Source organism: Stegostoma tigrinum, chromosome 8 (genome assembly GCF_030684315.1).
Source record: "Stegostoma tigrinum isolate sSteTig4 chromosome 8, sSteTig4.hap1, whole genome shotgun sequence".
In the NCBI taxonomy this organism is placed as follows: Eukaryota; Metazoa; Chordata; class Chondrichthyes; order Orectolobiformes; family Stegostomatidae; genus Stegostoma; species Stegostoma tigrinum.
This window is the reverse complement of record NC_081361.1, coordinates 99,289,620-99,567,855: the sequence shown is the minus strand read 5'-3', so window position 1 is coordinate 99,567,855 and position 278,236 is coordinate 99,289,620. Positions and strand designations below refer to the sequence as shown.

General features: G+C 44.6%; 3 protein-coding genes across 4 annotated transcripts in view; 2 read left to right on the top strand and 1 right to left on the bottom strand.

Annotated features, from left to right (window-relative positions):
• The window catches only part of syde2 (synapse defective 1, Rho GTPase, homolog 2 (C. elegans)), a 183,483-nt gene extending 122,144 nt beyond the window's left edge, over positions 1-61,339 (top strand). Inside the window, exons 5-7 of the mRNA XM_048540040.2 lie at positions 28,358-28,539; positions 41,309-41,540; positions 57,624-61,339. Coding sequence (XP_048395997.2) covers positions 28,358-28,539; positions 41,309-41,540; positions 57,624-58,123 — 914 coding nt within the window. The 3' untranslated portion in view covers positions 58,124-61,339. The remainder of the gene's footprint in view (positions 1-28,357; positions 28,540-41,308; positions 41,541-57,623) is intronic.
• Positions 61,340-98,119: 36,780 nt separating this feature from the next.
• On the bottom strand, positions 98,120-203,266 carry dnai3 (dynein axonemal intermediate chain 3). Of its 2 annotated transcripts, XM_059648269.1 has the most exons (22): positions 203,199-203,266; positions 197,374-197,506; positions 192,032-192,216; positions 189,355-189,459; positions 184,030-184,176; positions 181,656-181,855; positions 178,312-178,428; positions 175,155-175,345; positions 170,632-170,756; positions 167,397-167,486; positions 166,702-166,791; positions 144,447-144,569; positions 136,224-136,297; positions 133,028-133,175; positions 129,008-129,092; positions 126,491-126,618; positions 117,810-117,873; positions 111,958-112,088; positions 107,034-107,238; positions 103,921-104,012; positions 101,163-101,273; positions 98,120-98,422 (listed from the first exon to the last, which is right to left on the bottom strand). In XM_059648269.1, the coding sequence occupies exons 1-22, from the start codon at positions 203,202-203,204 to the stop codon at positions 98,306-98,308; spliced, it is 2,667 nt and encodes an 888-aa protein (XP_059504252.1). In that variant the 5' UTR covers positions 203,205-203,266; the 3' UTR covers positions 98,120-98,305. The 2 variants fall into 2 exon arrangements, with proteins under 2 accessions (XP_059504252.1, XP_059504253.1); XM_059648270.1 differs by lacking the exon at positions 166,702-166,791.
• An 8,550-nt stretch (positions 203,267-211,816) lies between these two features.
• On the top strand, positions 211,817-261,850 carry LOC125456374 (mucolipin-3-like). Its single transcript, XM_059648268.1, has 14 exons — positions 211,817-211,922; positions 215,821-216,053; positions 218,816-218,992; positions 230,182-230,335; positions 234,167-234,251; positions 234,329-234,425; positions 237,523-237,622; positions 243,929-244,041; positions 244,137-244,286; positions 248,133-248,234; positions 248,351-248,473; positions 250,408-250,614; positions 254,278-254,408; positions 260,838-261,850. Exons 2-14 carry the CDS (start codon positions 215,829-215,831, stop codon positions 260,854-260,856), a joined length of 1,683 nt encoding a protein of 560 aa, XP_059504251.1. The 5' UTR covers positions 211,817-211,922; positions 215,821-215,828; the 3' UTR covers positions 260,857-261,850.
• Positions 261,851-278,236: the final 16,386 nt, after the last annotated feature.

Genomic DNA, 278,236 nt, shown 5'->3' with positions numbered 1-278,236 from the left:
GGAGAGAGGTTGTGTGTGGGGGAGGGGGGGAGAGAGGGTGTGTGTGGGGGAGGGGGGGAGAGAGGGTGTGTGTGGGGGAGGGGGGGAGAGAGGGTGTTTGTGGGGGAGGGGGGGGGAGAGAGGGTGTTTGTGGGGGAGGGGGGGGAAGAGAGGGTGTGTGTGGGGGGAGCGGGGCAGAGAGGGTGTGTGTGGGGGAGCGGGGCAGAGAGGGCGTGTGTGGGGGAGGGTGAGAGAGGGGGTGTGTGTGGGGGGGCAGAGGGGGTGTGTGGGGGGCAGAGGGGGGAAGAGGGTGTGTGTGTGGGGGAGAGGGGGGAAAGAGGGTGTGTGTGGGGGGGAGAGGGGGGAAAGAGGGTGTGTGTGGGGGGGAGTGGGGGGAGAGGGTGTGTGTGTGTGTGTGGGGGAGAGGGGGTGTGTGTGTGTGGGGGAGAGGGGGTGTGTGTGTGTGGGGGAGGGGGGGGAGAGGGGGTGTGTGTGGGGGAGGGGGGGGAGAGGGGGTGTGTGTGTGTGTGGGGGAGAGGGGTGTGTGTGTGTGGGGGGGAGAGGGGGTGTGTGTGGGGGAGGGGGGGAGAGAGGGTGTTTGTGGGGGAGGGGGGGAAGAGAGGGTGTTTGTGGGGGAGGGGGGGGGGAGTGGGGGAGGGGGGGGGGGAGAGAGGGTGTGTGTGGGGGAGCGGGGCAGAGAGGGCGTGTGTGGGGGAGGGTGAGAGAGGGGGTGTGTGGGGGGGCAGAGGGTGTGTGTGGGGTGCAGAGAGGGTGTGTGTGGGGGTGCAGAGGGGGTGTGTGGGGCGGTGCAGAGAGGGTGTGTGTGGCGGTGCAGAGAGGGTGTGTGTGGGGGTGCAGAGAGGGTGTGTGTGGGGGGCAGAGAGGGTGTGTGTGGGGGGCAGAGAGGGCGTGTGTGGGGGAGGGGGGCAGAGAGGGCATGTGTGGGGAGGGGAAGAGAGGGGGCGTGTGTGGGGGGCAGAGGGTGTGTGTGGGGTGCAGAGAGGGTGTGTGTGGGGGGCAGAGAGGGTGTGTGTTGGGGCAGAGAGGGTGTGTGTGTGGGGGCAGAGAGGGTGTGTGTGTGGGGGGCAGAGAGGGTGTGTGTGTGTGGGGGCAGAGAGGGCGTGTGTGGGGGAGGGGGGCAGAGAGGGCGTGTGTTGGGGAGGGGGAGAGAGGGGGCGTGTGTGGGGGCAGAGGGTGTGTGTGGGGGGCAGAGGGTGTGTGTGGGGGTGCAGAGAGGGTGTGTGTGTGGGGGTGCAGAGAGGGTGTGTGTGTGGGGGTGCAGAGAGGGTGTGTGTGTGGGGGGCAGAGAGGGTGTGTGTGTGGGGGGCAGAGAGGGTGTGTGTGGGGGGCAGAGAGGGCGTGTGTGGGGGAGGGGGGCAGAGAGGGCATGTGTTGGGGAGGGGAAGAGAGGGGGTGTGTGTGGGGGGCAGAGGGTGTGTGTGGGGGTGCAGAGAGGGTGTGTGTGGGGGGCAGAGAGGGTGTGTGTTGGGGGCAGAGAGGGTGTGTGTGTGGGGGGCAGAGAGGGTGTGTGTGTGGGGGGCAGAGAGGGTGTGTGTGTGTGGGGGCAGAGAGGGCGTGTGTGGGGGAGGGGGGCAGAGAGGGCGTGTGTGGGGGAGGGGGAGAGAGGGGCGTGTGTGGGGGGCAGAGGGTGTGTGTGGGGGGCAGAGGGTGTGTGTGGGGGGCGCAGAGAGGGTGTGGGGGGGGGGCAGAGAGGGCGTGTGTGGGGGAGGGGGGGAGAGAGGGCGTGTGTGGGGGAGGGGGGGAGAGAGGGCGTGTGTGGGGGAGGGGGGCAGAGGGGGCGTGTGTGGGGGAGGGGGGAGAGGGGGCGTGTGTGGGGGAGGGGGGAGAGGGGGCGTGTGTGTGGGGCGAGAGGGGGCGTGTGTGTGTGGGGGGAGAGGGGAGGGGGCGTGTGTGTGGGGGAGGGGGGAGAGGGTGTGTGTGTGGGCGGGAGGGGCGGTAGAGGATGTGTGTGTGTGTGGCGGCAGAGGGGTGGCGAGAGGGTGTGTGTGTAGTTGGGGGGAGAGGAGGGGCGAGAGGGTGTGTGTGTAGTGGGGTGTGGGGGAGAGGTGGGGGCGGGGGGGAGAGGAGGGGGAGAGGGTGTGTGTGTCGTGGGGAGAGGTTGGGGAGAAGGTGTGTGTGTTGTGGGGGGAGAGGGCCTCTGTGTCGGTGGGGAGAGGGTGTGTGCATGTTTTGGAAAGTAAATGACTAACCATAATCCCCAAATAAATTTGCTTTCTAATGCAGCAGATTATATCTGTATGGTATCAATGTGGACTTCACCAGTTTCAAAATCTCCCCTTCCCCTACTGCATCCCTAAACCAGCCCAGTTCGTCCCCCTCTCTCCCTATTTATTCCAGCTCCCTCTCCCCATCCCCCTCTCTGATGAAGGGTCTAGGCCCGAAACGTCAGCTTTTGTGCTCCTGAGATGCTGCTTGGCCTGCTGTGTTCATCCAGCCTCACATTTTATTATCTTAGATTATATCTGTATTTCAGTTTTTGATCCTTCTGATTTGCTTCCATTTAATACTTGTGCGCTAATCATGCAGGGCCATTATAAAGGTTAGGCAAGGAAGAAGTTTTGATTACAGAGCTTAAAATCATAGAACCTCAGTGTCCCTACAGTGTGAAAACAGGCCCTTTGGCCGAATGAGTCCACACCGACGCTCAGAGCATCCCACCCAATCTACACATGCCTTGAACACTGTTGGCAATTTAGCATGGCCAGTCCACCTGGGAGGAAACTGGGGAACTTGGAGGAAACCCACGCAAACATGGGGAGAATGTACAAACTCCACACCTGAGGGTGGATTCGAACGCTAGCCTCTAGTGTTGTGAGGCAGCAGTGCTAACCACTGAGCCACCGTGCCACCTCCTTTTATAATCTATTGTCTGTTTGACTTTGTTCATCCTGTATAAAGGAAAGATAATAATTGAGGAATCCAATCATTTCTGTGTTGACCAACGATTGAATATGAGTACTGTTGTGGCAGCGATTTTCATTTTAAAAAGCATAACTTTAGTTTCATGCATGTCTCCATAAGTGTATGTTATACTTCTACTTCAGCTGTAACGTCTGTTTAAAGTATAAACTTTCAATAGCAAAATTGAGATTTTGAAAATTTCTGTAAATTTTTCAGAATAATTTTATCATTTACATGAAGTGTCGATAATTTTCCACATCAAGGAGTGAAATTTTAGTGGAATTGGAATGTTGAATCATATTCACCAAAATGAACTTAATGAGGAATAAACAACGTGTGACCATATTTGGGATGCAAAGCTCAATAGTCAATGATAATAGGAGCTGCAGGTGCTGGAGAATCCGAGATAACAAGGTGTAGTGCTGGATGCATACAGCAGGCCGAGCAGGAAAGCTGACATTTCGGGCGTAGACCCTTCATGAGAAAATTCTTTCCAAATACACACTTATTACATTCTTAATGATTGACTCTAACATTTCCCCCACCAGACTAACCGGCCTATTATTTCCCATTTTTTTAATCTCCCTCCTTTTAAAGAGTAGAGTTACATTAGCTATCCTCCTGTCCATTGGAACTCTTCCAGAGTCTACAGAATATTGGAAAATAATCACCAATGCATCCTCTCTTTCCAGGGTCACTTCCTCAAGTACTCCGGGATGCAGAGCATCAGCCTGGGGACTTACCAGGTTTTAATCCATCAATTTCCCCAGTATCATTTCCTAACTAATAAGGATTTCCTTCAGTTCCTCCTTCCTTGCTGGACCCTCTGTCCCGAGTATTTCCTGAAGATTATTTGCGTTTTCCACAGTGAAGACAGATCTAAATTATTGTTCAACTGGTCTGCCATCTGTTTGTTGTCTATTATGAATTCACCTGATTCTAACTGCAAGGGACCTACATTTGGCTTTACCAGTCTTTTTCCTTTCATATATCTATAGAAGCTTTTGCAGTAAGTTTTTATTTTATCCACACGCTTACTTTCCTATTTTATTTTCCCTTTCTGAATTATACCTTTTATCCTCCCTGCTGAATTTAAAATTTCTCAGTTCTTCCAGTGCTGTTTTCTCTGGCCAATGTATATGCCTTGTCTTTGGCTTTAACACTGCCCTGATTTCCCTTGTTAGCCATGGTTGAGCCACCTTCCCTGTTTTCCTCTTATGCCAGACAGGGATGTATAATTGTTGAAGTTCGTCCATATGTTCTTTAAATGTCTGTTGCCTATCCACCGTAAAGGCCTCGAGCATCCTTGACCAGCTTAGCCCAGCCAATGCACGCTTCATACCATTGACATTAACTTTCTTTCAGCTCAGGACCCTAGTTTCAGATTTACTTGTGTCACTCTCTATCTTGATGAAGAATTCTACCATATTATGGTCACTCTTCCCCAAAGGATCTTACATCACAATGCTGCTAATTAATCTTCTCCCGTTACTCAATACCCAGTCTAGGATGGCATACACTCTAGTTGGTTCCTTGACATTATTGGTTGAGGAAACCATTCCTCATATATTCCAGGAAATCTCCTTCTGGTTAGTCCATTCAATAGGTAGATTGAAACCACCTATAATAACTGCTGTACCCTTACTGCGTGCATCTCTAACCTTCTATTTGATACAGCACCCAACATCACAATTACTGTTTAGTGGTCTGTACACAACTCCCACTGTTGTCTTTTTCCCTTTGGCATTCTGCAGCTCCACCCATACCAATTCTATAAGTCCAGGCTGATATCCTCCTTTTAATATTGTGTTAAGCTTCTCCTTAACTAGTTTATTCAATCCCACCTCCCTTTCCTTTGTCTTTCCTGAAAACTGAATAACCCTGGATATTGAGATGCCATCCTTGGTTATCCTGGAGCCAGGACTCTCTGATCCCAATTACCTCATATTCATTAATAACTGCTTGCATAGTTAACTCATCCACCATATTGCAGTTAACAAGGTGTAGAGCTTGTTGAACACAGCAGGCCAAGCAGCACCCTCTGTTGGATGCCCTCACATGGTTCGCTGACAGCAGCTCTTCTGCTGTCCCTTGCTCCACCACAGTGACTGAGATGACTCCTCTCAGCAGTGCTCTCTGTTCAAGTTACAGGTAGCTCTAGTATAACACGTGTTTCATTAACACAAATTGGCTGTAAAGTGATTGAACGGTGGATGCTGTTTGGATAACTCAAACTTTCTGCTGTAGTGGTACAGCAGTTTCCCTATAATGTGATTTTCTATGGCAAATTTCTATAACACGAGGTAAAACAAGAATACAACTATCACATTATAGGAGAACTACCTGTATTGCTTTACTTCAGCTATCAGCACAAAATTAAGTAATGCAAGGCCATAAGGGCTAATTCCCTCAAGCAAAGCAGCAGTTTAAAATTTATTTCTGTTTATATACCTAATCAAGCAGAAAACCTGCAAGGTTAGATTGCATTCAAAGTTGTCTATAGTAGAAACCAATAATTTTGTTTTACATTAAGGATCAAGCATTCATTTTAAATTGTAGATTCTTTCCAATATTTTTAGGCAGAGAAAGAAACGGTGTCGATTTCAATCTATATTTATTGAAATGTTGCTGTCCTGAATGTTTCAACATTTGAAGTGTTTTTCAATTAGTTGAACCATAAACATGTTGCTTGAATAATGTTTGTGTTTCTCCCTCCCCTTTTCTTTGGAGCATTTAATTTGCAACCTGTTTATGAATTTGTAAAATGCTTGTTACTACATTGACTCCCTTAAGAAATTTCATCCTCATCCCTTCATAAACAATATGAACGTTACACTGAAATACACCAGAAAAGTTGTTCGGTAGTTGTGATGAACTTGCAATCACTGCATATGTGTATTTCTTAAATTATTTAGTGAACTGCTTGAGCAAAGGGTTAATCTGTTCACCAAGCTACTTGTGACCTTTGCATGTATGATAAGTCGCCATTTAAAAAAACACATTATTTGACATTCTAGTAGCATTAATGAAATTCAGTTAAGAAAAAAATGCATAACACTACATTTTGGCGCCGCTTGTACACATAGACAGGGCATAGTTCAGGTAATTGGCTATCAAATGTGTGACCCTCAGGGTGTTTGACAGTCATGACCCTGGAATGTGAGTCTATGTCATTAAACACAAAAGGGACCAATTAATGTGATAATGGGAACTGCAGATGCTGGAGATTCCAAGATAATAAAGTGTGAGGCTGGATGAACACAGCAGGCCAAGCAGCATCTCAGGAGCACAAAAGCTGACGTTTCGGGCCTGGACCCTTCATCAGAGAGGGGGATGGGGAGAGGGAACTGGAATAAATAGGGAGAGAGGGGGAGGCGGACCGAAGATGGAGAGTAAAGAAGATAGGTGGAGAGGAGAATATAGGTGGGGAGGTAGGGAGGGGATAGGTCAGTCCAGGGAAGACGGACAGGTCAAGGAGGTGGGATGAGGTTAGTAGGTAGATGGGGGTGCGGCTTGGGGTGGGAGGAAGGGATGGGTGAGAGGAAGAACCGGTTAGGGAGGCAGAGACAGGTTGGACTGGTTTTGGGATGCAGTGGGTGGGGGGGGAAGAGCTGGGCTGCTGGAGATGGCCCAGGTGAACTGAAGGTTGGGGTGGAAGGTGTTGGTGAAGTGGATGAACTGTTTGAGCTCCTCTGGGGAGCAAGAGGCGGCGCCGATACAGTCATCAATGTACCGGAGGAAGAGGTGGGGTTTGGGGCCCGTGTAGGTGCGGAAGAGGGATTGTTCCACGTAACCTACAAAGAGGCAGGCATAGCTGGGGCCCATGCGGGTGCCCATGGCCACCCCCTTAGTCTGTAGGAAGTGGGAGGAGTCAAAAGAGAAGTTGTTGAGGGTGAGGACGAGTTCAGCTAGGCGGATGAGAGTGTCGGTGGAGGGGGACTGGTCGGGTCTGCGGGACAGGAAGAAGCGGAGGGCCTTGAGGCCATCTCCATGCGGAATGCAGGTGTATAGGGACTGGACGTCCATGGTGAATATGAGGTGTTGGGGGCCAGGGAATTGGAAGTCCTGGAGGAGGTGGAGAGCGTGGGTGGTGTCACGGACGTAGGTGGGGTGTTCCTGGACCAAAGGGGAGAAAATGGAGTCCAGATAGGTGGAGATGAGTTCGGTGGGGCAGGAGCAGACTGAGACGATGGGTCGACCAGGGCAGGCAGGTTTGTGGATTTTGGGAAGGAGATAGAAACGGGCCGTGCGGGGTTGGGGAACAATGAGGTTGGAGGCTGTGGGAGTGGAGGTCCCCTGAGGTGATGAGGTCGTGAATGGTGTTGGAGATGATGGTTTGGTGCTCGGGTGTGGGGTCATGATCGAGGGGGCGGTAGGAGGTGGTGTCGGAGAGTTGGCGTCTGGCCTCAGCGATGTAGAGGTCAGTGCGCCATACTACCACTGCGCCACCCTTGTCTGCGGGTTTGATGGTGAGGTTGGGGTTGGAGCGGAGGGCTGCCTGTTCTGTGGGGGAGAGGTTGGAGTGGGTGAGAGGGGTGGAGAGGTTGAGGCGGTTAATGTCTAGACGGCAGTTGGAGATGAAGAGGTCAAGGGAAGGTAGGAGGCCTGGGGGTGGTGTCCAGGAGGAGGACTTGTGTTTTAAGCGGGTGAAGGGGTCAGTGGAAGGAGGGTTAGGTTCCCGGTTGAAGAAGTAGGCATGGAGGCGAAGACGGCGGAAAAGCTGCTCTGTGTCCAACAGTGACTGGTATTCGTTGATGTGTGGTTGTAGGGGGACAAAGGTGAGCCCCTTACTAAGGACTGACCGTTCGTCCTCAGTCAGTGGGAGGTCTGGGGGGATGGTGAAGATGCGGCATGGCTCAGTGTGGCTGTCTTCTCTGGGGTTGCTGGCTGTGGAGATTGTGGGCGGAGCAATGAGGTCGTCGGCCGTGGGCGGCGTTCCGTCGGCGGTTGGAGTATCGGGGTGGGCGGCAGCAGCTGCGGTGAGGGTGGTGTGTGAGGTGTTGTACCTGGACATGGAGGTGGTGACTGCAGCAGCGGTTCCGGAAGTTCTTTGGCTGGCGGAGGCGGATGTGACGTCATCAGTGGTCATCCCTCACCTTCCTGGACCTCTCAGTCTCCATCTCAGGCAACCAGCTTGTAACTGACCATTTCAAGCCCACCGACTCCCACAGCTACCTAGAATACACCTCCTCCCACCCACCCTCCTGCAAAAATTCCATCCCCTGTTCCCAATTCCTCCGCCTCCGCCGCATCTGCTCCCACGATAAGACATTCCACTCCCGCACATCCCAGATGTCCAAGTTCTTTAAGGACCGCAACTTTCCCCCCACAGTGACCGAGAACGCCCTTGACCGCGTCTCCCGTATTTCCCGCAACACATCCCTCACACCCCGCCCCCCGCCACAACCGCCCTAAGAGGATCCCCCTCGTTCTCACACACCACCCTACGAACCTCCAGATACAACGCATCATCCTCCGACACTTTCGCCATTTACAATCCGACCCCACCACCCAAGACATTTTTCCATCCCCACCCCTGTCTGCTTTCCGGAGAGACCACTCTCTCCGTGACTCCCTTGTTCGCTCCACACTGCACTCCAACCCCACCACACCCGGCACCTTCCCCTTCAACCGCAGGAAATGCTACACTTGCCTCCACACCTCCTCCCTCACCCCTATCCCAGGCCCCAAGATGACATTCCACATTAAACAGAGGTTCACCTGCACATCTGCCAATGTGGTATACTGCATCCACTGTACCCGGTGTGGCTTCCTCTACATTGGGGAAACCAAGCGGAGGCTTGGAGACCGCTTTGCAGAACACCTCCGCTCAGTTCGCAACAAACAACTGCACCTCCCAGTCGCAAACCATTTCCACTCCCCCTCCCATTCTCTGGATGACATGTCCATCATGGGCCTCCTGCACTGCCACAATGATGCCACCCAAAGGTTGCAGGAACAGCAACTCATATTCCGCCTGGGAACCCTGCAGCCTAATGGCATCAATGTGGACTTCACCAGTTTCAAAATCTCCCCTTCCCCTACTGCATCCCTAAACCAGCCCAGTTCGTCCCCTCCCCCCACTGCACCACACAACCAGCCCAACTCTTTCCCCCCCCACCCACTGCATCCCAAAACCAGCCCAACCTGTCTCTGCCTCCCTAACCTGTTCTTCCTCTCACCCATCCCTTCCTCCCACCCCAAGCCGCACGCCCAGCTACCTACTAACCTCATCCCACCTCCTTGACCTGTCCGTCTTCCCTGGACTGACCTATCCCCTCCCTACCTCTCCACCTATACTCTCTCCACCTATCTTCTTTACTCTCCATCTTCGGTCCGCCTCCCCCTCTCTCCCTATTTATTCCAGTTCCCTCTCCCCATCCCCCTCTCTGATGAAGGGTCCAGACCCGAAACGTCAGCTTTTGTGCTCCTGAGATGCTGCTTGGCCTGCTGTGTTCATCCAGCCTCACATTTTATTATCAGGGACCAATTAATGCTAGTAGACAGCAATATCTCTGACTGAAAGCTTACTGTCGCCTCTGACACTCTGCAAACAATGCTGTTCTTGTACTTTAGCTTTGAGGACTCAACTTTTTCTTGCCTTTCAATTGTTTAGCATGAAAGAAACCATTCAAAATGTTGTCGAGGCCACCATATTTGGTACTTTTTATAATGTCTTAGCTTTGGCTATGTAAGCTGTTTTGTAAAAAAAAAACAAGCGGACAGGTACTATTGTTCATGAATTAATGATTCTAAGATTCCTTAGGTGTTGATCTTGTAATTAAAAATTGCATTTTTTTTCAGATCTTCAGGTCTCTTCACTGAATGAATAGGTTGGTTTGGGAAGGAACAGTGTGGGATAGGGTGATGCTGGACCAAAAGTGCACAGCAGTCTATGTTTATACGCCTCATTTCTATTTCCTTTCTTGTTCTGTTTTGGCAGTGGTGATGGTAACTTTTGAAGTAGTAATCAATCATCTTAAATGCCAGTTCTGCACCTTTTAATTTTCATTTACATATTGTGCATATTTAAATAAAACATTATGAAAAATACACTTCAACAGGAATTGAAAAGAATAGTCAAAATTGTGAATTGTCCTTTCTTTTCAGCAAATGGACCTGCCTGCAGTCTATATGGTAGATTTCATCCTGGTTACTTACTGTGTTCACATGTGGGCTACTAAAAGACACACAAAATCAATTTCCCTTTAAGTCTTATTTCTCCTATGACTGACTGAATCTGCATAGCATGAATTGGCCAAATGATTGCGCAAGCTACTGCATTCAGTTTTAAGTACTTTAACTGTGCGGATATCTATAAATTTTTACAAAAATCATAACACTACTGACATGTAGAGTTATGATTGTAAATCTTTTAAGATGATAGATTAGATCCTCGAAGTACATAAGGACGTGTTAAATTTTTAACTTCAGCATCTTTTTTAAAAGAGGACTGCTGCAACCAAAAGCTGACTCAGGATGTAAATTAAGTGAATGACGGGATCTTGTGTGGACCCATGGAATGTTACACCCGTGCAGAGTACGGAAGTGTCAAACAGGTTAAGCAGGAAGACACAAGAGTCTGACTACTCACTTCCCTCTCAGCAGGCATGCATCTCTTGCAGATATGTTGTTTTACTCTTTCAGAGTTACACCAATAAAAGGGCTAAAAGCCAACTTCAGATATTGTTTATGTGTGTGTGTTGGTGGCATGACATGCTAGTTTGTGGGTCGCTGTGTATAGGTCACAGTTTGGGAATGGTCCTAAACATGCCTTTGTACTTAACCTGACTTGTTATTTATTGAGGTAGTACGAACTGCAGATGCTGGAGAATCTGAGTTATTGCACATGCTAGAGGTGCTCCTGCTGTGTTCATTCAGCTCTACACCTTGTTATCTGTTACTTATTGCATCCGTTTTAACTGCAGGCAAATTAAAGTAAGAATTGTCAGCACAGCTCAACTAGTTGAAACTCTAATCCCCTTCTTTAAGTGTCTACATAACACAGGCAAATAAGCAAACATGGATGTTATAGGTAAACAGGGAATAAAAAAAGTACTGGAAATGAAAGTTAAATAGCAACCCTCCACAAGATTCAATGAGGTGTTCCTTTTGCTTTTGCTATTACCGTATTCTCCAATCTTCTTATTTGAATGGGAGAGAGAGACTGACTGACTCTCTTGTAGTCTGGAGGCTTCTGCATCCATACTGTTCACACAGTTACTGTCCTCCTGTCCAAAAGCCAATTAAAGTTATTGTCATGCTGCTGACTCCTGGCTTCTGCAACTGATCCTGATTAGTTTGTACAATCAGCAGCCTGTTCCTGGATGAAGCTTTCTCTGCACACACACCCACTGTATGAACGAAATAAACACAACTCACCATGCGTTTCAAAAACTTGCTTTAAAACTTAAGCAACTCCTTCCTCAGTCATTGCTTTAAAGCAGTCTTTTCCCATTTTAGCCTACCCATCCAGTGTAAAGAGAAAGGTCTCCTTACAAAAGATGTACAGTCATAGAATTGACAGCCAGGCACTGTTGAATGGAACCAAGACAAATGAATTTGAGCCTGCAAAACCAAAAATCTCAATTGAGTGCACAGCCACCACATTAACATTCCTGGTGTCATTCATTGTAATGGCTGCAGCTTTCTACTATCTATACTTAACAAATCGATCAGGGATCGATGTGTATTTTTAAAATGTTTTTGGACTTGCTTCTTATTCCTAATCTGTTGCATTATTATTTCAGTTCAAGTGGTGACGAATGAACTCAGTATTTTGTTAACTCATAGCCTCACAAAATAGGTTAGTTTTTAAATTTATTTGGACTAGGAGAAAGGAATCTATAAGGGAAGCAACCTCTTGTTGCAACCAGCTGAAGGGCTGGATGAATTAAGTTTATCTCTGCCACACAAACTTAACGATTCAGGTACCCATCTGGAACTGGAATATCAGATAGTAAGAACTGCTGATGCTGGAGTCTGAGATGACACAGCGTGGAGCTGGTGGAACACAGTGGACCAGGCAGCATCAGAAGAGCAGAAAAGCTGGGACCCTCCCAACCTGAAACGTAAGCTTTCCTGTTCCACTGATGCTGCCTAGCCCACTGTGTTCCTCCAGCTCTATGCTGTGTCATCTGGAACTGGAATATGTTGTGGCAACTCACCTGGGAACTCGACATAATAGCTTTAATACCGTGTGTGGGCTGTTTTGACATAAATAGCCTATTCACCAGCATAGAGATAATGCTGTGTTTAGAATAAGAATGAAAAATAGCAGTGTTTTCCCATCTTGTTTGTCACTTCTTATACCAAACCTGAAAGGGGTATATTCCAGATAAAAGTGTGGAGCTGGATGAACACAGCAGGCCAAGCAGCATCTTAGGAGCACAGGTATATTCCACCCTTTATGGCCAACATTAGAGATGATTGTTGTTAGGATGATGTTTACTGAATGATTCTGACTGTATTAGGAATTACCAGTTTACGATTATCAGTTGACTTTGTAATATGACTAAGTTGAGCGTGCTTCATGTGTTTCTGTTCAGTTAGGCTCAGTTAGGGTGCTTGAGCATTACAAGTTAGCCAGGAAGGACCTAAAGAGAGAGCTAAGAGGAGCCTGGAGGGGTCATGAGAACTCTCTTTTGGCAGGTAGGATCAAAGAAAACCCTAAAGCTTTCTATATGTATGTCAGGAATAAAAGAATGACGAGAGTAAGATTCGGGCCAGTCAAGGACAGTAGTGGGAAGTTGTGTGAGGAGTCCGAAGAGATCGGAGAGGTGCTAAATGAATATTTTTCGTCTGTCCTCTTCCTGTGTGAATACTATGTTGTCGAGGAGAATACTGGGAAGAGGTGTTAGCAATTCTGGAAAGTGTGAAAATAGATAAGTCCCTTAGGCTGAATGGGATTTATCCTATGATTCTCTGAGAAGCTAGGGAGGAGATTGCAGAACCTTTGGCTTTGATCTTTATGTCGTCATTGTCTACAAGAATAGTGGCAGAAGACCAGAGGATAGCAAATGTTGCCCCCTTGTTCAAGAAGGGGAGTAGAGACAACCCTGGTAATTATAGACCAGCGAGCCTTACTTCGGTTGTGTGTAAAGTGTTGGAAAGGATTATAAGAGAGAGGATTTGTAATCATCTAGAAAAGAATAATTTGATTAAGGATAGTCAACATGGTTTTGTGAAGGGCAGTTCGTGCCTCACAAACCTTAGAGTTCTTTTGAGAAGGTGACCAAACAGGTGGATGAGGGTAAAGCGGTTGATGTGGTGTATGTGGATTTCAGAAAATCATTTGATAAGGTTCCCCACAGTAGGCTATTGCAGAAAATACGGAGGCGTTGGATTGAGGGTGATTTAGCGGTTTGGATCAGAAATTGGCTAGCTGTAAGAAGGCAGAGGGTGGTGGTTGATGGGAAATGTTCATCCTGGAGTTCAGTTGCTAGTGGTGTACTGCAAGGATCTGTTTTGGGGCCACTACTGTTTGTCATTTTTATAAATGACCTGGATGAGGGTGTAGAAGGATGGGTTAGTAAATTAGCAGATGACTCTAAAGTCGGTGGCATTGTGGATAGTGCGGAAGGATGTTGCAGGTTACAGAGGTACATAGATAAGCTGCAGAGCCGGACTGGGAAGTGGCAAATGGAGTTTGATGCAAAAAAGTGAGAGGTGATTCACTTTGAAGGAGTAACAAGGAATAGTGTATCCTGGGCTAATGGTAAGATTCTTGGTAGTGTGGATGAGCAGAGAGATCTCGGTGTCCATTTACATAGATCCCTGAAAGTTGCCACCCAGGTTGATAGGGTTGTTAAGAAGGCATACAGTGTGTTAGGTTTTATTGGTAGTGGGATTGAGTTTCGGAGCCATGAGGTCATGTTGAAGCTGTACAAAACTTTGGTGCGGCCGCCCTTGGAGTATTGCATACAGTTCTGGTCGCCACATTGTAGGAAGAATGTGGAAGCATTGAAAAGGATGCAGAGGACATTTACCAGGATGTTGCCTGGTATGGAGAGAAGGCCTTCTGAGGAAAAGCTGAGGGACTTGAGGCTGTTTTCATTAGAGAGAAGGTGGTTAAGGGCCAACTTAATAGAGACATACAAGATGATCAGAGGATTAGATAGGGTGGACAGTGAGAGCCTTTTTCCTCTAATGGTGATGGCCTGCATGAGGGGACAAAGCTTTAAATTGAGGGGTGATAGATATAGGACAGATGTCAGAGGTAGGTTCTTTACTCAGACGGTAGTAAGGGCGTGAAATGTGTTCCTATACTTAGTACATGCGATAAATAAATGTAAATCTAAGATCACCACCACCTTCTCAAGGACAGCAAGGAATGGGCAATAAATGCTGGACAACCATCAAAGCTACGTTCCACACATGAATTTAAAAAAACTTGTAGACACAGGCCTTGCCTGTCCAACCAGTTCTCCTTAGAAAATCGACCCATTCCAGGTATCATCAAATAAATCTTGAATAAATCCGAACTGCCAGCATTGCACTTGTATCCATCCTTAAATAAGATGACGAATATTTGCACAGTAATCCAGATGCAGTGTCACCTGTGTCCTGCAAAACTGAAACAATAATGTCTGTACTTTTGTATTTGATTCCCCTTACAGTGAATGGTAATGTTCAATTAGCTTTTTGCTATATTTGTAGCCTAAACTTTTGTAATTCATCCACAAGGACATCTAGATCCTTCTACATCCCATATGTACAGAAAGAAAAATACAATAATGTGTACAAAAATTTGAGGTACATAATAGAATTAGATACAATAGCTTGAAAATAAATCTACTATTAAATATACATGGGTTTTGTGCTTCTCTGTTTGCAAGCTTGCAATAATTTGTCCATTCATTTCAATGTATGAACAATTTTACCAGTAGCACCCATGTAGATAAGTTACCATAGTTTTTTTCCAGCCCCAGGCTTTCAAGCTGTTTTAACCAGTGGTTTACCCATGAATTTTGCTTTCACATATGTTGTGCGAGTTCATTTTATAATTTGCTTTCTCAGTTGGTAGATTTCATGTGTTCATATGCTCTGTTCTACTGATTATTTATATAAACATCTCAGCATTAACATTTTACAACTTGACATATCTTAGAACATAGAACATAGAACAGTACAGCACAGAACAGGCCCTTCAGCCCACAATGTTGTGCCGACCATTGATCCTCATGTATGCACCCTCAAATTTCTGTGACCATATACATGTCCAGCAGTCTCTTAAATGACCCCAATGACCTTGCTTCCACAACTGCTGCTGGCAACGCATTCCATGCTCTCACAACTCTCTGCGTAAAGAACCTGCCTCTGACATCCCCTCGATACTTTCCACCAACCAGCTTAAAACTATGACCCCTTGTGCTAGCCATTTCTGCCCTGGGAAATAGTCTCTGGCTATCAACTCTATCTATGCCTCTCATTATCTTGTATACCTCAATTAGGTCCCCTCTCCTCCTCCTTTTCTCCAATGAAAAGAGACCAAGCTCAGTCAACCTCTCTTCATAAGATAAGCCCTCCAGTCCAGGCAGCATCCTGGTAAACCTCCTCTGAACCGTCTCCAAAGCATCCACATCTTTCCTATAATAGGGCACCCAGAACTGGACGCAGTATTCCAAGTGCGGTCTAACCAAAGTTTTATAGAGCTGCAACAAGATCTCACGACTCTTAAACTCAATCCCCCTGTTAATGAAAGCCAAAACACCATATGCTTTCTTAACAACCCTGTCATCTTGACAACTCCTTAATTTTGGGTGACTGAAAATTAAACAAAATTTTTCTTTCTGGGTGAATTAATATTGTAGTCAGTCCTGGGGATGGCAAGAATGACATGAGGAGTGATTGCATCGGTCAGCATTCTATTCACCAGAGTTTTGAAGAATGAGGACAAAAGGGCACGGCTCAGTGGTTAGCACTACTGCCCCATGGTGCCAATGACCTGGGTTCGATTCCACCCTTGGGCAACTGTCTGTGTGGAGTTTTGCACATTCTCCCCGTGTCTGCATGGGTTTTCTCCGGGTGCTCCAGTATCCTCCCACTGTCCAACAATATGCTAGGCTTGATGGATTGGCCAGCCTAAATTGCCTGTGGTCTTCAGGGATGTGTAGATTAGGTGGGTTATCAGGAGATGGGTCTGGGTGGTTGCTGTGAGGTTCGGTGTGGACTTGTTGGGCCAAAGGGCCCGTTTCTACACTGTAGGAATTTTATGTACTTCATAACAACCTACAAAATTCTAACCAGACTAGACTGGGTAGATGCAGGAAGGATGTTCTTCATGACTTGGGCAGTCTAGAGAAATGGGGTAAATTTTTAAAAATCTTTCACAGAATGTGAATGTCACTGGCCAGGCTCGAATTTATTGTCAATCTCTAATTGCCCAGAGGGCAGTTAAATCAACCACATTGTTGTTGGCCTGGAGTCACACGTAGTTCAAACCGGGTAAGGATGGCACATTACCTTCCCTGGAGAACATAAATGAATGAGTTGGTTTTTTTCCAACAATCAGCAACAGCTTCATGTTTGTTAGACTCTTAATCTCAAATATTTTTCTTATTGAATTCAAATTCCTCTATCTGCCATGGAGGATTTGTACCAAGGTCACCAGAACATTACTTGGATTTCTGGATTAATAGCCTAATGATAATACCACTGGTGGTCATCTCCTCTTCGGACTGAGATGTTGAGAAATTTCTTCACCCAGAGCGTGTCAAAATTTGATACACAGAAAGCAGTTGAGGCTAAAACATTGATTTCAGGAAGGAATTGGATATAGCACTTGGGACTAAAGGAATCAAAGGTTTGGGGGGGACTGTGGAATAGGATATTGAGTTGGATGACCATGACCATGACCATAACGAATGGTGGAGAAGGTTCCAAGGGCCGAATGGCCTCCTACTCCTATTTTCTAGATTTCCGTGTTTTGACTTTTTAAAATGCGCTACACAAAGTTGACAATGAATAATCATAAGTTGAGCAGCCACAAGTATGATTAAATAAATTTAAAGTTAAAATTTGCTTAAGAGTTTTTGTGACAACTTGAATGGCTCTATTCCACATATGTTATCTAATCTGCTGAAATTGATTTTGATCAGCAAAAATGTTGCAATTTTCAAACACACTGCAATGGCTGTTTAAAAAATAAAATACTGAGAGTATCAATGATGTGGGAAGCTGATAGTCACTTGTTTGACAGATTTACAATAGCCCAGGCATGGGCATTAATGCAGCAAATCGGACCCAGAAAGCAACTATGCTGGTATTGATTTACTTATAATCAAGTGCTGTGGCTACCTGCAGTTTGCTGCCTAGTGCTGATTTTGGGAACAGGCCCATAACAGTACTCTTTTTCATGCCTCCATTCATTCGTGCAAATTTGCATGTAAAAGTTAAGTACGAATGCTTAACAGTTCAATGAGTAAGGGAAAAAAGATAAACCAATGAAGTGAATTCTGGGTTTAGTTTGCTATCCAAATTTATTCGTTACAAGTTCAGGGTAAAGCACAGGACTGAGCAATTTGGGCATTAAAAGCTAAAGTGAAACCCTTCTTGTTTTTTCATGCGGCTAATTTAACCAGTAGGATTAAAGGCTATTTACAAGAGTCAGAGTTCATCATAGTTCCAGTTATGCAGCATTACTCATTAGTCTGATTCTAGTTTGCAGATATGCTTTGATTGGCAGCCTATTTCCACAAGCTGATATTGCTGTTTTCCTTGGTTAATGAAATAACAAAAAAAAGTGATCTTCATGTGCTGATAATACTGAAATCACATTCGTTTGTTAAACTTACACATTCTTTAATCTGCATACAATTTTTTTGGCTCTGTGACCTATAATGATCTACATTTTAGTATGGTTTTACAGTACTTCTTCCGGTTGCAATTAGTTTGGATTTATTACCGTTTTTATAATCAAGAATATTGCAGCTCAGCACATTACGAATGTGCCATAGCACTGAAACAACAGCTGCTTGGGAAATGGATTTAAAATTTCTAATTGCAAACACATATAGAGGTGTGCTCATAATTTTGATACCTCAACATTATTTCCAACCATTGGTACCATGGTAATAAGTTACCCTTCCACCCTCTGAAAGACCTCAACATCTGTCCTACAGCATGGTGTTCGGAAATTGAAGATCATGTTCTACTGCAGCCTATTCAGTGATTATACAGATGTAGTGGAACTTCCTTTATGTGAGCTGTAAAGTCTTTTCAAATTGTCCTGCCATCATCAGAAATTTACATGTTTTGATTAAAGATGTGTGCTGTATATGTGTTGGGATTTGGATTTTAAATAGAACCACATGGATTTAGGTCAGTTCTGTGAAAGTGATCTATTAAAATATTTTTAAAAAGTGACCTAAGTGCATCAAAAATTGATGAAGGATGGAAAATATTTGTGGCTGTAATTGCAGCATCTTTTTTGAGAGATTTTCAGTGTTGGAGCAGATGTCCTCGAATTCCAAGAGTATTAATTACTGTTTTATAAGTGGTTGCATTGGTTTGGAACTTTGGAGGGAAAAAGATCAAAACATTAGCACTTTAAAAAGGAGACAAAGATAGTGACCAGGTGGGAAGTGATTCAAACAGAGAAAGAAACCTACACTGCTGCCTGACCCTGATCTGCGCAGCTGCTGCCTTTGCTGTTTAGTTTCAAGCATTTCTGGACATCGGTGCTTGGTCTAAGAAAAATAAACAAACAGCAAAATTCACAGCTGACCCTGGATAAAAACTTGTGTGAAGCTCACAGTAGGGGAACAGTCAGATCACTAGTTTTAAAGTGTAACCTTACTCATATTTGTAAATCTATTATAGTGAGTAGGGAGGGTTCTTTTTTGATTATGTTTTTATTGAGAGCTGTCTCTTGATTAAGCTTTAAAAATATAAAAACATAGGAACTAAGCTAGACTTGAACAGTTTTCTAGAACAGTAAGATTATGCAATTTTCTGGGTCTGTAGGTTGTTCAGGTGCAAAACTGGCCTTTAGTAGAGTGATGTGCTCTACTTGGATGTGAGAGATTAGGGAGAGTTTCCATGTTACTGATGATGATATCTGCAGGAAGTATTTTTGGTTGTGAATGTTTTATTGGATTGCATGGATCAGTTGGAGCAGCAGTTAGAGGCAGAAGCCAGGGGGTGTGATGGATGGCAGTTGCAGCCAGGTAGATGGGTGACTTCCTGGAAAGGTAGGAGAGGGAGGCAGGTAGTGCAGGAGTCTCCTGTTGCTATCCCCATCTCAAACAAGTGTACTGTTTTGGAAAGTATAGGTGGTGATGGATTCTCAGGAGAATGTAGCACTGACAGCTAGGTTTCTGGCACTGAGACTGGCTGTAACGTGACTAGGGGTATGTCAGGTTCCAAGCGATCGATTATGATAGAGGACTGTCAGGTCAGAGGCACAGACTGTCGTTTCTGCAGCTGACAGTGAGACATCAGAATGGTGTGTTGCCTCCCTGGTGCCTGAGACTAGTACAGTTGGGGAAAGGAGTAAGTCAAAATTGTCAGGACAGGCAGGAACTAAGCAGAAAACAAGGTAGGACTGAGATTAACATGAGTGTATTTCAATGCAAGAGGCCTAATGCATAAGGCAGGTGAACTCAGGGCATGCATGGGATATTGTAGCAATTACAGAGACTTTGTTCAGGGATAGACAGGACTGGCAGCTTGATGTCCCAGAGTACAGATGCTACAGGAAGGGTAGAAGGGCAGAGGGTGCCAGAGAGGAAGAGTGGCGTTTTTTGTTAGGGATAATATGACTGCTGTATTTAGGGAAGATACTCCTGAGAATATGTCCAGGAAAGTTATTTGGGTGGATCCGAGACATGAGAAATAAGAAAAGGATGATCGCCCTACTGGGATTATTTGCTCTCGCACACACGCGCACACGCGCACACACGCACACGCGCGCACACACGCACACGCGCGCACACACGCACACGCGCGCACACAAACACACGCACACGCGCGAAAACACATTGATGGTATTAAACAAGAACTTTCAAAGGTGGATGGGGCGGATGCCCTCAGGTAGAAGGGACAGCTGGAGGATGGGAAGCCGTCAAAACGGAGGGTGGAGAATGCTGGATATGTCAGGTATAGGCAGCAGAGATCGACTGAATCCCTAGAAAAGTATAAAGGCAGTAGGAATATAATTAAGAGGGAAATCAGGAGGGCAGAAAGGGGACGTGAGATGGCTTTGGCAAATAGGGTTAAGGAGAATTAAAAAGGATTCTACAAATACATTAAAGCTAAAACGGTAACTAGGGAGAGAATAGGGCCCTTTAAAGATCAGCATGACTACCTATGTATGGAACCACAGGACGTCGGGGAGATACTAAACATGTATTTTGCATCAGTGTTTACTGTGGAGAAGGATATGAAAGGTATTACAGAGGAGGAGGTGCTGAACATCTTAAAAGGCATAAAGGTGGATAAATCCCTGGGACCTGATCAGGTGTACCCTAGAACTCTGCGGGAAGCTAGGGAAGTGATTGCTGGGCCCCTTGCTGAGATATTTGTATCATCAATAACCACAGGTGAGGTGCCGGAAGACTAGAGGCTGGCTAATGTGGTAAGAAAGGTGGTAAGGCAAAACCAGGGAACTGTAGACTGGTGAGCCTGACATCGGTGGCGAGGAATTTGTTAGAGGCCTGAGGGACAGCATTTACTTATATTTGGAAAGGCAAGAATTGTTTAGGGATAGTCAACATAGCTTTGTTTGTGGGAAATTGTGCCTCACTAACTTGATTGAGCTTTTTGAAGAAGTAGCGAAGAGGATTGATGAAGGCAGAGAATGGTGGATGTAATCTGTATGGGCTTCAGGAAGGCATTCGACAAAGTTCCTCATGGTAGACTGGTTAGCAAGATTAGCTCACACAGAAAAGCAGGAGAACTAGCTGTTTGGGTACAGAACTGGCTCAAAGCTGGAAAGCAGAGGGTGATGATGGAAGATAACAAAGTGTGAAGCTGGATGAACACCGGAGGCCAAACAGCATCCCAGGAGCACAAAAGCTGACGTTTCGGGCCTAGACCCTTCATCAGAGATTAAGGCTCGAAACGTCAGCTTTTGTGCTCCTGGGATGTTGCTTGGCCTGCTGTGTTCATCCAGCTTCACACTTTATTATCTTGGACTCTCCAGCATCTGCAGTTCCCATTATCAGTGATGATGGAAGGTTGCTTTTCAGACTAGAGGCCTGTGACCAGCAGTGCGCCATAAAGATCAGTGTTAGGCCTGCTGCTTTTTGTCATTTAGAAAATAATTTGGATGTGAACATAGGAGGTGTAGTTAGTAAATTTGCAGATGACACCAAAATTGGGGGCATAGTACACAGCGAAGAAGGTTACCTTGGAGGACAACGGGATCTTGATCAGATGGGCCAGTGGGCCAAGGCGTGGTAGTTGGTGTTTAATTTAGATAAATGTGAGGTGCTGAAGTTTGGAAAGGCAAATCAGGGCAGGACGTATACACTTAATGGTAAGGTCATGGGGAGCGTTGCTGAACAAAGAGACCTTGGAGTGCAGGCTCATTGTTCCTTGAAAGTGGAGTCGCAGGTAGATGGGATAGTGAAGGCGTATTTGGTATCCTTGCCTTTATGGGTCAGTGCATTGACTATAGGAGTTGGAGGTCATGTTGCAGCTGTACAGGATATTGGTGAGGCCGCTATTGGAATACTATCTTCAATTCTGGTCTCCCTGCTTTAGGAAGAATGTTGAGAAACTGGAAAGTGTTCAGAAAAGATTCACAAGGAAGTTGCCAGAGTTTAGAGTTTGAGCTATAGAGAGAGGCTGAATAGAGTGGAGCTGTTTTCCCTGGAATGTCAGAAGCTGAGGGATGACTTTTTGAGGTTCAAAAAATCATGAGGGGCATGGATAGATGCGATGGCCTAGTGGTATTATCGTTGGACTGTTCATCTAGAGACCCAGATAACGTTCTTGGACCTGGGTTTGAACCCCATCATGGCAGATGGTGAGATTTGAATTCAATTTAAATGTCTGGAATTAAGAATCTAACAGTAACCATGAATCCATTGACGATTGTCATAAAAACCCATCTGGTTCACTAATGTCCTTTAGGGAAGGAAACTGCCATCTTTACCTGGTCTGGCCTACATGTCACTCCAGACCCACAGCAATATGGTTAACTCTGAACTACCCTCTGAGTAATTAGGGATGGACAATAAATGCTGCGAAACTAACTGCGTCCTCGTTCTGTTAGAGAATTTAAAAAACAAGGTCTTTCCCAGGGTTGGGGGAGTCCAAAACTAGAGGGCAAAGGTTTAAGATGAAAGTGAAAAGATGTAAAAATTATCGAAGGGGCAACCTTTTCACATGATGCATGTATGGAATGAGCTGCCAGTGGAAGTGGTGTAGGCTAGTATAATTACAACGGCATCTGGATCGGTATATGAATAGGAAAGGTTTGGAGGGATGTGGACCAAATGCTAGCAAATGTGACTTGATCAGTTTCAGATATTTGGTTGGCGTGGACAAGTCTTGATGAGCTACGTACCCCTGTGACTGTAACTCCAGAGAAGCATGTGACTATAGAAGACCTCTTGTCTGAACAGATGAAATGTTTATGATGCTGATTTTACAACAGGCCAGAAAACCATTTATTTTGATTTCATGAGATAACAAGGTGTAGAGCTGGATGAACACAGCAGGCCAAGCAGTATCAGTGGAGCAGGAAGGCTGATGTTTCGGGCCTAGAGACTTCATGTTAGCTTTGTTTCAGAAAGGTGACACATTTTTCCTGACAGGGAAATCAAGCTTTTAGTTGAAGGGAATCAGCCACCACAGCAAAAATAGATCATGAGATGTAAATCAGAATGAACAAAATTAGGCCATTCCGCTCATCGAGTCTGCTCCACCATTCAATCATGGCTGATATGTTTCTCAACCCCATTCTCCTCCCTTCTCCTAATGACCCCTGATCCATACTAATTGAGAATCTGTCTATCTCTATTTTAAATACACTCAGTGACTTGACCTCCACAGCCTTGTGTGGCAATGTGTTCCACAGATTCACCACCCTTTGGCTGAAGAAATTCCTCCTCATCTCAGTCCTTTCACTTTGAGGCCATGCACTAAGCTCTGTTCTCTCATACTAGCGAAGACATCTTCTTAACATCCAGTCAATCTAGGAATTCAGTATTCATTCAATTAGATTCCTCACCTTATACTTCTAAACCCCATTGAGTACAGACCCACGAAGAATGGACTGGATTTGTCGCTCAACAGCTCCCGCAACCCCTTTCCACCACCTCGGCTACAGAAAGATGACCAAAATAATTTGATTCAAAAGTTAAATGAAGGAAAATAAAATGAAGGAAAATAAAATGAAGAATGATGTGTTTGGTCATGCGAGAGGGAACAGATGGGCTGGGAGCCCAAACACCACTTACCCTACTGCCTCTGCCATTTTGAACTTCCATGGTACATTTTCTCTAGTGATAGACAATGTGTATTAATTCCAGAAATTCCTTGTGAAGAGAGATTGAACAGTTCAGTCCTAACATTATTGAGTTTAGAGAAATGAGAGGAGATCTAATTGAGGAATGTAAGATGCTAAAGGGGATTGACAAAATAGACATGGAGGGGAAATGTCTTCATGGGGAAATCTAGAACAAGAGGTAATAGTTTTAGAATAAGGAGTAACAGATTTAAAATAGAATAGCCCAGAGTGGGATGGAAGCCAGAATAAATATAATTAGGGGAGGCGATGGTCCAGCAGTATTATCACTGGACTGTTAATCCAGAGACCCGGATAATGTTCTGGAAATCCAGGATTGAATCCCGCCACTGCTTACAGTGGAATTGGTATTCAGTAAAAATCTAATGATGACCATGAATCCATTGTCGATTGTTGAAAAAACCCACATGGTTCACTAATGTCCTTTAGGGAAGGAAACTGCTATCCTTAAGTGGTCTGGTCTACACATGACTCCAGACCCACAACAATGTGGTTGACTCTAAACTGACCTGTGGGCAACTAGAGATGAGCAATTAATGCTGCCTAGCCAGCGATGCCGACACCCTGTGAATGAATTTTAAAAAAGACATTCTTAATTAGTAATAAATTGAAGGATTATGGAATGTTAGAGAATGTAAGAAGAATGAGAAGTAATGTTGTTGAAATATACAAGATTCTTACGGACTTGACAGGGTAGATGTGGAAAGGTGGTTTTGTCTTGTCTAGGACCAGAGGTCATAATCTCAGAATAAGGTGTTTTACGTTTAGTATAGGACAGTACAACACAGGAACAGGCCCTTCAGTCCACCATTTCTGTGCTGACCATGATGCCATTCAATATAATCCCCATCTGCCCACACACAATCTGTAACTCTCCACTCCCTTCCTGTTCGTGTGTCTGTCTAAATGTCTCTTAAACATTGCTGTCATATCTGCTTCTACCAAACCCCTGGCAGCATGTGCCAGGTACCTACCGCCCTCTCTGTAGGAAAAAAAACTTGTCATGCATCTTCTTTAACCTTATCCCCTCTCACTTTAAACCCCTATGATCCCTCGAATTTGACATTTCCACCCTAGGAAAACGACTCTATTTACCCTGTCCTGTGTCTCTGATAATTTTACAAATTTCTATCAGGTTGGCCCTCAGCCTTTTTCTGTAGTGAAAGGCAGCCAAGTTTGTCTTCTCCTGTTGCTAGTATACTCCAATCCAGACCGCATTCTGCTCAACATCTTTTGCATCCTTTCCAAAGCCTTTCCTTCCTATGGTGTGGGGACCAGGGCTGCATACTTCAGACAGAGATGAGGAAGAATTTCTTCCCTTGAGGATTGTGAAACTGCAAAGGGTTGTTGAAGCTGAGTAATTAACTCTATTCAGGGCTGAGAGATTTTGTAATCAAGAACATTATCAAGGTAAAGGGAAAAGGCAGGGAAGTGAAAATGAGGATTCAGATTGAAATTCTCATGCAATGCTCTCATTGAAAGATTGAGCAGATTTGATGGGCTGAATGGCCTAATTCTTCAATGCCTTATGGTTTCCCAGTCTAATCGATGTTGTTTGTACCGTAGTAGACAAGAATGACTGGTTCCTTCCCAGCTCTGAGGACATGTCCTTAATCATGGGACCAGGCAGTCAATGTAGCCTTTGGGACTTGCACGCCCAGCTGCAGAGGATTGTAGCTCTTTCCTAATTGTACTGCCCAGTACGACCAAAACTTTCCTCTTTCCCACTTGAGTGACTTGTACCACTATTGTTTCTATTTAATCTTGTGGAATCACACACGACAGAAGAGGCCTTCAGCCCATCAAATCTGCACTCAAAAGTATTCTAAATATATACTTGGTCCATAGCCTTGAATGTTATGAAATTTTAAGCATTCGGCCAAATACTTTTAAAATTTGAGGTTTCCACTTCAACTACTCTCCCAGGCATTGTGTTTCAGATTCCCACTAACCTCTAGTTGAGGTTTTTCTTCAAGTTCACTCTAAATCTCCTGCTTTTCACCTTAAAATTATTGCTGCTTTGTTGTTGGCCCTACAACTAAGGAGCACAGCTGTTTCTTATTCACTCTATTCAAGCCAGTCATAAACTTATAAACCTCAATCAGCTCCCCTCTCAGCCTTCTCTGTTTTAAAGAAAACAACCCGATCTTACCCAGCCTCGTTTCTTTGCAAAACTGCTCCACCCAGGCTACATCCTGGTGAATCTCCTCACAATGCAGTCGGATGCTTCCGATAGTATGGTATCAGAACTGCACACAGTACTCCAGCTATGGCTTAACCAAAGTTGAACAGCTCCCTACGTTTGTAATTGATTTGATTTACTACTGTCATATGTACTGAGATACAGCGAGAAGTATTGTTTTACATGCTTTTGTAAATACATCAGGGTAGCAGAACAGAATGCAGAATATAGTGTTACAGCTACAGAGAAGGTGCAGAGAAAGATCAACTTTGATATATGAGAAGTCCATTCTGATAACAGCAGGGAAGAAGCTGTTCATCAGTCTGTTGGTATGTGTTTTCAAACTTCTTGCATTTCCTACCTAATGGAAAAGGTAGAAGAGAGGATAAATAGAGTGAGAAAGGTGTTAGATTATGTTGGCTGCTGTGCCCAACTGATAAAGGCAAGTGGCTTGTAAGCTTCCTTAATTATCCAATTAGCCTGCCTTCCACCTTCAGAGGTCTGTGGACAGGCACCCCAAGATCCTTCTGTTCCTTTGAGCTTCTTGGCGCCCCACTATTCATTCAGTACTTCGTGTGATGTTACTACGTCCAGAGTACATCGCCTTTCACTTTTAAATGTTAACTTGCATCTGCCACTGATCTGCTCGTCTGACAAATCCATCTGTTCTCTTGTATCCTAAGAGCTACTTCCTCACTAGCAACCATCCAGCTAAGCTTTAGGTCATTGCAAATTTACTTATCATTCTCTCCTTCACACTTTCCCAATATTGTTTATAGATGATAAACAATAAGGGACCCAGCACTGATCTCTGTGGTATGCCACTAGACACTGGCCTCCATACACAACCTTCTACCAACACTCTGTCTCATCTTACTAAACCAATTTTGGATCCAACTTACCAAGTTACTGTGGATCCCAGGTGTTGTTATCTCCTTTATCCATCTCCCATGTAGAACCTTATCCAAAGCTTTGCTGAAATCCATATAAATGACATCAACTGCACTGCCCTCATCTGTAGACCTGGTAAACTTGGAAAAATTCAATCAAATTTGTTAGGCATGACCTCCCGCTGACAAATCCTTATTATCTTTGATTAAACTTTGGCTCTCCAGGTGGAAGTGACTTCAGTCCTTCAGAATTTTCCCTGATAGTTTCCCTACTGCTGATGGGAAACTCACTGGTATGTAATTTTCCAGTTTTTCTTCACCATCCTTCATGAAAAGTGGAATCACGTTAGCTGTTCCCCAGTCCTCTGTCATCTCCCTGTGGCCAGAGAGAATTGTAGGGAGTTTAGATAAGTTTCACCAGGATGTTGCCTGGGTTGAAGCATTTTATCAATGAAGAGAGATTGGATAAGCTCAGGTAGTTTTTTTTTCAAACAGTATGTTTGCCCGCTTTTCTTCCTGAGCTTTACTGGTAAAACATTGTCGGAAGACCGTTCAAAGGTGTCATCCCTTCTCATTGCAATGACTGACTGGATTAATAATCCAACGCCACCTCCTCTTTTACACCCTCTTCTGTGCTGCATGAAATCCCCGGAATGTTCTAACCAACAAATACAGAATCAGTCTGGTTAGAGAGAAAATCAACTGCAAAAATTGTCAGAGTCATACTGCGTGGAAACAGGCCCTTTCGGCCAAATTGTCCATGGATTCCAAAACTTCATATCCACTAGAGTGAAAAGCAGGTTCCTGATCCTCCCTCAAATATGTCTCTGTGATGGCAACACATATTTAATGTGTCAAGCCATGGTCTTAACTGATTACCTGTAATACTCCTAACATTAAAATAGAAGCCATCCAGCTTCACCTTATTCCTTTAAAACTCAACATGACTGAACTCTCTCTGCCTCAGTTCCTTCAGAAGATTATGAACTAATGCTGTCTCCCACCCCCTTGCTGAACTAGTTTCCTTTATTCATTCAAGGGATGAGGGTGTTGCTGGCTAGGCTGGCATTTACTGCACATCCCTAATTGCCCAGAGGTCAATTATGAGTCAACCACATTGGTGTGGGTCTGGAGTCATGTGTTGGCCAGATCAGGTAAGGATGGCTGTTTCCTTCTCTAAGGGACATTGGTGAACCCGGTGGATTTTTCCCCAACAATTGATAATGGATTCATGGTCATTGTTAGACTGTTAATTCCAGATATTTATTGAATTTAGATTCTACCATCTGCTGTGGCAGGATCCCCAGAATGTTATCTAGGTCTACTGGGATTAATAGTCTAGTGATAATACCACTAGGCCATCTCCTCCCTCAATTTAATCTCCTCTCAACAGTGATAGCAGATCCACAGTATTATAGGTTCTATTTAACTAATAGTTTAGTTATGACATTTTTATGGAATAAATTCTGCAACCTGCTTTTCACTCTAGTGGATATGAAGTTTTGGAATCCATGGACAATTTGGCCGAAAGGGCCTGTTTCCACGCAGTATGACTCTGACAATTTTTGCAGTTGATTTTCTCTCTAGCCAGACTGATTCTGTATTCGTTGGTTAGAATTGCCTATTGATATGTGAAGATACTTTGTAATTTGTTTATCAAAATATGTTGAGCTGTATTTTCTTGCAAACATTTGCTCAGAATTGGACATGAATTTTGCTGTACTGTCAGTTGGTTGTTATTCCTCCCCATAATTTATAAATGTCTTGCCTCATCTTTATGTTTTACCACTTACTTGCTGGAGAGTTGTGTAAGGATGTTTAAAAACCTATTTGTTATTCCTAAATGTTTAAAACCGATGTGTGCAAGACAGGTGGTTTCATTAGATCTTTTCTCAACACCTATAGGTGTCCTCAAGGATTATCTGAGGGAACTGCCATCTCCTTTAATAACAAAGCAACTGTATGAAGCAGTTCTCGATGCCATGGTTAAGCAGCCCCTCAAGATTACGTCTTCTGGATGTGAGAATGATCACAGTGACTCTGAATACACAGTTGGTCTCTTAGACTGCCTGCCTGAGGTGGAGAAGGTATGAATGAACAGCCTGTGTCTGAACAAACCTCTGTTATTAATATAACGTTCCTTTCTGATGTATAATACTTTTTAAAATTGATTATAATTTGAGGAAAAAGGGTAAATTTTGTGAGACCAGTTACCTGTCCCATCTAGTCTAACGTCGCACACAACATTCAGACATTTTTTTCCATAATTTTTGTTTGTTGTTTGAACTGTAAATAATAATATATTCCTCATTGAGCCTCAAAACATTGCTCCAAATGTGAATTAGCTGGTTCATAATTTCATTATTTGTGGAAAACTAGTGTTATGCAGCAAGCTTGAGATTTTGATATTATTTAATAAATTGGAATACAATATGATTCTGCTCTATATTGTTAAATAGTAATTTCTTGCTGTTGCAATCATTACTAAAATATGTAGTTTGTACACTTAAAACCATAAAATAATTTTAATAGAATAGCTTTTTTTGTGAGGACGCAGTGTAGCTTCTGATTAAGTTTAGTGATCTGTGCTCCCAGTGTTCACCTCATGGGAAGAAGCGTGATGTGATTGTAGATGAGTTGTTTCTCTGCTCCCTTTCATTGTGGTTTAGTATTGAAGTTTTAATTCCCCCTTTTATTGGTTTTATTGCCACTGAATACCGAATATTGAGGTGACAACAAGTAGCCCATTCAGATGTAGTATTTGGTGTGAGTTTCCTTTCGGCGGGGTGTTTTATCTGATGCGGTAATGATCATATTATCTCCCATTAAGTAAGAAACCAGACTGAATATTATGGTATTGAAGAACCCAACATTCATTTATCACAGAAGTGAAGAAGAATCACAACAGACCGAAAACATAAACTGTTTCCCACAGATGCTGTAAGACCTGAGTTTCTCCAGCATTTTCTCTGTTTGCTTTAGATTTCTAGAATCCACAGTATTCTGCTTCTATTGTTGTTGTCAGCAATCACTTGCGGTTGTCTACCTTGGATATTCAATGTCACTGGTCATGAGTTTTGTGGGTCCTTATGTAGTTGATGAAACCAATCCTGGAACTGCGTCTCCAGACAGTTGTCAAGCGTTTCTGGGAGGTGGCATTGATCCTTGGCCTTGACATTGTTGACATTCCTTTCTTGAGTTCCTTTTCTGTACTTCCTCTTGCTGATGAATTTTCTCAAAGCATTGTGTCTCTTCATACAGGAACTTCCTACAAGTTGGTTTCTACTGAATGAGGGCTTCCCATGCACCGACATCTGTATTGCATTTCTTGAGGGGAGCATTCAGAGACTCTTTAATACACTTCTTTTGTCCTCCTGCAGTCAAATGCCTTCCTTGAGCTGGCTGAATATGACTCACTTTAGCCATTGGAACTCAGCACCTTAAACATGTGGCTGGCCCATTGGAGTTTGTTTCAGATGATCATGGCCTCAATGCTGATGCTGTTTAGCTGCTTCAAGGATGCTGACATTACTATGCCTGTGCTACCAGCTGATGTAGATAATCTGTCTGAAACAGAGTTGATAGTTCTCAGAAAGGCCCTGATGTGGCTTCCATAAGTAACCCAACTTTTGGAGCAGTATGGAAGAGCCGGAAGGATGACTGTCTCATAGACATTATCTTGATGTAAGCAAAGATGTCACAGTTGGCAGACTCTCATCATTTGGGTATCCAAAGGTGGTGCTCGCAGATTGTATACAATGTTGACTTTCCACATCAGTGTCAGTCCTGGTTGAGAGGGAGCTATGTTGGTAGGGGAAGGTTCTACATTCGGGAGGATTTCTCCATTAATCTTAATGAAGTGACGGACTAGAACTTATCCTGGAAAGTTTAGGAAAGGATTTGAGACTCCTTGAGGTTGAAGCAAAGACCACTTCTTCAGTGTGCTTCCTCACAGGTGTTAAGCAAGGTTCTGTTCTAAGATCCAACACTCTTGGCTTCAAACCATCATGAGTAAGGATGGGACCCTTCACGGAGACAGAAAACATCAGCTTTTAATGTAATGCAGTCATTAACAAGGATGTGGCTGAGGATATACCCCAACTCCCCATCAGTGACGATCTTGGACTGTCACCTAGTTTGGCAGAAGTTGAAACAACCACTTGGTACATGAAGAATAGAAAAGCCACAGGAATCTGCTTTTATACATCTATGAATCTAACTATCATTTATAAACATTGTATTCATTGGACACATAAGTGTTTGAGCTAGCATTAAATTGTTATGCTATAACGCAGGAGTTTGACCCTAGTACAGTCATCTGAAGTAAGATGGAATACGAAGTCTTTATACTCTTGGGTGATATGCTATGATAACAGAGCATGTCTCTTGAAAGTATACCTTGACAGAAAACATTCCTCTTTTCAAAAGATACTAAGTTATTCCAGATGGACTACACCCCAGAGTTCTTAAGGAGATAGCTGAACAGATAGTAGAGGCGTTAATAGTGATGTTTGAGGAATCACTAGAATCAGGGGGGGTCCCAGAGGACTGGAAAACCGTGAACATGACACGTCCAAAAAGGGATTAAAGCAAAAGATTGAAAATTACAGGCCGATTAGTCTAACCTCAATTGTGGGCAAGATTTTCGGGTCCATTGTGAGGGATAGCCCAAAGTTAGCATGGCTTCATCAAAGTCAGAGATAGATAGATAGATTCTTGTTTTTCTTTAGTTATTCATTCACGGGATAAGGACATCACTGGCTAGCAGCATTTATTGCTCATCTCAAATTATCCAGAGGGCAGTTAAGAGTCAACCTCATTATTGTGGGCCTGGAGTCACGAGTAGGCCAGACCAGGTAAGGGTAGCAGTTTCCTTCCTTTAAAGGACATTAGCGAACTGGGTGGGTTTTTACAACAATCGACAATGAATTCAAGGTTGTCTTAATTGCAGATATTTATTGATTTCAAATTCCACCATCTGCTGTGGGGGGATTCAAACCCAGGCCCCCCAGAACAATATCAGGGTCTCTGGATTAACAGCCCAGTGATAATACCATTAGGCCATTGCCTCCCCAACTGTCAAGGGGATCAAGGGTTACAGGGAGAACGTGGGAGAAAGGTTTCTCAATCCCAAACAGCTATGATTGGATGGCAGAGCAGACTTGATGGGCTGAATAGCCTCACTTGCTCTCCTATGTCTTATGGTCTTACATATAAACATGATTGTACATAGATATATGTCGTCGATATGTGAACAGGTGAAAGTGTTTACAAACAAATTTTAGATATTAGTGTCATACTTTTGAGGTCTGACATCTCAAACCGTACTTGAATTGTATACCTATCTGGAGAGATATATGTTGTAATCTTGTTGCACTTGTTTGACACATTGGTTGTCATAGTGATGACTGCTTGTTCTCAACATCACTGCACAATCATAATCATTAGTGTGTTATTCCCACCCTGGTTGTGCATGATTAATATATCTTACATTGGCCTAAGCTGATTTCTACTGCTTCACAATGTACTACCATGAGCAGCAATGACTTTGCACAATATAGACTGGTTGCATATTCTCAGAACCTTTGTTTGTATCCAAGCCATTGATACTTGCAATGCAAGCAAGCAGTCTGCCCAGTGTATGGTTTTGGTAGTTCTCCCCTGCTCATTAATCAAATATCTTTTTCATTCTCCTGTGCCTTTGGAGAAGAAAGCCTTGTGTCTGAGAATGATCAGACATTTAGTTGCTGGGAAAAATTCTCACTTGCTGTCCAAACATGAGATGCCTTGGAAAGATAATCCCTTTACCCATTGGTGTGTGCACATACAGCAGTCCAGTGCCAACATCTTGCTTTGTCATTCAGCACTTAATGATTGTTTGTTTGATGTACATGCCATATGCCTGCTAAGCTGTTTCAGTGTGGCTAGTGGGATGATGATGTGAAATGGGTCACACCCCATTTAGTACACGTCTTGAAATTGGTTTACTAGTGAATTGCGGTCCGTTGACAAGGCACTATTTGATCTGTAACACCTTATAAACAAAATAGCACTTGTCATGTTAATGATGGTTATGCTTGTGCAGCTTAGTCACTAAGCAATGAGAAATGTAGAGAAGTTGTCGCTTCTGTCTGTAATTTTCTCTCTGCACTGTGAATAAGCCTTTTACGACCTTCATCCGTTTCCTGGGCCAGCTGTCTTGTTTGTTCAATATCCATTTGCCGGGTATGAGTTGGACATATCTTGACACAACACTTTTTGGTACAGAACTTCATTATCTTTGAAAGTGACTCCTTGTGTTATACCAAGGAAATTTCTGAATGGTCAAACTTAACAAAATTTTCTCAGATACTTCTTTAATGCTGGCAGGCCATCCCTAGGAATGCCCTTTTGCTAATTTTGTAGATGTTCATTTTTGCACTTTCCAGTTGTAACTATTCACATTGGCTCTGGCCAAAGTGTAACAGGTCTAGAGAGTCATGGAGTCTTGAGAATGGCTTCAACTTAATGGTCTCGACTACTAATGTGCATATCAAATGGAGTATCTTGGTCTTTGTGTAAGGTGAGTAATATATTCGGCATGTCAGATGTAATCATCCTGGTACCTGGTAATCATCCTGGTGTATATATCACTTCAAATTCACGTTCTTGGAGATTGTTGACTGATTTGATTGTGTCACTTGAAGCCTGATTTCTTACAATAAGTGTGATTTGAATTATGCCTGTGTCAAGATTTCTTTGTACTGTAGTCATGCCGTTGTTGAATTATTGGTAGTTTCATCTTCAAGCAGGTAGATTTCAGGAAGCCTAGATGAGGTTGCACATTGACTCTGAAATGTGATTCCACCAATATGTGAATTGGTGATCTGTTATATATTGAGAGTCAGATGGTCTCTTGCAGGTTATAGCATGGAGCACCACTTGCTGAGGTACATGTTTTTCAAAATCCATAGTGATAGGGAAAGGTGCCACAGTCTTATTTGCTGTCTGAGAGAGAGTATTGTTGGCCTACCAGTATGGCTTCATTCTTGCATCTGCCCTCCAGTGATGCATCAGTGCTATGTTCTTTTTCCTTGTCTAAAAGTTTCTTCCTAATGCTTTAGTTGATGTAACGATGATGCCTAACTCATGGAACCTTGATAATACTTCCTCTGCAGAAAAATCCAACCACGCCCTTTGCAGTATTTTCCAACAAATTGCTGTTGGGAATTCTGTTCCAACATGAGTTGGAGTCTGTTATCAGAAGTTAACTCTTCTGTTGATCTGGTTTTTCAGAACTTTCCAGAACCTTTCTAGATTTTCCAGATGGCCTCTGGAAACCAAATGTGCTAATTCTATGAAGCGTTTCTTTGCCAATGGTGAGTGAGATTTTTGGAGCTTTTTTCCTGGGATCATTTATCACTGGGTCTGTAAATTGGAACTCTACTACTGAATGCGTAATCTATAAATGAGGTTTCTGGTATCCATAATTCTGCCTGAATGTTGGGCAGTGCCACCTTAAGCTGCGTTTTCCTGAATGAGTAAAATGGCATTGGAAGCAAAACTGTACATTTCAATACTCCTTTTGTAACATGCTTAGTGTTACAAGTGACTTGAAAATCTTACTCTAGATAAATACCTTCATTGTGGTTAGTGAGCTGAAATAAATGCTCCAAGAATGTTTAACAATGAAACCTTTTAATTGTAACTACTCTATACAAAGATTGAACAATTTTGAAAGAAATAAGGAGCTGAATTAGGGTTATTAACTTTATCCAAGTTGTTAAATGTATTTATAAAGTGTGGTAGAAGATTGAGATAAAATGCTATTCCATTGTGCTTTCATTTGAAACCTTGGCTGATGGTTAGTTTCTAGGACCATGATCAAAGCTTTAAAACTTCTTTGATGTCAAAACATGTGCGTGGTTTAATGACTTTTAACTATGAATGTTGCTGCAAAAATTGATAAACGAATGTATGATTTGGTGCTGATTGACTGAGAGGCAAAGTGAAGAGTAACTTAATATTTAACCCTTTGATCTCATGATGCCATATGTTCTATGAGATGATTGTGAGCCATAGCTGCTGCAAGGGCTCGCTCTAAGTTGATAATTCTTGAACAGTGTCGCATTTCATCTAAGATCTACAGTATAAATCAGTGCTACCTTGTCTCAATGTCTTGCCTAGAGTCTAGAGCACGACATAGTGTATGTGACTCAAACTATGCTGCTACTATTATGTAGAGTCACCATTGTATCTTAACTATTAGAGGTTATAGTCGCCATAGTCTTATCAGGTCAAAAGGTTGCTCTCCCATTAGAGAGAGAGATGACCACTGGTGGTTTAACTTGAAGATCACCGTGCCTCAGGTGGGTGGAGAGGTTGAGAAAGAGTCATTCATGGTGGCCACAGCCTGTGTGGGAATTGTTATTGACATCACTCTGCATCATAAATCAGCTGTTCACCAAGTTGAGCTAACTGACCCTCCTTAATTATTATATTGCATTTGTCTTGTCTATAAAATCAGGCATTCAATTGGGCCTTTCACTGTGCTTACCCATTTGAAATAATATCTCTAATAACTTGTTAACCTGAGACACCCAAACCTTTTTGCTCCTCCACATCATCAAAGATTTCCCTATTCAAAGTGTGTGTGTATAATATATTCTTCAAGATTAAAACAATTTACTGTCACTTTTGATTCTGATTTCACAATCTTACCAACATCATTTTGTATCTTCCTTTGGTCCTCAAACTTTATTTGTTGTTATTCTTTTAGTGTAGTTGCATATTTTAGATATGCATTCTTGCATCCCTAGATCCAAACCCTTGATCTATATCCAGGGTGGCAAATGACTTGGTGGTTAGCAGAAAAACATCTCGGGACACGATCCTATGAAACAATATGACTGATATTCAACCGCTCTGCAAAACTGCCTTTAACTTGTGTTCTTCTCCCAGACTCTAAACCCAGTTACCCCAATTATACAACTTTTTTATACTCCCAGTCTTCAATTTCTTTGGTCCTCCAAAGACTTTGTACGTCACTTTCATTGCATAAGCCCTATTCACCATAATTTCCACCACCTTGGTGAATTCATCTCAGAATTAGATAAAATGTTCCAATGTTAAAAGAAAATTAATTTTACTAGTTAGACTAAGTTTACATTTCTGTTTAAGTTGTGATACTGTAAAGTAACTTTGTAAGGTTGATGTCTAAATCCTCACTTGGTGGATGGATGTGTATATTATTCTTGATCCTCCTTGGAACAGACCATTATAGTTTCTTACAAATATTCTCCACGAAGCTAGATTACTTGACAAGATAGAGCTAAACGATATTTTGCTAAATGGGAAGAAATTGTTCTAAGTGCCCGTATCATAACTTGCTAAAAGTGAAGCAGACTAGTATAATTTATATTGCAACTGCCCAATATTCACTGGCTTGGAATGGCTTCTATTCTTGCCCCTTCACCATTCCCTCTGGACTTGCTAAAAGAATATTTCCTTTACTGTTCCTCCCCACCACCTAAAAAAGCAAAGTCTACATGTTGCCCTGTGGCAACTTGGAGATAAACAAGCTGCCATATTTCCAGTAACAATGTCTATTTCTGCCACTTCATCACCTGGCTCGAAGAATCTGCTTGTTTGACATGCAGTGTTAGATGAGTTGCAATTTCCTCAAGCTAAGCCACTCCATAACCTTACCAACCTATTTATCCTATTGCCTCAGACTGAACCAGACAGATTGAACAGAAGAATTAGCAGCAGGATTAGGCCACCTGGCGCATCGAACCTGCTCTGCCATTCAATAAGATTATGTCTGATCTTTTCATGGTCTCAGCTCCACTTACTCACCTGCTCACTATAACCCTTGCTTCCCTTACTGTTCAAAAATATATCTATCTTTGCCTTAAAAACATTCAACGAGGGAGCCTCAACTGCTTCATTGGGCAAGGAATTCCATAGATTCACAATCCTTTGGGTGAAGAAGTTCCTCCTCAGCTTATTCCTTATTCTTCTCCCCCTTATTTTGCCTCCTAGCTCTTGTTTCACAGACCAGTGGAAACAACCTCCCTGCTGCTATCCTATCTTTTCCCTTCATAGATTTATATGTTTCTATAAGACTCCCCCCCCCCCATTCTTTTAAATTTCAGTGAGTACAGTCCCAGTCTACTCAATCTTTCCTCATAAGGCAACATTCTTCAACCTAGTGAACCTCCTCTGCTCCCCATCCAGTGCCAGTACATCATTTCCCAAGTAAGGAGACCAAAACTGCACACAGTACTCTAGGTGTGGCCTCACCAGCACCCTATACATTTACAGCATAACCACTCTATTTTTAAACTCTATCCTTCTAGCAATGAAGGAGAATATTCCATTTGCCTTCTTAATTAGCTGCTGCACCTGTCCTATTTAAGCCCAGACTCGGCTTCTGACTATACATTCTCTCCCATTAGCTGAAATCCTGATTCACTTCTATAACATTGTTTACCACCTCTCCATTTACCATTCATCTGCTTAAACCTTTTGCTTTTTTCTCCTTTATTCATTAGTAGGATGAGGGCATCACTGGCTAGGCAGCACTTATTGTCCATCCCTAATTGCCCAGAGGGCAGCTAAGAGTCAACCACATTACTGTCGGTCTGGAGTCACATGTAAGACAGACCACGTAAGGAATGGCAGTTTCCTACCATAAAGGACATTAGTGAACCAGATTGTGAGAAAAACCAATCAACAATGAATTCGTGGTCATCATTAGATTCTTAATTCCAGATATTTAATTTAATTCAAATAACACCATCTATCATGGCGAGATTCGAACCCAAGCCCCTAGAACATTATGTGGGTCTCTGGATTAACAGTCCATCGATAATACCACTTAGCCATCGCCTCCATCTCAAAATCTTTGCAATTCCTGTCCTACACTGTGATGGGGCAGGCTTGACATTCTGTGCTGAGAACAGTGACGCCTCAGCTTGCAACCATTTTGAATGTAAATCAGTTTCAATTTCTGGCATTGCACGTGACCACAAATTGGTAGCTGGATGTGAGTTTGCTCGCTGAGCTGGAAGGTTAGTTTTCAGACATGTCGTCACCATTCTAGGTAACGTCATCAGTGAGCCTCCGATGAAGCGCTCGTGTTATGTCCCGCTTTCTATTTATCTGTTTAGGTTTCCTTGGATTGGTGATGTCATTTCCTGCATTGGTGATGTCATTTCCTGTTCTTTTTCTCAGAGGATGGTAGATTGATTTGGAGCCAATGTGTTTGTTGATGGAGTTCCGTTTGGAATGCCATGCTTCTAGGAATTCTCGTGCGTGTCTCTGTTTGGCTTGTCCTAGGATGGATGTGTTGTCCCAATCAAAGTGGTGTCCTTCCTCATCTGTGTGTAAGGATACTAGTGATAGTGGGTCATGTCTTTTTGTGGCTAGTTGATGTTCATGTATCCTGGTGGCTAACTTTCTGCCTGTTTGCCCAATGTAGTGTTTGTCACAGTTCTTGCAAGGTATTTTTTAGATGACGTTCGTTTTGCTTGTCGCCTGTAAAGGGTCTTTTAAGTTCATTAGCTGCTGTTTTAGTGTGTTGGTGGGTTTGTGGGCTACCTTGATGTACCCTGAGTAGTCTGGCAGTCATTTCGGAAACGTCTTTAAAGTAGGGGAGAGTGGTTATGGTTTCTGGGCCCGTTTTGTCTGTTTGTTTGGGTTTGTTGTTGAGAAATTGGCGGACCGTGTTCATTGGGTACCCGTTCATTTTGAATATGCTGTATAGGTGATTTTCCTCTGCTCTGCGTAGTTCCTCTGTGCTGCAGTGTGTGGTGGCTAATTGAAATAGTGTTCTAATGCAGCTTCGTTTGTGGGTGTTGGGATGATTGCTCCTGTAGTTCAGTATTTGGTCCGTATGTGTTGTTTTCCTGTAGACGCTGGTTTGAAGTACAAATTGGTATAGCAACATTGAAATCAAAATGTGGTTAAAAATTATCTGCTGTACAACCCGTCATTTGGGTGTAGTATGGAAGGTATCTGATGATGGCCTGGACTTGAAAAGGCAACTTACAAAATCCTTGGCATGGAGCATAGCACTTTATGGATGTGAAAGCTAAGCTTTCAATAAGACTGCTGGGAAGATGATTACAGGTTTTGAATTGTTGCACTGACAGAGGGTCTTTAGAATCTGGTGAACAGAGCAAGGAGCCAATGGATTTATTCACTGGAAAGTCAACTTTTAAGCAGAAGTGAAGACGCTGAAGTCGGAGGTATGGTGCAACCATTGGAAACAATATGGTGTTGACGACAGTGGGTAGGGAAACTTGAGAAAAGAAGTGTTCTCCAGATTGGAGAGGATCTGGAAGGTGGACTGTGTCAGAAACTGGAAAGAGATGGGGATGACAGGGCAGTGCAGAATTACAGAGAGCAAAACAAAATCCCTGCAGCTCCTTTTGCATTGGTTAGTTATGGATGGATGATGGTGCTGTGTTCCAGTCACTTAAGCAATCCTCTATCTACGCATGTAGCTGACTTTGTGATTTCTTTTCAGGTTTTGTGATCACTCCTGGTTTAACTCTACTGGGGATTTCAGTTGAGAGTTTCGTCCTGTTTCAGTTGCTGTCCTGCTCCAAATGTTTATTATCCATTACAAATAGTAGACTATTTCCAACAATATTTTACGGAGCCTGTGAAGTAATTGTACAACTAGTAACTTATCTGTAAAAATCCTTTGTGCTCTTTAGCTCCATTTTGTTTGATTATTTTTCGTTTGAATTGTGGACAAGGATTGATGAGAAGCTGAAACGTTTAATTAGCAGTTATAAGATTTTTTGGTTTTTGAATAACAGTGATTCATATTTCAAAACTTAAAAAGAAGGTTTTGAGTTCAGAGAATTTCTTGTACCAAACTGCAGTCCTGAAGCACGAGCCATCTAGTTTGCAGTTCAGGCTGTGCTGTGATTGAATCCAGGAGCTCTGAAGTATATTTGCAGTGCCATCATGCCATATTATTGATGTGCTTTACATTGGCGCAATGCAAACATTCTTATCGCTGGCTTTGTTCCTTTTGCATTCTTTAGATGCCGGCAATAATCTAAAATTGAGTGTGATAACTATCTGTGATGGGGAATTTGAGTATTGCAGACAACTTCCATTCCTGCTCAAATTTGAAAGTCTTTCTTCTTTATACAGTGATTTTAACTGGCTAAATGCAAAGTTGCACAATTTATTTAACCCAATCTGCTAAAATTAGAAGTACTAGAAATAAATGCGGTCAGAGATTGCCAATTCTGAGAATGACTTCCGTGTGTTTGGACTTACAGTGGACTTCCTTTTAAGAAACTGACTTCAAAAGCTGTGGATGCTGTCTAATAGTGACTATCTCTTTGTGAAAGCTCACAGTGGCTTTTTATATTAGAGGCTGAGATATACTTGGGAGCCTTATAAAGGAAGTCTGTTGCAGAGCATTAAATAGTTATTGCTGATGGCTTCTGTCATGCAGCTGTCCTCCTTTCATATGCATATAAAAATACTTATTAAAGTACTTATGAGAAAGGTAATACAGAGTGTCTCGAAACTTTGTTCTTACTGAGGACTTTTTTATGATTGCAGAATGGAGATTTTATTTCATATTTAACTTAAAAGGTTACTTGGCTTGAAACTATTCTGCATAGGTTTCAGAAATAGTTCACAAATGTATTACAAACAAAAACAGAAATTGCTGAAAAATCTAAGCAGGTCTGGCAGCGCCTGTGGAGGGAAATCAGAGTTAACGTTACGGGTCTAGTGACCCTTCTTCAGAATGGTTCTGAAGGGTAGGCGATGGTCTAGTGGTATTATCGCTAGACTATTAATCCAGAGACCCAGGTAATGTTCTGGAGACCCGGGTTTGAATTCCACCATGGCAGATGATGGAATTTAAATTTAATGATCTGGAATTGAGAGTCTAATGATGACCATGGATCCATTGCTGGTTGCCAGCTAACACTCCTCTGCTTCGCTAATGTTCTTTAGGGAAGGAAATCTGCCATCCTTACCTGGTCTGGCATACGTGTGACTCCAGACCCACAGCAATGTGGTGCCCTCTGGGCAATTAGGGATGGGCAATAAATGCTGCTCTAGCCAGCGAGGCCCATATCCCATAAATGAATTTTAAAAACCCCCAAAATGTTAGCCCTCATTTCTCTCCACAGATGATACCAAACCTGCTGATCTTTTCCATCAATTTCTGTTTGTTTCTGATTTCCAACATCCACAGTTCTTTCAGGTTTTTTACATGATAAATATATTATTTCTACTTGTATGTTTTTCTTTTGAATTTCTAGTTTCTAAATGCATTCATGAGGTATTTTGTAAAAGCTTACACTATATTAAATTCATTCTCCTAGATTTACATCGAATAGCATCCATTTCTTGCATTTTCTGGGGATGCTTAAGCTTCCAAAAAGCTAGGTTAGAAGTTTTTGTGTACACGTGATTAGAAGTGTGAAACCCATCATGTTAAATCAGGATAAACATGCTGTCTTTTATTTAGTAAGTAGCTATGGGGGTCCATTTTGAGTTTTCCATTGCAACAATCAGTAGCTTGTGCCATCACAGGCCCACTTTGAGGGTAGTCTTACAATTGCCTGCAACATAGAAGGTATTTACTGAATGAAGTTGGTCTTTATCAGTGAGTGGTGTGCAATATTTAGGGCCCTTCTAAATCCTGAATGGTGAGATTGAAGCAATGCTGTAACTCCACCAAGCATATATGAGTGTCTGCACTATTATTCAGAACATCAGTTTGCTGTTCTGTTCTCAAACCTTTCAACCATAACCTTTTTTTGTTATACCAGGATTTTTGCTTTTCTTCAGTAGTACATTGCTCATCCTGTTTACTTTCTGTCTTAGGCAACCCTGAAGATGCTGCTAGATCACCTGAAACTTGTAGCTTCATACCATGAGGTAAATAAGATGACCTGCCAGAACTTGGCTGTATGTTTTGGGCCTGTACTTTTAAGTCAGCATCAGGAGACTTCCAGCCATTGCCATAGGGTTTTTACAGACTCTGAAGAATTGGCCAGTGCGCTGGACTTCAAGAAACATATAGAAGTGTTACATTATCTACTTCAGCTTTGGCCAGGTAAGAGAAATTTGTCACTGCCTTTTGTGTTACTGCAACAATCCTTTCTGAACAAACAATGCCTTGAAAAACAAAGTAGCTTAGCTATGTTCTGTGAAGATACCATCTTCTGATCTCTATCAGTACTATACTACAACTTGGAATTACTAAGTATTGTAGTACAGAGTCTTATCACAAAATAATGCAGAAAGCTAACTGTTTGAACTTTGGTATTTACATCAGAGTATGGTATTACAAGGCATTGATGGAATTTTTTTTACAGTTTTGGGTGCTTTTAAGATTTTTAGATTAAAATCAATTATTTTGCAGCTACTGGGCATGTACCTGAGTGTCAGCAAAAACAGCCTTAAGAAATAGTCAAGTACTAGTTGTGTTTTCATCCTGTTCTGTTCCAATCAACTGACATTCTCCAATGCCTTACCCAAGTGATCCTACTTCATTGTGCAAAAGAAGTGTTGGCAGGCTGTCCGGGAGGCAGATAATAACAGCAAGGCCAGGTTTTACCTTTATTTAACAATGACTGGATGAGCACAGTGAGTGTAAAACTGGCTATTTCTTGCTTGCTCCAGCCCTGTCATTGTAACGCCCACTTATGACAAGACCACTCCTTCCACATCTGAAATTAATTAGTTTGAATCAGTTTGCTTAGTGTCATTTTTTTTAACCAATGAGACCATTACGAACATTAAAAACAATACCAAATATAAGAGAACTCTTTGGCACAATGGTAGTGTCCCTACTTCTGAATCAGGAGGCCTAGGCTCAATGCCTATCTGCATCAGAGACGTGTGTGACTAAATCTCAGAACAGTTTGATTGGAAAATATCTTCAAAGGTATTTCATACAGTCACACAAGAGTCTAGGAAATTGATGGGTCATGGAACAAATGGGCCACTAACAATGTGGACACATATTTTGTTTAGATTTCAGCAAAGGAGGACGAAGGGATTAATTAAGAAAGGGAGAATAGCATAGAGATTAAGCTTGTGCGTAACATATTAACTGCTTGTAAAAGTTTCTATAGATATGGGAAGAGAAGACAAATGGAGGACTCTTGCATCAAACAGGGAAAGTTAATAATGGACAACAAAGATGGCAGACTAATTAAATACTTATTTAGGACCATAGATTCCCTGTAGTTCAGAAAGAGGTCATATGGTTCATTGAGTCTGAACCGACCCTTCGAAGAGCATCCCACCCCATCCCTGTAAATCCTGCATGTGGTTTTTACCATGACTAACCCAGCTAATTGAGCATCCCTGGACATGATGGGGCAATTTTCAACATGGCCAATCCACATAACCTACGCATCTTTGGATTGTGGGAGGAAACCCACACAGATATGGGAAGGATGTACAAACTCTTCACAGACAGTTCCCAGAGGGTGGAATCAAACCTGGGTACTTGGCCCTGTGAGGTAGCACTGCTAACCACTGTGTGCCTCTATTTGGGTTATTGTCTTCACAAAGGAGCATGCAAACAATGTCCCAAAAATGTTGGGGGAACTTGAGGCCTAGAAAGGGGTGGAGCTGAAGGAAATTGGTATTAGTAGGGAAATGGTGTTGGGGTAATTGATAGGATTAAAGGCTAATAAGTCCCTAGCACCTGATAATCTAACTTCAGAATAGTTAAGGAATTGGCCCTAGAAATAGTGGATGCAAGCAGTCATCGTTTATGATTCTGAACACTCAGGAATAGTTCCTGTGGGTTGGAGGATAGCAAATGAAACCTCACTTTTTTTTTTGGAAAGGAGATGGGGAGAAAGCAAGGAATTACAAAAAGGCTAGTCTGCCATTGATTACAGGGAAAGTGCTAGAGTCCATTTAAAAAAAGGATTTAATAACGGAGCACTTGGAAAACAGTTATATGATCAGATGGAGTCAACATTAGTTTACGCAAGGAAAATCTTACTTGACAATCCACCAGATTTTTTCGAGGATGCAGCGAGTAGATTTGATCAGAAGAATCCAATGGATGTGTTTTACTTGGACTTTTAGAAGGCCTTCGATTATGTTCCATTTAAGAGATTAGCATGTAAATTTAAATTAGTGGGGGGTAGGGTACTGACATAGGTAGAGACCAAGTGAGGAGACAGGAAACAGAAAACTAGAGTTAATGGTAATTTTCCAAATGGCAAGCGGTGGGTACTGTAAGAGGTCCCTGGCTTGGATCCCAGCTATTTACAATATATACTAATGGTTTAGATGAGGGAACTAAATTTAATATTTCCAAGTTTGAGGATGACACAAAGATGTATGGGAGGATGAATTGTGACGCAGATGTAGAGATGATTCAGTGTGATTTTTCACAAGTTGAGTGAGTGGGCAAATGCATGGCAGATGAAGTATGATGCAGGTAAATGTGAGGCTATCTGCGTTGTTGGCAGAAACAGGAAGGCAGATTAGTGTCTGAATGGCAATAGATTGGGAAAGGGGAGGTGCAACACGACCCAGGTGTCCTGACTCACCAATCACAGAAGATAAGCATGCAGGTACAGTAGGTGGTGAGGAAGGCAAATGGTATATCAGCCTTCATAGCGAGAGGATTCGATTACATGAGCTGGGGTGTATGTCTTGCTGCAACTATATGGGGGCTTGGCAAGATCACACCTAAAGAGTTGTGTGTAGTTTTAGAGTCCTTACCTAAGAAAGGACTTTCTGACTAAGGTTGGGGTCTAGTGAAAGTTGACCAGACTGATTCCTGGAATGGCAGTACTGACATATGGAGAAAGATTGGATTGTTAGGACTATATTCACGGGAGTTTAGAAAAATGAAGGGGAGACAATATGGAGACCTGTAGAATTCTACAGGACTAGACAGAGTTAATGCAGGAACAAATGTTCCCAGTGACTGGAGTCCAGATTCAGAGTCACACTTTAAGGATGTTTGAGATAGTAGGAACTGCAGATACTGGAGAATCTGAGATAACAAGGTGTGGAGCTGGACGAACACAGCAGGCCAAGCAGCATCAGAGGAGCAGGAAGGCTGACGTTTCGGGCCTAGTCCCTTCTTCAGAAATGGGGGAGGGGAAGGGGGTTCTGAAATAAATAGGGAGAGGGGGCTTGGGGAATGCTTCGTAGAACACCTCCGCTTGGCTCACAATAAACAACTGCACCTCCCAGTCGTGAACCATTTCAACACCCCTCCCATTCCTCAGACAATATGCCCATCCTGGGCCTCCTGCACTGCCACAACGATGCGACCCGAAGGTTGCAGGAACAGCAGCTCCTATTCCGCTTGGGAACCCTGCAGCCCAATGGTATCAATGTGGACTTCACAAGCTTCAAAATCTCCCTTCCTGCAACCACATCCCAAAACCAGCCCAGCTTGTCCCCGTCTCCCTAACCTGTCCCTCCTCCCACCTCAAGCCCCACCCCCATCTCCTACCTACTAACCTCATCCCGCCACCTTGACCTGTCCATTCTCCCTGTACGGACCTATCTCCTCCATAACTCCCCACCTACACTCACCTTTACTGCCTCCATCCCCGCCTCTTTGACCTGCCTGTCTTTCTCTCCGCCTATCTTCTCCTCTGTCCATCTTCTATCCGCCTCCCCCTCTCTCCCCATTTATTTCAGAACCCCCTTCCCTTCCCCATTTCTGAAGAAGGGTCTAAGCCCAAAACGTCAGCCTTCCTGCTCCTCTGATGCTGCTTGGCCTGTTGTGATCATCCAGCTCTACATCTTGTTATCTCACACTTTAAGGATATGGGGTAGGCCATTTAGGATTTAGGTGATGAGAAATTTCTTGACCCAGAGAGTGGTGAGCCAGTAGAATTCTCTGCCACAGAAGGTGGTTGAGGCCAGAATATTGAATGTTTTCAGAAAGGTGTTAGATATATTTGTTAGGGCTAAAGGGATCAAAGGATACGGAGAGAAACCGGGAACAGGAAACTGAGTTGATAATTAGCCATGATCATATTGAATGATTGAGCAGGCTCGAAAGGCTGAATGGCCTACCCCTGGTCTTATTTTCAATGTTTCTAGAAAGAATGCTGTACTAAAGGGTGTGCAGGAGCAAAGAGATATATGTCGGCATAACTCATTAAAGGTTGCTGAGCAGATAGAGTGCTGTTGATAAAACATACAGTATTCTTGGCTTCAGAAATAATGGCACAGAGTGCACGAGACCGGATGTTTTGATGAACTACGCTGGTTAGCCCTCAACTAGAGTTTTGGGTATCATAGTATAGGAAGGATATGAATGCATTGGAGACTGTACGGAAGAAGTTTATGTGAATAATTTTGTAAAAACTATGCTTAAATTATCTAACACAATCTTACACAATTCTTTGTGATTCTACTTTATTTTTATTTGATGGTTACACTGAGTTTTTAGTTCCTTAACTTTTTGCAATAATATGTGCAATTTTGGTCCCATCACTTCAAGTATGAGTTAGGTATCAGTGCCAGAATATAAAGTGAATCTACAACATGTCTGGTTTCACTCTCCCAAAATTTCCCTTCCTCTATTAAGTCTACCCAATAAAGACCCCATACCATCACAAAATGTGGTGAAAAGAATCAAATTGCTCAAACTTTATCCTTGGAAGATAAAGACAGCCTTGCCTTTGTCAACATTTACCCAAGAAGAAAAATAGTTATATTAATCCTTTGCTCACACAAGATGAGCCAAACACTAACTTTAATATACAGTAGTTTTAACTCCTTCATAATAGCTAACTGCTGTCATGTTTGGAAACCCTATCTCCCTTGGCCAAGTGTTTTGTTTTAAATAGAAATGTTTTCAACTCATGGACTGTGAAACTGAAATGAACCTTAGAATGGCAGTAATAAAACCACTAAATACAACTGTTTATTGCTTCCTATTAATGTGCTGTTAATCTCAGTCTGCAACAATAACAGCTGCCAATAGTTATTTCTCTTTCAAAGCATTACAGGCATTTGTTCTTTTTGCCCCAAGCCCCAGTTAATTAAGTCCAGAATGCACAGATGGACATTCATATGGACAATGCTAATCGGTGAAGTGTAGCCAAGCATCATATTCAGAAGATTTTCAGCAAAATAAAATGCTCAGCAGCATATTCTTCTCAAGACTGTGAACCTCAATGATTTTGTCAATGTCAAGGATTTTTAGTTTTATTTGTTTGTGGGATATGTTGCTGGAGAGGCCACTACTTACTTGCCATCACTAATTACTCTTGAGAATGTGACGGGGATCTCTACCACCATAGGTAATGCAATATATATAGACATATTGATGCAGGCCAATTGATTGTACATCCGCTTTATGATTAAGAAGGGAATTTGACACAGCAAAAATAAAATACCAGTGATAAAATTTCAAGTCAGGATAGCTTGTGGCTTGAAGGGACATTTTCAGATGATGATGATGATTCCATGTTGCTGCTACTGTCCTGTTTATAGGTGATAGAGGTCGTGTCTTTGGAAGGTGCTGTTAGAACATAGAACATAGAACATAGAACAGTACAGCACAGAACAGGCCCTTCAGCCCACAATGTTGTGCCGACCATTGATCCTCATGTATGCACCCTCAAATTTCTGTGACCATATACATGTCCAGCAGTCTCTTAAATGACCCCAATGACCTTGCTTCCACAACTGCTGCTGGCAACGCATTCCATGCTCTCACAACTCTCTGTATAAAGAACCCGCCTCTGACATCCCCTCTATACTTTCCACCAACCAGCTTAAAACTATGACCCCTCGTGCTAGCCATTTCTGCCCTGGGAAATAGTCTCTGGCTATCAACTCTATCTATGCCTCTCATTATCTTGTATACCTCAATTAGGTCCCCTCTCCTCCTCCTTTTCTCCAATGAAAAGAGACCGAGCTCAGTCAACCTCTCTTCATAAGATAAGCCCTCCAGTCCAGGCAGCATCCTGGTAAACCTCCTCTGAACCCTCTCCAAAGCATCCACATCTTTCCTATAATAGGGCGCCCAGAACTGGACGCAGTATTCCAAGTGCGGTCTAACCAAAGTTTTATAGAGCTGCAACAAGATCTCACGACTCTTAAACTCAATCCCCCTGTTAATGAAAGCCAAAACACCATATGCTTTCTTAACAACCCTGTCCACTTGGGTGGCCATTTTAAGGGATCTATGTATCTGCACACCAAGATCCCTCTGTTGCTCCACGCTGCCAAGAATCCTATCCTTAATCCTGTACTCAGCTTTCAAATTCGACCTTCCAAAATGCATCACCTCGCATTTATCCAGGTTGAACTCCATCTGCCACCTCTCAGCCCATCTCTGCATCCTGTCAATGTCCCGCTGCAGCCTACAACAGCCCTCTACACTGTCAACGACACCTCTGACCTTTGTGTCGTCTGCAAACTTGCTGACCCATCCTTCAATTCCCTCGTCCAAGTCATTAATAAAAATTACAAACAGTAGAGGCCCAAGGACAGAGCCCTGTGGAACTCCACTCACCACTGACTTCCAGGCAGAATATTTTCCTTCTACTACCACTCGCTGTCTTCTGTTGGCCAGCCAATTCTGTATCCAAGCAGCTAAGTTCCCCTGTATCCCATTCCTCCTGACCTTCTGAATGAGCCTACCATGGGGAACCTTATCAAATGCCTTACTGAAGTCCATATACACCACATCCACAGCTCGACCCTCATCAACCTTTCTAGTCACATCCTCAAAAAACTCGATAAGGTTTGTAAGGCATGACCTACCCCTCACAAAGCCGTGTTGACTGTATTTGATCAAGCCATACTCTTCCAGATGGTCATAAATCTTATCCCTCAGAATCCTTTCTAACGCCTTGCAGACGACAGACGTGAGACTTACCGGTCTATAATTGCCGGGGATTTCCCTATTTCCTTTCTTGAAGAGAGGAATTACATTTGCCTCTCTCCAGTCCTCAGGTACGACTCCAGTGGAGAGCGAGGATGCAAAGATCTTCGCAAGTGGCGAAGCAATTGCATTTCTCGCTTCCCAAAGCAGCCGAGGACAAATCTGATCCGGGCCTGGCGACTTGTCAATCTTAATGTTTGACAAAATTTTCAGCACATCAGCTTCGTCTATCTCTATCCATTCCAGCATGCACACCTGCTCTTCAAAGGTTTCATTCACTACAAAGTTGGTTTCTTTCGTAAAGACAGAAGCAAAAAACTCATTTAGGGCTTCCCCTACCTCCTCAGACTCCACACACAAGTTCCCTATGCTATCCCTGATCGGCCCTACTCTTTCTTTGACCATTCTCTTATTCCTCACATAAGTGTAAAATGCCTTTGTGTTTTCCCGGATTCCTTCTGCCAAGCCTTTCTCGTGCCCCCTCCTGGCTCTCCTCAGACCATTTTTGAGCTCCTTCCTTGCCTGCATGTAATCCTCTCTAGCTGAACTTGACCCTAGCTTCCTCCACCTTATGTAAGCTACCTTCTTCCTTTTCACTAGAAGCTCCACCGCTCTCGTCATCCAAGGTTCCTTAATCTTACCCCTTCTTGCCTGTCTCAGAGGGACATATTTACTCATCACTCCCAACAACTGTTCCTTAAACCGTCTCCACATGTCTATAGTTCCCTTACCATGGAACAACTGCTCCCAGTCCATGCTTCCTAACTCATGTCTAATCGCATCATAGTTTCCTCTTCCCCAATTAAATATCCTCCCATTCTGCCTAATCCTCTCCTTCTCCATAGCTATGTTGAAGGAGGCATGGCAAGTAGGGGATAATCTTGTAGATAGTGCATAGTGCATATTACAATGTGCCTACTCTGAAGAGAGTGAAAACTTTGCTTTGAATGATGCCAGTGTAATAAATGAAGAATAGAAGTAGAAAATGCTTTTCGAAGCTTCTGCTGCAATTTTACATGATAACGTTTTTAGGTTTGATTGAAATTACATGTCTTCAAGTCTAAATTCCTGCTCGACCTGGTGGGTTGGGTGGGTAGTCACATCAGAAAGGTTTGTCAGGTCAGCACCTATTCAGAGATAACAAGGTGTAGAGCTGGATGATCACAGCAGGCCAAGCAGCATCATAGAACATAGAACAATACAGTGCAAAACAGGCCCTTTGGCCCTCGATGTTGCGCCGAACTGTTAACTAATCTAACCCCCTCCCCCTACACTATCCCATCATTATCCATATGCTTATCCAAGGACTGTTTAAATGCCCCTAATGTGGCTGAGTTAACTACATTGGCAGGAAAGGCGTTCTGTGCCCTTACCACTCTCTGAGTAAAGAACCTGCCTCTGAGATCTGTCTTAAATCTATCACCCCTCAATTTGTAGCTATGCCCCCTTGTACAAGCTGACATCATATTCCTCGGAAAAAGACTCTCACTGTCCACCCTGTCTAATCCTCTGATCATCTTGAATGTCTCTATTAAATCCCCTCTTAGCCTCCTTCTCTCCAATGAGAACAGACCCAAGCCCCTCAGCTTTTCTTAATAGGGCCTGCGCTCCAGACCAGGCAACGTCCTGGTAAATCTCCTCTGCACCTTTTCCAATGTTTCCACATCCTTCCTGTAATGGGGCGACCTGAACTGCACGCAATATTCCAAACGAGGCCGCACTAACATTTTGTACAGTTAGAGCATGACATCATGGCTCCGGAACTCAATCTCTCTACCAACAAAACCTAACACACCGTAAGCCGCCTTAATAGCATTATCAACCTGGGTGGCAACTTTCAGGGAACTATATACAAGGACACCAAGATCCCTCTGCACATCCACACTACCAAGAATCTTTCCATTGACCTGATATTCTGCCTTCGTATTATTCTTCCCAAAGTGAATCACCTCACGTTTGTCCAGAGTAAACTCCATTTGCCACCTTTTGGCACAATTCTGCAATTTATCCAAGTCTCCCTGCAACATTCTTCCACACTGTCCACCACTCCACCGACTTTAGTATCATCTGCAAACTTACTAACCCATCCACCTATGCCTACGCCCAAGTCATTTATAAAAATGTCAAACAGCAGTGGTCCCAAAACAGATCCTTGAGGCACACCACTAGTGACCTGACTCCAGGCTGAATATTTTCCATCAACCACCACTCGTTGCCTTCTTACAGAAAGCCAGTTTCTAATCTAAACTGCTAAATCTCCCTCAATCCCGTGCCTCTGTATTTTCTCCAATAGCCTACCATGTGGAACCTTATCAAAGGCTTTACTGAAGTCCATGTACACTACGTCAACTACCCTTCCCTCATCCGCATGCTTGGTCACCTTCTCAAAAAACTCCATGAGGTTTGTGAGACACGACCTGGCCTGGATGAATCCATGCTGACTATCTCCAATCAAATTGTTGCTTACGAGATGATTATAAATCCTATCTCTGATAATCCTTTCTAAAACTTTTCCTACAACAGACGTGAGGCTCACAGGTCTATAATTACCTGGGTCATCCCTACTGCCCTTCTTGAACAAGGGCACAACGTTTGCAATCCTCCAGTTCTCTGGTACTAAACCTGTAGACAATGAGGACTCAAGGATCAAGGCCAAAGGCTCCGCTGCCACCTCCCTAGCTTCCCAGACAATCCTTGGAAAAATCCCATCCGGCCCAGGGGGATTTATCTACCTTCACACCTTCTAGAATTGATAACACCGCCTCGTAATAACCTTAATCCTTTCAATTCTAGTAGCCCGTAACTCAGTCGTCATCTCTACAATATTCTCCTGTTCTTCGGTGAAAACAGATGAGAAATAATCATTTAGCACCTGTCCAATCTCCACAGGGTCCACACACAACTTCCCACTTCTGTCTTTGACTGGCCCTATTCCTCCCCTAGTCATCCTCTTATTCCTCACATACCTATAGAAAGCTTTAGGGTTCTCCTTTATTCTACCTGCCAATTTCTGCTCATGTCCCCTTCTTGCTCTTCTTAACTCTCTCTTTAAATCCTTACTAGTTAATCTGTAACTCTCCATCGTCTCATCTGAACCATCTCGTCTCATTGTCACATAAGCCTCCCTCTTCCCCTTAACAAGAGGTATAATTTCTTCAGTAAACCACGGTTTGCTTACCTTATCCCTTCCTCCCTGCCTGACAGGGACATGTCTATCAAGGATATGGCATATCTGTTCCTTAAACCAGCTCCACATTTCGATTGTTCCCATCCCCTGCATTTTGCTACCCCATTCTATGCCTCCTAAGTCGCATTATTATTGCCTTTCCCCCATCTATAACTCTTGTCCTGTGGCATGTTCCTATTCCTTTCCATCGCTGAAGTAAACACAACTGAATTATGGTCACTGTCTCCAAAGTGCTCACCTACCACTAAATCAAATACCTGGCCTGGTTCATCACCAAGTACCAGATCCAGTGTGGCCTCCCCTCTTGTTGGCCCTTCGACATACTGAGTCAGGAAACCCTCCTGCACACCAGACAAAAACTGATCCATCCGACGTACTAGAGTTATTGCATTTCCAGTCAATGTTAGGGAAGTTAAAGTCTCCCATAATGACCACCCTGTTCCTTTCACTCCTGCCCAGAACAGTTTTGCCAGTCCTCTCCTCCACATCCCTGGAACTTTGCGGAGGCCTATAAAAAACTCCCAGCAGCGTGGCCTCTCCTCTCCTGTTTCTGACCTCAGCCCATACCACCTCAGTAGACGAGTCCTCATCAAAGGCTCTTTTAGCCACCGTTATACTGTCCTTGACTAACAAAGCCACACCTCCCCCTCTTTAACCACCTTCCCTGACCTTAATGAAAGATCTAAACCCTGGAACCTGCAACATCCATTTCTGATCCTGCTCTATTCATGTCTCCAAAATGGCCACAACATTGAAGTCCCAGGTACCTATCCAAGCTGCAAGCTCACCTATTTTATTCCGGATACTCCTGGCATTAAAGTAGACACACTTCAATTCGGCTTGCTGTCTGCCAGCACCTATTCAGATTTGTTTAGGGGATCAAGAAGGGAAATTGAAAGCTTATGGCTTTTAATGCTGTGGTCTCACCAGGATCAGATGTCGATCTAACATTCAAACTTCCCAAGCTTACCCATGAAGTCAGTGCACAGGCCTTCCATCAGCCATGACACATCCCTGTGGTACTGCTGTTGTGAACCCAGCTAGTGTTTTTACTTCACAAATCAGATCCCAGACTGAAACCTGGTTTGATGGATCATATTTGATTTGTGTTGATTTTAACAAAGTTAGCCTTTTGTTGAATCATAAGAATGCTATTCTGTATTAATAAAACTTATTAATGAAAGAAATGTACATAAAATAGAGTAACCAAGCTGTGTACTCATAACACTACTTCAAAGATGTTTTTTTTACAGCTAGTGGTATAATCCCATTAATCTCAAAGTATGCATTTATAAATTTAAAAAAATCTGTCGTATAGCACACAAGTACTGTGCAGTCCAGGTACGATACCCAAACCAAACTTAGAATAGATTTCCACAACACCCCTCATATAGTACTCACGCCAGTGACCCTGTCTCTAACACCTTGTTAAATTAAGGTCACTGTGATTTTAACACACAGACATTATAACCGCAGTTAACTTTTTCCTGGAGCTTTTGCTTATTGGTTCATGGGAAGTAAGTGTGCTGGCTGAGATGTCCATCCCAGAGGAGTTAATCACATCGCTGTGGGTCATGTAAGCCAAACTGATTAAAGATGGCCGATTTCCATCACAAAAAGACATTAGTGGCCTATTTTTTACAGCCGTTGTCTGTGGTTATGTGATCATCACTGGGATATCTTTTCATTTCAGATTATTGTTCAATTGCACATTTCCATCTGCCACAGTATGATCTGAAACCTTGTTGCCCGAGATTTTGGATAATTGGTTGAGAGACATTATTTTTGTGACACCACCTCCCCTTAACTATTGTACACTTGAACATAAACATACTGAACTTTAAGTAACCTTTTCAGGGTTTTATTCCAACACTTCTTGTCTGAGACTGATGCTAATTATTCACTCATATTGCTCCCCTTCTCAAGAATGCTGGTCTGTACAGCCATCTTCATCCAAGGACTTCACGGGTCTGTTTAAAACTCAAAATAAAAATACAACTGAAAGTAAAATTTCCCTGCCAAAACTATGGGAGTTTCTCAAGATTAAAAAGAAGCTCCAGACATCTCTTACAAATGTTGAGGCCCAATTATTTACCTTGTGGGGTTTCAAAGCAATTCAAAGTAAATGAAAATCTGTTAATAGTGCACAAAACCCCATTTAATTCTAAACCTTGACCACGAAATCTGTTTTGAAATCTGTTTTGAATAATTTAAATACATAAAAATTGATTAATAACTTCAGACAGAAAAAAAACCATGTAACAAAATCAAAAACCCAAAGGTGGAACACGTATGTTAAATCAACTGTGGTTCTCACCGCTTACATCACAATGTCCATTCTCCAGCTATCTGGGGTCTTGTGTATCAGTTTCAAAAAAAAGGTCAAGCACTGTCCATGATCATATGTTACCAATTAATTATTGGAATTTTTCTATTCAATGGAATGATCTAAGGATCTTTCAACTAAACTTCAATTGGGGTCAAATTGATATTAGCGATTGGTAACTAGGTACAACTCAAGACCTCAAAATTTTATTTTGCAGCAATGAAGTAGATATGTACTTTCTGATGCAAGGCTATGTTCATAAACATGTTTAACAAGATTTATGTATTTTGGAAAAGAGTAAATAACTCCATGTACTTGGGATTAGTGTGCAGTTTAATCAAACTGTGTTGAGAGTTCAGCGAAATTTGGCCATAATTAATCTTTGTTTTAAATATAGTGATGTGCAGTGTCATATAAAGACGCAACCTGCTGAAGGACCCAAGTGCACATTTTCACATTTTATGCACAGAAGCATTTCTGAACCACCCTGAAGAAATGTATTTTTGTCATTACTCCAAGAGCTGCACTTTCCTAAATTACTTGCGATACTATTATGTTATCACCCTAGTGCACAGAAGGAATTTCAGCCCTAGCATTTGTCATGGGAAAGGGTACTGTTGACTTCCTGCAGTTGCACTTTTCCCAATGAAGCTTTGAATTGGAGTTAAGTATCCTGGAGCTCAGTTATTTCATACAGTTTTAATAACCTAATATAATTTTATAGCTAATGCTGATTCCTGTTTTACAATTTATTTAAATGCCTGGTCCTCTGAATGTTCTGTTAAGTACATGGCATAATCAATGTACCAGGTGTTGAATTCTAAGGAAAGTTTCCTGAAGGCTGGCTAAAAGGAGGGATGGAATTTTAAGTTAATAAAATGTGAGGCTGGATGAACACAGCAGGCCAAGCAGCATCTCAGGAGCACAAAAGCTGACGTTTCGGGCCTAGACCCTTCATCAGAGAGGGGGATGGGGAGAGGGAACTGGAATAAATAGGGAGAGAGGGGGAGGCGGACCGAAGATGGAGAGTAAAGAAGATAGGTGGAGAGAGTATAGGTGGGGAGGTGGGGAGGGGATAGGTCAGTCCAGGGAAGACGGACAGGTCAAGGAGGTGGGATGAGGTTAGTAGGTAGATGGGGGTGCGGCTTGGGGTGGGAGGAAGGGATGGGTGAGAGGAAGAACCGGTTAGGGAGGCAGAGACAGGTTGGACTGGTTTTGGGATGCAGTGGGTGGGGGGGAAGAGCTGGGCTGGTTGTGTGGTGCAGTGGGGGGAGGGGACGAACAGGGCTGGTTTAGGGATGCAGTAGGGGAAGGGGAGATTTTGAAACTGGTGAAGTCCACATTGATACCATATGGCTGCAGGGTTCCCAGGCGGAATATGAGTTGCTGTTCCTGCAACCTTCGGGTGGCATCATTGTGGCAGTGCAGGAGGCCCATGATGGACATGTCATCTAGAGAATGGGTGGGGGAGTGGAAATGGTTTGCGACTGGGAGGTGCAGTTGTTTGTTGCGAACTGAGCGGAGGTGTTCTGCAAAGCAGTCTCCAAGCCTCCGCTTGGTTTCCCCAATGTAGAGGAAGCCGCAACGGGTACAATGGATGCAGTATACCACATTGGCAGATGTGCAGGTGAACCTCTGCTTAATGTGGAATGTCATCTTGGGGCCTGGGATAGACATGTCCATCATGGGCCTCCTGCAGTGCCACAATGATGCCACCCGAAGGTTGCAGGAACAGCAACTCATATTCCGCCTGCGAACCCTGCAGCCATACGGTATCAATGTGGACTTCACCAGTTTCAAAATCTCCCCTTCCCCTACTGCATCCCTAAACCAGCCCAGTTCGTCCCCTCCCCCCACTGCACCACACAACCAGCCCAGCTCTCCCCCCCCCCCCCCCCCCCCCACCCACTGCATCCCAAAACCAGTCCAACCTGTCTCTGCCTCCCTAACCGGTTCTTCCTCTCACCCATCCCTTCCTCCCACCCTAAGCCGCACCCCCATCTACCTACTAACCTCATCCCACTTCCTTGACCTGTCCGCCTTCCCTGGACTGACCTATCCCCTCCCTGCCTCCCCACCTATACTCTCTCCACCTATCTTCTTTACTCTCCATCTTCGGTCCGCCTCCCCCTCTCTCCCTATTTAATCCAGTTCCCTCTCCCCATCCCCCTCTCTGATGAAGGGTCTAGGCCCGAAACGTCAGCTTTTGTGCTCCTGAGATGCTGCTTGGCCTGCTGTGTTCATCCAGCCTCACATTTTATTATCTTGGAATTCTCCAGCATCTGCAGTTCCCATTATCTCTCAAGTAAAAACATTATGTTCTAATAAACTCTAAATCTTTAGATTAGATTAGATTCCCTACAGTGTGGAAAGAGGCCCTTCAGCCCAACAAGTCCACAACGCCCCTTGAAGCATCCCACCCAGACCCATCCTCCTATAACCCACACACCCCTGAACACTATAGGCAATTTATCTTGTGTCTTGTGCTTTGGAAAAGCATTAAGATTGATGTCAAACAGAACTTTTGTCTGCAGTTAGCAACTTCCTAGCACATTTCTCATCAAACCCCATGTGTGAAAAGTTTTGTGGTGCTTCTTTTCTGAACAAATAAATAATTGTTTCTTGTTTATTAAATTGCACACATTCAGTGTTGGGTTTATGTTGTTGCATTACATTTGCAATCTGCTCCTTTTGGTTATCCGACTGTTACAAAGATTGCTTGATTAGAATTTGTCCTGTAGTGCAAGCATGACTGATTTGCACGTTTTTGCAATTAATACATGTAAACCCTGAAACTGTAGAGTTTCAGGATGAAACTGCAGCATTTGAAAAAATATCATTGGAAAATCGCTGTGCTAATCGTAAGTGTTTGTTAAAAGTCAATGCCTGGACTGCATATTGAAGTTCAAGGTCGGTAGTTCCAATGCTGTAAAGTGAGTGACGTTAACCTGCCTACAAGGAACAAGCTTCTGTAGTATTACATGTTTCAGTAAATAAGTTACACAATATAATAATCACCTTATTGATGAACACTTTTTCCAAAATAAAGCCAGGTGGTGCTATGTAACCACCAATGTTGACTGTGGCTCCTGTCTAACTGTACATTAAGATAACGGTGTGGAATGCTTTCAATTTTAAGGATGAATGCAATTTAAAACTTCTTTCTCATCTTTATAATTAGATCAGCATTGTAATAAAGCTTGGTGCTAGGATGTAGTTATCCAGGTCGGCATGTATTTGGAGTGGTTAGAACTTGAAACTGAATCATCATAGTTGACTTAATGACGGCATTTGCTGCAACTAAATTTAGTTTTACAGCAGAATTCTTCAGCTTTGTAGTTACTTTAAAACTGACTATCTATGTACAAATTTAAAATGGTTCGAAGATAAAAGTCAGTGCACCAGCTAGGGATATTTTAATTTGTGAAGTCACCATATTGAAGCCAGACCTTCCAGTTCACAGGATAAACACTCTATCATTAGTTGCACCAGTATAAGCTAACTGATATTAGTAACTGTTATAAGAAGTTTCTTCTTTAAGAGCGTCTGAATTGCTGATAAGCTGTGTGCAAGAGATGAAGCGCACACAATAAATTGAAAAGGTTATAACCAGTTGTAAAATTGAAGGTAAATAATTCTAAATTAATTAGACTGTTTAAAGTACATGAAAATAATCGCAATTGAACTGTGTAAGAACTAATCTGAAAAGACATCTCCTAACTGAGGAACTCGTGTTCATCTAAGCACCAATATTTCATGTTATTCTGCCATACTTTTCTTACAGTGCAAAATGAGAGAACCAAGGATCATGTGGAAAGCAGCGGATCTCCTGAACTGGAGCCAGTTAATTGTGTGAGGAGGAGGAGGCAACGACCTGCAGTCCTAAACTTGGCAAATACTGAGACGACTGGGGTACTACGACCTAGACAGGTCAGACTTGACAGTCCTAGTAACCGCTATGCTGGAGACTGGAGCAGCTGTGGTGAAAGTTATCTTCTTAGAGCAAAGGATGATAGCATAGATGCAGACTATGATGATGTTCCTTCAGAAGATACTGGAAGTGAAGAGGAAAATACAGCAGCAGACAGGACCAGTTGTATGATTGAACTGCATGCAGAGCCCAAATCCAAAGAGCAGACATATGAGGCCCATGTAAGGATGCAGAAGATTAATCCAGCACTTGAACATAGGGTGAACCTAAAAGATCTTCAGGAAAGTATTGACACACTAATTGGAAATTTAGAACGTGAACTCAGCAAAAACAAACTGAATGCCACGTACTGAAATAATTTGTTTTATTCTGGGACAGAAGAATGGCATTACAGACCCAACAGTCGTATTACGGTTTTATGATGGTAGCACACTTCTAGATAAAGAAGTAACATGGACCATCTTGGGTTATCTGGCTCATTCAGGCATTCCAGGACATTTGTATGTAAGCATTTTTCTTCTTTTTGGAAGACTCCAGCAAATTGACCCTAGGGGTATGTGGTGCCTTAAGGCATTTTTAAAAAAAATGTTCTGTAGACTGAGCATTGTGTTCAGGTAGGAATGTTAACTGATGCACTTATAAAGCAGGCTTTTAATAAGGATTTTTGAAGGAGATTAGCCATTGCCACTCAGCAGACACTCTGTGAACTGAATCCTGAGTCATCTTTAAGAAGCAAAAGTGTTTAATTCCGATCATTCTCAATCTTGAGGATGGTTGCTGCTTGGCAGATGTTTCTGCAAGGTGACAGTATTTTTATTTCAACAAAGAAAAATCCAGTTAGTGACTCGCTGGTCACCTTTCATTTGCAATGTAATACCAAGCTGCTATGAAGAGACCATTTCCACAAAAAACCCTGCACGTTTTTTTGGGTGATGAGAAATATTGTAAACTGTTTCCTTTCTTGAATATTAACATTTCTCTGTAACTGTATTTAAACTCAAATCAAAACAAATGGTATATTTTTCTAATCCAGTATATTTTTGATAAAGTGTGGACACATCATTTATAGTGACGCACCTACTAGAAGGCCAAATACTGTTCGATGTACTGCCTGGGAAATGTAGCATATATAAATATATAAAGTGCACAAAGATGAGAGCTGTGAGGAAGTTTTCTTAACGTAATGTGGCTGATCATTTGCAGTATCTGCTGTGGTATTATGTTTTTGTCATGTCAGTATTGATAACGAAGATTATTAACATAGCATTAAAACGGGTGTTTTATATCAATTGGTCCATATCTTTACACAGATAGGAAATGTGAATGAATAATGACTCTTGGTTAGAACTGTCAGCCTGTTTTTGGAGAGAGTGATTTGTGTATAGTGTTGGTACATTTTACATTCATTTTTATCTATTTCCGGTCACCTCTCTGTAATGTTAACTGAATTTCAGTTTTAATGACAGTCATATGGGAACCTACAAAAAGATTACAATAAAAATGTTGGTATTCAAATTTTAACAATATTACAATGGCATGTGGAAAGCAAAATTTGAAATCTGTTCAGACCAAACACACTACGTTTTTAAAAAGTATTTTCCATTAAAATCTTCTAGCAAGTTGATCGTTTGTTGTAATCTAATCTATGTAGAAAGCTGCGTCATAGGGCCTAAACATCCAAAGAATATCTGACTAAATGGAAATCCTTGTGTTGTCCTCTCAAAGACATTCAGGATGGTCTCCTAATCTTCAATCCAGAGACAAATAAATGGCAAGGAGAATCATGTCTCAATTTTTAACCTGGTGGATACTTAAAACATGAAAGGATTGCTGGTGTGGATGATATCCATTCAGAAACTCAACAGTTGCCTGTGGTAGGGTTAGGTTTAGAGTTACCTAACCTTAACTCTTCCCATCCCCTCAACTACCACAATTTTGAACTGTTTCTAACTGATGCCAGGGTTTTTGTTTACACCGATGCACACAAGTCCATTCAACATTTAAATTGTTCTGTTAGATTCTTTTTCTCCTGTTATCAGTTCTTAATCGGACATTATTAATTTTGGCCTTTGGCCCCACAATTTAATTCAAAGTAGCATTTTGGAAATGCCAGAGGTGGTATTCCTGACTATGACTGCTGTTCACTGGATACAACTGCTGGAGTTTTATTCCCTGGCTGTTCAGCAATTTGCCTCATTCGTTTTACTAGAATCAAAGTCTCATAGTAATGACTGAAGTGGTGGTCAGCTCATCCAGGTGGATTTTCCATTTACATATTAAATATGAAACAGATGTACTGTGTTGCTGCTTGAGTATACTTCCTCTTCCACACTACACCTGAGGAAGGAGCAGAGCTCGAACGCTAGCGTTTTCAAATAAACCTGTTAGACTATAACCGGGTGTCGTGTGATTTTTGATCTTGAAAAGTAATGCAAAAATAGTCATGTGTTGTGTGTTTAGGTGAATGGATATTCATATCACCTGCCCTTCCCCACTTCCTCCCCAACATTTTTGTTGGCTCAAAATCTTTGTAATCTATTACTGCCACATTCTGACATTAGCCTCACTGGTAAAGACTTCTTGAGTCCAACTCAAATAGCCCTGATGTCAAAGCATCTCCATTTCAGCAGCACTGTAATAGGGTAAGATGTTGAGTTGGTCATTGCTTTATCTTAGGCTTTGTTCATTTCTTTCCCTTAGGATTAAGCAAGTTGTGCCTTTTGGCAAAAGTTGAGGTGGCTTTTGTGGCTCGCAGTTTTTAGAATTGTTTCCGTGTTACTCACCTTTAATTGGTCTAGCCCCTTTAAGTTTAAAAGAACACACATATTCTTTGTAAAGTGGCTTTTGACTTCACAATCTATTAATATTTGACCAGAATTATGCAAATAAGATGACCAGATCAAATTGACTGCAAACAGCATACTTGTATTTGAATTGGTGAAGGGCACCAACAGTCATTCTGGCATTGCCAAGGTTTTCTTTTGTAGCTTAACATCTCGAATAAATATTGATAATTGCCTTGAAATTTCTAATTCCATAATGTGGTATGTGAAAAATGATTTAATGTGAAGAATAAGAAATGCAAAACTAAAAATTTAAGTATTATGCATGTAAGAGGTTATATTTGGTAGACTATGCAAGAACTGTTTGACACTAATACTTTTATTTTTAAACATTTTGACATTAAATATTTTTCTGAAAAATTGGATGTAACCTGTAACGTATTGAAATATTAATTTTTGCCATAACAGCATGAACTGAAAAAAATTTGCCAGTGCATTAATGTCACAGGTGTGCACATCTTTTAAAATAACCTATTAATGTGTATTCAGTGTATAATATGAATGAATTGGGTTCTTGTGGTTTTAATTAACATTCCTCACAGCTTAAAGACCCTTTGTAAAAAGTTTTTCAAGCTCTAATTTATCCATTGAAAATTTTGTTCTTGTGTTTTAGTAGTCTTGTATGCATTATCTGTTACACAAAAATATATTTACCTTGAACATGATAAAGCATTACTAAGTATGTAAATATGACTTTATGCTGATCTTTTGAGTACTGTCTTTTACTGTGACACCAATATTAAAAATGCATATTTAACAAATTGTTTTGCTGCTAACTATGGTCAACAATTTCTGCACAATATTTAGTTATTTAGGATAATTTAAGGCATAAATTTATATGTACCAATATTATTGAGCATGTATTAGTAATTAGATTTTTTATTATTTTAATATTAGACAACAAAATAGTACAACTTCTTGAAAGTATTTTTTCAAAACCATCAGCATTAAAAATGTATTAAATATTCATGCAAAATGGACTAAAAATATGATTTTTGAATATTTCTGGGAAGTAATATAGGGTCTTCATTTTGCAGTTATCAGGACAAGTGCAAGAATGCTAAATTGCAAACTATTGCAGCTTCTCAAACTCCTAGAGTTCAGAAAGGGCACAAGGCTTGAATAAAGGAATGGGGTAGACCATTGGGCCCATCGTGGATGCTTCGCCATCTAATGCAATCTTGGCTGGTGGAAGCCTAAGAAACTTTCTCACACACCACCGCATAACCCTTTACACCATTAGTAATCAGAAATCTGTTCATTTCTACTGAGTTTCCACAGCTCACTGCTGTAGAGGATTCCAAAAATTCACAACCCTCAGAAAGAAATCTCCTAATCCTGATCCTGATCTTAAATGACATCCAACTTATTATTAGATAGTGACCCTGGTTCTAGACTCCCCAATCTGACCTTCATTTACTGTCCACCCCTAGAAGTAATGAATGCTGCAGCTTCCTCAAATGTTCTTACTGGCGTAATGCTCTATTGGAAATTATTAAATACATATGAAAGTCTGCCACTGTGTTTCTAATTCCCTGCCTTTGAATTTAGTTTCACAGCTCACTATAGCCCATAATTAGCTTTATTCAGGCTTAAAGCACTAGACTGAGATTCCTGCTTCCTTCCAACTGAATGTGACATTCTATCACATGATCACTGCCACTTAGAGGCTCCTTTACCATAGGTTTTTGATTAACTCTGTTTCATTGCTCATTACCATGTCTAGAAAAGCCTGATCCCAAGTTGGCTCTTGAACATACTGTTCTAAGCAATTGTCTCAAATGCACTTTTATAAACTGATACTTTTGCTATTTGTATTTTGCGAAAGATTTTAGTAGTTTTCCTTTCATTGATACTAAGAGCTGGTCATTATTCTTTGATAGGATGTGGGTATTGCTAGCAATTTTGGTCTATTTCTAATTGACCTTGAAGTGAGTTGCTTGCTGGGAACTCTCAAAGCAGTTACGAGTTAACCACTTTGGGCTGTGGATGTGGAGTCATGTGTAGGTCAGACCAGGTAAGGATGGCAGATTTCCATCCCTGAAGGACAACAGTGAACCAGATGGGTTTTTGTACAATCAGTGATGGTTGTCATGGTCCCTGTACACTAGCTTTGTATTCCAGATTTATTCATTGAATTTAAGTTCCACCAGCAACCAAGGTGGGATTTGTACCTGCTTCTCCAAGTATTAACCTTGGGGTGTCTAGATTACTAGCCCAGTGACTGGACCATTTCCCTAACCATAGTTTTCTGAATTAATTCTGCCCTTTTAATGAATGTAAATTGCATTTGCTTTTCACCAGCTCTCTTGTACTGTTGCTTTTTCAAATGATTTTTATATTTCGATACTAATGCCTTTTTTAACACTCTGCCTGAGTTTTTTTGTGAGGATCTATGGGTATGATTCATCTGGACCCTGTAATTTGGTTAGCCTGATGTACTTAAAATGCCTGTCATTTCTTTTGTTTAGCCTCTTCAATTAAAACTGAGCCACAGAATCTATTCTGCATCTTGGCCGATTCAAGTTATTTTGCTAAGTTCATCTTGTTTATCAGTTAAGGAATGTCATATAGGACTCAACATCAACTCAGTTTCTCTCACTACAGATGCTGCCAGACCTGCTTAGTTTCTCCAGCATGTTAGTTTTATTGCTTAACACTTAAAATGGGCAACAGTCTTTTATACCTATGCACTTGTAAATAAGGCCTGCACTCCAGACCAGGGAACATCCTGGTAAATCTCCTCTACACCTTTTCCAATGCTTCCACATCCTTCCTGTAATAGGGCGACCAGAACTGCACACAATATTCCAAATGAGGCCGCACTAGCGTTTTGAACAGTTGCAGCATGACATCATGGCTCTGGAACTCAATCCCTCTACCAATAAAACCTAACACACCGTAAGCCTTCTTAACAGCACTATCAACCTGGGTAGCAACTTTCAGGGATCTATGTACAAGGACACCAAGACCCCTCTGCACATCTACACTACCAAGAATCTTTCCATTGACCTGGTATTCTGCCTTCCTATTCCTCCCAAAGTGAATCACCTCACATTTATCCGTAGTAAACTCCATTTGCCGCCTTTCGGCCCAATTCTGCAATTTATCCAAGTCTCCCAGCAACCTGCAATATTCTTCCACACTGTCCACCACTCCACCGACTTGAGTATCATCTGCAAACTTACTAAACCATCCACTAATGCCTGTGTCCAAGTCAGTTATAAAAATGACAAACAGCAGTGGTCCCAAAACAGATCCTTGAGGCACACCACTGGTAACAGGACACAAGACTGAATATTTTCCATCAACCACCGCTCGTTGCCTTCTGACAGAAAGCCAGTTTCTAATCCAAACTGCTCAATCTCCCTCAATCCTCGGAAAAAAGCCATCCGGCCCAGGGGATTTATCTACTTTCACACCTTCTAGAGTTGATAACACCTCCTCCTTACTAACCTTAATCCTTTCAATTCTAGTAGCCCGTAACTCAGTTGTCATCTCTACAATATTCTCCTGTTTCTCAGTGAAAACAAATGAGAAATAATCATTTAGCACCTGTCCAATCTCCACAGGGTCCACACACAACTTCCCACTTCTGTCTTTGACTGGCCCTATTCCTCCCCTAGTCATCCTCTTATTCCTCACATACCTATAGAAAGCTTTAGGGTTCTCCTTTATTCTACCTGCTAATGTCTGCTCATGTCCCCTCCTTGCTCTTCTTAACTCTCTCTTTAAATCCTTCCTAGCTAATCTGTAACTCTCCATCATCTGAACCATCTCATCTCATCGTCACATAATCCTCCCTCTTCCGCTTAACAAGAGATACAATTTCTTTAGTAAACCACGGTTCCCTTGTCTTATCGCTTCCTCCCTGCCTGACAGGGACATACCTATCAAGGACACACATTATCTGTTCCTTAAACCAGCTCCACATTTTGTTTGTCTCCATCCCCTGAATTTTGCTAACCCCTTCTGTACCTCCTATGTCTTGCCTAATCGCATTATAATTGCCCTTCCCCCCATCTATAACTGCTGCCCTGTGGCATGTTCCTATCCCTTTCCATTGCTAAAGTAAACATAACCGAATTATGGTCACTCTCTCCAAAGTGCTCACCTACCACTAAATTAAACACCTGGCCTGGTTCATTACTAAGTACCAGATCCAGTGTGGCCTCCCCTCTTGTCGGCCCTTCGACATACTGAGTCAAGAAACCCTCCTGCTCACAATGGACAAAAACTGATCCATCCGACGTACTAGAGTTATAGCATTTCCAGTCAATGTTAGGGAAGTTAAAGTCTCCCATAATGACCACCCTGTTCTTTTCACTCCTGCCCAGAATAGTTTTGCTGATCCTCTCCTCCACATCCCTGGAACTTTGCGGAGGCCTATAAAAAACTCCCCGCAGTGTTACCTCTCCCTTCATGTTTCTGACCTCAGCCCATACCACCTCAGTAGACGAGTCCTCATCAAAAGTTCTTTCAGCCACCGTTACATTGTCCTTGACTAACAAAGCCACACCTCCCCCTCTTTTACCACCTTCCCTGACCTTAATGAAAGATCTAAACCCTGGAACCTGCAACATCCATTCCTGACCCTGCTCTATCCATGTCTCCAAAATGGCCACAACATTGAAGTCTCAGGTACCTATCCAAGCTGCAAGCTCACCTACATTATTCCAGATACTCCTGACGTTAAAGTAGACACACTTCAATTCGGCTTGCTGTCTGCCAGCACACTCCTGTGACAGTGAGGACCTGTCCATATCCTCCCTACGCGCATCCTTCTGGGTACTAGGACTGCACCTCAGTTTCCCACCCACCCCCTTCTGAGCTAGTTTAAATACACCTGAATAGCACTAGCAAATTTCCCACCCAGGATATTAGTGCCCTTCTGGTTCAAGTGGAGACCTTCTGTTTGTAGAGGTCCCACCTTCCCCAGAATGAGCTGCAATTGTCCATGTACCTGAAGCCCTCCCTCCTGCACCATCCCTGCAGCCACATGTTCAGCTGAAATCTCTCCCTGTTCTCTGCCTCGCTATCACGTGGCATGGGCAACAAACCAGAGATAACCACTCTTTGTTCTAGCTCTCAGCTTCCACCCTAGCTCCCTGAAACCCTGCCTGACATCCCTATCCCTCTTTCTACCTATGTTGTTGTGCCTATGTGGACCATGGCTTGGGGCTGGTCACCATCTCCCTTCAGGACCCCAAAGATATGATCCGAGACATCATGGACCCTGGCACCTGGGAGGCAACACACCAATCGTGAGTCTCTTTCATTCCCGGCAAACCCTCTATCAGTCCCTCTAACTATTGAGTCCCCAATGACTATCACTCTCTTCCTATCCCCCCTTCCCTTCTGTGCAAGAGGGACAAACTCTGTGCCAGAGACCTGCCCCCTACTGCATGCTCCTCATGATCACTTATATCGGAGAGGGATGAAAAAAAGTTGCTCCCTTCCCAGAAACCTCTGCTCCGAGGTGCTGCAGCTGCAACCAGAAATGGAAGGGTCCGACGCTCGAGGTAAGCTTTTAAAGTTGGAAAAATCTCTGACTCACCGGCTTCCCGACAGGCCCCTGGCCCAAGCTCCCTCTTGCGCTGCTGCCGCAACCAGAAAAATGAAAGACGGGAGAAAATGTCCTTGCCTGCATGAAGCAAGATCTGCGCAATCCTGCCTTGGATTGATAGTGACAAGTCATACAGTGGCTGGGAGTGACCATCTCCCAGAAAGACTCTAACCTGGACTCCTAACCTTTAATAACCAGAACCACCAGTAGCACTCCCACTGTCACCCTCCTTGGACTAACCATTCATTAGAAATACAGCCATGCAAACCCCATGCCAATGAAAGCAGGATATTCCTGGGTAAGTGACTCACGTCCTGACCCTCGGAAGCCTCCATAAGGTACAAGCCAGTACATGAACGCAGCTGTGTCCAGAACATACGAATCTCAATATCAACCAAAACAACATTGTTTCCTTCAGTAGTAATGCACCAGCTCTCTTTATAAGTGTTACCATGGCTACATTAGATACAATAAAAAGGATACACAGCGATTTGAAGAAAAGGCTGAAGATTGGCAGTCAGTAAGAGATCTGGTACAGACACATTGGGCTGAATGGACGTCTGTGTTGTAACAAATCTGTGGATGCAATGCAACAAGTCATCTCATGCCACACAGCAAGCTTACAACCTCTGTGTACAATTGGTGCTGCAGGATCTGTATGAGCATGAATATTTTCTCCATCCTTTCCCCAGTTGCCCTTGAGAAGGTGGTGGTGAGCTGCTGTAGCGCAGTGCTGTTAGATAGCATGTTCCAGGGTTTTGATTCAGATATAGTGAATGAGCAGTGATATAGTTACAAGGCAGAGTGATGTGTGGTTTGGAGGGTACATGCTATAACCTCCCAAGAAGCTTCTTGATTCACTCACGGGATGAGTGTGTCACTGACTCAGCAGCTTTTATTATTCAATCCTGCAGCTCCTTGGTGAAGGAGCTTCAGTACATGGAGCTCAGCTGTTCAAAAAGCAGGGACGCCAACATCTTATCAGCACAACTAGAGATGGGCCACAGGCACCAGACTTGCTGCAGATAACCACATCCAGAGAGTGACTACAAATAAAAATATCGGGACAGCTGATCTCCTGGGTGTGGAAAATCACAGGGAGATGGGTTGAATCTCAATGCACATTGAAGAACGGTTTAGGACGAGGTATGTCATATTTAAAGAGAAAGTAAGAGTGATCACTCGCAGAAAATTCCAGCTCCAAGTGCAGTAATTTTATCCTAACGCAGGTAACTTTGGAGTTGTGGACATTTTTAAAGAAAAGGTCAAATACAAATGTAAAATAGATGTTGAGCACAGCTTGAGACCAGTCAAGACAACTCAATTGTTGGGATAACACTGATATCGAAAGATTGCTACCAGCTGAGTCAGTGTCAGTATAACTCACATCTCATCCTTGTCAAACTGCAATAGTGAGTGGAACACATTGAGTTGCCAGTGACTGTCAACCTAGAAGGTAAATTGATCAGACTCGGGGATATACAAATGGACCAACAGCTGCTGTGAGCAGCAAGGCAGAGATAGAAAATAATATGGACTGATCACACTGCAAACCCCTCTCCCCACTGTCTCTCTCATCCTGTTAGCACCCTGTGAAAAAGCAACTTGTCACTAGAGCCTTTCTCTGAGATCTTACAAACATTGAGGGATTTTATCCTGTAGTAGTGGCAACGGCCAGGCCAGCATTGTGTAGAGAGGAGTTAAGAGTCAACACAACAGTCAGTTCTGAGGAAGGGTCATCAGACCGGAAACGTTAACTCTGTTCTTTCTTCACAGATGCTGCTGGACCCGCTGAGCTTCTCCAGCTACTTCTGTTTTTGTCCCTGATTTAAAGCATCTGCGGTTCTTTCTGTTTTTAAGAGTCAACCACATTGCAATGGGCCTGGAGTCACATGTACGTCAGACCAGGTAAGGATGCTTCCCTAAAGCACTTTTTTTTCCTTTATTCATTCATGGGATGAGGGTGTCACTGGCCAGGCAGCATTTATTACCCATCCCTAATTGCCCAGAGGGCAGTTAAGCGTCAATCACATTGTTGTAAGTCTGGAGTTACATATAGGCCCGATCGGGTAAGGATGGCAGTTTCCTTCCCTAAAGGGCATTAGTGAACCATATGGCTTTTTCACAACTTGACAATGGATTTTGTGGTCACCATTAAAATTTTTATTTCCAGATATTTATTGAATTCAAAACCCACCATCTCCCATTGTGAGATTCGAACCCAGGTCCCTGGAACATTATCTGGATCTCTGGATTAACAGTCCAGTGATATTACTACTAGGCCACCACCTCCCCTGTGAACCAAGTGGGTTTTTCCCAAAAATTACCAATGGTTTCAGGGATCCTCTTAGACACTTAATTCCAGTTTTTTTTATCTTCCATGACTCGAACGTGGGTCTCGTTACAGCCATGTGATCCACAGCACAGTTTAATACAGTTCCAGCATAACCCTGCTGATTTCAAATTCTGTGTCTTTTAAGGAAGGCAAGTTTCCTAAACATATTTTTAAGCACTTTATCCATATGTCCTGATACCTTAAGAGACTGGTGTACATACAAAGGTTCCTGTGATCGTCAGTGCTTCCCAGGATCCTACCATTCATCATGTATTCCCTTGCCTTGTTTGTCCTACCATGAGACGAGATGTTTCAGATGAGGCGATAGAGAGTTACAGATTAGCTAGTAAGGATTTAAAGAGAGAGTTAAGAAGAGCAAGGAGGGGACATGAGCAGAAATTGGCAGGTAGAATAAAGGAGAACCCTAAAGCTTTCTATAGGTATGTGAGGAATAAGAGGATGACTAGGGTAGGAATAAGGCCAGTCAAAGACAGAAGTGGGAAGTTGTGTGTGGACCCTGTGGAGATTGGACAGGTGCTAAATGATTATTTCTCATCTGTTTCCACTGAGGAATAGGAGAATATTGGAGAGGAGATGACTGAGTTACGGGCTACTAGAATTGAAAGGATTAAGGTTAATAAGGAGGAAGTGTTATCAATTCTAGAAGGTGTGAAGGTAAATAAATCCCCTGGGCTGGATGGGATTTTTCCGAGGATTGTCTGGGAAGCTAGGGACGAGGTGGCGGAGCCTTTGGCCTTGATCTTTGAGTCCGCATTGTCTACAGGTTTAGTACCAGAGGACTGGAGGATTGCAAATATTGTGCCCTTGTTCAAGAAGGGCAGTAGAGATGGCCCAGGTAATTATAGACCTGTGAGCCTTACGTCTGTTGTAGGAAAAGTTTTAGAAAGGATTATCAGAGATAGGATTTATAATGATCTAGCAAGCAACAATTTGATTGGAGATAGCATGGATTCGTCCAGGGCAGGCCATGTCTCTCAAACCTCATTGAGTTTTTTGAGAAGGTGACCAAGCATGTGGATGAGGGAAGGGCAGTTGACGTCATGTACGTGGATTTCAGTAAATCCTTTGATAAGGTTCCACATGGTAGCCTATCGGAGAAAATACAGAGGCACGGGATTGAGGGAGATTTAGCAGTTCGGATTAGAAACTGGCCTTCTGTAAGAAGGTAACGAGTGGAGGTTGATGGAAAATATTCAGCCTGAACATAGATAGAACATAGAACATAGAACAGTACAGCACAGAACAGGCCCTTCAGCCCACAATGTTGTGCCGACCATTGATCCTCATGTATGCACCCTCAAATGTCTGTGACCATATACATGTCCAGCAGTCTCTTAAATGACCCCAATGACCTTGCTTCCACAACTGCTGCTGGCAACGCATTCCATGCTCCCACAACTCTCTGCGTAAAGAACCTGCCTCTGACATCCCCTCTATACTTTCCTCCAAACAGCTTAAAACTATGACCCCTCGTGCTAGCCATTTCTGCCCTGGGAAATAGTCTCTGGCTATCAACTCTATCTATGCCTCTCATTATCTTGTATACCTCAATTAGGTCCCCTCTCCTCCTCCTTTTCTCCAATGAAAAGAGACCGAGCTCAGTCAACCTCTCTTCATAAGATAAGCCCTCCAGTCCAGGCAGCATCCTGGTAAACCTCCTCTGAACCCTCTCCAAAGCATCCACATCTTTCCTATAATAGGGCGCCCAGAACTGGATGCAGTATTCCAAGCCTGGAGTCAGGTCACTAGTGGTGTGCCTCAAGGATCTGTTTTGGGACCACTGCTGTTTGACATTTTTATAAATGACTTGGACGCAGGCATTGGTGGATGGTTTAGTAAGTTTGCAGATGATACTAAAGTCGGTGGAGTGGTGGACAGTGTGAAAGAATGTTGCAGGGAGATTTGGATAAACTGCAGAATTGGGCCGAAAGGTGGCAAATGGAGTTTACTCCGGACAAATGTGAGGTGATTCACTTTGGGAAGAATAATAGGAAGGCAGAATACCCGGTCAATGGAAAGATTCTTGTTAGTGTGGATGTGCAGAGGGATCTTGGTGTCCATGTACATAGATCCCTGAAAGTTGCCACCCAGGTTGATAGTGCTGTTCAGAAGGCTTATGGTGTGTTAGGTTTTATTGGTAGAGGGATTGAGTTCCGGAGCCGTGATGTCATGCTGCAACTGTACAAAACGCTAGTGCGGCCTCATTTGGAATATTGCGTGCAGTTCTGGTCGCCCTATTACAGGAAGGATGTGGAAGCATTGGAAAAGGTGTAGAGGAGATTTACCAGGATGTTGCCTGGTCTGCAGTGCAGTCCCTATGAAGAAAGCCTGAGGGACTTGGGTCTGTTCTCATTGGAGAGAAGGAGGCTAAGAGGGGATTTAATAGAGACAGACAAGATGATCAGAGGATTAGATAGGGTGGACAGTGAGAGTCTTTTTCCGAGGATCATGACTTCAGCTTGTACAAGGGGGCATAGCTAAAAATTGAAGGGTGATAGATTTAAGACAGATGTTAGAGGCAGGTTCTTTACTCAGAGACTGGTAAGGGCGTGGAACGTCCTGCCTGCCAATGTAGTTAACTCAGCCACATTAGGGGCATTTAAACAGTCCTTGGATAAGCATATGGATAATGATGGGATAGTGTAGGGGCAGGGGCTTAGATTAGTTCACAGGTCGGTGCAATATCGAGGACCGAAGGGCATTTTCTGAGCTGTATTGTTCTATGCAAAATGCATCACCTTGTGTTTATCTGCATTACATTCAATTTAATACTGATCAACCATCTGACCAGACCGTCTGTATCCTCCTGTAGTCTAAGGCTGCCTTTGTCACATCTTACCATGCCACAATTTTTGTATCATCTTTGATACTGATCGACCCTCCTATATTCAAGTTTAATTTGTTTCTATAAACCACAAACAGCCCCGGCCCTAATCGGCTCATGATAATGCCACTGGGTCCCTGTGTGAATCAATAAAGAACTGGCCTCAAAGTTAAAATCTAACTTTTCCAAGGTATGAAGGTACATTTTCCTAAAAAAATTGATCTGTTCTTGTTCATGCTAGAAACTGCTTTTCAAACTTATTACCTCCACTCACGTTCGACTTTTCAAAATTTTTTTTGAGGTTATTCAGTAATAACACTCCTCTTTCACTGAAGAAAACCTTAGAATTTCATTCCTTAATTTTGATCTTGTTAATTACAATTAAAGTATGATAACTGCATGCCGAAAAGAAACTTTCGCAATTAACCTAAAAAAGGGGAGAGGCAATATTTTTTTCTTCTCACCTGGCCATAGTATTGATCAGTTTCCGGGGTTTCTATTGCTTCTGTAGACATAGGGGCCACAAATTCAGTGAGCCTCACCTTAAATCCTGTTTCATTAATGTTCAATACAGTGGCTACCTTCCTCTCAGAGCAATACTCCTGAGCTACAGGATTGAATTGATGAGAATGGCCTCAAGATCTGCTGCTTGCTCCAGTCTTACCCAGAAATGAAATAGGTAGAGTTCAGACAATCACTGTCAGTGCCTGTTAGGAACCGTGAGCTGTAACAACTTTTAATGGCTTTTTTAGCCAACCATCCGCTGTGCAAATGATTTTGTACTTGATCCAACTGTAGGTTGGCATGTCCACTCACCAAGTACACAACCCAATTACTGCTGCAAAATCGTCTTAACAAGCTGCAACTGTATGATGTACTCTCAAAGGAATGTCCAACCGTTTACCAACAGGAAGAGGAGTTACAAACACTGCAGTGTTTGTGGCCCAAATACAAACTGCGGGCATTCCAATCTCAAGTAAGTCCTGTTCCCCAGTGTCTCAATTCTAAGTTATTATCATTCCCTGCTGGCTATCTTACTCTCAGTCGTGGGTTAGACTACAACAGATGGGAACAGAAGTAGGCCATTCAGCCCCTCAAGCCTGCTCCGCCATTCAATAGCTGATCCGACATTCCTCACATCCTCTTTCCTGCCCTTTCCCTGGAATCCTTAATTCCTCTACTATCTATCTCAGCCTTAAATATACACAAGAAGTCTGCCCCCACAGCTCTCCCTCACAAGGAATTCCAAAGACTCTCAACCCTCAGAGAAGAAATTCCTCCACTCCTCAATCTTAAATTAGCATCCCATTATTCTGAGACTGTGCCCTCTGGTCCTAGGGTCTCCCAGGAAGGGAAACACCGTCTCAGCATTTACCCTGTCAAGTCCCTTAAGAACCCAATATGTTTCGATGTGATTACCTCTCATTCTTCTAAGCTCCATTGAGTTGAACCCCAAACTGATGGAGGCTTTCCCCCTGACTTGAGCACATAGTGCAGGCTGATGCTCTATACTGACCACCGGCTGTACTGTCAGAAAGGTATTGAGTGCTGAATAAGTCCTCGAAGCAAGTCTCCGTCACACCTACTCACAATCTCTGGCATTGGCATTGTTCAGAGAAGAGCAGCTAAATTCCACCCGTGTCAGACTCTCATTTATCTCACACCCAGTAGAGTGTTTTCAGGACCTTGCTGTATACATTTCCCAACAACACAATGAAATTTACCTTCAAAACTGGTTGATTTGTCTCCTTCTCAGGTTGACATTACAATGTTATATCATCACCTAAATGCCGTAGTTAGCATTATTACCAGCATTTACGGAGTGAGAAGGTTATCATATAAATTCTGAAACATCAACTTTGTTTCTCTCTCCACAGATGCCATGTGACGTGACGATATCTTGTGTTCGCTAATTATTCTCTCCCTTTTGCTTAGGGACATCTGAGGACATGGATGAGTCAAAAATGTGAATTCTTTATTTTTGATAAGGCAGTACCAGCAGAATGTTAAGCCCATAAGATGTAGGTGCAGACGTAAGCTACTCAGCCCATCGATTCTAGTCCACCATTCCATGAGATCATGGCTGATAATCCTCAACTCCATTTTCCTGCCTTTTCCCCATTACCCTTAATTCTCTTACTGATTAAAAATCTATCTCAACCTTGAATTTACTTAACGACCCAAGCTTGACAGCTCTCTGTCTTTGGCTTAAATCATCTGAGATGTTTCCCTCTGGCCCCAGGCTCTCCCACCATGGGAAACAACCTTGTCACATATACCCTGTCAATTCCCTTGAATATCTTGTAGGGTGATAGATATAGGACAGATGTCAGAGGTAGGTTCTTTACTCAGAGAGTAGTAAGGGCGTGGAATGCCCTGCCTGCAACAGTAGTACACTCACCAAGTTTAAGGGCATTTAAATGGTCATTGGATAAACATATGGATAATGGAGTAGTGTAGGTTAGATGGGCTTTAGTTTGGTTTCACAGGTCACTGCAACATTGAGGGCCGAAGGGCCTGTACTGCGCTGTAATGTTCTATAAATCTCCAAACAACTGCTTAATTATCAAAGGCAGAATCAGCTGTAACATTTCACATTCTGTTCATCACAGACATCACGTTACCTTTTGGGCCTGGCTCTCATATCTGATCCATGTCTATGTGTGTTATGTTTTCTTAGGTTTTGGTAGCTCACTCGAGAAAGCCCAGTTATACAGGGGTTCCTGGATGTGAGTTTGCTTACTGAGCTGGAAGGTTCGTTTTCAGACGTTTCGTCACTTTTTTTTTATTTGAAAAAATATACTTTATCCATAAGATGTACAAAAAATAAAACATATTAATACACCTACCCAGTCATGCAAGCCGCTCCGGGTTACCCAGGGGGTACGTACATCAACTAAAGGAGAAAAACAAAACAAAGAAGAAAAAAACAAAGCAAAGAAAACACCCCGGCAATCGTCACCCCGCACAGTCCCCGTTGGCCCCCTGACCAGTTGGGGAAGGCGCCAGCTGGGCCCAGTTACCAGATAGGGTTCTTTTTTCTATTCTGGATGAGGGATATCATACCGTGGTCTTTCCCCACCACGCCTTGGCGGCGGCTGCCCCAAGCTTTAGCGCGTCCCTCAGCACGTAGTCCTGGACCTTGGAGTGTGCCAGTCTGCAACATTCGGTCGGGGTCAGTTCTTTCAGCTGGCAGACCAGCAAGTTGCAGGCAGACCAAAGAGCGTCTTTCACCGCATTGATGGTCCTCCAGGCGCAGTTGATGTTGGTCTCAGTGTGCGTCCCCGGAAACAGCCCGTAGAGCACGGAGTCCCGCGTCACGGAGCTGCTCGGGACGAACCTCGACAAATACCACTGCATCCCCCTCCAGACTTCCTGTGCATAGGCACACTCCAGAAGGAGGTGATCGACAGTCTCGTCCCCCCAGCAGCCACCTCGAGGGCAGCGTGCGGTGGTGCAGAGATTCCGGGCATGCATAAAGGATCTCACTGGCAGAGCCCCTCTCACCGCCAGCCAAGCAACGTCCTTGTGCTTGTTTGAAAGTTCTGGCGATGAGGCATTCTGCCAAACGACTTTGGCAGTCTGCATGGGGAACCACACGACGGGATCCACCCTCTCCTTTTCCCAAAGGGCTTCGAGGATACTACGTGCTGACCACTGCCTGACGGCCTTGTGGTCAAAGGTGTTTCCTTTCAAAAATTTCTCCACGAAGGACAGGTGGTACGGAACGGTCCAACTACTCGGAGCGTTCCGCGGCAACGAGGCCAGGCCCATCCTTCGCAACACCGGGGACAGGTAGAAACTCAGTAAGTAGTGACACTTGGTGCTTGCGAACTGAGGATCTACGCACAGCTTGATGCAGCCACACACAAAGGTAGCCATCAGGGCGAGGCTGGCGTTCGGTACGCCCTTTCCCCCATTTTCCAGGTCTTTGTACATAGTGTCCCTGCGGACCCGGTCCATCCTCGACCCCCAAATGAAGTGGAAGATGGCCCGGGTGACCGCAGCGGCGCAGGTCCGGGGAATAGGCCAGGCCTGCGCCACATACAACAGTACCGAAAGCCCCTCGCACCTGACAACCAGGTTCTTACCCGCCATGGAGAGGGACCGGAGCATCCACCTGCCCAGCTTCTGCTTCAATTTGGCGATACGCTCCTCCCAAGTCTTAGTGCATGCCCCAGCTCCACCAAACCAAACACCCAGCACCTTCAGGTAGTCTGTCCTGACGGTGAAGGGGATGAAGGAGCGGTCGTCCCAGTTCCCGAAGAACATGACCTCGCTCTTACCCCTATTGACTTTGGCACCCGAGGCCAGTTCAAACTGGCCGCAGATGTCCAACAGTCTACTCACCGACCGACGATCGGTGCAGAAGATGGCGACATCGTCCATGTACAAGGAGGTCTTGACCTGAAGGCCTCCGCTGCCTGGGATAGTCACGCCCTTTAGGCTCACGTCCTTCCTGATGGAGGCGGCGAAGGGCTCCACACAGCACACGAACAAGGCAGGAGAGAGCGGGCAGCCCTGCCTGACTCCAGATCTAACAGGAAAACTGTCTGATTCCCACCCGTTGATCGAGACTGCGCTAACGATGTTGGCGTAGAGCAGCCGGATCCAATTGCGGATGCCCTCCCCGAACCCCAATTTGGAGAGGACGTCCCTCATGTAAGCATGAGAGACCCTGTCGAAGGCCTTCTCCTGGTCCAGGCTGACGAGGCAGGTGTCCACCCGCCTGTCCTGTACGTAGGCGATCGTATCCCTGATGAGCGCGAGGCTCTCGGCGATCTTCCTGCCCGGCACAGCACAGGTTTGGTCAGGGTGAATCACTGACTCCAGGACAGACCTGACCCAGTTGGCTATGACCTTGGCCAGGATTTTGTAGTCCACGTTCAATAGTGAAATGGGACGCCAATTCTTAATTCCTTCCCTCTCCCCCTTCCTCTTGTAAATGAGGGTGATGATGCCCTTCCTCATGGACTTGCACATTTCCCCTGCCCGAAGCGCACTATCGTACACCTCCAGCAGGCCCTGGCCGACCAGGCCCCACAGAGCGGAATACAGCTCGACCGGTAAGCCATCACTCCCGGGAGTCCTATTCCTCTCCAAGGACTTGAGGGCTGTGGTCAGCTCGTCCAGGGATATCAGCCGGTCCAGCCACTCCCTCGTGCCGTCGTCTAAGACCTCCATGATAGACGACAGGAACGACTCGGAGGCCGTGCCGTCCGTGGGCTTCATGTCGTACAGTCCAGCATAGAAGGATCTGCTGATCCTCAAAATGTCGGGCCGAGACGATGTCACCGAGCCGTCGTCCTCCTTCAGCCGGCTAAGCTCAGAGCTCTCTTTGTGCACCTTCTGAAAGAAGGAACGCGAGCAGGTCTCGTCCTGCTCCACGGAGCGGACCCTGGACCGGAAGATTATGCTGGAGGCCTCCGCGGCGAAGACCGAGGCTTGCTGGCCCCTCACCTCGCAGAGGTCCTCCGTGACATCGACCCCCATCGACTGCAGAAGGAGCAGGTTCTGCACCCTTTTCTGGAGTCGCGACAGCTTTCCCCGCCTCTCTCTCGCCTTCCGAACACCCTTGAGGACAAAGAGCCTCTTGATGTTCTCCTTCACCGTCTCCCACCAGTCGCCCAGAGACTCAAAGAGGGGTTTCACGGTTCTCCAACCGGTGTACTCCCTCTTAAGCTCCTCGACGTTCTCTGGGATCAACAGAGTCGTGTTGAGCTTCCACGTCCCCTTGCCGGCCGGCTGGTCGTCCTGTAAGTGACAGTCGGCCAGCAGGAGGCAGTGGTCAGAGAAGAACACCGGCTCGATGCCAGTGGACCTGACCAAGAACGCCCGTGACACAAACAGGAAGTCTATCCTTGAGCGGATAGACCCGTCTGGCCGCGACCAGGTGTACCTCTGCTGCGCTCCGTCTGCAGGGGTGCTGTAGACATCAAGCAGCTTGGCGTCCTTCACCGTGCCCATCAGGAATCTGGACGTGACGTCCAGTTGACTCCCCCCACCTGCTGTCCCCACGCCGGATCTTCCATCTACATCAATGATGCAGTTGAAGTCTCCGCCTAGGATGACCGGCCTGGACGTAGCCAGCAGGGGTGGAAGTCGCTGCAGGACGGCCAACCGCTCACTCCGTACCCCTGGGGCGTACACATTGATCAGCCTCAGGGGAGCGTTCCTGTAGGTGATGTCAGCCACTAGGAGGCGCTCCCCCACCACCTCCTGAACTTGAGAGATGGTGAAGTCGCGCCCCCGCAGCAGAATAGCCAGGCCCGAGGAGCGACAGTCGTTACCCACCGACCAGATCGAAGGCCCACAGGCCCAGGCGCCGGACCATTTCCCGTACCTGCTGAGGTGCGGTATTCCGCACTCCTGCAGAAACAGGAGGTCCGCCTTGATGGTGGTCAGGTAGGCCAACGTGGACACGTCTTGCGATGGATTTGACACTGCGCACATTAATGCTCGCAATTCGTACCCCCATTGTGGGCAGTGACCGCAGTACCCTCCCCAAGTCCAAGGTCCAGCCCCTCCATCTGTCCCTTCATGCCCATTGCCCGGGCTAACTGCTGGACACTCTCCGGGCTCAGGAAACCGTCCGTGCTGCCTTCCGGGTGGCATCCCCCCATCGGGGGAACGGAGGCAGGAGAGTCCGGCTCTGGGTCAGGCTGGGGACACGCTGTTTCCTCCTTCCCACCTGGAAGTTCCGGGGGGCCCTCCAGTTCTCCAGCAGCACTTCACTGGGTGTCGGAGGGAGCCTCAGGACGCCTCCCGTCACCTGGAAGCGGGGTGCTGCTTTCCTTCCCCCTCGAGATCTTTAACTTCTGCTTCGGGTGGGCCCTCTCCGAATCCCCCTCGTCAGAGGAGCTCTTATAGCCCCCCTGTAGCTGCCTCTTCCCGCCTGATGGTTGCGGTTCCTGGGCCCGCTGACGCACCTTCCTCCTCGCTTTCCGGACCGTCGTCCACTCCCCTGGGTCGCCTGTCGCCGCCTCCATTGACTCTGGGTTGTCGGGGGAGACCGGAGCCTGCAGGGGCGCTTTGCTGGCCTCGGGCCCATCCTGCAGGGCTGGGCCCTCCTGCACAACCTGGCCCTCCTGCACATTAGTGGGGTCCTTGCTGGGCCCTGGTGCCTTCCTCTCCTCCGGGGGGGCTGGCCCCACATTGTCCCTGCCAGCGACCTGGGCGTAGGTGGTCCCCCGCCACGGGCATGCCCTATAGAGGCGGCCCGCTTCCCCACAAAGGTTGCAGCTTCTCTCTTGTGGGCAATCCTTTGCCAGGTGTCCCTCCTCCCTGCAGATGGTGGCTTTGCAGTCGGCCGCCACGTGACCTGACCTACCACAGGCATGGCAGACTTTAGGTTGCCCTGCATAGGTCAGGTAGCCCCTGCTCCCGCCGATCGCGAAGCTGGACGGTGGGTGTATGATGTTCCCATCCGCGCCCATCCTCGGCGTCACCTTGACCTGCCTCTTACTCGTCCAGATGCCAAAGGGGTCCACGATGTCAGTTAGGTCCCCTTCCACCTTCACATACCTTCCGAGGAAGGTCAGGACATCAACTGCTGGCACATGCGGGTTGTACATGTGTACAGTCACCATACGGCTCCTCTGTGCTGGCATCACAAACAGCGTGACAGCGGTCAGTACAGAGAGGGGGCCCTCACCTCCTTTCTCCTTGAAAACCTCCAGGAAGCGCTCGCAAAGCTTGGCACTCCGGAAGGTCACGTCGTAAAAACCTCCTCCGGGGAAATCCTGTAGGCAGTAAATGTCCGCAGCAGCGAACCCACAACAGTCCAACAGGACCCTCTTCACGAAGAAGGTGCGGTCCACAGGTGCACCTTCATCCACCTTCTTTACGGAAACACGGATAGTGTTCCGGACCCCCTGACCTGGGGCACAAGCACTTGCCGCAGCCATCGTTGCAGGTTGGCTGCTCCCCTGAACCAGCGTTAGGCCGAAGCCAGCATTAAGATCCACTGGTCGCAAGGGTGCACAGCCAACCCGACGTCCTCCTTTCACCTCCAACACAGCGCTCTCCTCCAGCACAGAGGAACTACAAAGAGCAGAAGAATATCACCTATACAGCGTATTCAAAATGAACGGGTACCCAATGAACACGGTCCGCCGATTCCTCAGCAACAAACCCAAACAAACAGACAAAACGGGCCCAGAAACCATAACCACTCTCCCCTACATCAAAGACATTTCGGAAATGACTGCCAGACTACTCGGACCTCTTGGCATCAGGGTAGCCCACAAACCCACCAACACACTAAAACAGCAGCTAATGAACTTAAAAGACCCTATACAGACAACAAATAAAACAAACATCATCTACAAAATACCTTGCAAGAACTGTAACAAACACTACATTGGACAAACAGGCAGAAAGTTAGCCACCAGGATACACAAACATCAACTAGCCACAAAAAGACATGACCCACTATCACTAGTATCCTTACACACAGATGAGGAAGGACACCACTTTGATTGGGACAACACATCCATCCTAGGACAAGCCAAACAGAGACACGCACGAGAATTCCTAGAAGCATGGCATTCCAACTGGAACTCCATCAACAAACACATTGGCTCCAAATCAATCTACCATCCCCTGAGAAAAAGAACAGGAAATGACATCACCAACACAGGAAATGACATCACCAACGCAGGGAAACCTAACCAGATAAATAGAAAGCGGGACATAACACCAGCGCTTCATCTGAGGCTCACTGATGATGTTACCTAGAATGGTGACGAACCGTCTGAAAACGAACCTTCCAGCTCAGCGAGCAAACTCACATCCAGAACCTCAACCTGAGCTACAAATCTTCTCAAAACTTTCTAGCACCTATGGGCGCAATACGCTAAAACTGGCCTGAAGAGGGGTTCCTTTTGGAGTGTAAGCACATTCTGGCTGGGAAACGTTACACACAAAGGAAGGGATTCTTTGTAAAGGACTCTTTTGCCACCAACAGAGGGAGGAGTTGAATAAAGAAGGGGGAAGCTAATTCAGCCGTTCCTCGCTTAGAACAAACTGGGGATCTTCACTATGGAACTGGTCCTAACAGAGTACAGAGGAACTCCATTAGCCCCCCTACTCCCCTTTCCTTTCATCTGTTACTGATCTGATGCATATTCATACAAAAATGATTCTTCTGGGTCTAATTTAGTCTGGCTGAGGTTGTATTAGATGGCAAAAGTAAATGTATCTGGATTATGCCCTTTGCCAACAGCAACCAGTGCTAATCTTTATCTGGAACAAGCAGAAACAAACCATCTCCTTACTCATCAACACCGTGCCCACACTGAATCCTCCTGTGTGGTTTTTATCGATCTTCAGGTTAGTTCTCTTAAAACAACATCACAATACTCATTGTGCAAACTGAATGTTGAGGGAAATTTATTTGCACCTGCCCAGTGTCTATAGCCCGTGTAAAACAAACTTTCCACATCTGTTTCAATAGCTCGCAGCAGATGGTCTTGTCTCCTCCACTTGTCACGTTAACTAAATCACACGTGGGTCTAGTGAATCTGCAGCTGCGTCTGTTAGATCAACAGCACGAACAATTCACCTGACAATGCTGTTAATGCTGGGCAAATGTTAGTTACTTTTATGATTAACAGAAGTACCACAGATTGCAGACAATTTAAACAGATTTATTTTTTTAAAAAAAGAGAATTAAACAGGCAGTTGAGTTGGTGATTGTGAATAGGTGATTCTGGGCAGATTGTCAGCATTTTTACAGCTCCTTTCTTCATGTAGATAAAAGTGTCACAGTATTTGACAAAGGATTGAAGCAGTCGTTGCTAAGGAGGGGGGAGACTGAGGAAGGTTTAACTGAGAGGAGATGTTCAGAGTAGGCCTTTAGACACAGGGGGAGTTGACGTTTTAGCCCCAGCTGAGAACAAGAGGCACAGAGTTAGTCAGGTTCCTTACTGCCAGCGGGGGGCTGGTTCCCTAACTCCACCCTCTACCCCAGGCCATTTCCTGGAGGGAGAATGGGCAAGAATGGTCATTTAAGGTTCATACTCACTTCTTGCCAGTCATATGTTCTCCTCTTCACGTACCCTGTTGAATGATTGTATTTGTCCTGGATCTCGCTTGAAGAATGCACCTAGAATGTGTCCTGAACCGAAAGAACTACAGATGCCGTGCCTCAGAAACAAAAACAGAAGTTGTTGGATAAGTGCAGCAAGTCTGTTAGCATTTGTGAAGAAAAAAGCTCAGTAAAGGTTTCGGTGATCCTTCCTCTGTGTCATAAACCCTCGTTTGTTTCAGCTTGATTGTATTCTCCTGCCAACCCCTCCCACCTCACCATTGAGCCCTGGCTTTGATTCACTTATCTTTCCTCCTAGTTAGAATATACATACCCTGTCTCTGAAACATCCCCGGCCCCCTTTAAAGAACACTCATTGTTCTTTCAGAGTTTCTCTTGCCAGTGTTTGTCATTCCACTTGCCCCCAGCTGGAACCCCGTTGTCCCATGTTAAATTCTCCCATGCGTTTTCCCCATTATGCGATACCGTAATCGCTGACACAGTGCACATTCCCTCAGACACTTGTTCCGTGCCGCCTGTGTCATTCCCCACCGGTCCATCCTGCTCACCCCCTTTCAGTGTGGGACTGAGAACCTATTGGTCGAAGCAGTTCTTTGCAAGACGTTTCAGAAATGCTTCTCAGACAAGAACAGAAATTTCTGGGACAACTCAACAGGTATCGCAGTCAGCTCTGAAGATGGGTCACTGGGCCCAAAATGTTAACTCTGCTTCTCTCCTCAAATGCTGAGTTTTTCCAGCAATCTGTGTTTTTCGTTTCAGATTACCAGCATCCACAGTTCTTTGTTTTATAAAACTGCTGTTGTCTGTTGCCAATAAGAAAGACGGAGTGCTGAATAACTCAGCATCTAGGCAGTGAAGTTCCAAGTCTGTGATGTCTCATTATGGAGCCCTTTTGGGTTCTGTGCAAATTCTCTGCCTCTGATTTAATTCCAACCTGTATTCTGCCCCATCAGAAAGATCAGCATCATCCACTTCTGCAGTGCACCCACGCTAACCCCTTGGACCCCTCCAAATGTGACTATTCCTGCTCATCCTTCAACAGAAACAAACCTCTACACAGAAACCTCTTCCCACATTCCATTTCCAGCCTTGTGTTCACAAATTAGTCCATAACCTCACAGCTTTTCACTGCCCATTTTACAATCTCTCCAGAACACTGACCTCTTCTGCATTGCCCCTTCCATTACCATCCCCACCCTTCTGACATCAACAACAATGTCACCTCCATCTTAATGAAGAATGGAAGGGACATTGAGTACGAGGTTAGACAAGTTATGCTGCAGCTTTGTAGAACTTTAGTCAGGCTAGACTTGGAATATTGCGTACAGTCCTGGTCACCACACCACCAGAAGGATGTGGATGCTTTGGACAGGGTACAGAAAAGGTTTACCAGGATGTTGCCTGGTATGGGGGGTTTTAGCAATGAAGAAAGGTTGGATAGGCTGGGTTTGTTTTCACTGGAATGCAGGAGGTTGAAGGGCAGCCTGATAGAAGTTTATAAGACTGTGAATGGTATGGATAGAGCGGAAATTAAGGCCTTCTCCCAGGATGGACGGGTCAATTACTAGGGGATACAGGTTCAAGCTATGAAAGGGGAAGTTTAAAAGAAATGTGAGAGGCATGTTTTTCACACAAAGGGTGGTGAGTGCCTGGAACGTGCTGCCTGAGAAGGTGGTGGAAGCAGAGACAATAGCAGCATTCAGGGAGCACCTGGACAAATACATGAACAGGAAGGGAGTAGAGGGATATGGATCCTGTAAGTGAAGGCAGTTTGAATTTGGAAGGACAAAATGTGCCAGCGCAGGCTTGGAGGACCAAAGGGTCTGTTCCTGTGCAGTATTGTTCTTTATTGTTTAATTCTATTCTATTGTGGTCGCTCTTCCCTAAGGGCTGATGTGGAACTAGACTATCAGTTATTCCTTCATTGTTACACAATACCTCAGTCCTTAACAATATCTAAGCTAGTGTTTAATTCCAAACTTTAATCAAGTTCAAATGTCACCCTTTGCCATGATGGGATTCAAACCCTTATTTGTCAGCACTTTAGCCTGGCCTTCTGGATTACAATCCCAGTGATATTACCATGACACCTCTGCACCTTACATGAGGGAATAGTGGTTAAGAGCCCTTTTTCCAGAGCTTGGAATAAACCAGCTGAGTGTGTGACCTCCAATGATGGAGAAAGTGAAACCAGGACTGCAGGAGCTCTGGGGAGGGCGTGCAGGTGGTCAGCCTGGGGCTGTTAGGGCCTAGGCCTGAAACGTCAGCTTTTGTGCTCCTAAGATGCTGCTTGGCCTGCTGTGTTCATCCAGCCCCACACTTTGTTATCTCAAGCTCCGACTGCCAGCTTTCTGGCTGATTGATGGAGCCAGAGCAGAATTATCACCAATCAGTAAGGATGGCACAGTGGCTCGATGGTTAGCACTGCTCCCTCACAGCACCAGAGACATGGGTTCAATCCCACCCTCGGGTGACTGTGTGGAGTTTGAACATTCTCCCCGTGTCTATGTGAATTTCCCCTGGGTCCTCTTGTTCCCTCCCACAGCCCAAAAATGTGCAGCTTAGTGGATTGGCCCATGCAAAAAATTGCCCTGTAGTGTCCAGGGATGCGATAGCTATGTGAATTAACCATGGGCAATGCAGGGCTACAGGGATTGGGTGGATGCTCTTTGGAGGGTATGTGTGGACTCAATGGGCTGAATGGCCAGTTTCCATGCTGTAGGGTTCCTGCGATTCTGGTATCAAGTCATCTTCCTGAAACTTGAGCATACTAAACTTTACAGACTATAAACCCAAACGCTCCTGAGCCTTCAGGATATGAGTTTGTGAAGGAGCAGATTGGTGCTGAAATAAATGAACTAAAACATTATAGACGCAAGGCTGAGTTTGGAGACTTCAGCACATCTACACAAGACTAGTTGTGAAGGAGAGTCAGTCCAACCTCATTGTTTATTCTGCTTCTCTCTTGACAGACACAAAAACAGAAGTTGCTGGAAAAGCTCAGCAGGTCTGGCAGCATCTGTGAAGAAAAAAATCAGAGTTTACATTTCGGGTCTGGTCACTTTTCCTCAAAACTTTTCTCTTTGCAGGTGCTGCCAGACCTGCTGCGTTTACCCAGCTGTTTCTCTGTTTCTTCTTATTTGTGACTACCCTTGCAAATAACAGCAGGAAATGGGGGCACACCGTTGTTCCCCCCTATCCTGCTCAAACATTCAATCGGATCATGGCTGACCCTATTTCAGACCTAATGCCCAACAATCCTGTCCTTGCTACTCAAAAATCTGCCCAACTTGAGCCCTGGTTACACAGCGCTAGAAGGCCGCACTGTCGGAGGGTCAGTGCTGAGGGAGCGCCGCGCTGTCGGAGGGTCAGTGCTGAGGGAGCGACGCGCTGTCGGAGGGTCAGTGCTGAGGGAGCGACGCGCTGTCAGAGGGCCAGTACTGAGGAAGTGCCGCACTGTCGGAGGGTCAGTACTGAGGGAGCGCCGCACTGTCGGAGGGTCAGTGCTGAGGGAGCGCCGCACTGTCGGAGGGTCAGTGCTGAGGGAGCGCCGCACTGTCGGAGGGTCAGTGCTCAGGGAGCGCCGCACTGTCGGAGGGTCAGTGCTGAGGGAGCGCCGCACTGTCGGAGGGTCAGTGCTGAGGGAGCGCCGCACTGTCGGAGGGTCAGTGCTGAGGGAGCGCCGCACTGTCGGAGGGTCAATGCTGAGGGAGCGCCGCGCTGTCGGAGGGTCAGTGCTGAGGGAGCGCCGCGCTGTCGGAGGGTCAATGCTGAGGGAGCGCCGCGCTGTCGGAGGGTCAGTGCTGAGGGAGCGCCGCGCTGTCGGAGGGTCAGTGCTGAGGGAGCGCCGCACTGTCGGAAGGTCAGTGCTGAGGGAGTGCCGCGCTGTCAGAGGGTCAGTACTGAGGGAGTGTCACACTGTCGGAAGGTCAGTGCTGAGGGAACGCCGCACTGTCAGAAGCCTGTTTTTAGGATGAAATCTCAAATTGAGATCCTATCTGCCCTTTCACCTGGATGTAAATGATCCCATGGCCACCATTTCACAACATTAGCGAGTTCCCTCGATTGTCTGTCCCTCCTTCCACGACTACAACAGGCAATTGGACCATTGGTTTCGGCCGGGGCTTGCTGTATGCAGATTGCCTGCTACCATTCCTCAGGATAACAGGGAGACCTCTGCAGCCTCAGCATAGCAGCTAGGGATGTTCTGAAACTGTGAAGAATGCTGTGTGAATTGAAGTTTTCCTTTCACGCTGACAGCAGAGCTATCTACCGTACTGAGTGTCCATGTTGATTGCAAATATTGTCCCTGTGATGAAGCCACAAGTGCGTTGTGAGGTCAAACCAAAATGAATTGTAGTTGTTTGTGAATCGACGGCCACTCAGACCCTCTCTCTGGGGAGATTATTCGATTGCCGGAAAATCTTCCATTTCATTTTGTCTTGATTTACTCAGTTCTGACCTAGTGGTGATCTGCTTTATGACCGATGGTTTGGTAACCCTCATGTAAATGATTAATTATACAGCCTGTAAATTTGCTTAACAGCTCTGTGACACAGGTACTGGGAGTTCAGCCTCAAGGACAAAGTATAACGTGAGGGAAAGGACATTACAGATGACTGATGTGTGGGGACACGGCAGATGTAATTACACAACGAAAGCTATTTAATTCCTAACGTTTTGATCTGTAAATATGTGGTAGCTGACCTCATTACAATCACTGTAACCCGCCCCAGTGACCCTGAGAACTTAAGGGTAGCTCGTTTTCTCTGTAGCTCCTCCTGAGGCCTTTTAGCACCGGGTCAGGTTCCTCCAACTCAGCCTACAATGTGACCGGTGTGTAACACACAGTAGCTGGCCACTTGCATCTGGAGCATCTCAGAAGAAATTCTTTCTCCTCCTCAGGTGGCACTGAGGTGACAACATCTGCCCTGTCCATTTCAGATTCCATGGAATCTCAAATCTTGGCCGGGAGTGAAAACCCAGTGGTTCCGGAGCAGTTGGAAAGGCTGTTAAGGAGCTGGGCATGTTCTTCTCCTGCACCGTTTCTGAGTTTGCAGCTTTCAAAAGGTCCACGTCCTTACTGAGACCATCACATTTACCCAAACTTATACGTCACAAGACCATGCCACTTATCCATGCAGGGCCATTCCCATGGTTCCTAGACCAAACTCTGTTCCCAGAGTAAACTGTCCCTCTCGCGTCGTGGAGCCTCGTGTCTCGCATTGGTATTTCTGACACCAGTTCAGCTTTCACATCCCTGGTCCGGGAAGATCAGATTTAACTTGGTGTGGAGTCTCCTACCCATTAGCAACTCTGCTGGAGCTATCCCTGTAGTTCATGAGGGTGGTCTGATAATCAAATAGATACTGGGAGAGTTTGATACAGCTAGTAAAGCTGTAGAGACAGTAAGAACTGCAGATGCTGGAGTCAGAGATAACAGTGTGGAGCTGGAGGAACACAGCAGGCCAGGCAGCATCAGAGGAGCAAGGAATCTGACTTTTCAGGTCGGGACCCTTCTTCAGAAATGGGAGAGGGGGGAAGGGAGCTCTGAAATAAATAGAGATGAGGGGTGGGGCTGGGGAATGTAGGTGGGATGGTGATAGGTGAGTGCAGGTAGGGAGTGGTGCAGGTTGGTCAGTGAGGTGGGTGGAGTGGATAGGTGGGAGAGAAGATGGACAGGTTGTGTCAGGTCAAGGAGATGGGGGTGACAGGGGCGGTTGGTCATGGGATATGGCTGGGGATGGGGAGATTTTGAAACTGGTAAAGTCCACATTGAGACCATTAGGCTGTAGGCTCACATGGAGGCCAGACCAGGTAAGGATGGCAGTTTCTTTCCCTAAAGGGCAGATGGGATTTTCTGACAATCAGCAATGTATTCATGGTCATCGTTAGATTCTTAATTTCAGATATTGGTTGAATTGAAATTCCACCATCTGCCATGGCAGGATTAAATCCTGAGTCCCCAGAACTTTATCTTGTCTCTGGATTAACAGTTCAGTGATAATACCACTAGGCTATTACCTGCCTCAATGTTAGTGGGGTGATATGTGAAGACAGGGGGGGGATTCTGTCTTTGTTTTTGTTGCAGGGAGGGGGTGTGAGGGCAGAGGTGCAGGAAATGCAAGAGATGTAGTCAAGGGCATTTTTGACACTGAAGAGGGGAAGTTGCAGTCCTTGAAATACAAGGTCATCTGGGATGTTCAGGAGTGGAATGCCCCATCTTGGGAGCAGAGGCAGAGTAACTGGGAGTAGGGGATTGCATTCTTGCAGGAAGGTGGGTGGGAGGAGGTGTATACTAGATAGCTGTGGGAGTCAGTGGGCTTGAAATGGATATCGGTTTCCAGGTGGCCATCAGAGATGGAGACAGAGAGGTCTAGGAAGGAGACAGAGGTATCAGAGATGGTCCAGGTGAACTTAAGGTTGTGATGGAAGGTGTTGGTGAAGTGGATGAACTGTTTGAGCTCCTTGTGGGAGCATGAGGTGGCGCCGATACAGTCATGGAGGAAGAGGTGGTGTATGGGGCCAGTGAAACTACAGAAGAGGGATTGTTCCATGTATCCTACAAAGAGGCAGGCATAGCTTGGGCCCATGCGGCTGTCCACTTTATCTATACTTCTGATCATTTTGTACACCTCTATCAAGTCACCTCTCATCCTTCATTGTTCTAAAGAGAAAAGCCCTAGCTCTCTCAACCTTTCCTCGTTAAGACCTTCCCTCCATTCCAGGCAACATCCTGGTAAATCTCCTCTGCACCTTTTTCAACCCCTCCACATCTTTCCTGTAATGAGGTGACCAGAACCTCCAGATGTGGCCGAACCAGGCTTTTGTATAACTTCATGGCTCTTACACACCATACGCCTTCTTAACAACTCTACCCATCTGAGTGGCAGCTTTCAGGGAGCAGTGGACATGAATCCCAAGATCCCTCTGCTTCTCCTCACTGCCAAGAATCTTTCCATTAACCCTGTATTCTGCTTTCATGTTTTTCCTTCTAAAATGAATCATCTCACACTTTTCAGGGTTAAACTCCATCTGCCACTACTCAGCCCAGCTCTGCATCCTATCAATGTCCCTTTGTAACTGAGAACAGCTGTCTGCACTGTCCACAACTTGACCCACCTTTTAATAATGAAAAAAGCTGAGAATCCACAAGCTGTCAGGAGAATTATTTGTTACTTTTCAGACGCCACGAATCTCTGGATGATTTATAGATACTAGAAGCAGGAGTCGGCCATTCAGCATTCAGTCCTTTGCACCTGCTTTATCAATCAACATGATAATGGCTTGTCCTTTATGTCAAGGCCATATTCCCTCACTCTCCCCATACCCCTTAACATTGTTAAAATCTAAAATTACATCAATCTCTTTCTTAAATTCACTTAATGGCCCAGCCTCTACATACTTCTGTTCTTGACAACTGATGATCTCCCTCTTTAAATAATTCCATTGATTTGCTGCATCACTCTGAGCTGGAAAGTGGTCGATACCTATCTAAAAGATAGCGCTTCCAATAACACAGCAGCCCCTGGTGTCTCAGACTCCATTGCGACCTCCCTTGAGTTTGCGGTAAGGGCATATCCAGATGGGCCAAGTGTCCTTGAATACCCTTACCCTTGAATAGGAGTCTCAGTAGGGCAATAATCAAAGGGTAGTTAAAAGTCAACCACATTGCTGTGGGTCTGGAGTCACATGGAGGTCAGACAGGGTAAGGATGACAGATTTCCTTCCCTAAAGGGCATTAGTGAACCCAATGAAATACATCCTGAGAATGAAGAATCTTTCTAAGGGGAAGATGAGGTTGAAAAGGCAAGCCGGGGTAACACAAGAACAAAAGAAAAGCATACAATGTGGTGCAGAATTTAATTTTAATTCATTCACAGGATGAGGGCATCTTTATTGTCCATGCCTAACTGCCCAGAGAACAGTTAAGAGCCAAACACATTGAGTCTGGAGTCACATAGAGGCCAGATCAGGTAAGGATGGTAATTTCCTTCCATAAACAACATTCGTGGGAAACTAGGGGATTGGGAAGTCTTTAACAACCAGAAGACGATAACTGGAAATAAGGGTGGAGAAGATAAACTATGAGAGTAGCCGAGCTGGTAATGCTCAGTAAGATTGTTAGAGTTTTTTTTAGATATCTAAAAAATGAGAGAGAAAGGAGTGGCCTATTGGACCATTGGAAAATGGGGCTAGAAACGTAGTAATGGGGAACAAAGAAATGGTGGAGGAACAAAAGTAGTACTTTGCTATAGTTTTCACAGTGAAATGCACTAGCAGTGTATAGAACTTCAAGACAGTCAGGCGCCACAGGTGGGTGTAGTGACCATCACTAAGGAGAAGACTCGGGGGAAGCTGAAAGCTCTGAAGGTGGGTAGATCATTCAGATCAAAAGGACTACACTGCAGAGTTCCGAAGGAGGTAGCTGAGGAGATTGTAGACACATTGCTGGTGAACTTCCAGGAATCTCTCAAATCAGGGAGGGTCCCAGAAGACAGAAAAATGGCTAATGTAACCCTCCTGTCTCAGAAGGGAGGAAAGCTATAGGCCAATTAGCCTGACTTCAGTCATTGCTAAGAGTTCAGAGCCCATTATTAAGGATGAGATTGCAGAGTACTTGGAAGTGCATGCTAAAACAAGGCTGAGTTAACATGGCTTCATCAAGGGGAGGGCTGCCTGACAAACCTAGCAGAATTCTTTTGAGAAGATAATGAGCAAGTTAGGCAAGGGAGAGCCAGTGGACATGATCTATTTGGATTTCCAGAAGGCCTTTGATAAGATGCTGCCCAGGAAGATGCTAAACATGGTGTTAGGGGCAAGGCACTGGCATTGATAGGGGATCGGCTGACTGGCAGAAGGCAGCGAGTGGGGATAAAGGGGTCTTTTTCAAGATGGCAGCTGGTGACTAGTGGAGTTCCACAGGGGCCCTTGTGATCATAACTATTCATGTTATACATTAGCGATCTGAGTGAAGGAACAGAGGGCATTGTTGCTAAGCTTGTAGATGACACAACGATAGGTGAGGAACAAGTAGCACTGAGGAAGCTGGGATCTTGCAGAAGGACTTAGACAGGCCAGGAGAGTGGGCAATGGAATTCAATATGAAAGGGTGTGAGCTCACGCACTTTGATAGGACCAATAGCGGCATATTCTATTTTCTAAATGGGGAAAGTCTTGGGAAATCTGAAGTGCAAAGGGACTCGAGCTTAACATGTAGGTTCACTTGGCAGTTAGGAAGGTAAATGCAATGTTATTACTCATTTTAAGAAGGCTGGAATACAAAAGAAAGATGTACTGCTGAAGCTGTAGAAGGCTCTGGTCAGACCACATTTGGAATATTATGAGCAGTTTTGGGCTCTGTATCTAAGGAAGGATGTGCTGGCCTTAGAGACGGTCCAGAGGAGGTTTACAAGAATAATGCCAGGGATGAAGGACTCGTCATATGAGAATGAAACCATTCAGCCTCTCAAGACTGTTCCACCATTTGATCATGACTGCTCTGTGTCTTGACTCCTTTTACCTGCCTTGGCTCAGTAATGCTCCTAGAAAATTCCATTAGCTTCACCTCAGCTAGCTCTAAATGACCCCCGGCTATGCTTTTTTTTATTCATTAACGGCATGAGGGCACCGCTGGCAAGGCAACATTGTTTTGCCCATCCCTAATTGCCCAGAGGGCAGTTAAGAGTCAGTCACATTGCTGTGGGTCTGGAGTCACATATAGGCCAGACTAGGTAAGGATGGCAGTTTCCTTCCCTAAAGGACATTAGTGTGCCAGGTGGATTTTTCCTGACAATCAACAACAGATTCTTAAATCCAGATATTTTTATTGAATTCAAATTGCACCATTTGCAGTGGCGGGATTTGAACCCGGGTTCCCAGAATTTTATCCGGGTCTCTGGATTAACAGTCTAACAATAATACCACTGGGCCATCACATTCCCATGTCCCTGAAGAAGGGTCACTGGACCTGAAATGTTAAATCTGACTTTTTCTTCACTGAAGCTGCCAGACCTACTGATATAGAACAGAAAAGCACAGCACAGTACAGGCCCTTTGGCCCACGATGTTGTGCCGTGATACAGTATGTTCCAGAAACTTCTGTTTTTCTCCCCAGCTATCCCTAATTGATCCCAACCTCGACAGGGAGAGTTCCAGATTTTCACTGCCCTCTGTGTGAGGAAGTTCTTCCTGACGATCCCTCTCTGAACAGTCTGGCTTGGATTTTAAACTTATGTTCCTCTGTTCTGGACTCAAAGTCGTTATGGCATTGAAGGAGGTCATTCACCCCCATCAACAGTCCATGACCCTTGAACAACGAACACTTCAGTTGAATCATTCCTCACTTGCTCAAGCTCCTGGACTTCTCAACACAGCAGAGGGATTATCCTGGAGGCAGAGGAGAAATGTTGAGAATAGAGGGAAGGGGAACAAAGTGAGACCACTGGCCTGATGTGTCCATCCAGCCCCACACTTTGTTATCTCGGATTCTCCAGCATTGGCAGTTCCCATTATCCCTGAGATCACCTTCTGTGTTTGGCTTGAGAGTTCTTCAACATATCAGCATCATACTTGAAATTCTGTTTTGGCAGGCTGTTCATATTTGCCTAGCATTGTATAAAGTACAGCACAGCTTTGTGAAACTGGGCGTCTGTTAAGGACTGAGTTTGGACTCTGTACCGACAGGAGCCTCCAGCTGGGTTTCTGCTGAAATCTGGTTTTCTTTGCCGGGAGGCTGAGGTTCAGCTCGCATCTCCCGGTATTCGCAATTCAGCAAAATTCCCCAGGGGTTTACATAGCTCCCAACTCCAGTTCTTTCAAGGTATGTGGTGAGATCCGCAGAGTTCAATTTTTATTATTACGAAATATTCATAGACACAAGTTCCTCCCATGCATGCTGCTATAGAGAATGATGATGGAATGCAATGTAGCAAGCTACAAGACATTATATAACTCAGAACACTGGTGAACTCTTCAACACTAATGTAAAACAGACCTTTCCATTTGCTGATTCAATGCCAAATAGTCCTCCTTGAACTTGCAATACAGTATCAGAGAGGAGTGGAAACTCGGCAAACAGGCATACTGGAAACATTAACGTGTTTATCTTCAGTGTTAGAACTTCACATGCTTTCCATTTTTTTGCTTTAACTCCTTCAATGCTGCTGGAAATACAGCCAATTGGCAAGGGCTGATTTTAACACAGAGAAAGTGAGGGATGTGGGAGTCACTCTCAAGTGAAATATAAATTCAACATTGTCTGAGCAAATCCCCAGTTTCCTGGAATGTGAGAACAAAAGAACAGAAAAACAGTAAAGCACAGAATGGGCCCTTCGCCCTCCAAGTCTGTGCTGGCACATTTTGCCCTTCTACTTCTGAACTGCCTTCACTTACAGGATCCATATCCCTCTACTCCCCTCCTGTTCATGTATTCGTCCAGGTGCTCCCTGAATGCTGCTATTGTATCTGCTTCCATCACCTCCTCTGGCAGCGCGGTCCAGGCTGTCACCACTCTTTGTGTGAAAAAATTGCCGCGCACATTTCTTTTTACATTAGAACATTACAGCACAGTACAAGCACTTCGGCCCTCGATGTTGTGCCGACCTGTCATACCGATCTGAAGCCCATCTAACCTACACTATTCCATGTACGTCCATATGCTTATCCAATGACGACTTAAATGTACTTAAAGTTGGCGAATCTACTACCGTTGCAGGCAAAGCGTTCCATTCCCTTACTACTCTCTGAGTAAAGAAACCACCTCTGACATCTGTCCTATATCTTTCACCCCTCAATTTAAAGCTATGCCCCCTCGTGCTCGCCGTCACCATCCTAGGAAAAAGGCTCTCCCTATCCACCCTATCTAACCCTCTGATTATTTTATATGTCTCAATTAAGTCAACCTTCTTCTCTCTAATGAAAACAGCCTCAAGTCCCTCAGCCTTTCCTCACAAGCCCTTCCCTCCATACCAGGCAACATCCTAGTAAATCTCCTCTGTACCCTTTCCAAAGCTTCCACATCCTTCTTATAATGCGGTGACCAGAACTGTACGCAATACTCCAAGTGCAGCCGCACCAGAGTTCTGTACAGCTGCAGCATAACCTCTTGTTTCCGGAACTCGATCCCTCTACTAATAAAAGCTAAAACACTGTATGCCTTCTTAACAACCCTGTCAACCTGGGTGGCAACTTTCAAGGATCTGTGTACATGGACACCGAGATCGCTCTGCTCATCTACACTACTAAGAATCTTACCATTAGCCCTGTACTTTGCCTTCCGGTTACTCCTACCAAAGTGCATCACCTCACATTTGTCCACATTAAACTCCATTTGCCACCTCTCAGCCCAGCTCTGCAGCTTATCGATGTCTCTCTGTAACCTACCATATCCTTTGTCACTATCCACAACTCGACCGACCTTAGTGTTGTCTGCAAATTTACTAACCCATCCTTCTACACCCTCATCTAGGTCACTTATAAAAATGACAAACAGCAGTGGACCCAACACCGACCCTTGTGGTACACCACTAGTAACTGCTCTCCAGGATGAACATTTCCCATCAACTACCACCCTCTGTCTTCTTTCAGCAAGCTAATTTCCAATCCAAACTGCTATATCTCCCACAATCCCATTCCTCCGCATTTTGTACAATAGCCTATTGTGGGGAACCTTATCGAATGCCTTGCTGAAATCCATATACACCACATCAACCGGTTTACTCTCATCTACCTGTTTGGTCACCTTCTCAAAGAACTCAATGAGGTTTGTGAGGCACGACCTTCCCTTCACAAAACCGTCCTGACTATCCCTAATCAATTTATTCTTTTCTAGATGATTATAAATCCTATCCCTTATAACCTTTTCCAACACTTTACCAACAACTGAGGTAAGCGTCACTGGTCTATAATTACCAGGGTTGTCTCTACTCCCCTTCTTGAACAGGAGAACCACATTTGCTATCCTCCAGTCATCTGGCACTATTCCTGTAGACAATGACGAGTTAAAGATCAATGCCAAAGGCTCAGCAATCTCCTCCCTGGCTTCCCAGAGGATCCTAGGATAAATCCCATCCAGCCCAGGGGACTTATCTATCTTCACACTCTGTAGGATTTCTAATACCTCTTCCTTGTGAACCTCAATCCCACCTAGTCTAGTAGCCTGTATCTCAGTATTCTCCTCGACAACATCGTTGTTTTCTAGAGTGAATACTGTTGAAAAATATTCATTTAGCGCTTCCCCTATCTCATCTGACTCCACACACAACTTACCACTACTGTCCTTGATTGGGCCTAATCTTACTTTCGTCGTTCTTTTATTCCTTAAATACCTATAGAAAGCCTTAGGGTTTACCCTGATCCTATCCGCCAACAACTTCTCATGTCTCCTCCTGGCTCTTCTGAGCTCTCTCTTTTGGTCTTTCCTGGCTATCCCATAGCCCTCAAGTGCTCTAACTGAGCCTTCACATCTCATCCTAACATAAGCCTTCTTCTTCCTCTTGGCCAGAGATTCCGCTTCCTTCGTAAACCACGGCTCCCGCGCATTACCGCTTCCACCCTGCCTGACAGGTACATACTTATCTAGGATACACAGGAGCTTTTCCTTGAATAGGCTCCACATTTCTCATGTGCCCGTCCCCTGCAGTTTGTTTCCCCATCCTATGCTCCCTAAATCTTGCCTAATCTCATCGTAATTGCCTTTCCCCCAGCTATAACTCTTGCCCAGTGGTATACACCTATCCCTTTCCATCACTAAAGTGAACACAACAGAATTGTGATCGCTATCACCAATGTGCTCACCTACTTCCAAATCTAACACCTGGCCAGGTTCATTACCCAGTACCAAATCTAATGTGGCTTTGCCCCTTGTTGGCCTGTCTACATACTGTGTCCGGAAGCCCTCCTGCACACACTGGACAAAAACTGACCCATCTATAGTTCTCGAACTATAGTGTTCCCAGTCAATATTTGGAAAGTTGAAGTCCCCCATGATAACTACCCTGTCTCTCTCACTCCTATCGAGAATCATCTTTGCTATGCTTTCTTCTACATCTCTGGAACTATTCTGAGGCCTATGGAAAACTCCCAACAGGGTGACCTCTCCTTTCCTGTTTCTAACCTCAGCCCATATTACCTCAGTTGACGTGTCCCCAAACATCCTTTCTGCAACTGTAATACTGTCCTTGACCAACAATGCCACATCTCCGCCCCTTTTACCATCTTCTCTGCTCTTACTGAAACATCTAAATCCCGGAAACTGCAACAACCATTCCTGTCCCTGCTCTATCCATGTCTCCGAAATGGCCACAACATCAATGTCCCAGGTATTAACCCATGCTGCAAGTTCACCCACCTTATTCCAGACGCTCCTGGCATTGATGTAGACACACTTCAAACCAACTTCTTGCTTGCCGGTGCCATCTTGCGTCCCTGAAACTTTATTTCGGACCACCCTACTCTCAACCTTTTCTATACTAGAACTACAATTTTGGTTCCCATCCCCCTGCTGAATTAATTTAAACCCACCTGAATAGCCTTAGCAAATTTCCCCCCCAGGATATCGGCACCCCTCTGGTTCAGGTGAAGACCATCTTGCTTGTAGAGGTCCCACCTACCCCAGAAAGAGCCCCAATTATCCAAGAATCCAAAACCCTCCATCCTGCACCATCCCTGTAGCCACGTCTTCAACTCCTCTCTCTCCCTATTCCTCGCCTCACTAGCACGTGGCATGGGCAACAAACCAGAGACAACAACTCAGTTCATCCTAGCTCTAAGCTTCCATCCTAGAACATAGAACATAGAACATAGAACAGTACAGCACAGAACAGGCCCTTCAGCCCACGATGTTGTGCCAACCATTGATCCTCATGTATGCACCCTCAAATTTCTGTGACCATATGCGTGTCCAGCAGTCTCTTAAATGACCCCAATGACCTTGCTTCCACAACTGCTGCTGGCAACGCATTCCATGCTCTCACAACTCTCTGCGTAAAGAACCTGCCTCTGACATCCCCTCGATACTTTCCACCAACCAGCTTAAAACTATGACCCCTCGTGCTAGCCATTTCTGCCCTGGGAAATAGTCTCTGGCTATCAACTCTATCTATGCCTCTCATTATCTTGTATACCTCAATTAGGTCCCCTCTCCTCCTCCTTTACTCCAATGAAAAGAGACCGAGCTCAGTCAACCTCTCTTCATAAGATAAGCCCTCCAGTCCAGGCAGCATCCTGGTAAACCTCCTCTGAACCCTCTCCAAAGCATCCACATCTTTCCTATAATAGGGCGACCAGAACTGGACGCAGTATTCCAAGTGCGGTCTAACCAAAGTTTTATAGAGCTGCAACAAGATCTCACGACTCTTAAACTCAATCCCCCTGTTAATGAAAGCCAAAACACCATATGCTTTCTTAACAACCCTGTCCACTTGGGTGGCCATTTTAAGGGATCTATGTATCTGCACACCAAGATCCCTCTGTTCCTCCACGCTGCCAAGAATCCTATCCTTAATCCTGTACTCAGCTTTCAAATTCGACCTTCCAAAATGCATCCTAGCTCCCTGAATTTCTGCCTTAAATCCCCATCTCTCTTCCTACCTATGTCGTTGGTGCCAATGTGGACCAGGACTTGGGGCTGCTACCCCTCCCCCTTAAGGATCCCAAAAACACGATCAGAGACATCACGCACCCTGGCACCTGGGAGGCAACACTCCAACCGTGCGTCTCTCTCGTCCCCACAGAACCTCCTATCTGTTCCTCTAACTATGGAGTCCCCAATGACTAATGCTCTGCTCCTCTTCCCCCTTCCCTTCTGAGCAGCAGGGACAGACTCTGTGCCAGAGACCTGTGCCCCACTGGTAAATCGTCCCCCCACAGTATCCAAAACGGTATACTTATTGTTGAGGGGAATGGCCACAGGGGATCCCTGCACTGCCTGCCGGTTCCCTTTCTGTCCCCAGACCATAACACATCTGCCTTTTTCTTGTACCTGGGGAGTGACTACCTCCCTGTAACTCCTCTCAATAACCCCGTCAGCCTCCCGAATGATCCGATGTCCATCCAGCTCCAGCTCCAGTTCCCTAATGCGATTTTCGAAGAGCTGGAGTTGGGTGCACTTCCCGCAGATGTAGTCAGCAGGGACTCTAGTGGTGACCCTTACCTCCCACATTCTGCAGGAGGAACATTCAATTTTAAACTTCCCTCCCCCTGCACCTTGAACCTGTGTCCCCTGCTAATTGACCCCTCCACCCTGGGAAAAGGCCTCATACTTTCCACTCTATCCATGCCATTCACCATCTTATAAACTTCTAACAGGTTGCCCCTCAACCTCCTGTGTTCCAGTGAAAACAAACCCAACTTTCCAACCAGTCATAGAACATAGAACAGTACAGCACAGTACAGGTCCTTTGACCTAAAATGTTCTGCCGACCCATTGACCCACTAAGATCAATCTACCCTGCATACCCTACATTATGCTATCATCCGTGTGCCTATCCAAGAGTCACTTAAAGTGCCTAAAGTATCAGTCATTGAGGATTCTGTGGGCATGTCTGTAACTAGAAATCCTAGGGGAAAATCTTGTGTGGATATTTACTGAACATCCTCAACTTTATTTTTATTTTATTTTATTTCATTTTCCTTGACTATCCCAGAAATAACAAGATCTGAATTTTGGCAAAGTGTGTTTTCTCATGGTGGGGTTCATGATCCCTTAATTATCCCCTGGCCCATGTGACTTTTCTCACACAATTTTCCACCCTTCATGTCAGTGATTATGTAGAGAAATCAAACATGCGGAAACACAAGATTATTTTGTGATGATGACACTGTCGTGCTCTTGCTGTTGCTAATCAGATTACTTTTTAATATAAAAATATATATGAAAGATTTTTCAGTCTCCTTCACACTTTCCCAAGCTGCGCAAAGATGATTTTCTTTTCTTCTTGTAGGTAGACTCCATATTCCTTTTTTAACTCGTCCTCTGCTTGTTGCGCTGTCTTTACCTCAGCGCTGGGTGGCTACAATAGGAGAATACAAACTTTGTGAAATTAAAAACATATTTCTCTTATTGTGCATTAGTTCCACCAATCCCTTCCCAATGTTTTGAAACAGAATATAGGAGAAGGCATAGGCTATTCAGCCTTTCGAGCCTGCTCCCCCATTCAATATGGTCATGGCCGATCATCCAACTCAGTCCTCTGTTCCCACGTTCTCCCAACTGCCTTTGATCTAATAATATTTAATCCTTCTCGGAAACACTCAATATTTTGGCCTCAACCACTGTCTGTGGTAGTGAATTCCATAAGCTCACCACTCTCCGAATGAGGAAATTTCTCCTCTTCTCAGTCCTCAATGGCCCACCCTGTATCTGTAGACTGTGACCCCTGATTCTGGGCTCCCACCATCGGGAATGGTCTTCCAGGACAGCAAGAAGGTTTAAAAGGGACCTAAGGAGTAACTTTTTCACACAGAGGGTGGTGCGTGTATGGAATGAGCTGCCAGTGAAAGTGGTGGAGGCTGGTACAATTACAACATTTAAAACACATCTGGATGGGTGTATGAATAGGAAGGGTTCAGAGGGATGTGAGCCAAATGCTGGCAAATGGGACTAGATTTGTTTGGGATATCTGGTCAGCACGTATAAGTTGGACTGAAGGGTCTGTTTCCATGATGTACATCTCTATGACGCTATGACTCTCCGCTGCTTCACAGAGCCAGGGACCCAATTCGACCCCACCCTCGGGTGACTGTCTGTGTGGAGTTTGCACGTTCTCCCCACATCTGTGTGGGTTTTCTCCAGGTGCTCCAGTTTCCTCCCACAGTCCAAAGATACGCAGGCTAGGTGGATTGGCCATGGAGAATTGCCCCATAGGGTATAGGGATGTGCAGACTAGGTGGGTTAGTCCTGGGAAATGAAGGGTTTCAGGGATAGGGTAGGGGGCGGACCTGGGTGGGATGCTTTTTGGAGGGTCAGTGTTGACTCAATGGGCGAAATGGCCTGCTTCCACACAGTAGGGAGTCTATGATTCCTGAATTTTCCCTGTATAAGCCTGTTAGAAATGCCCCCTGCCCTCATTCTTCTAAACTCCAGTGAATATTGTCCTAACAGATCCAGCGTCATTTCATGCATCAGTCCTCTCATCCCAGGAATCCATTGCACTCTGTCCATGGCAAGAAATGTCCTTCCCTTGGAAAAGGAGACTAACACTGCAGACAATACTGCACTGACCCAGTGCTCAGTGATGGTTATAGTAGCCCTGTCACAGACAGCTCTGTCCTGTACATACCCAAGCTCCACCTTCCAACAGGCCTTGCTGGACAGTGAGCAGGAAGAAGGAAACCTGCCCTTTCACCATAAGCCCCCACTTTGTCATTTAGTCACACAGCACAGAAACAGGCCCTTTGGTCCAATCAGTCCATGCTGAACATAATTCCAAACTAATCTAGTCCCACCTGCCTGCCTGCTCCTGGCCCATATCCCTCCAAACCTTTTCCTCTTCATGTACTTATCCAAATGTCTTTTAAACATTGTAACTGTACCCACATCCACCACTTCCTCAGGAAGCTCATTCCACACATGAACCACCCTCTGAAAAAAATTTGCCCCTCATGTCTTTAAAATATCTTTCTTCTCACCTTAAAAAATGTGCTCCCTATTCTTGAAAATCCCCATCCTAGGGAAAAGACATCTATCATTAATTCAATCTGTACCCCTAATTATTTTATAATCCTCTATGAGGTCGCCTCTCAACCTTCTACACTCCAGCGAAAAAAGTCCTTCCTACCAGCTTATTTTTATAACTCATCTTTCCATACCCAGCACCATCTTGTTAAATCTCTTCTGAGCCCTCTCCAGTTTGATAATATCCTTAATAGAACAGGGTGACCAGAACTGGCCGCAGTATTCTACAAAAGGACTCAAGAGGCCATTGACTGTGCCCAGCGACCCTCCCCCTCAACAAACAGCATCCCAGCAGACTCACTCCCCACCCTATCCCTGTAACTCTGCATTCCCCATGATTATTCCATCTCACCTGCACATCTTTGGACTGTGGGAGAAAGCCCACACAGACATGGAGAGAATATACAAACTCCACACAGTCACCTGAGGCTGGAATCAAACCCAGGTCCTTGGTGCTGTCATGCAGCAGTGCTACCCACTGAGCCTCAAAAACAAAGTTACTGGAAAAGCTCCGCGGGTCTGTCAGCATCTGCGAAGGGAAAAACAGAGTTAACGTTTCGGGTCCAGTCCTCAGTTCTGAGGAAGGGTCATCGGACCTGAAACGTTAACTCTGTTTTTCCATTGACAGATGTTGCTAGCCCTGCTGAGCTTTTCCAGCAACTTTGTTTTTTGTTTCTGATTTACAGCGTCTGCAGTTCTTTCAGTTTTTACGAACTACTGAGCCACCATGCTGCCCTCTGAGGTCGCTCTGCAATTGCTTGCTGTGCAACTGCAACCAGTAAGGGCAGCTTCCCCGTGGGGTTTAAAGAGTTCCACATACCTCAGAGTTTTACACTGAGGAAGTACTGCGTTTGCAGCGTAAATTAAAGGCATAATTACCCCATTGATTTGGATCCAGTTTTTTCTTTGCAATCACTGAGATCCTGAGTCCCAGCAATATAAATAAATAATAGAAGGCATTAAATGTTAAAGGAAAACAGATGTGTACTTGTATGCAGTGGTAAGTAATAAACTTTGGACATTCTTTTCCAAAGGTGTGCTATGAATGCTTCAAAGGACCAAGTTGTTTTGCTCACAGGTTTCTCTTCATCTGGTTTCTCCTTCGTTTCACTTCTTAGTAACTTCCTTGCTTCAAAATACTCCAGCCGTTTAACTTCTCTTTCAAAGTAAGCTTCAATGTTAGATTTCTGGTGACAAAGAGATATGAATTTTTTCAATGGTGGTTTCTTTGAATCATTAGGAGCCTTTCAAACAAGTAAATTTCCTACTCTTTTTGTCTCCCGACTTTTTGCAATCTTTTCTCGTGGAAAATGCTTCATAATACCCTCAGGTTCCTTCTTTTTATCTGGACTGAGAGGCTGTGCTTTCCATGTAGTGTGGTCAATCAGGGAAGAGAATGTAGCCCTGTGCTCAGTGCTTCACCCAACATCAGATTGTCAGACTGGTCAGAAGTCCCAAAATTTGCTCTTTCACCCTTTTTCTTTCCCAGAGGGAGTTCTGATCTTGAGCAGCTTTAAAGGTATATTCATCTGGCAACAGAGCTGCTCTCTCATTAGAGAGAGAGAGATGATTGGTGGGGGTTTAACCTGAGGGTCACCACGCCTCAGGTGAGGGGGAGAGGCTGAGAAAGAGAGTCCTTCCTAATGACCTCAACAGGTGCAGGAAATGAACCTATAGAGTTTAAAAAACTCACAAACCAGCCATCTGGTCAGCTGAGCGAAATAGCTTCAACAATTTTAATAAGAACATAGAGGCAAGGAACAGGAGTAGGCCATTCAGCCCCTTGATCTGCTTTATCATGGCTGATTTATTTCAGACTCAACTTTGCTTTCCTGCCCATTCCCATAACACTTTAACATATTACGAATTTAAAATCTATCTCCCCATTTATAAGAACTAATTATTCCTTCACCAAATATTTCACATCAGTCCATTCCAGTTCCTCATTTTATAGCCTAAACACACAGTTTGTGGTGCTCAGTAGGTTGAATAGACCTGTAATTTGTTAACTAAAAATGTGATGGTTGGGTTGCTGGCAAACACAAAAGGAAGTATATACAAAGGTACTAATCCTGCACCTACCCCCATCCAAATCTGGCCTCCCCCTTCCTGCTCCCGCTGGGTACAGATCAATATTAATTGATATTTCTCTCTGTCCCACTGAAGGGATTATATTTCACATGGCAGTCAGGCTAGTGAGGGTCAGGAGGTGATCTGATAGACACAGTGGCACCATTGTTGATCAAAAGTCCGTCCCCATTTGATGTCGTCATATTTCGTCCACACTTTCCTGCCTGGTTCTGTGGCTGTGACTCTATTGCAGTGTGAAAGACGAGAGCTCAAGCTGCAATTCGGTATAGAATCTAGGTCACAGTCCCAGATCAGTGAAGGAGTGCTGCACTGTTGGACATTTCAGGGGGGATTGGCCATGACAATAATGCCTCCACCAAACCAAGTCACACAGCAGCCTAAGGGAATGTTCTGGAGAACTAGAGTTTGGCTACTGGTTCAAATCCCAGCGCTGCTAGATGGTGGAATTCAGCTGAAAAAATTTGGAATTGAAATTTAGCATCGATCGTCGCCTGGTTCACTGATATCCTACAGGGAAGGGAATCTGTCATCCTTAATAAAAACTGTGGGGGGTTTCTGAGGAAGGGTCACTAGACCCAAAACATTGACTGATTTCTCTCCATAGCTGCTACCAGACTTACTGAGCTTTTGCAGCAATTTCTGTCTTTTGTTTTTAACTGCCAGCATCCTCAGCTCTTTTGTTTTTTTCTATGATATTGTGTTGGACTGGGGTGGACAAGGTCAGAAATCACCAGGTTACAGTCCAACAGGTTTACTTGAAATCACAAGCTTTTTGAGCATGGCTTCTTCCTCACCTGATGAAGGGGCAGTGCTCTAAAAGCTTGTGATTTCAAATAAACCTGTTAGACCACATCCTGGTGTTGTGTGACTCCTGACTTTCAGTTTTTAATTTGTCAACCTTACTTGCTCTGGCCTACATGTGACTCCAGGCCAACAACAATGTGGTTGATCCTTAACTATCCTCAGTTCAAGCGCAATTAAGGATATGCAGCACTAGCAGCTTGCTATTGTGGGAGGCACAAGATGGCTGGAAGGTTTTCTACTGTGTAAGAATGAATGCCCCTCAGGAAACATTATCTTCTTAATGTATTAAGGTAAACTCACCAGAGTCCCATGGGGCTGCTCTCTCATTTGAGAGAGAGAGAGACAACTGGTGGGGGCTTAACCTGAGGGTCACCACGCCTCAGGTGAGGGGAGAGGTTGAGAAAACGTTCCCTTTATGGTAATCAATGGTAATAATGCTGTAAAGCAGTTTGGAATAGAATGGTGTTGTGAAAGTGTTTCACATAAATATTACAAAGGCAAAACACTGTGGATGCTGGAATTCTAAGATGGGCAGAGAGAATGTTGAAGAAACTCAGCAGGTCAGTCAACATATGTGGACAGAAAAACAGAATCAATGCTTCTAGCCCAGCAACCCTTGTTCAGAAGGTGTTACATAAATATAAATCCTCCTTTGTAGGACTAGAGCTTGGCTACTGGTGATAATAACCACATTTTACAGTGCAGCAGGCTGAACACCTTGTGGTTATTTTTTATTGTGTAGGTATTGGGTTACAACCAGTGCGGATAACTCCATCAGACAGTACAACCTCAACACAGCCTCATTCCACCGAGACAAAGCAGGTTCACATGAGCAATGAGGAATGCTTCAGGGGACAGATCAATTACTTGCAAAAACTTGTATTTGTTTTCAATCAAAATATGGCAATGCGATAATAGTAATAAGATCCCTTCACTGACCTCTTGATTTAGTGGATGTCGTAAAGCCCAGGGCACCTCCAGAATATGCAGCGTACCAAAGTCATCAGATACGGCCAGTAAGTGTTGTCTAACTAATGAAAAACACAGATTAGATTGGCAGTGGCAGTGAGGGGGAAGGAAACGTGCAAATATTCCAGCTGTTAACTATATCCGACGATAACCTCAGTGTAATTAAAGTATTGAGATTGCATTTCACTGGTTTGTGGGTTAAAGCATTGAACTCTGTGTAGTTTTAAGTTCTGGCAAATGCTGAAAGCGGGTCTCGCTAACCTTGAGCACCAGTGATCAGATTACAGGGCCAACGTGTTCTAAGATCACAATATGCCTTTGGGATACAGGTTCAGAGCCAATCATCCAGTCAACTGGCTGAATCTTACAGTTTTTTTTTCATTTCAGAGTTGTTTTGAGCTTTTTGAAGAGCTTTCTTGTGTGTTCTCAGTGAGTTCTCTCGCTGTAACTTATGAAACTCCCCATGTTAACCACCTACCCCCTTTCCTTGTGGCATCCCTCACCTCCGGTTTCAGCACCACGCTCTTTTCCTGGAAAAACTCACCACTAAGTGATGACTGTACCATCTTTAAAAGAGCATTATGCCGACGGGTGGGCACTGGAATTCAGAAACTGCCCTCCTTAGTCAAGGACATTTCCTGTCAAAGGAGGAAATGGCACCGTCATTCTCCATGAGGGAGGTCCTGGTTGAGTGGGCGGTGCTGAGGAGGGGCATCATGCCACCAGACCCTGGTTGCTTTATCCAGTCAGTCAGTGCCAGTGAAGAAGAATGGGCAGGCGTGCTGTGAGAAAGTCAATGACCTTCTCCAGTCTCTCAGGATGAGCGCTCTCTCTCACCACTTCACCAATGACCTAGCGCTATTGTCACTGGGCTGTTAATTCAGAGACCCAGATAATGTTCTGGGGACCCAGGTTCGAATCCCACCACAGCAGCTGGTGGGGTTTGAATTCAATAAATATCTGGAATCAAGAGTCTGTTGATGACCATGAATCCATTGTCAGTTGTTGGAAAAACCCATCTGGCTCACTAATGCCCTTTAGGGAAGGAAAGTGCCATCCTTACCTGGTCTGGCCTACATGTGACTGCAGACCCACAGCAATGTAGTTCACTCTTAAATGCCCTCTGGGCAATTAGGGATGGGCAATAAATGCTGCCTCATCAGCAATGCCTTCATCCCATGAATTAATAGAATAAAGGGCACCTGTTCCATCTCTGACATTGCACCCAGCTCCCACCATGGCTCTCCCACTCTTACCCTGCAACATCTTCCCTCACTCACTGTCACCCATCCCAAACTCGATGTGCCTTCTGTCCTGCCCACCACCACCCCGCAACACACCGCTCCCCCGCGCCCCCCCCCCACCCCCCCCCAGCCCACCCCCCACTCCCTTGGAAACCTCTCCACCTTCACCAATACTAACAACTGTGAAACCTGCCAGTTGCCCACATACTGTCATCTCAGTGCCAATGTCAACCACAGTGAGGCTGGAAGCACCTCATCGTGGCAGCTCCACACTCGGCAGAGAGAGCAACAGCCCAGGACAGAGATCATCAGGTACCCGCTCAGAGCCAGGGAGGGGAGGACCCTGTGGTGTCAGCAACTGGGAACTCAGTTCATTCGCACACTGGGAGGACAAGGACCAGGACCAGAATGTGGCATATCATCACCCTCACTGGCCAGAAGCTGCAGCAGTGCAGGATATCACATGACACTCCAGCTGCTTCCATGGACAGGAGAACAGCTGTGCAGAAGCCAGGCCCAGAGCATCAGGGTCTGCTGGGTTAGAGCACAGCTACCTGAACCTCATCGTCCCAGCCATTGGCACTCAGGACCAAAGCTATGATGACAGGTGGAGAGTGCTCACTCTGAGTGTTCCTCGCCATGGGGACACAGTGAGGGGTGGGGTTGCTAGGTGGCCCCCAGCAGAAGAGGGACCACACACATACAGGACCCTCAGAAACCCCTCTCAGAACATTCAACAAGCGCCAAGCCTTTGCCTCCACTCGGCCTGATCCCTGGAAGTTCACATTGAGAAAAGTCAACCCTTGGCACATCTGACCCCCTGAGACACAAACCCTCCTGGGATCACCTGACCACGCGTCCAGGACAAATAGGTACCCTCTCCCCTCCAGCTGTACAACCAGGGAGTACATGAAGGCAAAATGCAGAAAACTTCTTAAGTGCACCTGGGAGGGGGTGTGGGGGTTGTGGCGGGGGAAGGTTCAGTAATGGTAACACCATTGAATCTTATTGGGGCAGTGGTTAGATTGTCTTTTACTGGCGATGGTCATTGCCTGGCATTTATGTGGCAAGAACACTACTTTTGACTTGTCAGCCCAAGCCTGCATACTGTCCAGATCACATAGCATTTGGAGACGGACTGCTTCAGTTTCTGAAGAGTCACGCATGGTGCTGAACGTTGTGCAACCATCAGAAAGCATCCCCACTTATGACCTTATGATAGAGGAAAGGTCATTGATGAAGCAGCTGATGATTGGGCCTCAGACACATCTCTGCAGGAATTCCTCAGAGTAGTCCTGGAGCTGAGATGACTGACCCCCCCCCACTATCACGACCATCTTCCTATGTTTCAGGTCTAGCTCCAACCACCGGAGAGTTTGCCCCCTGATACCCACTGATTCCAGTTTTGCCAGGGCTCCTTGATGCCACACTCGGTCAAATACAACCTTGATGTCAAGGGCTGCCACTCTCACCCCACCTCTGGGATTCAGCTCTTTTGTCCATGTTTGAGCCAAGGCTGTAATGAGGTCAGGAGCTGAGTGGCCCTGAGAACCCAAACTGGGCGTCACTGGGCAGGTTATTACTGAGCAGGTGCTGCTCGATAACGCTGTTAGTGACACTTTTCAGCACCTTCCATCATAAGAGATAACACGGTGTAGAGCTGGATGAACACAGCAGGCCAAGCAGCATCATAGGAAAGCTGACGTTTCGGGCCTAGACCCTTCAGCATCTGCAGTTCCTACTATCTCTGAAACAACCTTCCAACATAAGCTGCTTTTGTTCACATAACATCCAGACACGTTATGTTGGTTTGCTGTTTCCTGCCAAAACAATACATACTTGAGACAATCCAGGGCTTGATGCAACTTATTGCAATGGAAGAAATATTCTGCGTCTGTGAGGGCTCGTGAGTTTTTTCAACTAAATCCCAAATGTCAATGTTGCCATCTTCCTTTCCAATGATGAAGACCCCTGGTCTGGTGAGTGACCAGTGACCAATTGTGCAGCGTTTATTCGCACAGGCTGAATGGAGGAGGGGTCCCAGCTGAACAGGAACAGGAGAACAAACCAGGTTACATTCACAATCACTACAAGCACGAATGTACAATCCAGACTCAACACTGCCATATACATTAACTCACCCATTTCAAATCCAGGCACAAGGCATGGGTTCACCTGCTGCTTAACCCTCAGCCATGCTCTTGTCATCTTTGGCTCAAAGATTCCAATAGTGCCCTAGCTGGAATCCCATCTCCCAGCCTCCATACACTTGGACACATCTAACACACTGTTACCTGGACTCTAACCCAGTCGTGTCAACAGAGAATCACAGAATTGTTATTGTGCAGAAGGAGGCCTTTCTGCCACTGTGTCTCTACTAGCTCTCTGAACATTTTAACTCAAAGCCAAATCTCCCAGGCCTTTTCTCCAATGAGCCTGCATGTTGTTTCTACTTAAGTAACCATCCAATACCTTTTGGATTGTTACAACTGGACCTGGCAGTTTCCAGGTAGTGCATTCCAGATCCTAACTATTCAGTGTGTAAAAAAGCCTTTTCTAAACTTGCATTTGTTTCTTTTGCAAAAATACTTAAAATCTGCTCTCTCTGATTCTTAATCTTTTTACAAACAGAAACAGCTTCTCCCTAACTACTCTCTACAGCCCACTCATGGTTTTAAAACACCCATCAGATCTCCAAGGAGAACAGTCCTAACTTCTCCAATTCAACTTCACAACTGAAATTTCTCATCCATGGAACTATTCATGTAAACTTCTCCTGCACTCTCCTCAATACATTCACATCTTTCCTAGGGTCACATCCTACAGGGTCACTCTCTGACCTCACACAGGGGTCACTCTCTGACCTAAGTGGGCCACGGTAATAATAGGGACTCACACAAGTTTAAAAGTGTGCTTCCTTTATCGGGACTCAAAACTCCCACCTTCCACCCCATCCCCAAACACCACAAGCCCTCCACATGCTGACTGATACCATTGATTGGAGATTATAACAATTGCTACCATTTTCTTGGAGCTACTTTGAGAGCAGTCTTTACCAATTGGCACTTCTCATAGGCTTTCCAACTCTGTCTAAACATCATCGCGTGCCACACGCGTTGAGATTATTTAGTCACTAAACTCCACACTGATCAAGTTGCACATTGGCAGAGAATGGAGACTCCCATCTGAGGGTTTATGTTTGGTTCCAATGCAGGTTCCAGTGATGAAAGGATAGTTTTACACGTCTGTGATGTCAAGCACTGAAATTTGGTACATTTTCAATGGTGTCTCTGTGAGCTGGTGATAGATGGTGATGTCTTTGGCAAGTTCTACTCTGGGTAGGAACATCCTCAAGAGAAAAGGGTGACATGGAGTCACAGGGCCAACATTGAAGCCAAATGGATGTTGAATTCCTCCCAGTGCCACACACCTTGGAGACAAATGTCTTTAACATCACTTCAATACAATCCCAATTTAAAGATGCAGGAACAGTAACTATCAAGTCAGCATAGTTTCAATAACACAACGTTAGATCAAATCATAGCCGGCCCCACAGATGTAGGCCAGGAGCTCCATCATGTGTATGTCCAATTTTCACAACGGCAATTTAACTCCCTACTTTCCCTTACCTTTTCCCTGCCACTCTCTAAGATTCTAAGACATAGAATCCCTACAGTGTGGAAGCAGGCCATCAAGTCCGCATAGACCCTCTGAAGACCATCCCACCCACACCCACCCCTGTCCCAGTAACGCCATGGCCAATCCACCCTAACCTGCACATCTTTGGGCTGTGGGAGGGAACTGGAGCACCCAGAGGGAACCCATACAGACCGGGGGAGAACATGCAAACTCCACACTGACAGTCACCCGAGGCTGGTATCGTGCCTGGGTCGCTGGCTCTGTGAGGCAGCAGTGCTGGCCACTGAGTCACTGAGCCATACAGCCATAAGGAGCAGGCATAAGCTGATCTGGAAATTTGCAGGTTTACCATAAAAGGCAGCAGAATAGTACCAAGTCATGTTGCTCATTCAGAAAGGCAGAGCACAGATGATGAGCAAGGACAGAAATCACACAACATCAGGTTATAGTACAAAAGGTTTATTTGGCAAATGGAATTCAACCCAGAAAAGTATGAAATTATTCATTTTGGACGATCGAATTTGAATGCAGAATGCAGGGTCAATGGCAGGATTCTCGGCAGTGGAAGAACAGAGGGATCTTGGGGTCCATGTCTATAAATCCCTCAAAGTCGCCACCCAAGTTAATAAGGTTGTAAAGAAGGTGTTTGGTGTGTTGGTTTTCATTGGTAGGAGAATTGAGCTTAAGAGTCGTGAGGTTATGCAACAGCTGTATATAACCCTGGTTAGACCACACTAGGAATATTGCGTTCAGTTCTGGTCACCTCATTATAGGAAAGATGCGGAAGCTTTAGAGAGCGTTCAGAGGAGATTTATCAGGATGCTGCCTGGACTGGAGGGCAGTTCTTATGAGGAAAGATTGAGGGAGGTAGGGCTTTTGTCATTGGAGCTAAGAAGGATGAGAGGTGACTTGACAGAGGTGTATAAGATGATGAGAGGCATAGATAGAGTGGATAGTCAGAGACTTTTTTCCCAGGGCAGAAATGACTATTACGAGGGGGCATAATTTTAAGGTGATTGGAGGAAGGTACAGGGGACATGTCAGAGGTGGGTTCTTTACACAGAGAGTGGTGGGCGTGTGGGATGTGCTCCCAGCAGTGGTAGTGGAGTCAGATACATTAGGGACCTTTAAGCGACTCTTGGATAGACACATGGAGGATAGTAAAATGTAGGGTATGCAGGGTAGATGGATCTTAGCAGGATAATAGGTTGGCACAACATTGTGGGCCGAAGGGCCTGTACGGTGCTGTACTGTTCCATGTTCTCCATGTTCTGTTCTATGAAAACACAAGCTTTCAGAGGCTTATTTCTTCTTTAGGTGTTAGTGAGAGAGATAGTATCAGACACAGAATTTATTAGTAAAAGATCAAAGAGTCATACCACTGATGATGATGTACTGAACAAATTTGTTAAATGCTGTTAAATCTTTAATCAGTTAGAAGTTTTGAACTGTTTAACATGCATATGGAAATCCCTGAATTCCTTTCCAGTCATGGTCCTGAGAGAACTAAGGGTTTTGTCAGTGTAAAGAAGAGGTGCCAAGGTGCCATTTCAGGTCAGATAATGCATGTTATGTGTGAGGTTTTGTTTAGAATCTGTTTGTAGAACATAGAACATTACAGCACAGTACAGGCCCTTCGGCCCTCGATGATGCGCTGACCTGTGAAACCAAACTGAAGCCCATCTAACCTACACTATTCCATTATCAGCCATATGTTTATCCAGTGACCATTTAGATGCCCTTAAAGTTGGCGAGTCTACTACCGTTGCAGGCAGGGCATTCCACGCCCTTACTACTCTCTGAGTAAAGAACTTACCTCTGACATCTGTCCTATATCTATCACGCCTCAATTTAAAGCTATGCCCCCTCATGCTAGCCATCGCCATCCGAGGAAAAAGGCTCTCACTGTCCACCCTATCTAATCCTCTGATCATCTTGTATGTCTCTGCTAAGCCGCCTCTTAACCTTCTTCTCTCTAATGAAAACAGCCTCAAGTCCCTCAGCCTTTCCTCATAAGACCTTCCCTTCATACCAGGCAACATCCTGGTAAATCTCCTCTACACCGTTTCCAATGCTTCCACATCCCTCCTGTAATGCAGTGACCAGAACTGTACACAATACTCCAAGTACAGCCGCACCAGAGTTTTGTACAGCTACAAGATGACCTCATGGCTCCGAAACTCAATCCCTCTACCAATAAAACCTAACACGCTGTACACCATCTTAGCAGCCCTATCAACCTGGTTTTGTGTTTTCTTTGGAGTCAGACTGATTTTATTTCTAAAGTACAAATTTATAAAAAAGCCACATTGACTGACAGGGGGTGGGAAAGGACCATCGGGGAGAGAAAGAGAGAGAGACAGTGAGAGAGAAAGAGAGACAGAGACAGTGAGAGAGTGTATGTGTGTCTACATATCTGCATTGTATGTGTAGTGTCTATACGCAGTGTGTATTTATAAGTATGTATGTGTGTGTGTGTATATGCGTTGGGGTAGATGTATGGGCCTGCAGGAAATGGTTTATGTGAAGGAGGGTGGTGTATTTGTGGTGTTTTTTAATATTTATTTTATGTATCACTGACTGGGCTACAACTTATTGCCCACACCTCACTGTTTTTGAGAAAATGTGATGGTGAGCTGTCTTCCTGAAACACCTCTCATTAGGAGGACACCCATAATGCTGTTAGGGAGGGAATTTCAGGATTTTGAGCCAGTGATACTGAACAAATGGTGATATATTTCCAAATCAGAATGGTGAGTGGCTTGAAGATGTATCTTCAAGTACCTTCCAGGTACCTGTTGCCTTTGTCCTTCTGGAGATGTCCTGCTGTAGTAGAGTTTACGAGTTTGGAAGATGCTATCCAAGTGATGTGTGAGTATGGAGTTGTCAGCGGACATGGAGGGTGGATATTGTGTTCTCAACAAGCAAAGAATTTGGTGACATTCTCTGACCCTGCTCCCACAGTAAGAATGATCATCAATATAGGAGGTGGCTGTGGGACTGTGCCCTTCAGAGATACATGGGTGGAGATTATCACAGGAAGTGGTTAACGTTGGGTGCATTCTTAACACTGGAAACCAGCTTTCGACTCATGAGCAAAGAAACCGAAATGGGAATTACTCACTGTGACATTTTCTCTCCAAAGCGCAAATGTCCAACCTCCTACAGTCAAAATAATATCTCGGAAGAATGGTGACCTTTGCACTGTGTTTACAGGGCCATCATGCACTGCATAGCAATGCGTTGGTCTTGGAGCTGTAATATTAACAAATATCAAATGCTAAATATAGGTACGATATAAAAGAAATCCAAATTTTCAAAGGAAAAATGCGTTAAGTGCAAAGTGGGAGTTTTAGCTCCAATATTTGGCAAGTTCAATATGTCTCAATAAAAACGAACATTGCTGATGTTGGAAATCTGAAACAAACAGCGAATGCTGTAGAAACTCAACAGGTCTTACGGCATCTGTGGGAGAGAGAAACAGAGTTAACATTCTGAGTCTTTTATGACTCTTCAGTATTGCTGACAAGCCTTTACAAACAATTCACTCCATCTTAAAAAAAGCTGATGTTAACTTTTAATGATCAGACACATATGGCCTAAAGGAGTTGGATGGAATTTTGACAGCAACTCATATTCCGCTTGGGAACCCTGCAGCCCAATGGTATCAATGTGGATTTCACAAGCTTCAAAATCTCCCATCCCTCCCACCGCATCCCTAAAGCAGCCCAGCTCGTCTCCGCCTCCCTAACTTGTTCTTCCTCTCACCTATCCCCTCCTCCCACCTCACGCCAAACCCCCATTTCCTACTTACTAACCTCATCCCTCCCCTCCGACCTGTCCGTCCTCCCTGGACTGACCTATCACCTTCCTCCCCACCTACACTCACCTTTGCTGGCTCCATCCCCACCTCTTTGACTTGTCAGTCTCTTCTCCACCTATCTTCTCCTCTATCCATCTTCCATCTGCCTCCCCCTCTCTCCCCATTTATTTCAGAATCCCCTTCCCCTTCCCCATTTCTGATGAAGGGTCTAGGCCCAAAACGTCAGCTTTTGTGCTCCTAAGATGCTGCTTGGCCTGCTGTGTTCACCCAGCTCCACACCGTGTTGTCTCAGATTCTCCAGCATCTGCAGTTCCCATTATCTGTGTCTATTAGTACTTTTGTCTTTTTTCTTCCAGGAGATGTGTGTGTGTCACTGGCAGGGCCAATATTTGCTGCCCAATTCTATTGCTTCTGGAATGGAATGGCTTGCAAGACCTTTTCAGAGGGCAATTAAGAGTCTTTGCTGCAGGTCTGGACTGAGATGTAGGCCAGATCAGGAAAGGATGGCAGTTTCCTTCCCTAAGGGGTATTAGTGAACCAGATGGGTTTTTACTACAATCAATGATTGGTCACCATCTGAGAGACTAGGTTTTTATTCCAGATCTTTTCAAAGGCGTTTCAATACCAGCAGCAGCTGTGGTGGGATCTGAACCCATGTCCACAGAACATTAACTTGGGTTTCTTGATGATGAGTCCAGTGACAAAAACCAATGTTGTGTTAAGACCATAAGATATGGGATAAGAATTAGGCCATTTGACTCATTGAGTTTGCTCCACCATTTGACCGTGGCTGATATGTTTCTCAACCCCATTCTATTGCCTTCTCCTGTAGCCCTTGAACCTTTTAGCAATGAAGAACCTGTCTACCTCAGTCTTAAATTATTCCATTACAGAAACTTGGGTAACTCAGGGACAAGAATGGTAGTTGGGAGTTCCGGGATTTAGATGCTTTAAAAGAAATAGGGAGAGTGGAAAAAGAGGCGGGAGAGTGGCATTGCTAGTCAGGGCTAGTGTAGCAGCTACTGAACGGCAGTTTGAGAATGATATGTCGACACAGTCAGTTTGGGCTGAGGTCGGGAACAAGAAAGGAGCAGTCACTTTGTTGGGGTTTTACACAGATCCCCGAATAGTTGCAGAGAAGGAGAGAAGCGGATTGGGAGGCAGATACTGGAAAGGTGCAGAAGTCACAGGGTTGTAGTCATGGGTGACTTCAACTTTCCAAATATTGATTGGAAACATTTTAGTTGTAATAGTTTGATGGATTGGATTTTGTCCAGTACGTTTAGGAAGGATTCCTGACACAGGATGTAGATAGACTAACACGAGGAGAGTCCACTTTGGATTTAGTGCTTGGCAACAAACTGGGCCAAGTGTTAGACCTGTTGGTAGGAGAGCATTTTGGCAGTAGCGATCATAACTCTGTTACTTTTACAACAGTCATGGATAAGGATAGGTACATACAGCAGGGTGAAGTTTGCAATTGGGTGAAGGGTACTTACAATTCTGTTAGGCAAGAACTGAGTAACATAAATTGGGAAGAAATGCTGTCAGGGAAGAGCACCACAGAAATGTGGAAATTGTTTAAGAAATGCATACTGTGTGTGCTCGATATGTTTGTCCCTAGCAGGCAGAGAAGATGCGGTCAAGTGAGGGAGTCATGGTTCGAGAGAGGTTGAACGACTGGTTAAGAGGAAGAAGGAGGCTTATGTAAGGTTTAGGAAAAGAGGAATGGAAAAGGCTCGAGAGGCATACAAGTTATCCAGGAAGGAGCTGAAGAAAGGGCTTAGGAGAGCTATAAGGGGTCATGATAAAACCTTGGTGGATAGGATCAAGGAAAACCCCAAGGCTTTTTACACGTATGTGCAGAACACGAGAATGACCAGAGAAAGAATTGTAAAGGGAATTTGTGCACGGGCCCTAAGGAGATAGGAGAGGTCCTTAATGAATACTTTTCTTCTGTATTCACAACTGAGAGCGACCTAGTTGTAGAGGAGGACAGTGTGAAACAGACAGGTAGGCTAGAGGAGGTCAACGTTAGTAAAGAAGATGTGCTAGGAATTCTGAGGAAGTTGAAGATAGACAAGTCCCCCGGGCCTGATGGGATTTATCCAAGGATTCTATGGGAAGTGAGGGATGCGATCGCAGGGCCTTTGGTGATGATTTTGTCATCCTCGGTGTCCACGGGCACAATGCCAGAAGATTGGAAAGAGTCAAAAGTCATTCCCTTGTTCAAAAAAGGAATAGGGTTAACCCTGGAAATTATAGGCCTGTTAGTCTTATGTCAGTGGTGGACAAATCATTAGAAAGGGCTCCGAGACATGGGATTTATGATCACTTGGAAAGGCATAGTTTGATTCGTGATAGTCAGCATGGATTTGTGAGGGGTAGATCATGCCTCACAAACCTTACTGAATTCTTTGAAGAGGTGACCAAATTCAGGGATGAAGGTAGAAGATTGGATGTGGTATACATGGATTTAAGTAAGGCGTTTGATAAGGTTTCCCATGGTAGGCTCATGCAGAAGGTAAGGAGGCATGGGATAGGGGGAAATGTGTCAGATTGGATTCAGAATTGGCTGACGCTTAGAAGACAAAGGGTGGTGGCGGATGGAAAATATTCAACCTGGTGCTCAGTTACGAGTGGTGTACCACAAGGATCTGTTCGATCTGTTCTGGTCCACTTCTATTTGTGATTTTTGTAAATGAATTGGATGAAGGAGTGGAAGGGTGGATTAGCAAGTTTGCAGAGGATACGAAGGTGGGTCACATTGTAGACAGTGCGGGGCTGTTTTCGGTTACAAAGGGACATTGATAGAATGCAGAGCTGGGCTGAGAAGTGGTAGATGGAGTTTAACCCTGAAAAATCCGAGTGATTCATTCTGGAAGGACTAACTTGAAAGCAGAATACAGGGTTAACGGTAAGATTCTTGGCAGTGTGAAGGAGCTGAGGGATCTTGGGGTTCATGTTCAAAGTTCCCTGAAAGCTGCCACCCAGGTGGATAGAGTTGTTGAGAAGGTGTCTAGTGTGTTAGCTTTCATTAATAGAGGGATGGAGTTCATGAGCCGTGAAGTTATGCTCCAGCTATACAAAAGCCTGATTCGGCCACATCTGGAGTATTGTGTCCGGTTCTGGTCACCTCAAAACAGGAAAGATGTGGATGCATTGGAAAAGTGCAGAGGAGATTTACCAGGATGTTGCCTGGAATGGAGGGAAGGTCTTACGAGGAAAGGCTGAGAGAGCTAGGGCTTTTCTCTTCAGAATGACGAAGGATGAGAGGTGACTTGATAGAGGTGTACAAAATGATCACAGGTATAGATAGAGTGGACAGTCAGAGGCTTTTTCCTAGGGTGGAGGTAGCTAATATGAGGGGACATAGTCTTAAAGTGAGTGGCGGTAGATATAGGGGAGACATCAGAGGTATGTTCTTTACTCAGAGAGTGGTCGGGGCGTGGAATGAATTGCCAGAGAGGGAAGTGGAGTCAGCCTCATTAGGGGCATTTAAGCGGCTGTTAGATAGGCACATGGATGATAGCATAAGGTAGGGGTGGAGATTAGATAGACCTTAGGATTAGGGTAAAAGTTCGGCACAACATTGTGGGCCGAAGGGCTTGTACTGTGCTGTACTGTTCTATGTTCTATATACACTCACTGACTTGGCCTCCACAGCCCTGTCTAGCAATGGGCTCCACAGATTCACCACCCTCTGGCTGAAAAAAATCTCCACATCTCAATTTTAAAGCATCATCCTTTCATTCTGAGGCTGTGCCCTTGGGTCCTAGTGTCTCCTACTTGTGGAAGCATCTTTTCCACATCCAATCTACCCCCGGCCTCAGTATTCTGTAAGTTTCAATAAAGTTTATACAGCACTGAAACAGCACACATGCTGATGAATAAAGTTAGTTTGAGTTACATGAAAATAAATGAAGTGAAAGTACCTAACCAGTTGTAAGCTAGACACTAAACAAATAAGTGATTGTCTTTGTTGCAAAGTATAGATTAACTTATTAAACCACCAAATGCTAGGGTTTCCCATCCATTGTTTGAGAGGTTTAACTGCACAAACACACTTTTATGCAAAGACCTCTAAATAATGATATAGCTCAGCATGTCTGCAACTCCTTGAAAGGAGATTAAATAATGATGCACCCACTGACTGGAACTCTCTCCATAACAGCACCGTGGGTGTCCCTGCACCACAAGGAATGCAATGGTTCAAGAAGGCAGCTCATCACCACCTCATCCAGGGTAATTACACATGGATAATAAATGCTGGCTCAGCCAGTGATGCCACATATTGCATTAAGAAATACAAAAAAAAATTAAAGCGGGCTGAGTTTATTTATTCGCCTCAAGTTTTCCTTCAATGCGTGTATGAAATTGGCTGACGTGTGACTTCCCCCGTGTCATAAACTTCTCCAATACTAAAGGTGTACATGTGAAATTAAATGATGTCCCCAGGCTGCACGGTCAATGTGCTAAAAGTGTAAATTCAGAGAAAATGTCTAATTCCTGTATAAGGAACATCCATCAAGCTTAATTTACTTCTCTACCTTACTTGCAGAAGTGTCACTGGACCTGAAACATTAACTCTGACTTATCTTCACCAATGCTGCCAGACCTGCAGAACGTTTCCAGCAACTTCTGTTTTTGATTCTGATTTACAACATGAGCCATTTGATTTGTTTCTGGCACCATGCTATTTTTGATTTTTTGAAATTATTAGTTGGATTATAGGTCATCCCTTCACTTGCTGGTCAGCTGTTGACACTTTACTCACATTGTCTGACACAACTGATCACCTACAGAGGCTTGTTAACAGTCCATCAACACTCCACTCACACCAGTCACACTGGACAGGGTAGATGCAGGGAGGATGTTCCTGATGTTGGCTATCTTCTATGTTTCAATGTTTCTATTTGCACTTATCTTTTGACACTCCTAATTACTTGGAATGATCTTATCATTATTTCTTGACATATAAATTCTGTGCCTGTGTGCTTCCCTCCACTTCACCTGACTCTGAAAGCTAGTGATTTCAAATAAACCTGTTGGACTGTAACTTTGTGTCATGTGACTTGACATTGTCCATCCCAGTCCAACACGGGCATCTTGACATCAATATTTTACATTATTTTGGTGCATTATCCACTTACTGGTCACTTTCCCAGTATCATAGTCTCGTTCCACTTGCCAGTCGACAAAAGTAACCTCGCCATCCTAGAAAGAAATTTCCAAAATGAATCATTAGCGTTTCTAAACAAGACGTGGTCAACCATACAAATTCAGTCTGAATGACACCCCAGCCCTTGCTGGCTTCCATTCCATCAACTCATTGATTGTAAAGGCTGATAAATAGCAAACAATGGTCATGTCACACAAATGCCAGGCAATGCCCATCTCCAAAAGGAAGCCGAATCTAAACATTGCCTCTTGAATCCCGGGACGTGATCAGATGTACCCTAAAACTCTGTGGGAAGCTAGGAAAGTGATTGCTGGGCCCCTTGCTGAGATATTTGTGTCATCGATAGCCACAGGTGAGGTGCCAGAAGACTGGAGGTTGGCTAATGTGGTGTCACTGTTTAAGAGGGGTGGCAAGGAAAGGCCAGGGAGCTATAGACCGGTGAGCCTGACATCAGTGGTGGGAAAGAATCCTGAAGGACAGCATTTACATGTATTTGGAAAGGCAAGGACTGATTAGGGATGATCAACATGACATTGTGCATGGGAAATCATGTCTCATTAACTTGATTGAGCTTTTTGAAGAAGTAACGAAGATGATTAATGAGGGAAGAGCAGTGGACGTAATCTGTATGGACTACAGCAAGGCATTTGACAAGGTTCCTCATGGTAGACTAGGTAGCAAGGTTATATCACATGGAATACAGGGAGAACCAGCCATTTGGATATAGAGCTGGCTCGAAGGTAGAGACAGAGGGTGTTGGTGGATGGTTGCTTTCCAGACTGGAGGCCTGCGGCCATTGGTGTGCCACAAGGATCAGTGCTGGGTCCACTGAATCATAAAGTAGAATCATAGAATCATAAAGTCCCTACAAATGACAAGGATGTGAAAATAGGAGGTATGGTTAGTAAGTTTGCAAATGAGAAATTGGAGGTGCAGTAGACAGCGAAGAAGGTCATCAAACGGGATCTTGATCAGATGGACCAACGGGCCGAGGCGTAGCACATGGAGTTTAATTTAGATAAAGGGACTTTGATGTTGTGGCCATTTCGGAGACATGGACAGAGCAGGGACAGGAATGGTTGTTGCAGGTTCCAGGATTTAGATGTTTCAGCAAGAACAGAGAAAATGGTAAAAGTAGGGAAGGTGTGGCATTGTTGGTCAAGGGTAGTATTACAGTTGCAGAAAGGATGTTTGGGGACTCGTCAGCTGAGGTAGTATGGGCTGAGGTTAGAAACAGGAAAGGAGAGGTCACCCTGTTGGGAGTTTTCCATAGGCCTCAGAATAGTTCCAGAGATGTAGAGGAAAGGATAGCAAAGATGATTCTCGATAGGAGTGAGAGAGACAGGGTAGTTGTCATGGGGGACTTCAACTTTCCAAATATTGACTGGGAACACGATAGTTCGAGAACTATAGATGGGTCAGTTTTTGTCCAGTGTGTGCAGGAGGGCTTCCGGACACAGTATGTAGACAGGCCAACAAGGGGCGAAGCCACATTAGATTTGGTACTGGGTAATGAGCCTGGCCAGGTGTTAGATTTGGAAGTAGGTGAGCACTTTGGTGATAGCGATCACAATTCTGTTATGTTTACTTTAGTGATGGAAAGGGATAGGTGTATACCACTGGGCAAGAGTTATAGCTGGGTGAAAGGCAATTATGATGAGATTAGACAAGATTTAGGGAGCATAGGATGGGGAAGCAAACTGCAGGGGACGGGCACATGAGAAATGTGGAGCTTATTCAAGGAAAAGATCCTGTGTGTCCTAGATAAATATGTATCTGTCAGGCAGGGAGGAAGCTGTAGAGTGCGGGAGCCGTGGTTTACGAAGGAGGTGGAATCTCTGGTCAAGAGGAAGAAGGCGGTTTATGTTAGGATGAGATGTGAAGGCTCAGTTAGGGTGCTTGAGGGCTACGAGGTAGCCAGGAAAGACCTAAAGAGAGAGCTCAGAAGAGCCAGGAGGAGACATGAGAAGTTGTTGGCGGATAGGATCAGGGTAAACCCTAAGGCTTTCTATAGTTATTTAAGGAATAAAAGAATGACGAAAGTAAGATTAGGGCCAATCAAGGATAGTAGTGGGAAGTTGTGTGTGGAGTCAGAGGAGATCGGGGAAGCGCTAAATGAATATTTTTCAACAGTATTCATTCTAGAAAATGACAATGTTGTCGAGGAGAATACTGAGATACAGGCTACTAGACTAGGTGGGATTGAGGTTCACAAGGAAGAGGTGTTAGAAATCCTACAGAGTGTGAAGATAGATAAATCCCCTGGGCCGGATGGGATTTATCCTAGAATCCTCTGGGAAGCCAGGGAGGAGATTGCCGAGCCTTTGGCATTGACCTTTAACTCGTCATTGTCTACAGGAATAGTGCCAGACGACTGGAGGATAGCAAATGTGGTTCCCCTGTTCAAGAAGGGGAGTAGAGACAACCCTGGTAATTATAGACCAGTGAGCCTTACCTCAGTTGTTGGTAAAGTGTTGGAAAAGGTTATAAAAGATAGGATTTATAATCATCTAGAAAAGAATAAATTGATTAGGGATAGTCAGCATGGTTTTGTGAAGGGAAGGTCGTGCCTCACAAACCTTATTGAGTTCTTTGAGAAGGCGCCCAAACAGGTAGATGAGAGTAAACCGGTTGATGTGGTGTATATGGATTTCAGCAAGGCGTTCGATAACGTTCTCCACAGTAGGCTATTGTACAAAATGCGGAGGAATGGAATTGTGGGAGGTATAGCAGTTTGGATCGGAAATTGGCTTGCTGAAAGAAGACAGAGGGTGGTAGTTGATGGGAAATGTTCATCCTGGAGACCAGTTACGAGTGGTGTACCGCAAGGGTCGGTGTTGGGTCCACTGCTGTTTGTCATTTTCATAAATGACCTGGATGAGGGCGTAGAAGGATGGGTTAGTAAATTTGCAGACGACACTAAGGTCGGTGGAGTTGTGGATAGTGACAAAGGGTGCTGTAGCTTGCAGAGAGACATAGATAAGCTGCAGAGCTGGGCTGAGAGGTGGCAAATGGAATTTAGTGCAGACAAGTGTGAGGTGATGCACTTTGATAGGAGTAACCAGAAGGCAAAGTACACTTATCCTAGTGGTTAGATTCTTGGCAGTGTAGATGAGCAGAGAGATCTTGGTGTCCATGTACACAGATCCTTGAAAGTTGCCACCCAGGTTGACAGGGCTATTAAGAAAGCATACAGTGTTTTAGCTTTTATTAATAGAGGGATCGAGTTCTGGAACCAAGAGGTTATGCTGCAGCTGTACAAAACTCTGGTGCGGCCGCACTTGGAGTATTGCGTACAGTTCTGGTCACCACATCATAAGAAGGATGTGGAAGCTTTGGAAAGGGTGCAGAAGAGATTTACTAGGATGTTGCCTGGTATGGAGGGAAGGTCTTACGAGGAAAGGCTGAGGGACTTGAGGCTGTTTTCATTAGAGAGAAGAAGGCTGAGAGGTGACTTAATTGAGACATATAAAATAATCAGAGGGTTAGATAGGGTGGATAGGGAGAACCATTTTCCTGGGATGGTGACGGCGAGCACGAGGGGGCATAGCTTTAAATTGAGGGGTGAAAGATATCGGACAGATGTCACAGGTAGTTTCTTTACTCAGAGAGTAGTAAGGGAATGGAACGCTTTGCCTGCAACGGTAGTAGATTCGCCAACTTTAAGTACATTTAAGTCATCATTGGATAAGCATATGGACGTGCATGGAATAGTGTAGGTTAGATGGGCTTGAGATCAGTATGACAGGTCGGCACAACATCGAGGTCCGAAGGGTCTGTACTGTGCTGTAATGTTCTATGTTCTAAATATGACATGCTGCATTTTGGAAATGCAAATCTGGGCAGGACTTATACACTTAAAGGTAAGGTCCTGGGGAGTGTTGCTGAACAAAGAGGCCTTGGAGTGCAGGCTCATAGTTTCTTGAAAGTAGAGTCACAGATAGACAGGGTATTGAAGGCAGGGTTTGGTACACTTGCCTTTATTGGTCAGTGCATTGAGAACAGGAAGGTCATGTTGCAGTCATATATGACGTTGGTTAGGCCACTTTTATAATATTGTGTTCAATTCTGATCTCCCTGCTATAGGAAGGGTGTTGTGAAATTTGAAAGGGTTCAGAAAAGATCTATAAAGATGTTAACAGAGTGGATGGTTTGTGCTACAGAGGGAGGCTATATAGAACATAGAACATAGAACAGTACAGCACAGTACAGGCCCTTCGGCCCACAATGTTGTGCCGACATATCATCCTACTCTAAGATCAAGCTACCCTGCATATCCTACATTTTACTATCATCCATGTGCCTATCCAACAGTTGCTTAAACGTCTCCAATGTATCTGACCCTACTAATGTATCTGACTCTACTACCACTGCCGACAGCGCATTCCACATGCCCACCACTCTCTGTGAAAAGAACCCACCTCTGGCATCTCCCCTATATCTTCCTCCAATCACCTTAAAATTATGCCCCCTCATAATAGTCATTTTCACCCAGGGAAAAAGTCTCTGTCTATCCATTCCATCGATGCCTCTCATCATCTTGTACACCTCTATCAAGTCACCTCTCATCCTTCTTCGCTTCAATGAAAAAATCCCTAGCTCCCTCAGCTTTTCCTCATAAGGCCTGCCCTCCAGTCCAGGCAGCATCCTGGTAAATCCCCTTCACCCTCTCTAAAGCTTCCACATCCTTCCTATAAATGAGGCTACCAGAACTGAACACAATATTCCATAATGAGGGTTTTTAGAGCTGCAGCATAACCTGGTGGCTCTTAAGCTCAATTCCCTTGCCAGTGAAAGCCAACACACCATACGCCTTCTTAAATCGCTTTCAACTTGGTTAGCAACTTTGAGGGATCTCTGGATGTGGGCCCCCAGATCCCTCTGTTCCTCTACACTGCCAAGAATCCTGCCATTAACTCTGTCTTCTGCATTCAAATTCGACCTTCCAGAATGAATCACTTCACAATTTTTTCTGGGTTGAATTCCATCTGCCACTTCTTTGCCCAGCTCTGCATCCTGTCAATGTCCCATTGCAACCTACAACAGCCCCCCATGCTGTCCACAACTCCACCAACCTTTATGTCATCGGTATACTTACAAACCCACCCTTCCACTTCCTCATCAAGTCATTTATAAAGGTCACAAAGAGCAGAGGTCCCAGAACAGATCCCTGCGGAACACCACTGGTCACCAAGCTCCATCTACTACCACCCTCTGATTTCTATTGGATAGCCAATTCTATTTCCAGACAGCCAAATTTCCCTGAATTCCATACTTCCTTACTTTCTGAATGAGCCTACCATGTGGAACCTTATCAAATGCCTTGCTAAAATCCATATACACCACATCCACTGCTCTACCTTCATCAATGTGTTTTGTCACATTTTCAAAGAATTCAATAACCTTGTGAGGCATGACCTGCTCCTCACAAAGCCACACTGACTACTTCTAAGCAAACTGTGCTTTTCCAAATAATCATAAATACTACGTCTCTCAGAATCCTCTCCAATAAATTTAGCCACCACAGACGTAAGACTGACTGGTCTGTAAATCCCAGGATTATCCCTATTCCCTTTCATGAACAAGGGAATGACATCTGCCACTCTCCAATCATCTGGCACTACTCCAGTGGGCAGTGAGGATGCAAAGATCATCGCCAAAGGTGCAGCTATCCCCTTCCTCACTTCCCGTAGAAACCTTGGGTATATCCTGTCTGGCCCGGGGACTTATCTACCCTCATATTTCTCAAAATTTCTAGCAGATCCTCCTTCCTAACATCAACCGGTTCAAGCATATCAATCTGTTTCACACTGCCTCACAAACATCAAAGTCCCTCTCACTGGTGAATACTGAAGCAAATTATTCATTAAGAACCTCCCCTATCTCCCCTGACTCAGTGCAGAAGTTCCCTCCACTATCCCTGATTGTCTTCATCCTTACTCTGGCCATCCTCTTGTTCCTCACATCAGTGTAGAATGCCGAGGGGTTTTTCCTAATCCTGCCTGCCAAGGCTTTTTCATACCCCCTATTAGCTCTCCTAAGTTCATTCTTCAGTTCCTCCCTGGATACCTTGTAGACCTGTAGAGCCCTCTCTGATCCTTGCTTCCTCAGCCTTAAATAAGCTTCTTTCTTCCTCTTGACTAGGTGTTCAACATGTCTTGTCATTCAAGGTTCCTTCACCAGACCATCCTTTCTTTGCCTCAGTGAGACAAACCTATCCAGTGCCTGTAGCAAGTGCTCCCTAAACAACCTCCACATTTCTTTTGTGCATTTCCCTGAGAACATCAGTTCCCAATTTATGCTCCGCAGTTCTTGCCTAATAGGATTGTAATTCCGCTTCCCCCACTTAAATACTCTCCCATACCATCTGCTCCTATCCCTCTCCATGACTGTGGTAAAGGTCGGGGAGTTGTGATCACTATCACCGAAACGCTGTCCTACCGAGAGGTCTGACTCCTGGCCTGGTTCGTTGCCAAGCACTAAATCCAACATGGCCTCCCTTCTAGTCGGCTTATCTACATATTGAGTCAGTAATCCTTCCTGGACACACCAGGCAAAATCTGCTCCAGCCAAGCCATTTGCACTTAGGAGGTTCCAGTCTATATTAGGGAAGTTGAAGTCACCCATATCAACAACCCTATTACTTCCGCACCTTGTGTGTGTGTGTGTGTGTGTGTGTGTGTGTGTGTGTGTGTGTGTGTGTGTGTGTGTGTGTGTGTGTGTGTGTGTGTGTGTGTGTGTGTGTGTGTGTGTGTGTGTGTGTGTATGTGTGTGTGTGTGTGTGTGTGTGTGTGTGTGTGTGTGCAGTGGTGGAGGCTGGTAAAATTACAATATTTAAAAGGTATTTGGATAGGTAGATGATTAGGAATGGTTTAGAGGGATATGGGCCAAATAGAACTAGATTTATTTCGGATATCTTGTCTGCGTGGATGAGTTGAACCGAAGGGTCAGTTTCTGTGCTGTATGAGATGACTTATATGACATTCAATGCTATTGACATCCTGTGGTTACAATTGACCAGAAACTCAACTGGGCCAGCCACTTCAATAACATGTGTACAAGAACAGATCAAAGATTACAGCATAACATGTATGGTCAGAAGTAGGCCATTTAGCCCACTGGCTCAGCTCTGCCATTCAATGTGATCATGATTGACTAAGAATTCTGTGGTGAATAACTTACCTCCTGAATTCCCAAAGCCTGCCAACCAGCTACAAGTCAGGAGTGTGATCCACACTTGCGTGGATAGTTGCAGCCTCAACAACACTGAAGAAGCCTGACACCATCCTGGACAAAGGCGCTACCTTGATTGGCACCACCCCCACCACCTTCAATATTCACTCCCTTCCCCTGCGATACACAGTGGAGTGGTGTATGCCATCTACAAAATTTCATAGCAGCAACTCACCAAGGCTCCTTCTTAAGCAGCTTCCAAAGCTAAGAGCTGCACCACCTAGAGGGTTGAGGGCAACACAAGTACGGAAACACTACCCTCTGCATGTTCTGTCCAGGCCTCAGGCCATCCTGACTTGGTGCTATATTGCTGTTCCTTTACTCCCTTTTAGACACCATAAGGACTGCAATGGCCTAAACACACAGCTACTTACCACCTTCTCCAGGACAATTAGGGATGAGCAATAAAAACTGGCCTTGCCAATGTGGTCCATGTCCAATCAATGAATGATAATTTTTTTTCCCTTTAAATTCACCAAAATGGGTGATTTCCCATTTTTTAGTCTAAGTGTGGGGTAAGCTTCATTAAGAGATGATAGGCAGAACTTTTGGTGAATTCTTTGGCCGATGTCATTAGCAATTCAATTTGCCAGGGGCTTCCAGCCAACAAAAGGTAGGCAGTCTCTGGATCTGAAAGATTATTGGTTAAGGTTTACATCTTAGTATAAGGTAGGGGTGGCGGTTAGATAGTCCTTATGTTTAGGGTAAAAGTTCAGCACAACATCATGGGCCTGTACTGTGCCGTACTGTTCGATGTTCTATGTTCTTGGGGATCCAGAGTCAAGAAAGTATTTTTTTTGTGGGACATATACAGAAGGATTCAGAAGGACTGGAGGCAAGAGAAAGAGGGTGGCTTTCAGAGGCCTTGCCCATCATTGGTGACTCTAATTGACCCCAGGGTGACATCCCTAACCTAACAATCAGGTCAACCAGGTTTCCTCATCACAAAACGAGCCACCTTTCTCATGTAGACAGGTAATCTGGAAGGTGATGAGTTGAAAACTTTTAATGGCTTATCATTGAACAATTAGGACCTCAACTGGTGTTGAGAAAGTCCCCATTTGAGGGTTTCGTTTCATGCAATGGTAGTGTCCCCACCTCGAGGCAAGGGACCCAGGTCCAAATCCCACCTGCTCCTTGAGTAGTGTCATAAAGACTCGGAAACATCTTGTTTAGAAAATATAAAATGAAAGTCCCCAGTGGACCTTCTCACTCAGCACCTTCTCACTGCTGTTGGTGAGCTAATGAGATGGGATGGGTATCCCTCCAGAGGCAACTAACCCATTTACATGTCCTCATCACTGTTTCCTGTCACATCCAGGGAGGATAAAATTCTTCCCAATGTTTCGTGGATAGATAAACAGTACTATCGCTTATCCTTATCACACAAATGTCAGGGCTCTTGTTAGTCTGACTTACCTCAGTACCAATCCACAAGAAAGTGTTGATGTTATCCACAAACGTCAGATCCCTGCTTGAAGGAACATCCATGGCGGCATATTCTGAAGTCTCTCCTTTGGTCTTTGTCAGATTGAATTGGGCCTTGTCTGTAGAAATGGGACAGTAGATCAATGTAAAATTCACTGTATTTAATTTTAACATTAAACTGATTGAAAAAAGTTTCAGAAAAATAGTCAAATACCAGGAATGGTTTAAAGGTCTTTGCTGAAAATGTTCAGTGCATTTGGAGAATGAGAACATTTCCACTTGTTGGGGAGTATAAATAGAAGACGATGATAGGAAGGCCAGGAGAAATGTATTTAGCCAGATGATGTGGGAGAACGTGGAAATCACTCCCACTCTCTGCCTTCTGGCAGTCAACCAATCCTCTATCAATGCCAGTACCTTGTCCCTAACACCCTGGGCTCTTATCTTATTTAGCAGCCTCCTGTGCAAAGGCCTTCTGGAAATGCAAATAGATCATGTCCTTTGCTAACTTGCTTGTTATCTCCTCAAAAGAATTTGAACAGATTTGTCAGGCATCACTTCCCACTGATGAAGCCATGCTGACTCAACCCTGTTTTACCATGCACTTCCAAGGTATTCTGCAATCTCATCCTTAATAATGAGCTCTAAAATCTTACCAATGACCAAAGTCAGGCGAACCAAACAATAGTCTGCCTCCTCCCTTCCTAAACAGGGGTGCTGGCCGCTGCACTCACCTCTTGACATTCTGGTATGCTGCTGGTGTCTTCCTAAGACACCATCAAGGTGCAAATCCTCACAAAACTCTCAGTCCATATTTTCTCCATTTATATAACCATTTCAGTTGATTTACACTTTGCATTTTCTCTATGCCAGCTTATCTGTCTTTTTGAGCTGCAGTCCCCCTCTCTCTCTTTCTACCCCCCTGTCTCTCCTGCTCCCTCGATTTGGATTTCTCTCTTAGGAACACACACACACACACCATCTCTCTCGGGACATCTCTCAGGAATGCTCTCCCAGGGTTGCTCTCTCATTTTTTCAGTGTTTCTTTTACTAGTTTTCTGAACACTCACCTTTTCCTGATCTTCTCTGGGTCACCTGTTGGCTCTTTTACATTCTTTGACTGACACACTTAAATTCTACATGGAATGGGAGGAGGCCTTGAATTTGTTGTGACATTGACAGAGAATGTAGTAGATCAGTGGCTTGATAGACTCCACATAACTTGCCTCTGTATGTCAAAGCCCTGCCTAGAAGCTCAGTGTATAAATACCAACACTTGTGTGTAACCTTCAATGTAAGTAATATGAAGTACTACTTCATATTAATACTTTAATTAATTGAATTAAAGCATCTTTAAATAATTGAACTTCAGTCTGTATCTATTTTCTACATTGTTTAACATAGCAAAAGGAATCTGTACATACTGAGTTGTAGAGCCATACAGCACTGCCTTTTCCAACACCCTGGCCAATCCCATGTCTCTGCCTGGCTTGATTTATGACTGACAGTTAACTGCCCTTACTCCATGCCAATGAAGGCCTAACCAATCACCACCCTCTTCTTGTGCTGTATAAATGATGTCTCTCCTTGCACAAATCTGTTTCTTGCTTCGTCATTCTGATGAATGCAAGACTAAAAGCTTCAGCTTCATGTCTCCCTTTGACAATATTTAAGCTCTGTGACACCAAGCAATTATTTTAGTGTCTGGTCTGTTAATGATTGAGTAGGCTGTAAACCCTGCACAGCTACGGGTATTTTATTTCAAAGACTGACATTGACAATCCTATAAAATAACGCACTGTAGCTGAAACAAACTATCCTGTGGTAAGTGATAACAAGGTGTAGAGCTGGAAGAACACAGCAGGCCAAGCAGCCAATTTTTATTTCTGAAGAAGGGTCGAGGCCCGAAACGTCAGCCTTCCTGCTCGTCTGATGCTGCATGGCCTGCTGTGTTCCTCCAGCTCTACACTTTGTTATCTCAGATTCTCCAGCATCCTTAGTTCCTACTATCCATGGTAAATGATAGCAGCATTCTTGAGATCTCCATTTTAAAAGTGGCCTAAATTTGTGGAGTTTGCACATTCTCCTCATGCCTACATGGGTTTCCTCCAGGTGGTCTGGTTTCCTCCCACACTCCAAAGATATGCAGGTTAGGGTGGATTGTCTGTGCTAAGTTGCCCCATAGTGTCCAAGAATGTGCAGGCTAATGAATTAGTCACAGGAAATGCAGGGTTACAGGGATAGGGGAAGGGGACGGGATGCTCTTTGGAGGGTCAGCGTGGACTTGATCAGCCGAATGGGCTGCTTCTACACAGCAGGGATTCTATGATTCTATGTATTTGCACTGGGCATGAATGGTGCTATCGCCTGGGAATAATATCAGCTGGGATCAGCACACTTATCTGCCATGAAAGATTAGCTATTTCAAAAATCCTCAGGGGGGTCAATCTTCAGAGGAAACACCAAGGTCACTTTGAGATTACAAAGTGTCAGTGCAAGTGTATTTACCATTGATTCTGTCGGTGCATTTCTCCTTCATGCTAATTTTCATAGGGCTGTACTCTCCAGCAGCTGAAATCCTAGGTAATAACACCTGTTCAGGAACAAAAACAGAAATTGCTGGAAAAGCTCAGCAGGTCTGGCAGCACCTGTGGAGAGAAATCAGAATTAACGTTTCGGGTCCAGAGACCCTTCCTTGGAATGTGTTAAAACCTGTTCAGAGTTTAGGGGGATAAGGATTTATTCATTGAACCCATAGAAAGAAAAAGGCCACTCAACTCACTATACCTGCACCAGCTCAAAAAAAAGTTATCTGAAATTAACACCATATACCTGTAAATAAATTATTTCCTTTTTGAGAATTTCTGATTCGCTTTCGGATTTGATTTAGTTTGATTTATTACTGCCACATGTACCGAGGTACAGTGGAAAGAGTTGTCTTAAGTACTTTACAGGCAGAGTGTAGTATACAAGTGCATCAGGGAGCATAGTGCAGGACATAGTGTTACAGCTGCTGAGAAGGTGCAGAGAGAGATCAACATTAACATTAAAGAGGTCCATTCAAAAATCTGTTAACAGTGGGATAGAAGCTGTTCTTGAATCTGTTCGTATGTAAGTTACTGTTCCATCTCCCTTTCGGGCAACAAATTTCAGATCACACCAAAACACTGTCTTTCAATTTAAAAAAAACTTACTCATCTGCCATCTCTAGCTAATTAGCCAATTACCTTCAATCAATCTCCTCTGTTTTGTTACAAAACATATGGTTCAGCTGGCTGTGCAAACTGAAGGAACTACAGATGCTGTAAATCAGAAACTAAAACAGGAGTTGCTGGAAAAGCTCGGCAGGCCTGGCAGCACCCGTGAAGTAACAAACAGAGACAACAAAATGTGAGGCTGGATGAACACAGCAGGCCAAGCAGCATCTCAGGAGCACAAAAGCTGACGTTTCGGGCCTAGACCCTTCATCAGAGAGGGGGATGGGGAGAGGGAACCGGAATAAATAGGGAGAGAGGGGGAGGCGGACCGAAGATGGAGAGAAAAGAAGATAGGTGGAGAGAGTATAGGTGGGGAGGTAGGGAGGGGATAGGTCAGTCCAGGGAAGACGGACAGGTCAAGGAGGTGGGATGAGGTTAGTAGGTAGGAAATGGAGGTGCGGCTTGAGGTGGGAGGAAGGGATGGGTGAGAGGAAGAACAGGTTAGGGAGGCAGAGACAGGTTGGACTGGTTTTGGGATGCAGTGGGTGGAGGGGAAGAGCTGGGCTGGTTGTGTGGTGCAGTGGGGGGAGGGGACGAACTGGGCTGGTTTAGGGATGCAGTTGGGGAAGGGGAGATTTTGAAACTGGTGAAGTCCACATTGATACCATATGGCTGCAGGGTTCCCAGGCGGAATATGAGTTGCTGTTCCTGCAACCTTCGGGTGGCATCATTGTGGCACTGCAGGAGGCCCATGATGGACATGTTATCTAAAGAATGGTAGGGGGAGTGGAAATGGTTTGCGACTGGGAGGTGCAGTAGTTTGTTGCGAACTGAGCGGAGGTGTTCTGCAAAGCGGTCTCCAAGCCTCCGCTTGGTTTCCCCAACGTAGAGGAAGCCACACCGGGTACAGTGGATGCAGTATACCACATTAGCAGATGTGCAGGTGAACCTCTGTTTAATGTGGAATGTCATCTTGGGGCCTGGGATAGGGGTGAGGGTGGAGATGTGGGGGCAAGTGTAGCATTTCCTGCGGTTGCAGGGGAAGGTGCCGGGTGTGGTGGGGTTGGAGGGCAGTGTGGAGCGAACAAGGGAGTCACAGAGAGAGTGGTCTCTCCGGAAAGCAGACAGGGGTGGGGATGGAAAAATGCCTTGGGTGGTGGGGTCGGATTGTAGATGGCGGAAGTGTCGGAGGATGATGCGACACTTCCGCCATCTACAATCCGACCCCACCACCCAAGGCATTTTTCCATCCCCACCCCTGTCTGCTTTCCGGAGAGACCACTCTCTCTGTGACTCCCTTGTTCGCTCCACACTGCCCTCCAACCCCACCACACCCGGCACCTTCCCCTGCAACCGCAGGAAATGCTACACTTGCCCCCACATCTCCCCCCTCACCCCTATCCCAGGCCCCAAGATGACATTCCACATTAAACAGAGGTTCACCTGCACATCTGCCAATGTGGTATACTGCATCCACTGTACCCGGTGTGGCTTCCTCTACATTGGGGAAACCAAGCGGAGGCTTGGAGATCGCTTTGCAGAACACCTCCGCTCAGTTCGCAACAAACTACTGCACCTCCCAGTCGCAAACCATTTCCACTCCTCCTCCCATTCTTTAGATAACATGTCCATCATGGGCCTCCTGCAGTGCCACAATGATGCCACCCGAAGGTTGCAGGAACAGCAACTCATATTCCGCCTGGGAACCCTGCAGCCTAATGGTATCAATGTGGACTTCACCAGTTTCAAAATCTCCCCTTCCCCAACTGCATCCCTAAACCAGCCCAGTTCGTCCCCTCCCCCCACTGCACCACACAACCAGCCCAGCTCTTCCCCTCCACCCACTGCATCCCAAAACCAGTCCAACCTGTCTCTGCCTCCCTAACCTGTTCTTCCTCTCACCCATCCCTTCCTCCCACCCCAAGCCGCACCCCCATCTACCTACTAACCTCATCCCACCTCCTTGACCTGTCCGTCTTCCCTGGACTGACCTATCCCCTCCCTACCTCCCCACCTATACTCTCTCCACCTATCTTCTTTTCTCTCCATCTTCGGTCCGCCCCCCCCTCTCTCCCTATTTATTCCAGAACCCTCACCCCATCCCCCTCTCTGATGAAGGGTCTAGGCCCGAAACGTCAGCTTTTGTGCTCCTGAGATGCTGCTTGGCCTGCTGTGTTCATCCAGCCTCACATTTTGTTGTCTTGGATTCTCCAGCATCTGCAGTTCCCATTATCCCTGATACTAAGTAACAAACAGAGTTAACTTTTCGGGTCCAGTGACCCATCCTCAGAAATTCTATTCTGAGCAGGGGTCACTGGACCCGAAATGTTGACTGAATTTTTTTCGTCAGAGATGCTGTCAGACGTGCTGAGCTTTTCCAGCAACTTCTGTTTTTGTTACAGACACAAGTGCTGTCCTGTCAGCTATGCCAGCCAACTTCTACGATGAAGAAAGCATGCTGCCCAGGTACATAATAGCCTGGTATGCTCAGGACCATAAGAAACCACAGACGGTGGTGAGCACAGCCCAGACTATCACAGGAGCCAACCTTCCATCAACAGACTCCATTTAGATGGCTTGATGCCAGAGAAAGGCTGACAACATCAAAGACCCATCACACCCTGGTAATGATCTTCTACAACCTCTCCCATCAGTCAGAAGATATAGAAACCTGAACACACGCACAAGCAGGTTCAGGAACAGCTTCTTCCCAGACATTATTACACTGACAAATATACTCTCTAGCCTCAAATGCTGATCTTGTTAATTTCGCCTAGCGCTCACCCTGTGCAATGTAACATGTACGCCTCTGTTTAAGTTTTTCACAAACTTTGATCTGTACATCCTTGCTTACTGTGATCTGCCTGTGCTGCTTGTAAACAAAGCTTTTCACTGTACTCCGGTGCACGTGACAATATATCAATCAAGTGACGGTAAGGAGCATGGAAATTATAGCATAGTGTTGAAGTCACCTGACGAATACTCCAGGCACTGGGGATTTGGGTTCAAAACTCATCATGGCAGCTGTTGGAGTTGAAGTTCAATAAATAAGTGTGGATTTGAAAGCTAGTCTTAGTTATGTTGACCAAAGACAGCCATCTTCAATTTTTATTAAGAATTCACCTGGTTCACTCTTCAGGGAAGGAATTCTGGCAGTTAAATGATTCTAGGGAACTCTGAAATCCCCCCTGAAATGGCCAAGCAAGCAAGCAGTTAGGGATAGGCAACAAATGCTGGCCTTACCCAATGAAATTTTTTCAAAAGAAATCAACAGATCTCTCATTCAGTCACCATGATATCTTAATTTTCAAATTAACAGGACTGACATTACCTTGTGCATCGGTTTCCAGTAGAGATCGATATGTTTGAAGGTGTTAGGCACTCTTTCAGGGTTTTGGAGTTCCTTCTCCATTTTCTGTTTCTCCTTCCTGGTCAGGACCGTGGGTTTGGGTTTTCGAATATCCCAGAACAGTATTGAACTGCAAGAATAGGATGGCATCATCATTGCTCCTTGTGATTTCATTGACCCGTAGGAGGAAGGAGGCAACTGGGGAAGACAGTGGTAACGTCAAGGCCCTGGTAAGCCAAAGGCCCAGGCTATTGCTGTGGGCAATTTGGGTTCAAGTCCCATCATGGGGGGCTGCTGGAAGTGTCAATTAAATGATAAAATGCGTGGTTTCAGTGATGGTGATTGGAAATCATCTATTGTTTGTCGAATTTCATGTGGTTCACTGGTCACTTTCAGGGAAGGAAATGAGCCTTCAGGCCCTACACATGACTCCAGGCCCACAGCAATGTGATTGACCCATAAGGACCCTCAAACATACCATTCAGACCAAGGGGTAACTAAGGATGGGAAACAATGCCAGTCTTGCTAGAGAAAAGGTCTTCCTGGATCAGGCTAGGGGGACATTGACCTGAGCTGCGAGGGTTTGTAAAGATAGGTTGAGAACTCTGATCGCTGGGGTTTAGAGGACTAAGAGGTAGCCTCATTTCAACGAGGCTCGGTCTGGTTACATGCCAATGGGCTGTTTCCTCTGACTGAGTAATCCCCAACATTAAAGTGTGCTCTTAGGACAAGGAATTGTCTTCTTAGGACACGGATGAGGAATTTTTTTTTTAGTTTTTCTATTCAACCTGTTCAGTGATGTTATTACACATCTCTGGAGCAGGTGGGCTTGAGCTTGGGCCTCTTGGTCCAGGTGCAGGGACTTTACCACTGTGCCACAATAGGTCTCAAAAGCCTAGCCAATACCTAGTTTTCCTGGGTGGTCTCCCATCGAAGCATTAACCATGCCAATGTCTGCTTAGCTGATTAGCTTTATTTGGACAGGAGAACGCCTGAAACTTTCATTCACATGAAGTCATATGAATCTTTGGAGTTCAATCAACAATTATGTTGTTGATTGAAACGTCAGCTTTTGTGCTCCTAAGATGCTGCTTGGCCTGCTGTGGTCATCCTGCCCCACACTTTGTTACCTCGGATTCTCCAGCATCTGCAGTTCCCATTATCTCTGACACATTTTGAGAGTGAGATTGATAGAATTTTGGGTATGAAGGGGAAAGGAAGGGAGAATTTAGAATCAAAGAATTTTACAGTACAGAAGGAGTCCATTTGACCCATCATGTCTGTACCCACTCCCAAATGAGTTACCTAGATAGTTGCACACCCCAGTCCTATCTCTGTACCATCTAATGTCATCATGTTCAAATATATACCCAGCTTTCCTTTAAACCTTCTATGGAATCCGCCTCCTCCACTCTCCCAGGCAGTGCATTCCAAATCCTCACAACTCTCTGAGTAAAGATGTTTCTCCTCATCTCACTCTGAGCCCTCCTGCTGATAATCTTGAAACTGTGGCCCCTAGTTCCTGACAAACCAACAAGTGGAAACCGAATATCCTTCTTTACCCTGTCAAAATGGTTCATAATTTTAAACTCCTCAATAAGGTCACCTCCTAATCTTCACTCCAAGGAGAATAAACCCAATTTTTCCAATCTTTCCTTTTATCTAAAATCCCTCATTCCTGGTATCATTCTTAAAATCTACTACCAACCCGATTTGCCCAGTCCACTTGTAAATTGAAGTCCCCTATGTTTATTGTAATAATGTCTTTGTTACATGTCTTTTCTATATCCCAATTCATTTTCTCCTGCACATCCTGGCTAGGTAGCCTGTACACATCAGGGTCATTTTTCCTTCGCAGTTCATCAACTCTATCCACGCAGACTCTCTGCCTGCTGATTCTATATTACTTCTTTCTATTGATTTAATTTCATTTCTTATTGACAATGCAATCCCACATCCTCTGCCCATTTGCCTGTCCTTTCGATAGGACTCATATCCTTGGATTTTATTTCCTAGCCTCGATCACCTTGCAGCCACGTCCCTGTGATACCCACAACATTGTACCCACCAATTTCAATCTGCACTACAAGCTCATTAGCCTTATTTCAGATACTGCATGTATTTAAGTACAACATCCTCAGTCCTGCAGTGACGGCCTCCCGTTCTCAGATTAGTCCCTTTACCTTGGTGCCTGAAGTCATATCCCGAAATCATTCCATTCCCTCTATCCTATTACTTGTTCTGGAAACTTTAATAACTTCTGAGCCCTCCTTCCCCCTTAACTTTTTCCAGAACATCCCCCTCCCTAATTCACAACTGTAGTCATAGAGTCGTACAGCATGGAAACAGGCACTTCAGGCCAACCAGTCCATGCTGAACATAATCCCTAAATGAACTAGTCCAACCTGCCGGCTCCTGGCCCATATCCCTCCAAACCTTTCCCATTCATATATCCACCCAAGTGTACTTTAAACAATGTAACTACCCACAACTACCACTTCCTCTGGAAGTCCATTCCGCATGCGAACCATCCTCTGTGTAAAAGATTTGCCTCTATTGTACTTTTTAAATCTCTCTCCTCTCACCTTAAAAATGTCTCCCCTTAGTCTTGAAATTCCCCATATTAGGGAAACTACCGTCAGCTATCTATACCTCTCATTATTTTATAAACTCCTTTCAGGTCACCTCTCAATCTCTGATGCTCCAGTGAAAAGCGACCCAGCCTATACAGCCTCTGCAATTCATCAGGACTCTGGTCCCTGCATAGCTCAGGTGGAGCCCGTCCCATCAGAACACTGCTGGAAGTCATGGTCAATCCCATTGCCTGGCAACTCTGTACGCCTGCAGTTTTGTCTCTATTCCCTCGTGGGGTGTAGGCATTGTATTTCCCATCCCTAGTTGTCCTTGAGAAGGTGGTAATGAGATGTCTTTTTGAACCGCTGTAGTCTATGTGCTGTGGGTAGACCCGCAATACTTTTGGGGAGGGAATTCCATGATTTTGACCCAGTGATACTGAAGCGATATATTTCTAAGTGTGGATTGGTGACTGCTTTGGTGGGGAACCTGCAGGGCTTGGTGTTTTCATGTGTCTGCTGCTCTTGTCCTTCTGGAAGGTGACAGTAAGAACTTGCAAATAGACAGTAGATCCCGCACAATTAATGCATAGGAATGTATTTACCAATCAGGAGAGCATGTGATCAGTTGGACACACATCCCTTCTGCACTTGTACACGGGACTCCCATTCTTGATATCTTGGAAAAGAATGACATTTTTTAAAATCAGCAACATGATTTACTTTATACAGTGTTACAACAATAACCATTTGCACATATGTAACACCTTCAATATAATGAAACATTTAAAGGCATGTCAAGGACATTTCCGGGCTTCTTAACTTGCTCTCAAAGCACCCACTCACTCTGAGCCTATCTGGGCACCCACGGCACTCCTACCTTAAGTTGCCTTTCCTGGTCATTAAATGCAGGTGTAAGGCCAGGAGGCTTCATAGAATCTCCACAGAGTCAACTTGGGCCATTCAGACCAACATGTTCATACCAACTCCCCGAAGAGCATCCCACCCAGACTCAAGCCCTCCCCCACACTATCCCTGTAACGCTGCATCTCCCATGGCCAACCCACCCAACGTATACATCACCAGACACTACAGGGCAATTTAGCATGGCCAATCCACCTAACCTGAACATCTTTGGACTGTGGGAGGAAACCGGAGCACCCGGGGAAACCCGCGCATGCAGATGGAGAATGTGCAAACTCCACACAGACAGTCATCCAGGATTTAAACCTGGGTTCCTGGCACTGTGAGGCAGCAGCCCTAACCACTCAGCCACCATGCTACCTGGATTTATCATAGTTGCCAGCTGTTCTCAGTCAAGTCAAGGGAGATAGCCTTCTCTCAGGATGTGCCAGCACAGTAAGGAAGGTAAGGGCACCATCCAATGCTAATCCACAGGGCTCGGATGCAGTCAGTCAGCCACTCCGAGCAGTTAAGACTTGAATCCACTCCTTGTAGAGCATCAGGAGCTGAATACTGGGCAGCCCACCACCCACCCTGACTCCATCTGCCCTGTTGTGGGCTGTTATCCTCTTGGAATGGCAGACAGCCCAGATGAAAGTGGGTGGTACCGCTATTACTGTTGTCCACATGCGTCAGTCACATTACACAAGTTCGTTTTCACACAGAGGGTCCCAGTAGTACGTCAGGGGCAACCTGGGACCAGCCCAGCAGCTTGGACATGGTCAGTCAGCCCCGTGGGGTGTTCAGAGTCAGGATCCTCTGCACAGAAGAGGTGAGGGCATGAATGTCAGGCAGGGGATTACCCATCATGACTCTTTCTGCCCCATTTGGAGACTTATTTCAAAGAACAAAGAAAATTACAGCACAGGAATAGGCCCTTTGGCCCTCCAAGCCTGTGCCTCCTGGAATTAGAGAGAGGCAGGTATTAGAGGGAATGGAAGTGGGTGGTATAGCTCCGATGGTTAGTGCAAGGCGGGAGGAGTCTGAGTGAGTGAGTGGGCAGCACAGAGGGTACATGGGGTTAATGGTTTCAAGGTTGGGATGGGTGAGACTGAGTGAGGGAGGATGTTGCAGGTGATAGTGAAGATGAGCCTTGACGGGAGTGGGCACAGTGTCAGAGAGAGGGTGATCGTGAGGTATTGGAGAGAAGATGTTGGCACACACCCTGGAAGGGTGGAGTAGGTGGACGAGTTGGGCCAACGAATCTGGTTCTGTGCTGTATGACTCCATGACTCTATGACACTGACCTTCTTCCTACAGCACTGGGCGTTCCTCCAGACACTGAGACTGCTCTGACCCAGGTGGGAATCTCAGATTAGACTGGGCATGGCCTGGTATCATGTTCTCCTTTGCTGGTCAGGGGGCAAAAGGGTGTCCATGTCTGCACCAACAGGAGCTCCAGGTCCCTGTCCACAAAGCAAAGTGCCCATTACCCCTATCTGCCATATCCTGAGGCAAATATTAGAAACCATGCAGGACAGCTCCAGACTGATGGTGTAGCCACAAGTGACCTGGATACCCAGTGAACAGGGAGTTGTTCTGGGAAAGGCACATGGCAAATTGGAGATAGAATTGTACCTTAAGGGACACCACAGGATGAGGTAGGTCATTAATGAGGTGGATTGCTAAGATATGGCGAGTGAACTTGCTCACGGCTCACAGTGAATCATCCTCTAAGAAACTCAACACAACACAAACCTAGCCAAGAAAAGTAAAACTTAGCCCAGTCTGTCCCTTCTTAACCCACACATATAGAAATACTAATCAAATTTAACTCAATGCATGGTCCTGCCTACTTTATAACTCAAGTTTCCAAATAATAGCAATAATAACATATCATGAGCCTTCATCACACAAATAAATAAAAATAAACATAAAATTACACAAGCCAGTAAAAGCTGGCTTTCCCACTGTAACACCGAAGGAGCAATCCAGTCAGTCAGATGAGTTGTTAATGGCCCAATCACTTTTGCAGACAGATGGGAAAGATTGCAATGGCACGTTTCAGTTGAGAATAAGGCTAACTTTGCAATGTTCTTGCCAGTCTTTATCTTTTATCTATCGCCTATACTGTGGTTCACCCGGTCACTTATTGCTTTACAGTTTGTGGGATCTTGCTGAGCAATTCAATTCCCCATTCCTCAGACAAAGGCAGCTAAATGATCAGACCCTGGGGAGTGTTGTCAAATAGAGAGACCTAGAGGCGCAGGTACGTAGTTTCCTGAAAGTGACACACAAGTAGGCAGGTGGCGAAGACAGCATTTGGTAAGTTTGTCTTTATTGGTCAGTGCATTGAGTACAGAAGTTGGGGTGTCATGTTACAGCTGTACAGGACATTGGTAAGACCACCTTTGGAGTACCATGTGCAATTCCGGTTGTCCTGCTAAAGTAAATATGTCATTAAACTTCAAAGGGTGCAAAAAAGATTTACAAGGGTGTTACCAAAATTGTAAGGCTGTAGTGATAATGACAGGCTGAATAGACTGCAACATCTTCCCCTGGAGTGTAGGGGGCTGAGGGGTGACCTTATAGAAGTTTACAAATTCATGAGGGGCATGGATCGGGTGAAGAGTCAAGGTATTTTCCCATAGATAGCGGAGTCCAAAACTAGAGGGGTTTAAGCTGAAAGGGGCCCTGAGGTGCAACTTTGTCACACAGAGAATGGTACATGTCTGGAATGAACTGCCAGAGGACGTGGTAGATGCAGGTACAGTTCCAACATTTCAAAGACATTTGGACAGGTGTACAAATAGGACAGGTTTTGAGAAAATGGGTCAAATGCAGGCAAATGGTACTAGTTCAGTTCAGGAATCCTGGTTGGGATGGAAGAGTTGGGCTGAAGGGCCTGTCTCCACACTATATGCCTCTATGGCTTTCTGACTAAGAAACAAGCAGCAAGACCTAAACAGAACTCAGGCTTAGGCTAATCCATGACATCATCAATACCAGAATTTTCTGCATTTTTGATTCAAGGTCTCAAGGTCTCTTCCTCAGGCCCAGAAGGTAAAGTGCTGAGGGTGATGTTTCCATTGTAATCAGGTGGGACACATGTGTTCAGAAAGCTGGAATTTGAGGGCGAAACCTGTGTGATTCATTGGCACTCAAACGAATGAATCCAAAAAAGGAAAGGCAGAAGGAAAAGGGCATAGATCAGATAGTACCTTCAGGTACGACGCAGAGACAGTAGGTAAACATTGCTTCAGCGTAGAAGTAGTACAGAAACTAGACAAAAGACATGGAGAGCACTTTTATTCAAAGGTAGCCACCTTCCTAATTATTCAGAGAGATACTGTTGCTACTCAAAATCTCTTGCTGCAGAAGGATTTGATTTTCAGCCTAGAGAGTTCAACAAAAGCCAAAGTGTTAGTGATTGGGCTAGGTAGAGAGCAGTGTTCCCTCAAACGTTTCTTCTGGCCCTCAGGCCCCTGAACAAGTTCCCGGGATTTTATTTTCACTGAGTGTGATGACAAGAGCAATGACTGAACAAAGTCCATCGCCAGAGCCTACAGTAATGAAGCTGTGACAATAAGGCAAATTCATTCATTCATTATACCGCAAAGTGAGGCTAGGAGAGTTGAGAATCTGTTTAAGAATGTGGATAATTCAAAGTAAATGTATTCACTGTTTTCATTAATTGAGGCCCAGGGAGCAGATCGAGGGTTAGCACAAACAGCTCACTCTGAAGTGGAGACTGAGGGAGTTCCAGAGTTTAATATATTAAAAACAGACTTCTGAATGGGAAGTGGTGATGCCCTCTCAGGCAGAGGGGCAGCCAGTGATTAGTGGGGTACTGCAGGGATCTGAGCTTGGAAACCTGTCAGTGAGGGAAAGAAAACAAAATGGGGTATGGGACTTGAAATAACTCCACGGGGGCCAGTCACCAAGTCACCTGTTATTTACACATACATACTACTTGAGACTGATCCAACTCCTTCAGAGACAGCTCTCAAAGTGAGCAGAATCTCTGACATTCTTGCTTATATCTGTCAGCCAGGGCTCCCTGATTGGACCAGATTAACAGCCCCAATCAGAGAGCTCATATTCTACAAGGTCCACCTAGTTGTTCTCATTACAATCACTGTAGGGCTAACTCCACAGATAGTGAATCCAAATATAGCAAAGTGTTTATGAACAGGCCAGGACCTGATATGACAGTTACATTCTTTTTTTAATAAAAAAATTAATAGCAGAGCACTTGGAAAACAGTGATAGAACCAAACATGGATTAAGAAAAGGGAAATAATGCTTGACAAATCCATTTGAAATTTGAGACGACACAATCTAAGAATGTTAATAAGGGGATGCTGTAAATCAGGAACAAAGCCCAGCACGTCTGGCAGCATCTGTGAAGAAACATATCAGAGTTAACATTTCGGGCCCAGTGACTCTGCCTCAGAACTTTTGAGGAAGGCAAATGGTATGTTGGCCTTCACAGTGAGAGGATTTGAGTCCAGGAGCAGAGATACTTGCTGCAATTGTACAGTGTCTTAGTAAGACCACACCTTCAATATCGTGTGCAGTTCTGGTTTCTTTATCTGAGAAGGTATGTTCTGGCTACAAACAGAAGGCAATGAAGCTTTACCAGACTGATTCCTGGGATGGCAGGACAGATGTATGAAGAGAGACTAGATCAGTTAGGATTACATTTAAAAGCATTTAAAAGAATTAGGAGGGATCTCAAACATATAAAATTCTCACAGAACTAAACAGGCTAAACACAGGTGGGGCATTTTTGATGATCAGGGCTAGAGGTCACAGACAAAGGATTGGGTAGGGCTGAGGCAAGGAGCAATTTCTTCATACTGTTTCAGCTCTGAAGAAGAGTCATACTGGACTTGAAAGATAACTCTGTTTTCTCTCTCCACAATGCTCCAGAGTCAGTCAAGAGTAAGAAGGAAGTGTCTGTCAGGTATAGAAAGCAGGGATTGAGTGAATCCCTAGAAGAGAAGAAAGGCCGTAGGAGGTTATTTAAGAGGGGAATCAAGAGGCAAAAAAGGACATGAAAAGCTAGGGAATTATAGATTGATGAGCCTGATATCAGTGGTGGATATGTTGTTGGAGGAGATCCAGGGGGACAGGAATACCATGTGCTTGAAAAGGCAAGGACTGATTAGGGATAGTCAACATGGCGTTATGCATGGGAAATCATATCTCACTAACTTGACTGAGTTTTTTGAAGAAGTAACGAAGAGGATTGATGAGGGTAGAGCAGAGAGCATGACCTGTGTGAACTTCAGTAAGGTGTTTGACAAGGTTCCTCATGCAGACTGATTATCAAGGTTAGATCACTTGGAATACAGGAAATCTAGCCATTTGAATACAGAAGTGGCTCGAAGGTAGCAGACAGAGGGTGGTGGCGGAGAGTTGCTTTACAAACTGGAGGCCTAGTGACGGGCGGTGTGTCCTTGGTGGGTCCATGCTTTATTGCCATTTACATCAATGATTTGGATGTGAACATAGGACTTATGATTAGTAAGTTTGCAGATGACACCAAAATTGGAGGTTACTTCAGAGTACAACAGGATCTTGGTCAGATGGGCCACTAGGCCAACGGGCCAAGGAGTGACAGATGGAGTTTCATTTAGATAAGGTGTTGCATTTTGGAAAGGCAAATCAGGGCAGGACTTATACGCTTAATGGTGAGGTCCTGGGGAGTGTTGCTGAACAGAGAGATCTTGGAGTACAGGTTCATAGTTCCTTGAAAGTGGAGTCACAGGTAGACGGGGTAGTGCAGAAGGTGTTTGGTATGCTTGCCTTTATTGGTCAGTGCATTGAGTTTAGGAGTTGGGAGGTCATGTTGTAACTGTCCAGGACATTGGCTAGGTCACTTTTGGAATACTGCATGCAGTTTTGGTTTCCCTGCTATAGGAAGGTTCAGAAAACATTTACAAGGATGGGGCTATTTTCCCTGGAGCATTGGGGGCTGAGGGTTGACTTTATAGAGATTTATAAAATCATGAGGGGCATGGATAGGGTGAATAGATAAGGTCTTTTCACCAGGGCTGGCAAGTCCAAAATTAGAGGGCATAGGTTTAAGGTGAGACAGGAAAAAAATAATAGGGACCAAAGGGGAAATGTTTTCATGCAGTGGGTGGTGCAGGTATGGAATGGCCTGCCAGAGGAAGTGGTACAATTACAACATTTAAAAGGTATTAGTGTGGGTACATGAATAGGAGGGGTTTAGAGGGATATGGGCCAAAGAGGACTTTATTTGTTCGGGATATCTGGTCAGCATGGACGGATTGGACTGAAAGGTCTGTTTTCATACTGTACAACTCTATGGTTGTAACTCTCTGACCTGCTAAGTTTCTCCAGCATTCTCTGGGTTTGTTTTCAGTTTTCCAGAACTGCGATACTGTTCTTGTATTTTAAGACATAGATCCAAGTGACCAACTGTCAATTCGAAGGATAACTGGTTCAAGGGTGTCTCATTGTTGCTAAAATCAAAAGAACTGTGAGGAAATCACTTTCTATGTTACAGTCTGGTCTTTTGAACACCTTTTTAATATTTGTTTTCCACTCATTAGTATCTGCATTAATCCTTCTGTCTCCCAGTTGTCATAATTGTAACTGAGCGTACGTGTGTTGAGGTTGGTTGGCTCGCCGATCTGGTTTGTTGTTCCACAGACGTTTCGTTACCGTGCTTGGTAACATCCTCAGGGCAGTACAGACCTACTCCAAAACCTTGAGCACCTGTTTATTTGGATTTTTAAAGGGCCAAAGTTTAAATCGCACAATGCAAGATGAGAAATGTTTCTTCTCCCTGCTTTATGTTAAAGTTAAATGCATTGCAGGAAGTACATCTATTTGCAGTTCCTGATGGAACCCCATGTGAAACATCTTTTTCCCTCAGTAGCCCCAGTCAGGCAAATTGCTCCTTTCGGGAGGCCTCGTTGGGGCGTTAGACATTTATCCAGTTTGTGATGGCTTGAGGAACACTGGGACATGCTAATTGTGCACTCTTCCCAGTTAAAAGTGACAGTATCACTGGGTTCACCTGCTGGCTCAATGGGTCATCATTCCTGACGACAGCTTTGCAGCTTTCATTTCAAATGCACTTCTTCGCTGAATTCAAATTCCCAGCTACTGTGGTGAGATTTCAACCCACAACTTCCTTATCATTTGCCCTCCAGACCATGAGTACACCACCACCCAGCGGCCAATTCAAATAAATCATCAATGGACAGAAATCCAGAGCTCCAAGTCAATATTCTGCAGACACGGGTTTCAATCCCTCCACGACAGATGAAGAAATTTGAATTCAGTTAGAAAATCTGGAACTAAAAGAATGGCAACCATATTACCATTATCAACTGTTATAAAATCTCCATTGGGTTCATTAATGCCTCTTAGGGAAGGAAAAGGGAATCTAATCTAATCTAATCCTCACCGCTCAGAGATAATGGGAACTGCAGATGCTGGAGAATTAAGATAACAAAGTGTGAAGCTGGATGAACACAGCAGGTCAAGCAGCATCTGCTTTGCCTGCTGTGTTCATCTAGCTTCACACTTTGTTATCTTAATCCTCACTGCGCTGGGCTACACATGACTCCAAACACACAGCAATGTGCCTGACTCCTAACTGTCGCTTTAGAGTCAGTGAGGTCTGTGCTGGTCAAAAATTAGAAATTAACAATTCTATTCTCATTTGCCACCACTTGTGCCGTACCCATGGTATGGCTTCGCATTGCAAGTACGCCTCTAATTACTTTTTAAATGTTATGAGGGCTCTGCCTCTACTATCCTCACCTTTTAAATGGACCAGCAACATACTCATTCAAAAGGCAAGTGCAGATTGGTAACAAATTGACAGTCACACACCCATGAAAGAATGGCAAAAGGTTTTATATGAAATAATCGCTTACCTCAAAGTGGTCAGGCACCCAACATAAATCGGTAATAAAGGATTTGTGTCCATTTTCGATTGATGACACTGCGCAGTGGTGAGCAATGGGAACCTCGTAGTGCGGTGCAGGGTCTAACTCAGGCTGTGAAATCAAACAAAAACAAACTTTATCCAACACTTTGTATCTTTATTTCCGGAAGAAGCATGAAGCATGGAACAAAGTGTAGAGCTGGATGAACACAGCAGGCCAAGCAGCATCTTAGGAGCACAAAAGCTGACATTTCGCAGCTGTGTTCATCCAACTCTACACTTTGTTATCTCGGATTCTCCAGCGTCTGCAGTTTCCATTATCTCTGAAGCATGGAATACATCAACAAATGTTTTGATCAATTCGTTAACCTCGGATACTGGACATACCTCCAACATAAGCTTCCAATTGTCTGCCATTTCAACTCATCTCCACGTTCTCTGGCCAACATCTCTGTCTCAGGTTTGCTGTAATGCTCCAATGAAGCTCAGTGCAAGCTGAAGCAACAGCACCTCATTTCCCGCTTGGGAACTGTACAGACTTCTGGGCTCAATACCGAGTTCAACTTGGGGCTTGAGTCACCTTCTCCCATGTCCTTACACCAACCCCCACACACCGGGCCTTGTTATGACGTGGTCTACTATTACACACAACCCATTGTTAGCCACCAATGATCCCCATTAGTAGCCATTCACACTCCTCCTTTGGGCTATATCTCCACCTATTGTTTCCTCCTTAACCCCTCCCCTAGCCTATCTTCTGCATAGTTTTAGGTGATAGTGATCATAACTGCCTCACATTCTACATAGCTATGGAGAAGGAGAGGATTAGGCAAAATGGGAGGATATTTAATTGGGGACGAGGAAACTATGACACGATTAGACATGAGTTAGGAAGCATGGACTGGGAGCAATTGTTCCATGGTAAGGGAACTATAGACATGTGGAGACTGTTTAAGGAACAGTTGTTGCGAGTGATGAGTAAATATGTCCCTCTGAGACAGGCAAGAAGGGGTAAGATAAAGGAACCTTGGATGACGAGAGCGGTGGAGCTTCTTGTGAAAAGGAAGAAGGTAGCTTACATAAGGTGGAGGAAGCTAGGGTCAAGTTCAGCTAGAGAGGATTACACGCAGGCAAGGAAGGAGCTCAAAAATGGTCTGAGGAGAGCCAGGAGGGGGCACGAGAAAGGTTTGGCAGAACGAATTAGGGAGAACACAAAGGCATTTTACACTTATGTGAGGAATAAGAGAATGGTCAAAGAAAGAGTAGGGCCGATCAGGGATAGCATAGGGAACTTGTGTGGGGAGTCTGAGGAGGTAGGGGAAGGCCTAAATAAGTTTTTTGCTTCTGTCTTTATGAAAGAAAAGAACTTTGTAGTGAATGAAACCTTTGAAGAGCAGGTGTGCATGCTGGAACGGATAGAGATAGAGGAAGCTGATGTGCTGAAAATTTTGTCAAACATTAAGATTGACAAGTCGCCAGGCCCGGACCAGATTTGTCCTCGGCTGCTTTGGGAAGTGAGAAATGCAATTGCTTCGCCACTTGCGTAGATCTTTGCATCCTCGCTCTCCACTGGAGTCGTACCTGAGGACTGGAGAGAGGCAAATGTAATTCCTCTCTTCAAGAAAGGAAATAGGGAAATCCCCGGCAATTACAGACCAGTAAGTCTCACGTCTGTCGTCTGCAAGGTGTTAGAAAGGATTCTGAGGGATAGGATTTATGACCATCTGGAAGAGCATGGCTTGATCAAATGCAGTCAACACGGCTTTGTGAGGGGCAGGTCATGCCTCACAAACCTTATCGAGTTCTTTGAGGATGTGACCAGAAAAGTTGATGAGGGTTGAGCTGTGGATGTGGTGTATATGGACTTCAGCAAGGCATTTGATAAGGTTCCCCATGGTAGGCTCATTCAGAAGGTCAGGAGGAATGGGATACAGGGGAACTTAGCTGTCTGGATACGGAATTGGCTGGCCAACAGAAGGCAGCGAGTGGTAGTAGAAGGAAAATATTCTGCCTGGAAGTCAGTGGTGAGTGGTGTTCTACAGGGCTCTGTCCTTGGGCCTCTACTGTTTGTAATTGTTTATTAATGACTTGGATGAGGGGGTTGAAGGATGGGTCAGCAAGTTTGCAGATGACACAAAGGTTGGAGGTGTCGTTGACAGTATAGAGGGCTGTTGTAGGCTGCAGCGGGACATTGACAGGATGCAGAGATGGGCTGAGAGGTGGCAGATGGAGTTCAACCTGGATAAATGCGAGGTGATGCATTTTGGAAGGTCGAATTTGAAAGCTGAGTACAGGATTAAGGATAGGATTCTTGGCAGTGTGGAGGAACAGAGGGATCTTGGTGTGCAGGTACATAGATCCCTTAAAATGGCCACACAAGTGGACAGGGTTGTTAAGAAAGCATATGGTGTTTTGGCTTTCATTAACAGGGGGATTGAGTTTAAGAGTCATGAGATCTTGTTGCAGCTCTATAAAACTTTGGTTAGACCGCACTTGGAATACTGCGTCCAGTTCTGGTCGCCCTATTATAGGAAAGATGTGGATGCTTTGGAGAGGGTTCAGAGGAGGTTTACCAGGATGCTGCCTGGGCTGGAGGGCTTATCTTATGAAGAGAGGTTGACTGAGCTCAGACTTTTTTCATTGGAGAAAAGGAGGAGGAGAGGGGACCTAATTGAGGTATACAAGATAATGAGAGGCATAGATAGAGTTGATAGCCAGAGACTATTTCCCAGGGCAGAAATGGCTAACACGAGGGGTCAAAGTTTTAAGCTGGTTGGTGGAAAGTATAGAGGGGATGTCAGAGGCAGGTTCTTTACACAGAGAGTTGTGAGAGCATGGAATGCGTTGCCAGCAGCAGTTGTGGAAGCAAGGTCATTGGGGTCATTTAAGAGACTGCTGGACATGCATATGGTCACAGAAATTTGAGGGTGCATACATGAGGATCAATGGTCGGCACAACATTGTGGGCTGAAGGGCCTGTTCTGTGCTGTACTGTTCTATGTTCTATGTTCTAACAACTTTCTCCTAGCTACCATCAGTTATGAAGAAGGGTCACTGGATCTGAAACATTACCTCTGATTTCTCTCCACAGATGTTGCCAGACCCGCTGAGCTTTTTCAACTGTTTCCATTGTTGTTGCCTCCCGTGAGAGTCGCATTTGTAAGGATTGTGGATATATTAAGAGCTGACTCTTTGAAGATCTCTTGCCAGAGGAGGGCCCAAGTCTGGTACATTACAGCTGGGCATGCCGACTGATAGATGTGCCACACATCTCTATGTGGCTTTTCATTTTGAAGGAGAAATCTATATTTTTTTGCTCAGTAACTTGGTAACAAATTTAACCAAAAGGTATGAAGGGAAGAATAATATAGTTTCATTTTTGATAAGGATTGCCAGGACATTCTGAACTGTACCAGAAGGAATCTTGCTAGCAAAAATTTATAGGATATCATGAAATACTTTTGAAAAGGTGGAACATGAAAGCGAATTGTAAAAGGTAAGCGATCAGAATTGGATCAGTGATAATGGGAACTGCAGATGCTGGAGAATCCAAGATAATAAAATGTGAGGCTGGATGAACACAGCAGGCCAAGCAGCATCTCAGGAGCACAAAAGCTGATGTATCGGGCCTAGACCCTTCATCAGAGAGGGGGATGGGGAGAGGGTTCTGGATAAATAGGGAGAGAGGGGGAGGCGGACCGAAGATGGAGAGAAAAGAAGATAGGTGGAGAGGAGAGTATAGGTGGGGAGGTAGGGAGGGGATAGGTCAGTCCAGGGAAGACGGACAAGTCAAGGAGGTGGGATGAGGTTAGTAGGTAGGAGATGGAGGTGCGGCTTGGGGTGGGAGGACCTGCACCTCCCAGCCGCGAACCATTTCCACTCCCCCTCCCATTCTTTAGATGACATGTCCATCATGGGCCTCCTGCAGTGCCACAATGATGCCACCCGAAAGTTGCAGGAACAGCAACTCATATTCCGTTTGGTAACCCTGCAGCCCAATGGTATCAATGTGGACTTCACCAGCTTCAAAATCTCCCCTTCCCCCACTGCATCCCAAAACCAGCCCAGTTCATCCCCTCCCCCCACTGCAATGCAAAACCAGCCCAACCTATCTCTGCCTCCCTAACCTGTTCTTCCTCTCACCCATCCCTTCCTCCCACCCCAAGCCGCACCTCCATCTCCTACCTACTAACCTCATCCCACCTCCTTGACCTGTCCGTCTTCCCTGGATTGACCTATCCCCTCCCTACCTCCCTACCCATACTCTCCTCTCCACCTATCTTCTTTTCTCTCCATCTTCGGTCCGCCTCCCCCTCTCTCCCTATTTATTCCAGAACCCTCACCCCATCCCTCTCTCTGATGAAGGGTCTAGGCCCGAAACGTCAGCTTTTGTGCTCCTGGGATGCTGCTGGGCCTGCTGTGTTCATCCAGCCTCACATTTTATTATCAGAATTGGGTTGTTTAAGGAGGCTAACAAGAAGCTGTAAAGTTTCTGTTTCTAATTCTGCATTTTAACTAAACATGTTGACATGTATAATAAGTAGCATTTTCAGTATAACATACAGGATTCAACATTAAAATGGCCACCCAAGTGGACAGGGTTGTTAAGAAAGCATACGGTGTTTTGGCTTTCATTAACAGGGGGATTGAGTTTAAGAGTCGTGAGATCATGTTGCAGCTCTATAAAACTTTGGTTAGACCGCACTTGGAATACTGCGTCCAGTTCTGGTCGCCCTATTATAGGAAAGATGTGGATGCTTTGGAGTGGGTTCAGAGGAGGTTTACCAGGATGCTGCCTGGACTGGAGGGCTTATCTTATGAAGAGAGGTTGACTGAGCTCGGACTTTTTTCATTGGAGAAAAGGAGGAGGAGAGGGAACCTAATTGAGGTATACAAGATCATGAGAGGCATAGGTAGAGTTGATAGCCAGAGGCTATTTCCCAGGGCAGAAATGGCTAACACGAGGGGTCATAGTTTTAAGCTGGTTGGAGGAAAGTATAGAGGGGATGTCAGAGGCGGGTTCTTTATACAGAGAGTTGTGAGAGCATGGAATGCGTTGCCAGCAGCAGTTGTGGAAGCAAGGTCATTGGGGTCATTTAAGAGACTGCTGGACATGTATATGGTCACAGAAATTTGACGGTGCATACATGAGGATCAATGGTCGGCACAACATCGTGGGCTGAAGGGCCTGTTCTGTGCTGTACTGTTCTATGTTCTATGTTCTATGTTCTATTATTGGGCAGAAAAGACTCGTCATTGTTAGATTTTGATTACAGGAAGCATTCAAATTATTTTCTTCTGTGCATTATTTCAAGACATTCACTTGGATGAGCTTCTGATTTTGATGTAAAGTCATAGTCGTAAAGTCATACAGCACAGAAATAGACCTGTCAGTCCAACTTGTCCATGCCGACCAGACTATACAAACTGACCTAGTCCCATTTGCCAGCATTTGGCCCACATTCCTCTAAACCCTTCATATTCATGTACTCATTCAGACGTCTTTTTGATGTTCCAATTGTACTAGCCTGCACCACTTCCTGTGGAAGCTTGTTCCATTCAAGTACCACCCTCTGTGAAAAATTTACTCCTCAGGTCCTTTTCAAATCTTTCCCCTCTCACCTTAAACCTATGCCCTCTAGTAATTAGGAAGCTGTACTCAGAATACGTTTGGAATTTGCATTGGTAAACTTACACTTTATATATCTTTGTAATTTACATAGTAATAATTACTGTATAATTTCCAGGAACCAGTGCAATTGCATATGTCATGACCCAGTGTTCTATGTTCCTACAGCACAGAATGAGGCCCTTTGGTCCAATGCGTTCATACCTACTTGAGGCATACCTACCAAATTGAACTAGTCCCATTTTCTTGCATTTGGCCTGCATCCCTCTAAACCTTTCCTATCCATGTACATGTCCAAATGTATTTTTTTTAAATGCTGTAATTGTACCAGCCTGCACCACTTCCTCTGGCAGCTCATTCCTAAACCCACACCATCCTCTGCATGAAAAAGTTGCCGCTTAGGTCCTTTTCATATCTTTCCCCTCTCACCCTAAACTTATGTCCTCCAATTTTGTACTCCCCTAATCTTTGAAAAGACCCATTTAGTCCACGCTGACCCTCAGATCAGCATCACACCCAGATCCACCCTGACCCAATCCCTGTAACCCTGCACTTGCTAAGTTTAGTCCACAGCCCACCTTGCCTGCACATCCCTGGACACTATGGGCAAATTTAGTGTGGTGAATTTACCTAAGCTACACATTTTTGGACTGTGGGAGGAAACTGGAGCACCCGGAGGAAACCCACACAGACAGAGGGAGAACGTACAAACCCTACACAGGCAGCCCACCGAGGGTGGAATTGAGCCTCGGGTCCTGGCTCTGTGAGGCAGCAGTGCTAACCACTGAGCCACCGTGCCACCCCATTTGTACACATTGTTCTATGAGTGGCCTCATTAATGTCTCCTACAGCTGCAACATGTTGTCACAAATCCCACCCTCGATGCTCTGACCATTGAGGGCTGGTGAATTGACCGCTTTCTTTCCAAGTTCTTTGGTTGATTATATTACAAGATTAATGATCATGTCAGCACGAGAATACACCTCATTCCAAGTAATATTAAGTGAAGAGACTCGATAGCACACACACTGAGAGATTGTTTTATTCTGGCTGAAGAATCTAGAACATGGGGGGGCACAGCTACAAGATAAGGGGCCAATCACTTAGGGCTGTGATAAGGAGAAATCCAGTCTCTGAAAGCATTGAGAATTTTTGGAATTCATTTTCCCACATGGCTGCAGGTGCCCCATCATTGAATAGAACAAAGATTGTGATGGAAAGATTTTTTTGTCCATCAGGATCAGAGAATATGGGGAGTGAGTGGGAAAATGGAGTTGAAGCCAACCATGACTGTACAGATTGGCAAAGCAGGCACAAGGAGATGTATGATCTACGCTCACACACAATTATTATATTTACATTATGTTCCTTTGCCAGATGGGAATGGCACCTTAAAATATTTCCACACTCCTTTTCCTTACTGTATTGATAGGAACAAGATTGGCCAAGTGTATCCCATTGGGTATAAGTTCCCTGATTGAGGCTGTTAATCTGGGCAAATTAGGGAGCGCTGGCTGACAGATATAAACAGGAGTGGCAGGCAGACTCCTCACTCCAGGGACAGGCTCTGAGTTCGCTGCTCAGAGTCCACTTACTGTGCATGCGTAAATAAAGGGTGACTTGGTGAGAGGATGCCAGCTCCTGTGGAGTTATTTCACATACCAAGAGTTACAAGCGTAAAGTAAAGAAGATTAAATAAAGTTCCACCAATGTGAAGGGGTAAAATGGAGCCTTTCACCTGGTTGGCATGAACTAACTCGGTACTGTATTACTGTATAAGCTGTTACTGTAATAATCAATTAAATGATGTTATATGTGATTGAACTAACTATGACTGGAAGGCATGAGAAATACCTGGGAAGGTAACACCTGTGCTTAAGATGCATTGACTCAGTTAGTCACATCTGAGGGGTTAAAACCACTTGGCATGTCAAATTTTTCAAATGAATGTGAAGTTCACATGAAAACTTTGATAATAAAAACACTTCAAAAGATAATATTTATATGTATCCTTTGTAATCTATATAAAGGTGCACAGTTGTCTTTTTGTTTGATACACAATAAATCTCTCCATGATGATTAGTCACAATCACAGGTCAATTCAAATCCAACATGCTCGGTTTCTGAAACAGACTTTGTATGTGTCATTGATTATTAGGTCTCCAATGTAATGGGCTGAAAGATGAGGCGTGGAATTCTCAATCTGATTGTTGGTAATGAATAGAGTCATTCCAGCCTAGCAGACCACTCGCATTCAAGGCAGTGACAACTGCTGGTGGTTTAATGGTGGATCAGATCGAATTGGATCACCTCACCTCACCTCAAGTGAGGGGAGATGGTGAGAAGGAGACTCCTCAGCTAGTGTGGGAATTGATCCATGCCTGCATCACAAACCAGTTGTCTAGTCAACTGAGCTAACTGACCCCTTACATTTAGTAGATCTGGAACAGAAGACAGTGAATTTATAGATGAAGTTAAGTGTTATATAAGGAATTGGTTCGGACTCTACTTGGAGGACTGAGCTCAGTTGAGTTCAACTCTGCATCATGTTGCGTGGCACTATCACTGTACTAAATGGGTCAGATTTTAGACAGAACTAGCAACTCAAGACTGGGCATCCACAAGGCATTAAAATTCTGTAAATCCTTTTCTAACAGCTCCCTAGGTGTCTCTAGATCCCAAGGACTATAGCGGTTCAAGAAGGCAGCTCACTACCAGGGCAATTAGGGGACGCCTGGCCCAGCCAGTAAGGCCCACATCCCAATGAACAGACAGAGCGTGTTTTGCCATACAATTAAATGTGGGTATTTGGGGCTTTCGAAACTAGCTGGCCAATCAAAGGGAATGTCCAAAAGGCCAGCATTAAAGGAGACTCAATATTTCAGATGTACGTGGGGAAATATGGAGGGAAAGGTTAGAGCAATGTCGTGGGGTGGGAGGATTCAAGAAATTTGTAAACAAGGATGAAAACTTAAAATTAAGCAACAGGTTGATGTGGAGCAAATGCATGCCAGCGAGCAGAGGGGCTGAGAGAGAATTGGACTTGGTGTGAGTTTGGACATGAGGAGCAGAGTTTGGATGACCTCAGTTTTACAGAGGATAGAAAATGTGAGACACAGCTCTAGAGAGAGCAAAGGAATGAATGAGGTTCCAGTAGCAGTTGAGCTGAAGCAGGCAATGTTACAGATGTGGATATAGGTCATGTTAGTGATGCTGCTAATAATGGGGAGGCAATGGCCAAGTCATTTTATCGCTGGGCTGTAAATGCTGAGACCTCAATAACATTCCGGGCATCTGGGTTCAAATCCTGCCAAGGCAAATGGTGGAATTTGAATTGAATAAAATATATGGAATTGAGAACCTAATGATGACCATGAATCCATTGTTTATTGTTGGAAACACTCATCTGGTTCACTAATGTCCTTTAGGGAAGGAAACTGACATCCTTACCTGTTCTGGCCTACATGTGACTCCACACCCACAGCAATGTGGTTAACTCTGGGTATGTAATGCTGGTCCTGCCAGCGGTGTCGTCATCCCATTAATGAATTTTTTTTAAAAAATGAGAACGGGAGCAGTCAGAAATGAAAATAAAATGTCTCCGGCAATTGACATTAGGAACCAGAAACAGAAATTATTGGGAAAATGTATGAGTGGCAACAAATGTATGAGGGAAGTGTGCCAATTTGGATTTAGCAATAAAATGGAAGTTTATTACACTGAAGAATTGAAGATAAATAGAATAAGCAAAACTATTTACATGTAACATGTTTAAAACTTCAAAAACTTGGTAAAAATATAATCCCATTGATCCCAAAAGCATCCCTTAACGATAGTCACGCTGGAGAAAATTCATTTCTCTATAATCCATATAGCTCCAAATTCAAGACTCAGTTTTGAGAGACCCTCGATAGGACTTGATACAACTGAGCTGAAATGTTGTCAGTTTCAAAGAGCCCCTCGGAGTTTTAATCAAATACTCCTGGTCTGGAACTTTTAATCAATTCCTTCTACGAGGGACATCTTTTCTTCATAATTCTAACTAACTTCCTTTCACAGAAGCAACTGCTTTACACACTCTGCTTCAGCCAAGAAAGTGTGCAAACTCAAACGAAAGGTTCCCCAAGCCATTAGTGTTTCTCCAAACCAAAAGAAAAAAGAAGTAGAATAAAGCACTGACATTCTAAATTGGAGCCTATTACAACAACAGTTTACTTTGTTCACTTGTAAAATTATCCCATTGCAAACCAGAAAGACATTCTTCAGGAAGTCTTTCTCACACAAGAGATAACAAGGTGTAGAGCTGGATGAGCACAGCAGGCCAAGCAACATCACAGGAGCAGGAAACCTGACGTTTCAGGCCTAGACCCTTCTTCAGAAATGGGGGAGAGGAAGCGGGTTCTGAAAATAAATAGGGAGGGGGGGAGGCGGATAGAAGATGGATAGAGGAGAAGATAGGTGGAGAGGAGACAGACAGGTCAAAGAGGCGGGTAAGGAGACAGTAAAGATGAGTGCAGGTGGGGAGGTAGGGAGGAGATAGATCAGTCCAGGGAGGATGGATGGGTCAAGGGGGCAGGATGAGGTTAGCAGGTAGGAGATGGAGTGGGGCTTGAGGTGGGAGGAGGAGATAGTTGGGAGGAAGGACAGGTTAGGGAGGTGGAGACGAGCTGGGCTGGTTTTGGGATGCGGTAGTGGGGAGGGGAGATTTTGAAGCTTGTGAAATCCACATTGATACCATTGGGCTGCAGGGTTCCCAAGCGGAATATGAGTTGCTGTTCCTGCAACCTTCGGGTGGCATCACTGTGGCACTGCAGGAAGCTCAGGATGGACATGTCATCTGAGGAATGGGAGGGGGAGTTGAAATGGTTCGAGATTAGGAGGTGCAGTTGTTTAGTGCGAACCGAGTGGAGGTGTTCTGCAAAGCAGTCCCCAAGCCTCCACTTGGTTTCCCCAATGTAGAGGAGGCCACAACGGGGACAGTGGATGCAGTATACCACATTGGCAGATGTGCAGGTGAACCTCTGCTTGATGTGGAATGTCATCTTGGGGCCTGGGATGGGGGTGAGAGGGGAGGTATAGGAGCAGGTGTAGCATTTCCTGCAGCTGCAGGGAAACATGACAGGTGAAGTGGGGCTGAAGGGGAGTGTGGAGTGGACAAGGGAGTCACGGAGAGAGTGCTCCCTCCCGAAAGCAGATAAGGGTGGGGGGGGGAAATATGTTTTTGGTGGTGCGGTCAGATGCGGATGGCGGAAGTTTCGGCGGATGATGCGCTAGGTCCGGAGGTTGGTGGGGTGGTACATGAGGATGAGGGGGATTCTGTTTTGGTTTTTATTGTGGGGCGGGGTGTGAGGGATGAGTTGTGGGAAATGCAGGAGACATGGTTAAGGGCGTTCTCGACCACTGAAGGGGGAAAGTTGCAGTCCTTGAAAAACAAGGGCATCTGAAATGTACAGGAGTGGAATGCCTCATCCTGGGACCAGATGTGGCAGAGGCAAAGGAATTGGGAATAGGGGATGGCATTTTTGCAGGAAGGTGGGTGGGAGGAGGTGTATTCTAAGTAGCTGTGGGAGTCGGTGGGCTCTCACACAATGTTTTTAAAGAAATCACCATGGTTACAGAAATACTTTCAGTGAATTATTAAACTCCTTCAGACACACAGACACCCATATGCCATTATTTCAAATTCCAAAATCCAAACTGAAATATATATGTATGCGACCCTTCCTCAGAACTTCCTCCTTTTGAGGAAGGGTCACCAGACCTGAAATGTTAGCTCTGTTTTTTCCTTCAGAGATGCTGCCAGACCTGCTGAGCTTCTCCATTGACTTCTGTTTTTGTTCCTGATTTACAGCCTCCGCAGTTCTTTCAGTTTTTATACAATTAACTGCATCTTATTTACTCTACAAGACTTTTCCCATTAGACAATAAGATGGTTAATCTTAAATACACTCAACCACATAAGGCCCCAAGGAAATTATACACTGAAGCCTTCACAACATTTAAAACCTAAGTATGCATATCACATGCCTTAAGAACATAGGTCTTAAATGTTGTGAATGCAAACTAATTGTAAAATCTGGAGAAAATACAGCAACAATTATAATCCGTCTGTAAATTTCCTTGGCAAAAGAGGCCCCGGTTCCAATGAAAAGCTGGCTTTTTAATTATCAGAAGAGTTCACAATGCTGCTGCACAGAGACCAGGCCATTTCACAGTCACTAGAGGCAGCAGCTGATAAATTTGCAGACTAATTACATTTATTGCTGTTTCCCCAGATTCCAAATATAATTCAAACCTTAAATGTTTAATGTTTGCTATTAGGAATGAATTTCAGGGGAGCAGACAGGGTTGTGAGTTTTGAGAAGATTTGTAGCTCAGGTTGAGGTTCTGGATGTGAGTTTGCTCGCCGAGCTGGAAGGTTCGTTTTCAAACGTTTCGTCACCATTCTAGGTAACATCATCAGTGAGCCTCCGACGAAGCGCTGGTGTTATGTCCCGCTTTCTATTTATCTGGTTAGGTTTCCTTGGGTTGGTGATGTCATTTCCTACGTTGGTGATGTCAGGTGAAAAAGAACAGGAAATGATATCACCAACCCAAGGAAACCTAACCAGATAAATAGAAAGCGGGACATAACACCAGCGCTTCGTCGGAGGCTCACTGATGATGTTACCTAGAATGGTGACGAAACGTCTGAAAACTAACCTTCCAGCTCAGCGAGCAAACTCACATCCAGACAGGGTTGTTGTCAGATTCAATCAGGTGAGACTAGCTTACCTTTCAGGCTCACCGGCTTCAGTGTCCCATGTAATGCCACCCCCAGAAACTGCAACCGTGAAACGCTGGTGTCATCAATTGTTGTGAAACCCATCTGGCTCACTCATACTCTTCAGGGAGGGAAATCTGCTGCCCTTACTCGGCCTGGCCTACATGTGACTCTAGACCCACAGCAATGTCATAAACCCTTAAAATAAAACAAAGCACTGTGGCTGCTGGAGATCCGAAACAAAAGCAGAAATTGCTGGAAAATCTCAGTCAGTCTTGCAACATCGGTGAGAAGAAAGCAGAGTTAACATTTTTGAGTCTAGTTGCCCTTCTTTAGGTCTGATAAAGCATGATACAGGATTCAAAATGTTAACTCTGTTCGTCTCACCACAGATACTGCCAGACCTGTGGAGTTTCTCCAGCAATTTCTGCTTTCGTTTCATAAACCCTTATTTCCCACTGTATTAGGAAGTTGGAGAGATGTGGAGGAGAGACTGAGTGAATGAGAGAGAGAGAGAGAGAGAGAGAGAGAACACAGCCAGCATCAAAGATCCCTCACACCTGAATTATAATCTATTCCAACCTCTTTTGTTAGACCGAAGATACAAAACTTTAAACACAGAGACCAACAGATTCAAGAACAGCTTCTTCCCTACTGTTATTAGGCTTCTGAATGGACCTCTAAAATTTTAAATTTAATGTTGACCTCACTGTCTGTGCATCATCTCTACAGCTGCAACATTGTTATTCCTCGCTCTGTTTTATTACCCTGATGCACTTTGTATGGTATGATATGCCTGTACTGTATGCAAAACAAAACTTTTCACTGTAACTAGGTACATGTGACTATAATAAATCAAGTCAAATCAAAAAAGTTCAGACAGAGAAACAGACAATGGCTGGCAGCTCACTCAGTGAGAGACAGGAATGTTTGATAGAATAGGATCTTTGCATGTAATTTTTTTTATACCATCCTAAACTCAGCTATTCTCTTGGGTGTGCTCCCCAGTAAAGAGCAATATTCCCTGTTTAAGTGAAGCTGCTGCACAGATGGGGAACTGTGAACTAAAGTCAAATACAATCCTTAAGCATTTCCACACTGCACCCAGCTGTCATTTCCTGTAAAGATCAATAAACACAGAGGCCTCCCACACAAAAATCCTGCGGTTCCTTTTTAAGTGGGTTTACACAATTGCCAAAAATAACTATGGAACACACATGATTCTCTTGTCCTTTCGCAAGAGGGTGGAATCTGTCCCTTAAATTTAATACACATTCTTTTCAGAGAATTTCTTGCTCAGAAAACCTATTGTGTTCAGAGGCAGCTGGCACAAACATGGTTTTTACTTCGTTTTTCCTTACTCTCTCAGCACTCATTGATTTTGTGTTCACTTGGATTCTCACAGTAGCTCTGTCTTGGCTTCTTCTTTTAGTGTTTTGCTGCCTCATTCAGAAGCCGACACGGTCTCAGTGCCTCTGCGTCGCCTTGCTGTTTCATACAGATAAAAAGCCAGGCAGCTTGTTCTTGCGGCCAGCAGAGATCAGTTACCAGGGTGGACATGCGGCTGTGTAGCATGCAGCTCCATCAATCTCACACCTGCAGCATGTGAATGCGCATCAGCCAAACGGAAGTTTTTGGTCAACTCGAGAGGGGCTCCTGCCAGTCAGGGGGTCTTTCCACTATCAGTCAAGGGCAGTGAAATAACTGCACAGAGGCCAGTATCCCAACACACGTGGGCTGTGACCAGCCAGCTCAAAGCTGGCTTTGTTTTTAATCATTTTTTGTAGGATATGGGTGTCGCTGGCTGGCCAGCATTTCTTGCACATCCCTAGTTGCCCTGTGAGAAGGTGGGGGCGAGTTGCCTTCTTGAACCACTGCATTCCTCCTGCTGAGGGTTAACCCACAATGCCCTTAGGGAGGGAATTCCAGGATTTTGACCCAGGGACAGTGAAGAAACGGTGATATATTTCCATGTCATGATGGTGAATGACCTGGAGGGGAACTTGGAGGTGATTGTGTTCCATTATATCTGGTGCTTTTGTCCTTCTAGATAGAAGTGGTCATGGGTTTGGAGTTCCTAGACTGAGGAAACTTCTGAATCTCCTGTTTATATCTGTCAGCCAGGGTTCCCTTATTGGCCCAAGTTAACAACCCCTGGGTTTCATAGTTAATGGTTAGCTACGGTTCCAATCACTACAGCTTCCTATTTCAATCCTGGGACCTGGTCTTGGTCAGTCAGCTGTTTGGGGCAGCTAGGGTCAGGGATTCAGTATCACTTCATTCCAGCTTTTGGGCCACAGTTGGTCTTGCAGAGCCACTGCAGGGGATTCATTGTAAGTTGGTTTGGGAGGCTGCACTGACATCAGTCAGGGGCCACGGTCGCCCATCAATCAGGTTACACACTAAACAAAAACGGAAAAGAGCTGAGATAACAAGGTGTAGATCTGGAGGAACACAACAGGCCAAGGAGCATCAGAGGAACAGGAAGGCTGATGTTTCGGGCCTAAACCCTTCTTCAGAAATGGACCGCGGGTCTAGGCCCGAAACGTCAGCTTTCCTGCTCCTCTGATGCTGCTTGGCCTGCTGTGTTCATCCAGCTCCACACCTTGTTATCTCAGATTCTCCGGCATCTGCGGTTCCTACTCTCTCCAAAAAGAACTGCGGATGCTGTAAATCAGGAACAAAAACCGAAGTTTCTGGAAAAGCTCAGCAGGTCTGTCAGCATCTGTGGAGGGAAAATCAGAATTAACGTTTCGGGTATGGTGACACAAAACCTGGTGAGGGGGTTTACAAGAACCTCAGCTCTGGGGAAGGGTCACCGGACCCGAAACATTAACTCTGATTTTCTCTCCACCGATGTTGCCAGAACTGCTGAACTTTGATTGTTGTTCCTAATCAGGTTATACTCTTTGGTAGGAAGAATAGAGGCATAAACTATTTCCCAAACAAGCAAAGGTTTCAGAAATCTGAAGCGCAAAGGGTTTTGGGATTCAGGATTCTCCTAAGGTTAATTTGCAGGTTCAGTTGGCAATTAGGAAGCAAATGCAATGCTAGCATTCATTTCAAGGGGGCTAGAATACGAGAACAAGGATGTACTGCTGAAGCTGTACAAGGCTCTGGTCAGACAGCATTTGGAATATTGTGAGCAGTTTTGAGCCACATATCTTAGGAAAGACGTGCTGTCCTTAGAGAGGGTCCAGAGGAAGTTTACAAGAATAATCCCAGGTTTGAAGGGCTTGTAATTCAAGGAGAGGTCTGCACTTGTTGATGTTTAGAAGGATGAGGGGGGATCTGATTGAAACTTACAGAATTCTGAGAGGCCTGATTCATTGGTCATGGAGAAGATGTTTTCATTAGTTCAAGAGACTAGGACCTGAGGGCAGCACCTCAGGGTGAAGGGATGCCCCTGTAGAACTGAGATAAGGAGGATTTTCCACAGCCAGAGGGTGATGGGTCTGTGGTCATTGCTGCAGAAAGCTGTTGAGGCCAAATTATTGAATATATTTAAGAAAGGGATAGACAGATTCTTGATTAGTAAGGAGATCAAGGGTTACGATGAGAAGGCAGGAGAACGGGCTTTGAGAAATCTATCAGCCATGATTGAACATAGAACATAGAACATTGCAGCACAGTACAGGCCCTTTGGCCCTCGATGTTGTGCTGGCCTGTCATACCGATCTCAAGCCCATCTAACCTACACTATTCCATGTACGTCCACATGCTTATCCAATGACGACTTAAATGTACTTAAAGTTGGCAAATCTACTACTGTTGCAGGCAAAACGTTCCATTCCCTTACTACTCTCTGAGTAAAGAAACCACCTCTGACATCTGTCCTATATCTTTCACCCCTCAATTTAAAGCTATGCCCCCTCGTGCTTGCCGTCACCATCCTAGGAAAAAGGCTCTCCCTATCCACCCTATCTAACCCTCTGATTATTTTATATGTCTCAATTAAGTCACCTCTCAACCTTCTTCTCTCTAATGAAAACAGCCTCAAGTCCCTCAGCCTTTCCTCACAAGACCTTCCCTCCATACCAGGCAACATCCTAGTAAATCTCCTCTGCACCCTTTCCAAAGCTTCCACATCCTTCTTATAATGCGGTGACCAGAACTGTACGCAATACTCCAAGTGCGGCCGCACCAGAGTTTTGTACAGCTGCAGCATAACCTCTTGGTTACAGAACTCGATCCCTCTCTTAATAAAAGCTAAAACACTGTATGCCTTCTTAACAGCCCTGTCAACCTGGGTGGCAACTTTTAAGGATCTGTGTACATGGACACCGAGATCTCTCTGCTCATCTACACTGCCAAGAATCTTACCACTAGCCCAGTACTTTGCCTTACGGTTACTCCTACCAAAGCACATCACCTCACACTTGTCTGCATTAAACTCCATTTGCCACCTCTCTGCCCAGCTCTGCAGCTTATCTATGTCTCTCTGCAACCTACAGCATCCTTCGTCACTATCCACAACTCCATCGACCTTAGTGTCGTCTACAAATTTACTAACACATCCTTCTACGCCCTCATCCAGGTCATTTATAAAAATGACAAACAGCAGTGGACCCAACACCGACCCTTGCGGCACACCACTAGTAACTGGTCTCCAGAATGAACATTTCCCATCAACTACCACCCTCTGTCTTCTTTCAGCAAGCCAATTTCTGATCCAAACTGCTATATCTCCCACAATTCCATTCCTCGCATTTTGTACAATAGCCTATTATGGGGAACCTTATCGAATGCCTTGCTGAAATCCATATACACCACATCAACCGGTTTACTCTCATCTACCTGTTTGGTCACCTTCTCAAAGAACTCAATAAGGTTTGTGAGGCACGACCTTCCCTTCACAAAACCGTCCTGACTATCCCGAACCAATTTATTCTTTTCTAGATGATTATAAATCCTATCCCTTATAACCTTTTCCAACACTTTACCAACAACTGAGGTAAGGCTCACTGGTCTATAATTACCAGGGTTGTCTCTACACCCCTTCTTAAACAGGGGAACCACATTTGCTATCCTCCAGTCATTTGGCACTATTCCTGTAGACAATGACGAGTTAAAGATCAATGCCAAAGGCACGGCAATCTCCTCCCTGGCTTCCCAGAGGATCCAAGGATAAATCCCATCCGGCCCAGGGGACATATCCATCTTCACACTCTGTAGGATTTCTAATACCTCTTCCTTGTGAACCTCAATCCCACCTAGTCTAGTAGCCCGTATCTCAGTATTCTCCTCGACAACATTGTCATTTTCTAGAGTGAATACTGTTGAAAAATATTCATTTAGCGCTTCCCCTATCTCCTCTGACTCCACTCACCATTTACCACTACGATCCTTGATTGGGCCTAATCTTACTTTCGTCATTCTTTTATTCCTTAAATACCTATAGAAAGCCTTAGGGTTTACCCTGATCCTATCCGCCAACAACTTCTCATGTCTCCTTCTGGCTCTTCTGAGCTCTCTCTTTAGGTCTTTCCTGGCTACCTCATAGCCCTCAAATGCCCTAACTGACCCTTCATATCTCATCCTAACATAAGCCTTCTTCTTCCTCTTGACAAGAGATTCCAACTCCTTCGTAAACCACAGCTCCCACACTCTACAGCTTCCTCCCTGCCTGACAGGTACATACTTATCTAGGACACAGAGGAGCTTTTCCTTGAATAAGTTCCACATTTCTAATGTGCCCATCCCCTGCAGTTTCCTTCCCCATTCTATGCTCCCTAAATCTTGCCTAATCTCATCATAATTGCCTTTCCCCCAGCTATAACTCTTGCCCAGTGGTATACTTCAGGCGTTTACCTGATGGACTGAGTAGCTTAATTCTGTTCCTTTATCCAATGATCCTGAACGGGCCTGTCCGTTCAAATCAGAAGGACATGGTCAGTCCGGGAGGTTTGTTCCATGTACCTCGGGGATAGGCAGGTTATCAGGGATCATAGTTATGGTCTGGAAGGTGGGAAGTCAGTTGTGGGGATTGGAGGCAGTACACTGGGAATGCAGAGAGAACAGCTGGGAAGGGGGGTGCAGGGGACATACCAAACATATATGGGAGACATGATGGGAGATAATCAGATTAGATGACGTCGGCTCCTATATCATTGGTTGGTCATCGACAGTCACAACACGTAGATTTCCACAGGAGACATTGCTGTTGGATTGTTTGTATGGCTAAACCGTAGGTCTAAAGGTGAGGAGATAGTTTTCAGTGATGAAGACTGATATTGAAGAGTTAGGTGGGAATGTGCAGTGGAAGCTGAGCACTGATTGACTTGACAGGAGATGCAAGGAGGGGTCGTGAGGGCTTTGAATGTCAGGCTAAGCCCAATATTCACTCTGCCAAGCTTGAACTTTTTTTTTGTTCATTCATTGGCTGAGGTCATCACTGGCTAGGTCAATGTTTATTGCCTATCCCTAATTGCCCAGAGGGCAGTTTATGAGTCAATCACATTGCTTTGGGTCTGGAGTCACATGTAGACCAATCTGGGTAAGGATGGCAGATTTCCTTCCCTAAAGGACATTAGTGAATTAGATGGGATTTTCCTGACAATCGACAATGGATTCATAATCATCATTCGACTCTTCATTCCAGATTTTTATCGAATTTAAATTCTACCACCTGCCATTTGAACCTGAATGCCCAAAACCTTAGATAACAAGTGTAGAGCTGGATGAACCCAGCAGGCCAAGCAGCATCTTAGGAGCACCAAAGCTGACGTTTCAGGCCTGGACTCTTTATCAGAAAAGCCCGAAACGTCAGCTTTTGTGCTCCTAAGATGCTGCTTAGCCTGCTGTGTTCATCCAGCTCTACACTTTGTTATCTTGGATTCTCCAGCATTTACACTTCCCATTATCTCTGCCCAAAACCTTACCTGTGTATCTGGAATAACAGTCCAGTGATTCTACTAGGCTGTCACCTCCTCCTATTGTGTCATTTGCCATACTAATCTGCATCGCAAGCGTGCAATGGAAATTGAAAATGCCTGTGACCATACCTGGAGTTGGCTGTGTAGGTGTTTATTTTCTGTCTGAGCAGGCGAGCTCTACTTGTGGGCACTGTGAGGTCCTCCAAGGGGCAATTGCATTCATCAGGCACTGACACAGTGCAGGTTGAAGACACCTCTAATCACAAAGTCCCTAATTTACCTGACTGATAGACATAGATCAGCAAAAAACACAGACCAGGCTTCTACACTTAACATAAATTATGATTCAACAGTTGACACATAATTCTGTTGTTAAAACTCTACTCTCCTTCTAAAACTCCCTATACGCACAGACAGAAATAAAAAAAAATGGTGCTGTGGATGGAGGGGAAATTGTTCAATAGCACCAGTCCTCAGGATTCAATGGAACGTTCCATTTGTTTACCAAGTTCTTCATTTATTTAATCTTTACCTTCAGGATAGTCTTTTACCTAATATGGCCAGGGTCAGGGGGCGGGGGCGGTGTGGTGTGGGGGTGGAATTCAAAAGTAGGGGCATATTTTTCAGGTGAGAGGGGAAAGATTTAAAAGGGACCCAAGGAGCAACTTTTTCACACAGAGGGCGCTTCGTATGTGGAAAGAACTGCCAGAGGAAGTGGTAGATGCAGGTCCAATTACAACATTTAAAAGACATTCGGGCAGACACATGAATAGGGAAGGCTTAGAGAGATAAATGCAAGCAAATGGGACTAGTTTAGTTTGGGAAACTTGATCAGCATGGACAATTTGGCCTGAAGGATCTGTTTCCATGTTGTGTAACTCTATGGCTCTAGGTTCTTCCACTTTTTCACAGGAGGTACAGAGTGACTGATTCACAAATTATGAAGTTTCTGATGTATTTGTTAAAAACAATAGCTTACAGCAGTGATAGTAGCAACTGCCGATGCTGGGGAATCTGATATAACAAGGTGTAGAGCTGGATGAACACGGCAGGCCAAGCAGCATCAGAGGAGCAGGAAAGCTGACGTTTTGGGTCTAGACCCTTCTTCCATCAGTTTTCCTGCTCCTCTGATGCTGCTTGGCCTGCCGTGTTCATCCAGCTCTACACCTTGTTATCTCAGCTTACAGCAGCTGTTGGGTGACATCAGCTAGATTTCCTAAGCTTCAGGTATTTCACTGGAGAGAGAGAGAGAGACAGAGAGAGACAGAGACAGAGACAGAGACAGATACAGAGACACAGAGACAGAGAGACACAGAGACAGAGAGACAGAGAGACAGAGAGAGACAGAGAGACAGAGAGATCGGCAGGAAGAGAATACCACCTGGTCTTCCAGATGTCTGAAGCCTACTAACTGTTCACACCCACAAGCTATTTACCTAACCAGGGACCAATCTGGGCATTGTTGTCAGGCTGACCACCTTTGGCATCCACTATCGGTCATAATTCCACAAACCAATCAGCAACGTGTTAGAAGCTGAATCTTATTTTTTACTTGTGCACTGGCACCATGCCACTTGTTATTCCTTTCCCCACTACTTGCAAAGCAACAGTGTAAATATGACTTCCAATGAGATTCAGTAATCTGTTTTATAAAGAACAGCAATTCCTTCCTTAGTTCTTTGTTGTAAAACAGTCTTTTTCCCAGTTTGAGCCACAACAAAAAAAAGTAAAAGAAAATAATGCAGTCTTTACCAATCTCACCTCAAAATTGTATCAAGACTGTTACCGACACAAGTTATGTCATTTCACACCGTTTCATCTCTTTCCCCCTGTAAAAGGTCAGTGCTGCAGCTCAGCTTTAACAACACAGCTGAGCTTCCCTGAGATGTCGAGTACTATAGACTGTACATGCTTTACATTGAGAGTGTCATATCTTAATGTGATTGACTGATCAACAGGAAGGTGTTCCATTCCATCAATGTACAAGCGATCTATGTTTATCCATGCTACCTCTTACAAATCTTCACCAGGTACCCTGGGGCCCGCCATGACACCTCTGTCTTGAGGATTCGCAAGTTCCTGCTCTGTTTCAAGAGCTGGATGTCTATGGGGGGCGGGGAGACAAAGATTACCCTCAACAACCACAGCTGATGCTTCCATCACATTAACCCCAGACTAATGCCTACTGTGGACACATTGCAACCCGTTCTTCAACCAGGAACACGTTGAAGCAGATAACTGGCCTCCTGAAGATGAGGCAGTTTGTTGGAGGTGATGGCCTTGAGGTACTATCATTACAGTCTTCATCCAGAGACCCAGGTATGAGTGCCATCATTCCCCAAAACCAGATCCAGCGTTTCTCAACACATTGCTGTAAAAGTATTCTCTGCAACACACTTCACAAACTCTACCATTTACACTATTACTAACCCAGTCTATATTAGGATTAAGATCATACCCATTATAACTACTTTGTAGTTCTTGTGCCTCACTGTAACTTCCTTGCAAATTTGTTCTTTGATATATTTCTTCTGACTGGAGACTTTTTTCATTCATTCCCAAGACGATGGCACTGGTGGCCAGGCCAACATTTATTGCCCTAATTGCCCCGAGGGCTGTTAGGAGATAGTCACATTGCTGTGGGTCTGGAGTCACATATAGGGCCAGACCAGGTATGGGTGAAAGACTCCTATCTGTAAAGGGCAGGGGAGAATAAGCTAAAGATCCAGTGGATGTATGGTGGGCTAGAGGGAGACACCAGAGTGGAGCAGTAGAGAGGGGAGGTGGACTTATCTAGTGATCAATACCAGGAGAACGGGATGCGTCAAAATGGAGGCAGGGGATGAGGCAATAAGACCCTGGTCATTATGTGCCAGATAGAGCTGGGGATGCAGATGCTGAAATAGGTATGAAAGGAGTGACTGTGGTCCAGCTGTAACATGCTGTCACCAGACCACAACCTTCACAAGTCACTCACCAAGAGATTGGACTTCACAGCTTCAGGCTTTGTTGCTGGAATGTTGCCCTGCAATATGCTCGCAAATTTGGTGATGTCCCACAGCACCACCTGAGCCAGGAAAAACAGAAAGCACAGCTATAAGCAACAATAACAACCCCATGTATTTATAAAGCACCTTGAATGTAGTGAGATGGTCCCAAACTCTTTCACACATTCTCAAGCAAAACTCAGCAATAAGCCAGCGAAGGGTTTGAAACCTGAGTTAAAGGGACTCAATATTAAACAGCATCATGAAATAACTCCACAGAGGCCAGTAACCTGTCGCTAAGTTACCCTCTATTTTCATGTGCACAGTAGAGGGATGCTGGCCAGCTGGCTCAGAGGAAGAGCCTAGAGTGAAGAGAATCTCTGAATCTCCTGTTTACATCTGTCAGCCAGGGCTGCCTGGTTGGCCCAGGTTAACAACCCCAATCAGGGATCTCATTGCCAATCACTACAATCCTAAGATTTAGGGGACGAAGCTTCAGGAAGGAAATACAAAGTTAAGAGATCGCTGAAGACAGGACAACTGAGTGTGGGTGAAAGGAAATCATGTACGTGGACCAATCACATAACACTGCATTCCAAGAGACTTTGTATTAAATTATAGAGTGATTTTACATTTCGACTGTTCTCAGATGTTAAAACTTGATGCTTTACAATTTACACATTACCTGGCCATTCTTACAGCCTCCTGCCAAAATATTTGGGTCCGTTGGACAAAACTGAAAGCTGTAAATATCATCTGGTGACTCTAACATGATCTAAATGAAAATCAAACACAGGAAAGACAAATGTTTAAGACTTTCCCAAAATCAGTCTGTTCACCTCATACATGGTCAGTCAGAATGGCTGTTCAAGTGAATCCACAAACAATTACAATCCCACAATACATTTTAACCTAGTGTGATATTTTCAGTCAGTATAAGGGAGTGCAGTGAATGGAGAACTTGCTAACACAGCGGGGAGCTCCATCACAACATCAGAGAGAAAGAATGAAAGACTGATATTGAGTGCAACTTAGGAAGAAGCAATGGCCTAGTGGTATTATCACTAGACTATTAATCCAGAGACCCAGGTAATGTTCTGGAGATCTGGGTTCAAATCCTGCCACTGCAGATTGTGATCCAATTAAAAATATGGAATTAAGAATGAAACTGTTGCTGATTGCTGGGGGGGGGGGGGAAATCATAGCCAGTTCACTAATGTCCCTCAGGAAAGGAAATCTGCTATCCTTACTTGGTCTGGCCTACATGACCCACAGCAGTATGATCGACTCCTAACTGCCCTCTGGGCAATTAAGGATAAGCAATAACTGCTGGATTGGGAATCATATCTGCCACGATCAGGTGGTGGAGCAGACCTGATGGGTTGAATGGATTAATTCTGCTCCAATACCTTTTGGTCTAACCATAATGCCCACACCCATAGTGAGACTATTCAACCTCTCAAGCCTACTGCAACAATCAATGAGACTATGGCCAATTGGAGACTGAGCTCCGTTTCTACCTTTGCTTGTTATTGTTTGAAACCTATCATAGAGTCCTACAGCGTGGAAACAGACCCTTCAGTCCAAGCCGTCCATGCCAACCAGGTTTGCTAATCTGAACTAGTCCCATTTTCCTGTGTTTGGCTCATATCCCTCTAAATCTTTCCTTTCCAAGAGATCTGATACAGCTTTTCAAAATCATGAGTGGACTGGATTGATAGGGAGAAACTGTTTGCACTTATGAAAGGAATTAGAGTGAGAGGTCATAGATTGAAAGTGATGTGCAAATGATGCAAGTGTAAATTGAAGAAAACCTTCTTCACACACTGAGTTGTTAGGGGTGGAATGCACTGCCTGAAAATTAAGTGGAGGCAGGTTCAACTGAAATATTCAAAAAGGGCATTAGATGACTATTTAGATGAGAATATTGCACAGGCATTATGGGCTGAGTGGCCTCTTTCTGTGCTGTAACCATTCTGTGATTCTGTGGATTCAAAACCAGGATGAAATGGATACAATAACAAAAAAATGTGCAATGCAAAAGACATTTGTGCATATAAATGGTAAGTCTAAGCCAATAGGGTGCCATAGTAGCTCATTGGTTCGCACTGCTGCCTCACAGCACTAGTGACCCAGGTTTGATTCCACCCTCAGGTGACTGTCTGTGTGGAGTTTGCACGTTTTCCCTGTGTCTGTGTGGTTAGCGTTATGATAATGGGCTTCCTTTTGCAATCCAAAGATGTGCAGTTTAGGTGGATTGGACATGCTAAATTGCCCAAAGCATCCTGGAATGTGCAAGCTGGTTGGGTTAAGACATGGGAAATGCAGGGTTACAGGGATAAGGTAGGGGGGTGCGATGCTTTTTTGGAGGTTGGTGCAGATCAGATGGTTGCTTTCACACTATAGGGATTCTATAATTCCATGATTTGTTCCAACCAGTTGGTTCTGGTGTTTGTGTTCCACAGTCCTGATGAAGGGCTTTGGTCCGACACGTTAACTTTCCTGCTGCTCAGCTGCTGTTTGACTGACTGTGCTTTTCCAGCTCCACATTTTATTGAACTCGCTCACACCCCTCTTCATCTCACCCCATCACTATATCCTTCCATTCCTTTCTCTCTTGTGTGTTTCTCCAGCTTTCAAATACAACAACATTCCTTTCAATCCCCCTTAATCATATTAAGACTTTGAAATTCTCCCCACTTGGAGAGTAAAAAATTCAAACCATTTCCTCCATATCTAATGGTTAACCTTCCATAGTTCAAGAAACCTCTATCAGATCAGCCTTAAACAGATGGAGGAGCCCCAGACCATTCAGGTTTTCCTGTTATTTATGATTGCTCTGTTAAGGCTATAAGGTGTAGAAGCAAAAATAGGCCACTCAACCCATCAAGTACAAAAGTGTTGCATTTTGGTGAGACAAATAAGGATAAGACTTACAGTTAACGGTAGGACCGTGGGTAGTGCTGTAGAACAGACAGACCTATGGGTTCAGGTATATAGTTCATCGAAAGTTGCATCACAGGTAGACAGGATGAGTAAGAAGGTGTTTAACATGCTTGCCTTCACTGTTCAGACCACAGAGTATAGAAGTTGGGACTTCATGTTGCAGTTGAACAGGACATTGAGGAGGCCACTTTTGGTGTACGGTGTACAGTTCTGGTTGTCTTGCTATGGGAAGGATATTCTTATAATGGAGAGACTGCAGAAAAGATTTACAGGATGTTACTGAGACTGGAGATATGCTGGGACTTTACTCACCGGAGCATAGGGGGTTGGGGGGTGTGATAGAAGCATGAGGGGCATGGTTAGGGTGAATTGCAAAAGACGTTTTTCCTAGGGGTGGGGAGTTCAAAAGCAGAGAGCATAAATTTAAGGTGAAAAGAGAAAGATTTAAAAGGTACCTGAGGGGCAATTTTTTCACAAAGTGGGTAGTATGTAGGTGGAATGAACTGCCAGGGAGGTGAGAGATGTAGGCCCAGTTACATCATTTAAAGACATTTGGACAAGTACATGAGTAGGAAAAGTTTAGAGGCATATGGGCCGAACACAGACAAATGGGACTAGTTTGGTTTGGGAAACTTGGCGTGGACGAGTTCAATGAAGGGTCTGTTTTAATCCTTTATGGCTCTGAGCCTGCTCTACCATTTAATGAGATCATGTTTGGTCTGATATTCTTCATCGCTACCTTCCCGCCATTTCACCGTAAGTCTTGATTCCCTTATAGATCAGAAATCTGTCTATCTCAGCCTTGAATATATTTATAGGCAGTAGGGGTTGTATTATGTACAAACCTAATGCACAATTTTTTTATGTACAGTAATTTCTCTTCCAGAACCTATTCACACCCTTAGCTGTAGCATTTTACCCACTTGCCAAAGTCTGAGACTGTAAACTGTGTTATAATGATATCTTTTGGATACCTGTGGGTGGATAGGATCGGTGAAATTCCAGAACAGGATATATGAGTGACTGCGAACTAATCTGTTGGTTAAGTTAATCCTGTCCTCCATAGTAATGCGGTCAACGACTGACACAGCCACTAGCCCTGATTATAAACACAAGAATTGGTACAGTTAATCTGTGCAATGAATAAAATTAGTGATAATTTGGATAAATTATGGATTTATACTTTTATAACTATCACCAGCATTCACACAAACATTACTCTTTTCAGAATGAAGACCAAAAGAAATCAAAGGTAGAACAAGCCACTTGGCCCTTCAAGCCTGCTACCCCATACAATAGGATCATGGATGATGAGTTACTTTAACCTCACTATCCCATCTGTTCCCCTATATCCCTCACTGTCCAGAACTCTTTCAATTTCTAACTTGGAATTATTCAATAACTGAGATTCCGCACCTGACCCGGGTATAGGAATTCAATTCACAATACTCTGGACGAGAAAAGATCCCCCTCATCTTAGGCCCAATGGCCCACCCCTTATTTCGAGGCAGTGACTCCTCGTCCTATGTTGCCGCTCCAGGAGAAACGGCTTCTCAGAACCTACCCAGCTGGAATAACTCGGGAAACCCAATTGGAAAGGAACATAATTTATTGTTGAACATCAAAATACAGCCACTGTTCATGGTCGACACAGGCCAGTCCCATCCTGGGACAGGCAGCTCTACAGATCCATCCCTAGATCTGCTTTATAAAAAACTCAGGTGATGAGTTCCAGCAGGGAGCTCATACTCAATAAGCTCCACAGAAGATTAATTAGTGATTCCTCATGGGTCTTGTAGGAGTTATCACACCTACCACAAGCACCTTTAGAATTTTACATGTTTCAACTGGATATCAAATCACATTCTTTGACATACCAAAGAATATGGCGCTGCCCACTCAATCTATAAAGAGTCTGTTTATTCTTTTAGACCAATTATTTTATTATTATTTTGGTTGTGACTGGATACACAGGGGGTTCAGGACATCCTGCAATTAGTCATTCACTTATTCAGACTGGATGGAAATGGTGGGTTTTGTGCGTCTCTGGTGTTTAACGATATGCTCCTTATCTCACTATGAGAACTGATTTAGCTCCAACGTTATTTACTTTATCTGATACATACTAGGGTTATGTTGAGAGAGTGGCTGGGGATGATTTTGCCTTCGGGAGATAGTGTAGAATCAATTAAAATAAGTTTCATTTCTCCTGTTATGTATCTCAGTCAATGTGCCTTTTACAATTCCAGCCTATTCCAAAGCATGTTATACCCAGGGACCACACAGTGTGGAGCTAGAGGAACACAGCAGGCCAGGCAGCATCAGGGGAGCAGGAAAGTTGACATTTTGGATCGGGATCAGAGATAATGGGAACTCGGGCCTAGACCCTTTTTCAGAAGAATTGCTCCTCAGATGCTGCCTGGCCTGCTGTGTTCCTCCACCTCCACACTGTGTTGTCTCTGACCCCAACATTTGTAGGTCTTGCTATCTCTGAGTGACTTACACCCGTGAGGTACTTTGGACGCATCATCATTGTTGTAATGCAGGAGCACTGCTGTCAATTTGTGCACAAAAATCTCAAATAAACTGCAATGAGGTAATGACCAGGTGATAAAAGCAAATATCTGTGACTGTTGGAGATCTGAAATAAAGGCAGCAGTATCCATTCCAATGTTGCTCTTCTTCAGATATGTTCGAAAGAAGAATCAGATTGGACTTGCTATTTTAACTCTGCAACTCTCTCCACAGATGCTGTCAGACCTACTGAGTTTCTCTAGGGAAGGGCCATATTTTGGATTAGAAACTGGACTGGAAGTCAGACACTGCATCTTTCAGGAGAGTTTTACAACGTGTAAAAAATCAAGTGGTACATAGTTAGAACTGTGCAAGACAATGGTGCTTTTCAAAGTAGCAGTTTTATTACTTTGAGACAGTGAGGCACCAAAAAATTCTTTAAGTTAAGGAAAGAGTGCCTGATGAGAGTGCTTGGACTGGTTGAGATGCAGTTTGCTACTAACCTGCAGGCGTGCGATAGCCAGAGGCATCCAGAGCCTGTGAACTGAAAATGTCTCTTTCGTCTCTCTCTCTCTCTCTCTCTCTCTCTCTATCTCTCCACATGGGAGAAAAACATTAAAAACACAAGACAAAGCCAGAAGAAAGAATTCTAGCCAGATCTAAGTCCAGCAGAGCAAAGAAACATAAAGACATAGAAACATAGGTGCAGGGATAGGCCATTTGGCCCTTCCAACCTGTAATACCATTCAATATGATTATGGCCGGTCACGCAATCTCAGTATCCCATTCCCACTTTCTCCACAAAACCCCTGATCCCTTTAGGTAGGACTGCCATATCCAGCTCCCTCTTTAATGTATCTAATGAACTGGCCCCAACCACTTCCTGTGGGAGAGAATTCCACAGGTTCACAACTCTCTGAGCAAAGAAATTCTTCCTCATCTCAGTCCTGAATGGCTTACTCCTTATGCTTAGACTGTGACTGTTGTTCTGGATTTCCCCAACTTCGGGAACATTCTTCCTGCATCTAGCTTGTCCAGTCCCATCAGGTTTTTATATGTTTCTATGAGATGCCTCCCCATTCTTCCAAATTCCAGTGAGTACAAGCCCAATCTATCCAGTCATATGTCAGTCCTGCCATCCTAGGAGTCAGCCTGGTGAACCTTCGCTGGAAATTCTCCATAGTATCAATGCTCTTCCTCAGGCGAGGAGACCAAAACTGCACACAATACTCCAGGTGTGGCCTCACCAAGGCGCTGTGTAACTGCAGCAAGGCATCCCTACTCCGAGACTCAAATCCTCTCGCTATGAAGGCCAACATACCTCTAACTTTCCTCACCACCTCCTGCACCTGCTTGCCACCCTTCAGCAGCTGTTCCAGCATGACACACATTGATGTAAAGGACAACCATCGCTTTATAGACAGATCCCATGTCATCACTGCTAAAATCAAAAGGACTGTGAGAAATAATTTTAATCTACTCTGGTGTTCTGGGTTTTTGATCTTCAGATTTATAATCAATCCCTGTATGTATAGCTTTTCTTGACCCATAATATCTGTGTCAAATCATCTGTCTTTTCCTTGTCTTAACCATGAATGTGTGTGTGTTTTTGGGTTTTGTTTCTAAAGAGATATGGTTAGGTCACAAGTAATAGATTAGAATTCCCTTCTTTCACTGCCAGTAGAGTTATTATCTGCTTGTTATGAAACCTGGCGTGAATTGCTTTGTGTTGAAGAGCAGTCAGTCAGACAATGTGGTCATTTTGGTGTTAATTGAGATTTTATACATTTCGTGGAAGCTTGTGGAACAATGAGCTACGATTATCAGTGCGCTTATTCTGACAATGTTTATTTAATGACTAGATAATTTGTTTTCTTGACATTGGATGAGGGGTAAGTATTTGCCTGGGGAATAATGCCATAGGAACTCTTACAGGCAGAGGGCAGAAAGGAACTCAGCTTCTTGCCTCATCTGGTAAACAGTATCTTCCACTGCTTGGATCTTCCTGAGTGCTGGACCGGAGCTTCAAGCTTTACATTTCAGTCTCTGGAGGGACACTTCTAAATCAGAGATCCGTGTGCCTCCCACTGAACTTCAAGTACACAAAACATTGGTGAGACCACATCTGGAGTAGTGTAAACAGGATTAGTCAGCCTATTTAAGGAAGGATATAAGTGCTTTGGAAGCAGTTCAGAGAAGGTTTATGACACTAATACAGGCAGCTGCCAGTTACAAAAAGATTCCATTCTTCAATTCATTCATAAGTGATTCCATTCTTGTGAATGCATTTTTAAAGAGTTGATTTCAATGCCAACTCGGAATACAATACAGGACAACATACAAGAGCCATGTGTATTATGACCAAACCTTTGCATGTTGGATCTTTAAGATTAATAATAATATGGGATGTTACTTATAAGTATGAGCGGTTATAATTCAAGTGTTCATAAATCAAGAACAAAAACAGACATTGCTGGAAAAGTTCAGCAGGTCTGGCAGCATCTTTGGTTCAAAAATCAGGAACTAGTCATCCCTAGAAAGGGTGGGTTGTCTTACAAGGAAAGTTTGGACAGGCGAGGCCTGTACCTGCTGGAGGTGAGAAGAGTAAGAGTTGACTTGATTGAAACCTAAAGGATTCTGAGGGGTCTGGACAGGGTGTAGGGAGAGAGGATGGCTATGGGAGACCCTAGAACTAGCAGTCACTGTTTAAAATTAGGTGGTCATCCTTTTAAAACTGATTGCATTTTGATGTTAGTGGGCTGTGAGTCCCTTCCTCAAAAGGATGTGGAAACAGGGTCCTTACATATTTTCAAGATAGATTGATTCTGAGTAAGGAAGAGGGTGAAAGGCTACAGTCAAATCAGCCATGATGTTATTGAATGGTGGAGTAGGCTCAAGAGGCGGAATGGCCTGCTCCTAGATTGTACAAACATGGCTGCTGCTTGTGAGAGCTGACCTTCACTCTTGGTGAAATCCCCCTTACCCAGAATAGCTGGGTGCCATTCAATGTGGCTTATCCTCCTCCCCTGGCTCCTCTGGAGGTCTGTGAAGGACTGGTACTCCTTTAGATGGCAGTCTGATTTCCCTCCAAATGTGCTATCTTCATCCGAAAGCCCTCTCCAATCATCGTAAAAGACATCCATGATCTCATTTTGCTGTAAGGCTGACTCAAACCTAGAATGAAAGCATAATGTAAATGGTGCTTGTAACCTTCGCAGGGGCTGCATCAATTCCTTGGCAATATACCTCAGGCAAGTTAAGTGAGGTTTAGAAAGATTATTGCACAGATTCGTCAACCTTATTGGCTACTGACCTTATTGAGGTTTATACAATCATGAAGAACATAGTTAATTTGAAGGACAAGTGTATTTACCGTTGGCTGGGGTGGGATGGCTTCAAAACTGGGGGCCATACATTTAAAGTCAGAGGAGAAAGATTTAAAAAGGATATGAGGGGCAATGTCTTTACTCAGAGTGGTTTTTATGTGGATAATTAAATGAATAGGAAATTTTGGAGGATATGGGCCACACACAGGCTGGTGGGACTAGTTCATTTATTTTGGGAACGTAGTCAGTTTGCACTGGTTGGACTGAAGGGCCTGCTGTATGGCTTTATTACTCTAGAATGCAATCAGGATAGTATAGTTTCAAGTTATAGGTGCAGGCCAGACAGATTTGGCTTACATTGCTTTGGGGGGTTGTGGGGGTGGGGTGGCGGTGGTGGGGTGGGCAGAGGTTTAAAGAAATCAGGGAGATCTCCTTTCAAGGGGCTGAGGGGAAAGACTTTTTCACCCAGAGGCTGGTGGGAATATAGAACACACTGCCTGTAAGGGTAGGAGAGGCAGAAATCCTCATCATATTGCAGTAGTTTTTACATGTGCAAAGCTTTCAAGAAAGTGGGCCAAGTGCTGGAAAATGGAATGAGAATGGTTTGGTGGTTATTTTTGACCAGCACAGATGGACTGAAAGGCCTTTTTCTGTGTTGTAAATCTCTAGGACGCCAAGGAGTGAACCAACTGAGTGCTGCCAATGACAAGAGAATTTTCAAATCATTGAGGGGAACAGACTGGGTAGATTGTGAGAATCTGTTTCCAGCTATGGTGGGAGGTGGGGATGGGCAGTTCCTGGAATTTGAGGAGTTGACTAATATTAAAGTGGGTTCTTTATGTGAAACTTCTTCACACAATGAGCAGTAGGATGACAGATACTCTCTGCTAAAAATGTCACTGGAGCAATTGTCAATTTTAAAACTAAGTGGGATAGCTTTTTCTTGCCAAAGGTATTGACAGACACAGGGTAAAGTGGGAGTATGGAATTTGGTTGCAGATCAGCCAAGATCATGTTGAATGACAGGGCATTTCTGAGGGACTAAAAACCCTTCTCCTGTTCTGATAACCCTGTGGTAACTTGTAGAGCAGTGTAATTTGTTAATGCAAAGGTATGAAAACAAATAGCAGCTGTCCCTGGACCCTGCCTCACACAGTCAGTTTGCAATTAAACATAGTGACTTCTAAATCTAACCTCCTACCTGCCAGGATAGTGGGAGATGTCAAACGGATTGGAAATACTCAAGGCCAGTTTAAGTCAAATAAGAATTCTTGTAAATTCGTCTCCATGCAGTCTTCACTTTAACCTTTTTTATTTGTTAATCAGAATCATTACCAACAGAACCCGCAATCTATTATTTTGAAATAGATCTTATTCTGTGCACTTTAACCTGGCCATGATCCTCTCTTCCCCACCTCACTCCTATAATATTTTTCCCTTCTGAGGAGATAACTGAGGAGGTGTGATAGTCTGTAGCCTATAGAAGCTGTCACTAAAACAAAAACAAAAGAACTGCAGATGCTTGAGATCTGAAACCAAAATAGAAATTGCTAGACGAACTCAACAGAGTTGGCAGCAACAATGGGGAGAAAGCACAGTAACCATTTCAGATGACTTCATCAGATCCCTCATCATCTCAGTTCAGAAGAAAAGTGACTGGATGCAGAAGATTAACTACACTTTCTCTCCACCGCTGCTGCCAGACCTAATGAGTTTCTCCAGCAACTTCTATTTTTGTTTCAGATCTCCAACATCACAGTTCTTTGTTTTATATTATTGAAGACATTGGCTTTGTTATTCCCAATAATTAGAGAAAGGAAATTACTGCCAGCATAGTACTGGATGTTGGATAAACAGTTGACAGTTTAAAGGCAGTGAAAGTCATATTTGATGTTGAGCTGGGTATCATTAGCTCACTTACTCAACTGAAGTGTTTTCAAATACTGTCAGTGAGGAGCCAAGATGTCAATAGAAATTGGAAGAGCCTACGGGATTGCATGACTAATTTATTTAATCTCAATATGAACCCTTCGAGTTAGACTTTGTCATGTAACCTTGCTGATGCATCTTTTCTAAGACCAGTGCGTAATGTACGTTATAAATGTGGTTTCTCAACTTCCAGAGTGTTTCCGAATAAATATTAACCTCTTTGGGGGTGCCATGAGCAATACCCCGGGATTAAACATCTTTTGGGAATTTTGTGTACTCTCGGTTTTTCATGAACATTAATCTTTTAAAGAATTCACTCATGGCCCTTGGGTGTTGCTGGCTGGTCCAGCATTTCTTGCCCATCCCTAGTTGACCTTGAGAAAGTAATGGTGAGCTGCCTTCTTGAACCAGTGCAGTCCATGTGCTGTAAGTAGACCCACAATGCCCTTAGGGAGAGAATTAGGGAAGGCGGATTTTGACCCAGCAACAGTGAAAGAACAGTGATGTACTTCCAAGTCAGGATTGTGAGTGGTTGGGAGGGGAACTTGCAGGGGGATGGTGTTCCCATGTACCTGCTGCCCTTGTCCTTTTAGGTAGAAGTGGTTGTGGGTCAAACACAAATGGTTACTTCATCAATATTCTGTGAAGGACTTTCCTTCTCAACCTTTCCACTCATCTGAGGCATGATGATCCTCAGGTTAAACCACCAGCAGTCATCTCTCCCTCTCTCTAATGACAGAGCAGCCCCATGCTGTGGCAAAACTATGGTGACTTTACCTGAATGTATATGCATGCAACTGCATGCGATCCTGCAGTTAGTTGGTCATGTGTTTTGAGTCTGGTATCGCATCCAAATGGATTTGGCAACTTAATATACAACTGTACCTCAAAGCAACAGAGTTGATAAATGTGGTAAGAGCTTCAGATTTTAACATCTCATCTTTTTCCTCCTGTGTGAACTCACTGGGCATATACTGGGTGCAAGCGTTTTGTGGATATGTCCTGAAATAGTAACAGTTAAAACACAGCGTAAACATGATAGAACTCTGAGCAGGATAATTCGCTGAACTTCACGTGATTATTCTGGTTGGATTTTAGAATCAGGCAGTGCAGAATGTTGCCATTTCAAAGCCAGCCTCATAAATGTGGCCCAAGCTATTCAATCACTCTGCAGTCTAGTTGCTGAAGTATGATGTATGAAAGCCACCCTCTTGGAAAGTGGCCACCCTGATCAGATTGTTTCTGATGTACACTGTGAAAAATCATTATTTATCATGAAAAACGCCCAGTGTTCTTCAGGTTAACCTGAAAGGGTAATATATCTGGCCACTTGAGGAACAGGTAAAGTTAGCTGTTTCAAGCTGCAATTAAGCAGTGGCCACAAGGGTGATGTACACCACTGACAGAACGCTACTGTGACGAATAGGTTATGTGGGAAATGAATTTCAGTGCTGGTGTGATGTCGGGTATATCAGCTGTGTTTGGATCAAATCAAACAGCTGCTCATGACAAGCAATATACTCATAATACCCAACCATCCTGTATTTACAAAGCTCACGGCACACAGTCCAAAATTGGTTGTGATTCTGCAATTGGACAACGTTTGCCGGCTAAACCCAAGTGTGTGATGAATTATGCTGACAACTAATTGGGATTGCCGATTGGGAATGTTGGGTGGCACACTTACAAGTACTGGAAGTTATATAATATTAATTCCAGAACCAGAGGATACAGTTTAAAAATAAGGGGTAGGCCATTTAGAACAGAGTTGAGGAAAAACTCCCTCACCCAGAGGGTGGTGGATATACGGAATGCTCTGCCCCAGAAGGCAGTGGAGGCCAAGTCTCTGGATAGTTTCAAGAAACAGATAGACTGAGCTCTCAAAGATAGAGGAATCAAGGGTTATGGGGATAAGGCAGGAACAGGATACTGATTGTGGGTGATCATCCATGATCATAATGAATGGTGGTGCTGGCTCGAAGGGCTGAATGGCCTACTCCTGTACCTATTGTCTATTGTCTATTAATATTCAGGGCCCGATTCCTTGATTTAATTTGATTTATTATTGTCACACGTACCTAGGTACAGTGAAAAGATTTGTTTTGCATGTAGTACAGACAGAGCCATACAAAATGCATAAGGTAATAGAACAGAGTTAGGAATGAAACATCCAACTGCACAGAAGGTGTACAGATAGCGAGGACAATATTAAGTTCAAAATTTGGGAGGTCCTTGCAAAGAAAGAATATGTGCTTGCTCTGCACTCATTTGAACTCAACAAAATAGATCCCAGCCATTTGCTGATTCATTTCTCTGGTTGGCCCAACCAGTTAGAGTCATTCTGGTTGATTTAAAATGTCAACGATGCTAAGCAGTTAACTGTCAATCATCATTATTAGGTGTATTAGCCATGGTAGCACCTGGGTAGTGATTGTAATGAGGTCAGCCAGGTGGGCCTCATAGAATAAGGTCCCTGACTGGGCCCATTAACCTGGTATAATCAGGGAGACCTGGCCAACAAATATAAACAGGAGTGTCTGACATCTTAACATTTAGAGTTGACTCTGAGGGGGCTACATCAGTGTCAAGGGACCTATGAGTTAAATAAACAGTGAGTTGGTGATGGGATACCAGCCTCTGTGGAGTTATTTCAACCTCTACGAATCAGCGTCCACTTGCTAATTAACCAGCATTCTCTTCCCATGCAGTATAAATGTTAGTTTTACCTTTGATGTGGTATTCTTGCCAATTGTCCAGATGAGTGTAAGTCAAAAAGTTTTGACAAAATGTATTTTTTGTTAATAATACTTGAGGTAATGTGTCCCACTGTATCTGTCTTTGAAAGAGATGTCCAATTACTGTCACTCCTCCATTGTTTTCTCAAGGTTCTAAAAAATGTTTCCTTTTCAAGCATTTCTCTAATTTCCTTTTTGAAAAATTATCATTGTATCTGCTTCCACCACACTTTCATATAACACGTTCCGGATCACTATGTAAAGATTGATTCTCCTGATCTCTCCTTCCCTTCAGTTCCTCTGCAAATGACCTTCAAAATTGATTCTCTTCATTCACTAGTTCCAAATTCCTTCTGATTTTGATTAAACACTGATTCCTGTTAAATCTCCATTAACATTCTCTAGCCAAAACAACCCTTTCTTTCCAGTTATTTCACGCACTTGAAGTCTGTTTTCCAGGAACCATTCTCCTCTATACTGTGTCTAATGTCACACATCTGTTTCCATCATCCTCTCAGACAGTTTGTTCTAAGGTGTAAGAATTCATTAAATTCTCCACATGTCACACTCTGATTCTTGAACCAATTACCTTTAATTGTTGGAATTTAGTTTATTTATTCCATGTGGCCTTTGATGATTAATCATCAATAATTGCCCATCCCTAACCACCCTAGGTCTCCCTGTGTCTGCGTGAGTTTCCTCTGGGTGCTCTGGTTTCCTCCCACAGATGTGCAGGCTAGGCGGATTGGCTATGTTAAACTTACTCATTGTGTCCAGGGTTGAGCAGGCTAGGTAGATTAGCTATGGAAACTGCAGCATTACAAGGTATGGAAATAGTCTAGGTGGGATGATTTTTGGAGGTTAGTGTGGACTGGATGGGCTGAATGGCCTGCTTCCACACTGTAGATATTCTATGACTAGATGCCGAGGTACAGAGAGGCTTTCTGGACCAATCTGAGCTTGCAACAAGCAAGATATAGACAATGTGGTTAAGAATTGACCACATTGAGATAAACACATTGTGGATCTGGAGTCACATAGCATTCCACAATAGTGTAAAGGGGATGAATGAACCAGATGGGTTGTTACAATAACCCAGTTATCTCATGGTCTACAGATACTGGCTTTTCTTTCATTGCAAATTTATTGAGTTAACAGAATTGCCCAGCTGTGAATACAAGCATTTGAACTCTTTACCTCTAGATTTCCAGTTCACTGACATTACCATTACACTACCATACTCAGTGTCGCCTGCCATAGAGCATTGAGGTTCCCAGCACAAAACAATGGCCATTCAGCCTATCGTGTGTGTGCCTGTCAAAAACAAGCATCTAACACTTCTGGGTCACTGTTTCTACTGACAGGAGCTTCAGTAATAAAGCACAAATAAACCGCTTGCATTGGCTAACCTCATTCTAACTACCCTTCACACCATTGGTTACTAAGCTCTGGTTAGAAGCTCACTTAGTCAGTTAGTCGGTGTAGTTAACTCACCATTCTGTTTGTGTGCTGTTTTCCTCTAAAATGCTTACAGCCTGTATCCCGATATCCCTCTCCAGCTTCTTGATGCTGAAATTCTTGTCTTGGTAGGATGTGCACTCCACATAGCTATCCTTTATTTCAGCATCATTGCGATCATCAAAGGAAACAGGAGCCCCAAATTCTCTTCGGACACGTGAAATCATAAATTTCACCTGCATTCAACATACTGGTAATCATAAGCATGTGCCATATCATTTTCTGTCTAGGAGTACATTAATATTGAAGATGACAATTAGTTATTTTTACATTCATTCCAGGGACAAGAGCATGGCATCCCTAATTGTCATACAATCCCTACAGTTTGGAAGTAGGCCACTTGGACCTTTGGGCCCCCACCAATCCTCTGAAAACCATCCCATCCAGAACCACCTGCCTACTTTATTCCTGTAACCCTGCCTCATCTTTGCCGATGATACGAAGATAGGTGGACAGGCAGGTAGTACTGAAGAGGTGGGGAAGCTGCAGAAAGATTTAGACAGTTTAGGAGAGTGGTCCAGGAAATGGCTGATGAAATTCAATGTGAGTAAATGTGAGGTTTTGCACTTTGGAAAAAAGAATACAGGCATGGACTATTTTCTAAATGGTGAGAAAATTAGCAAATCAGAAGTACAAAGGGATCTGGGAGTGTTGGTCCAGGATTCTCTAAAAGTTAACTTGCAGGTAGAGTCCGTGATTAAGAAAGTGAATGTAATGTTGTTGTTTACCTCAAGAGGGTTGCAATATAAAAGCAGCGATGTGCTTCTGAGGCTTTATAAGGCTCTAGTTTGGCTCCATTTAGAACACTGTGTCCAATTTTGGGCCCCACACCTCAGGAAGGACATACTAGCCCTGGAGTGTGTCCAGCGGAGATTCACACGGATGATCCCTGGAATGGTAGGTTTAACGTATGATGAGCGGCTAAGGATTGTACTCATTAGAGCTTAGAAGGTTGAGGGGAGATCTAATAGAAACTTACAAGATAATGTATGGTTTAGAAGGGGTGGACGCTAGGAAGTTGTTTCCATTAGGCCAGGAGACTAGGACCCGTGGGCACAGCCTTAAAATTAGAGGGGGTAAATTTAAAACTGAAATGAGACGACAATTCTTCAGCCAGAGAGTGATGGGCTTGTGGAATTCATTGCCACAGAGTGCAGTGGAGGCCGGGACGTTGGATGCCTTCAAGGCAGAGATCGACAAATTCTTGATCTCAGAAGGAATCAAGGGCTACGGGGAGAGTGCAGGGAAGTGGTGTTGAATGCCCATCAGCCATGATTTAAATGGTGGAGTGGACTTGATGGGCTGAATGGCCTCACTTCCACTCCTATGTCTTATGGTCTTATGATCTTATGGTCTCATGGCCAATCCATCTTGCCTGTACATCATTGGACCGTGGGAGGAAACCAGAGCACCCGGAGGAAACCCACACATACATGGGGAGGATGTGCACACATCACACACAGACAGTTGCCAGAGGGTGGAATCAAACTCAGGACCCTGCATGTTGTGAGGCAGCAGTGCTAACCACTGAGCTACCATGCCACCCGTCCTTGAGAAGGTGGTGATGAGCTGCTTTCCTGAATGACTACAGTCTTAAGGCTGAGATAGATACATTCTCGATCAGTCAGGGAATTAAGGGTTATAAGAAAAAAGCAGGTAAGTGGACTTGAGAAATGTTGCATCAGCCAAGATCCTATTGACTGACAGAGTAGGCTTGAGGGGTTGAATGGCCTGGTCCCGTTTCTATTTCTTATGGTCTTATAGTCCACATGGTGGAGAGACACTCGTAGGCTATCAGGAAGGAAATCTCAAGATTTTGACTCAATGACAGTGAAGGAATGGTGAAATACTTCCCAGTCAGGCTTGTGGCAAAATGAACCTCACAGCAATGCAGCGTTGGCCCCAGGACTGAATCCTAGTAGTTACCTCTCAGATGTTTTTAAACATCTCAGAATTTACAGAAGGTTTAATACACATAATATTAACAGGTCAGATTCTAGATCTTTTCTGGAAGGTTTTCAGTTTCTTAATTCCCTTCACCCATAAGTTTAAGCAATCAAGCAAGTAGACAAGGGTCAGTTAATAGGCTTTACACACCCAATAGTCCCTGGTTCCCTATATCAATCCCAGTTTTCTGACTCAGAGGTAAGAGTGTACTCTGGTAAGCCATGGGTGATAACTTAATTTTACACAAAAGAATCCCATTTCCCAGTGCAATCTTGTAGAAATTCATGGAGTGAGGAAGGAAATTGGACACGTTGAGGAAAGCTACTGTCTAGTTACTTTGAAATTTACACCAACCATCATGCGGCCCATTTAAGATGCCCACTAAAAGAAGGATATATCTAACCTTAGTTGATGATTCTTCAACCTTTTCTTGCTCAATTTCAACACTGCTGCCCAAATCGATCCAGGCTTTAAATTGCAATTCTTTGATAAATAGTTCCTCTTCCTCTTCCTCTTCCTTTGGCTTTATCTCCACTTTCTGTTCTAATGACTGCAAGGAAGAAAAAGTAATCTTAGAGAAAAAACAAGTGATTCAGTGACCTTTTTGTAACCTTTCACCTTTTAGGAGACCACCACAAGGGGTTAAGCAACAGCAGCAGTTATGACTAAACCCCAGGATCACTGGGTAATTTGGAACTCTCTCCCAAGAGCCTGTTGAGGATAGATGGTCAAATTTAAAATGTCAAAACTGAGACGTGGGTATTCAAATGAAGAGAAAGTAACACCAGAATATCGAAAGTGTCCTTGGCAAAATGGAATTAGAAAAGATGACACAAATTTGTAATCAAACAGGACCATAAAACTTAGGAGGTGAAGTAGGCCATTCAGCCCACCAAGTCTGCTCTACCATTCAATGAGATGGTGACTGATACAGTTACAGATGTGCATCACAGAAACAGACCCTTTGGTCCAACCTGTCCATGCTGACCAGCTATCCTAAACTCATTTAGTCCCGTTTGTCAGCATTTGGTCCAAAGCACTCTAAACCCTTCTTATTCTTGTTCCCATCCAGATGCCTTTTAAATGTTGTAATTGTACCAGCCTCCACCCTTTCCTCTGGAAGCACATTCCATACACGCACCAGGCCCTGTGGGACAAAGTTGCCCCTGAGGTCCCTTTTAAACCTTTCCCCTCTCACCTTAAACCTATGCCCTCTAATTTTAGACTCCGTTACCCTGGGAAAAAATGTCCTTGATTATTCACCCTATCCATGCCTCTCATGACTTTATGAACCTCTATAAAGTCACCCTTCAGCCTCCAAAGCCCCAAATAAAATAGCCCAAGCTTATATCAGCCTTTTCCTATAGCTCAAACCCTCCAACCCTGGCAATATCCTTGTAAATGTTTTCTGAATCCTTTCAAGTTTAACATCTAATAATCCCGAACTCCATTTTCCCCTTAACCCTTGATTCCCTCTCTGATTAAAAATGTTTCTCTCAGTCTTAAATATACCGAATGACCCAGCCTCAACAGCTTTCTGCAGTAAAGATTTCCAGACAGATTCAAAACCCTCTGAGAGAAGAAATTCCTCCTCACCCCTGAGTCAACTGTGCGAGTCCTTTTTCTGAAATGATGTCCTCTGATCCTAGACTGTCCCAAAAGGGGAAACAATCTTTCTCCATCACCTCTGTCGAGTCCCCTAAGAACCTTATATGTTTCAATAAGGTTGCCGCTTATTTATCCCTCAAAGGGCCATGAATCTGTGGAATTCACTATTCCAGAGAGAGATGGATGCTGGGACTTGAGTAAATTTGACGAAATAGATTTTTAATTAGTAACTGGTAAATTGGAGTTGAAACTGACATGACATCGGCCATGATCATATTAAATAGGAGAACAGGTTTGAGGGGCTGAATGGCATACTCCTGCCCCTAGATCTAATATTTTTATACTCCAATGATTACAGGCCCAAAAGCTCAACCTCTCTTCCTAACAGTGTAACTGGAATCAGCCCAGTGAAACTTCTCAGGACTGCCTCCAGTATCAGTGTATCTTTCCTTAGATACAGGACCAAAACTGTTCACAGAGTTCCAGCTGTGGTCTGAGCTGGTGCCTTATACAGTTTTAGTCAACCCCACCACATTTTTATACTCCATTCCCTTTGAAATTAAGGCCAGCATTCCGTTTGCCTTCTCGATTACTCACTGAACTTGGATGCTAGCTTATATATCAAAGGATACATTCCAAGTGTCTTGAGACATCCATTACTCATTCATTTACCTAAAAATAACCTTAAATCAATGGAATGCAATCACTTTAGAGCTATCAATGCAATGAGTTAGCTCATTAAAGTGTTCTTGGATATCATAATAAAAAGAGGTAAGCAGACGTTTAGAATCACAGAATCCCTACAGCGCTGATGGAGCTTCTTTGATCCAAGTCTGCAAACCGCCCCCCCCCCCCCCAAAGACCATCCCAACCAGACCAATACTCCTCATAACCCAACATTTACCACGACTAATCCAGCTAACCTGCACATCCCCGGATATTATGGGGCAATTTAGCATGGCCAATCCACCTAGCTTGCACATTTTTGGACTGTGGGAGGGAACTAGAGCACCCGGAGGAAACCCACGCAGACACGGGGAAAACATGCAAGCTCCACACAGACAGTCACCTGAGGCTGGAATCAAACCCAGGTCCCTGGCGCTGTGAGGCAGCAGTGCGAACCACTGAGCCCCCGTGCTGCCCATTTGAAGCAGATATTGGTGAAACACAGAGATAATGGGAACTGCAGATGCTGGAGATTCCAAGATAATAAAATGTGAGGCTGGATGAACACAGCAGGCCAAGCAGCATCTCAGGAGCACAAAAGCTGACGTTTCGGGCCTAGACCCTTCATCAGAGAGGGGGATGGGGGGAGGGAACTGGAATAAATAGGGAGAGAGGGGGAGGCGGACCGAAGATGGAGAGTAAAGAAGATAGGTGGAGAGGGTGTAGGTGGGGAGGTAGGGAGGGGATAGGTCAGTCCAGGGAAGACGGACAGGTCAAGGAGGTGGGATGAGGTTAGTAGGTAGCTGGGGGTGCGGCTTGGGGTGGGAGGAAGGGATGGGTGAGAGGAAGAACCGGTTAGGGAGGCAGAGACAGGTTGGACTGGTTTTGGGATGCAGTGGGTGGGGGGGAAGAGCTGGGCTGGTTGTGTGGTGCAGTGGGGGGAGGGGATGAACTGGGCTGGTTTAGGGATGCAGTGGGGGAAGGGGAGATTTTGAAACTGGTGAAGTCCACATTGATACCATATGGCTGCAGGGTTTCCAGGCGGAATATGAGTTGCTGTTCCTGCAACCTTCGGGTGGCATCATTGTGGCAGTGCAGGAGGCCCATGATGGACATGTCATCAAGAGAATGGGAGGGGGAGTGGAAATGGTTTGCGACTGGGAGGTGCAGTTGTTTGTTGCGAACTGAGCGGAGGTGTTCTGCAAAGCGGTCCCCAAGCCTCCGCTTGGTTTCCCCAATGTAGAGAAAGCCGCACCGGGTACAGTGGATGCAGTATACCACATTGGCAGATGTGCAGGTGAACCTCTGCTTAATGTGGAATGTCATCTTGGGGCCTGGGATGGGGGTGAGGGAGGAGGTGTGGGGACAAGTGTAGCATTTCCTGCGGTTGCAGGGGAAGGTGCCGGGTGTGGTGGGGTTGGAGGGCAGTGTGGAGCGAACAAGGGAGTCACGGAGAGAGTGGTCTCTCCGGAAAGCAGACAGGGGTGGGGATGGAAAAATGTCTTGGGTGGTGGGGTCGGATTGTAAATGGCGGAAGTGTCGGAGGATAATGCGTTGTATCCGGAGGTTGGTAGGGTGGTGTGTGAGAACGAGGGGGATCCTCTTGGGGCGGTTGTGGCGGGGTGTGAGGGATGTGTCGCGGGAAATGCGGGAGACGCGGTCAAGGGCGTTCTCAATCACCGTGGGGGGGAAGTTGCGGTCCTTAAAGAACTTGGACATCTGGGATGTGCGGGAGTGGAATGTCTTATCGTGGGAGCAGATGCGGCGGAGGCGGAGGAATTGGGAATAGGGGATGGAATTTTTGCAGGAGGGTGGGTGGGAGGAGGTGTATTCTAGGTAGCTGTGGGAGTCGGTGGGCTTGAAATGGACATCAGTTACAAGCTGGTTGCCTGAGATGGAGACTGAGAGGTCCAGGAAGGTGAGGGATGTGCTGGAGATGGCCCAGGTGAACTGAAGGTTGGGGTGGAAGGTGTTGGTGAAGTGGATGAACTGTTCGAGCTCCTCTGGGGAGCAAGAGGCGGCGCCGATACAGTCATCAATGTACCGGAGGAAGAGGTGGGGTTTGGGGCCTGTGTAGGTGCGGAAGATGGACTGTTCCACGTAGTTACAAGCTGGTTGCCTGAGATGGAGACTGAGAGGTTACAAGCTGGTTGCCTGAGATGGAGACTGGTGATTGGTGAAACACAGTCTGGGTTTAGATCTAGAGCAGGGACAAGTGAAGAAACATTTAATCTAAGAACAATCTTGAATAAATATCAATTTAAACAGGGAGAGATTGTAGAAATCTGTACGGCAGAGGAGCGTGGGAGTCCTGATGTATAAGTCAAGGATAGTTATATAGGTACAGCAAGGGTTTAGGAGGTTTAATGAAATGCCATTTACCACAAAGAAAATGAAATAAAGAAATAAGGAGGTTTTAGTACAGGGCCCTAATGCAGGATACCATATCATAAAATTGCAGAAGTGTTACAGCGTGGATGGAGACCATTCAACCCATCATGTCCACACTAGCTCTTCAAATGAATATTATTACCAAATGAATATTATTTCTCCCCATATCCTTGCACATTATTTCTTTCCAAACAGTTGTCCAAATACATCTGGAGAATTATTTATAATTTTGTATGTAGGTGTGTTTCACATTGACAACCTCACCTCTGGACCCCACACCCCAGGCCCCACCTCTGGATTCTGAATACATTACTCAACATTATCTTGTTTCAGCCCTATGAGATTTTGCTGTTGGTCAGGTTTAAATTGAGATTCACAAACAGGGTTTGGAAACTATTGTTAAAGTTTGGTTTATGTTAAAGGGAAGATGAATAAAGACAAAGTAGAATAGCAATAGTAACAAATTAAAATGTCACCTCTGTTATGAGCAGAAATGAAGGACCATAAATAGTTTAATTCACCTCTTCCTTTTATCTGCAACAAACACCAACTGCGTTTTGAGCCAAATCACCATTGCCACCCCCAGTTCTTCTTTATACCAGTCATTGCAACCAATGGCCAAATCTCACTCCACAGTTAACCCATTCCCTCCCAGTGGACTGCAGTGGTTCAAGAAGGGAGCTCATCACCGCTTTCTCAAGGGCAACTAAGGATGGGCAAGAACTGGGCATAGCCCACCTCCAATGAGTGAATGAAAGAAAGATGGAGAGGAAATTTTCCCAGGACTGGGGGAGTCTGGGACAATGGGACATAACCTTAAATTCCAAACCAGACCATTCAGATGAGAAATTAAGTACAACATCTTTGCAAAATCATTGCAGAAATATGGAACTCTTCTGTAAAAAATCAGCTTAATTAATTTTGTCCGAACTGATATTGATAGGTTTCACAAGACCTGCCTAAAAAGAAAGGACACAAGGCTGGCATTGGACCCAGATTAGCACTGACCCAGACTAATACTGAATGGTCCCCTCCCGTCTCTGTGTTAAGAAGGATCTCCTACCTGCAAAATTGACTCTTTCATTATTTCATTCACAACAATGTAGAAATTTTGGCCATACTTGAATTCTTTGTCCAAAGCAATTAAGAACTCTTCTGTTGAATAATCCTGTGTTTAAAAAAAAATGAAAACTGTCTTAGTGAGGGTCAGGAAGAGTTCCAGCAAACAGTGTGAAACTAGGAGAGTTATTGATATCAGACAGATCCAAACCCTCGAGTGCAAATTCCATTTTCTGGTCGATTGCCTTTCAAATCAGACCACTCACACTGACCTCCAATCACTCATACTAATGCCAACCTCCCACACACTCAAGATCCATACTTACCCCCGATACCTAACCACACTCCCCAAAACCAGCCCCTCTCTGCTAACTTTCACCTCACCACTGCCCACTGGAACAGTGTCTCTCAAAGCCCATTCTTCTGTCTTCTCTCTGTAACCTTGATCCCTCCACAAATCAAAAACCTATCTCTGTCTTAAATACATTCAATGACTTGGCCTCCAGAGCCCTCTGCAGCAGTGAGTTTCACAGATTCACCACCCTCTGACTGAAGAAATTCCACCTCATTTAAGTCCTAAAGGGTCATTCCTTCACTCTAAGGCTGTGTGCTTGGGTCCTTGTCTCTCCAACGAATAGAAACCTCTTCTCCAAGTCCACTCTATCCAGGCATCTCGATATTCTGTAAGTTTCAATCAGATCTCCCCTCATCCTTCTAAACTCCACAGAGTATAGACTCAGAGTCCTCAACTGCTCCTTATGTGACATACCCTGTATCCCAAGGATGGAGTGCAGTTGTTCAAGAAGGAAGCTCATCACAATTTTCTTAAGGGGCAACAGGGAGAGGCAATAAACGCTGGACCCAGCCAGCGAATGCTGACATCGCCGAATAAATAACAATTCCAGACTCTCAAATCTGACAGGAAGATCATGGTGAATAGTGATCCCTGTGCTAGACGTATGGTGACCCGCAATCATTTCCCTGCCTCCCGAATTGGAGAGCACCCCTGCGGTCATCTGGGGCTATAGCGACTTCACTTTATAGGCTTTGGAGATTGGGCAGTGTCCAGCAGAAACAGCTAAGCCCTGAAACATTACTGTCAGCGGTGCCTTCAGGAGATCCTCCAAATCAGGAAAGATGGCTCAACAGCAACTCTGTCCCAGTATATCACGGTGTGGATCAGACTTAACTCTCTTTGATAATTCACTCCCAATGTGTGGGTAACCCTGGCTAAGCCAGCATTTATTGCCCATCCCTAGATGACCAGAGGGCAGTTAAGAGTCATCCACATTGCTGTGTGTCTAGAGTCACAAGTAGGCCAGACCAGGTAAGGATGGCAGTTTCTTTCCCTAAAGGGCATTAGTGAACCAGATGGGTTGTCCAACAATTAACAATGGATTCATGGTCATCATTAGATTCTTAATTCCAGATAATTTATGGAATTCCATTTCCACTATCTGCCAGTGTGGGATTTGAATCCATGTCCCCAGCGCATTAGCTGAGTTTCTGGATCAATAGTCTGGTGATAATACCACTGCTTCCCCCGTAACTGCCGTTACTCAATAGCAGATTCACTGAAGCATCTGCTGAACTCTGTCGTAGCAGGTGGGAGGCTTCCAGAAGAAAGTGGGGATGATTTAGGGACATCCCCAAAGCCTCCGTGAAGAGGTCAAACATTCCTGCTGACTTGTGGGAGACCCTGGCTTGCAACTGTTGAAAATGGAGAAGGTTCACTTGGGAAAGTGCTGAACAGATAGACAGGTTTTGTCAGGAATGTACAGAACTAGTGATGAGACGTTCTAGGAATAGTCAAACCTCCAACCATCCCATCTCTGTGGTCCTTCAAGCTTAGCTGCCCTGTCTGCTGGAATCTGTAGAGCAATGGGGAGGCAATGGCCTAGTGGTATTATCGCTGGACTGTTAATCCAGAGACCCAGATAGTGTTCTGGGGACCCGGGTTTGAATCCTGTTATGGCAGATGGTAGAATTTGAAATCAATAAATATCTGGAATTAAGAGTCTAATGATGATCATGAATCAACTGTTGATTGTTGGTAAAACCCACCTGGTTCACCAATGTCCTTTAGGGGAGGAAACTGCCATCCTTACCTGGTCTGGCCTACATGTGACCCAAGACCCACAGCAATGTAGTTGACTCTGAACTGCCCTTTGGACAATTAGGAATGGGCAATAAATGTTGCCTGGTCAGTGACACCCTCATCCTGTGAATGAATAAAGAAAAAAAAATCTCATTCAAACACACAGACAAGGAACAAGAGTAGGCCACTCAGCCCTTCAAACCTGCTCCACCATTCAATAAGATCAAGGGTGATCTAATCTTAACCTCAACTCTATATTCCTGCAATTCCCCGATAATCTTTCAGCCCCTTGATCATTGAGACTCTATCTCCCTCTCTCTAAAAAGATTATTCATTCACTGCCTTATGAGGAAGGGAGTTCCAAACACTCTCAACTTTCAGTAAGAAAAAAAATTCCCTCATTTTTGTCTTATTCTTAAACTATGATCTGCCTCATCATCCATCTCATAGCAAATCAAATTCTCCCATCCTTGAATGAAAGCAAGTCATCTTCATTGCTGCACGTCTGCTTGAGAGAGACAGTGAAAGACTACATATACTCTCAATATGGTGAAATCATTCTTTAAATAAATACATTACCAACCAGGATCAGCTGTTTGAACGGATAGAAATCGGAGACACCTCCCCTGGATTTTATGTCATTAATAATATCTTCCTTTTTAATAAGCTTGTAGGGACGCTCCTCCGTCACATCCTGGTCAATCACGCACTGGAAAATTTCTTGAGTCTTCGAGGTGAGAACGAGAGGAATAACTTCCTCGTTGAACACTGCAAACAGGGTTTAATCCCATTTACTTTCCAGTCAAATTATTGGCTTCTACACGAAACACATATTCAAATTTCAAAGCAATCTCATTGCCAGGGACCCTCACAGGGAAAAGCAGGTAAACTGTTACATTGTTCAAACCAAATTACAAAACAAAATCCTGTCATTTTGGATCAATTCACACAAGATGGCCCATTTGAAATTGTTATGGACTCCAGGCCAAACCCCCACAAAATATATTAAGAGGAAGCCTGAATCCTAACGTTTGCTTATTTTAAAGGTAAGTGCCAGGTTTTACGTTCCGAATATGATTTGATTGGTCAAAATACTGATCCTGAAGCAAAATATCTTTTTTCATACATTGAGAGATAGTGGGAACTAGTAGGCCCTGACAATGCTGGAGAATCTGAGATAACAAGGCACAGAGCTGGAGATGGGTCCAGACCCAAAACATCGGCTTTCCAGCTCCTGTGATGCTGCCTGGCCTGCTGTGTTCATCCAGCTCTACACCTTGTTATCTCTTTATTAATATGTTGTAGTTAAAATACAACAAAAGAAAGGAGAAAACAAGGTGCTGCATGGTAGACTGATTATCAAGGTTAGATCACACAGAATACAGGGAGAACTAGCCATTTGGAAACAGAATTGGCTCGAAGGTAGAAGACAGAGAGTGGTGGTGGAGAGTTGCTTTTCAAACTGGTAGCCTGTGACCAGTGGTGTGCTACAATGATCCACTGCTTTTTGTCATTTATAAAGATGATTTGGACGTGAACAGAGTTGGTACGGTTAGTAAATTTGCAGATGATACCAAAATCGGGGGTGTAGTGACAGTGAAGAGTACAAGGAGATCTTGATCAGATGGGCCAACCGGCTAAGGGCAATTTAGATAAATGTGAGGTGCAGCATTTTGAAAAGGCAAATCAGGGCAGGACATATACACTTAATGGTGAGGTCCTGGTGAGTGTTGCTGAACAAAGAGACCTTGGAGTGCAGGCTCATTGTTCCTTGAAAGTGGAGTTGCCAGTAGACAGGACAGTGAAAATGATTCAAAAACAAAGTTGCTGGTAAAGCTCAGCAGTTCTGGCAGCATTTGTGAAGGCAGAAAAAAAATAAAGGTTTTAGATTCAGTGACCCATCCTCAGAACTCCCCAGATGCTGCCAGGCTTGCTGATCCTTTCCAGAAACTTTGTTTTTGTTCCTGATTTACAGCATCTGCAGTTCTTCCGTTTTTACAGAGTGAAGATGGTGTTTGGTATGCTTGCCTTTAGTGGTTAGTGCATTGAGTATCGGAATTGGGAAGCCATGTTACGGCTGTACAGGATATCCATTAGGCCACTTTTGGAATACTGCTTTTGGAATTTTGGTTTCCCTGCCTTCAGGAAGAATGTTGTGAAACTTGAAAGAGTTCAGAAAAGATTTCTACGGATGTTGCTGGGGTTGGATGGTTTGTGCTATAATGCGAGGTGCTGCATCCTGGAAGATCAAATTCAAGGACGAACTATACAGTAAATGGAAAAGTCCTAGGGAAAATTGATGAAGAGAGATCTGTGTGTTCAGGTCCATTGTTCCCTGAAGGTGACAACGCAGGTCAATAGGCTGGTCAAGAAGGCATATGGCATGCTTTCCTTCATTGGACAGGGTATTGAGTACAAGAGTTGGCAGGTCATGTTGCAGTTGTATAGGACTTTGGTTCGGCCACATTTGGAGTACTATGTGCAGTTCTGGTCGCCACATTACCAAAAGGATGTGGATGCTTTGGAGAGGGTGCAGAGGAGGTTCACCAAGATGTTGCCTGGTATGGAGGGTGCTAGCTATGAAGAGAGGTTGTGTAGATTAGGATTATTTTCATTAGAAAGACGGAGATTGAGGGGGGACCTGATTGAGGTCTGCAAAATCCTGAGGGGTATAGACAGGGTGGATAGTAAAAAGCTTTTTCCCAGAGTGGGGAACTCAATTATTAGGGGTCATCAGTTCAAAGTGAGAGGAGGAATGTTTAAGGGAGATATGCGTGGAAAGTTCTTTACACAGAGGGTGGTGGGTGCCTGGAACGCGTTGCATGCGGAGGTGGTAGACGCAGACACGTTAACGTCTTTTAAGGTATATTTGGACAGGTACATGGATGGGCAGGGAGCAAATGGACACAGACCGTTAGAAAATAGATGACAGGTTAGACAGAGGATCTTGATCGGCACAGGCTTGGAGGGCCAAAGGGCCTGTTCCTGTGCTGTAGGTTTCTTTGTTCTTTGTTCTTTGAGAGACTGAATGGGCTGGGGCTATTTTCCCTGGAACATCAGAGGCTGAGGAATAATGTTTTGGAATTTAGGCAATCATGAGGAGCATGGATAGGGTGAATGGGCCAGGTCTTCTTCCCAGGACGGGGTAGTCCAAAACTAGAGGGCATGGGTTTAAGGTGAGAGGGCAAAGATTTAAAAGTGGCCTCAGGTGTAACGTTTTCACACAGAGGGTGGTGCATGTATGGAATGAGCTGAGGAAGTGGTGGGGGCTGGTACAATTACAACATTTATAGGGCATCTGGATGGGTATATGAATAGGAGGGGATGAAAAGGCAAAAACTGAAGTTTCTGGAAAAGCTCAGCGGGTCCAGCAGCATCCATGAAGATAAAAGTAGAGTTAACATTTTGGGGGTCTGATTTTTAACGCTAAATCTGATTTTTTTTCTTCACAGATGCTGCCAGACCTGCTGATCCTTTCCAGCAACTTCTGTTTTTGTTCCTGATTTACAGCATCCACACTCCTTTCAGTTTTTTTCAAATTCAGGGCTTAGAGACTTTTGGATAAATGCTGGCAAATGGGAATAGATTTGTTTAGGATACTTGGTCAGCAGAGACGAGTTGGACCGAAGGGTCCATTTTTGTGCTGTACAATGGCAATGAAAGAGAGGACGAGGAAAGGGGACAGGAATAGTGAGTCAACCAGTACTTCTACCTACAGATACAATTCCCATTGGCCTGACCTGTGATAGATCCAATGCAACTCAGGGCAGGAGGTCTGGACCACTCCTGGATTGGGCATAAGTGTGGCGGTTTTCCCAAAGGGGTCACTGTCAGGAATCGCTCAGTAGGTAGAACTTCCATCTCCAAGTTCCATTGCAGAGACTTGAGCACAAATATCTAGCTTGAAACTCACTGCAGTACTAAGGGAGTGCTGCACTGTCAGAGGGTCAGTACTGTGGGAGTGTCGCACTGTCAGAGGGTCAGTGCTGAGGGAGTGTCGCACTATCAGAGGGTCAGTGCTGAGGGAGTGTCGCACTGTCAGAGGGTCAGTGCTGAGGGAGTGCCACACTGTCAGAGGGTCAGTACTGTGGGAGTGTCGCACTGTCAGAGGGTCAGTGCTGAGGGAGTGTCGCACTATCAGAGGGTCAGTGCTGAGGGAGTGTCGCACTGTCAGAGGGTCAGTGCTGAGGGAGAGCCACGCTGTCAGAGGGTCAGTACTGAGGGAGAGCCACACTGTCAGAGGGTCAGTGCTGAGGGAGAGCCACGCTGTCAGAGGGTCAGTACTGAGGGAGAGCCACACTGTCAGAGGGTCAGTACTGAGGGAGCGCCGCACTGTCAGAGGGTCAGTACTGAGGGAGTGCCGCACTGTCAGAGGGTCAGTACTGAGGGAGTGCCGCACTGTCAGAGGGTCAGTACTGAGGGAGAGCCACACTGTCAGAGGGTCAGTACTGAGGGAGTGCCGCACTGTCAGAGGGTCAGTACTGAGGGAGTGCCGCACTGTCAGAGGGTCAGTACTGAGGGAGTGCTGCACTGTCAGAGGGTCAGTACTGAGGGAGTGCCGCACTGTCAGAGGGTCAGTACTGAGGGAGTGCCGCACTGTCAGAGGGTCAGTGCTGAGGGAGTGTCGCACTGTCAGAGGGTCAGTACTGAGGGAGTGCCGCACTGTCAGAGGGTCAGTACTGAGGGAGTGCCGCACTGTCAGAGGGTCAGTACTGAGGGAGTGCCGCACTGTCAGAGGGTCAGTACTGAGGGAGAGCCACGCTGTCAGAGGGTCAGTACTGAGGGAGTGTCGCACTGTCAGAGGGTCAGTACTGAGGGAGTGCCGCACTGTCAGAGGGTCAGTACTGAGGGAGTGCCGCACTGTCAGAGGGTCAGTACTGAGGGAGTGTCGCACTGTCAGAGGGTCAGTACTGAGGGAGTGCCGCACTGTCAGAGGGTCAGTACTGAGGGAGAGCCACGCTGTCAGAGGGTCAGTACTGAGGGAGTGCCGCACTGTCAGAGGGTCAGTACTGAGGGAGTGCCACACTGTCAGAGGGTCAGTACTGAGGGAGTGCCGCACTGTCAGAGGGTCAGTACTGAGGGAGTGCCGCACTGTCACATTGGCTGTACTGGTTAATGAGCCACTGAACCTTTTGCTCTCTCATGGATTCTAAAGAACCCATGGCAGCTCATAACAGAGTAAGTGATCATTCCCTGATGTTCAGGCTGTAGTAATCCACAATAATCAATTTTTTTTGGTATTCCGTCAGTGTATTTTAAAGGAGCGTGCTGTGTGCAAATTGACTGCTATGTTTTCCATAACTGTAGTTTTATATGAAATTGCAAAGATAAGGTCAGTTTGAGGAATTGGAGGGTTTGTTTCTCCACCATGTATGTACTGACCTATCGGCCTCTGCTGGGAATGACTGCCACTCCACTAGGAGCAAACAAAACTACTCAGAAATTGATCTGGCAATCAGGCAGCAGCAGATTTATTAGTTACCTTTAGCTGTAGCCAACTTTGAGTCGCTGTGTTACGATAGACTTAGGAGAGTGTGCGGATAAGGGTCACGAAACCTAAAGGTTTCATCACATAACTCAAAATTCCCCACATTTCCTGTCTGTGCCCTGTTCACAGTATTCCAAGAGGGATTTGACCAGTGTTTTGTATAATTGCATCATCACTTCTACATCCTTATTCTCCTATACTCTACATATAACATCAGTGAATATCAAATGAAAATCTGTGATCATGACCCGGAAACTGCAGGAAACGCCAGCTTTCCTGCTCCTCTGATGCTGCCTGGCCTGCTGTGTTCCTCCAGCTTCACACTGGGTTAACTCCCTCTGAAGTGGTTGCTCAGTTAAGGAGATATTAGGAAGGGACAACAAATATTGGCTTGCCGGTGATGTCTACGTCCCATTTGATAGTTAAAAAAAACTCACCTCCAGATTTGACTCTTTTAGCTGACCTTAAGCGTGTTTTAGACCGAACTCTATCTTTCACCTTGGGTGTTGGTTTCAAGTCAGTGGGTGTTATGGGCCGAGATGTCGGCGTTTCATTCTCCCTGCTAGGGACCTATAGAAATTAAAACAGTAAAAGTCAGAGACAAAACTATACGCTTAAAAAATGCCAATAATCTCAGTAAAACGGTTTGGATGAACTACCCAACAGATGACCTGTACTACCAATGAACTCTAAACATTTCTCTGTTGGATTAGTGTGCAGTTTGAACTAATGAAGTTTTCATTCCATGTTGTCAGATCCAACTGGACTTGAAATGTTAACATTGTTTACTCTCCACAAACACTGAGTTTCTCCAGCAATTTGCTTCTACTCTGCAATTTTAACTCCCTTGTCTACAATAACAATGAAAGATGTTTCTATTTATAGCAGATGGAAATTAATGTTTATAGGCATAGGCCAGCTCCCATTTTTTGCCTCAGGGACATAAGGCTTTAGGACTAAATTCACTCCAGTTGACTTGCCCATCCATCACTGGTGCTATTCTGGCAGGAATGAGCAATCTGTCACTGTCACAAATCCACTGAAACTGACAGTTAGTCCACAGATCTGCAGAGTCACACATGCGCAAAGGTAAAATTTATAATCTGTGAAACAACATCAACCCACTGAGACATTGGAGGTTCCCAAACTCAACATGGTTTAGTTAAAGAGATAATGGGAACTGCAGATACTGGAGAATTCCAAGATAATAAAATGTGAGGCTGGATGAACACAGCAGGCCAAGCAGCATCTCAGGAGCACAAAAGCTGACGTTTCGGGCCTAGACCCTTCATCAGAGAGGGGGATGGGGAGAGGGAACTGGAATAAATAGGGAGAGAGGGGGAGGCGGACCGAAGATGGAGAGTAAAGAAGATAGGTGGAGAGAGTGTAGGTGGGGAGGTAGGGAGGGGATAGGTCAGTCCAGGGAAGACGGACAGGTCAAGGAGGTGGGATGAGGTTAGTAGGTAGCTGGAGGTGCGGCTTGGGGTGGGAGGAAGGGATGGGTGAGAGGAAGAACCGGTTAGGGAGGCAGAGACAGGTTGGACTGGTTTTGGGATGCAGTGGGTGGGGGGGAAGAGCTGGGCTGGTTGTGTGGTGCAGTGGGGGGAGGGGACGAACTGGGCTGGTTTAGGGATGCAGTAGGAGAAGGGGAGATTTTGAAACTGGTGAAGTCCACATTGATACCATATGGCTGCAGGGTTCCCAGGCGGAATATGAGTTGCTGTTTCTGCAACCTTCGGGTGGCATCATTGTGGCAGTGCAGGAGGCCCCTGATGGACATGTCATCTAGAGAATGGGAGGGGGAGTGGAAATGGTTTGCGACTGGGAGGTGCAGTTGTTTGTTACGAACTGAGCGGAGGTGTTCTGCAAAGCGGTCCCCCAGCCACATTGGGGAAACCAAGCGGATGCTGGGGGACCGCTTTGCAGAACACCTCCGCTCAGTTCGCAACAAACAACTGCACCTCCCAGTCGCAAACCATTTCCACTCCCCCTCCCATTCTCTAGATGACATGTCCATCAGGGGCCTCCTGCACTGCCACAATGATGCCACCCGAAGGTTGCAGGAACAGCAACTCATATTCCGCCTGGGAACCCTGCAGCCATATGGTATCAATGTGGACTTCACCAGTTTCAAAATCTCCCCTTCCCCTACTGCATCCCTAAACCAGCCCAGTTCGTCCCCTCCCCCCACTGCACCACACAACCAGCCCAGCTCTTCCCCCCCACCCACTGCATCCCAAAACCAGTCCAACCTGTCTCTGCCTCCCTAACCGGTTCTTCCTCTCACCCATCCCTTCCTCCCACCCCAAGCCGCACCCCCAGCTACCTACTAACCTCATCCCACCTCCTTGACCTGTCCGTCTTCCCTGGACTGACCTATCCCCTCCCTACCTCCCCACCTACACTCTCTCCACCTATCTTCTTTACTCTCCATCTTCGGTCCGCCTCCCCCTCTCTCCCTATTTATTCCAGTTCCCTCTCCCCATCCCCCTCTCTGATGAAGGGTCTAGGCCCGAAACGTCAGCTTTTGTGCTCCTGAGATGCTGCTTGGCCTGCTGTGTTCATCCAGCCTCACATTTTATTATCATGGTTTAGTTAAAAGTCTGACTTCTGCCCAATTAGTTTCACTGTAAAATTCCTGAAAGTATTCCATCTTGTTAAATTTGCTGTAACTTGGTTTTCAGTTGTAGGCTGACATAATTAATGCTAAATGCACTCATTGGCCCTGGAAAGCTACTATTAGAACGGAGGAACACAGTAGGCCAGACAGCATCAAAGGAGCAGAAAAGTTGCCATTTTAGGTCAGGACCCTTCTTCAGAAGTTGGGAAGGGGCAAGGGAGCTCGGGAATGAATAGAGAGGAGGGGTGGGTCTGGGGATGGTGAGTGGGTTGGTAATAGGTGAGTGCAGATAGGCAGTGATGGGGATTGGTCAGTGTGGTTGGAGGAGTGGATAGTTGGGAGAGAAGATGGACAGGTTGTGTCAGGTCAAGGAGGCAGGGATGAGAGGGAGGGTTGGTCATGGGATGAGGCCAGGGGTGGGGAGATTTTGAAACTGGTAAAGCCCACATTTAGGTCATTGGGCTGTAGGCTCCCAAGGCGGAATATGAGGTGCTGCTCCTCCAGTTTCCACTTGGCGTCGTTGTGATACTGGAGGAGGCCCAGGATGGGACATATTGCCCAGGGAGTGGGAGGGGGAGTTGAAATCGTTTGTGACTCACAGGTGTTATCGTTTGTCATGAACAGAGATCAGGTGGTCTACAAAGCGGTCTCTGAGCCTCCACTAGCTCTCACTGATGTAGAGGAGACTACAGGGAGAACAGCAGATGCAGTAGACCACATTGACAGAAGTGCAGGTGAACCTCTGTCTTAGATGTAGGGGCAGGTGTAGCACTTCCTGCAGTTGCAGGGAAAGGTGCTGGGGGTGGTGGGGCTGGCGGGGAGTGTGGAGCGGATGAGGGAGTCTTGGAGAGAGCAGTCCTTACGGAAGGTAGATAGGAGTGGGAAGGGATTGTAGGTGGTGGAAATGGTGGAGAATGATACTTTGGATATGGAGGTTAGTGGGTGATATGTGAGGACAAGTGGGATTCTGTCTTTGCTTTTGTTGCAGGGAGGGGAGTGGTATGGTTGCTAACCCAAGTAATATTCTGGGGACCTGGGTTCAAATCCCAGGCTGGCAGATGGTTGAATTTGAAATTGATTAAAAATCTGAAATTAGGAGTCTAATGATGACCATAAATCTATTGTTGATTGTTGAAAAAAAAATCTGGTTCACCAATGTCCTTGAAGAGAGAAACTGCCATCCTTACCAGGTCTGGTCTACATGTGTTTCCAGACACACAGCAATGTGGTTGACCCTTAACTGCTAGCTGGACAATTAGGGATGTGCAATGAATGTTAACCTACCTAGCACTGCCCTCATCCCATGAATGAATAAGAACAACTAAAGATTTTCACCTTCCCTTGAAATCCCTCCATGCCAATATTAGGTCTTTTCTCTACAATTTGGATTGGTGAAGAGTGCTGGAGGATGCGCTAGGCACCAGGCACACCTAAAATTGAAGAACCAGCCTGTGAAGATGCAACACTGGAAGGTCCACATGTCAAAAAGTGGAAGGAACATGTGCCAGACAGCATCAAGTAATCTCACAACCACCTTCCCATATACCAGGTGTGACTCCAACCAGCAGAGAGTTTGCCCCTATTGATGACGCCACTTTATTGATGACCTAGTGTAGACTGATGGAGCCTGGAGTCCTGCCTCATCCATTCATTAATGGTGATGGGCAATTGAATGACTAACTGAAGGTGGAACCTCCTTAACCACTCCCATTCTCAGTGATCAGGGAGTCCAGCAGTGTGTGCATTATGTCAGTACAGAAGGCAAGGAGTGTCTGCGAAACTTTGCAGCTCTGGAGGTGCCAAGCCATCTTGCCTCCTCTTGAGCTTCTCAGCATTACAGGTACCAGTCTGGAGCCAATTTGATTCACTTCACATGTTATCAACAAACAGCTGAAGGCACTGGATACTGCAAAGACTATGGGCCCTCACAACATGCTGGCAATATAACTGAAGATTTGTGCTCCACAACTTGCCATACCCTTTGCAGGGTCTGGGGCTGGGATACTAAAGGCATGGCTACCAGCGATAAAGTGATTGAAATCAAAATGGTCAAACTCCCACATCCGCTCCACATTCTCTACTAACCCCACGACCCCCGGCACCTTTCCCTGCAACTGCAGGAGGTGCTACACCTGCCCCTATACTTCCCCCTCACCCCCATCCCAGGCCCCAAAAAAACCTTCCACATCAAACAGATGTTCACCTGCACATCCGGTAATGAGGTCTATTGTATCCGCTGTTCCCGTTGCGGCCTCCTCGACATTGGGGAGACAAAGCGGAGGCTCAGAGATCGCTTTGTGGAACACTTGTGCTCAGTTTGCAACAAATGACAACACCTTCCAGTCGCGAACCATTTCAACTCCATCCTCCACTTCCCTGGGTGACATACCTGGGACTCCTCCCGTATCACAACAATGCCACACGAAAAGTGGAAGAACAACACATCATATTCCACCTTAGAACCCTACAACCCAATGGTCTCAATGTGGACTTTACAAGCTTCAAAATCTCCCCACCCCAGCCTCATCCCAAGGCCAGCACCCCCTCTGATCCCCGCCTCCTTGACCCGTCCATCTTCTCCTTATCCACTCCACTATCTACCTGTTATCACCACCCCACAACTATTAATTTCAGAGCCCCTTCTCCCTGCCCAATTTCTGAAGAAGGGTCCTGACCCGAAGCGTCAGCTTTCCTGCTCCTCTGATGCTGCCTGGCCTGCTGTGTCCATCCAGCTCCACAACTTGTATCTCAGACTCCAACATCGGCAGTTCTTACTATTTCTGATGGTCAAAAACCTGCATTTGAGGAGTATTGCAATCTCAAATAGTTGTGGGGCTGTAGGAGATCACAGAGACAAGGAGAGCGAGTGGGAGCAGAGGGGTTTAAATTTGAGACATTGGCACACCTTGGAATCACTATTGGTCAAAGAGCAAAGATAAAGAATAGAACAGGGTCTGCTGTGGGTTAGGTCATGAGAAACAAGAGTTTGCTGGAAAAGTTCAGCAGGTCAGGCAGCATCTATGGAGAGAAAGCTGAGTTAACGTTTCGGCTTGATTGGCCCTCTGTTTTGAGGAAGGGTCACTGGGCCCAAAACAATAACTCTGATTTCAGTCCACAGATGCTGCTAGACCTGCTGAGCTTTTCCAGCAATTTCTGTTTCTGCTTCTGATTTACAGCATCCGTGGTCCTTTCAGTTTTGGATGCACTCAAGGCCGCGGAGATTGCAATCCACTCGTACATTACATTGAATGTCATACCATCACAGCATTATTACAGCACAGAAGGGGGACATCCGGCCCATCGTGTCCGCACCAGCTCTCCAAAGGAACATCTCCCCAAGCTCCACTCTCCCTAAGACCCTGCGCTTTCTTCCTTCTTGAAAATGACACAGTCTTTTACTGAACCTGCCTCCCCACCATCATCATGTACAATGCTGTAAAATCTGTACCAACTGCCATCTGGTTAAGTGCGATTCTGAAGGAGGACTCGATCAGATATTGGGTGAGGAGGGTGTCAGGAAGGCTTGGCCATTGAACAGAATGGGTTTACTTTTAAATCTCTTTATTTTCTTCAATCTACATTTCTGTAAATGTTGTACAAACCCCCCCGAAGGGAGAGGGTCAGTTCACTTGAATCACTTACATTCATGTTGGCTTCGGGCTGGACCTCCTTTGTTGTGTCTCAGACTCTTCCGGCGTCTTTCGTCTCCATGGCGGTTGCTAGGAGCCACCGGAAAAAACTGCTGATTGACAGACCCCGGAACCAATAGCAGCCCCGAAGGAAGGCAGCGCGTGCGCCATAGAAGCTGGAGAGAGCGCTGCATTGACGTGGCGCCCCGCGGCCTCACCAAGGAGCTGCAAATACCTCGCTTTTGGCGGCATTGAGCTGGAAACTGGAGCTCTGTCAGGTTGCAGTGCCAAATGATGATGCATGCAGAAGCCAATTCCCAGCAACTGGGTTGGATCATGCAGTGTACAGTCCATTGAGTGTGTCCCTCCACATTGGTCAGAAGTAGCACTGAAGGAGTGCTGCACTGTCTGAGGTGCCATCTTTCCAAAGAAACGTTAGACTTCAGCCATCTCCACCCTCTAATTCTCTGGATATAAACGATCTGTTGGCATTAGTCAAAGACCGAATGTAATTTCACAACCAGCACTGAAACACCCTCTAAATGATCTACTTATTATCACATTGCTGTTTGTGGGAATGCACTGTATGTAAAATTTCTGAAGAAGAGTCCAGAACCTAAACAGTTAATACTTTGGCCTCAACTACTTACTGTAGCAGAGAATTCCACGGGCTTCCCACTCTCTGGGTGAAGGAATTTTTCCTTATCTCAGTCCTATGTGGTCTACACTATATTCATGGACAGTAATATCTTTCTGGGCCCTCTAGTCATTGGGAACATCCTGTGATTACCCTGTCTAGTCCTGTTAGAATTTTATATGTTTCAATGAGACACCCTCCCCGTAGTTTTTTTTCTCTAAACTCCAATCTTAACCAATTTAGTAACTCTTCATCCATCAATCAAGCTTTCCTGCTCCTCTGATGCTGCCTGGCCTGCTGTGGTCATCCACCTTGTTATCTCCCCCCAAACCATAATGTGTTTGTATTGCCAGATAGTCTGCTTTCATAATGTTGGTTGAGGGATCACCATTTATCTGGTGATGCTCTCTTGCTCTTCTTTGCCAGAGGGGTATTGAGTCTTTTATGTTGACTTGAGAAGGAGTGGTTAATGTCTTGTGTGAAACATCTCAAAACTGCAGCGCTCCCTCAGTACTGTACTGGAGGCCCAGCTGAACTACAAATAAGTATAAATTCAGCACCCAAACTTCTGGCTCAGAGCACTGTCCACTGATCCACAAAAAAGCACAGATTAGACCGAGGTTCAGTTTACCTCCTGGCCACCACTCTTGAAGAAAGATATTACCCGAAAAGTTACCTTTTCCGTTCCTTCAGATGCTGCCTGGCCTGCTGCATTCTTCTAGCCCCCTGTTCGTCTACCTTGGATTCCAGCATCTGCAGTGGTTTTTTTTGTCACTAAGAGAAACATAGAAATTAAGAGTAGGAACGTGCCATTCAACCATAGGGACATACAGCATGGAAATTCAATATGATCATGGCTGACTCTCAATCTTGATACCACATTCCTGTTTTCTGCCCATACCCCTTGATGCCTTTAATAGGCATGCAGTCATTGAGGTTTGGTTAGCTCGGTTGGCTGGACAGTTGGTTTGAGATGCAGAGTGATGTCAACAGTGTTCAGTTCCTGCACTGGCTGAGCTTACCATGAAAGACTGTCCTTCTCAATCGCTCCCATTACCCAAGGTATGGGACCCTCAGGTTAAACCACAACCAGTCATCTCTCCCTGTAATAAGAGAGCAGGACTTTGCCTTTTAGCCTCGAATTACTTCCCATTAATGGAGAATCAGCCCACTTTGGAATTCGAGATACCAAGGTGTGGAGCTGGATGAACACAGCAGGCCAAGCAGCATCTTAGGAGCAGGAAAGCTGACGTTTCAGGCCTAGACCCTGCTTCAGAATTGTTTTGGTCAGCAGTTCTGATTGGTGCAGTTAATAGAGATTGTCCCTTGATTAACTTTGTTAATTCCTTTGTTAATGCCAATTCTTGCAGAACTAATACTTCCTCAGAGCGGTGAGAAGCCTGGTGGCCCATTGGTTAGTCTTGCTGCTTCGCTGTACCAGTGAAGCAGATTCCATTCCACCCTCAGGAAACTGTGTGGAGATGGCACACTCTCCCTCTGTTCTGCATGAGTTCCCTGCCCCAGTCCAAAGATGTGCCAGTTAGGTGGATGGGCCATGCTAAAAATTGCCCAGAGTGTCCAGGAATGGGCAGACTATGTAGATTAGCCATGGTAAACGTGGAGTTACAGGGATAGGGTAGAGGGGTGGATCTAGATGGGGTGCTCTTTAGAGTGTCAGTGCAGATTTGATGGGCTAAATAGCCTGCTTCCACACTATAGGAGATTCTATGAAATAGTCAGAGGCTTCTAGTCTGCAGGATTCTTAAGCATTCTCTTGGTGAATTGGTACCGGGAGGCTTGGGTTCAAGTCCTGCCTCCTTGAGATGTGTGTCACAACATTTTGATGAAAATGATCCATTCGGATGTTCAGTTTTTAGGAGTGCCATGATCCCAGTTGAGGAAAAGAAAAGTGATGACACTTATAATTTTAAGGCTGTAATGTTTCCTGTCTTAGATTGTCCATTCATCAGAATGTTTCCCTGTCAACTTACAATGCACCCTTTGAATCGGTTACAGCAAGATTGCAATTTTCTGGCAGTTGCACAACTGATCTGAACTTTTTTCTGCAATCAGATTTTACTTCTGTCAGTTTTAATATCCTCAGCAAAATTCACCAGTCTGTGCAGGACTTGGAGCAAACACAGAATACTGGAGATATTCAGCAGATCTGTAGAGATAAAAACAGAATTAACTCTATCAGTGATAATGGGAACTGCAGATGCTGGAGAATCCGAGATAACAAAGTGTGGAGCTGGATGAACACAGCAGGCCAAGCAGCATCTCAGAAGCACAAAAGCTGACGTTTCGGGCCTAGACCCTTCATCAGAGAGGGGGATGGGGTGAGGGTTCTGGAATAAATAGGGAGAGAGGGGGACGCGGGCCGAAGATGGAGAGAAAAGAAGATAGGTGGAGAGGAGAGTATAGGTGGGGAGGTAGGGAGGGGATAGGTAAGTCCAGGGAAGACGGACAGGTCAAGGAGGCGGGATGAAGTAGTAGGTAGGAAATGGAGGTGCGGCTTGAGGTGGGAGGAAGGGATGGGTGAGAGGAAGAACAGGTTAGGGAAGCGGAGACAGGCTGGGCTGGTTTTGGGATGCACTGGGAGGAGGGGACGAGCTGGGCTGGTTTTGTGATGAGTGGGGGGAGGGGATGAACTGGGCTGGTTTAGGGATGCAGTTGGGGACGGGGAGATTTTGAAACTGGTGAAGTCCACATTGATACCATTAGGCTGCAGGGTTCCCAAACTGAATATGAGTTGCTGTTCCGTAACCTTCGGGTGGCATCATTGAGGCACTGCAGGAGGCCCATGATGGACATGTCATCTGAGGAATGGGAGGGGGAGTTAAAATGGTTTGCGACTGGGAGGCGCCGTTGTTTATTGCGAACTGAGTGGAGGTGTTCTGCAAAGCGGTTCCCAAGCCTCCATTTAGTTTCCCCAATGTAGAGGAAGCCACACTGGGTACAATGGATACAATGGACCACTCTCTCCCTGACTCCCTTGTCCGCTCCACACTCCCCTCCAACCCCACCACACCCGGCACCTTCCCCTGCAACCGCAGGAAGTGCTACACTTGCCCCCACACCTCCTCTCTCACTCCCATCCCAGGCCCCAAGATGACATTCCATATTAAGCAGATGTTCAACTGCACATCTGCCAATGTGGTATACTGTATCCATTGTATCCAGTGTGGCTTCCTCTACATTGGGGAAACTAAATGGAGGCTTGGGAACCGCTTTGCAGAACACCTCCGCTTGGTTCGCAATAAACAACGGCGCCTGCAGCCCCTGCAGCCCAATGGTATCAATATGGACTTCACAAGCTTCAAAATCTCCCCTTCCTCCACTGCATCCCAAAACCAGCCCAGTTCTTCCCCTCCCCCCACTGCATCACAAAACCAGCCCAGCCTGTCTCCGCTTCCCTAACCTGTTCCTCTCACCCATCCCTTCCTCCCACCTCAAGCCGCACCTCCATTTCCTATCTACTACCTCATCCCACCTCCTTGACCTGTCTGTCTTCCCTGGACTGACTATCCCCTCCCTACCTCCCCACCTATACTCTCCTCTCCACCTATCTTCTTTACTCTCCATCTTCGGTCCGCCTCCCCCTCTCTCCCTATTTATTCCAGAACCCTCTCCCCATCCCCCTCTCTGATGAAGGGTCTAGACCCGAAACGTCAGCTTTTGTGCTCCTGAGATGCCGCTTGGCCTGCTGCGTTCATCCAGCTTCACACTTTGTTATCTTTAACTCTCTCAGTGATCTCTCTACACACTCTGCCAGATCTGTTAAGACTCTCCAACACTTTCTGTCTTTGTTTCAGATTTCCAGCATCTGCAGTTCTGTTTTATTTTCAGGCTGGTTCTGGAATGTAGCTTTTTTGGGTTGATGGAAGCAGAATAAATGTTGGCAATAAAAAAGCCAAATTAAACATAACTCAAAAAGAGCCCATTAAGAAAACTGAAGGATTAAATTAAAACATCTTTTGCCAGGGAAATAATACAGTCTAGCACCTGCCTGGTGCTCAATGGTCTCAAAGCTCTGCCTGTACCCATTAGAAACTGGAATTTAACAAAAATGTACTGATGGAACCACTGGAGGTTTGCTGCTCATTTTCTTTCCTCTAATGTGACATGTAAAGTGAATCAGCCATTAACTAGCTCCAATAGATGTCACTTATCTCACAGTGGAATGAAACCAGGAGAATGAACACAAAACTGGGAGTGCAAAGCAAGTTGATGGATTGAATCAAAAATACATGTATTTACATTGAAAATAGGAGTGGGCCATTCACTCATCTAAGCTATCTGTGCCTTTCAGTATGATCATCCAACTCAACACCCTGTTCCTGCTTTCTTTCCGCACCTTTTGGTCCCTTTAACTCCAAGAATTCTATCTCCCTCCTTCTTGAAAACATAAGCTCATAAGATGTAGGGGCAGAATTAGTCCATTTGGCCCATCGAAGTTTGCTCCACCATTTGATCATGGCTGACATGCTCTTCACCCCACATTTTCCTGCCTTCTCCCCATAACTCTTCAATCCATTACCAATCAAAAATCTGACCAACTCCTCCTTAAATTTACTCACTGTCCCAGCATCCAAACAGTTAATACTTTGGGCTCAACTACTTTCTGTAGCAGAGAATTCCACAGACTTCTCACTCTCTGGGTGAAGAAATTTTTCCTTATCTCAGTACTATGTGGTCTACACTATATTCATGGACAGTAATATCTTTCTGGGCCCTCTAGTCATTGGGAACATCCTGTGATTACCCTGTCTAGTCCTGTTAGAATTTCATATGTTTCAATGAGACACCCTCCCCTTAGTTTTTTTCTCTAAACTCCAATCTTAACCAATTTAGTAACTCTTCATCCATCAATCTTGCAGCACCTTTTAGTTTTGTACCACCTTCTACAAACACTGGATATTTGAAAGTACAGTCAAAGAAGTATTTTTGAATTGTAGCCACTATTGGAATTTTGGAATGAAACACAGAAAACTCCCAGGAACAATGTGATGGGAACCAGGTAAATTTTTTAAAAATTACTCATTTGTAGGATATGTGTGTCGCTGACTGGCTGGCATTTCTTGCACATCCCTTGTTGCCTTTGAAAAGGTGGTGGTGAGCTGCCTTCTTGAACCATTGCAGTCCTCCTGTGGTGGGTTGACCCACAATGCTATTAGGGAGGGAATTCCAGGATTTTGATCCAGCGACAATGAAGGAATGGCGATATATTTCCAGGTCAGGATGGTGAGTGACTTGGAGAGGAACTTGGAGGTGGTGGTGTTCCCATTTGTCTGCTGTCCTTGTCCTTCTAGATGGAGCAGTCATGGGTTTGAAAGGTGATAATGGGAACTGCAGATGTTGGAGAATCCAAGGTAACAAAGTGTGAAGCTGGATGAACACAGCAGGCCAAGCAGCATCTCAGGAGCACAAAAGCTGGTGTTTCGGGCCTAGACCCTTCGGGGCCTAGGCCCGAAATGACAGCTTTTGTGCTCCTGAGATGCTGCTTGGCCTGCTGTGTTCATCCAGCTTCACATTTTGTTATCATGGGTTTGGAAGGTGTTGTCTGAGGATCTTTGGTGAACTTTTGCAGTGCATCTTGTAGATAGTACACACGGCTGCAACTGAGCATCAGTGGTGGAGGGAATGGATGCTTGTAGATGTAGTGCCAATCAAGCGGCTGCTTTGTCCTGGATGGTGTCAAGCTTGTTGAGTGTTGTTGGGGCTGCACCTATCCAGGCAAGTGGGGAGTATTCCATCACTGTTAGTGACACCTTCCATCACTTTACTGATGATCGAGAAGAGACTGACGGGGGCCGTAATTGGCTGGGTTGGATTTATCCTGCTTTTTGTGTACAGGACATACTTGGGCAATTTTCCACATTGTCGGGTAGATACCCACGTTGTAGCTGTTCTGGAACAGCTTGGCCAGGGGGAGCGGCAAGTTCTGGAGCACAAATCTTCAGTACTATTGCCGGAATGTTGTCAGGGCCTGTAGCCTTTGCAGTATCCAGTGTCTCCAACTGTTTCTTGATATCACGTGGAGTGAATCGAATTGGTTGAAGACCAGTATCTGTGATGCTGGGGACCACTGGAGGAGGCCGAGATGGATCATCCACTCGGCACTTCTGGCTGAAGATTGCGGCGAATGCTTCAGCCTTACCTTTTGCACTGATGTGCTGGGCTCTTCCACCATTGAGGGTGGGGATATTTGTGGACCCTCCTCCTCCAGTGAGTTGTTTAATTGTCCACCACCATTTACAACTGGATGTGGCAGGACTGCAGAGCTTAGATGATCCATTGGTTGTGGCATCACGTAGCTCTGTCTATCACTTGCTGCTTTTGCTGTTTGGTGAGCAAGTGGTCCTGTTTGGTGGCTTCACCAGGTTGGTTCTGCAATTTCAGGAATGCCTGGTGCTGCTCCTGGCATACCCTCCTGCACTCTCCATTGAACCAGGGTTAATCCCCTGACTTGATGGTAATGGTCGAGTGGGGGATATGCTGGGCCATGAGGTTACTGATTGCGCTGGAGTACAATTCTGCTGCTGTTGAAGGCCCACAGCGCCTCATGGATGCCCAGCCTTGAGTTGCTAGATTTGTGTGAAGTCTGTCCCGTTGAGCACGGTGATAGTGCCACACAACAGGATGGAGGTTACTCTCAATGTGAAAGTGGGACTTGGTCTCCATAAGGACTGTGCGATGGTCACTCTTACTGATACTGCCATGGACAGATACAACTGCAGCTGGCGGATTGGTAAGGATGAGATCAAGTATGCTCTTGTTAATCTGTTCTTATGATGTTTTTGGAGGGATAATTATTGGCCAGGAAACCACTGAGTGTTACATCGTTTTCTTTCACAATAGTGCCATGGGATCTTTTACCCAAGAATATCAGGGTCAAAAGATCTTCTAAGAAATGCCTTTAGACCGCACTTGGTCCTGCTAGGGTTTTCCCTGAGCATATGTTTCTAATACAAGCTTATTATTACAAGGTGGTGAAGGATTAGCCACTAATTAGTCTTCAGCAGAAGAGGCTCATACTTTAGTCATTTTTGATCAAGCTTTTCAGAGATGTTATTGCACATTTCAGGAGCAGGTGGGACTTGAGCTTGGTCCTCTTGTTCTGGGGTAGGGACACTCCCACTGTGCCACAAGATGGCCCTGCACAGTTTTTTTTCAAATAACCTGTTTTTCTAATCAACCCCTTCATGTAATGTTTTTACACATCTCTGGAGCAAGTGGGACTTGACTCTGAGCCTCCTGATCTGGGGTAGGGACATTACTACTGTGCCACAAGAGTCCTTCCCACATACTTTAGTGACAGGAAATAGTTGACACCAGAATCTATTAGCCTAACAAGGTGTGGAGCTGGCTGAACAGCTCATCACGAAGGGTCTAGGCCTGAAACATCAGCTTTCTTGCTTGGCCTTCTGTGTTAATCCAGCTCCACACCTTGTTACTTCGGATTCTCCATCATCTGCAGTTCCTACTATCTCTATTAGCAATAACAATAGTTAATTACATTAACAGCTATGTTGCCAGGTTATTAGAACTAACAACAGACTGACTAACTAACTAGTCTCAGAGGCTGTCTTCATATAAGTGTTTGGAAGCTTCCTAGTTAACCCTTTCCGTCCATCTGTCTTCTTATACCACAGAAGATACATCCTTTGACAGTACAGTACAATACTGTGTGAGACTTGAATATACAATCCCTTCCTAACTTATAGCCAGGGGAATGGTACCACCGGATCGGGGGAGGACGAAATATTAACACATTAATAACAGTCATCTTTTCCAACAATATGTGGACTTGCAGAGAGAGAGAGAGAGTGTGTGTGTGTGTGTGTGTGTGAGAGAGAGAGAGAGACATTTTCTTGTCCGATTTCAGAGGTCTGTGGATTTTGACATCTCTTTGCTGTGTTCACTTTGATTCCACAGAAAGGCACCCCCCCCCAAAAAAAATCCACCCATCCCTGGGTCTGCGCCTCGGGATTGGGGGTTACAGCTCCTGCAATTTAGCAGCGGGCCTGGGGAAGGACATCGTCAGTTCAAAGAGATAGATGTAGCGGCCAATTAAGCTGGGTGTAATTAACACAAGAGGTGAGTCCTCCACGCATTTGGTACTGAATGTTAGATTTCTTGCATGCAATTAGGTTAATGGAGTGCTCGTCGTTAATCTCAGGGCATTAGTGTCATTGCAAAATTTCAAAAGTAGGGGTTCGGCTACAGGGAACGGTTTAATTTCTATGTTGGTATCAGTAACATGGAAAACGCAGTAAGGGAATCCTCAGAGTGTGAAATGCACTTTCTGCCTGTGCGCGCTTCATTCCCTGATAAGATGCAAGGTCAGTTTTTCTTTTAAGATGACAATAATGCGGGCTTTCAATTCGGCCTGGTAGTAAAGGTTTAATATCTTGGTACTGAGTCAAACAGATACCTCCTCCGTCCTTTCCAGGAAGCTGCGAGGAGTCCTTTAAAGATACAGCTCCAGCATTCCTAAAGATTGGAAATGTAGAATTCCACCAAAATTGTCTCCAACAGCAACAGTGTTTTCCGACATGACCATGCGAGTGGTGTTCAACCATTTGTTTTAAAATAATTCCTGCTGGGCTTTTTTTTTGTCCCACATTGATCTTTCTTTTCACCATTTGTTGTCTTTTGGAAGCAGTTTCCTGGAATTAGCCAGACTAAAACCAAAAGGACCTGACACATTGAGGGCTGTTAGATGTGATTAGACAGAGCTCGTGGGAAAGCTGAAGTAATGTGTGGTTAAACTGTGGAGTTAGAGGAGTTGGAAGCTTAATTCCTGTTCCTAGAAGGGGCTTCCTTAAATTCTCTAGCTATGTTTAATGTTCCTGGGTGATATTCTCATATTTGCCTTATTAGGCCTTTCATGAACAAAATAAACTCTTATTTGATTGAAGGTTACTCGGATTAATGACCCTGAATGGAGTCATGCACTGAATAGCAACTCTGTAGAGCTCAGATTTATTTTAATTAATTTTGTACTTGGTTGGAACTTGCCTTCCCATTACATCACTGTCTATAAAGACTAATTGGGACCTTCTTGCCTATACTTGTATGATTGTTGCTGTGGGAATTTCTGTTTGCTGTGACCATGACTCATTGGAGCGAGGCAAGTGTATTGGCAGGGAGCATTTGCTGCTGCTTTTACTTCATTCGCAGGATGTGGGCATCATTGGCATCGCCAGCAACTTATTGCCCATCCCTACTTGATGGCTTGCTCAGCCGTTTCATTGCTGTGGGCCTGGAGTCGAGTGTAGTCCAGACCAGACAAGGATGTAGAAAATAGAAGCAGCAATAGACCGTTCAGCCCTTCTAGCCTTCTTGGCCATTCATTTGTGATTATGGCTCATCATCCAACCCAGTCCCCTGTTCCCTGCTTTCTCCGCACACTCTTTGATCCCTTTAGCTATAAGAACTGTATCCAACTCCTTGAAAACATTCAGTGTTTTGACCTGAACCACTTTCTGTGGCAGAGGATTCCACAGGCTACCCACTCTCTGGGTGAAGTTATTTCTCCTCATCTTAGGCCTAAATGGCCCACCCTATGTCCCTAAACTGTGACCCCTTGGTCTGGACTCCCCAGTCATCAAGGAGGAGTTAAATATAATTGGTACATCTAATGGATCAAAGGGAATTCGGAGAGAGCAGACAGTTTAGGGAGCTTAAGGTGGAAGAACCCCCAGGGGCCAGTGACCATAGCATGAAAGAATTCACCTGGCAGTGTGAGAGGGAGAAGTTGGATTTGGATGTAACCGCATTGCAATTGAATTACAATAACTACAAAGACACAAGGGATGAGCTGACCAAAATTGATTGAAAGGGGAGATGGGGGAGCAGCAATGGCAGGAGTTTCTGGGGGTAATTCAGGAAACACAGCAGAGTTTCTTCCTTGGGATGAATAACCATATTGAACAGAGGACAAGGCAAGTCAAAGACAGCATAAAAATAAAAGAGAAAGCATCTAATGTGGTGAAGATTAGAGGGAGGCCTTTAAAAACCAGCAGAAGATAACTTTTAAAAAAAAAAAATAAGGGGGGGGACAGAAAATAAAATGAGGGTAGGCTTGCTAGTAATATAAAAGAAGATTGCAAGAGTTTTGTAGATATATCTAAGGTAAGAGAGTGGCACAATTGGATATTAGACACTAGAAAATGAGGCTAGAGAAGTTTGTAGTAAAGAACAAAGATGTGGTGGATGAACTGAATAGGTGCTTTGTGTCAGTTTTCACATGGGAAGAAACCAGCAGTATACCTGAACTTTGAGAGTCAGGGGGCAGAGGGGAGTTTAGTGGCTGTGGTGAAGGAGAAGGTTCTGGGGAAGCTGAAAGGGGATAAATCACCTGGACTGGATGGACTACACTGCAGAGTGCTAAGAAAATAGCTGAGAAGATTGTAGAGGCATTGGTAGTGAACTTTCAAGAACCACTGGAGTCAGGGAGGGGCCCAGAGGACTGGAAAATGTCTAATGTAACACCCATATTTAAGAAGGAAGGGAGGCAGCAGACCTGAAACTGTAGGCTGGTTGGCTTGACTTCAGTCGTTGGTAAGACTCCATTATCAAGAATGATATCGTGGAGGACATGGAAGTGTGTGGTAAAATAGAGCTGAGTCAGTATGGCTTCATCGAGGGCAAGTCAGTTGTCCAGCTGAAAAATCTGTTAAATTCTTTGAGGGGGGTAATGAACAAGTTAGACAAAGGAGAGCCAGTGGATGTGAGAGATAGTAGGAACCGCAGATGCTGGAGAATCTGAAATAGCAAGGTGTAGAGCTGGATGAACACAGGCCAAGTAGCATCAGAAGAGCAGGAAGGCTGATGTTTTGGGCCTAGACCCTTCATCAGAAATTTCAGAACCTCCCTGATGAAGGGCCCGAAACATCAGCTTTTGTGCTCCCGAGATGCTGCTTGGCCTGCTGTGTTCATCCAGCTCCACACTTTATTATCTTGGATTCTCCAACATCTGTAGTTCCCATTATCTCTGCTACTTGGCCTGCTATGTTCATCTGGCTCTACACCGTGTTATGCCGGTGGATGTGATCTGTTTGGATTTCCAGAAGGCTCTTGACAAGGTTCTACATGGGCTGCTGCATAAGGTAAGAGCCCACGGTATTAGAGGCAAGCTGTAGAAATGGATAGAGGATTGGCTGACTGAGAGAATGCAGGGATTTGCAATAAGGGAGTCCTTTTCAGTATAACAGATGGAGGCAAGTGGAGTTTCTCGGGGGTCAGGGTGCAGAGAAGATCAGAATTAATATTTGAGAGGCCTGTTCAAAAGTCTGACAGCGGGGAAGAAGCTGTTCTTGTATCTCTCTGTATTCACATTTTTATATCTTTGCCCAACAGTGGGAGGGAGGTTGCTCTCCCAATACAGTGGGAAGTATAGATGAAGTCAATGGAATGGAGCTTGGATTGGGTTCTGCACTAATGATAGACATGAGTTGGGTTATCAGCCATGATCATATTGAATGTCAGAGCAGGCTTGAAGGGCTGAATGTCCTATTTCTCTGTTTCTGTTGTCCTACTTTCATCTTCCACTGACACTTTGTGCAACCTCCCCCACCTTCTGCATGCATTCTGTCAGTGTGTGTTTGTTGGTCAGGACATCCTGACTTCCCAAAGGTAACCTTATCTTAACAAAAGCAAAATTCTCCAGATTTTGGGCAGCTAAAAGGGTAGCAGAAAATACTGGATTTACTTGGCGGGAAGTCAGCAGCATCAGTGGAGAGAAAAATGGTTAATGTTATAAGTTGATGATCCACCAGAGCTTGGAGAAGTTAGAGAACTGATGTTTTCTCTTCTTGCCCTTGCACCGGATGGAAAAGGTCAAAAATTGCGTGACACCAGGTTATAGTCCAACAGGTTCATTTGAGAATGCAAGTTTTCAGAGCTCGGCTCAGGATAAAAGGGATGATGGAGAAATGCTAAAAGGTGAGTCTAATTGAGTTGCGACTTGTTTTGTTTCTTTTTTGCTAAGCAACTGGTATGGAGAATCCAGAACTGATCGTCAATGATGGTTGTGGAGCTTCTGTGGATATACACTCTCGGGTGAGGAATTGTGGACATCTGTGTGACCCTGCTGTACCTGATCAACTCCGAAGGAAGTTGAAATTCTTCTTCATGAATCCATGTGAAAAATTTCAAGCTCGTGGTCGTAAGCCATGGAAACTGGGAGTGCAGCTCTTAAAAATAGCGATGGTTACTCTCCAGGTAAGGTCTTGTTTTTGTTGTTTTTAAGTATTTGTTTTGCTGCTTGCAAAAGGCTAAGTTGCCAAGCTGATTGGGGGGGAAAAGTCCTTAGGGTTCAGATCGCTGAAAGATATGAAAATTTCTGCACGGGGACAAAATCTTTGATCTTTGCATGTTTTATTTGAAATGGACAGCTTCAAGCTGGTGAGTAACTTTGTGCCCTCAAAGCCTGCCAATCATTGTAGAAGGGACAAATAAGGAGTGTGATGGATTACTCCCCACTTGTCTGGATGGGTGCAGCTCCAACAACACTCAAGAAGCTTGACACTATCCAGGACAAAGCAGCCCACTGATTGGCACCACATCCACAAGCATTCACTCCCCCCACCACCGATACTTAGCAGCAGCACATACAATTTATCAGATATGCTGTCAAGTTCCCTTGGACAGCACCCTCCAGACTCATGGCCTCCACCATCTATAAGTGCTAGAGTAGCATATACATGGGCACTCTAGGACCTACAAGTCCTCTGAATCACAAACCATCCTGACCTGGAACTGTTTCCATTCCTTCAAAGTTGTTAGGTTAGTATTCTGAAACCTTCACCCTAACAGCTGAATTCACAGACATGAATGTGTTGGGACCTCTCTCTGACCAGAAGCTGAATTGGATCAGACAGTAGGTCAAAGGCTTGGTATTCTGTGACTATCTCCTCTCCCATCTCCAGAGCCTGTCCACTATCTATACATCCCCATTCAGGTGACCATTGAGCATCTGACTGGATGAATGCATTCCACTTACTGTAGATTGACCCACAAATACCTTTTAGGGAGGGAATTCTAAGATTCTGACCCAGCGACAGTGAAGGAACGGTGATATATTTCCGAGTCAGGATGGTGAGTGGCTTGGTGGAGAAATTGTCGATGGCGTTACCATATGTCTTTTCGTCTAGGATGGTACCAAGGTTGACTGTTGGAGCTGAACTCATCTGGGTTTCACCACCTTTTCGATGGGAAACTCTGGATGGGGCAGTAAGTACTCAGCAATGTTCACAAGGAAATAGTAAGAACTGCAGATTTTGGAGTCAGAGTCAATACAGTGTGGAGCTGGAGGAACATACCAGGTCAAGGAGCATCAGAGGAGCAGGAAATGCTGCCTGACCTGCTGTCTTCCTCCAGGTCCACACTGTATTGAGCAATGTCCACAATCCTACAATTGTTTTTTTTGGATGTAAGTCTTTTCCAGGTAATGAAGGATATAACTAGAGTTTAATCTCTACAAATGTTCAGGAGCAGAGCGAATATGCACCTCCAAACCCAACAGTCACAGGCCGAAGAACACTTGTGAATTCTAATTAATTCCTGCTAACAGTAAGATGATATACTCAGTCAATGTAACAGATGACCAGGATTAACATTGCTTTCACTGCCCCCTCCACCTGCCTGGCCAACTTTGCCTGAAGTTATGCCAGTTTTCCAGCATTGAATAAGACTCTGATCTGATACATTGTTACTTATTTTTTGATCATGAGCATTTTCTTGACTTGCCAACACTAGGTGTTTAAAAAGGTCAGAGTTTTCCTGATTTATAGAAAACTGAATGACTGAGGGTTTACCTAAAGGGAGAGGGGATATGGGCTAGCTTGTGAATTAAAAATCTGCAAGGCAGGATGAGTGTTTGATTGATTTGCTCATTGTATTGTGTACCAATGAACACTGCATTTTCACCAGGAGTTTTCTCCATCCTGTCATTATAATTCTACAGTTATCAAACTCAATGGTGGTGGCCTTTCTGCCCATTTCATGGCAAGTGGGTGTCTCTGCCTAGGCCGCTGTTCCTTGCCCATCCCTAAATGTCCAGAGGACAATTGAAAGTCTTTCATATTGATGGGCCTGGAGCCAGACTGCAGATTTCCTTCTCTAAAGAACATTGGAATCAGATGGATTTTTCACAACCGTTAACCATCAAATTCCAGAGTTTTAGTGAACTCAAATTTCACCATCTGCCTTGGTGAGATTTGAACCCACATCCCCAGGACATAAACTTAGGGTTCCGGATTACCAGCCCAGTGATATTACCTCTTGGGGGCAGCACAGCAGCTTGCACTGCTGCCTCTCAGCACCAGGGATTTGGGTTCAATTCCACCCTCGGGCGACTCTCTATGTGGAGTTTGCACATTCTCCCCGTGTCTGCTCAGGAGCCCTCCCACAGTCCAAAGATGTGCAGGTTAGGTGGATTGGCCATGCCAAATTGCCCGTAGTGCCACAGGATGTGCAGGGAAAGTGGACTTCCCATCCTGCCTTGCAGATTTTTAATTCACAAGCTAGCCCATATCCCCTCTCCCTTTAGGTAAACCCTCAGTCATTCAGTTTTCTACATAGGCTGCTGCATAAGGTAAGATTCAGAAGAAGGGTGGAGCGTGTGGTCTAGGTGAGATGCTGTTTGGACAGTGTGGACTCAAGGGGCTGAATGGCCTGCTTCCACACTGTAGGGTTTCTATTATTCTACATCACTGGATCGCCCCATACTCTCTCTGGGAAAGCTCCCAGAAACAAAAGGTCATCTCAAAGTCAGTCAGTGTGAGCAGTGAATTGTGTTGAAGGTTCTGCCTGTTGTGTTTCACCAGAAATGCTAACCATGGTGTTGAACAGTTCAATAATGTAGCTTAAAAACAGCCCACAGCTACAAGCATTGATATGGGATAGAGAATTTATTTTCAGGGAAATGTTTCATCTTTGAGCTTGGTGGTAATGCAATTGCTATCTTAATTTCTTCTTTGCAGTTGGTTCTGTTTGGACTGAGCAATCAAATGGTAGTACTCTTCAAGGAGGAGAACACCATAGCTTTTAAACATCTCTTTATTAAAAACTACGCAGATGCAAATGATAATGACAATAATGACATTGCAATCTACACACAGAGCGAAGTCTATGAATATCTTTCATTTATATTCAGTCAGGTAAGTGAATCATTGCAGTCAATTGAATGTTTGTTTGCTCCATTTCCTGGTGAATGTGGTGTGAGGTTTTAATACTTAAGAATAAATGAGATATATATGACAATATGATCAGTTTGCATTTCAAGATGATGGGTTCTTTTCATGGGATGTTATTTCTAAAAGACCTTCCTGGGAAAAGGCAAGTTATCAAATATGCCAGAAGTATCCCTTTTCAAACCCACCCAGACTGACTTATTGGGTTGATTAACAGAAGCGAGGGTTCAAGAGGGAGGTGTACCCTATTGGAAAAAGCATTGTAGCTTTCAATCGAGCATTAGTCTAAGTGGGATGAATGGTATCCCCATCTCTCTAAGACTGAATTCAGTTCTAGCCTCCTTGCGAGACAGAAGATCTTATATTTCAAAGAGTGCAGAAAAGATTGATAAGGATGTTGCTAGGTTAGAGGGTTTAAGTGATAGGGAGAGACTGAACAAACTGGGAATATTTTTTTCCTGGAGTGTCAGACATTGAGGGGTGAAATTAGAGATTTATAAAGCCATGAGTACAAAATGATCAGAGGTATAGATAGATAGAGTGGACTGCATGAGACTTTTTCCTAGGGTGGAGGTAGCTATCGCGAGGGGCCATAGTTTTAAAGTGAGTGGAGGTAGATACAAGGGAGATGTCACAGGTAGGCTCTTTACTCGGAGTGGTAGGAGCACTCGTTTTGCAATCCAACCCCACCACCAAAGGAATTCTTCCCTCCACCCTTGTCTCCTTTCTGGAGGGACCACTCTCTCCGGGACTCCCTTGTCCGCTCTACACTCCCCTCTAGCCCAACCACACCCGGCACTTTTCCTTGCAACCGCAAGAAGTGCTACACCTGCCCCTACACCACCTCCCTCACCCCCATCCCAGGCCCCAAGAAGACTTTCCACATCACGCAGATGTTCGCCTGCTGATGTGATGTAATGTATCCGCTATTCCCATTGTGGCCTCCTCTACATTGGGGAAACCAAGCAGAGGCTTGCGGATCGCTTTGCAGAACACCTACGCCTGGTTTGCTATAAACAACCACACTTTCCAGTCGCGAACCATTTCAACTCCCTCTCCCATTCCTCAGACGACATGTCCATCCTGGGCCTCCTGCAGTGCCACAATGATGCCACCCGAAGGTTGCAGGAACAGCAACTCATATTCCGCTTGGGAACCCTGGAGCCCCATGGTATCAATGTGGACTTCACCAGCTTTGAAATCTCGCCCCCCCCCCCGCATCCCAAAACCAGCCCAGCTCATCCCCACCTCCCTCACCTGTCCTTCCTTCCACCTATCCCCTCCTCCCACCTCAAGCCCCACCCCCATTTCCTACCTACTGACCTATCTCCTCTCTACCTCCTCACCTTTATTGGCTCCATCCCCACCTCTTTGACCTGTCTGTCTCCTCTCCACCTATCTTCTCTATCCATCCTCTATCTGCCTCCCCCTCTCTCCCTATTTATTTCAGAACCTCCTTCCCCTCCCCCATTTCTGATGAAGGGTCTAGACCTGAAATGTCAGCTTTCCTGCTCCTATGATGCTGCTTGGCCTGCTGCGTTCATCCAGCTCTAAACCTTGTTATCACAGATTCTCCAGCATCTGCAGTTCCTTCTGTGTCTGCACTGTGCTGTGCTGCTCTATCAGGGACATTAATAGGGTAAACAACCAATTTCTTTTCTCCCCCAAAACTAGAGGGCATCGGTTTAATGTGAGAGGGGAAAAGTATAAAAGGAACTTGAGGAGCAGCTTTCTTCACGGAGGGTGGTACGTGTATGGAATAAGCTGCCAGAGTAAGTGATGAGGCTGGTAAACCTACAACATTTAAAAAGACATCTAGTTGGGTCCATGAATAGGAAGGGTTTAGAAGGATATGAGCCAAATGCTGGCAAATGGGTCTGAATTAATTTGCCGTGGACGAGTTGGACTGAAAAGTCTGTCTCTGCTGTGCACCTGACTCTGCGACTTGAGCATCTAAGCTTGTAGCTTGACGCAGTGAGAGAGTGCCGCACTGCCAGAGATGTGATCTTCAAATGAGTTGCCACCGTGGCATTTTTTTTGAGATGTGCAAAGTAATTCTCTTGGCTCTTGGCTAATATTTACCCCTCTGCAAACATCACTAGCAACAATGATTTGACCATTGAATTCCTTGCTTTTTGTGAGAACTTGTGTGCAATTTGTGAGCCATCTTTCCCTTGATGATAACGCAATTCCATTGCGTTTTCAGCCCTTGGCAAACTCTGAGCCTGTTCAAGGAATTACAAAAAAAAATTCTGTTATCTATCTTGCTGCTCTCTGATTTGTGTGACCAGCTGCCCTTCATAGTCTGTGACAAATCTGTATTTCTATTTATAGGACTGTTTTTGTTCAGAAAAAAGATACATTTGCATTCTAATAGTTTCGTCTTAGAAGTTTAAAATTCCCTTTACAGTTATTTCGACCTCCCTAATTCATTGCATTTTCCTGATGTATAATAAATGAGTGGAACATTAGCCTTTGCTAACTTCACCTCGTAACAATAGCTGCTACAATTCTGAGTGATCTAGAATAGCAATTTTTGTGCCTCTTAACATTTGCAACTAGTATCAAGATGCTGAGTATTTTTTCAAGTCATAATCTTGCATGATAGCAGCGCAGTTGTCTTCTGAATTATGATTTTTCAGGATGACCCATATTTCTGGGTAGTAATCCCTCTCCCACAGGAGACCAATCAAAAGAATACTTCTTGAAATTATTTCTGTCATCATGATTTTCTGAGATGGTCCCAAAAAGGGAGTGGATGTTGCTCGAAAGCCCAATTCCTGATTGCTCTGGGGAAGGTGGCGATGAGCTGCCTGACACAGTCCCTGATTGATTTATTATCACCTGTACCGAAATACAGGAAACAGCTTTTTGTGAGTGGTACAGAAAATCACAACAAGCAAAGGATATACAGATCAAAAAGACTTGGAGACATTCAGGTTACATTGCAGGTTATATTATTTGAGGCGAAGAGTCCATTTAACAGTTTGATAATGACCGGAAACAAGCTGTACCTGAACATGCTGCTGCGTGTGCTCAGGCTTCTGTATCTTCTGCCTGATGGAAGAAGTTGTAGGAGATCATTACCGGGGTGTGATGGGCCTTTGATGTTGTCCCCCTCTGCGGCAGTGAGCTGTGTAAATGGATGGAAGGTTGGCTTCTGTGATGGTCTGGGATGTGCACACCACCCTCTAGTTTCTTATGGTCCTGGGCAGAGCAGTTGCCGTACCAGGGCCGTTATGCACCCGGACAGTAGACTTTCTATGGTGTTTCTGTAGAAGTTGGTGAGGGGCCTTATAGACATGCAAAATTTCCTGAGCTTCCTCAGGAAGAAGAGGCATTGTTGTCCCTTCTTGACTGTCACATCCTACATGGGAAATCCAGGACAGGTTGTCGGTTATTGTCACTCTGAAAAAGTTGATGCTCTTCACCCTTTCAACCGCCGTTCCACTGATGTAGATGGTGGGGGGGGGGGGGGGGGGGGGGTGGTGTTCTCCTCCTTTATTTCTGAAGTCAATGATCAGTTCTTTAGTTTTGCTGATGTTGAAAGGCAGATTGTTTTCATAGCACCACATTACCAAGCCCTCTATCTCCCTTTAGTAGTTTTACTTGTCGTTGTTAGATATCTGTCCCACTACGGTGGTGTCGTCAGCGAACTTGTAGATGGCATTAGTTTGGAATTCGTTCAGGGAGTACACTGGGGGCAGAGGATGTATCCTAGGGGGCCTTCAGTGTTGCGGGTTGTTGTAGAGGGGGTGCAGGTACCTGTTCTCACTGATCGCGGTGTGGGGGTCAGGAAGCTGAGGATCAGTTGCAGAGGGCGGAGCTGAGACCAAGGTCACGGAATTTTGAGATCAGATGGAGGGGATAAAGGTGTTGAAGGTGGAGCTGCAGTCAACGAGCAGGATTCTGACATAGGTATCTTTTTCCAGATATTCGGGGGTGGGGGGGGATGAGTGCAGGGGTCAGAATACGGCTTCCTCTGTGGACCTGTTATGTCGGTAGGCAAATTGCAGGGGATTGAGGCAGGCTGGGACACTGGCGTTGACGTGGGCCATGACCAGCTTCCGGAAGCACTTCATGGTTACTGAGGTCAGAGCCACTGGGCAGTAGCCATTAAGGCACGGTGCGTGAGCTTTCTTAGGGTCAGGGATGATGATCTTCTTGAAGCAAGTGGGGACTTTGGCTTTTAGGAGGGAGATGCCAGTGAATGCCTCCGCCAGTTGGTTGACACAGGATCCGAGTGCTCGGACGGGGCTAGCATCTGGTTTCCTTGGGTTGACTCCCAGGAAAACTGGTCTGACTTCTGAAGCAGTGAGAGAAGGAACAGGTGCATCTGGGGTTTTCAGGGTGGGCTTTGTGAGATTCTGCTCAAACCAAACATAGAAAGCATTGAGTATGGCAGGGAGGGATGGATGTGTTGTTGTCCGCTATCTTGCTTATTTTCATTTTGTATCCCATGATGTTTAGGCCTTTACCTTAGGCAGCGGGAGCCTGCTTGTTTGGTAGGTGTGGGCCTTTAATGTGGCCACATACCACCACTTCGCCTCCCTTATGGCTTTACGGAGGTCAGAGCTGGGTTTTGTCATTTGTTCTGGGCCGTTTGACCTGAATGCTGCCCATCTGATCCTCAGTAGGGAGTGGATTTCCTGGGTCTTCCAAGGTTATGGTTGGGGAACTCTCAGATTGACTTCTTTGGTACGCAGTCCTCCACACATTCAGTCCTTGGTTTGTAGGAACACCCACAGTGCTGTTTAGTAAGGAGTCCCAGGATTTTACTCAGAATATTTACTTCTAATCTGATGTGGAAAATAGAGGGAATGAAACATTAGATTCAGAGAGTGGAAGGGGAAAGCAAAGGGAAAAGTTTTTTTTTGTTGAAATAAAAATCCAACAATCCAGCTTTTCCACACTTTTAAAAAAAAATTCAGAGCTTGTTTGTGAGTATTAACAATTTTAAAGAGCACTTTGACTGAAATAGATAATCCCTAAGATTCTGAGGAGAGGTTAGTATTAGAATCATGGAGTTCCTACAATGTGGAAAGAGGCCTTTCAGCCCATTGAGTCTGCACTGACCCTCCAAAAAGCATTCTACCCTACCCCTATAACTCTGCTTTTCCCATGAATAATCCACCAAGCCTGGACTCTGCGGGGTAATTTTAGCATCTTTGGAATGTGGGAGGAAACTGGAGCACCCGGTGGAAACCCATGGTAACGTCAGGTGTACAGGTAACAGTCCCCCGAGGGTGGAATCAAACCTGAGTCCCTGGTGCTGTGATGCAGCAGTGTTAACCACTGAGCCACCGTGCTGGAAGCTCCTGATGGAGCAGTGTAACTTTTCATGTCTGCCTACTTGCGTCAGAAGATGCTGTCCAATTTGTATGTGGACAGAGAGTGCTGATGACTCACATATAACTTTTGACAGCCCAAAGTTTTATTTTCTATAATAGAGACTGCTGTAATAGACCAAAATGATTAGATTAGGTTAGATTCCCTACAGTGTGGACACAGGCCCTTCGGCCCAACAAGTCCGCACCGCCCCTTGGAGCATGCCACCCAGACCCATCCCCATATAACCCACACACCCCTGAACACCACGGGCAATTGTGTATGGAAACCGGAGCACCCGGAGGAAACCCACGCAGACACTGGGAGAATGTGCAAACTCCACACAGACAGTCGCCCGAGGCTGGAATTGAACCCGGGTCCCTGGCGCTGTGAGGCTGCAGTGCGAACCACTGAGCCACCGTGCCACCATAAAAATATTGATACTTCAATGGACAAAAGATCGGGGTTTTAAAAAGTGGTCAAAGTGATGAGGTAAATCTTCAGCTGGTAGACATAAAAACAGAAACCAGCTCACAATCTTAACTGAGACTTTCCAGATGCTTATTCTTGAACTTTTGAGAGAATGTTAACATTCTTTTCTAAATCTTCTGGCACAATCTTTCCCAGTTCTAGTGGTCTAATTTTGTTCACTTCCAATACCCTGAAGATTTTATCTCCAAAACTTCCCTGCCTTGAAAGTTTCACAAACTAGAAACTTACTGTTAGGAGTTTATTCTGATGAACTGTACTGAAACAAAAAAAACTGTTTAACTATTAGTTTTGTTCTGACTTAGTTCAGAAATAGAGGTTAATTCTTAGTTTTCTTTCTGAACTGAGTCAAACAAAACTAATATCTTTTGTTCTGTTATGCATCTGGATCTCTCTGCGCATCAGTTTTCTCCAGGGCTTTTCCATTTACCGTATAGTTTGCATTTGAATTGGATCTTCCAAAATGCATCACCTCGCATTTGCCTGGATTGAATGCCATCTGCCGTTTCTCTGCCCAACTTTCCAATCTGTCTATATTCTGCTGCACTCTCCAACAGTCCCCTTCACTACCTGCTACTCCACCAATCTTCGTGTCATCTGCAAACTTTCTAATCAGACCATCTATACCTTCCTCCAGATCATTTATGTACATCACAAACAACAGTGGTCCCAGCACGGATCCCTGTGGAGCACCACTGGTCTCAAATCTCCATTTTGAGAAACTCCCTTTCACTACAACTGTCTCCTGTTGCCTAGCCAGTCTTTTTATCCATCTAGCTAGCACACCCTGGACCCCATGTGACTTCACTTTCTCCATCAGCCTACCGTGGGGAACCTTTTCAAACACCTTACTGAAGTCCATGTATATGACATCTACAGCCCTTCCCTCATCTATCAACTTTGTCATTTCCTCAAAGAGTTCTATCAAGTTGGTAAGACATGACCTTCCCTGCACAAAACCATGCTGCCTATCACTAATAAGCCCACTTTCTTCCAAATGTAAATAAACCCTATCCTGCAGTATCTTCTCCAGCAGCTTCCCAGCAATTACCTGGATTATCTTTGCTACCCTTCTTAAACAAGGGGACAACATTACCAATTCTCCAGTCCTCCGGGATCTCACCCATGCTGAAGGATGCTGCAAAGATATCTGTTAAGGCCCCAGCTATTTCCTCTCTTGCCTCCCTCAGTAACCTGGGATAGATCCCATCCAGATCTGGGGACTTGTCCACCCTAATGCCTTTTAGAATACCCAACACTTCCTCCCCTAACCCCACCCTCCCTTATGCCAACTTGACCTAGAGTAATCAAACATCTATCCCTAACCTCAACATCCGTCATGTCCCTCTCCTTGGTGAATACCAATGCAAAATACTCATTAAGAATCTCAATCAATTTCTCTGACTCCTCGCATAATTTCCCTCCTTTGTCCTCGAGTGGGCCAACACTTTCTCTAGTTACCCTCTTGCTCCTTATGTACAAATAAAAGGCTTTAGGATTTTTCTTAACTAGAGATTAGGTACCGTAGTGGACTGGGTTGGAAGGGCTGCTATTCTGAGCATTTTATTTATTTATTTTTCTAATTAAATTTTCCCCTAAGAATTTGTACTTGCAATCTGTACGCAGGTACCTTTAGTACCTAAGATGGTGCCATAAGTGGTGACTTGTCAATTTTTAACTCTACTCATTTGAGTGTGTGTGACAATGAAGCTAATTATAATTCTGAGTCAGGATGGTGAGTTGTTGACATGGTAAACTCAACTGCCTTTTTATTGAATTAGCTTTATTTTGATTGTAAACCCATAATTGTGTCTTCTAAGAAATCTGGTTGTTAGATCTTTTGTTTAAAACCTGATATAGGGAAGGTATTTAATTGGTTAGTTTAGTATTTGGAAAAAGTATTTTTGTTTTATGTTGTGACCTTTAGAGCTATGGAACTAGGCCAACAGTGTATTGCTCTAGCCTCGGCTGTTGTACAAGCCATGCCTCACTTGGGAGGGTGTGCCAGCATTGAGTCCTGCTGTCTCAGGAGCTACCACAAATATGAAAAGAAATGTGTACCACGTTTTCATCAATAACAATGAAAAACAACTATATAATCTAACCAAACTAATTTTTCTTACCGAGTGGCAGGAAAAGGAAAATGAATTGCTAATTTATGAATATGCACCTTAAACTTTACCCATTTTAACTTGTCTGACTCTCCGGACATGTCACAAATATTATCAGTGGAGGGAAAAAAAGTGAAGGAAACAGTGTTTCTGTGCCTCCAGCCCAAATTGCGAAATCTGGATGAGTTGGTTTCACTACCTTTTCAATTCTATAAGGGAGAGCCAGTGAACATACTATTCTAAGATTTTCAGAAATCTTCTGAGACTTCCACAGGAAGCTGATTAGAAAAATTACCTTCTATTCCATGAGCTTTTATACACTACCATGGATTAATGATTGTTTTCTGGCTGTTAGTCAGAGTGAGAATAAATGGATCATTCTGGCATTGAATGGCAGTGTCTAGTGGGGTACCACAAGGATCAATACTTGATCTTCAGCAGTTCACAGTCTGTCTCAATGATTTGGAATTGGGACCAAATATAATACAAAGCTAAGTGAGAATGTGTGATGTGAGGAAGATATAAAGCAGCTGTAGGAGCATTTGGATGAGTTTAGTGATTGGGTAGGAACATGGCAGATGGAATATAATGTGGAAAATGTGAGCTATCCACTTTGATAGGAAAAACAGATGTGCAGAATATTCCAATGGTGAGAGGTTGGGACATATAGATTTACAAGGCAATGTAGTGCCTATTCGATAATTCACTAAAGGCAGACGTTCAGCAAGCCAGTAGGAAAGTTAATGGAATGTTAGACTTTCATGGCAAGGGGTTTTGAGCACAGGAGTGGTCAAGTCTTGCTTCACTTGTTTTTGAGCTTGGTTAGACCAAACCTGGAGTACTGTTTGCAGGTTTGGTCTCCTTATCTCAGGAAAGATACAATAGGAGAAGTGCAGTGAGTTCATCAGGCTTGTTCCCACAATGACAAGACTGTCCTGTGGAGAGATATCAGACAAACTGGGCCTGTATTCTCTAGAGTTTCAACAGAATGAGAGGTCATCTCATTGAAACTCAAAAAATACTTAGAAGGATAGTCAGGGTAGGTGCTGGCAAGATGCTTTCCCCTGGTTGAGTCTATAACCAAGGTCTGCCGTTTAAAATAAAGGGATGCCTCTAAATCTGAGCTGACGAATTGTTTAACTCTTTGGAATTCTACACCAGAGGTTTGTGGAGTGCCTTTTGAGTGTGTTTATGGTAGAGATTGACAAGTTTCTGATTACCATCAGTGGACTGGATTATATGGATGGAGTGATTAAAGGCATTTGAAGAGTCTGATCGCTCTGATTGCATTGAATGGTGGAGCAGATTTGATGGGCTGAATGGCCTACACCTGTTCCTATGTTCTTTGCCACATTGTCTGCTCATCAATGATCAGTCTTTAGTTTGGTTGATTGTTTGGACCTGGGGTCTGTCTTTTGTCCTTCGGATTTTAGAATGATTAGTCACTTTTCTGTGATAACGGGAACTGCAGATGCTGGAGAATTCCAAGATAAAATGTGAGGCTGGATGAACACAGCAGGCCCAGCAGCATCTCAGGAGCACAAAAGCTGACGTTTCGGGCCTAGACCCTTCATCAGACACTTTTCTGTGTAGTTTTCCAGCTTCGCTGACTGAATTGGAGAGAATAACTTTTAAAGAGAAGGGGGAAAGGGTGATTTTGATGCATCCAACTTCTGCTGTTGACCTTTCTTTTCTGTTTGTTTGCATTTCCCTCAAAGGATCTGTGTTAAACTGCAGCCAGACCAATCAGAGAGTTGTTACTATGCTGAGCCCTTCTGAAACTAGCCCAAATGGTGCCAATTTGTCTGTAGTCAATTTCCTCAAATTGTTACATGCAACATTTTAGTTTCGCTTGTTTCTCTAAGCTGCAAACAACTTTGTGCACATTCTCTCTTTTTAGCAGCAGTGTTTTTTTTTTGTCATTTTCAAACCATAGTTCAAAAATGTAATGATTTTGCCATATCGGATCTGTTTGGGATTTCTGTCAGCTGAAATTGTAACTTAATGTCAATCATCCTTTCCCTTTATTCCCTTTCCCCCCCCCCCGGCAATGTGGTTATCACTGGCAAGGCCAGCACCTTTAATGTCCAATGGCTTGCTAGGGCAGTTTCAGAGGGCAATTACAAATAAATCGCATTGCAGGTTTGGAGTCACACGTAGGTCAGGCCATGTAAGGCTGGCAGAGTTCCTTCCTGGAAGGACATTAATGACCCAAATGAGATTTTCATGACATTCAACAAACAATTGTTGCATTGGACCAGCTTTTAATTCCAGATTTTTTTTTATTTATTGAATTCAAATTTCACATCTCTTGTGGTGGCATTCAAACCTGTGTTGCCAGAAAATTAGATTGGGGTTCTGGGTTACCTGTCTAGTGATCAAACTATTATTCCATCCTGTATTGGTCACTTTGTCAGCCAACATTTTAGGAGGATAGAGTCCTAACTGGTTCAGCCTTTCCGTTAGAGTAACACCCCACTGTAGGCAGTTTGCATTGTGTTTTTATATATCACAATGACAATTTTTTTTGCACCATCCTAATCCTTGGGGACCAGTACTCTGCAAACTACGCCAAGTGTAGTTATCCAAAAAGTTTTCTGAGCTTTGAAGAGTAACTTAAACCTTGGTCAAAGGAATTAAGGGTTTGTTATAGTTTGGGAAAAGCTGGAGGTGACATTCTACTGTTCTGGAGACCATTTGGGAGTCAATTTCTCAACAGCAGAACATCTGCCCATGATTACTCCCATCACAGCCCCATCCAGGGTAGCATGGTAACTCAGAAGTTAGCACTGCTGCCTCACAGTGCCAGGGACTCCCGGTTCAATTCCGTCCGCGGGTGACTCTCTGTGGAGTTTGCATGTTCTCCCTGTGTCTGCATGAGTTTTCTTGAGGTGACCCGGTTTCCTCCCACAGTCAAAGGCGTGCAGGTTAGGTGGATTGGCCATGCTAAGTTGCCCATAATACCCAGGGATGTGCAAATTAGGTGTGTTAGCCATGGGAAATGCAGGGATAGGGTATGGGGGGGCGGGGGGTGAGGTGTGGTCTGCGTCTGGGTGGGATACTCTTTCAGAGGATTGGTGTGGAAACGATGGGCCAAATGGCCTGCATCCACGCTATAGGGATTCTATTGTTACATTGGAGATGCAAATTATCACTGAATTTAGCAACAATTTCCCCTCTTGCTGTAAATATTAGTTTGTCTCAAATGATATATTTTTTCCCTTCTAGTATGTGCAGCTGCATAAGATCTCAGTTGGCAATCATGCCTATGAGAGGAGAGGGACGGATTTAACGCCACTGACCGTCTGTCAGTATTTTTATAAGCGGGGGAGTGTCAGCCCTGGCAATGAATCCTTCAACATTGATCCAAAGATTGAGACCGGTAGGTGTGTCATTCAGACATTTGTCGTTGTTTGGTTTACCTAATGGCTCCGGGCACATTTCAAGCTTGTGTCCCTAGAATGAGAGTTTTGGGTTATAAGTTCAATGATATTACAATTGTCTCCCCTATCTTTGTGATGACGAGTGTCAAGGAGAGATGTTTTTTAAAATAAAAACAATTATGATGTATAACACGTCCTTTCTCATGGAGACTGGCCCCAGAGGGTATTTTTGGACAAAAAAGTGGAAATTCCTATAGGATATAAAAAGGAATAGTGGATGCTGGAGATTCCAAAACAAACCAAACAGGAATTGTTTGAGGAACTCTGTAATTCTGGCGGTGGAGAGGTAGCAGAGTTAATATTTTAAGTTCAGTGACCTTCTGCAGAGGAACTCGAAACATTAACTAATTTCTCTCTACAGACACTGCCAGATCAGAGTTTCTCTAGCAGTGTCCTGTTTGTTTCAGAAATTCCTTTTTAAGCCTGTTCCCAGGTCTGCATTGGAGTATGTTCCCCAAATATGGGGCCTGCTATTGACTGAATTTAGGCTTCGAGCCTCATTGATTCAGTGTAACCAAATCTGTACTTCTGTAGAGCAGTTGCTGACATTAAAACAGCGAATGTCATGTCATTGGAAGTGACTGAGAGGTTCATTTCAAGATGAGGAGTGCGGACTCGGGTCATAAGACCAAACCTGGTCCATAGGACCAACTGCTGAACTTGTGAATGTCAAGCTACAATTGCATGTTGTCATCCATCCCTCCCTCCCTTCCTCCCTCCTTCCCTATGTTCCTTCCCCAGCATTGGACCCTGGCAAAGAAGAGGTTGATACCTGTTCACTCTGCTGTTAGCAGCACCAATACCCGAATGGACAATTTTCACCTGTACATTCATCCCAAACTAGATCCTTATGTACATCCAAAGCCTGTGTATTTAATGTACAGTCCATCCCACTTTCTGAAATGGAATTCAACATGAGTTCATTGAATTGGAAAATTGCTCTTACTAAGAACAGGATAGGCTATCTCTGCCTTCTCACCTGCTCTATACAGTAAGACTGTGGTGAAACTCTCAATGTGCCCTGGAATCTAAGCATCTCCCATCATGAGTTTATAGAATGACTGTGCGCTCCCGTTCTCTATGATAAATCCCATCCAGCTCAGGGGACTTATCTATCTTCACACTCTGTAGGATTTCTAATACCTCTTCCTTGTGAACCTCAATCCCACCTAGTCTAGTAGCCTGTATCTCAGTATTCTCTTCGACAACATTGTCGTTTTCTAGAGTGAATACTGTTGAAAAATATTCATTTAGCGCTTCCCCGATCTCCTCTGACTCCACACACAACTTCCCACTACTATCCTTGATTGGCCCTAATCTTACTTTCGTCATTCTTTTATTCCTCAAATACATTGAATATAGGCATTAGGAGGTCATGTTGCGGCTATACAGGATGTTGGGGCCACTGCTGGAATACTGTATTCCATTCGGGTCACCTTGCTCCAGGAAGGATGATGAGAAACTTGAAAGAGTTCAGAAAAGACTTAAGGATATTGCCAGAGTTGAACGGTTTGAGCTATCCAGAGACGTCGTTCTGCCAACAGCCTCCACAGCCAGTAGCTGCAGAGGAGACAGCAACGCCGAACCCTGCTGAATCTTCACCTACCCTCCCAGACCTCCCCCTAACTGAGAACAAACGGTCAGTCCTCAGTAGGGGGCTCACCTTTGTCCCCCTCCCACCCACATGTGAATGAATGCCACCATTTATTTCAGAACCCCCTTCCCCTCCCCCATTTCTGATTAAGCATCTAGGCCCCAAAACGTCAGCTTTTGGGCTCCTAAGATGCTGCTTGGCCTGCTGTGTTCATCCAGCTCCACACTTCTCTGTACTGAATAGGCTGGGGCTGTTTTTCCTGGAGCATTGGAGGCTGAGGGGTGACCTTATAGAATTTTATAAAATTATGAGGGGCCTCGATAGGGAGAATAGCAAAGGTCTTCTCCCCTACCCTGGGGGAATCTAAAACTAGAGGGCATAGGTTTAAGGTCAGAGGAGAAAGATTTAAAAGCGACCAGAGGAGCAATTTTTTCAGAGGGTGGTAATGGAATGAGCTGCCAGAGGTGGTGGTGGGGTCTGGTACAATTACAACATTTAAAAGGCACCTGGATGGGTACATGAATAGGAAGGATTTAGAGGGATATGGACCAAATGCTGGCAAACGGGACTAGATTAAATTAAGATATCTGGTCTGCATGGACAAGTTGGACTGAGGGGTCTGTTTCCATGCTGTACAGCGCTATGACTCTATGACCTCTGATTCCCTTGCCTAATGAGAGCCTGTTGGTGTCCACCTTCAAAAATATTTTGTGATGCACTGTCCTGAGTCACAGAATTCCAAATTTGTGCAACCCTCTGAGAGAAAACATTTCTCTTCATCTCTATCATGAAAGGATAGCCCATAAATTTTTAAATATGATAGTGGTCCTGGACTGATCAACAGCAGAAACAGCCTTTCCACATCCATATGGTTAAGACCATTCGGGATCTGATACACTTCAATCAGATCACCTCTCACTCTCCTAAACCCCAGTACAAACAAGCCCATGCTGCCCAACCATTCCCCATAAGAGAACCCACTCGTTGCAGGTATCCATCCAGACAAGAAAACCAAAAAAACCTGATTCTGGAAATCTGAAACAAAAACAGAAATTGCTGGAGAAACTCAGCAGGTCTGGCAGCATTTGTGGAGAGAGAAACTGAGTTACCGATTCAAGTCCAGAAGAGTCCTCAAAACATTATCCCTTGCTCCCTCCCTCTCCCCACTTCCATAGCACTTACACCCTTAAGTAAGGAGAATACAAGTGTACACCATTGCTTGAGATGTGTATGACATGGCATTGCTGTTACAATACGACTCCCATCTATCCACAGCTTTTTTCACCATTTGTAGGAAAACAGAGAATGTTTTCCCTCCATCAGCTACCTATCCTGTCCTGGTCAACTATTTAAAAACTGAAAGAACAGTGGATGCTGGAGAAACTCGGCAGGCCTGGCAGCATCTGTGGAGAGTTAATGTTTCGGGTTGTATAAACTTGAGTTGGAGCGACTGGGCTTGTATACACTTGAGTTTAGAAGGATGAGAGGGGATCTGATTGAGAGGTATAAGATTATTAAGGGATTGGACACTGGAGGCAGGAAGCATGTTTCCGCTGATGGGTAAGTCCAGAACCAGAGGACACAGTTTAAAAATAAGGGGTAGACCATTTAGAACAGAGTTGAGGAAAAACTTCTTCACCCAGAGAGTGGTGAATATGTGGAATGCTGTGCCCCAGAAGGCAGTGGAGGCCAAGTCTCTGGATACTTTCAAGAAAGAGATAGACAGAGCTCTTAAAGATATTGGAATCAGGAAGTTATGGGGATAATGCAGGAACAGGATACTGATTGTGGATGATCAGCCATGATCATAATGAATGGTGGTGCTGGCTCGAAGGGCTGAATGGCCTAGTCTTGCACCTGTTGTCTATTGGGTCCAGTGACATTTTGAGGAAGGGTCACTGGACCCTGAAGTTAACTCTGCTTTCTCTCCACAGATGCTGCCTGACCTGCCGAGTTTCTCCAGCAATTTCTGTTTTTGTTTCTGGCCAACTATTTCTTTGTCAATGAGCGTAAACCAAGTGGGATGTAATTTGTGGAGTAGCAAGGTATCATTGTTTTAGGTTGTAGGAAGTAATGAAGTCAATCCTTTATCCAACCTCTTCATATTTTCATTAATGAAAATTTCATCAAAGCCTGGCTGAATATGAAGGCTGCAGTAATCCTCTCTGTCACACAGAATGCTTTGACATGGAACCAGTACTACCCCTGTCCAGTGGGCACGCAACAGACAATAAGCTGAACTTGACGTTGCATTTTCACAGGTGAACTTCTTTACATCTGACTTTTGGCATGAGCTTGTCTCTGTATTTTTTTTAATATGTTTCTTTCTCTGTGATAGGCTGGTGACGGTTCAGGTTCAGTTCACGCTGAAGGCCATTAATCTACAAACAATTCGTCGCCATGAGCTGCCAGACTGTTATGATTTTTCTGTCACAGTAAGTGGCTTGTCAGTTTTCGCAAATAAAACAAAAAAAAAACTACAGGTGCTGGAAGTCTGAAACAAAAGAAGAAATTGCAGGAGAAACTCATCAGGTCTGGCAGCATCTGTGGGGAGAGAAACAGTTAATGTTTCAAGTCCAGTGACACTTCACCTCCTCGTTTATCTGTATTTTTGGGCAAAGTGGAAATTGTTCTCAAGAAGCTGGGAATCTTGTCAAATTTAAACAAAACTGAATGGAGTTTCCATGTCTTGTCTTTACTCATGGCCCTAGGACAATTCTTTTCTTGGATTTGAAACAAGAATTTTGGTGTTTGCTAAGGTCAAAGTCATATTGTACATGTCTCTCTCAATCTGTAAATCTAGGTTTGAACTGTGCAGCAAAAGAATGCAGGTCAGTTCAATGTGAAGGCTCATTTCCACAGAAATGGTTACACTAGTGAGTGTCTTTGGGAGGATGCCTTTCCCAGATCAGCTCTGAATCGTATAATGCTTTTAATGTTAACGTATGGTAGAGAAGCAGAATTAGGCTGTTCGGCCCACCAGAACTGCTCCACCATTCGATTGTGACTGGACTGTTTGTCAACTCAATTCTCTTGCCTTCTCCCCGTAAGCCTTGATCCCCTTACTAATTGAGAAACTAGCCATCTCTATCTTAAACACTCTCAATGACTTGACTTCCACAGCTTTCTGTGGAAATAAGTTCCACACATTCACCACCCTCTGGTTGAAGAAATTTCTCTGTTCTTCCACACTAAAGGGACATCCCTTCGCTCGGAGGTAGTGGTCTGTGGTCCTAGTCTCTCTTAATAGTGGAAATGTCTACATCCACTATCTAGGCCCCCAGGACTCTAAGTTTCAATTGGATCCTCCAACGTCCTTCTAAACTCTGCCCAGAGTCCTCAACTGCTCCACACATGATGACAAGCCCTCTATCCCAGGGATCATTCTCGTAAATCTCCTCTGGAACCCCTCCAAGGCTAGCACATCCTCCTTAGATATGGGGCCCAAAATGTCCTCAGTGTTGCTGATGCGGTCTGACCACTGGCCTTGTTCATCTCCAGTAGAACATCTCTGCTCTTGTAGTCTGGTATAGATGCTGGCCAGCTAGTGGCGTCTATTGCCTGTCCCAAGTTGAGACAAGATGGGGGTGAGCTGCCTTCTTGAATCGCTGCAGGCCATGTGCTGTGGGTTGATCCACAATGCCCTTGGGGAGGGAGTTCTAGGATTTTGACCCATATGTTTTCAAGTTGTGATGCTTAGTTTAAATGATGCTGTCAGGGATGTGGTATACATGGATTTAAGTAAGGCATTTGATAAGGCTCCCCATGGTAGGCTCATGCAGAAGATAAGGAGGCATGGGATAGGGGAAAATATGGCAGATTGAATTCAGAATTGGCTGACCCTGAGAAGACACAGGGTGGTAGTGGATGGAAAATATTCAACATGGTGCTCAGTTACAAGTGGTGTACCACAAGGATCTGTTCTGGGTCCTCTTCTATTCGTGATTTTTTTTTTTGGTAACTGATTTTGGATGTAGGAGGGGAAGGGTGGGTTAGTAAGTTCACGGGCAGTACAATGGTGGGTTGAGTTGTGGATAGTGCGGGCTGCTGTTCTAGGTTACAAATGGACATTGACAGGATGCAGGGCTGGAGTGAGAAGTGGCAGATGGAGTTTAACCCTGAAAAGTGTGAGGTGATTCATTTTGGAAGGACAAACTTGAAAGCAGAATACTGGGTTAATGGAAAGATTCTTGGCAGTGAGGAGGAGCAGAGGGATCTTGGGATTCATGTCCACTGCTCCCTGAACGCTGCCACTCAGATGGATAGAGTTGTTAAGAATTCAAGAGCCGTGAAGTTATGCTCCAGCTACACAAAAGCCTGGTTTGGCCACATCTGGAGTATTGTGTCCAGGTCTGGTCGCCTCATTACAGAAAAGATGCGGAAGCGTTAGAAAAGGTGCAGAGGAGATTTACCAGGATGTTGCCTAGAATGGAGGGAAGGTCTTACAAGGAAAGGTTGAGAGAGCAAGGGCTTTTCTGTTTAGAACAACAAAGGATGAGAGGTGACTTGATAGAGGTGTACAAAATGATCAGAGGTATAGATAGAGTGGACTTTTTCCTAGGGCGGAGGTAGCTATTACAAGGGGAGCATAGTTTTAAAGTGAGTGGAGGTAGATACAGGGGAGACGTCAGAGGTAGGTTCTTCACTTGGAGAGTGGTAGTGGCATGGAATGCATTGCCAGAGAGGGTAGTGCAGTTGGCCTCGTTAGGGGCATTTAAGCGGCTATTAGATAGGCATATGGATGATCGTGTAAGGTAGGAGTGGAGGTTAGATGGACTTTAGGATTGGGGTAAAATTTGGCACAACATTGTGGCGCGAAGGGCCTGTACTGTGCTGTACTGTTCTATGTTCTAAACCTCCTTCAGTCATGTATCTGTACTGAGAGTAGCTCTACAGTCCAGTAGATCCATATGGTGACTTTACCTTCCCTAATATTATAAAACTTAGGCTCAACAACTTCAGGCAAACAAAGCAGAAAGCTTTTGGGTATCAAAAAGTCTTCATTGTTTGAAGATCTTCAATTTCACTGATAGACACGAGGCTTGTGACAGATTGGGTGATGTGTGCAGATGAAGCAAGCTGGATGGAGGTGAGGGCTGTTGTATGAAGTGACCCTGCAATTTAATGACTTATCATAGAATCCCTACAGTGTGGAAACAGACCCTTCGGCCCAACAAGTCCACACCAACCTTCGGACGTCCCACCCAGACCCGTCCCCCTATAACCCCCCTAAATCTACACATCCCTGATCACAATGGGGAAATTTAGCATGGCCAATCCACCTAACCTGCACATCTTTGGACTGTGGGAGGAAACTGAAGCACCCGGAGGAAATCCACGCAGACACAGGGAGAATGTGCAAACTCCACACAGATAGTTACCCGAGGTGGAAGTCGAACCTGGGTCCCTGGTGCTATGAGGGAGCAGGGCTAACCACTGTGCGGATTAGAAAAGCAATACAAGGACCAATCATCCATCTATCTTAAAAAGGAATGATCTAATCATTCAGACATTGTTCTTTTTGTCTTGTAGATTACCTTTGACAATAAAGCACACAGTGGAAGAATTCAAATTAACTTGGAGAATGATGTGTCCATTCGGGAATGTAAACGCTGGCATGTAACTGGGGGCAGTATGTATATTTCACTTTCCTCACTGTTGAGAGGGAACTTGTCCTTTTAATGAATCCAGTGTGTTGAAACAAGTTGCTCCTGGCCTCTTAATAGAGAGAGTGGGTGTGAAAGTGGAGTTGAGGCTGAGATGAGATCAGCCATGATCGCAGAGCGGTCTGGAGGCCTGATTGGCCGACTCCTGTTTCTAGTTCTTTGTGTAAGGCCACTACAGATTATCCAGTTTCTCCCTGTGCCTAATGGGAATTTCTTTAGTGTTTACTCATTTCTGGGTGTGAATGTTACTGATATTTATTGCCCATTCCTAATAGCCATCGAGAAGGTAGTAATGAACCACTGTGGTCCTTGTGGTCAAAGTACATTTGGAGTGCTGTTTGAGCTATTTTGTAGTGATTTTGGTGCTGTGGAGTGTCTTGCTACACAACTGCAGGATTCATTATCAATGACAATGCTGTATTTATATTGTGCCTTTAATGTAATCGGATGTCCCTAAGTGTTTTACAGCCATATTATAAAACATGGTACTAGGCCACATAATGAGATATCAAGGTCAAGTCGCCAAAAGCTTGGTCAGAGATGTACGTTTTGAGAGTTTTTATTTTTTTGTTAAAAGGAGAGAGATTAGAGATTTATGGTGAATATTCGAGAGCCTGGGGCCTAGGCTACTGAAAGCACATAAATCATGGAGTGATTAAAATCAAGGATGAGATATAATTTTTGGATTTATGCCTACTTTTATTCACTTAATTTAAAGCCCAAACTTATTTCAAATTTGAGCTAGTAACCCATGTGTTTTGTGTTTTTAAGTTAATAAAATAGCTTGTTAGTATTTTTGTAGCCATAGTGATTTCATTACCAACAGTTTCAGAGAGCTACTTTGGTAGCCTAGATAACAAAGTGTGGAGCTGGATGAACACAGCAGGGCAAGCAGCATCTCAGGCGCACAAAAGCTAATGGGTTAGACCATGAGTGCAGATGTGGGCCATTCAGTCTGTCAAATCTGTTGTACATTCAATGAGATCATGGCTGATCTGATAATCCTCAACTCCACTTTATTGCCCTTGATTCCGTTCTTTTTCTATTAAAGGTCTGTCTATCTCAGTTTTGAATATTCTTAACAATTGTGCTGCTACAGCCTCTGAAGTAAAAAGAGAAAAAAAATCCATAAATTCACTACCCTCTGAGAAGAAACTCATCTTCATCTCTGCCTGAATGGGTGACCCCTTACTCTGAGATGATGCCATCTGACCCTGGACAGTCCCACATGGGGAAACAACCTTTCCACAATTAGTCTATCTCAGAACCTTGTATGTTTCAGTAAAGTCACCTTTCCTTCTAAGCTCATCCCATAAGAGGATCCTTCCAGAACCAGGATCAGCTGAGTGAGACTTCTCTGAACTGCCCCAAATGCTGTATATCATTCCTTAGATAAGAAACCCAAAACGAGTCTCTCATTCCAGCTGTGGTATGGTAAGTGCTTGTTCTCGTTTTAGTGGGAATTCCCTATTTTTATGCTCCATTCATTTTGAAATAAAGGCAAACATTTAATTTGCCTTCCCTATTATCAGCTGAACTTTGTTATGACTTTATACAAGGAGAATCCCAAATCCCATTCTTCTTAACTAATATTAAGCTCCTCTACCTTTTCCTTCTGAAATGCACAAGGTGTTTTCCTATGTTTATATTCTTAATAAATGTCCCCTGAAAATCCAAATGTATCACATCCACTGCTTCCCCTTTATCTATTCTGCTTGTTACGTCCTCAAAAAAATCAAGTAAATTTCAGGTTTCGTCTTCCTGTGCCTGCAAGCCTGAGTCCGTTTGATCGTATAATGTATTTCTAAATGCTTTGCTAATACATCCTTTATAATTGACTAATTTTCCCAATAATAGATGTTATGCTAACTGGTCTGTAGTTACCTATTCTTTGTCTCCTTCATTTTTTTTGGATAAGAGCGTTATGTTGACGGTTTTGCAATCCCCTGGGACTTCTAGAATTTTATGGTCCATAGATCTAGCGACTTTTAAGCGATTCTCGGATAGGCACGTGGAGGATAGTGAAACATAGGGTATGCAGGGGAAGTTGACATTAGGATAATAGGGAAGCACAATGTCATGGGCCGAAGGGCCTGTACTGTGCTATACTGTTCTATATTCTAGTAAGATGGACAACTGCACCTCAAGATTTTTGTTTGAAATTGCTCGATTTGGAAGTTTTTTTTAGTTCAAGGGAAACACACAGTGAGAGAGAGAGAGACTTGTTTCAGTTTATTGGCTTGGGCAGTTCTGTGAAGACCCTGTGTGGCGACTCTCTTGCATAGAGCAGTGCTCCTGAGGAGCGGAGAATATCATAAACTAGAGATATCCCACTGCTCCCAGCCTGGGTCTCCAATCCTGATGAGGACTTGAAGCTCAGTTTGCTGTGGCAACTTCAAGAATAAACAATATCAGAGGTTTCAGTCTCAGTTAGGCTTGTGGTAACTGTGACCATCAAGGCATTAGGGAAAAGGATTCTGGTTTTGTACTGTACCAATTTTGCTGTTGGGTACTGTACAGGGGATTTTTTTTTTAAACTTGGGGAAATGTTTCGACGCTAATGGGACTGTACTGTCACTTTGTATTTAGAACTCTTTGAATTTGTGTTCATAAAATAAATCAGCTAATTCTTTTTGATAAATTTCTGTTTAATTGTGAAAACGAAATGAGCAGCATTGCTTCTCTCTGTGAGAGACCACCCAGTAAAACCAAAACCAAAGCAAAATGTGATCTGTCAAGCCAAATTTCCATCTGGGGTCTGACTTATCCAGTAAATAACATGAGCTAGGACCATAACAACAAGAAGCCTGAAACGGACTAGTGCAGATGCCTGAAGGAGACACCAGAAAAGGCTGGGTTTGAGGCTCTTGGGGGATTTGGATATCGGCAGGCTTAAGGTTTTGTAGGGGAATGGGGCTTAGTGATCTGGGGCACTGACAGGAGACTTCTGGATAATCTCAAATGTTATGGATGGTTGAATGTGGGAGAGCAGCCAGGAATAATTTGGAACAGTCAAACCTCAATGTAAGGAAGGCACAAGCGAGTGGCATGGGGTGAAATGTTCCAGACTGGGCAAGGAAGGCAAGTGTCTTCCCCTGAAGCATGTTATTTGGGTGTTTACTAATACTTGAAAGGGAAGTTATTCCTGGGCTCAGTGGATAAATCTTTGGTGCTACATAGTTCTACTATTCTCATCTGTCCCTTTTAAGGTCTCTTCTACTGAAAACCGACTCAATCTGATTTGGATTCTCAAATTGCCATGGGATTTGAATTTGTGTTGTCCGGTTTGTGAGGCCAGATATTTGTAATTCAGTGAGGTGACCACTACAATAACCTGCCCCACTAATGTACAGAATGGGAAGGTAGTACGGCGCCAATGGATTGTGACAGCTCTAACCTGTCTCTGGAACCTCAAAATGAAAATGTAAGAAAATACAATGTTATGAGCGCAGCCTGGCCCATCTCTCAAGCCAGCCTTCCATCCATTGACTCCCCTCCACCTGTCTTCTCCTCCTATCCATCTTCTATCCGCCTCCCCCTCTCTCCCTATTTATTTCAGAACCCCCTTCCTCTCCCCCATTTCTGAAGAAGGGTCTAGGCCCAAAACGTCAGCCTTCCTGCTCCTCTGATGCTGCTTGGCCTGCTGTGTTCATCCAGCTCTACACCTTGTTATCTTCCATCCATTGACTCCATTTATAATTCCTGCTGCCTCAGGAAGGCAGCCAACATGATCAAAGATCCCTCCTACCCTGGTTATAATCTCTTCCAGCCTCTTCTGTCAGGCAGAAGGTTCAAAACACACATATCAACAGCTTCTTCCTTGCTGTTATTAGTCTTCTGAATAGACCTCTCAAATTTAATGTTGATCTCACTCTTTGTGCATTTTTTCAGCAGCTGTAATATTGTATTCCTTGCTCTGTTCTATTTCCTTCTTGCACTTCGTACGGTATGATCTGCCTGTACTGAGTGCAAAACAAAACTTTTCTCTATACCTAGGCTCATGTGACAAAAATAAATTGAATCAAAATCAATTACCCAAATCCCTCTGCTTTACCAAATCAACCGCTTTCACTGGCCACAGAGTTACTGCTTGTGTTTTGTTTCAACGAGAATATATTGCCCCTCATCTGATGTGATTCTGACTACTGCGTTCTATGATTGTGAAACTATACAGGACAGAAAGGGTTTGCTGGCCCTGTGAGTCTTCACTAGGCCCAAAGCCATGAATGTTATGACATCTGAAGTGCTCATCCAAACACCTTTTTTTAAAAATGGTTGAGGTTTCCTGCATCAACTCCACTCCCAGGCAGTGCATTCCAGACCCTCCCCACTCTTTTTGGGTAAAAAGGCAATCCCCTCCAATCCCCTCCAATCCCCTCCAATCCCCTCCAATCCCCTCCAATCCCCTCCAATCCCCTCCAATCCCCTCCAATCCCCTCCAATCCCCTCCAATCCCCTCCAATCCCCTCCAATCCCCTCCAATCCCCTCCAATCCCCTCCAATCCCCTCCAATCCCCTCCAATCCCCTCCAATCCCCTCCAATCCCCTCCAATCCCCTCGCCATTCACCCTAATATTGTGCCCCTTTGTTATTGCCCCTTCAGCTCAGGGGAAGCACCATGTCCAGCCCCCTCGTAATCTTACACACTACCATCGCATTTCCCCACCCTCCATCTCCTCTGCTGTAAAGAAAACAACATGAGCTGATCCTAGATAATGGGAACTGCAGATGCTGGAGAATCCAATATAACAAAGCGTGAAGCTGGATGAACACAGCAGGCCGAGCAGCAGAGGAGCATAAAAGTGACGTTTCAGGCCTAGACCCTCACAGCAGGCCAAGCAGCATCTCAGGAGCACAAAAGCTGACATTTTGGGCCTAGACCCTTCATCAGAGAGCTGAAGAGACCCTCTCTCTGAGGAAGGGTCTAGGCCTGAAACATCAGCCTTCCTGCTCCTCTGATGCTGCTTGGCCTGCTGTGTGAGGGTCTAGGCCTGAAACGTCACTTTTATGCTCCTCTGCTGCTCGGCCTGCTGTGTTCATCCAGCTTCACACTTTATCTGATGAGCTGATCCAGTCTCTCCTCTTTGCTGAAATGTTCCACACCAGGCAACATCCTGGTGAACCTTCTCCAGTGCAATCACGTCCTTCCTATGGTGTAGTGACTAGAACTGTGTGCATGACTCCAGCTGTGACCTCCCCAAAGTCCTGTATAGCTCCAACGTAACTTCCCTGCTCTTTATAATATGTCATGACCAATCTTAAATTGTTCATTGGTCAATATTCCCCTTCTTTGAGTCAAAGGTTTACAGCATGGAAACAGGCCCTTGGGCCCGACTTGGCCATGCTGCCCACTGTTCACAATTAAACTAGTTCCACTTGCTTGCATTTATCCGTATCCTTCCATACCCATCCCGTCCATGTACCTGTCTTAATGAGGAGATTGTACTTACCTCCACATCAGTGGCAGCTCATTCCAGACACTCGGCACCATCTGTGTAGAAAAAGTTGCTTCTCTGGGCCCTCTTGTGTATCTCGCCTCTCGCCTCTCACCTTATGACCTCTAGCTTTCGACTCCCCTACCCTGGGGAAAAGCTATCCATCTTATCCATAAAAGTCTCGGCTTATCCAGCCTCTCCTTTACAAGTCAAACCTTCCGGCTCATGTAGCATCCTAGTAAATCTTTTCTGCGCTCTTTCTAATTTAAATATATTCTTTCTGTATGAGGGCGACTTTTATTTAAACAAATGTCCCTCAGTCTGGTATCACGTGCAGTGTTTGACATGTGGTCTGTTCTTGCATAATGTGTAAGTTGAACAGTTCATTATGATTCCACCCACAGCAATGTGGGTAACCCCTAGCTGCCCGCTGGGTAATTAGGGATGGGCAATAAACAGCAGCCTGGCCAGTGATGACCACATCACCTGAATAAATAGAAATAAAACATGTTCCAAGCTGTCAGCACATAAGCATTTTGCCATCAAATATGCTTGTTGTAAGATGCATACCTGACCACTAGATGGAGTGTCGTACCTGCCTTCCATCAGCAGTAGCTATGAAGAAGGGCTGGTGTTGGACTGAGTTGGACAAGGTCAGCAAATGCACAATGCCAGATTATCGTTTTCAAATGAACCTGTTGAACTATAACATGGTGTTGTGATTTCTGACCCTTTTCCATCAACAGCTGTAGGTTTAAAATGTCTTTTCGAACGAATGGCAGGAATTTTAGCTGTGATTTGCTTTGTTTTAAATTTACATTTCTTTCTTTCTCAAAGTACAAAGGAAGACTCACTACATGATGGTGTTTGATGCCTTTATCGTTGTGATATGTTTGAGCTCGTTAATTCTCTGCACCCGATCTGTTATCAATGGAATAAAGTTGCAGCATGTATGTATGGGGTCAATAAGGATGGTTTGTTTTAACGCTTTTCTGTTGAACAAAAGCACATTGCTCAGTAAATGCTGCTACTCTTTATCGTCCAGGAGTTTGTTGACTTCTTCTTGTTCTACTACAATAAAAATGTGGCATGGTCTGATCGCATGGAGTTCGTCAATGGCTGGTACATCCTGATCATCATCAGTGACTTGCTGACAATTATTGGATCTATCCTAAAAATGGAAATTGAAGCTAAGGTAAGGGACAAGAACAAGGGTCATAGAACATAGAACAATACAGCGCAGAACAGGCCCTTCAGCCCTCGATGTTGCTCCGACCTGTGAACTAATCTAAGCCCCTCCCCCTTCACTATCCTATCATCATCCATATGCTTATCCAAGGACTGTTTAAATGCCCCTAATGTGGCTGAGTTAACTACATTGGCAGGCAGGGCGTTCCATGCCCTTACCACTCTCTGAGTAAAGAACCTGCCTCTGGCATCTGTCTTAAATCTATCACCCCTCAATTTGTAGCTGTGCCCCCTTGTACAAGCTGAAGTCGTCATCCTCGGAAAAAGACTCTCTCTTTTCACCCTATCTAATCCTCTGATCATCTTGTATGTCTGGCCTGATGTTTGAACATGAGAACCTAGGAAACAAGTTTGGCTCATATTGTCCCTTGTGCCAGTTCCTCTGATTAATATGATCATTGCCACTCATCAGACCGGCCTCCACTTTGCAGCCCACACACAAAAGGCAGCAGGACCCTGCAGCAACTTTCTGATAATGTCACAGAGCTGCACGTTACTGAGGATAAATAACAGAGCGCAGAGCTGAGACTCTTACGTCAGAGTACATGGACATGAACATATGAAGAGAGATCAGTCCTAGCCGAGTGCAGTTATAAAATCGAAGCTTGGTGTGTGAATAACTGATATTGTAGTATTTAGCTTTAAGGTTCATAAATAATGATGCATTCAATTTTAAACCTGAAAACCATTCTTGATTAAAAGGGTGTAGCGCTGGATGAACACAGCAGGCCGAGCAGGAAGGCTGATGTTTTGGGCCTAGACTTGGCCTGCTGTGTTCACCCAGCTCCACACCTTGTTACCTCAGATTCCCCAGCATCTGCAGTTGCTACTATCTCTGAAACATTTCTTGATTTCTGTTGTCTTCTCCAGCGTTCAGTCTTCGGCTCAAAGTCAAGGTGGCGTTAAACCGCACAATAAGACCACCCACTTCCCATAATTCTTTGAGACCAAAGATCTGTCAGTCCCTTGACAGGGAACAATGGGATGTAGACAGTCCGACAAGTTCTCCTTGTACTGGTCCTGAATGGTCTGCTTACCCTGAAAGCTCTGACCTCGTGCTTTAGCTTCCTCAGCTTGGAAGAACCATCTGCCAGGGTCTATCCTGTCAAACCCCTTCAGAATCTTACATTTCAAATCTAGATGGACACTTCATGTCAGCTCTGAAGAGTCATCTAGACTTGAAACGTAAGCTTGCGCTCTCTCTCTCGCTCTCTGACCCACTGTGATTTCCAACATTTTTTATTTTTAGTACTGATTCTGGCATCTGTAGTAATTGGTCCCTTTAGAATCTTGAATGTTTTAGTGACAGCCTCTCTCTCTCATTCTTCTAAACTCCAGAAAATACAGACACAATTTTCCGAGGCCCTCACTTGTGCAATTTACTCACACCCTCACCCCGGGGTGATTTGGTAACTGGGGACGGTGTGTAATGGGGGAGAGAAAAAACTGGATGAGGTTTAACCTGAGGGTCACCATGCCTTGGGTGAGGGGAGAGGTTGGGAAGCAGAGACCTTTTATGGTAATCTCAGTCTGTGTGGGAATACAAAATTGAGCCCACTCTGGCGTCGCTCTGCATTGTGAAATAGCTGTCCAGCCAGTTGAGCTAACTAAACCCCTCCCACATCCCACACTCCCAGAAGTTATTAAGGTATTTAGATTTTCAAATCTGAGAGAAGAGGTGCATTGCAGCAGTAGATGTGCTGTTAATATCGGTCCCCGTTGAGAGGATTAATCTCCTGATGAGTTGTCACTTGTATAAAATCTCGTGTGTTACTGACATTGGAAATGTAACTCGACAGAGAGCTGCTAACCACCCAGTCGAAGTTTGGACTAGCTGTTTGACTCGTGCGTCTCCTTGTTTCTTTGAAAGTCCTTTGCAATTAAATCCCCACCTCTCTTTGGACATGTCCTCTGTCTCTGCCTGTCTCTGCCTGTCTCTACTGTCTTAGAAATTTCTCCTTTTTCAACCAATTCCTTTTTAGAAAGTCACAACTGAATCCCCTCCCAGGTCCTCACTTGCTGCGTTTATAGACATATGAAATAGTAGCAGTCGTAGGCCAGATGGCCCTTTGAAACATTCTAATGGCTGAACTGGTTGTGATTGAAATTTTTGAGAACATTTGGAGCTCGGGTTGTGATGAGGTTGTAGACTTGTTCGCTGAGCTGGTGTATTTGATTGCAGACGTTTTGTTACTCTCCTGGAAATCATCGCCAGTGTGTCTCCAGTGAAGTGTCAGCGTTCTGTCCCGTTTGCTATTTATAAACTTTGGTTTGCTGGGGTGGCTGGCATCACTTCCTGTTCTGTTTCTGTGTTTTATATATCGGATCCAGTTCAATGTGTTTGTTGGTGGAGTTCTGGTTGGAATGCCAGTCCTCCAGGAATTCCCTGGCCTGTCTCTGTTTGGCTGATGTTATATTGGATGTGTTGTCCCAGTCAAATTCGTGTCCTTCTTTGTCCATGTGTATTGAGACCAGTGAGAATTGGCCGTGTCTCTTGGTGGCTAGTTGGTGTTCATGTATCTTTATTGTCAGTTTTCTTCTAGTTTGGCCTGTGTAATGTTTCTCACAGTCCTTGCGTGAGATAACAAGGTTTTGAGCTGGAGGAACACAGCAGGCCAAGCAGTATCAGAGGAGGGGGAAAGCTGATGTTTCGGGTCTAGACCCTTCCAGCATTGGCAGTTCCCACTATCTCTCTCCAACTCCGTTGTTGTGATTGAATTAATTACGTTTTTCCTTTTTCTCCAAGCCCTAGTTCTTTTGCCAATTATTTAAAATTTGTGACATTTAATTAAAGAATTGCTCTCTGCATCTGTTGCTAACCATTTATTTTTACGTATTCTACAAATTCTTTTTACAATTTTTGAACATCTCTATCAAACCTCTCAAAGAACAAAGAAAATTACAGCACAGGAACAGACCCTTCGGCCCTCCAAGCCTGCGCCGATCAAGATCCTCTGTCTAACCTGTCATCTATTTTCTAACGGTCTGTGTCCATTTGCTCCCTGCCCATCCATGTACCTGTCCAAATATATCTTAAAAGACGCTAATGTGTCTGTGCCTACCACATCCGCTGGCAACGCGTTCCAGGCACCCACCACCCTCTGTGTAAAGAACTTTCCACGCATAGCTCCCTTAAACTTTCCTCCTCTCACTTTGAACTCATGACCCCTAGTAATTGAGTCCCCCACTCTGGGAAAAAGCTTTTTGCTATCCACCCTGTCTATACCCTTCACGATTTTGTAGACCTCAATCAGGTCCCCCCTCAATCTCCGTCTTTCTAATGTAAATAATCCTAATCTACTCAACCTGTCTTCATAGCTAGTACCCTCCATACCAGGCAACATCCTGGTGAACCTCCTCTGCACCCTCTCCAAAGCATCCGCATTCTTTTGGTAATGTGGCGACCAGAAATGTACACAGTACTCCAAATGTGGCCGAACCGAATCTTATACAACTGTTTCCCCCACTTCAGATTAGCACTCCCAATTGCTCTCTACGCTTACATCTCCCACATCAGCTGTTCTGTGGAATTTTCAACAGTTTTGAAATCTCCCATGAAAGGCGATTGATGTGCGATCAATTGTTACTATTTAAAAAGTGATAGATTTTTAATAATCGAAGGCATTGAGGGACCGTGGGGCAAAGACTGGGAGACAGAGTTAGCCGTTGCAGTTCAGCCATGAACACATTAAAATGTGGAACTAGTTTGAGGCTGAACGGCCTTCCTGAACTCCTCACTCGATCAGGGTTTATCATACACACAGCTTAAACATTTTTTGTCTTTCCATTACAGAGCTTTGCATCCTATGACGTTTGCAGCATCTTATTGGGAACAGCCACATTGCTGGTTTGGGTTGGAGTCATCCGATATTTGGGCTTTTTTGAAAAGTATAACGTAAGAGCTGGTGAAGTTCTCCTGGCTTGCTCCGTCACCTTTCTGGACACCTGTTTTCCTCTCTCCTTTTTATTTTGTTTTTGTAATTTTTGATGGCCCATTTGGTTTTGTTGCAGGTTCTTATTTTAACACTGCGAGCAGCTTTCCCCAACGTTATTCGGTTTTGTTGCTGTGCCGCTATGATTTACCTGGGTTACTGCTTCTGTGGGTGGATTGTACTTGGACCTTACCATCAAAAGGTGAGTAAAAATTCTAAAGGCCTAGGTTCTCGTGCTGTATTTGGACAAAGCGTCTAGATAACGTATTTGGGGGGGAAAAATAAAGACCCAGTATGCTTCAGTGATCATGGGAACTGCAGATGTTGGAGAATCCAAGATAATAAAATGTGAGGCTGGATGAACACAGCAGGCCAAGCAGCATCTCAGGAGCACAAAAGCTGACGTTTCGGGCCTGGATCCTTCATCAGAGAGGGGGATGGGGAGAGGGAACTGGAATAAATAGGGAGAGAGGGGGAGGAGGACCGAAGGTGGAGAGAAAAGAAAATAGGTGGAGAGGAGTGTATAGGTGGGGAGGTAGGGAGGGGATAGGTCAGTCCAGGGAAGACGGACAGGTCAAGGAGGTGGGATGAGGTGGTAGGTAGGAAATGGAGGTGCTGCTTGAGGTGGGAGGAAGAGATGGGTGAGAGGAAGAACAGGTTAGGGAGGTGGGGACGTGCTGAGCTGGTTTTGGGATGCGGTGGGGGAAGGGGAGATTTTGAAGCTTGTGAAATCCACATTGATACCATTGGGCTGCAGGGTTCCCAAGCAGAATATGAGTTGCTGTTCCTGCAACCTTCGGGCGGCATCATTGTGGCACTGCAGGAGGCCCATGATGGACGTGTTGTCTGAGGAATGGGAGAGGGAGTTCAAATGGTTCGCGACTGGGAGGTGCATTTGTTTATTGCAGAAGGAGGCCATTTGGCCCATCATACCTATGCTACCTTTCCTTTGAAACGAGTGTTTGTGCTTTTTTCCCCCCCCCACATCCCGGTCTATTGTCTGTGACCATCTACTTTACTGAGGTTACCAACCTCTCCCCTTGTCTGAGGCATGGTGACCCTCAGGTTAAACCTCTGCCAGTTGTCCCTCTCCCTCTAAGAGAATAACTTTATGGTCTGGTAAGACAATGACAGTATTTCTTTCTTCATTCCTTTACCGGATGAGGATGTCATTGGCCAGGCAGCATTTATCGTCAATCCCAAATTGCCCAGAGGGCTGTTAAGAGTCACCCACATTTAGGCAGACTAGGTAAGGATGGCAGTTTCCTCTCCTAAAGGACACTAGTGAACCAGTTTGGTTTTTCTAACAATTAACAATGGGTTCATGGACATTGTTAGACTCTTAATTCCAGATATTTTATTGAATTCAAATTGCACCATCTGCTGTGGCGGGATTCGAACCCCGGTCCCCAGAATGTTATCCAGGTCTCTGGATAACAGTCCAGCGATAATACCACTGGACGATCACCTTCACTTAAGGCCTTGTCCCAACTCCCTTTTGTACACAGCTAGCTTCCACCACATCTTGGGTAGAACATGTTGGATTCTGGCAACTTGGTCTTAAGAGAATTTCTCCATCTGCTTTCTGGATCTTGTGCCAGTGATTTTCAGCCTTAATACCTAATTATAGGCCACATTATCCAAGCAATCCATTTTCTCTCCTTTACTTTATCAAAACTTTTCACCATTGCAGGAGCCTCTTTAATGTTACCTCTTAACTGTCTCTAAACCACTGAGAACAGTCATAATCTTTCCAAGCTTTTCCATTCATTGAAGTCCCTCATCCTATGTAGCATTTGGGTGATCCTCCTCCTGAAACCTCTTCAAGACCTGTACATCTCTCCAGAAGTGCGTTCCTCAAAATTGTCCAGAATATCTGCCTTATGTTTGAAAGAATCATTTTAATTTAGTTATCTATTCCCTTACACTTAAACTGTATACTTTTTAAAAAAAAACTGGAATATTAACTTGTTATGCCGTTGTTTAGAGAGTTATGTTCATAAACACCCAAGACCCCTCTCACCATTGACATATTTCCTGACCTGCAGCTAGCACCTTCTGATATTGTTTGGACAACAATGATTCTACCACGACAAACTGAGAATAATTGTTTGCCTTGGGTTTCTCCCTCGATAGTTTCGATCCTTGAATGTGGTTTCTGAGTGTCTCTTCTCGTTGATCAATGGAGATGACATGTTTGCGACCTTTGCTGCAATGGAGGACAAGAGCTATGTGGTCTGGGTGTTCAGTCGAATCTATCTGTCCACCTTCATTAGCCTCTTTATCTACATGGTTCTAAGTCTCTTCATAGCCCTGATTACGGACACTTACGAAACTATCAAGGTAAGGAATCTTCCTGCCATTATATGGTGTCAATTTCCACAGCCAGCTATTTGTTACAGCTGGGTGTCATCCAAAAATGAAAGGCCACTCGGCCCCTTGAGCCTGCCCTGCTGTTTAATAAGATTGCAGCTAATCTAATTGCTCCACATTGCCATGACCTCAATCGTGCGTTGCTTTGTACATCAAGAATCTATCCACCCGTCTTTAGAATTATTCATGGACTCCTCTTCCACCCTCATGGTGTTTTTTTTTGAGGAAGAATGTTCCAAAGACTTACGACCGTCTGATGAAAACAAGTCTCCTCATCTCTGTCTCAGTGGGGGTGTTTGGGGGCCACCTCCTATATTTTCAAACATGACCCCTTGATTCTCAAGTTTCCCCCAAGAGGAATACTCCTCTCCACACTGATCCTGTCCAAAACCTTCAGTATCTTGCCTGTTTCGGTCACGTTGTTTCAGACTCTTCAAAATTGTGGTGTCTGCAAGCCCAGTCTGTCCAACCTCTCCTCGCGAGACAGTCTGCCTTATGGGTCACTTAGCGCACACTGGATGAGAAATTGTAAATGACAGGAGATTTCTTAAAAAAACCTATTTGGAGGCTGCACGATGCTGCATGTTGAATTCTGAAACTTGCCTCTGTCGTGACTAAACTCATAATGTTCTCTGATTCCTTCACTTTCAGATGCTGAATTCATTTAAAATCTAGAAATTAAAATGTCACTGGTATCTGTAAGAGATTTTCCAATCAATCAGATGTTATGACTCATCTCTGGAGCAGGTGTAACTTGAACCTGAGTCTCCTGGCCTAGAAGTAGAGACATTACCTCTGCTCTGCCAGCATCCTGTAAGACTGCCTGATCAGTAGGTTTTCTAACTGTCTAAATCATTTCCTTTTCTGAAGGATGTCTAACTTCAAGCCCACTCTTTCTTTTAAGAACAGATTGATTCCTTGGATGGCAGGACTGATATGTGAAGCGAGATTGGATCAGTTAGTATTATGTTCACAAATTTAAAAGAATGAGGAGGAATCTCATAGCAACCTGCAAAATTCCTAACAGGAGTAGACAGATTAAAGGTAGGAAGGATGTTCCCGATGACCATGGGAGTACAGCACCACAGGGTCACTATCTGAGTATACAAGGCAGGCCATTTAGGAGTGAGATGAAGGGAAATATTTTCATGCAGAGAGCAGTGAGCCTGTGGAATTCTCTGAAACTGAAATGATTCAGGCCAACACAGTGCATGTTTTCGAAAAGGAGTTAGATAGCCTTTTGCTCCCTTTAGCCATAAAGGCTACATGGGGAGAAAGCAGGAACAGGGGACTGAGTTGGACGATCATTTGCTCTTGGCCTGCTGTACTCATCCAGCTCCACACTTTGTTATCTTGGATGATCATCCATGATCTTATTGAATAAGCGAAGAGCTGAATGGCCTACTCCTGCTCCTATTTTTCTATGCAGCCAATCAAATCGGAATGAGCAATAGATACCGGCTTTACCTGTGGTGCCCATGTCCTAGAATGATGCATGCTTTGCACTGACTGTTCCCTTAGTGCAGGTATTAACTGGCCTTTGACAACTGATAATCTATCATTTCCCTTGGTTTTTGTAGTGTGTACGCGTGTGAGACACCAAAAGAGAAATGTTTTGAGAGGTGACTTGAGCACTTGATATCTGGAGGTTGGGCAATCATTTGCGACAAATCTGGAACTGAATGGGTCAAAATATTTCCTATGAAATGAGCAGGGGGAACAAAAACAAAGTTGTTGGAAAAGCTCAGCAGGTCTGGCAGCATCTGTGGAGGAGAAAACAAAGTTAGCGCTTCGGGTCCGGTGACCCTTCCCCAGAACTGAACTTGCCCAGTTCTGAGAAATGGCCACCTTACCTGAAGCGTCAACTCTGCCCTCCTCCACAGATGCTGGCAGACCTGCTGAGCTTTTCCAGCAACTTTGTTTTTGTTCCTGATTTACTGCATTCGCGGTTCTTTTAGTTTTTATTTGGAAAACACTGGACGTTTAGAATTGAAAATCTTTTGGAATTGTCTCCCCGGAGGATTGTGAATTCTCCATCAGTAAATACATTTAAGGCTGGGAGAGACAGGATTTTTGGTCTCCTTGGAAATGGCAGAAATGGGAGCGGGTGAGAAAGTGGAGTTGAAGATGAAGATGAAGATAAGCCATGATTTTATTGGATGGCGAAGCAGGCTTGATGGCCTCCTGAGTTTATTTCTTCTGTCCACTATTCCTCTCTCTAACTCAATTTGTTCCTGTCTCTCTTGTGCATTTCCTGCTGTAGTAATGAGATATAGTTTCTTTTACCAAACGATTGAGACTAGAGCCCAATGAGTGACCCAAAAGTGTGAAATGATATTGACTGGACTTCAAAATTACTTCATTGGCTATTTGAGATGAAAAATATCTATGAATAATATTTTGTTCTGGATGTGAGTTTGCTCGCTGAGCTGGAGGGTTAGTTTTCAGACGTTTCATCACCATTCTAGGTAACATCAGTGAGCCTCCGACGAAGCGCTGGTGTTATGTCCCACTTTTTATTTATCTGGTTAGGTTTCCTACAGACAAAACGGGCCCAGAAACCATAACCACTCTCCCCTACATCAAAGACATTTCCGAAATGACTGCCAGACTACTCGGACCTCTTGGCATCAGGGTAGCCCACAAACCCACCAACTCACTAAAACAGCAGCTAATGAATTTAAAAGACCCTATACAGACAACAAATAAAATGAACGTCATCTACAAAATACCTTGCAAGAACTGAGACAAACACTACATTGGACAAACTGGCAGAAAGCTAGGCACCAGGATACATGAACATCAACTAGCCACAAAAAGACATGGCCCACTATCACTAGTATCCTTACATACAGATGAGGAAGGACACCACTTTGATTGGGACAACACATCCATCCTAGGACAAGCCAAACAGAGACACGCACGAGAATTCCTAGAAGCATGGCATTCCAACCGGAACTCCATCAACAAACACATTGATTTGGAGCCAATCTACCATCCCCTGAGAAAAAGAACAGGAAATGGCATCACCAACGCAGGAAATGACATCACCAACCCAAGGAAACCTAAACAGATAAATAGAAAGCGGGACATAACACCAGCGCTTCGTCGGAGGCTCACTGATGATGTTACCTAGAATGGTGACGAAACGTCTGAAAACTAACCTTCCAGCTCAGCGAGCAAACTCACATCCACAACCTCAACCTGAGCTACAAATCTTCTCAAAACTCGCTATAATATTTTGTCTATTTGTATTTTTCAAACTATCTTGTTACTCACTGTGGCTAGAGCATTGGTTGCCTGGCACAGGAGATGAGTATAATGATGACTCTTTGTAAGAGACTGTACTTCTGTACCAGCTTTTCTCCCTCCAGCCTCACGTCTTGGGTATTTTATACAACGAGCTGAAGGAAGTGTTTGAAACTGTAACTTTTTGTGTTCTGATAATTATTGGGGAACCATTCCAGATTGACTTTTGATTTTACGTTTGATCAGAATGTCTGTAACTGCAGCTAACCACAACATTTTGAACCGCCTGATTTTTGATTTCTAGATAAGTTAAACAAAATTCAACAATGTGTGTAATACATTGTTCTCAATATCAAACTGCATTTGGTATTTTCTTCCGTTTAGCTTTACCAGCAGGAGGGCTTTCCTCAGACTGACCTGCGTGTCTTTATAGCGGAGTGTAAGGACCTGCCAGATTCTGGCAGGTATAGAGTGGAAGCGGAGACACGCCTCTCTCTTGCTTGCTGTTGTCACAGGTGAGTTTGTATCAAAGATCTGTTTGTCAGTTTGTGGTGTCATCATCTTTGAGTGCCGAGATCTACCCCTCCATGTCCTGTGCTGCTCTTGTACATAACACCGTTAGAGATGAGAGCAGAAATTAAGCCGTTTAGTCTGTCATGTCTGCTCTGCCATCCAATCGTGGCTGATAATTTTCACAACCCCATCCTCCTGCCTTCACCCCGTAACCTTTTGATCCCCTTGACGATCAAGAACTTATTTATCTCTGCCTCAAATATACTCAATGACCTGGCACCCACAGCCTCCTGTGGCAGTGAATTCCATAGATCCACCGCTCTCTGGCTGAAGAAGCTTCTCTTCATCTCCGTTCTAAAGGCTGTTCCCTTTCCTCTAAGGCTGTGTCTTTGGGTCCTTGGGATGGAAACATCTTCCTAACGTCCACTTTATCGAGGCCTTTTCCCTAATTTGTAAGTTTCGATTAGATTGCACTCATCCACAAGCTTTCCCCCCCCCCCGCCCCAATACTACTTAACTCTCCTGAGTGTAGACCAGAGTCCTCAAATGTACCTCATACGTTAAGCCTTTCATTCCTGGGATAATTCTAGTGAACTTTGTCTGGATTCACTCCAGGGTCAGTACATCCTTCCTGAGAGATGGGGGCCAAAATTGCTCAAACTAGGGTCTTACAAAATTTCAGAAGTACATCCCTGCTTTTATATTCTAGTCCTCTCAAAATAAATGCCAACATGATATGTCTTCCTAAGTACTAACTGAACCTGCAAGTTTACCTTCAGAGAACCCTAGACTAGAACTCTCAGGTCCCTTTGCACTTCAGACTTCTGAATTTTCTCCCCATTTAGGAAATAGTCCATGCTTTTGTTCTTCTTACGACAGTGCATGACCCCCCATTTTCCCACATTGTACTCCATCTGCCACTTCTTTGCCCACTCTCCTAACCTATCCAAACCCACCTGCAGCCTCCCTGTATTGTCAATACTACATATCCCTCCACCTATCTTCGTATCATCTGCAAACTTAGCCAGAATGCCTTCAGTTCCTTCATCTTGATCATTAATGTACAAAGTGAAAAGTTGCGGTCCCAGCACTGACCCTTGTGGAACACAGCTTGTCACTGGCTGCCAACCTGAGAAAGACCCTTTTATCCCCACTCTCTGCTTTCTGCCGGATAGTCAATCTTCTATCCACGTTAGCACCTTGCCTCTAACGCCATGGGCCCTTATCTTACTCAGCAGCCTCCTGTGTAGCACCTTTATCAAAGGCCTTCTTGAAGTCCAGGTAGATAACATCTGTTGGCTCTGCTTAGTGTAACCTACTCATTACTACGTCAGAGTTCTAAAAGATTTGTCAGGTATGCCCTCCCCTTGATGAACCCACGCTGCCTGCCCTATTTTACATGCACTTCCAAGTATTCAGAAATCTCATCCTTCACAAAGGACTTCAAAATCTTACCAATGACTGAGGTCAGGCTAATCGGCCTGCCAGTTCCTAACTTTTGTCTTACTGCTTTCTTAGACAGGAGGGTTCGTTAGTGATTTTCCAGTCCTCTGGGGCTCTCCCTGACTCTAGTGTTTCCTGGAAGATCACCACCAATGCCTCCACTATGTCTTCAGCTATCTCCTCAGAACTCTGGGGTGTAGTCCATCTGGTCCAGGTGACTTATCCACTTTCAGACCTTCTGTTTTTTTTTCTAGCACCTTCCCCTTGGTGATGGCCACCATTCTCACCTCTGCCCCACCCCCCCCCCCCCCCAACTTTCTTAAATTTTTAGGATGTTACTCATGTCTTCCACCATGAAGACTGATGCAAAGTGTTCGTTCAATTCTTCTGCCATTTTTGTTCCCCATTATTACTACTACTACTACTACTACTACACCACCATTTTCCAGTCACTGTTTCGCTTTTCTTTTGTCCTTTATATATCTAAAGAAACTCGTTGCAATCGTCTTTTTTATGTAACTGGCTAACTTACCCTTATATTTAATCTTCTCCCTCCTTATTTCATTTTTGATTGTCCCGTGGCATTTATAGATTTCCCAATCCCCTGGCTTCCCACTGCCCCATTATATGCTTTCACTTTTGCTCTGTCTCTGACTTCCCTTGTCAGCCATGGTTGCCTCTTCCCCCCCCCCCCCCCCCCCCCCCCCCCATCTCCACGTTGAGGACACTGCTTTTCGCTGAGTCTCCGGAATTAATCCCTGAAACTCCTGCCATTGCTGTTCCACTGTCTTTCCTTCTAGGCTCCTGCTTCAGTTAATTCTGCCCAGCTCCTCCCTTCTGCCTCTGTAGTTGCCTTTATTCAAAGTTACATCTGATTCCAGCTTCTCTTTCTCTCTCAACTTGCAGAGTAAATTCTATCATTTGATCACTGCCTCCAAAGGTTCGTTCACCTTAAGCTCCCGGATCAAGTCTGCCTCATTGCACAACACTAAACCCAGCATTGTCTGTTCCCTGTGGGCTCCATGACGAGCTGCTCCAAAAGGCCATCCCATAGCTGCTCCACAAATTCCTTTTCTTGTCATGCTCTACCTACTTGATTTTCCCAGTTCACCTGCATATTGAAACCCCCATGACCACTGTAATCTTGCCTTTCTTACATACCTTTCCTATCTCCTTGTATACCCCAAATACTGATTCCTGTTGTTAGTCTGTAGATAACTCCCATAATGGTTTTATTTACCTTTCATGGTTCCTTAACTCTACCCACACGGATTCTACGTCATCTGATCCTATGTCATTTCTTACTGTTGATTTCATTTCCTAATAGGGCACCTCCAGCTCCTCTGCCCATCTACCTGTCTTTTCAATAAGATGTATGTCCTTGGATATTTAGCTCCTAATCCTGATCCCCTTTGCAGCCACATCTCCGTGATGCCCACCACGTCATACCTGCCAGTTTAGAACAGTGCCACAAGCTCATTTACCTTATTTTGTATACTGCGTGTATTCAGATACAGCACCTTCGGTCCTGTATTTATCCTCCCTCTTCTCATTGTCATCCCCTAATCCGATCGTGCTTGAAGTTAGATTCTAAACCTTTCCAAACACTCCTGTCCTATTAAAGTCTCCAGACTTTACTGATCTGTCCTGAGTGCTCCTTTCTTTTCATGTTTTTCTGTGCAGTTAAATCCACCACCACACGTTAACCTGCTGTTTTGTTTCCTATTGGCCGTTATACTTGGAGTTTTAACCTTTTTCTTTTCTCCACCCAACTCCCACACCACCACCTACGCAGGAACACGGAAAATAGGAAACTCTATTAATTTCCCCTCTTTCTCCAGCCTTTTCCAGCACTTTCATTTGTGTCTGCATTTGTTCCTAAATTCTACCACCCTCCTACGCGTCTACATCTTGTATATAGTCAGCTTAATGTAATGACGGTGATGTTGGACACATCCAGTCACAGATTGAAATCTGCCATAATAGACCGTAGAGATTTTTGTTCACTGTGGAAGTCACTCACTGAACAAATTCAAACACGTCTGCCAATGTACTTTGACAAAAGAATGTAGGAGTTAAATAAATAAGGAAAACATCACACAAACTATAGTTCTCCAGGCAAGAACAATTGGAATTAACTCACCATAGATGTTTGAAAAACTTGTCCCTTTTTCACCCTGGCAATAACCTTGCAGACACTCAAACCTCAGTGAAGGGTGACCCTACCTCCACACAGAAACTTCTTGCATATCTAGCAAGGCTGTAATTAGGTTCCTGCCAGCTAACCACCTTTTTCTTCAGTTTGTCTCTTACCCAGACCCTTTCAAGCAAATTACAAACTTAGCTCACTCACTCCGCTTAGCGTGAGTTCCCTAAATTCATGTTTTCAATAGCTTCGAAGGACAACCTCCTCTAAAGCCATTCCTGAGATGATATTTCTTATCGTCTGCAGCGAACACTGATGCAAAATACCCCGTGCTATGCCTGCCTCTTTGTAAGTTACGTGGAACAGTCCCTCTTCCGCACCTACACAGGCCCCAAACCCCACCTCTTCCTCCGTTACATTGATGGCTGTATCGGCACTGCCTCTTGCTCCCCAGAGGAGCTCAAACAGTTCATCCACTTCACCAACACCTTCCAAAGTTCACTAACACCATCTCCGATACCTGTCTCTCCTTCCCGGACCTCTGTTTCCATCTCTGGCAATGACTTGGAAACCGATATCCATTTCAAGCCCACCGACTCCCACACTACCTAGAAAACACCTCCTCTCACCCGCCTTCCTGCAAAAATGCCATCCTGTATTCCTAATTCCTCCTTCGGCTCCCCCGCATCTGCTCCCAGGTTGAGGCATTCCACTCCCATACATCTCAGTAGGCCTCGTTTTACAAGGACTGCAACTGCACCCCCTCTCCCCCCCCCCCCCCCCCCCAACCCCGTCTTTGGTTGAGAACACCCTCGACCATGTCTCCCACATTTCCTGCAACTCATCCCTCACACCCGCCCCCGCAATGACAACCAAAACAGAATCCCCCTCATCCTCACATACCACCCTAACCACCAATCTCCAGATCCAACACATCATCCTCCAACACTTCCACCATCTGAAATCCTACCCCTCTACCAAAGATATTTTTCCCTCCCCACCCTTATCTGCTTTCCAGAGGGACCACTCTCTTCGTGACACACTTGTCTGCTCCTCACTCCCCTCCAGTCCCACCACACCCGGTACTTTTCCCTACAACAGCAGGAAGTGCTACACTTGCCCCTACACCCCCACCCCACCCCCCCCGCCAACCTCATCCCCATCCCAGGTCCCAAGAAGACCTTCCACATCAAGCAGATGTTCACCTGCACATCTGCTAATGTGGCATACTGCATCCGCTGTACCTGTTGTGGCCTCCTCTACATCGGGGAAACCAAGCGGAGGCCTGGGGACCGCTTTGTGGAACATCTACGTTCCGGTTGCATTAAACAACTGCGCCTCCCAGTCGCGAACCATTTCAACTCCCCCTCCCATTCCTTAGGCAACATGTCCATACTGGGCCTCCTGCAGTGCCATAACGATGCCACCAGAGGTTGCAGGAACAGCAACTCCTATTCTGTTTGGGAACCCTGCAGCCGAATGGTATCAACGTGGACTTCAATAGCTAAAAAATCTTCCCTTCCCCTACCGCATCCCAAAACCAGCCCAGCTTGTGCCTGCTTCCCTAACCTGTCTTTCCTCCCACCTATCCCCTCCTCCCACCTCAAGCCCCACCACCATCTCCTACCTACTAACCTCATCCTGCCACCTTGACCTATCCCCTCCCTACCTCCCCACCCACACTTACCTTTACTGGGTCCATCCTGTGTTTTTGACCGGTCTGTCTCCTCTCCACCTCTCTTCTCCTCAATCCATCTTCTATCCGCTGCCCCCTCTCTCCCTATTTATTTCAGAATCCCCTTCCCCTCCCCCATTTCTGAAGAAGGGTCTAGGCCTGAAACGTCAGCCTTCCTGCTCCTCTGATGCTGCTTGGCCGGCTGTTTTCATCCAGCTCCACACCTTGTTATCTCTGTAATTCTGACATGTTAAACTATTGCAAAGGCTGAGGGAGCCGCTATCTGGGCTCTCCTTACCTCTTTCACAGTTGTACCTTCCTGTTTCTGTCACCTGTCTGTCACCTTGTTAAAATAGGTTTTAAGCAACTATATGCTTATTCAATTATTTATTTTACTTTTAAAACTATTTTATTAACCTTGCCAGCAGTTTCTGCACAGTTTTGAACCTTAGGAATAGAATGGACAATAACTGTTACATCTCACTGAGGTCACATGCTGTTGTGTTAAAATGACCCTTTTCTGATACTGAGCAACATGAGAGACTTAAGTTTTATTTTGAGAATGCTCCCGTGAAGTGAGTTGGTGTCACTGGGGCTCTCTGGGATGCAAGGTGTTCTGTAAATGCAAGTTGTACATTGGCACGTTCTGATGGAACAAAGGTGGTGTGGGAGGCTCCTGAGAGAGAGACACAAAACCAACAGAATCATCTTGTAAAGTTATTGGGGGGAGTGTATGTGGCTTTGGTATGCTCCTCTCATAAGATTTGCATAATGCTAAATAATTCCTGTTAAAGATCAGTGGAGAATGCTTCACAGTATCGTATCCCATTAGTTCCAGTTCCAATGCTCTGGGACACATCCAAGGTTTTTGGAACGTACGTTGTATGGTGAGCAGTACTAATGCTGGAGCTCGTTTTCTTAATTAAAATTGTAGATGTGGAGGTAGTGATGTATTTCAAAAGGAAACTGGATGAAAAATTCAGGTAAATATACTTTCTCTGGGTAATGGTGTAGAATAGGAGGCAATGGGGCCGACTCTGTAGCGGACTGTACGTGCTGAATGGCCACTTCCTGGGACATTACAACCTTGGCAACGGAACATTTGGAGCGTACGATTTGGTGAATGGTTTTTCCACTTCAGGTTTTGTTTTCCTAAACGTTTTATAGGTCTGATGCAGGAACATAGATGTGCAAAGGAGACCCTTCAACATTCCAAGACTGGCCTGAGAACGTGGAGACTGCCAACTGAATAAATAATGATGCTGGTGAGAAATGGAGAAACAGTCCTTGCTCATGTTTGTTTCAATCGATTGTGAGCTGACGAACTTATGGTGTGAGGGCAACTGGTTTGCAACTGGATATTCGGCTTTGAAGAAAGAATGACCTTCTGAACTGCTGCACTTTGACATCATGTTTAATATGAGGGCTCTGACTGCACGTTACTGGTTTAGCCACACAGGAGTAGTGATTGTCATAATAACCCCCTTCTACTTGTATTAATCTGAGAGGCCAGAATGTCATTAAGACCTGTCTTTGTTACAGTTCATCCTAAAATTAGAGACTTTATCATCTGGAGCCTTTTTCTTAAAAAAAAAAGTATCTTGCTCAGTGTAATTGTCCTAAAGCTCTGATGATGATAACTGTGTGCAATCCTTGATGAGCATTGCAGTAGGGGATTCTTGAAGCATCATTAGCCATTGGTTCAGTAGAAAAAAAACCTTCTGGTTCAACAATTCCACCTAAACTCTACACTCAATTGGAGCGAATTATCCTGTGTTGACAGTGTGAAGAGGAAAGATCCAGCAAATATTAGAAATAAAATCAAAGTACCAGAGAACATGGGAGGTCTTATAAGTATGAGTGTGAAGCAGTATCTGTTTGGAACCAGTTGCAGACCCCTTGTCACCTATATTGTCTTTGTCTGTTTTCTGATGACTGTTTTTCCACTTCCTGTGCAGAATTCCTGGGGTTTCTAATGGGAGTCTGCATTGCTCCCAATGGATAGGGGGGGATGGAGAAGTTTCTGAAAGTGTGATTGAATATTGACTCCAGATCATGTTACAAACCAAAAAGCAATGTCAATGATAAAATGGGCTAATTTGGAGGCAACATTCAACAATTTTATATATGAATCGTTTGGATTCTGAGAACTGTAATATATTTGGCAAATCTTAATCAGAATGAGGGATATTGCAATTTTTCAGTAAATAGGATTTTGTCTATGGATGTAAAATAAATTGGGGGAGCTTCTGATCTACATGGTGTTCTTTGCTTCTGGAATGTCGTCTGAAAGTTATTTCAAAGAGGGCTCATTCAAATAACTGGTGGGAGTGATACCCGTATTTTTCACGCGTAAGATGTGTGTTGCTGGCTGGGTCTGTATGTATTGGCATTCTTAACTGTCTTTGAGAAGCTGCTGGTGAGGTACCTTCTTGATCTGCTGTCGTCCATGTAGTGTAAGGGGACACGATGCTGTTCGGAATCAAGATTATAATGTGTCGCCAATATTTATCCTTCAACCAACATCGCCAAGTTATTTATCACTGGGATGTTGCACTGCTTCCTACACTAGAACAGTGACTATATTCACGCAGAGTCCTTACCTTTTGCTTTATGTAGGAAATCCTTAAATCAAATAGCTACTTCCTATGTAAATGACACACTTTTGGTTTTCTGTGTTGCAAAATTTGCCAGGTTAAATTCCTGAAACTCCCTCTCTAATAGCACTGAGAGTGTCCCTATACCACATTGAACTACAGAGTTGGAGGAGGCCACGACCTAGTGGTATAATCTTTAGCCTGTTAATCCAGAAACCCAGGCAATGTTCTGGGAACCAAGGTTCAAATCCCACAATGGTAGATAGTAAAAATTGAATTCCATTATACTGGAATTAGCAGCCTAATGATGACCATGAAACCATTTTCTGTTTCAGAAAAATCCACCTAGGTTTAACGCCCTTTAAGGGATTGAAACCTGCTGCCCTTACCTAGTCTGGCCTATGTCTCACTCCAGACCCACAGCAATGTGGTCGACTCAAATGCCTCCTTGCCAGTCAGGGATGGGCAGTAAATGCTGGCCTAGTTAGTGCCCACATCCTATGAATGAAGAAAGTTAAAGGAGGTAGCTCATCACCAGCTTCTTCAGAACTATTGGCGATGGGCAGTAAATGCTGCCCTGCTAGTGATGTTCACATCTTATAAAATATTTTTAAAAAACAATTCTCTTGCATTTCATGTCCACACTACAATTCACACTAAGAATGGCTTAACTTTCTACCTTCAACAGAATTGTTAGTTTATTGTCAGCATTTAAACCTTGCAGCAAGTCCCATTGACACATTGACTATTTTTCAATTCAGAGTGAACTATTTTTGCTCTACTGAGTGAACCATCACTTCAATGTAAGAGATAGTAAGAACTGCCAATGCTGCAGTCAGATCAGCGTGAAGCTGGATGAACACAGCAGGCCAGGCAGCATCTCAGGAGCAGGAAAATGGATGTCTTGGGTCGGGACCCTTCTTCAGAAATTTCTGAACTCTAGTTGGACGTGTCCCTGGAAGTATCATCATCTTACTTCATATGTATAAATGTCCCATCCCAACAATTCTTCCATTGGTCTCTGTTATGCTTTGCGCATTTGCAATCTATTAGAAATTGCATTGTGCATATTTTTCCCACTTGAACCTATCACAGATGTGTACCAGCAGAGGGAGTCTTATGCGAAGAGGCAATGAAAGATTCATGCTTAAGTGCTCACACAGTTCTAATTCTCAAAGTTCTAATTATCTTGTTGAATATTCTGTTTCTGCCTGACAAACTTCGCACAAATCAGTGCAGCCTCCAAAGCCAATTGAAAAGCTAACTTCATGACCCAGTTGGATTTATATGCCGTTATTCCCATTTTCAGTTTACTTCATGAATTTATGCTTCTTCAGCTCAATATAAACTATTTTTAATCTGGTTACTCTGTGTTTTAGAGAATAGTTTATTCTCGGAGTCTATGAAATATGTGGGTAATTAAATCCAAGATAAATCGAAAGCCTAATGTTGCAGGCTTTTTTCTGCACAGGCTTCTGTTTCTGTGATAACCATCAGTTAAACACACAATGATTCACAATGTTTCTCCTTCTGTCATTTTCACATTGTTGCTAAGCTGATCAGATCCCATCAGCTGTTGCAGAAATAATTTCCTGTGCTTTGAGTGCAATTTTATTGATTCCGTTTTGGAAGATTTGCATTGAATTGAAAGTTCTGTTAATGATCTTCAATCATATCCATTGAGGTTTTGGGTAGATAGTAGCACCAACGAATTTGCTTTTTTTAAAAACCTTCTTGACCAATAACTGCAGAGTTTACAAAGTTAAGTGACAAATTATGTCAAGGTTTCAGGGTCTGAAATGGTAACGTTTCATTCTGCAGTAGTGTATTTTTGTTGTCAGGAATTTTTTTTTGGCTTACTTGAATGCTTGTTTCTAAGATTTGTTAAAATTCAACAATTAAGAAATTTGACCTTTTTTAAAGTTGTGACTGTAGCAATGTTTCACTGTCCTGGTCTGAAGTGTGTAGGGAGTGCAGGTTTTCTCAGCCAATTCTACACTTTTTACTGGTGTTTCTGTCTCTCTGTCAGGGCTGTGCAAGTTTTCTGTGTGTTCATTTGGAGAGACGTCTGGCATCCTTGTGCTGTCAGCCACAGACTTATTAGATACAGACTGACATATCAGGTGGAAGAGGAAGGAAGGAAGTTTTCATTTGTAGAAAAGTGCAAAGGACACTGAGAGAATCATTAACCCCTCGGCTGTTAAACCGAAATTTGTTGTGTTGTTTTATTGTGTTTTCGAGGACAGGCCCAGAGTGGCAAGGATGAGAGCACGAGATGTGCTTAGAAAGCAAAGTTGAAGCATGCAAGGACATTGAGAGGGTAATTTTAAAATCTGCTGCATGTTAGAATTATTCTGAGGGTTAATTGCTTGGTTGCAGTTTGGAGCTATCGGTCGTTCAAGGTGAAGCATTTTCGAAAAAAAAGGCTGCCTAACTGGATCCATAAACAGGACAAATTGTTCAGGCTCACAATGATTACAGTTACTAAAATGCAATTTTCCTGACGGTGGAAGAATTCTGAATTCCTCAGGAGTCGTACGGGCACAACCTACACAACTTTTTAGTCATCAGACCCACTTTCCCATTCCAGGCACAAAGATGGTAAACCTTCTCTAGACTGCTTCCAACATTGATTACATCTCTCCTTAAATAAGGGGACCAGTACAGTACACAGTCTCGCCAGCACCAGATATAGCCTGGTGTGGTCTCAGTATGGACTTGTGGCCTTGAGATGATTCCAGAGCGGTCTACTAGCCTCATGGCGAGGCCTAGCATGATCTGGAGCCAAGGCTCAGTGAGGACTAGAGACTTGGTGGCAGTGTGGACTTCATTGGAAGGACCATTATTCTGAACTTTTTATTTCTTTAATTTTCTAATTTATTTCCCTAAGAATTTGTACGTACAAAACTGCAGCTAGGTGACTCTGTACCTAATATGGGACAATAATTGATGACTTGTAAACTTTTCATTTGTACTCATTTGAGTACATACACCAAAGCCAGTGTTTATTTACAATGCCTCATTGTCCATTCCTGGCGCATTATTTTCAGTGTGATTTTATCTGTTCTTGAAAATAAATGTTTATTAGTAAAATTTCAGCATTTGTTGCAAACTAAACCGACACCTTTTAGAGAACCTGGATACTTTTAAATTGATTTTTAAACACTTTTCTAACCGAGTTGTTGACAGTGAGATGGAAGGGGTTAGGTTACAGAAGAATATAAATGGATTGGATAGATGGGCAGATCAGTGGCAGGTAGAATTTAACCCTCGTAAATGCGAGGCAGTGCACTTTGGAAGAAGGCCCAAGACAAGGGAGTACTCTAAGAATGGCAAGATACAGAGGCTCAGAGGAACAGAGGGATCTTGTCCACGGATCCCTCATGGTGGGGGCACAGGTTAACAGTGTAGATAAAAGCAAGTGCCCCTGATGCCTTCTCAACAGTTATGGTATAGATTATAGGAGCAGGAAGGTCATGTTGGAGCTGTACAGGACTTTGGTGAGGCCGCAGCTGGAGTAGCGTGTGCAGTTCGGGTCTCCACACTATAGGACGGATATGATTGCATTGGAGTAGGTGCAGAGGAGATTCACCAAGATGTTGACTGGGATGGGGCATTTCAACAATGAAGTGAGCCACAAAAGCTCCACAGTATGGAAAGAGGCCATTTGGCCCAACATCCGAATCATGTTCATTTCAAAGCAAGGATTATCATGGGTAAGGCAGATGAGCTTGGAGCCTGGAACAGCAATAATCTTGTAGTATTATTGCTAGACTATTAGTCCAGAGACCTAGGTAATGTTCTGGGATTCTTGGTTCAAACACTGTCATGGCAAATGGTCGAATTTGAATTCAGTAATATCTGGAATTAAGAGTCTAATGGTGACCATGAAACCATTGTCAATTATCAGGAAAAACCCATCTGGTTCACTAATTTCCTATAGGAAGGAAACTGTGGTCCTTATCTGGTCTGATTTACACATGACTCCAGACCGTCAGCAATGTGTTTGAGTCTTGATTGCCCTCAGACAGTTAGGAATAGGTAATAAATATTGGCTTAGCCAGTGACACCCTCATCCCATGAATGACTTTTTCTTTTTGACAAAGTGCATGCTGCTATGATGTTGTGGCCATTACTGTGTCTTGGCTCAGAGAGGGACAGGACTGGCTGCTAAACGTTCCAGGGTTTTGTTTTAGATGAGATGGAGAGGAATGTGAAAGGGGTGGAAGAGTTGCCTTACTATTCAGGGAGAGTGTTACATCTGCACTCCAAAGGGGACATTCTGGAGGGTTCATCCACTGAGGCAATATGGACAGAGCTCAAAAATAAGATGGGTGCAGTCACACTGATTGGACTCCCCAACAGCCACCGAGAAATTGAAGAACAAATATGTAGAAAGATTATGGAAAGATGCAATAAAAAGTCTTATCATAGTGGGTGACTTTAATATCCCCCAATACTGACTGGCTCTCCCTTAGAACAAGAGGCTGAGACGGGGCAGAATTCGTGAAGTGCATCTAACAGGGTTTCTTGAAACGTTATGTGGACAGTCCAACCAGAGGAGGGGCCATACTGGACCTTGTATTGGTTAACGAGCCTGGCCAGGTGACTGACCTGTTGTTGGGAGAGCATTTTTGACATAGTGATCACAATTTCTTATGTTTTAAGATAGCTATGAACAAGGATAAGTCAGGACATTGCAGAAAGGCACTAAATTAATGGAGGGCAAATTAATTTAGTATTAGGCAGAAGCTAGGGAGTATTAATTGGGAGGAGCTATTATCAGGCAAGTCCACATTGGGCATGTGGGAACTGCTTAAAGATTGGCCATTCAGAGTTCAAGATCAGCATGTTCCAGTAAGGAGGAAGGAGAAGGATGGCAAGGTAAGGGACCGTTGGATAACGAAGGAAGTTGTGGATTTAGCCAAAAGGGAAAAAGAAGCATATGTATGTTTAAGGAAACTAAAATCAGATAGGAGAAATGAGGGATATAAAGAACGCAAGGAAGAACTCGAGCAGGGATTTAGGATAAAGAAGGGGCCATGAAAGACAATCTCAAGGTATTGTTTAGATACGTCAAAAACAAGAGGATAACTAGGGAGCGAGTAGGACCGTATAAGGATAATGGAGGGAACTTGTGCTTGGAGGCAGAGAGTGTGGGCAAGATCCTAAATAACCAAGAGCAAAGAAAATTACAACACAGGAACAGGCCCTTCAGCCCTCCAAGCCTGCACCGATCCAGATTCTCTATCTAAACCTGTCGCTTATTTTCCAGGGATCTGTATTCCTCTGCACCCTGCCCATTCCTATATCTGTCAAGAAACATCTTAAATGACACTATCATGCCTGTTTCTACCACCTCCACTGGCAACACATTCCAGGCACCCACCGCCCTCTGTACAAAGAGCTTTCCACAGATATCTTCCTTCAACTTTCCCCCTCTTTACCTTGAAATCGTGACCCCTAGTAACTGAGTCCCTCGCTCTCTCTTGGGGGAAGAAGCTTTTTGTTATCCACCCTGCCTATACCCCTCATGATCTTGTAGATCTCAATCAGTTTACCCCCCCCCCCCCCCCCGCCCTCCAACCTCTGTCTTTCTAATGAAAATAATCCTAATCTACTCAACCTCTCTTCATACCTAGTGCCCTCCATACCAGGCAACATCCTGGTGAACCTCCTCTGCACCATCTCCAAAGCATCCGCCTCCTTTTGGTAATGTGGCGACTGGAACAGTATGCAGTATTCCAAATGTGGTTAAATCAAAGTCTTATACAACTGTAACATGACCTGCCAACTCTTGTACTCAGTATCCTGTCTGATGAAAGAAAGCATGCCGTATGCCTTCTTGACCACTCTATCGACCTGCGTTGCCACCTTCAGGGAACCATGGACCTGAACACCCAGATCTCTGTTCATCAATTTTCCCTAGGACTTTTCCATTTACTGTATAGTTCGCCCTTGAATTTGATCTTCCAAAATGCACCAACTCGCATTTGCCTGGATTGAACTCCATCTGCCATTTATCTGCCCAACTCTCCAGTCTATCTATATTCTGCTATAATCTCTGACAGTCCCCTTCACTATCAGCTACTCCACCAATCTTAGTGTCATCAGCAAACTTGCTGATCAGACCACCTACACCTTCCTCCAGATCATTTATGTATATCACAAACAATGGTCCCAGCACAGATCCCCATGGAACATCACTGGTAACAATTCTCCATTTTGAGAAGCTCCCTTCCACTACAACTCTGTCTCCTGTTGCCCAGCCAGTTCTCTATCCATCTAGCTATTACACCCTGGACCCCATGCGACTTCACTTTCTCCATCAGCCTGCCATGGGGAACCTTATCAAACACCTGACTGAAGTCCATGTATATGACATCCACAGCCCTTCCCTCATCTATCAACTTTGTCATTTCCTCAAAGAATTCTATCACGTTGGTAAGACATGACCTTCCCTGTACAAAACCATGCTGCCCATCACTAATAAGCCCATTTTCTTCCAAATAGATCCGATCCCTCAGTATCTTCTCCAGCAGCATCCTCACCACTGACATCAGGCTCACTGGTCTATAATTACCTGGATTATCCTTGCTACCCTTCTTAAACAAGGGGACAACATTAGCAATTCTCCAGTCCTCCGGGACTTCACCTGTGCTCAACGATGCTGCAAAGATATCTGCTCAGGCCCCAGCTATTTCGTCTCTCACTTCCCTCAGTAACCTGGGAAAGTGAGTTTTGAGAAGATTTGTAGCTCAGGTTGAGGTTCTGGATGTGAGTTTGCTCGCTGAGCTGGAAGGTTAGTTTTCAGACATTTCTTCACCATTCTAGGTAACATCATCAGTGAGCCTCCGATGAGGCGCTGGTGTTATGTCCCGCTTTCTATTTATCTGTTTAGGTTTCCCTGTGTTGGTGATGTCATTTCCTGCGTTGGTGATGTCATTTCCTGTTCTTTTTCTCAGGGGATGGTAGATTGGCTCCAAATCAATGTGTCTGTTGATGGAGTTCCAGTTGGAATGCCATGCTTCTAGGAATTCTCGTGCATGTCTCTGTTTGGCTTGTCCTAGGATGGATGTGTTGTCCCAATCAAAGTGGTGTCCTTCCTCATCTGTGAAGGTTTGAAGGTTTCCTCTAATTTGTTTTGTTTAGTTGTGACAAAGGTGGCACCCATATAACTAAACAAAACAAATTAGAAGAAACCTTCAAGACCATCAATAATACCCTTACTGGCATAACATTCACAAAAGAGGAGGAAAACAACAGCAAACTGCCATTCCTCGATGTCACAGTAGAGCGAACAGTCAATGGGGAACTTCAAACCAGCGTCTACAGGAAAACAACACGTACGGACCAAATACTGAACTACAGGAGCAACCATCCCAACACCCACAAATGAAGCTGCATTAGAACATTATTCCAATGAGCCACCACACACTGCAGCACAGAGGAACTACGCAGAGCAGAGGAAAATCACCTATACAGCATATTCAAAAAGAATGGGTACCCTATGAACACAGTCCACTGATTCCTCAGCAATAAACCCAAACAAACAGACAAAACGGGCTCAGAAACCATAACCACACCCCCTACATCAAAGACATTTCGGAAATGACTGCCAGACTACTCGGACCTCTTGGCATCAGGGTAGCCCACAAACCCACCAACTCACTAAAACAGCAGCTAATGAATTTAAAAGACCCTATACAGGTGACAAGCAAAACGAACGTCATCTAAAAAATACCTTGCAAGAACTGTGACAAGCACTACATTGGACAAACTGGCAGAAAGCTAGCCACCAGGATACATGAACATCAACTAGCCACAAAAAGACATGACCCACTATCACTAGTATCCTTACACACAGATGAGGAAGGACACCACTTTGATTGGGACAACACATCCATCCTAGGACAAGCCAAACAGAGACACGCACGAGAATTCCTAGAAGCATGGCATTCCAACTGGAACTCCATCAACAAACACATTGGCTCCAAATCAATCTACCATCCCCTGAGAAAAAGAACAGGAAATGACATCACCAACCCAAGGAAACCTAAACAGATAAATAGAAAATGGGACATAACACCATCTGAGGCTCACTGATGATGTTACCTAGAATGGTGACGAAACGTCTGAAAACTAACCTTCCAGCTCAGCGAGCAAACTCACATCCAGAACCTGGGATAGATCCCATCCAGACTTGGGGACTTGTCCCACCCTAATGCCTTTTGGAATACCGAACAGTTTCCCCCCTCATGCCGACTTGACCTAATGTAACCAAACATCTATCCCTAACCTCAACATCAGTCATGTCCCTCTCCTCGGTGAATACCAATGCAAAGTACTCGTTAAGAATCTCCCTCATTTTCTCTTACTCCTCGCATAATTTCCGTCCTTTTGTCCTTGAGTGGGCTAACCCTTTCTCTAGTTGCCCACTTGCTCCTTATGTACAAATAAAAGGCTTTGGGATTTTTCCTTAACGCTGCTTGCTAAAGATATTTCATGACCCCTTTTTACCCACTTAATTCCTTGTTTCAGATTGGTCCTACTTTCCTGATATTCTTCCAAAGCCTCAGAGGTAATGGGAACTGCAGATGCTGGAGAATCTGAGACAACAAAGTGTGGAGCTGGACGAACACAGCATCTTCGGAGCACAAAAGCTGACGTTTCGGTCCTAGACCCTTCATCAGAAAAAATTCATCAGAATTTTTTCTGATGAAAGGTCTAGGCCCGAAACGTCAGCTTTTGTGCTCCGAAGATGCTACTTGCCCTGCTGCATTTGTCCAGCTCCACACTGTCTCCTTCCAAAGCTTCATCTGTTTTCAGTCGCCTGGGCCTTATGTATGCTTCCTTTTTCCTCTTTGCTAGTGTTAAAATTTCACTTGTCATCCATGATTCCCAAATCCTGCCCTTTCTGTCCCTCATTTTCACAGGGATATGTCTGTCCTGCACTCTAAATCAACCTCTCTTTAAAAGCGTCCTGCATATCAAATATGGATGTACCTTCAAACAGCTGCTCCAAATCCACATTCCCCAGCTCCTGCCAAATTTTGCTATAGTTGGTCTTCCCTGCAGTTTAACATCCTTCCCCTAGGACCATTCTCGTCTTTGTCCATGAGTATTCTAAAACTTATGGAATTGTGTACATTATTCCCAAAGTAATCCCCTACTGAAACTTCAACCACCTGGCCAGGCTCATTCCCCAACACCAGGTCCAGTATGGCCCCTTCCCAAGTTGGACTATTTACACACTGCTGTAGAAAACCGTCCTTACAAATTCTCCTCCATCTAAACCCCTGACACTAAGTGAATCCTAGTCAATATTGGGGAAAATTAAAATCTCCCATCACCACCATTCTGTTGGTCCTACATCTTCCCATAATCTGCCTATATATTTGTACCTCTATCTCACACTTATTGTTGGGAGGCCTGCAGTACAGCCCCAACATTGTTACCACACCCTTCCTATTTCTGAGCTCTGCCTATTTGCCTCACTGCTCAGGCCCTCCATAGTTTCCTCCTTCAACACAGCTGTGATATCCTCTCTGACCAGTCATGCAACTCCTGCATCCCTTCTACCTCCCTCTCTATCCTGCCTGAAGCATCTATATCCTGGGTCATTTAGTTGCCAATCTTGCCCCTCCCTCAACCAAGTCTCACCAATAAGCAATAACATCATACTCCCAGGTACTAATCCAAGCCCTAAGTTCATCAAAAGTGTACTTTGTGTTGGTATGCACCCAGGAGAAGGATTTGGAGGATAGTGAGATTTGCATAGAGCATGCTCACGTGCTGCAGCATTTTGAGATCAAAAAAGAAGTGGTGTTGGGGCTCTTGAAGAGCATTAAGTTTGATAAATCCTCAAGGCCTGATAGTATCTAGGCAAGAGATGAGATTGCTGGGGACTTGACCAAGATTTTTGTATCCTCATTAACCACCGGAGAGGTCCTGGCAGACTGTTGAGTAGGTAATATTGTTCCTCTGTTCAAGAAGGGAAATAGGGACAATCCAGGAAAGTATGGACTGGTGAGTCTCACATTGGTGGTTAGGAAGCTATTGGAGAGAATTTTTAGGGATAGGATTTATGTCCACTCTGAAAAGCATGGCCTAATTAAGGAAAGAGATAAGTGTGGAGCTGGAGGAACCCAGCAGGCCAGGCAGCATCAGAGGAGCAAGAAAACTGATGTTTCAGATCGGGTCCCTTCTTCAGAAATTTTCATTTAGGTTTTCAACTAAAAAGACCCTTCTTCTGAATAAGGGTCCCAACCTGAAACATCAACTTGCCTACTCCTCTGATGTTGCCTGGCCTGCTGTGTTCCTCGAACTGCACACTCTGTGTTATCTCCAACTCCAGCATCGGCAGTTCTCGCTATCTCCTACTTAGGACGGTCAGAATGGCTTTGTGCAGGGCAGGTCATGTCTTATTAACTTGATTGAATTTTTCAAGGTGGTGATGAAAATGATTTGGTGAGGGTAGAGCAGTGGATATTGTTCACATGGATTTAACATAAAACATAGAACAATACAGCACAGAACAGGCCCTTTGGCCTTCGATGTTGTGTCGGCCTGTGAACTAATCTAAGCCCCTCCCTACACTATCCCATCATTATCCATATGCTTATTGACAATGCCCCCAATGGTAGGCTCATCAAGGAGATTAAGATGCAAGGGATCCACGGTGACTTGGCTGCATGGATTGAGAATTGCATTCTGCATTCTATGGGAAAGCCAATGTTGGAAGAATGCTTTTCTGGCTGGAGGTCTGTGACTGGTGATGTTCTGCAAGGATCGGAACTGGGACCTCTGCTGTTTGTCATATTTATAAATGACTTAAATGAAAATGTAGATGGGTGGATTAACAAATTTGTAGATGGCAAAAAGATTTGGGGAGTTATGGATAGTGTAGAAGGTTATCAAGATGTAGATCATTTGTAGATATGGGTGGAGAAATTGCAGAAGGGGTTTAATCCAGGCAAGTGTGAGGTGGGAGATCAAATGTTAAGGGAAAGCATGGAGCTAATGGCAGGTCCCTTAACGGCATTGATATACAGATGGATCTTGGGGTTCAAACCCATAGCTCCCTGAATGTGGCCACACAAGTAGAGATAGGGTGGTAGAGGAGGAGTTTGGCATGTTTGACTTTATTGGTTGGGAAACTGGGTACTTAGTCAGGAAGAGGTGATGCAGCTTTCTGGTCACGAAATTACAGGAAGGATGTGAAGGCTTTGGAGAGGGTGCAGAAGAGGTTTACCAGGATGCTGCCTGGATTAGAGGGTTTGAGCTACAAGGAGAAGCTAGAAAAACTCGGATTGTTTTCTTTGGAGCAGCAGAAGCTGAGGGAAGACTTGATAGTTTATATACTTATGAGAGGCATAGATAGGGTTAATGGTCAGAATTTTTTTACCTGAAATGAAATGCCTCATACTAGGGGGCATGCGTTCAAGGTAAGGGGGGAAAGTTCAAAGTAAATATAAGGGGCAAGATTTTTACACAGAGTGGTAGGCGTCTGGAATGCAATACCAGGGGTAGTAGAGACAGATATGCTAGGAGCATTTTAGGGGCCTTTAGATTAGCATATGAATAAGCAAGGAATGGAGAGATATGAACCAAAGGCAGGCAGAAGGGATTAGTTTACGTGGCATCATGTTCAGGACAACATCATGGGCCGAAGGTCCTGTTCGTGTGTTGTTCTGTTGTATGTCCTATGTTCTAAGTTTACACCAATCCTCTGAAAAGCATCCCACTCAGACCCAGCCCCATACCCTATGCCTGTAACCCTGTATATCCCATGGCCAATCCACCTAACCTGCACAGCTTTGAACTGTAGGAGGAAACCAGAGCACTTGCAGGAGATCCGCATAGACACAGGGAGAATGAGTAAACTCCTGGAGTGGCTGGATAAGATCTGGTTGTTTTCTTTGGAGCTGAGAAGGTCGAGCGGGTCCTGATAAAGTTGTATGACACTGACGGACATGGACATGGTGAATAGAAAGCAGCTCTTCCCTTTATTCAAAGGGTAATAACAAGGGGACAGAATTGTAGGTGGAAGGCAGGGAGTCATGAAGGGATTCAGGAAAAACCTCTTTCGCTAGGTGGGATCTGGAATGCACTGCCTGGAAGGGGAGTTGAGGTAGGAAACATCAATCTTTAAAAATTACTTGGATGACCACTTGAGATGTCGTTACATTCAAGGCTATAGAGCTCATGCAGCAAAGTGGGATTAGTCTAGGTAGTAGTGTATTTTTGATGGTACAGGTTTGATGGGCTGAAAGGCATCCTCTGCCTGTCTTAATTCTAGAATTGGGATTCCCTTGTAGCTGTCACTACCGTTTAGCATTATCTGATCTACTTCCACAAGTTAATCAGCAAATGTAAATAACTGATATCTGATCAACTTGTTTGAATATGATTGAGAGTCAGTTAATGATTAAACAACACCATGTTGCAGAAGTGGAACACCGGCAGAATATTGCTTTTGAATGCCTTATCAAAACTTTGCATGTGAGCTGACGCACATAAAGTATTAATTTTCAAGAAAATAGCAGAAATGTGGAGAGCTGAAAGCCATCTGTTGGATAAGATGTTAAACTGAGGCCCATTTGCCCTCTTATGTTGGTGTCCTAGAATGCGAGGTACTATTTTAAGAACAAGGATGTTTTCACTGACACTTTACACCAGTTTCAGAATTTCCAGTTTGCAGGCTGCAGCCGCCTCCTCCTTACCATGGGCATGCAATCCCTTTCCATGTCCATTCCCCCACCAGGATGGTCACGGGGATCTTCGCTTCTCTCTGGAACAAAGGCTTGAACCATCTCGATCCACCACCACCCTCCTCCGCCTGGCCGAGCTCGTCCTCACCCTCAACAACTCCTCTTTTAACTCCCATTTTCTTCAGGTCAGAGGGGTTGCCAGGGGTACCTTCGTGGGCCCCAGTTATACCTGTCTCTTTATGGGGTGTGTGGAGTGGTCCTTGTCCCTGTCCTGTTCTGGCTCCCACCCACAACTTTTTCTCTGGTACATTCTCTAATGTCATTAGTGCTGCTTCCCCCTCTCATCCTGAATTGGAAAAGTTTATCCATTTTGCTTTTGATTTCTATCCTGTCCTCACCTGGTCTATGTCAGATTCTTCCCTTCTCTTTCCTGACATTTCTGTTTCCATTTCGGAGGATAGGCTGACCATCAATATCCACTACAACCTCACTGACTCCCAAAGTTACCATGATGACACATCCTCACACCCTGCTTCCTGTAAAGACTGTCATTCTCCCAGTTCCTTTGTCTACAACACATTTGTTCCAACAATGTCAACAAGGGAGCCTCCAAAATGCCCTACTTCTTCCTCAACCGAGGATTAGTAAATTTGCAGACGACACTAAGGTGGGTTAGTAAATTTGCAGACGACACTAAGGTCGGTGGAGTTGTGGACAGTGACAAAGGATGCTGTAGGTTGCAGAGAGACATAGATAAGCTGCAGAGCTGGGCTGAGAGGTGGCAAATGGAGTTTAATGCGGACAAACGTGAAGTGATGCACTTTGGTAGGAGTAACCGGAAGGTAAAGTACAGGGCTAAAGGTAAGATTCTTAGTAGTGTAGATGAGCAGAGAGATCTCGGTGTCCATGTACACAGATCCTTGAAAGTTGCCACCCAGGTTGACAGGGCTGTTAGGGAGGCATACAGTGTTTTAACTTTTATTAATAGAGGGATCGAGTTCCGGAACCAAGAGGTTATGCTGCAGCTGTACAAAACTCTGGTGCGGCCGCACTTGGAGTATTGCGTACAGTTCTGGTCACCGCATTATAAGAAGGATGTGGAAGCTTTGGAAAGGGTGCAGAGGAGATTTACTAGGATGTTGCCTGGTATGGAGGGAAGGTCTTGTGAGGAAAGGCTGAGGGACTTGAGGCTGTTTTCGTTAGAAGACGGTTGAGAGGTGACTTAATTGAAACATATAAAATAATCAGAGGGTTAGATAGGCTCTCCCTATCCAACCTTTTTCCTAGGATAGTGACGGCGAGCACGAGGGGGCATAGCTTTAAATTGAGGGGTGAAAGATATAGGACAGATGTCACAGGTAGTTTCTTTACTCAGAGTAGTAAGGGAATGGAATGCTTTGCCTGCAACGGTAGTAGATTCGCCAACTGTGCTGTTATGTTCTATGTTCTATGTTATCTTGGATTCTCCAGCATCTGCAGTTCCCATTATCTCTAATAGTGAGATCGTTGTGTTTTTCCAACTCTGCTGTCCTGTGAATCACTGTGCTGTTGCAGCCCATGCTGTAAACTAATTCCCACACTGACCGTCTCCATCTCTTTTCTTCGCTGTTCACCCCAAGGAACTGAGCTTGCTGACCTGTTTTCTTACTGGCTCCTTACGGGGAATGGTAGCTACACGTCTGCATTATTGGACTAACATAGACAAACTCCAGTTCAAATTCCAAGACAGCAGATGGGGAATATAAATCTGATTAAAGAAGTTAGGACAATGTGTTAACAAGGATAAAGGAGAGCTCAAGACCTAAAGCTACTAAACTGGATGTTGATTCCGGGAAGCAGTAATGTGTCCAAGTGCAAAATGAGATTAGATTAGATTCCCTACAGTATGGAAACAGCCCCACTGGCCCAACAAGTCCACACCGCCCCTTGAAGCATCCCACCCAGACCCCTCCCCCTGTAACCCACACACCCCTGAACACTATGGACAATTTAGCATGGCCGATCCACCTAGCCTGCACATCTTTTGGAATGTGGGAGGAAACCAGGGCACCTGGAGGTAACCCACGCAGACATGTGGAGAATGTGCAAACTCCACACAGACAGTCGCCCGAGGTTGGAATCGAACCCGGGTCCCTGGTGCTGTGAGGCTGCAGTGTTAACCACTGAGCCACTGTGCTGCCCATGTTGTTTTCCAGCCTGCACTGAGCTTCACTAGAACACTGCAGCAAGCCTGAGACAGCACACACATTCTATCTGAGGAAAGCTTCACTGACAACATCAGCTTTATACTTGGGAAGATGTCAGAATAGTCATTCTGTCTGATGGTAAGGGACTGCTTCACCTGGCACTGCAGGAGGCGCATGATGGACATGGCATCTAAAGAATGGGAGGGGGAATTAAAATGGTTCGCGACTGGGAGGTGCAGTTGTTTGTTACGAACTGAGCGGAGGTGTTCTGCGAAGCGGTCCCCAAGCCTCTGCTTGGTTTCCCCGATGTAGAGGAAGCCACACTGGGTACAATGGATACAGTATACCACATTGGCAGATGTGCAGGTGAACATCTGCTTAATATGGAAGGTCATCTTGGGGCCTGGGATGGCGGTGAGGGAGGAGGTGTGGGGGCATGTGTAGCACTTCCTGCGGTTGGAGCGAACAAAGGAGTCACGGAGAGAGTGGTCTCTCCGGAAGGCAGACAAGGGTGGGGATGAAAAAATGTCTTTAGTGGTGGGGTCGGATTGTAGATGGCGGAAGTGTCGGAGGATGATGCGTTGTATCCGGAGGTTGGTGGGGTGGTATGTGAGAACAAGGGGGATCCTCTCGGGGCAGTTGTGGCGGGTGTGGGGTGTGAGGGATGTGTTGCGGGAAATGCGGGAGACGCGGTCAAGGGCGTTCTCGACCACTGCAGGGGAAAAGTTGCAGTCCTTGAAGAACTGGGACATCTGGGATGTGCGGGAGTGATGTCAACACTCCTCTTTTAATGCTCAACCTGAAATTATAACCTGCATTTTAATCATCTTCGGAATTATTATAAACTAAGCAAGTAAATTATTCAGTAGCGGCTCATTGGAAGATATTTTCTGGTAATTATTTAATGCTTATTGAAGTAACAGGGGACTGAAAGGTCACCTGAGAGACACCTTTCGGTTTTGGAGTAGATCTGTAGCTCAGGTTGTGTGTGTTGAGGTTGGTTGGCTCGCTGAGCTGGTTTGTTGTTCCGCAGACATTTCGTTACTGTGCTTGGTAACATCCTTACGTCC

What these genes read in the sequence shown, in the direction of transcription:
- LOC125456374 (XM_059648268.1), top strand. Translation starts at nt 215,829, where the DNA reads ATGGAGAATCCAGAACTGATCGTCAATGATGGTTGTGGAGCTTCTGTG. An exon ending in TGATCCAAAGATTGAGACCG is followed by an intron (nt 230,336 to 234,166) that starts GTAGGTGTGTCA and finishes TCTGTCACACAG; the next exon opens with AATGCTTTGACATGGAACCA. An exon ending in ATGGAATAAAGTTGCAGCAT is followed by an intron (nt 244,042 to 244,136) that starts GTATGTATGGGG and finishes TTTATCGTCCAG; the next exon opens with GAGTTTGTTGACTTCTTCTT.
- dnai3 (XM_059648269.1), bottom strand. An exon ending in ATGCACCGACAGAATCAATG is followed by an intron (nt 126,619 to 129,007) that starts GTAAATACACTT and finishes CCATTTCTACAG; the next exon opens with ACAAGGCCCAATTCAATCTG. An exon ending in TGATACTGGGAAAGTGACCA is followed by an intron (nt 112,089 to 117,809) that starts GTAAGTGGATAA and finishes TTAATATTACAG; the next exon opens with CTCCAAGACCAACGCATTGC.